This window comes from Equus asinus, chromosome 10 (genome assembly GCF_041296235.1).
Source record: "Equus asinus isolate D_3611 breed Donkey chromosome 10, EquAss-T2T_v2, whole genome shotgun sequence".
In the NCBI taxonomy this organism is placed as follows: Eukaryota; Metazoa; Chordata; class Mammalia; order Perissodactyla; family Equidae; genus Equus; species Equus asinus.
This window is the reverse complement of record NC_091799.1, coordinates 100,290,376-100,578,018: the sequence shown is the minus strand read 5'-3', so window position 1 is coordinate 100,578,018 and position 287,643 is coordinate 100,290,376. Positions and strand designations below refer to the sequence as shown.

Here is a 287,643-nt window from a genome sequence, read left to right as displayed (position 1 = left end):
GATGCATCTTTTCAAATACCATGTCTACTCAGGCAAGGGAAACAAAAGAAAAAATAAATAAATGGGACTACCTCAAACTAAAAATCTTCTTCAGGGCAAAGGAAACCATGAACAAAACGAAAAGACAGCTCACCAACTAAGAGAAAATATTTGCAAATCATACGTCTGACAAGTGGTTAATTTCCAAAATATATAAAGAACTGATACAACTCAACAACAAAAAAACAAACAACTCAATCAAAAAATGGGCAGAGCATATGAACAGACATTTCTCCAAAGAAGATATACAGATGGCCAACAGGCACATGAAAAGATGTTCAACATTACTAATTATTAGGGAAATGCAAATCAAAACTACAATGAGATATCACCTTACACCTGTCAGAATGGCTATAATTAACAAGAGAAAAAATAACAAAAGTTGGAGAGGATGTGAAGAAAAGGGAACCCTCTTACACTGCTGGTGAGAAGGCAAACCGGTGCAACCACTATGGAAAAAAGTATGGAGATTTCTCAAAAAATTAAAAATAGAAATACTATACAATCCAGCTATCTTATCACTGGATATTTATCAAAAAAACTTGAAATCAACAATTCAAAGAGATTCATGCACCTCTATGCTCATTGCAGCATTATTCACAGTAGCCAAGACATGTAAGCAACTCAAGTGCCCTTCAGCTGACGAATGGACAAAGAAGATGTGTATATTTACAGTGGAATACTACGCAGCCATAAAAAAGACAAAATCATCCCATCTGCAACAGTATGGATGGACCTCGAGTGTACAATGTTAAGCAAAATAAGCCAAACAGAGAAAGACAAACACTGCATGGTTTCACTCATATGTCAAAGATAAACAGATGGATAAAGAGAACAGATTAGTGGTCACCATAGGGGAAGGGGGTTGGGGGTGAGTAAGAGGGGTAAAGGGGCACATATGTATGGTGACGGGTAAAAATATGAAGCAGTCTACACAGAAACTGAGAAATAATTATGCGCACCTGAAATTACACAATGTTATAAACCATTATGACCTCAATAAAATAATTGAAAAAAAAAAGTTACATTTCTATAGAGTAATAGCTAATAAAATAACCAAAATTCACTGCCTTCCTTTTTATTTGGATAATTATAATAAAATATTCTGCAATGATTATTTTTTCAGTAGGAGGTAAATCACATCCATTCACTGATTATGCTCCACTCTCTCCCTTTCCTCCATATGTTTTACCATTTTACAAAATATTTGATCAATGAAGTTTAAATAAAGTACTAGATACAGTTAAGACTAGTATTTCCAACTATTGCAGTCTATTCTTCATTTTCTGCACCTTGCATCTACTATTCATTGATTCATCAAAAATTTCACCATCATTCCTTTCAAAACACTGTGCATATGTATGTGTTTAATATTGGAAAAACAATGGCAATCAGGCCAAAGAAATCACTAGTTTTCATTAAAACAAGGATCAATCTTAAAATATAATTATAAAAATATGACTTAATTATCTAATAACCTCAGATAATATAAATTGACCTACAAATCTAAAAATCAATCTGTTAATCTTTATAAAATGGCAATAAAAAAGACTAGAGGCTCCGGGGCTGGCCCCGTGGCCGAGTGGTTAAGTTCGCGCGCTCCGCTGCAGGCAGCCCAGTGTTTCGTCGGTTCGAATCCTGGGCGCAGACATGGCACTGCTTGTCAGACCACGCTGAGGCAGCGTCCCACATGCCACAACTAGAAGAACCCACAACGAAGAATACACAACTATGTACCGGGGGGCTTTGGGGAGAAAAAGGAAAAAATAAAATCTTTTAAAAAAAATAAAAAATAAATAAAAATAAATAAAAAAAAAAAAGACTAGAGGCTCCTGAAGGTTTAAAACACTGGAGGGCAAAATTTCCACTATGTTTGACACCATCCTAGCACTGATACTGTGCATATGTGATAGATTTTAGAGGGCACTGATCATATTGGATTTGAATCATAATTATCAAATCTATCAATTTCTATTGTAATATATTTCTTAATTAAAATACATTACAACTATAATGCTTATAACACCTTTCGTATGAAAAGTCTGCTTTTCAGAATTTTTTCACTAATCTATGAAAAAGGAGGGAGAAATCAGATACTATTATCTTTATTCCATATGTTTAATAAGAGAAAGTGAGAAATGAAATGCCTTGCACAACGTCACCTAACACTACAAACATTTTTAAGAGACCAAATGAGAGAAAATAAGCATAGCAAACAAATTAAGCCATTTGGCCCCTACCATTTAGGAACTAAAAATTCCTACTTTAAATCAAAGATTTTCCAAACAGGTTGAATTTTTAAACATAACAGCATTGAAACTGATACAAGTAGCTCCACATTGGAATCACATTGATACAGGACTAAATCAGAGAGAATTTTTTAAAAATTGGGAAATGCTCTCTCTGAAACTGTACTAGTAAAAAAAAATAGTTGTTCCTCCAAAATTTAAGAAAAAAACTTGTTGATAAAGATTTCAAATTGTCAACAGGAAATTTCTTGAAGATAATGGAGGTAAAGAAAAAATATTTAGAGCTAGCACATGCCTGTCTGCTCACCATCCCACTGTCTACTGCAGAGTAAAAGAACTTTGTCCGCAAATGGAAAGTTTTGCACGAATATAGGCTTAAGATTCAATGATATTACCACTTTTGCACTTTTTAAATTTCTTTTGGTGTTGATAAGGGATGATACTGTATATTTGTTCTAGTGGTTATCTTTATGTATACATACACCTTTCACAGAGTTCTTACTCTCCTTTTTTCTTACTTAACATTCTATCTTGTTTTTCAGTTTTAAACAGCACCCTCTGATTCTCTCCTATTAACTATACAAAAATCAATGATCTTACACCATTTTCCCCCTTTTTCTCTCTTCTTTTCTATTTGTTAGCAACTTTTTCTCAACTACATCAGAACATATGACTTTTATATATTTTTTCTGCCCACATTCCAACTCTTGAAATCTACCAAATTGCCACCATCGGTCCTTTTGCCAAAATTTCCTGATAAAGCTCCTCTCCAGCAGGACTCCAGGAAAGCTTCCTGAGTAGAATATTCCCTGAGTTCTTGCACATTTAGAACTAGTTTTACACAGCCTTGATCCTTACAGAACAGCTTCACTGGATGAAAAATTCTTGGTTTGTACTGTATTCCTTGAGTTTCTTAAACACGCTGCCTCACTGTTAACTTTGCTTCGTATGTTGCTCTCGAGAAGTCCGATGCCAGCCTAATTTTCTTACCCTAATGATTAATATTATCTTTTTGCCTGGAGACCCTGAGGAATTTTTTCTTTGTCTTTAAAACCTAATCGTTTTACTAAAATATTATAACCCACAGTTGATCACTCCAGGCCATTATCCCAGGCATATCCTGGATCATTTCAATATTTAGATCTAGGTTTACTCTTATTTCCAGAATGTTTTCTTAGAATCTGGTTTTAAAGATTAGTTCTGTTCCATTGTTTTGTTTTTCTTCTTCTTGGAATATAGTTTCGTTTATTCTTCTTTCTTGAAATATAGTTTTAATATTAGTTCTGGTGCATTAGTAGTAACGGGTCTTCCCTTCTCCTCTCCTCTCTCCCTGCCCCTTCTCTTCCCCATACTCCTCCTCTGCTTCTCTTTCTCCTTCGTCATCCTCTTCTTCTCCTCCTCCTTCTCTTCCTTCTCCTTCTTCTTCTTCTACAGCTAACAATGCTTGATGGTGAAAGATTGAATGCTTTCTCCCTAATACAGAAAAATGGCAAGGACGTCTTCTTTCACCACTTCTATTCAACATCATAGTAGAGGTCTTAGCCTTTGCAATAAGGCAAAAAAATACACGAAGGCATACAAATTAGAAAAGAAGAAACAAAACTATCCCTATTTGCAAACAAGATTGTGTACATTAACAATCCCCAAGAATCTATAAAGATGCTACTAGAACCACGCAGTAAGTGAGCTTAGCTTGGTCATGGTCAGTACACAAACATCACTTGTGAGCCAGCCCTGATGGCCTAGTGGTTAAAGTTTGGCACTCTCACCACTTCGGTGGCCTAGGTTCCTTTCCCAGTCACAGAACGATACCACCCGTCTGTCAGTTGCCATGCTGTTGCGGCAGCTCACACAGAAGAACTAGAAGGACTTATAACTAGGATATACAACTATGTACTGGGGCTTTGTGGAGGAAAAAAAAAGAGGAAGACTGGCAGCAGATGTTAGTTCAGGGTGAATCTTTGCCTGCAAAAAAAAAAAAGATTCCTCTAGTTGTTTTTTCTTTTTAAAAAATCAGTTGTATTTCCATGTACTAGTAATAAAAAAAATTGGAAATTGAAATTTTTTTAGGTACCATTTATAATATAGTACCCCAAAACATGAAATACTTAGGTATAAATCCAAAAACATATGTGCAAGATTATATGCTAAAAATTACAAAACACTGATTAAAAAAAATTTTTTAAGACTTAAGTAAATGGGAAACATACTGCAGTCAGGGATTGGAAGACTCGATGTTGTTAAGATATCAATTCTCCCCATTCAAACTACAGATTTAATGCAAACCCTTTCAAAATCCCAGCAGATGTTTTTGTAGAAACTGATGAGCTGATTCTAAAGTTTATACAGAAAGACAAAGGAACTGTTATAGCCAAATAACAAATGCTGCTGGAAAAATTTGGTAGCCACATGCAAAGAAATAAACCCTAATCTCTACCTTAACTCACAAACAAAACTTAACCTGAAATGGATCATAGACCTTAATGTAAAACCTGAAACTATAAAATTTCTAAAAGTAAACATACAAGAAAAATCTTTGTGACCTTGGCAAAGATTTCCTGGATATGACATGAAAGTACAACTCATTAAAAAAAGACTAATTTTACACTCTTTGACATTGGTCTTAGCAGCATATTTTCAAGTACCATGTCTGACCAGGCAAGGGAAACAAAAGAAAAAATGAACAAATGGGACTTCATCAAACTAAAAAGCTTCTGCACAGCAAAGGAAACCATCAACAAAATGAAAAGACAACCTAACAATTGGGAGGAGATATTTGCAAACCATATGTCAGATAAGGGGTTAATATCCAAAATATACAAAGAACTCATACAGCTCAACAACAAAAAAACCAACAACCCAATTAAAAAATGAGCAAAAGATCTGAACAGAGATTTCTCCAAAGAAGATAGACAGATGGCCAACAGGCATATGAAAAGATGCTCAACATCATTAGCTATCAGGGAAATGCAAATCAAAACTACAATGAGGTGTCACCTCACTCTGGTCAGAATGGCTATAATTAACAAGACAAGAAACAAAAATGTTGGAGAGGGTGTGGAGAGAAGGGAACACTTGTTCACTGCTGGTGGGAGTGCAAACCGATGCAGCCACTATGGAAAGCAGTATGGAGTATCCTCAGAAAATTAAGAATAGGTCTACCATATGATCCAGCTATTCCACTGCTGGGTATTTATCCAAAGGACTTGAAAACACAAAGGCATAAAGATACATGCACCCCTGTGTTCACTGCAGCATTACACACAATAGCCAAGACTTGGAAGCAACCTAGGTGCCCATCAAGGGATGAATAGATAAAGAAGATGTGGTATATATACATAATGGAATACTACTCAGCCATAAGAAATGATGAAATCTGGCCATTTGTGACAATATGGATGGACCTTGAGGGTATTATGCTAAGTGAAATAAGTCAGAGGGAGAAAGTCAAATACCGTATGATCTCACTCATAAGTAGAAGATAAAAACAACAACAAACAAACACACAGCAATGGAGATTGGATTGGTGGTTACCAGAGGGGAAGGGGTAAGGGGGGAGGGCAAAAGGAGTGATTAGGCTCACATGTGAGGTGATGGATTCTAACTAGTTTTTGGGTGGTGAACATGATATAATCTACACAGAATTCAAAATATATTATGATGTACATCTGAAAGCTATATAATTTATAACCCAATGTTACTGCAATAAAAGAATGAAAGGAAGGAAGGAAGGAAGGAAGGAAAACAAAGACTGATTAAATTGGACTTCATCAAAATTTAAAACTTCTGCTTTGAAAAAGACACTGCTAAGTGAATGAAAAAGAAAAGGCACAGACTGGGAGAAAATATTAGCAAAACACATGTAGGATAAAGGAGTTGTATCCTAAACATACAAAGAACTATCAGAACTCAATAATAAGTAAAGAAACACCCTAATTTTTATAACAGGCAGAATATTTGAACAGAAATTTCACCAAAGGAGATATATGGGCAGCAAATACGATTACGAAAAGATTGTCGACATCATATACATCATTAGGAAAATGAAAATGATACACAAATAAGAAACCAGTACAAACCTATTGGATTAGAGGGGGAGGAACCAAGAGCTGATGAAGATGCAGAGCAATGGAACTCTCACATACTGCTGGTGGGAATGCCAATGGTACAGACAGTCTGGCAGTTTCTTTTTTCTTTTTTTTTTGGTTTGTGTTTTTTTAAAACATTTTTTATTTTTCCTTTTTCTCCCCAAAGCCCCCAGCACATAGTTGTGTATTTTTAGTTATGAGTCCTTCTAGTTGTGGCATGTGGGACGCCACCTCAGCATGGCGTGATGAGCGGTGCCATGTCCACGCCCAGGATCCAAATCGGCGAAACCCCAGGCCACCAAAGTGGAGCGCAGGAACTTAACCACTCAGCCACGGGGCCAGCCCCTGGCAGTTTCTTATAAAGTTAACAAACAAGCCAGCAATCCCACTCCTAGGTATTTATCCACCTTCAAAAACAATTTATGCTCACAAAAACCTGTATGCAAGTGCTTATAGTGACTTTATTCATAATCACAAAAAACTGAAAAAAAATCCAAATGCTTTTCTAGTGATAAAGTCAGGTACACCCATACAATGGACCCTACTCAGCAATGAAAAATGATAAACAGACAACAACACAGATGAATCTCAAATGCATTGCACTAAGTGAAAGAAGCTAGACACAAAGGGTTACACTCTGTATGATTCCATCTATGTAATATTCTGGAAAAGGCAAAACTACAGGGAGACAAAACAGATGAGTGGTTGTCAGGGAGTAGGAGTTGGGAGAGGGGCTGACCACAAAGAGGCATAGGGGAATTTTGCGGGTATTGGCATATTCTAGATCTTGACCGTGTGGTAATTAAGTGGCTGTGTGCATTTCTCAAAACTCACAGCCCTATAAACTAAAAAGAGTGAGTTTTTCTGTACATAAGTGACACTTCAATTTTTTTAAGTGTATAGCTTTCATACTCTACCATTAACCCCTTAAAACATTAGGTTAAAATATTTCTACATAGTACTTATATATGTTATCATTGTCTGCCTATACTTGGAAGATATTTCTGTTTGCTCAGCCCAGAATATTGGTTTTTCTGAACAAAGTACTGAAAACTGAAAGAAAAATCCATCAAATCCACTTTAAAACTTTGAAACTTTCTCCTGCTGTGGCAAAAAATAATTGTAAATAGCAGATCCCTGTCCTTCATCATTTTCCTCCATGTACAAATTGAGCAATAAAACCCTCTTGCTTGTTTTAATTTCAGCAATAGTTTATTTGCTTCTGGGAAAGAATTCATCATAATCAAGCTGAATTATTTTCATATTTTCTAGTAGTTTGCAGGATTTGACCAATAGTCATGTGAATAATTTAAAATGTTTGTTTGCTCATATCAATCTAAACATAATCCATTATGATCTGTGGCAGAGTAACTCTTTATGCCTGAAAAAGAAAATCCGAACCTTCTGTTTTAATGGAAACTCTCTTTATATAGGATCAAAATTCGTCTTAAAAGGCATCAAGTAAAACCTGAAAAAGTAATCTCCAAACTACTGAAGATACAAAATGCCGACAGGCGAACCAACACATGAAGCAGAATAAAATGTAAATCCATCAAGTACTTATCTCATTTCAGAGAATTGCTGAGCACTCAAGCTTTTTTTTCTTCCCTTTGCCTAACTACTAAGTGGGTGGAAATGTTTTCCTTTCATTTACTGGAAACAAAAGTGATGCTGCATCAGCAGATAGGCTACGAAATAAAACATAAAAAAACAAGATGACGCCTAGTTAAATGTGAACAAAACAAAAAGACAAGAGGCTTCATTAGGGCATGAATTTGTAATCAAAAACTGTATTCGGAAAAATTAAAAGTTGGAAGGAAAAGGCCTAGAACCCCATCAAGGACAGAATGAGCACATAGCACATGTCAGGACCCACAGAATAAAAGACAGAGAAACGTGAACTCTTAGAGAGCACCAGTGAGAGAGTATGAACTAACGAACGACAATCTCTTGAAAGTGCTGGCCAACAGGGCAAACTAGATACGGTTTGTAGGGTGGGGAGCTCTCAGGGCTCTGCCTCATTCAAAGTTTGAGGCTGTTTCATTTAAACAACTAGATGAAGACACTGATAGCATGGTTATTAAAGTTGTGTGTGGCATAAAGTGTACAGGGCCAACCAAATGATTGGATGATTGAATTACGATCGCAAAATCCCTTAAAAGCCCATTGCAATGGGGCAGATGTAACACAACAAAATTTAAAAAGGAATACATTTAAGTTCCTCATTTGCTTCAAAAACATAAAAGCCACTTGGGTCAAAAGAAACCTCCACTGATATGACTTATCTAAGACTATAATATGGGATGGATGACTTATCAGAAGCATAAGTAAAAATTCCACGTGAGTCAAGAGTGTCATGTGTCAGTCTCATTTGAGGACAAGTTCAAGAGCGAGGAAGAGGGTCATCTGTTCTCCTCTGCACTGCTCAGGCCACACCTGGGGGATGTGTCTGGCTCCAAGAGACACACTTCAGGAAGAGAATTTAAAACCTAGCTTCTGTGAAGAGGAGAGTTACCAGCTTAGGGAGGGTTGGTTTACACGTAGAACTGTGAGAATGGAAGATTCACTGGGGGCCGAAGAGAGTCCTTCAAATCTTTGAAGTTCTATCCCATGGAAGAAGCATTACATTTGTTCAGGGTGGTCCCCAGGGGGTAAAATGAAGCCAGCGAGTGGGAAGTGCCAGGGAGCCAGGTTTCAGCCAGATATACACAAGGCAGTTCTAACAGGGGTGCCCCAAGTTAAACCAAGCACCTTAACAGCCCCGGAAGGAGGTATCCAGGCAGGGGCTCCATATGCACAAAGGAAATGTTTCAGATGGGAGTTGATGGTGACTGAAAATCAATAATCCAAAGGTTCCCTTCTGGGCTGTTCATGTATGCCTTTCGCTAGTCTACCCAATACGTCCCTTTTCAGACAATACAAAAAGCAAAAGAGAAAGGGTCTTGGCTTTTAACTTGATGTCAAAATTTGGTGTTAGGCATAACCAGTCCTAAAAGTTTGGGGCAAACGCTCAGAGAAGGTGAGATGACAATGAGGGAGTCAGTGGGGGCGGGGGTTGGCCATGACCCTCAGCAGCCAGGGAAGGAGAAGGGCAGAGGGGAAGGTGTGGCTCAGAGCTGCTCTCACCACTCCCTCCACGCATCCATGGCCTCGCTCCATCCGCCTCCTGTCCCTCAGTGCCCTTCTAACTTTGGGGTTCTTTAAGGTGCTGACCTGAATCTCACAAGGCATGTGTTTCTCTCTTTCATTCTATGATAAAGACATACATCAGGGAAAAAAGGGGGAAAGACTAGGAGGTTAAAATTCATCACAACAAACAATATTTAACCCATACTAGTCATTGAAATTCAGTTCTCCATCTTCATAAAAGCTCTGAATGTTGATGAATTTGCCCTGAAATGCCCCAGCTCTCTGATTTTCCAGTCTTTTTTACCAATGTACATGGTCACAAAGGCTCAGCATATTTCAGTCCCACATCATCGCTGAGTAGTTCTCACTGCCATAGGTGCTTTAAAAAGTGGCATCTCGTATGTGAATCGAAGCTAATCTTCTATCTGTGCGTGTGAACTTTAAAAGATTAACTTTTCATTGAAAAGTCCTATGTATGGTAAAAAATGCAAAAAATATTTTTAAATATATAGTGAAAGTGTCTTCCTCTCACCTCAGGTCCCAAACTCCACCCACCCTCCCCAGAGACAAAAACTATTACCAGTTTCTCATATATTCATAGATTATTTCTGGCTGGACATGCGTGTGTGTGTGTGTGTGTGTGTGTGTGTGTGTGTGTGTGTGAGAAAGAGCGAGTCAGCGCACACGTGTAAGCATGTGAATGCCCCTTTTTTACATAATTAGAAGCAAATATCACATTGTTCTGCCTCTTGCTTTTCACACCTGATAAGTTTGGTCTGCTACAACACCTGTTGCTATGACACCAATTGGCTCCCATACCATTGGTGCATAGAGGAACAATGTCAGAATAACCGGGAAGTTTTATTGGTTCATATGTGATTTTTCCTGCAAGGGGAACTTACCTTTGAATTACGAGAGTAGAATTGGAACCTTCACCTGGAAGGGAAGTGGCTCTCAAAGTGGAGCCCTTTCAGTGTAAGAAAATGTAAAAACAGTGGCTGTACCTCCACAGACAGGGGCACCCAGCTCTGCACAGTCCTGGGCTTGAAGCAGGGGGTAAGCCCTCCGGTGCACATCTGTACTGTGTGGTTCCCCCAAACCAGCATTCCCACGCTATTTTTTTAAATTATTATCCCCTCGGGCAGTCTCCAGTGTCAATGAGTGCAGACAGCTGAATTATCTGAGTTATCTCCAGAGGTACTGTTGACTACTTCTGTCAACGCTCTGGTTGCAAGGTTGTGCCCGTTCTGAGTGGTCTCCCATTAACCCTGCTTTCTCCATACAGCCAGTTATGTCTAACGTGCCCTGTTGCAGAATGCGTGTTCTAGCAGAGGAGCCTCTATCTGGAAATCACACGTGTGTTGGTCCGTGTCACTCTGCTGCAGTCTTTCTCACAGCTGCTCCATACAGACATACCGAAATGTACTTAACTAGTCTCAACTGATGCACATTTACACTGGGTCCAGTTATTCACTTATAAATATGATGCTGCAATTAACTTGGTAAGATGTTCTTATGGAATGAATTGTTTCCTCCCCAAATCCCTATGTTGAAGCCCTAACCCCAATAACCTCAGAATGTGAGTGTATTTGGAGATGGGGCCTTTAAAGAGGTGATTAAGTTACAATGAGGCTGTTAGGGTGGGCCTAACCCAGTAGGACTAGTGTCCTTATAAGAAGAGGGGGAGACATTAGGGATGCTCACACGCAGAGGAAAGGCCACATGAGGACAGAGAGGAGGCAGCCCTCTGCAAGCCAAGGAGAGAGGTCTCAGGAGAAACTAGACCTGCCAGCACTTTAATATTGGACTTCCAGCCTCCAGAAATGTGAGAGAATAAATTCCTGTTGTTTAAGCTGCCCAGTCTGTGGTATTTTGTTACAGCAGCTGGAGCTGACTAATACTGATGTGTACCTTCCCAAGTTATTTTCCAACAGAGGAGATATGTTTTCGCTAACCTACTTGGAAGTGGGGCGGTCCTATAAGGCGGTTCCGCTTAGAAGATATTATTTCATCTACCTATTTCTAAGTGGGTAGAACAATTCTGGCAAGTCTGCTGCTTTACCCTTCTCTCAGGCTTGTGCCTGTAACTCAAGGACCACCCTGTGCCTACAGAAACAGTCATTCTGATCAAGAGGCCTGGGACCCAACCTTCCAAGTTATTCAGATGTTGCTAACATCTAAGCTACCAGGTAGGCGGGATCTATTCCGCAGCAGTAGAGCCTCGTCCGTGCCCTGGCCAGGTAGCAAGAGAGGGGAAACCGTCCAGGTTTTAGGATCAGGCAGGTCTGGGTTTGAATCCCAGCTCTACTACTTGCTAACTAGTGCATGGGCCTTAGCAAACAAATCACTCTCCACATGCCTCAGTTTAGTCCACTGAGAAATAGCACATCTACACTGCAGAGTTAATAGGAGAATTAAAAATAACGTATGCAAATGACCTACGACTTGTAGACTGCTAATACATGAGAGCTATCCTTATTATCAGAGTTTCTGCACTATGAATTGCCATTCATAAGGAACATTTTCAGGTCAGAGAAACTTATGGCGACCACAGTTTGCCTTTCTGAGCTGCCACGGATATGTCAGTCAGTTAGTTTGGACGGGGGTAAGGACCAGGTGGAAACAAGGCATCTGACATTTCGTTACCAACTCATCTCTTTCAGTCTCACTAGAATTCAAATTCACATTAAAGCACTCCTTAACAAAATGCAAATGCCCTGGAAAATGGCAACGTGGAAGGTGACACTTAAATCAAAGGTTGGTGGACATGTGGGGAAAAGGCCACGTGATCAAATGATGAAGGATAAGTGCCTGGATGAAGGATAGGCTTGAGGGGAGCAAAAAGGGAAGATCCCGGAAACGGTCAAAGCCTCCCCTGCCTTACAATGATGCTACCTGCAAGCTGTGCATTACGGGCATTTGGCCCAATGCCTGATGACGCAACGACTCGTCTCTAGCTGTTGCATTCCCCACAAACAACTCAGCAAAGCCACATTTACAGCAAACCCTGTAAGGCCCCCGCCACTCAAATGTTTCCACCAAGTTTGGGATATACATGGAGTTTTGTGAAATTATTCTCACATTTGGATTCATTCTTAAAAAAAATAATTTCGTTGCCCAACTTTTCATCCTATGACATCATGGAGAGGAAAACTAACTTGAATCCTCCCTCCCATACTTGAATAAAACCTAGTGATCAGAGGGCTATTGTTTTATCACTCTTCTCGGGTAATGCTCACACCATATTAAATTAGAAAAAATAAGACATCTAACTTCCCTCACCAGTAAAAGGTATATGACGTTTTTTTGGTCATGTTCAATTTGCACCAGTCCATTAGGCCACAAGTGTGCCATTTCCCATAAGACCATAATGTTCCATGACTACAGGAACACTTCCATCAAAAGGAAGGTGTTTTGCCTAAGAGAATCCCAGATGACCAAAGTTTCCTATCTGAGCACAGAAACTTTGTTGTTATTTAGATGGAGATTTCCTTACATTTATATAAATATCCATTTTTCTATTTAAATATACAGCCTACACCATCTTTGGGGATAATAAGTTCCTTGTGTTTACTACCTGACATGACAAGTGCTATTTTCATTCGTCATAAAATGACCTATTCCATAAACAGAGTTCTTCGAGGAATGCTCAACCGAATCCAATGAGGAGGCGGCTGAGATGTTCTCGAGACAGCGACAGCTTTGCTAGACACACTGAGGCTCTGCTACTGCGGCCCAGGTTCTTTGGCCCTGCTGACCTGTGGGAGGGGGTGTGCCCCTGGCAAGGTCTTACCTGTGAGGACTACAGACTGAGCCCTTGACCCAGAAAGAAACCTGTTATTCCCGTCTCTGATGGCCCTCCAAGTTCCTCTGGCCTCACCTTCACGACCTTAACTTGCACCTGGATGTCTCCAATCTTTCTGTTTCCCAATTAAAATTCTCAACATGGAATCTTCATAGCTCATCTCTATTTGCCAGCCACTTTGTTGGCCAGCCTATGGCCTGTCTTTGGCTCAGATGCCTAATACTGGTGCAATCAAGTGGAGACGGGTCAGGGAGCTTTGGGTCCTCATAAGGCTGCTCCCTTGAGGTGTCACTTAGAAGGCGATGAGGCCCCATTAGTGAATATTTCTCCCAGGGGCTTCAAGAACAGACCGTTGGTGCTAATCAGTACTTGGGGCTCCTCTCTAGCTAAGCCTCTGGGGTTTTATAGACTCCCACGTCCTTCTCTGAGCATTCGCACTTCCCCGCTGGAGCTCTGATACAGCTTATCTTCACTCATCAGCTTCCCCGACTACTTTGTTTTACAGATACCAGTTAAAAGTGGCCGCAGCCTCCTCATGTTTGGGGGGTGCTGAATTTTGTGGGGGTCATGTGAACAGCCCGAAGACTGCTTTGACGCCTCACAGACCCAGGGAGCTCTGCCGAACGGATGCAGGCGGCCTGCAGACTGGAACACTCGCTGTCGCTTCAGGTCATGTTGGGGCTCCGGGCCCGCTGCAGACGCATCCCTTCTACAACATCCCCACCAAGTGGCCGCCCGGCCTCCGCCGCAGCGTCTCCAGGGAGAGGAACTCACTCTGTCCAGAGGCAACGCACTCTAACTTCAAATGACTTCATTAAGACTGTACTTCAGACCCAGCTTAAGCTTCCTGTCCCTTTAGCACCCACTCATTGACCCGAGTTTACCCCCCAGAGCAGTCAGGACAGATCTAATCGCAGGGAAGCAACTGAGGGTAGCAAGACCCTGTGCTCCTGTGTCGGGTGGTGATTGAGCAAGTTGACGACACCTCCCCTTGGAGTGAAGACGGCGCCTCCTCCTTGAAGATGAGAACGTGGTATTCCCAGGGCACGGAAACCTCTGGCACACCGATGTGCTCGTTATCACCTTCTTCTGCTGCTTGGTAACCTTTCAAATACTGAAAAATGTCTGTCCTGTTTCCTCTAAACCTTCTCTCCCTCCGGGGAAGCATCCACTACCTCTTTAACTGTGCCTCTTAGGATATGTTTTCAAGACCCTTTACCATCTAGAATTCATTTTTGCTTATCAACACAGGTTCTTCTGTCCCTTTTTCCAGTTCTAGTTTTTTACATCCTCCATGTTAGTTTAGGGAAAAACTGTGCCAAAAGCATCCTCCATGTGAGTCAGGAGTGGAGGGCACAGGGAAGACCCCTCTGGGGGAGGCCTCCCTGTGTGAGGATGATGCCAACCGCCCCCCACAGCGGTCACCCAGAGGGCGGCCCCATGCAACTTCTGGAGGCTGCTCAGCCATCCAGGCATGACCATTATGTCAGAGGGATGGTGTCCTGCCCTTCCCAGCTGGCACGGGGGAGAATCCCCTTGAAGCTTGGCTCCCTTCCACTTCCTTCCCTTGTGAGGGCTAAGGAAATGAAGGCCAGAACCAGGACAAGTCCGCATAGTGCAGGGCGTGGCCCTTCTAAGTCACCAGCTTGTCTCAGCTCAGGCTCCTATAACAGAACGTCACAGACTGGGGGGCTAAATAGCAAGGATTTACTTCTCACAGTTCTGGAGGCTGGGAAGTCTAAGATCAAGGCGCTGGCAGATTCAGTGTCTGGTGAGAACCTGCTTGTTGGTTCATAGATGGCCATCTTCTCACCGTGTCCTCAAATGGCAGACGGGGTGAGGCAGCTCTCTGGGGTCTCTTTATGAGGGCACTAATCCCATTCATGGGGGCTCCCCGCTCATGACCTCATCACCTCCCAAAGGCCCACCTCCTAAAACCATCACACTAAGGGTTAGGATTTCAGCGAGTGAGTTTTGCAGGAGACAAACGCGTCCATAACACACTTCCTCTCCTTGGCAACCCTACTTGTCAAGGGCAGTTGGAAGTGATTTCTTCCTTTCCTTTCCTAATGCCTGTCTAACCCTGAGGACTCATCTCCCCCCATAAAACTCCCTGGGTGCAGGAATATGGCTGAGCTCTGCTGTTACTCGCCCCTGCCAAGGTCCCCAAGAACAGGATGCTTTCCTGGGATGATTTGTGTCGGCTGTGAAGGCTGGGTCGAAGTTAACAGCTCTGTTGACTTGGTACAATGCCCCAAACACCACTCTGGGAGCGGGACACCCTGCCCCTGAGAGCTCTCCATCCCTCCCGCATGCTTCAGACACACCTTCCGACCTTGCCAGCAGGCGCTATCTCCTCTAGCGCTCTCCGGAGGGGGGAGAGTGGGCTCAGGGTGCCTGCCATTCCACACTGCCAGGCTCCTCTCACCCCAATTCAGCCTTACACCCTCCTGTCTCCGTCAGGCTGCTCCAGGGTGCAAATAACACAACACCCATGCAAAAACAGCTTGAAAACAACAAGGGTTTATTCCTTCACCTAACAAGATGTCTTGAAGTCGGAGGCTCTGGGTCAGTTCAGCAACTCAGCGGCATCATCAAAGACCCAAAGTCGTTCCATCTTCCTGCTCTGCCAGCCTCAGCATCTTGGCTTTCATCTTTACTTTTTCCCCTGGTGGTTGCAGGTATGACTGCTTTATACAGCCTGTCCAAAGACAGGAAGGATACTCACTCCTCAGGCATCTCCTGTTAGCAACAAAACCTTTCCCCAAAAGGCCAGCAGACGTCCCCTCAAACCTCATTAGCAGGAACTGGATCACATGCCCACGGCCCACTACCCACCCTGACACCCAGGTGATGGGATCAGACAACAGGCAGCGCCCATTGTCCCTGAACACATCAATGCCTGACACCTGAAGAAGTGGGCTTCTGATACCAAGGAAGAGGCGAGATGGCTGTTGCATAGGACTGAGCTGTGTCTGCACGGGCTGGCCTACTGGCACCCCCTGCTCCAGGACAGGTGGCCTGGGTCAGAGGCCTGCAAACTTTGCTGCCCAGGCCAGGTGAGGAACACTCCACCATGGCCCAGGTGACACCAACATCTTGATAAAGAGCAAGTCACACTATGGCCCCGATAGGTGACAAGACACACCACACAACTAAGGGATGTGCTTCTTGTCTATCTGTGGAGACTAAGGAAGGCTCCTGTAGTGAGCTCTGCAATGGCTTAGAATTCTTTCCCAGAATGCACTCAGCAAGGGCTCATCTAGGAAATACACGTTCCAGCATAAGCTTAGAGGGCTCCTGCACTTGAGAACGTGTATTTCTTCACAGCAGGCCTTTTATACCTCTGGCCATCAGGGAAAGTACTTTGACAGAGGGGTAGCACCCAGCTGCATGATTTAAATGTCAGGAATCTGCATTTTTTTCTATCCCGTTTGGCTATAACTTGTCATGGTGTATGCCGTCCCCCAGCAATGGTGAACACAGTATCTGGAAGAGCCGCATGTCTTAAATCTTTTAGACTTGGTTTCATGTGCACTTGGTGGAGCTAAGCATTTCAAGGAGTCTGAACGCCAGAACTGGCCGAGGGTCTGAGGAGGCCCACCTGGCCAGCCTGGGGATTGCAAGGGCTGTGATCCCAGGGCCACGCCTGCGGAGAAAGATGCATTCAGACGGAACTGTGCTCAAGTCAGTGCCCGAGTGTCGATGGCGCCTCCAGGTCTGTTCACAGTGGCTCCTGTTAGGCTATATCACCCGTAAGCTGCATTTCTACTCTTGTTTGCTTTCCTTTAACTTTAAATTTTATCAGGTTAGCTCTTATCCCTGATTTCAATCTGCACAGACATGTTTGAATCCTACTTTTGACATTAAACATAGTAGCTCTCATTCCCTGCCGCGTCCTGTGTAAATTTGATCAATGTCCTTAACCTAGTAACTCATAAAAAACCAAACCAGCCAGTCAGAGAGGCCATAATAACCTCTACAGGAAAATTCTTATTATACAGTTTACTTAAAAAGCACAATTTTAAAAATCAATGAAAGCTCTTGAAGACTCCATGAATCACAACCCTTCTACAAAACAGCCCATTTTACTCTGAGGTTGGAGGACCAAACATCATCTCATTCTTGGAAGGCTAAAGGAGAAACCCCAAAATACCAAGTCATAAATGATTCTGCGGATAGTCTGATGTCTCTGCAAACCCACCAGGAACACGTCTGGAATAGTAGTGAACACCTCCTAGTTTCCCCAAAGCCCTGCCTCTGACCCCACACCTCCCTGTGAGGAGCTGTGAAGGGACCCACGTCGCAGGGCTGGCGAGAGTGCAACGTGACAGTGAGGGGAAGACACCAGAGCTGCACACCATGGGAGAGAATTCGTTCTTCATGAGGAAATCAGGGGCTATGGAGAATAGAAAGATAGTGGCAGCCAAAACCTGACAAACGTCCACAGCACCCATTCCTCACCTCAGACACACACAGGTGCTGTCTATACTGTCACACTGTTTTTTTCTTTCAGAGAACTTCCCGCACAAACACTCACCCACTTTTTGTTTCTCTCTGTCTTCTAGAACACAAACTGTACAAGATTACAGGCCTTGCACATTTATCCACCGCTGACTCAGAAACACACCCTATGTAGACAGTAGACAGTCAGTAAGTATTTGTTGAATGAATGAACAAATGAGTCCCCAGTTGCTTCTCATTTAAATGAAAATTATCAAATTGATCATATTTTCACCAGTTTAGTTAAAGATGCAAACCATTTCACTTTGTCAAACCTCCATGAAGACAGTTTGGTATTTAAGTCAGAAGGGGAAGACTGGGAGTTCAACTCTTTCCTATGATACACAGGGATTATTCGAGCCACCATTCAATACCAATTTTTCAGATATATGAAGCTTGTCAATTCACATTCAAAGGTTTTCCTTAACTTGCCTTTATCTAAATCACTCAAGTCTCTTCTCATAAATGAGAAATATTAAGTCAATGGCTGCTTTCATAAAATAAAGAAGTGACTAGCAGAAATCATCTGCAAGCTCTGTGAATAGCTTTTCTTTAGTGCTTAAAATAATAAATACTACTTAAAGACCAAAGACTACGTGCCTCAGTCCCCTGTCCAGTGCATCATTATCCCAACAACAGGGATTCAGGAGACCAAGGCTCCGACAGGGGAAGCCACTTGTCCCAGGCCTCCCGCCGAGGAGCAAGTGGAGATCTGAACCCAGGTCCGGCTGACTCCGAAGCTCACGATCGTTTACTCCATTATTAAATCATTACCGACTACTCAGTACTTCACGCATCTTCTCCGAGTATCATGTTCCATCAAATCTGAGATTCTATCAATGGTGGGTGAGGTACAAGTACATCCTGATGACAACGCTGCCAATTACAGTATAAAACACCATCCATTGGAAGGTGCATCACAATGTCAGAAATGCCAAAATGTGTGTGTATATACACACACATTTACACACACACACACACACCCCTTACATTCAATAAAATACAGTAATCCACTAGCCTTGGAACAAATTATTCGTAATATACGTTATAAAATATGAATGACTCTCCAAGTCCTTTAACAAATCAATCTTGCCAGGAAGTACAGAAAAGAAAGAGAAATCTTAAGTATGAATAAAGCTCTAGGAAACTGCAAACATTTACTAACACACACTCTCTTTAAAAAGTGTTTCTTCTCATCTATGGCATTTAATCATACTCTTTACAATGTGAAGAGCTGTTGACATTTTTCCCACCCATCAACATGACCGTCACTTATTCACATTTTCATACATCTAAGTGCATGAAAAGGTAGTCACTCCTTTTTTAGATTATAACAGAAGGGGATTTTAAATCTACCTGCTGTTCTTAACTTTTGTTTGTTTCCTCCAAAAGTCACAGAAAGTAACAGTAATTTCTCATTCCATACCAAAGAAAAATATACTGTCTGCTGAAGACATCGCTGTAGGTCTCTATAAAATCAAAGACCACCAACACTTCAGCAAACACTCTCAATAAAATTTATGTATAAAAAATAATAATACAGTTTAATTTGAATGACCAGCTGGAAACGCATCGACCTTCAGGGCCTCGTCTCCCTCCCTCTGAAAGCGCTCATGTCGTACGCCCACACGGTGTCTATCCCCTCGCCGGTGACCTGGTCCGGGGTCCAGTGCGGGAAAGGGAACCGGCAAGCAATGACCCTAGCGTTATCCTTGAGCTCGAGCTCCAGTTTCTTCTCCAACTGCAGCATCTGTGGAGAACAACGGTCATTATTTCACCAAGTGGTGAGTCCGAGGAAATGATTTCCTAACGTCCTCTGTATTTCAGTGCCTGAAAAAATGTGTGTAAAAATTACTAATTGTAAAAAAGATCACTTCAGGGCATAAATACATTATCAAACAAGCCATTAAAATACAGAAGTCACATTAACAACAGTTATGAGAACGTCTTCTAATATCAATTATAGAGTACGTCATTTTTATTAAATGTGTATGATAGAGCTCCAGTTTTCTGACTAAAACCATGATGTGGCAGTAATTAAAATGACAAGCAGCTTTAAATTATTTACCTACCTAAACATTTCAATCTACCCTGTCACAACTATTTAACACATATTTTCCCACATTTTTAACGTCTCTGAAATCAGGATACCCCTTGCAATTGACACTGTCTTAGAATTACTAATTGGCAATATTTTTTCTTTCTCAATAGCAATGGTACATCTTAAAATCAATAGTATCTAGATTCAATGAAATATTGTATAATTAGACCATGAAAAAATATATTCATTCTACCAACTTGAAATATCTCATACTTCTTAGAAAATTTATCTATAATATACTGATAATTTCTTGACAGTCAACATAAAAAGTAAAATCCTCATATTTCCCACTTCTATATCTTTTTATTACCAATCTACCTGTGAAGAAAGAGTTTTATTGTTTGCTAAACGTATTGACATTGTAATTACATCAGCAAATTAACAACCGATTAAATATTTATCTTCAGGTCCTAAAATGACATTACCACCTTCACCTCCTACTTTCTTCTTTTGATATTTGGAAATAATGTCAAATTTATATAAAAGCTGTAAGACTAGAACAAAATCCCCTGTGTCCCTTTACTTGCTGCACCAGTTTTGAAGTCTGTCATATTTGCTTTATCCAGTTTGCCCTCTTCCTCTCTCTGTGAACATTTTTTCTAAACCATTTGAGAATAGGTTGCATACAACATGCCCCTTTATTCCTTGATACTTCTGTGTCTTCCAAGAAATAGTCCCAGCTCAGTTATCAAATTCATGAAATTTAACATTGTATTCTCATAACAATAATTCCAATACCATTCCAATTTGGTCAGATGTCCCAATAACGTCTTTTATAACCTTTTCCCCGAGTCCAGGATCCCATACTGCCTTTAGCTGCAATGCTTCCTTGGTCTGCTGTAACCTGGAACAGTTCCTCCATCTGTCTTTGCCTCTCCTGACGGTAACATCCTTTAAGAACACAGGCCAGTTATCTCACCACTGGCCCTCACCCTGGGGTCCCCAGATGTCTGCTTGTGATGACTCAGTGTGTGCGTGTGCAGCAATGCCTCATAAGTGGGGCTGTGAACGTCCCGAGGCTCCATAGTCAGATGCCCACGGGGTCCTCCTGCTTCGAGGGTGATGTTCACCACTCGGTTAAGATGGTATCTGGTGTCTCCACAGTGTAGGTACTATTTTCCCTTCAGAGTGAATGAGTACTTTGTGGGCAGACACCTTGAGATGTAAATATCCTGCTACTCACCAAACTGTACTAGAGTGAGCATTCTTAACGATTCTGGGCCAAGTCAATTTTCACTATAATGGTTGCAAAGTGGTGCTTTGCTAATTCCATCACCCCTTCCGGATTAAGAGTCAGCATTCTACTGCCAGGAAGAGCTTCCCCTTCTCTCTCTCTCTCCATCACATACTGTGAACTCCCAGACTCTTATTCCATTCAGTGGGTTAGAATCCACTATTGTCCTCGTTTATTCTAATGCTCAGATTGTCCCAGTGCATCTACTGGGAGCCTCCTCAAACTGGCTTCTCTCTCCTTTGGACACCCCCCCTTCAAATATTCTGAGCACTTCCTGAGATCCAGGCTCAACAAAACGCTCCCTCCAGGCTTTTGTATCTTCCCTTCCTCAGCCCTGAGATCAGCTATTTCTCAAACATTCCTGGTTTCTCTGAGTGGGAAATGATACTACTCCCTTTAAAAGTAACCAATTAAATCAAGATGAACAAATCAACAGTGCTTCTAGGAAGATTTTATTCCTGACCCGTATCTTTAAAAGGTGGCTTGGAAAAACTCCTCTACGGACCGATGGCTTGAGTGAGCCAAAATTCTGATGCTTCATTATAATCAATACTAAGATAACAAAGAATGAATTCCATTAAGGATGAAATATTTCCTTTCTTTTAACGGCCAGTAAAAGATTAGTTTTCAAAAAAGAAAGTTTTGTTCCTTGAGGGAAAAATTGAATAAGCAAAGAATGAGACAATACGTGTTTTTCCAAAATATCAGAGGTTTCTTATGGTAATTTTGTTCATAAAAAGGATAATTGTCAACTTATTCATATTATCATTATTCTTTTCTCCTTCACAGTTTCTTTTATTTCCAAATGACTGTCACATGCTAAGTCAAGATAAACCTACAAATGAAAGGAGCTATTTAAATCATAAGAAATTAACTGACTAAATTATACATAAATATTCAATGAACTTGGGTCTTGATATCATACACAAAGAGAAGCAGTGATGTGTCATGTCTGTTTAATGGAATTCAAAGTTATTCATACAATTATAGGTTTCAAAGTGACACAAACTCATCATATTCTAATTACATCTTCAAAACTTTAAACATAAGTTGAAACCAGCTCAGAGGCGTAAGACAAACGAGCTAAGCCCCAGTAGCTTTGCGCCCCTGGATCACTCTCTTCCCTGAAACACGGGCTTCACCTGGCTTCTGGGGTAACACCTACTGCCCCACCCACCCCCATCTGCACCTGGGGCCCCCGCTCCCCCACCCAGCTTTCCTCCTCCCCAACTCCTCCTCTCCTTTGCAGGGTCCCCTCATCGTTAGACGCCAGGGCTCAGGCCCTGGAAGGCTGCACCTCCTTCCTGGGTGATCTCAGCACTGGTCAGCTTCAATTTCTGCTGCATCAGAGCCCAACCAACCTAATCTCCAGCCTGCCCTTCCCCTGAGCCCCAGACTCCCTCTACCCACGACTGCCAATGTGACACCTCCACACGTGTCTCGGACTTCACATGCCACTCGGAATTCCTGATCTTCCCCAGTTCAGTAATGGCAACTCCAAACTTCCAGTTGCTCAGGCCAAAAACCTGGGAGGGCCCTTGGCCTGTCTCTTTCTCTCATGCCCACAATGGATCTGCGGCTGGTTCTGTCTTCACGATGCATCCAAAATTTGACCACTTCTCACCAGCCTCTCCACCCTGGTGGAAATCTATCACACCTATGGCCTGGATGCCTGCTAGAGCTCATAACCTGCCTCCTGGCTTCTACCCATGTCCGTCCTTGTCCACGCAGCAAGCTCCTCCACTCCTCTGCTCAAACCTGCAATGGCTCCCGCCTTACAAGGGCACAGTGTCCTTCCCATCCCAGTCCCTATTTCTTCTCCGACCTCACCTCTCCCCTTCTCCCCTCACTCACCCCACTCCTGCCAGATCCACCTCCTTGCTGCTCCTGGAACCTAACAGGCACACCCCCTCAGCACCTTCACACTGGCTGCTCAGCCTGGAACATGCTTGCTCTTCCCAACACCACCGCACAGCTCCCTCCCTCGCTGCCACAAGTCCCTTTCTCAGGGACACTGTCTCTGCCCCATCCCTCTCTTGCTTTACTTTGCCCCCTGGCACTTATCCCCTTGTATTGTATGATCTATTTAATATAAGTATCTCCTTTAACATCTGCTCTCCCCATTAGCACATAAGCACCTTGGGGCAGGGATGTTTTTCCTTTTTATTCACCAAAGTACCCCAAGTGGCTAGAATAGAGTCTGGCACCTAGTGGGCCCTCAATAAATACTTGTCAAATGAATGAATGAAGGATAAATGATTCAGTCATGAATCATTTTTCTTTATCAGTACATGATGGCAATATTTTTGTTCATTAATTCATAACAGGATTCGTAACTAAAACTAGTCATTGTCTTAAGTTGTAAAATTTAATAGCCGCTAGGAAAAGTGTACTTAATGGGTACGTTATACCATATTCATTCATCCATTTAACAAACATTCTGTGAGTGATCACTCTGTGCTGGGTGCTGCTGGGCTGGAGGTCTGGCAGCAAAGAAGGCAGGCCAGCCCTGGTTCTTCAGCTTACAGAGCAATGTACACGGCCAGCACTGCCAAAGCCATCACCCACAGAAACATACAATAACTCGTCTAGGGAGAGGGGAGTGGAAAATAGAGGGCACTGAAACTCATCTTATTGGGCGGAAATTGGTCCTCTCTCAGACCTGTGTCACAAAGCTGACCCATGAGTGGTCAGTAGGTGTCCACTTACCAGGCACAGAGCTGGGGGGACCGAAGTTGGAGGGAAGGACATAGCACACACACAGTGACGTCCAGGGCCCAGAGAAGGCCAGAGAGCTGGCACAGAGAGCTGCGGGAAGCAGGGGCCACTCCACTGCAGGCCTCCAGCCATGAGGAGTATTTGGGCCTCATCTTTGCAGCAAGAAGCCACAGAAGGGTTTTAAACAAGAACACATTGATCTGTTCCACATTTTGAAAAGATGTTCTTGGTGCATAGGCTGGTGTTAAAGGTGCTATTTGCAGCCCTGGTGCTGATTTCCCAGGTCCACGTGGGATTCCTCATTCCTGTTAAGTTACATGCAACCGGTGCTGAAAGGCTGGGATACCTCTGATTTCCAGCTACAACTGTGAAGGGCTGTTAGGACTAACCAGTCTGGTATCAGAAGCAGGGGGAGGAGTTCTAACCCTCTGAAGTTCCCCAAGCCCTGCCCCCCACCACGGCGCTCTCATGACCACGTGTCCTTCAGCGGCCACAGGAAACCCTCCTGCCGCACTGGCTTTGCTGAGCCACCTCAGGGAAGGGAAAAGCATTTCACTAGATCACACGACCAGGCGACCAGTAAAAGGGTTTCCAGGGCTCCTCGCAGGCAGACCTGGCCTCCCGACACGCGGGCCGCACTCCCCCTCCACTACCTCCACACAGGCGAAGGTTGATGAGGGCAGAAAGTGGGGCCCTTCACATGTGAAACTGGGCCTTCCGCCCCAACCGAAGCCATGTGGGTCCCCTGCACCCCTCATCAATCCACCTGCGTGGGAAACTGTAGTTGGCTGAATCCCTCTTATTTCAGGGAACTGCTGTGTGTATTCCAGCTGCTCTCCTTTTTCTTGGGAACAGTGAAATGCTACAACTTTCTTACTTTAGATTTCTCTAAAAAAAAAAAGAATTCTCTGTGTACAGAAGAATGGACAATAATTGCAAAAACATTCATCAAAACAATAGGACTCTTATTCCCCCTGAGCGAACAGCTCCAAAAACTGACTGTACTTCACACAGGATGATGAAGCGCGGGAGCTGGATCCCACAGGCCACCTGGTGACAGTGACCACCACAGGCCACTGCTGCCCCCTGCTGGGACACAGCTGCTGTGGCTATGTAAGCCCATCACGGGGCCTCCCAAGACAGCCTGGAAGTCCCAACAAATAGCAACTCTCTATTTTTATTAAGCATGGATTTCAAATTAAAGCTATTTGCCCCAAAATGCTAATTATTCTGAAGGAAAATCCAAACATCATAATAAGTAATAAAAACCATCAAATTCCACAGCAATTCTATGATCCCAAATAGTTTTTTAAATGACCAGGGATTATGTCTTTCTTCCTCTAACCATTTCTACAACAAAAGCCTAGACATCCAGGTTTCATCTTAATTTTAGGTTTCCTGAGAATTACGAACACATATAATCCTGTCACTTTCAAGAATATCTAACAAAAGCATTTCTAAATTGACTTAACAAAAAAAAAGAAGGAAAATGGTATTGCACTAAAGGTCCTAAAAGTAAGAATAAATTTATCAAGCGTTGAAACATCTCATACAAAACTTAAGGCATGAATAAGAAAACAAAACAACAAAAAAGTAAATTTCCTTTTTTTTAATTAAAAACCATACTGCTTATATATAGTGGCATTTCAGCAAACATCCAATTTTGCCAAGATTATTATGGCTACAGTTCCAGACTTTAAAAAGTGAAAAGGGATTTCTTTCTATGGTCTGTAAACCAACAATAACAATAAAAGCATCCCATTCTGATGGTCTTTCCAAAGGCTAAATTCAGGAAGGACCATTATCAGTAGGATGCTGCAGCATTTTCACTTTGAAAGTACATAAACAAAGTTCCACACAAGTCAGTCAACTGAGGTCAACTGCAAGTAGTCAACATTCATCCACCGTGAAAATCAAATCAGTGCACAACTGAAGGGATGACCCACGCAAAGGGAACATCCCATTAACTTTCCCAAGTGGTTTCAGTCGGACGTGCGTGAGCAACCGTGAACACCCCAACCACATGAGACACCGGGAGCTCAGAAGGCAGTTTGCAGACCAGAATTTTTAGGGCTTGGGTAGATAACTGAGATTTTCATCTGAAGCACAAGTTTTAAAATATGACTGAATCTTTTATGATTAAACTTTCAAGGCCCTGAAGTATTTCATTAAACCAATCAACTAAAATCCAGCGGTCCCTCAGATCTCCAGAAGGCCACAGCGAGGGGCCTGCCAGAGCTGAAGGACAACCCACACATCCCAAAACCAACCAACAGGGGAGGGGAGGGTGCGTACTCACCATCTGAGGCACGCCAAAGATAACAACGTTGGAGTACTGCGAAAAAGAAACCTAAAGAAGGGGGGGAACGATTCACAGATTGATTTTAAAAGTCAAACATCAAGCTCAACTCTAGTTTCAAAATGAGTAGCAATTTTCAACTTCGCCAAATAGTAGGTATTCACAAAGAGGGGACCTCTGTAAGTTTCACAAGGAAAAGAATACCATGTTCACGCTTTCAGTGGTGTTACTTCAGTCCATTAGTTTTCCAAATGCTTCCCCAAAAGCCATGTCATCTCATCCTCACAGAGAGTCCACACAGGGCCCACCCCAGGGGTCATCTGTCAGAACGGCCAGTGACTCGTCCAATGACCAGCCAGCTGGTGGTCGAGCCAGTTGGGCCTGGGCCATCTGTGCCCCTGGTCCACACACTTTCTCCTCAACTCCATATACACCAAACCAGCTTAGCAAGAGCTCAGGGGATTTCACAACCACCTGTTTTTTTATGTTGAACAATCCTTAAAATTCTAGTTCCCCTCTTCTCCTTTAAAATACTAAGTAAAAAACGCAATGAAATGGTCCTTAGTTTAAAAACTAGGGGGAAAAGTGCTTTGCCAGTCAAAATTCTTATTGCCCTATAAAACTCTTATTTACTCTATTGAGAGAGCATTTATGCATATATGGAATAAAAAACAATGCAAGCAAAACTCAAGTGAATTTTCATTAGCCACTGATGACAGTATCACAGTGGGAAATTCTTATTTAAGAAAGAACATTTTACGGAGCATTCCTAAAGCAAAATTACAGGGCATTTTTTAGAGGACAAATAAACCTGGAAGGATCTGGTACTTTATGAAGACCAGAGGGAACCATGATAGCATGGTCGGTGGACTCTGTTCTCTTGCAGTTGTCTCTGCCTCTCTCTGAACACACGTCCATGCACACAGATGTACACACACACAGAGAAAAGTCTACTGCTTACCAAGAATGACATTAACAAGTTAATGCCAAATTACAATTTGTTAGATTCCAAATGAGACAATTTCACAAGAAATAAAATAACCATTTCATAACGATAAATATTATGTCATAATAAATAAAAAGTGAGAATTTGAGTAAATAAATTCTTAGAATTCACATGACCTATGATGTCATAAACCTTAGCTTCTACTCTAAAGTAGGGGCACAATCTGTTAAATTCATCAGTTTAAATGGTGTTCACATTTCGTTATGCTGAAATATATACTTGTATTTTAAGTATTTTTCTTTTTAATACATTCTTCAGCTTTCAGTCATACTCCTTATGAATTATAAAGTTTCTGGCTGGACTTTTCCAGGACCATGGGCTGCCTTCATACCTTCCACAAGTCTGAAATATAAAACTTGGCCGAGCCCTGCACCCCCTCTCGCCAAGCGCGGTATCTGGAGTACCAGACTAGCCACGGGTTCAATTCATAACCAGCAGCCGCGAATCCTTCCTTTGCAGCCGCGATCACCTGTGGAAAGGGGCCGTATTTATTCAAAAGAAGAAGAAAAACATCCACTAACATGGTCAAATTATATGAATATTGCCTACTTATGAGCTATAATCCTAACACATCCAAGCAGAAACACTCCTTTGTTCAAGACACCATTAAAGATGGATCTCTAGAGCTATGTAGCTTTGTGGACAGGATAACACCAGCCCATTTAAACTCAGTTTTCTCGTTTCTGTCAAAGATTTCACCCTGAGTATCAGAACTGAGAGCCAGGTTTGCTTTGTACAACTGTATAGTCAATTCTGGATTGGCCAATCCTTGTTGGTTCTGACAAAAACTGGCTGAAAACCTGCCGTCTGTCTCCATCAGTGATAGCACAGCAGCGGGCGAAATGAATGGGCCTGAGAGGATGTTTTGTGAACCAGCTGTAATGCGCAATAAAAAAAACCTGTCACAGACGACCCTGCAATTAATTACATATTTCCTTAATATTTAAAGATGGTTCACTCAAAATTGAAAACAGGTGAAAGTAAAATGGAACCAGCCCCTATAAATCAACTGCAGAATGCCACCAGCCTCCGTCAGGTGAGAGGGACGAGGGCTGGTCCTGGGGTCTCTCTGCTCCTTCTGTCTTGCCATCACTCTCCAAGGGAGCACCCCTGAAGGAGCTGTCACACCTCCAGTAATTTCCCGAGTAACCATAGTGTCGCCCCTTTAAGAAGGAAGCCATTTTCTAAGAAACCATAAAGATACCATTGAGGTCTGTAAAGCATTCAAACCTGGATTTAGAAACTTCCTCCTGATAAATATATACATTTTCTGATTTCTTACAAACAAAGCAAGTGATTGTTTAAGCTCTTCCTGATAGTTCTGGTCACCATTATGAAATTGCAGGGGCTGGTAAGGGTGTCATGGCCCTACTGGCCTCCGGAACACTAGCCTTCACTACCCCTATCCTCACTTTTCAGCTCATCATCGGGGTGGAGGCCTAAGGATGGTGCCACCTCGCCCAGGGAGGAACGTGCTCTGGGACACCCGTTGGCCAGTCAGGGGCCCCAAGTCTTTACTTACAGGCTCCCAGCTGGGGTCGAAGTGAGCTGAGGTCACTAAAAGTCTGAGGTTAATGTACTGGTTCTTCCCTATTTTAACTGTACATTACCCCACAGGAATTATTATCCATAGATAAACATGGATAAACATAGAAGCAAATATTTATGGTGCAAAAATGTAAAATAGTTAAACTCCACAATTTAACATGTTTCTTCTGGATATGCCACCTCTATTGGCCCAAGTCGGGTTTTTGTTTGTTTGTTGTTGTTTGATGAGGAAGATTGTCCCTGAGCTAACATCCGTGCCCATCTGCCTCTGTTTTGTATGTGGGACTCCGCTCTAGTGCGGCTTGATGAGCAGTGTGTAGGTCCACACCCAGGATCCGAGCCTGAGAACCTTGGGGTGCCAGAGCAGAGACCACGAACTTAACCACTATGCCACCAGGCCAGCCCCCTGGGCCAGTTTTTTTAACGGACAATTTCATAATTACCAATTAATTGTTCCTTTTTATCTGGCATATCTGCAGAGCACTTTCTCCTTTTAGAAAAAATTAAATCTGAGAAAAATAAATTCCAAATTCATGCTGGAGGGTTTGACAGTTCACCCAAACACAAAATTAAATGACTACTTTATTAAACAGCCAGACTTAGCAAGTCTTTGCATAAGCCTCATAAGAAATGTGAAACAGAAACTTTAACGTTCCTGGTTCCAAACCTTAAAACTGTCTGAACCTAACTCACAATCCGTCCGTCACCGCTGCCGACGTCTACCACGGATCCTCTTCTGCCTCGCAACATTTTCACAACATTTTCGATCTGCTTTGTAGTTGCGGGAACAAAAGGCAAACAAATTCTTCGGAGGGCTGGTGTTATAAAGGGCGTGGCCACGGCATACACGGCCACCAGCGTCCCACCAACGATCCCGGTAAATAAGAACCCCCAACTGTTCTTCTTCACACGGCTGGCTTCAAGACCTGGAGGCGGCACACATCCCAACTGGCCTTCTTCTCTAAGTGTTTCTGGGGGCGCACCTGGACCAAGAGCAAGCAGAGAAGACACGTGGCACCAAAGCTGAAATGCAAGGTAGTATTGTTTCCTGCAATTCCTACTGACGAATAAACTCATGCCTTTTAAAGAAGGATAATTTAGCTGAATACCATCTAAATTACAAATGTAGGATTCCACAGTGAGTTCTAAATTCCATCAACTAAATTAAAGTGTTTTAGAGAAAATTATTTGATACTAACGAAAGACTAAAATCTTTTCTAACATATTTTTTTCATGTGCATGTGTCTCTAGGAGTTATCCTTAGAAAACAATGTACTCAAACCGATTTGGCATTTAATGAATTCAATATCCACTTATATGAATGCTAACCACACTCCATATTTTTATGGTTCAAAACAAAGCCTCATAAACAAACGAGCAAGAAAATGTCTAATTACTACCCTATTTCAAATAGGATGAAAGTACCCCACATCAAAATTGGTCAGGCACTTATAATCCAGTTGCACAAATACAATTTTGAAATAATAGAGAAGACAAAACTCAGATTTTATTAAAAATCTTAAATGATCATGGTAATAAAGAGATTTTTAAAGCAGACCCAAAAAGAACAAAAAATAAATAATCACTTCAGTGCTATCACGAGTATGGATTAAAGCACACTCCAATCACTCATTACAGAGAAATGAACGTTACCTTAAATATCCTCTTCCTGAGTTTTATCTTTTAAAATGTATTCATTTTTCTTTTTTTTTTTTTTTTTTGCTGAGGAAGATTTGTCCTGAGATAACATCTGTTGCCAATCTTCCTCTTTTTATGCTTGAGAAACATTAGCCGTGAGCTAACATCTGTGCCAAACTTCCCCTATTTTGTATGTGGGTCACCACCACAGCATGGCTTGATGGGATCCAAACCCGCAAACCCAGGCCACCGAAGCAGAGTGCACCAAACTTAACCACTAGGCCATAGGGCTTGCCCCAATAAAATGGATTCCTAACAGGATCTCAAGGTTTTTTTCAGATTGAAATTGATTTGAAATTAATTCTGAAATTGATTAATGATGAGCACTGCACTGCAGGTAAGAACAGGACTCCTCTGGAGCCTGCCGAGGTCAGGACCCCAGCTCTGTTCCTTGAAGTGTGACCCTTCACCTCTCTGAACCTCAGTGTCCTCGTCTGTAAAGTGGGGATCATGGGTTGTCGTGAGAATGAAACCAGTGGATACGGGTAAAGCACTGAGAACAGCGCCCAGCACTTGAACCCCACAGGACCGTGACCATCCTGCCCCGAAGCAGCTCATGGTCTGGCTGACAAGCTAAGAGCAAAAACACAGGAATCCGAGGGAAAAGGAGGGTGAGAGAGAGGACAACAGATTCTTGTCACTCGAAGACATTAATGTTCATAGTTTCAGTACTGTGAGCTGTTCGAAAGGCCCATTGCATGAGTTTCCTGTTGCTGCTGTAGAAATTACCAGAAACTTAGTGGGTTAAAAGCACCCACACTTATCATACAGTTCTAGAGGTCAGAGGTCTGAACTGGGCTGGGAGAGCTGCGCTCCTTCTGGAAGCTCTTGGGTGGGATGGATGCTCACCTTTTCCTGCTTCTAGAGGCTGCCTGCATTCCTTGGCTAGTAGCTCCACATCACTCCCATCTCTGCTTCCACCACGACCCCTCCTCTGACACCCCTGCCTCTCTCTTTCCTTTATAGGAAAGGAATCCTTTCCTAGTGATTACATTGGGCCCACCAGACAAGCCAGGATAATCTCCCCATCTCCCAGTCCTTAACGTCATCCCATCTGCAAGGTCTCTCATGCAACATACTGCCAGGTTCCAGTGGTGGATAGGATGTGGACACATTTGGGGGGGGGGGGGGAGTCATTATTCCCAGCTACTATACCCATGAAATGTGGTCATCCGCTACAACTTTGGTGAGGTACAAATGTGAACACAGGACCCACCAAAGCTGGCCCACCGCAATGAGTCACTGCTCCAGGGCAGCAGACCAACCACCAGTACCTCCCACTCAGTACGGCTTTGTTCTCGATGCCTGAGGTCCCTGAAGTGAGTTTTAAAACTGTGGAAAACCAACCCAGAAACAACAAAAAGTCTACTGCTGATGCTAGGGATGGAGGTCACCTAAAAGTAAAGTTTGGGACGGTGATGGTGTTTGAGAGAAATCCAGAGTTTTAAACACCTTTTCATTCATGCTTTCCAGTATCCTATGGAGAAACTTACACGCTACAGTAGTAATCATGCATTTGACTGTTTTTGTGAAAGTCAAGGCACGCCCGGCACGCCTGGTGTAAACTTATCCTGCAGGCGCTCCAGGTGCACAGTACAGGCGTCAGGGGTTTGAGTAACACAGCCTCAGCACCTAACTAGTTGTGTAACATACGGTAAGTTGTGGCTAAGGCTCGGTTGCCTCACCTGTAAGACTGAGAAATACTACTATCCTCATAGTTACTGGGACAGTTAAGTAAGTAATGCAGATGAAGCCCTTAGCACCGGCCTGAGGGAGTGAGTGATGCCTGTTAGCTGCACGGTTATTCTCGATACTATCATGGGGTGGGGCTCAACAATTCTTAACACCTCTACTGAGAAGTAATTTACATACCATACAATTTGCCCATTTAATGAGTACAATTCAAAGGTTTTTAGTTTATTTATAGATATGTGAAACCATCACCAAAGCCAAATTTAGGACTTTGCCATTACCTCAAGAAGAAAGCCCTAATCCTTTAGCCATCATCCCCCTTCATGTTCCCCCTCACCCCTAGTCCCAGGCAACCACTAACCTATTTTCTGTCTCTACAGAGCTCCCTAGTCTGGACTTTCATGAGCAGAATTACATAGTATGTGGGTTTTTTGTGACTGCCTTCTTTCACTTAGCATAATGTTTTTAAGAGTCATCCACCTTATACCATGTATCAGTAATTGCTCCTTTTTATGGTCAAATATTCCATTGTACAGATATACTATACTCGGTTTATCCATTTGCCTGTTGATGGACAGTTTCTCTAGTCAGCATAAGCCAGCAGGCAGTTGATGAGACAAACACGAGTCAGACAATCCAAATTCTACTTCACCTGTATAGACATCTACTCTCAATTTACCCAGCAAAAGGTATAATAAAGAGCTCCTGGTCTCCAATGACCCCATCCAGCTTACATGAGCGGTGGGGTCCAGTTGAGACAGTGACAAGGCAGGTTGTGAGAAAGGCTCAATGTGTACAAAACACTGGGAAGATGGGAGGAGGAGGAAAGACTCATCCCAAGGATGGACCCGGGAAGGTGCTGACGGACAGAGACAGAACTCAAGCTGGCCACGAGGGCGCTGGGAAAGGGCGTTCTCAAAAGGACGCCCTGGAACCAAGGCCTGGAAGGTGGGGAAAGCACCTGCAGAGCACAGAGTGGGAGGCACAGCAGGAAGGCAGGGGAGGCCCAGATGCCGGGCGAAATGTGTATTTTCTTCTTGCGGCACTGGGGATGAAACTTTTTGAGCAAAGTCACTACAATATTTGTGTTTTTAAGAAAGGTAACACCAGCAGCAGGGTGTCCCTTGATGAATCACTGAATTCTCTGTCTCAAGTTTTTACACCTGCAAGTCTTTCATCTTCACAAAAATTTGTATGAGCTTTTGGAGATGTTACTATGTAAACCGATTACATGACTATATTGTTACCTCTGTTCAATAAAAAATGTATGGATTTTTATCAGTGAAAACCAGTCCCTAAAGATTCAAAACTAAAACCAAACATGCCACAACTAGAAGGATCTGCAATTAAGATATACAACTATGTAAGGGAGGTGGGGTTTGGGGAGACATAGCAAGAAAAAAAAAAAAAGGTTGGCAACAGTTGATGGCTCAGGTGCCAATCTTTAAAAAAAAAAACCAAAAACTAAAGTCAAGACTATTTCTATAAATTTCTAATCCTTTGGATGTAATGTGTTGGATTCCTAAGACTATCTACTATGATATAAATAAATGACATAAGATTTCTGTCAGACATGCTCTTTCGAATATCGCAGCATTCCATTTGAGGAGAGCTGTGGTGGCCATTGGCTATTTTTGTTGGGCTCTTGGAGGGAATCAGTCCTTGAAAATAAAAGATCCAAAGAGGTGAACTTCTGTTGTGTCCAGGCTTGCTCAGTTACTTTTTTTTTTCCTGTGAGGAAGATTGTCGCTGAGCTAACATCTGTGCCAACCTTCCTCTATTTCATGTGGAATGCGGCCACAGCGTGGCTTGACAAGCAGTGCTACGTCAGTGCCGGGGATCTGAACCTGTGAACCCCAGGCCGCCGAAGCGGAGCACGCAAACTTAACCACTATGCCACCGGGCCAGCCCCCTAACTTCTGAGAATGGTTGAAAATGTCAATTTGCAGTGACAGATTTAGATCAGCTAAAGCTAGAGGCAGTGACAGACGTACAAAAATGTACAGGGGGTTCTTATCCAAGTTCAAGACAAAGGAAAAAGGTCAGGAAGAAAGAATAGGCCTGTTTGGAATTGTGACCTGCCACATGTGCTTAAAGTGGGGTTTATATGTGAATGTTACAACATTTAAGGGCTGTTCATTGTCTACTTGCAGATGCACACATATATTTTTTGGTCCCTTAAGAGGCCTTTCTGGTACTGGTCTAATGTCATTTATGTCCTTTTGATATACAGCACCTGTTGATATTATGAAAAACTCCCCCCCCCCCGGTTTTGACAAGAAATAAACTGTGTAGAGGATATCATTAGACATTTCCTATACTCCACAACAATCTAATGAGCCAAAGGGACTGCAGAATTCGCCATTTTGAATAAGGAAACACTGAAATAGCCCGGCTAAAGTGAATTGAGACCTGACTCCAAAACGTAAAATGTCCTTGGAGCATCTCTCGAAGTCTAGAGAGGAAGCGGGCCAAGCATCGGGAGAGGTTACATGATCACCAACCATCCAGTGACAAAGCCAGTTCTTGACTTTCAGGCCGGGGTCAAATGTTACAACCCATGCATTCGTCTCAACATTTGAGCATCTAAAAAAGGCCGGGGAAGGTACCTACAGGGTAAGTCCTTGTTCTATGGTCGCTGGGGTGCAGGAAGGCTGGAAACCTATAATAAATCCAAGCCTGCAAAATACTAGGCCATCATCAGTGCTCTAAAGAAGGGTTTTAGACGACCGGGCACTATTTAATTAAGAGTTGCCGGGAAAAGCTTTCCCAGGGAGCACGATGCCGAGCTTCAGACTGGGGCCCTTAGGCGAGGCTGTGCAATTTTCCTTCTTATTGGCTGGCTGCATATCCTTGGGCAAATTACTGGACCATCTGCGCCAAAGGAAGATTTCTTCAGCAAACACTTCGAGCTTGCTAAGAGCCCGGCACTGTTCTTCCCGAATCCGTACGGCAGATATGTGAGGTCGATACTATTGTTACAACTACCATTTTTGCACACAAGCAAACTGCACCACCAAGAGGTTATGTCACCTCCCGAAGAGCCAGCTAGTAAGTGGCAGCAAGGATTCCAACCCAGACAGTGGGCCTCCAGCACCCGTACCTCTTAAGATCGTGCCCAGAACTGAGTCGTTCACCCCAAGGCCCTCAGAACAGCTCCCAGGTCCGGGACCCCTAAGTCCCAGCGAACGCACCGCGCCACCACCCGCAGACTGGACAACCGGGAGCCCCGCGGGGCGGAGGGCGCGGCGGCCGGAGCCCCGAACAACGGTCTCCGAGCCAGGGCAGCGGCCAGCACCTCCCACTCCCGCCCGCCCCCGACACAGACGGGCCGGACGGCAGGACGCCGGCCGAGCGCGAGCCCCACGCCGCGCCCAGGGCCGCAGAGCCCGCCGTACGCAGCCGGCCTCACCTCCGCCTCGCTCCATCGCGAGAGTTCCGGCGGGGGGGGGGGGGGGGGGTAGGAGGAATCCGGAAGTGGATTCTACCATATTCCCGGAGCCGGAGCGGGAAGGAGGGAGAAAATGATGCTCTCGGTAAATGAGTTCCTCGGTGGGACCCACTATCCAGAAACCCTCAATTATACAGCTTTAAGAAATGACTGAATTCGAGCTACTCCTGGTTTGTGGGTTCTAAAGTTCCCGTCCGTGTCTTCGCACTTCCCCCCGCAGCTTCCTAGATAGAAGTTTCCGAAGGCTGCTGATTCCAGAAGGTACGGTCTGGCGTTAAACTAGTCTCAAGTGAAAAATAAGTCTCACGCAGCCTGTGCTGCGCATGCGCGAGCGGTTGGTCCCTCCCGCGAGAGTAAAGTGTCTTCTTGCTTCCGGAGTGGTCTTCGCCGGTTGCGGATAAGTAGTGTTTGTTGCTGTACCATGGCGTCTGTTGGGACTCTCGCCTTCGATGAATATGGGCGCCCCTTCCTCATCATCAAGGACCAGGACCGCAAGTCTCGTCTTATGGGACTTGAGGCCCTCAAGGTAACGGGACCGGGACACAGTGGCGCTGAGATGAGGGGAGGTGGCCGAACCCAGTGGCTCTGCGCCTGCGCAGGCCTGGGAGCGGTTCTGCCATGTGCTCCCGGGAAGGCCAGAAGGGCCCGCGCGTCCCCGCTCGCGTTCCCCGCTCCTTGGGCTCGGGGAGGCCGACATATATGCTTTTAGTCCCAATTTGGCGGTGGGGTGGAGCCGCTAGCACCCTTCTGAGTCGGATGGGGCGGCTTCAGTTCCTAGGCGGGGAACCCCCGGCCGTCCTCGTTTCTGCAGTCCAGCAGTCAGTGTTGTCATGGGCAAGATGCGGAGAAGGTGGTCCCAGGTCACCTGGCCGGTGGAGACTCTGCTTCTTAATCCTCCGTTAGTCTACCTGCAGCAGCCCTAAAAGTAATGGAGGTTCATTTTCTTTGTCACCTCCTGAAAGCTTAGTCGTTTACCGAGTATCTTATCTTTGAGTACCTTTATGCGTGGCGTATTCCTGGATGCCGTGTCATAAAAATAAAAAGTGTGCATCCTTAAGGAAGAAAATAGTACCGCAAGAGCGAGAAATGCACATCAGTAACCGTAATGCAAGGCACTGCGTGATCAGAATCACAGTTACGGGACAGGATGCAGATAAAAGTTGGAGAGTGTCCTTCAGACCCTCTCTAGTTGGATGGAGACGCGCTTTTGATCGGGGATGGAATAATGTTTTGAGTGGGAGAGACCTGGCGTTCTACAGGGAGGAACAGTAAAAGCAAGGACCTGGGCGCGAAAGGGTTAGGGTTAGGGTTTTGATGGAGCACAGTCTACTTTAAGTCAGGATACTTCCCAAAAGTGGAAGCCTGCGCATGTCCCACGATCGAGATGTTCTCCCATGGGTAGGAGGGGAGCCATTGAGGGGGTTTGCCCAGAATCAGGATTTAAGTGGAGCTAGACCTTAAGTAGTGGCCTGTAGGGTAGACTGAAGGAAATCAGGCAGACCAGGGGTGTTAAATGCAGCATTGCAGGTGTCCAGGTAAGGAGGGGTCTGCTGAGCACATGCTGACAGGAAACAGGAAGGGGCACTTCGAGAGGGCACTGACTTCTTTAGGGTTTGTTATAAAGTGGAAGAATCCACCATATTGGTGTGGATTGTCACCAGGTCTGAGGTGTCCCTGTTGGCTTAGTGTCTTGGGGTTTTACTTAAACAAATGAAGAAACAGTAGAGTTCTCCCTGAGACTGTTTGTTTCACTGAGAACAAGTTACACAACCTCTCTGAACCTCCTTTTTCAGCAGGGGTAATACACCTCTGTCAAGCTGAGGATGAAAATTAAAGGTGGGTAATGTAAGGGGTGGCCACACAGTGCTTGAACCATGGTAGGTGCTCAGTCCACGTGTATTACATATTCAGTTCTGTTTTTCACTTAAAGGGACCAGCAGAGAAAGTAACATGCAACACACACATCCAGCATAATAGTGCAGTGGAAGCTGCTGGTTACTTTGCATGAGCCACTGTTTTAATCGCTCTCGTTGCATTATTTCATGTAATCCTCACACTCAGAGTTAGATGTTATTTCACTGTATTGGAAACTTGGCCCCAGAACTGTTAAGCAATTGCTTAAAGTCCCAGGGCCATGACTGAAGCCCCGTCTGTCTCCCTCCAGAGCCGGCGGTCTACAGCAGGGCTTTTCAGCCTTGGCACTATTGACGTTTGGGCCAGGTCCTTCTTTGTTGTGGGGCCTGTCCTGTGTAGGATGTTTAGCAGCATCCCTGGCCTCTGCCCACTCCCTGCCAGTAGCAGCTCCCTCCCCAGTAGTGACAACCAGAGATGTCTCCTGGGGGACAAAATTGCCCCTGGTTAAGAACCACCTCCCTACAATTATTATTCTTTAAAAATGTCCTTATACAGACATATCAATCCAAGTGTATTTTAAGGATTACCAGTGTTTTCACAGACTAGTGAATTTTGTGTCTTTTGTTACCTGCCAGATGGGCAAGCAGGGAAGGCTTCACAGAACGTGTACATTTGAACTGCTTTGAGGGCCAGCCCTGTGGCATAGTTGTTAAGTTCTGCATGCTCCACTTCAGCGGCCCTAGGTTTGGGATCCAGATCCCGGGTGTGGGCTTACACCACTCGTCAGCCATGCTGCGGTGGCAACCCCCATCCAAAAAAGAGGAAAGTTGGCACAGATGTTTGAGGGCGAATCTTCCTCAGCAAAAAAAAAAAAAAACTTTTGAAAGTTGGTCAAGATTTTGATGGGTACAGGGCCTCTGTGCATCACTACGTTAGGGATCAGAGGACATGTTTGGGGAACAAGAATAGACCATCCTCACTGGAAGGGAGCTGGGTCTCAGATTGTGGAGGGCGTTAAAGACAAAGCTGAAGCTTTTGGACTTGCGTGTTGAGCCAGTGGGGAGTTGTTTAAGGTTTGGGGACTAGTAAGCAACATGTTTGAGAAAAATGGATGGCTTAGCTAGATGTAAGATGAATTGGAAGGACGGTAGGTGAGATAAGAGACGCAGGAATTCTGTAGGGTGCTATGGATCAGGCTTAGATCGGTGATGGCAAGAATAGAAAGAAAGGAAAGGAAATTTGGAGGATTAATGGGCATAATAATGTGTAGAAACAGAAAAGGGTTCTTTGAATCCTCCATTACTTTCGGTATTGATACCCTTGGCAGGTGACAAGCAAGGGTGACTGTGAAGCCTGTGGGTTTCTCAGTGGCTCGACCGTTTGAGAGAAGAGTACGTCTCTGCAGTAGGTGGTAGTGTGGCAGTTCAGGGTGCTATGTGTTTACGCTGGAGTCTTCACGTGAAGGTGGCGTTGTGAAGTGGTCATGTGAGGCCTGTCAGGTCAGACTGTCACTGCGCTTGACTGTGAGATGGGGCGGTAGGCGAACCTGCCTCGTCCATGTGTTGATTCTAGAGGACAGACTATGTTATAAGTGATTTTATAATCATCAACTGTATGCTTTTAACTGTTAAAATTGTATGTACTTGAATATTTGTTTCTTGTATTTGCTTGATTTAGTCTCATATAATGGCGGCCAAGGCTGTAGCCAATACGATGAGAACATCGCTTGGACCAAATGGTAAGAGTCTCTCATTCGGTGTTGTTTTAACAAAAGTTTTAAAATCATAAAATAGTCAATATTATCTCTTTACAAAAATTTGGGAAGTGGAGTGAGGGCTTCCTGCTCCCCTAATACAGCCAAACTTGTTTGGTGTGTTGCAGCCTTTAAACACAGTTATAATCATAACATGTGTCCAGTTTTAGGTCAGATTTGTTTTCCACTTAACATCATTGCATAAGCATTTTGCAAATCATAGCCATCATCTCTTGTGATTAATATTACATGTAGTGATGCTCCATAATATTTTTTTTGCCATTTCTCTGCTTTTAGCCATTTTAGATTATTCCCAGTGTTTTGCTTTATATTGGCCAATATGAAAGTGTCTTCATGCAGATACTCCTTTATGTATGTTGAATTATTTATAATAAATTCCTAGGTGGGAACTGGGTCAAGAAGTCTAACTTTTATTATTGTTTTTGGTATAGATTGCCATTCTTTTTTGTTTCGGTTAAGATGTTCTAAACATTGCTGTCTTTTTAGGGCTTGATAAAATGATGGTGGATAAGGATGGCGATGTGACTGTAACTAATGATGGTGCCACCATTTTAAGCATGATGGATGTTGATCATCAGATTGCCAAGCTGATGGTTGAACTGTCCAAATCACAGGATGACGAAATTGGAGATGGAACCACAGGAGTGGTTGGTAAGAAAAAGGGCACGATATCCTTTCCCGTTTAAGAGAGGTTGTTTGAATCACAGCACTAACGTGGCTGCTGAGAATGTTTACTCTGAATCAGCTGAGGAGACAGTTGGAGAAATCCAGGGTGAAGGACACACTACAAAACAAGTGGCCCAGACTCCTCAAAGCTGCCATGTCGTGAAGAAACAGGAAGGCCACGCCATGGGGTAGAGTTAGGCATCTGTTCTAGATTAATGGAGCTAAAGAAAGGTGACAGGCAGCTGTACTGTGTAGAACTTGGTTGGGTGTCTGGGTTTTTTTAAGCTATGAAGGATGCTTGGGACAAGTGGAGGAGTTTGTGGATCACGTATTACAGAAGAGTGTCATTGTTAAGGTTCCTTAGCATCATGTGACAGTTACCGTGCAGTGATTGGGAGAATGCCTTTGTACTCAGGAGCTGCATGCTGAAATATTTAGGGGTGACATCCCATGATTTCTGCAACTGATGCTCAGTTGAACAGAAAAAGCACATGCATATGTGGAAAAAAACAAATGTGGCAAAATGTTCTTAAGTAAACAAGTTTTCATTTTACTATTGCATTTTTTCCTGAAGGTTTAAAAAGTTGGGGAAGAGCGAAGAGATAAATATCTTTAATGTTACCTTTTCTGCAGATGAAATTTGAATTTGTGTATTCAACAAATATTTATTGAGTACCAAGTACTGTTCTAGATGTGCTTAGAGTGCAGCAGTACTAAAACATCTTTGTGGCACTAAAATGGGGGGGAAGGGAAGGTTATAAGAGGGGAATAAATAATAAACACATTTTTAAATCCTCTTATCACCAGCATGAATTTTACTGAATAGAAGTCTTTGACCCAGGAAGCAAAAGAGGCTTTCCCCTATAGAAATGTGTGAGTTAGATTTAGTACGCCTGCCTCATGCATAATGTACATTATAGTTACACTCTTTACCTCACTGAGAGTTCATCATCCATCTGTACAAAGAGACCTAATGATCTTTGCTAGAGTCAAAACAAAAGACTGCCTTTTTAAAAATAGGTTCGATGGCCTCATCCTCTAAGATACTTTCAGTTTAATTCTGGAACCTTCGTATTTCCAGGGTAGCATCTAATTTGTACTGATTATACAAGTTTTGGCGTTTTCTTGAACCAGTTTTGCGCTGTCTTGTCTGCAGTCCTGGCTGGTGCCCTGTTGGAAGAAGCCGAGCAGCTGCTGGACCGTGGCATTCACCCCATCAGGATCGCCGACGGCTATGAGCAGGCTGCCCGCATTGCCATCGAGCACCTGGACAAGATCAGCGACAGAGTTTTTGTTGACATAAGGGACACCGAGCCCCTGATTCAGACTGCGAAAACCACGCTGGGCTCCAAAGTGTAGGTTTACAACAGGGTAACAGCGTTTATAGAGGAGGCAAAGCTGTTTACTGGTTCCTAAAGGCAACACAAAATGATCACGGATCACTTCATGCTGATTTGATGAGTTTCTCTCTGGATTTGTTTTGGTTTTGCTTTCTTTTCAGAGTAGTTTTAGACACATGCATTTCATGTCTCAGTTGGAAGCTGAACTTCCAGGCTTGGGTGTTAAATCCTCTCAACAATATTTGTAAAATAAATAATCCTTTAATTTAGCAGGATTGGCTGCATTGGAAATCAACCAGAAAAGGACCCTATTTGGGGAACCTGTTAGTTTTCACAACACTTTTTTTTTCCTGAGGAAGATTGTCCATGAGCTACTGTCTGTACCAGTCCTCCTCCACTTTATTTGTGGGTCACCGCCACAGCATGGCTGATGAGCAGTGTAGGTCTCCCCGCCCAGAATCTGAACCTGTGAACCCAGACCACTGAAGTGGAGCACACCTAACTTAACCACTATGCCACAAGGCTGGCCCCCTCATAACACTTTTTAGCCGTTTCTGTGCTAGGAACCCATTTAGGGGGAGCTTCCACTATTCATTCATTCAACAAGCGAATTCCTACTCCTGAATTTTAATTTTATAAAAAGGGGCAGTCTTAAAATTTACTTACATTGGGTATAATGAATGTTAGATTTCAACGTTTACATAATATCTACAGTTTGCCAGGCCTGCTGCCAAGTCGTGGGGGCACAAGACAGTTCTTGCCTCCCAGAAACTCAAAGTAGCCTCAACCAAGGGACCTGCTTATTTTGAACAATAATAGAGACTTACGGACTCTCTTTATTTTTAAGAAGAATTATGGCCATAATGTAGCATAGAAATTCAGTGTAAGGTGCTTTATTACACCTTTTTTTTTTTTTTTTTTTTTTGCTGAGGAAGATTAGTCCTGAGCTAACATCTGTGCCAATCCTTCACTTTATATGTGACTCACCACCACAGCGTGAGCTGACAAGTGGTGTAGGACTGCACCCAAGATGCAAACCCAGGCTGCCAAAGCAGAGTACACCAAACTTAACCACAACACTGCAGGACCAGCCCCTACACTGTTTTTTCAATCTATAGCAGTGCAGGAAATGTTTTAGTTTTTAATTTGTGTGGTAGTTTTAACAAAAGGAAGGCACGGTCTTGTCTGATAGGAAGTGCAACAAAAGTGTCTGTCTCTGGTGCCTTCTTCTCAGGGGAAGGACATCCACCCAGCACTGTGTTGGATCAGGGGCGTTTTCAGTGGTGCCAGCTGTCCTCTCATCCGTGTCTTAGCTGAGCCTGGCTCCTGGGCAAGGGCGCCTGCCCTGGGGTGGCTTCTGTCACAAGCAGAGCACTATTTTCCTCGTAGGTGGAAGGCATTACCCTTTCTTAAAATGCACAAATCTTATTTTATTACTGCTTTGTAAGTTGATTCTACTCTATTTGCGAGTCTTTGTAAAACCCAAGTGGACCGACCTGGTGGGGCAGCAGTTAAGTGCGCACGTTTCACTTTGGCGGCCCGGGGTTCACTGGTTCAGATCCTGGGTGCAGACATGGCACTGCTTGGCAAGCCATGCTGTGGCAGGCATACCACATATAAAGTAGAGGAAGATGGGCACGGATGTTAGCTCAAGGCCAGTCTTCCTCAAAAAAAGAAAAAATCCAAGTATGTCCACGTCTTTACTACAGAAAATACTCAAATTGATAGATGATAGCCAAATATATCCAACATAAAGCAATACATTGTAGATCACCTGTTTAGGATACTAACAACATTTTTTAGTTTCAGGGGTATCTTTTCTGCATGACTTAAAATTTCAGACACTGTATTTCAAGTACTAGATTTCCTCTGGTTTTTCCAGAATAAAAAGTAAATTTATTGAGCAGTCTATTCAGATGTTTCAAAGCTATTCAGATGTTTCAAAGCTTTCAGAAAAGCTAACATCCCCGATCTGTAACTGATGTCATAATGGAAACTCCTGTGTGGGTCAGGTGCCCTGTCTAACAACATTTTTTAGTTTCAGGGGTATCTTTTCTGCATGACTTAAAATTTCAGACACTGTATTTCAAGTACTAGATTTCCTCTGGTTTTTCCAGAATAAAAAGTAAATTTATTGAGCAGTCTATTCAGATGTTTCAAAGCTATTCAGATGTTTCAAAGCTTTCAGAAAAGCTAACATCCCCGATCTGTAACTGATGTCATAATGGAAACTCCTGTGTGGGTCAGGTGCCCTGTCTGGTCCCTCCTTTCTCAGTAGGTGTTTGGCCTCAGTAGATATGATGGACTTTTCGTGGTGGTTTCATAGCTTTCCCATTCTGTTTTGGACTTGTAAAATAGAAAAAATATTCTTAAAGAGTAGCAGAATCTTAAAAATCTTCGTTCTTGCCATACATCATTAGTCTCTTGTATATATTAATAATGGAAGAAAATAGTATATTTCAGTTAAAGTTGGTGAAAGTAAAAGTGTAAATTTTTTCCCATTCCAATTTATGGTTTCCTTTGGGGTCCGTGGGTCCCAGGTTAAGAATCCTTGCCCCAGACTGTTGAAAGCACAAGGTGTGATGCCACTGCCTCCTAGGGACTCTGCACGTCACTCGCTTTCTAGATGTCTTGGAGTTACAGAACGGCATCTTGTATTTGAGTTCCCACGTTACGTCGTGTGTGCTGCTTTTTTTGAGGTGATTGTTAAACGGATGTGAAAGGCTCTTCTGTGTTTTCCTCAGGGTTAACAGCTGTCACCGACAGATGGCCGAGATCGCTGTGAATGCCGTCCTCACCGTAGCAGACATGCAGCGCAGAGACGTTGACTTTGAGCTCATCAAAGTGGAGGGCAAAGTGGGTGGGAGGTTGGAGGACACTAAGCTTATTAAGGGTGTGATCGTAGACAAGGATTTCAGTCACCCACAGATGCCGAAGGTAAGTTGGTGCCTTTCACAGCCTCCCCTCTGGGAACGCTTCAGTCCGCCCATTCACGTTTCTCCCTCTCCCTATAGCAAGTGGAAGATGCCAAGATTGCAATTCTCACGTGTCCATTTGAACCACCGAAACCAAAGACGAAGCATAAGCTGGATGTGACCTCTGTGGAAGATTATAAAGCCCTTCAGAAATACGAAAAGGAGAAGTTTGAAGAGATGATTCAGCAAGTAAGTCTTACCATAGCTGTTGGTGGGATCTGAAAGGGCGCAGGTGGTTGGCTGCAGGGAGTCAGGACGTGTGGTGCTCACCTGCGTGATCTTGGCACTTCGTTATGGGGCTGTAAATAGCATTTCTTCACTTTTAAATTAAAAAGTAATAAACATTCACAGTGGGAAAAAACCAAAGGACACAGAGGTAGGAGGGGGCAAGCAGTCTGATCTTGTCTTAAAACGGGAGCGTGTCTGGGGCCTGAAGGAGCTGGCTCCATTGCCTTGAGAGCTGCGCTTGTTTCACACACGTGCCCTCCTGGGCGCTTCTGCGCTGCTGCGTTCGGGCAATTTTAACAGGCTCTACCCACGTATTTGAGACCTCCGAATATAACTCCTGACAGGAGAGTTACTGAGTAACAGGAATTAAACCAGAATGCAGTCGTGGTGATCTCAGTTCTTTGCTTAAACAAGTTGGAGTGTTATTTTGTAAACACTGACTCTTCCCCTCTGGCTGTTTGTATTTCACATGTGTGTGCTCTCTGACGGAGCGGTTCCTCTGTGGGACTCTGTCCTTGGGAGCTTAAAGCACCAGTGCCCGAGGATACGTGAACGGGGATATTTAGACGTCTAGTCTTAGCGGGGTGGTTGAACTCACAGGTTCCTTCGTGGTGCAGTTCCCTGTGTCTGCTGTCTCCCAGGCCCTGTTGCAGCCCTGGAGATACATGAGTGAGCAAAGCGGAGCGCTTGCTGTTGGGGTGCAGACTGGGGGAAGGGGTCGGGGCTCTGAACAGACACTGGTCGGAGAAGGCACCTCTGAGGAGATGGTGTGTGGCCAGAGACCTACGTGAGGTGAGAGGATGGCATTTCTGGGTGAGCAGCATTCCAGACTGAGACAAGGTAGGGGTGGGTGGCATGTACAAAGGCCCTGAACAGGAATGTGGTTGGCATGTGCAGGGAACATCAGGGCTGGGGCTTGGAGCATACTGGCAGGAGTTTGCAAATAAAAGCCCATTATCTGGGAAGGCTGACAGAGGTGCACTGGAGGAAGGGTAACAAGAACTGAGAGGCCAAGGGTGTGGGTGGACCGACTTGGTAGATGTGCAGGTAGCAGAAATGATAACAGGAATAGTGATGGGCTAAATGCCAGCACTTTAAAAGGAGGAGAGGCAGTGACCCAAGAAGAAACGTTGTAGGTGGCTGTGAGGAGCAAGAAGGACCTGTCTCCTGTGTTGAGCACCTGGGAGAAAAAAGCCCTTGAGGAGGAGTGCCAGGCAGGTTGATTCTTCAGGAGACAGCCAGGGTTTGTTCACAGCAAGAATATAATGGCAACATTGCAAGAAGGAGTCTGCTGTTAATGGACTGAGTTCCAGGGGCTCCCCCTGGAAGGTTCTAGAGGGCCAGGGAGGGAAGAGAGGTAGAGAGGCAGGTGTGGCAGGTGGTTTGGGAGGCTTGCGTGGAGACAGGTGAAATAGCAGTTGTGGGGCATGGCACTGTTACCGCAGGTGACTGTCAGGGAGGAACAGTCAGTCCTGATCATGACCACCTTTGGGGGACAAGTCCCAGCCATTTGCGGAGATGGGGGTGGTACTTCTCACTAGGAGCAGGATCACTTCTTTCAGCTTCTAAATTACTCTGTATTTTGACCCAGAGGATAGAGGATAGTCCACTCAAGTAAGGAAAGCAAGGTGCAGGGACGTGTGTATCTTAAGATTCAGTTTTTGTTACACACACCGATGAAAGTGCCTCGTGGGTGTTTGTGACAGGACAGTGGTTAACCCTGGTTCCCTGGGTCAGAGGGCCCAGCACTGGTGAGACAGCTTTTGTTTTGCTTCACTGTAGCAGTGGGGTCAGTGTGAATTACTAGTTTATAAAGCATGGTTTTTGAAAATAGAGTGATTCCCACTGATGTGTATTCCTTGTTTAGAACTTGGGACTGACCGAAGGTAGACACTTGTATATTTTCTTCTGGTTTCTCTGCTTCGTTTACTTTCATGCACCCACCTTCCACAGCCAACTATGCATCTTACCTTTCACAATCTTTTTTCAAACTTCACAAAGAATACTTGTTATTAACGTGATTTTGGCTTCTCTTTTCTCAGATTAAAGAAACTGGCGCTAACCTAGCTATTTGCCAGTGGGGCTTTGACGACGAAGCAAATCATTTACTTCTTCAGAATAACTTGCCTGCGGTCCGTTGGGTTGGAGGACCTGAGATCGAGGTAAGGAGCTGTGTGGGGAGACTGCTGACCACAGGGCTGAGCTCACAGGCGTTTCTGCTTGGGGCCGCTTTGATAGTACATGCCTTATGGAAACACATCATGCAGAGGCTCCACAGAGCAGAGGAGCATGAGCTGGGAGAGAGGAAGATGCTAGCATCGGTTTTTATTGTTTTAATAACAGTGCTGTGTATTTCTGCTGTTCCATGGCATGTGCTTTCCATGTGTCATCTCGTTTAGCACTCACATTGGCTCTCTGAGGCAAGAAGACCAGTCTTACCCACTTCCGTGTTAGCTGAATACTGCTCGCCGGCCCAGATGTGGTCTGTACCCCAGACACACGCGTCCTCCTTGGTCCTCATGCAGCCCTGTGTACAGAGAGACGGACGGCTGCGCAGAGCTCTGATTCAGAGCCACAGTCAGGGGACATGAGGTCGAGAGCTATGGGGACGTGTGCAGGGTCATCGAGCCAGGTGGCACCGGAGCCAGACCAAGACACCCAGCTCTTTAGAACCTTGTTCATTTAACAAGGTTTTTTAGGTTGAACTTGAGACTTTTTGGCCAGGGTGGGGCAGCAGTTCAGTGAACAGGGTGGTCATAGGTCAAGTTGAGCTCATTCGTAGTCCGCTTGTGAAAGTTCACTGTTTCCCGACTTCGTCTTCCTTCTCCCCTGTCCCTCCCCAATTAGTTGATTGCCATTGCGACGGGAGGGCGGATCGTCCCACGGTTCTCGGAGCTCACACCTGAGAAGCTGGGCTTTGCTGGTCTTGTAAAGGAGATCTCATTTGGGACAACGAAGGACAAAATGCTGGTCATCGAGCAGTGTAAGAACTCCAGAGCTGTAACCATTTTCATCAGAGGAGGAAATAAGATGGTGAGAATTCAGTTGCTTGTCCTACGTGTTTTCTGATTCTGGTACATGGTTTGGCTTTGCCCATGATATATTTAACTGAAACACAGTGTAAGAAAAACAGGGTCATTTTTCTTGAAGAAACAATGACATAATTGGTGTAAAATTACCACAGTTCCATGTCACTTCTGCAGGGCACACTGGCCTCTCTTTAGCCCCTTGGGTGAAAAAGGCGAACCCAAGCAAACAACCGCTGACGCCCTCCTGTTATCCGAGGAGGGGTTTCTAGTGCATCGTCACATATGACGCTCGTTGTGAGCTTTTCTCTCTGTCGGTATTGTTTTGTTTGGCCCTTCGCTTGGTCATGTGTCCTGGGACGAGTCACTGGCTGCCTCTGCCTGCTTCGTTTTTTTAAACACTCTAGGGAGGAAAGGGAAGATGAGGATGGATACCATCTGCTGACAGATGTTCTGGCATGCCCTCCATTTGTGTTTAGCCTGGATGGCTTTAATGGGGGTAAGAATATTGCCAGTGCCCGGCAGCCACTTAGAGTAAACCAGAGGTGGCAGCTATTTGGCTCTAAAATGAACTGCTTGTGATCACGTTGATTTAGGCAAAACTGTTTTCCCTAGATCATCGAGGAAGCGAAACGATCCCTCCATGATGCTCTGTGTGTCATCCGGAACCTCATCCGTGACAATCGTGTGGTGTATGGAGGCGGCGCTGCTGAAATAGCGTGTGCTCTGGCCGTCAGCCAAGAGGCAGATAAGGTAAAACACACGCAGGGCTATGTTGCACTCTGAGACGTTTCTGGACTGCGCAGGGAGGCCGAGGGCCTGCGGGCCGAACCAGATGCCGTCCAGAGTGAGCAAGAGCACCGTTAGCTGTGTGTGACAGGGTTTCTTCTGAGTTGATTCTCATGCGCATGTACTCCAGCATGGGTTACCGTAAGCTGGCATTTCTAAGTCTTTTTCAACCATTCCAGCCTTGACGATAATAATTACCCTCTACAGTCTTTTAATGATATTTGAAGTTCAAAATTAATTAGATATCGTAACTGAAAATAAAGGCGTAAGGGCTGATGCGTTCTCAGACTTCCCACAGGTGTGCCCTTTCCATCCTTTCTCCGTAGAGGCGTGTCACTGTCCTCAGATCATCAGGGCAGCCCCTCCTTAGAATTACTCATGGGGGAGCTTTTCATGCATGTAATTTAATTATGTTTCCAAATTGCTGCTGGGTCGGTTTTTTTGGGCTTTGCCAAGCACGCTTATGGTACCCTGTACCCTTCCAGTGCCCGACCTTGGAGCAGTACGCCATGAGGGCCTTTGCCGACGCGCTGGAGGTCATCCCCATGGCCCTTTCTGAAAACAGCGGCATGAATCCCATCCAGACCATGACCGAAGTGCGAGCCAGACAAGTGAAGGAGTTGAACCCTGCTCTTGGAATTGACTGTTTGCACAAAGGCACAAATGGTGAGGACCTCTGCGCGTCTGTGTGGGGCTGTGGTTTGATTTAAATTGAGTAATTTCATACTTTGTGGCTGTACAATATATAGTGTTTACTCTGAGGTTATCGTATCTTATTAAATATTTAAACTCACTTTAGGTGAATTTTAAAATGTTTCGTTTGGTTGCCTTAGGAGTTGGTTAGACTGCTAGTCCTAGCAATGTAAAATTAATTTTAATAGCAATAAATGGCAGTGTGGTATTTATACCAAAGGTGACTTGCATTTTAATCTCTGGTTTTAGAAAATAATTCCCATCTCACTTTTTTTTTACACAAATGTGTGTCACCGTGGGTCCTAGATGTCATAAAATGGCTCTGAAACTTGTAGTTTACAGCTTATTCTGTAATTGTAGCCCATAAATGATGTACTGTTTTTAAACGTAGTGTACTGTAACTTTTAGCCACTTGTAGTTCCTCTGCCGAGAGGGTGGTGTGGGCAACTTTAGCTTGTTGAAACGGTGGTCCCGGTGATTTCTGTACCGGTCGGGCCATGTCTGGGGTTCTGCCATCAGTCCTAACCCTGGAACCTCGGCTGGTTTGTGTTCTTACATACGGGTATAGGTCTCTTCTGCTTTTCGTGTTCACAGCCCAAGGATTTTAGATCTTTCTTGAAATTATTTTACCTTTCAGGTACAGTCAGCTGTCCCTTATTTCACGTTTACTGAATTACAGTGTTGGATACTTTGTGCAATGAGATGTCCCTGAAAAGTTTCACCTTTTAGCTGGTTGCTTAGCAGTTGAGCTTGTCACTGAAGAGAGGTCCCCTCACCACCCCACTGCTCTCTGGTAGCCAGGTTCAAATTCCAGGATGTCCTTGGAAGTAATGAAAGTCTTGTTCTCTGAAAATGTAACTGGGACTAGTGGCTTCCAAATTTGTGTTTCTTAAGTTCTGTGATTCCATAAATCAAAGCAAGTTATTAATATTAAATGTGTATGCTGTTCCTAGGATAATCAGTTTATTTGTATTTTTCAGATATGAAGCAACAACATGTCATAGAAACCTTGATTGGCAAAAAGCAACAGATCTCTCTTGCAACACAAATGGTTAGAATGATTTTGAAGATTGATGACATCCGAAAGCCTGGAGAATCGGAAGAATAAAGAAGAAATTTAGAATAAAATATAGTAGTAAGATGCACTACTGTGATTAAATAAATGGATGTCTTGTGATGCATCTACAGTATTTATTATATTACGTCCTTTTTCAGACACTGTAGATGCTGTGATGAAGATAGCTGTTCAGTAGCCATAGTTCTCTTGTTCCGAGATGTGTGATTGTAGAGATGCTGTCTCATCAGCTTTTGTATTCGTTGTATTAAAGGGACCTCTTTAAACAACCTTCATCTTCTGCTCTTCAAGTTTAAGAAACATTCCCTGTGGTATTAATCCAGTGCTGCCTTAACTGAAGGGGTTTGAGTAGTTCGTTTGTTCTTTTTTAATAAGCTGTAGGAATTATTTTAACAGCTTGAACATTGAGTTTGTTCTCAGGATTTATTGTAACAGTGTGAGGAATATGGGCTTGATCCTGTTAGACTTATTTAAATGATGCACCTGTCTGAACAGTGGGTCGTTTAATTGTAGGGACCCATCATAGGATTATTTCTGCCGCAGAATTTGGGGATGTCTAAGTGCTGTTAGGTTACACTGACGTAACCTGGGTGTGACTGCAGTGCTGATGAGACCAGCCTTGAAAGTTTCATCTTCACCTTGTCTCCTTTGCTTTCTTCTGGTCCTGCCCTGAACGTAGGCCAGCTTGTGTACAGAGAAGGCTGGCGTAGGCACAGACTTCTGCCCCACCCACAGACGCTTAGGCATTTCAGAACCCAGTTGGGGTTTTCTTTTCAGAGGGACAAAACAAGCAGAGCTTAGAGTGAATTATACAAAGTGTAAGAGAGAATGGATTGAGTGGGAGGAAATACCTTGCGATTGCTAGGTATAGTATATTGGTATCGAGTTGTACATGCTAAAATAATACTGGCTGCAGGTGACACAGCCCTTACCACGGGCCAGGCCGTGTTTGGAGGGTTACCTGGATTGTCTCAGGTCTCTCCACCCAGGGAAGGAGATAGGTTTCTTAGTAGTCACATCTTACGGGCGAGTCTTGGTTATTTGCCAGCATCTGGCCAGTAAGTAGTAGAGCCAGGTCAAACCCAGACAGTCTAACTCCGCAGTGCCTCTCGTCCCAATGCTGTTTGGTCCCGTTTGTCTATATGTCGTTCTCCGAGGGTTTCTGGTAGGACCAGTCAGAGGGTGTAGAAGCAGGAAGTGGTGATTGTTCTGTCTGAATTAACCTCAGTGGTGTGTTTCAGGGTTGCCTTTTCCTGTGAACCTGGAGGCTGACCAGTCTTAACGCTTGAGCCTTGTGGGTCCTTTCGACGTGAATGTGTTGATAGTTTCCCTCAACAAGTATCCTGTGGATGAGGAATAAGTGCTAATATCACTTCCTAATTTTGTATGTTTATGGAGTTACATGGTTGAGTATTGAAAGCTTAAAACCTGTTGAACATACACCCTAGTATTTTTTCATCATAAAGTGGGTTCTGAAATAGCACTATCATAACTCAAACTACAACATTCTGCGTACAGCATCAGAATGCATCTATTCCAAGTTCAGAATCAAGTCAGGCACAGACCCCCTTAAATAAATATCTTGACCTTGGAGCAGTGTGAGTGAGTTGATTTGCAGAGACTGCTTCCAGCCTGCAAAGAGCATGCAGCGGCTGTGGACCAGAGTATTCCCTGAAGGAGTCCCTGGTTGTATGAGAAGAGCCTCTGAACCACTCCTCTCTTCCAAAAGTCAACCTCACCGTGTCCCTGGTGTTTTCTGTGGTTGAGAGAGACTCTGTGGCCTGTGAACAGGAAAGCTTGAGGAGATGTGGTCACAACATCAGCTGTTGGTTTTGCTTTTGTAAAAGCACCTCTGCAAGATAATGTTACCCTTTTTTGTTTGTTTTGGTTTTTTTTTTGGTGATGAATATTGGCCCTAAGCTAACATCTGTGCCAGTCTTCCTCTATTTGTGTGTGGTACACTGCCACAGCATGGCTGATGAATGTTGTAGGTCCACACCCAGGATGTGAACCTGGGCTGCTGAAGTGGAGCACGTGAACTTACCCACTACACCACCAGGCAGGCCTCAATGTGTTAACCTTTTCTTATCTTCAAGTTCCAAATCACTTGTCAAGTTTTCCACCGCTTGTACTTGAGGTACGTGCCCCCTCATCCTCTCTGTCACAAGAGCAGCTCGAGGCACTTGGTCCTGAGGCCCTGTTCTGCTGCAGGACTTCTTGGCTCTCAGTTCCTCCACTTGCTGGATTTAGTTGATGTTTGTTAACAGCCTGGTCTTTAATTATAAGCAACCACTCAAAAGCACAAATGCGTCTGGAAGGGTGGAGAGCCTGGTCTGTGCTATGTGACTGCACTGCCTGACCCTTGTGCCTTTCTCCTCTGCTCCTTGTGAAACGGCTCCGCTAAAGGATCAGGAGGGCGGCATTGGGGCAGGGTGCGGGGTAGCAGTTTGACAATAAATTATCTGTAAGCATGCACAAGTGCTTCTCCATGTTATGTGCTGCTTGCAGGCGGCTTGCAAGGTGGGGGTCATCTGAAGCACTAGAAAAGAAAGGCTACCAAAGATAAAAGGCTACTTAGAAAACGTGTTGAAGGGCAGGCAAAGGGGTGACGGTGACAGCGGCAGGAAAGGTATCATAACATTAGTCGTGTTCTCAGTGCTATCATAAGCGGTTTGTATGGAAACCCACGGTGGTCTCCAAAGTGGTCCCCAGACCCCTTGGGTCCTGGCCTTTCAGGGGCCACGAGGTCAGCAGGAGTTTCACACTAAGAGCTTGTTTGCCTTTTTCACTGTGTTGACAGTTGCACTGACGGTGCAAAAGCAACAGTGGGTAAAATGCCGTGAATCAGGGCAGTGGCACAGAATGGTACCGTGGTTGTATTTTTCACCACCACACACTGAAAAAAGCCGCTTCACTGAAGGATGGCCTTGATGAAGCAGTGTAAATTAGTAGATCATCAGATCTGGGCCCTGGAGTACACAGCTTTGCATTCTGTGGCACGATGTGCGTGACAAGTATGGTGGTTGTCTCAGCTGAACCAGCCCCTCATCAGGGAACACCATGTTTACTCTAAAGAGTGACTGACTGGCTCCTCAGACTTGCAGATGACAGATGTTTTCTCAGAAGTGAATTTAATGAGCCTGTCATTGCAGTAGTGCGACTGTCAGTTCAGGCTTCTATAACGAAACTACCGTCGACAGAGTGGCTTAGACAGCAAACTGACCTCTCACAGTCCTGGAGGCTGGAAGTCCAAGATGAGGGTGCCAGCAGGTGCGGTGTCCGATGAGAGCCAGCTTGCCAGCCTGTGGACAGCCAGCCACCTGCTTGCTCTCCTCTCTCTCACCTTCAGTCTGTAGCAACAACCGATAGTATTTATTGCCAGTGATAAAATTTGCATTTTCCGAGACTTTTCTGATAAGATTGGTGGTGGTTTAAAGGATGAATTTTTGACTTCGGGTAATGAAATGTATCAACTTTGGGAAGATCTGCATAGCTCAGTAAACGTGTTTTCCAAGTGTCAATGCAAGCGTCAATGCGTACGATATCATGCGTAGATTAAGAGATCTTTGCTAAGTGTAAGGTGGACCAGTGTAACAATGAAAAGTTACTGGGACTACCACATGTCGAGTTTTTATAGATTAAAGAGGAATATCCACAGTTTTGTGAGAAGTGATTAATATACTCTCCCTTTTCCAGCTACAGATCGGCATGAGGCCAGATTTTCTTCATAGGCTTCATAAAGCCATACGTGGCATTGAATTGAATGTGTCGTTAGAAGCAGAGACTCCCTGTCTTCTGGGGAGACAGGCATTAAGGAGATTTGCAAAAGTGGAAAACAAGGCCACCCTACTTGATTTGTTTTGGGGAATATAAAAAGTCATTATTTACGTTAGCATTTAATGTGTTTATTATTTTAAAATAAAACAAATATTTACTTTAATTTCTTAGTTTTAATTTCTAATACATTAAATGCTGGTGCGTGTAACCAAAATAAACATAAGCTCTTGGGAATCCTCAATAGTTTTTTAGAGTATAAAGGGATCCAGAGACCAAAACATTTGAGAACTGCTATATTAACATATTTAGTCCTCATAATAATGCTGGTCATTGTCAAATCCAAGAAACGCTGCCTAATTTGAATGTACCAGTCACTTCTTGAAATAAGCTTTTCAAGTTTATACACTAGATATTTTGAATATAAGCACTGAACATCTGCACTTAAGACTTCATATTTGTCAGATAATCTTGACTCCTGTTTCAAAGACAATCGAAGCTGGTGGTGTGAACTTCTGACTTCGTTCCCCCCTGTGGATGTCTTGGCAGCCCATCCATCCTACCCTGCTTGCCGTAGGCAGAACTCTAAAGCTGTGCCCCCGAGATTCAGTCTGGTTATTCAGTCATTCAGTCAGACCTAATCTAGGTACTGCTGTGAGGGACTTTGCAGACGCAGTTAAGTGCTAGTCAGCTGGCCCTAAAATAGGGAGCTGATCCAGGGGGGTCCACTGTAATCGCATGAGCCCTTAAGGGCTCACCAAAAAGAACCAAGAGAGGTGGCAGGAGCGAAGTCAAGGCGTGTGGCTTGAGAAGGCTTGGACGCTCACTGCTGCTTCTGAGCTGCGGGACCCGTTCGAGCACTGAAGAGGCCTCCAGGAGCTGAGGGTGGCCCCCAGCTGACAGAAAGGAAATGGGGCCTCTGTCCTGCAGTCGCCAGAAACAATTCTGCCATGAACTTGAATGCGTTGGCAAGTAGATCTTCCCAGAGCCTCAGGAAAGGAGCCTGGCCGGCCAGTGCGTCGTTGACTGGGCTTGAGAAGCCCGGAGCAGAGAAACCAGCTGAGCCGACCCAGACTTACGATCTACAGAACTGGGAGAGAGTAGATTTGTTTTTAAGCCACTAAGTGTGATAATTTGTCACAGCAGCAACAGGAAATTCATACACTCCCACTTGCCTCAGTGTGGGGAGGGCGTATGGATTGGGGGGGATCCTCCTGCTCAAGACGTCTCTTCCCAATGCTTCTTAGATTCCATCTCTCAAGCTTCTTACTTCCATTCCCACCTCTGGGGTAATCAGTGGTCCTCGCCAACGCATGGCTCTCTTCCTGGGCACGGGATAGGTGCACCTCTGGGATTCTTGTGCAATCCTTGGGTGGGGCCGTGTGACCCGCTCAGGCCACTGAGCGGTGAGAAGCATCCTTTCCAAGCCAAAGCATTTACCTGTCAATGCAAGACCCTCCAGAGCTCTCTTTTCCGTCTCGGCACAGCAACATGCGTTATTTGATGCTGGCTGCTCCTTCAGCCTGGGTCTCCTAGGGATGACAACAATGGGAGTCCCCCCTCAACACGCCGTGGGCACAGAGCATGAGTGAGAGTCACAGATTTCAACTGGTTCACCCTGAGAACTGGGCTCCAGCTGCCTCATCCATTACCCAAGCATAAGCATGCTGACGAGACTCCCCACATGAGACTGTTTATTCCCCCCAACAACCCTGCAAAGGAATGTCACTGTCCTCGGTTTACAGATCCCACAATGACAAAAACCGAGGGCCAGAGAATTTAGTTGAGTTGCCCCGAATCACACAGCCAGCTCAACATGGTGGAGCCTGGACACTGCCAGCTCCTCCCCTCTGTGCCCATTCTGCCTCCCACACTCTCCCTCTGCCCACACCTCCCACGGCCCCCTGGCAGACGGCTCCCACTGGCCTCCAGGCCTCCCTCCTTCACTGTGCCCAGCCCGGGGCGAGTCAGCATCAGTCATCCTGGCATGGACCACCCTTTAATGATGTCCACTCTCAGCCTCTTTCATGACACATGCAGGGAAACCAGCTGGGGGATTTCCGGGAAACAGCTCGCTCCCTAACAAAAAGAGAGGTACAGGAAGAGAGCTCCTCCCTCCCTTCCTGCTGTGGCCAGTGTCTTGGGAGGCTGAAGCCCAGAGCAGTGCCTAGGAGGAGGGGACCCAGAATGGCATGTGGCTACCCATGTCCTGACATCAGTAAGGCCCTGAACACTCTTGGATCCATTTAGGGGTGTTGTTAAGACTTCAATGTTATTCTCTTAGCCACTGTTAGTTGAGATTTTTGTTATTTGCAGCCCAAAAAACCTGAGATTCCAGACTGGCCCCAAACCAAACTCTTTCCCCCCACAACCCTGCTTCTCTTCCGATATTCCCTATCCTGGATCATCTCTAAGCTGACCTCAGGTTGTTCACTGTGCCCTCCCAGTTCTCTTCTAAATGCTCTGGAATCTCCTCTCCTCTTCATTCCCCAGCCTGGGGTCAGACCCGCATCACTGCCTCTTGCCCCCTTCTTCCCTCCCTCTCCAGAGGGACCCGTCTGTCACTCCTGCTGCTCTCACAGAAAGAACTAAAAGTGTCACCCAGTTGGGACTCCTCAGGCCCTGCAGTGGAAGAAAAGAAGGGGTGGGGGTGGCTCCCCAAGGCTGCAGGGATCCTTCTGGCTGCCATCTTCCAGAACAGACATGCCCTGGGTTTCCCTCCCAGAGCCCCAGGACTACAAGAAATGGCCCCAAGTTGGCCGTGGCACACTGGGATGAAAACAGCCCCAGCCTCGCCCCAGGACCCAAGCAAACCCCCCCCACACGGTCCCACCCCATGGAGGGAGCCTCCTGCTGGGCCCAGGTCTGAGTGGGAGGGAAACCAGCAGGCTTCCTGGTGTCTGCAGACACTGGGAAGGGCTGATGGGAGGGACAGCTGTCTGGTCTAGTCACCAAGAAACTCCCTGGACTGGAACTGAGACAGACTCACTGCGGGGCTGTCACATGGGGGACAAGAGGATCTACAGAAGGTCAACGGGAGGCAGGGAGGGGATGGAGGTGCAGTCACTAGTGCAGACGAGCACTGCCCCATACGGTTCCACCGGCCACACGTGGCCACCATGCGCTTGACTCGTGGCTAGGGCTACTGAGAGCTGGGTTTATTTGATTCAATCTTAATTAATTTAAATGTAAAAACTGAAACTCTACCCTTTACACCACCACCCTTCTGACTCAACACAGATTTCTGACACGGCCCCGGCCCCCGGGACCCAAAAATGCCACTGCCTGGGAGATGGCTGGATGGTAACTCTGACTCATTGTTTTTATCAGCTATTAGGAAAAGCCACGAATTCAAAGATTCAAAAAGTAAGTTTATTAGCTTGATATAATTAGGTCAATGCAACCCCATTTTAATCTCAATATTTCTCATAGCGCCATGTATGAATGTGACAAATTCATCTGTATGAAGACAAAGACACATGTCTAATTAATGTGGGCCTTCAATGCCCCTGAGCTTACAGGTCATGTTGTCCCGGCTTTGCAACGTTAGTCATTTTAAAGGATATGCTCAGTTCAAGAAGAGGAAGGCCACGCCTGAGCTGTCAGCTGGTGCTCAAACAGCCGTAAGTTTATATTACTACAATATTACTCTATCACTCAAGTTCTTCAGGTGCTGACCTGTTTTTAAATTTTTTATTTATAGATGTGTTAAAAATTAAATTATTTCATAATTAACCTTTCCTACTGAATTTGTGTTTCAGATGAAATAATGAATTTAAGGATTCTTTGATTTATTGTATATAGGGTGAAAATTAAATCAAATGATCCAAGTATTTCAAAGCAAATTTCTGGATGAAAGCTCTTTTGAGGAAGTTTGCACGTGGCCACCGCTAGACGTACTTGTTCAGCCACTCGATTAAATTCCTTCTCGCCTCGTCAATATAGGGCTTGTCTTCAGGTGAACAATCTTCTCTCTTCCGATGGACGAACCCATGAGTTTGCCCGGAAAACGTCTTAATTTGATACTCCACTTTGCAGTGTTCTTTCAACTTCTGGGTCAGCAACGAGACCTGGCAGGCAAAAGGTTTCATGACGACATGATTGTAACCCTCTAATAATATTTCCCATTCTCCAAATCTTCTGTGCCAGCTCATAAAAGAGATTCAACATCAACACTTTAAATCAAGTTCCATAGCTATAATGAATTTTTAATTTTTATAACAGTTAGTTATAGGAGAGAATTCAGAGCAATATAAAAATGATACATCAATTATTTGAAATTGTATTCATATATTTTATATATTACTCAATATATAATATTCAATATATATATTCAACATGTAATTCAATATATTCAAATATAAGTTATAAGTGTATATTAATATATGTATTGATTATGAATAATATTTTATTTTTTTTTTAAAGATTGGTCCTGAACTAACATCTGTTACAAATCTTTTTTTTTCCTTCTTCTTCTTCTCCCCAAAGCCCCCCAGTACATAGTTGCATATACTAGTTGTGGGTCCTTCTAGTTGTGGCATGTGGGATGCTGCCTCAGCGTGGCCTGATAAGCAGTGCTGGGTCTGTGCCCAGGATCTGAACCAGCAAAACCCTGGGCCGCCAAAGCAGAGCGTACAAACTTAACCACTCGGCCACAGGGCTGGCCCCACAACAATAATTTCTAAACAAGTGCTCCTGAACCACAGTTGTCTTCTGCTTTTTCCTTATCGATGCGCTGGCTTTAACACACCCACGTCTTAAGGACACAGACCTTGTGACAACTCGTGGGTTACACATTGGGGGGACAGGAGGGCCAGGCCTACTTCTAAGCCCAGTGACCAGGCCATGCCACGAGCCCTTTGGGGGCTTACAATCACACTCTAAGTCCCCAATAAAACCCTCCTTTAAAACTTTAATGTTGAAAGATATTTGGAGCAACAAATGAACCCTTTAGGATGTTTTCCCAGAAATGCCAAATCATGTTATTAAATATACAGATGAGCGGAGGAAAGATGCCAACTTACTTGCTCCAGAGGAATCACGGGATCATTTTCAGCAAAAATGAACAATGTGGGGTTCTTTAAACTGTACACATCTTCAGAATCCCTGACGATGCCTGAGAAGGGGGACAGGACACGAGGGTATGACTTCCACACACGAGATGCAGAAAATGTCAAGTTAGGTTTGATTTTTCAAAGTAAAATATGTGCTTTGGGGGTTTTATTTACTTTCTCTTTAGCAATGCCACAGAAGTGGCCTGGCCTATAACATCAGTCTCAAAGAGAAACTTATGTAGTCAGATCTTCCTTCTCTCCGCTTCTTTCACTAGGAATCAGGCCATTAAATCATGGAATTAGACCCTGCCGGCTGCTGGGCAAGTGAAGAAACAGGAGCAGCCTGGAAAAGGCTCCCTGTTGTGCTGTGCCTCCCTTAACCAGGAGGTGATAACTTTCAAATCTGGACCCTCTGACCACCACTGTTCTAGAAGTTTCTCACGGTCTACACAAGCCCCATGGGTTCTGACTTCAGTGTGCTAAGTGGCCTCATTCATTAGGTAGAGCAGCTGTTTGACAGTCTGTGCTCAGACGAGACCACGGGTGTGAAGTCCCGGGCACAACATCTGGTCCTACCAGCCTACCCACAAAAACTAGTTTTCATCCTTCGTTTCAGAATTGTATAGATCATTTAGTCAAAAGCAAGTTCTGTTGCAGATTCAGACGACAACGGTGGGTGTGCCCACTCCCAAGGAAAATAAGCAAAAGTTTTGCAATACGTGATTTTAAGAGTGGCGTTAAAGAAAAGATGATTTTGACAGTTGTTAAGGAAGGTTGTATCGTGGGGTTTGCAGTAAGGGACAGACCAGGCTTAACCCCAAGTACAAGAACAAGTGGGGATCTATGGCCAAGGAGCAGAGTGAGGTCAAGGGATGAAAACTACTAGGAGAAAGCCTCAGGGTAAGGAGGGCTCTGGCCAGAAGACTTGACAGGATTCTTGCTGAAGGCAGGCCAGGGTGACAAGGTATGGAGTACGGGGGGGGGGGGGGCGGGGGGGCCGGGGATGAGGAATTGCATCAGACATGCAGGTGGGGGATTCCCCCTAGGCTGACCCAGTGGGCGGGACAGAGCCCAAGCTCGGGGCCTACCCAGAAGAAGGACTCACAGAGGGGCCTGACTCAGATTGGTCACGGACCAGACTCAGTCAGTAGGTAGGAGACAATAATAGGACGCTTCTTTTTTTCTACCTACCAGTAAGAATGGAATTCTTATTTCCATTGTGTTGGCAGCACAACAAATCGAGGTAACCCAGACACCCTCCCCTCACCTATACCTCCTCTCTGGGAGGCAGGGAGCCACAGGAAAGACGGCCACGCTTCCTGCCCCTCTCTGTTAAGACCGCCTTCTGTGGCAGGACGCCTGTCTGATGCCCCCATGCTTCTGAGTCCCGCCACGCTGCGCAGCCCGTGCACTGCACAACAGCGGCCAGGAGGGGGCGCGGGCGAGGCGTCCACGTAGGAGCGCCTCCGGCTATTTCACACCGAGCACCGGCGTGGGCCAGGGGGCTCAACACCGCGGAGGGCAAGGTCCTGAGTTTATCTCCTTTTGTGGCAGTAAATATTTAACGGGCTTTTTAAAATGTGAAAAGTAGGTGAAAATACCACAGTGAGGAACCATTAAGCCAAACAGTCATTAGTACAACTGTATGATTTACTACTGTGAAAGGCGGCCAAATTTCCTTTTTCTGACATTTTTATGCTCTGAATGTTTCTCTATCGTGAACTTGGTATGCCGTTTCTATACACAAACATAATGTTCTTATTTCATTGCCCGGATCCGTTTGGTTTGTTTGGGCTGAAATGTTTATGTGGCTATTTACATTTTAGAGCGAGCTTTCCTTTGCTTTCTCTCCCTCTTTGTATTCTGCGTACGTGCATGCGGCTGAGAATAATTTGTATCGTGGAAAAATATTTTCATAGATGTTCCTCATAAAAATATTGCTTGGTATTAACCATTATCACAGAGACAAATGTTGTTATTCCGTTCGTCCCAGGTGAAGAAATCGAGGCCTGGGGTGAGGTGACTTTCCCAAAGGCACACTGTTGGGACCCAGGCCTCCTCGCTCCCTGTGACATCCTCTGGCAACTACAGTACACACCCGACCTCTACCTGCAGATTTTTAAAGCCGATTTCCTTGAGAGCCGCCATCTGCACAATGGGGCTTTGTGTTGCACAGGGACCCCGGGCTGAGGAAGAGGCTCCTGGTTATTGTCACTCCACCCCTCCTCCTGTTTTCCTTGTGTGAAAACGCTCAAGGCAGATTTACCGTAGATGGACACGCCCGCCCTGAACTCTGGGTATTTCACCATCAGATGATGGACACCTACTCCACCCCAGCAGAATCCCACGACGCCAATTTTCTTCGCGTGACACTGCTGTTTCAGAAACCTCAGGACAGCATCAACCTCTCTAGAACAGAAAGAAATTCAAGAAAAAATATTCAAGACACAAAGGTAGTTTGTGAGCCCCTGGGAAGGGCGCTGGGCAGCAAGTCCCATGCTGATGGTACGCGGGCTTTCTCAGCTGCGGTTTCCTGAGGCTCTAAGAGTCTTACTCTCAGAGCTTCGTCCTCACCACCTCCTGCCAGAGTGGAGTGAACCACCTCCCACATCTCCTGCCAGGGCTGCCTGCCAAGCCCAGCCTCCTCCAACCACGGGACAGGGCTGCATGGGGGCGTCCTTGCAAAACACGGATCTGACCAGCTCACTTCCCCGCTGAAAGCTGAGAGAAGCCTTCTGCAGCCTCACGATAACGGCCAAAGGCCGCACGCAGCAAGGCTCCTAAGACCAGATCCCAAGATCTGCCCTGGCCCAGCACCCCAGGCTCCCTTCTCTCCTCTCCACAGGCACCAGCCGCAACTGGGCAGCTCCCCAAACTCTGTCTGACTTGGCACATTCATTCCATCTGCCTACACCCCAACTCTGAACGGCTTGTCTTCTCGTGCCCAAAGAGAACAGCAATATTTGGAAAGTCACCAGGACTATTTAAGCCATGAGGGGACCAAGAACACTGCCCCTCGTCTTGCAGATGGTTCATTTGCAAATTGGTTGTTTGGAACTCAGAAGCATTTTCAACTAGAGGCAATAGACCCAAATGGAGGCAGGGCTGCAAAGCCAGCCCAGAAAGTTCTGTTTGATCTGAAACGGGGAAAAATGCTGTCTGTTTGCACTTTAAAAAAAGGAAAAAAAAAAAAAGGAAAAAGCAATTCTATTGGACTTCCTTTTTTCTTTTGATCATAACTTATCTTTGAACACATTTAAACATAGGTACCATACATCCTGTGTGAGCGTAGTTATTTTCCTAATGTTAGAAGAGCAGTAATTGATTCTGCAAAATAAAATGAAATAAGCAATAGTATTTGTCATTTTGTTTTTTAAATTTTTCTCAAGTGCTTTGATCTTAAGAATAACCACCTTAATTAGAGTGGACAAGAAGGAAGAGGGCATTTCTATAAAAATTCTGGAACTGACTCAAGTGAACATATCTGTGCTTTTATTGCCAAGTCTGTTCCCCAACTTTCTGGGAGCCCCAGGATTTAGCTTTAGATGAACCTCCCCTCCCCATGCCTGGCCCATGTACCTTGGGGGTTCTCCCCTCAGTTCCAGGAATGGTGTATGTGGCTTAGGCCTGGCCAATCAGAGCACAGCAATCTCCTGGCCATAGTGATTGGTGCAAGGATGGACTTGTGGCCCAGTCATAACCATCAGGACAAAAAGAATTTTGCTGAGTTGCTAGGAAAGGAGCCAATGGGAGGCTGGAGCTACTGCAGCCATCTTGTCACCCAGAGGCAAAAGCTACCTGAGATCGGAGCCAGCATACAGGAAATGGAGCTGAGAGACGTTGGGAGGACGAGTCCTGGGGATCTCTTCTGAGTTACAGACCAAGCCCTGCTTGAAGCCAGAAACTACCTTTTTTCAGTTCCATAAAGCAATAAATCCCATGACTGCTTAAGCATTGAAGATGGGTTTTCTATCACTTGCAAACAAAAGACACTTGACGAGATACAAGGACTTGGGCTTTTTTCAAAGTTAGTGTTTCTGGTGTATGTCTCATTTTGCCTGAAAACACGCGGCTCTCCTTTCCCCCGTGGAAGAGCACCATGGGCTGCTCTAAGGCCTGCCACAAACCATCACTCTGATTTGTGCTCAAAGATGCAAGGCAAACCCACATAGCTCTCCTTAGAATGCAGGAAAATGTCCTTGAGGTCCTCCCCCACCCCACCCCCACACACAAAGCTGAATTTCGTATTCTTAGCATCACAGTCTCTCTGGTTCTCTTGTGTTTCTACTTCGAATTTCCGCTGAACGTCTTGCTCTGTTTTCTTTTCTTGGGGTCACAGGTTGAGTCCCTGGGAGGGAGCCTTGGAAGCGGGTAAGTGTGCGGGATCCCTAGCAATCTTGGGATCAGCACTGTGGGAGGGAAGGGAGGGGGGCAGGACTGGGCAGAGGAAGAGCTTGGGCTGTGGTGCAGTTCCCCAACCAGCTCCACCGGGTTGCTCTGGAGCTGGGGCGGCCCTTCAGGGTCCCCCGACTCGGAGTGAGGGAGTCATGCCTTCCTACCCTGCAGTGGACTCCCCAGGACGGGGCGGACTTAGGGCAAGGTGGCTGGCGTCCTGGAGGCAAGCCCACAGAGAGCCATGGCCCTGGTCTCCTGCCCGCAAGACCCTAGGTTCATACTCCCAAATACCGTCCCGGGTACTCAACCAAGCTGGGGGCTCCCAGGGCAGGCGGCAGCCCCTCCCTCTCTGACAGCCAGCTCGGAGCCCCCAGGGAGACCTAGCCTTGGCCAAGAAGCACTGCTGCCACGTACAGGCCGCTGGAGAGAGGGTGCCCAGAACACAGGCGGGTCTGGCCCCAGGGAGCTGGGGAGCCAGGCAGAGGCCCTGGCAAGGCCCTCCGGGCTGTAGGTGGAGCTCTGCCTGGGGCCACCAGGCCAGGAGACAGAGGGATCCCAGCCCCGGAGCCAGCTCTGGAGGGCGGGGCAGCTGCGGGACTCTGGCAGGAGAAGAAAGAAATGGGGAGGAGGCCGAGTGGTTAAGTTCATGCACTCCACTTAAGCGGTGTTTCCGGGTTCGGATCCTGGGCGCAGACATACACCCCGCTCATCAAGCCATGCTGTGGTGGCATACCACATAGAAGAACCAGAATGACTCACAGCTACGACATACAACTATGTACTGGGGCTTTGGGGAGAAAAAAAAAAAGAAAGAGGAAGATTGGCAACAGATGTTAGCTCAAGGCCAACCTTAAAAAACAAAAAAGAGGCGCCAGCCTGGTGGCACAGCAGTTGAATTCACACGTTCTGCTTTGGTGGCCTGGGGCTTGTGGGTTCGGATCCCAGGTGCAGACATGGCACGACTTGGCGCACCATGCTGTGGTAGCCATCCCACATATAAAGTAGAGGAAGATGGGCACGGATGTGAGCTCAGGGCCAGCCTTCCTCAGCAAAAAGAGGAGGATTGGCGGCAGATGTTAGCTCAGGGCTAATCTTCCTCAAAAAAAAAAAACAAAACAAAAGAAAGAAGTGGGGAGTTCCACCTGACAATCGGGACAGCTTATCAAACAGGAGGCTCTGGGGGTGGAGGAAGAAAGTCCCGTGATGGGAGAGGAGAGCATTAAGAAGGACAAATGGCCAAGGTGACTCGGAGCTGGTGTCGGGGGAACCCCTTTTGCCCAACATTCCTGGCCTCTTTCCCCACTCCATACTTAGTCCTCCAGACAGAAGGAAAGGGGATCCGAGCGCAGCTGAGAGCTCTGGTCCTTGCTTCTGGACCGCGCGGAGCTAATTTAATAAAAGGCTGCAAGCTTGAAGGATTCCCCCACTTTCCTCAAAGTGGGGGGGAAGGTGGTGGAGGAGGGTCAAGGTTTAGGCTGCGGGGAGGGGTGGCCCTTGGAGCCTCAGCCTAGAGCCACGGTTTCCAACCAGCGGAGCAGTAATGGGGCTTTCTTTTTCTCTGCCCTTTGTCTCAACTGGCTCTGCAGCCAGGAGGGGAAGGAAGGAGTTCGACCCCATGGACCCCAGAAGGCCCACGGTCAAGGGAACGCGCACCACCGGTGCTGCCGCAAAGTTCCCTCCGCATCGGCGCCAAGAGGAGTTTCTAGGAAGGGACGCAAATGAGCTGCTGGGGCAGCGGCGTGCTTGCTGGTTTCCAACCTTCCAGTTCAGAAACTTGCTCAATGAAAACTTATCCTTATGCTTTAGGAAGGACTCGGTTCGCGTGGCCTCCCAGTCCCACACGGAGGGAGGGCGGAGTCTGAACTCTGAGGCCGCGCCCACCCCTCCCTCGGGCCTCCCCAGAGCCCTGCGCGGCGCCGATAACTTACTTATCGATGTTCCTGGCATTTTTTGTTTTCAACCACTCCGGGAAGGTGGCCCAGTCCCAAGAGGGGTCCCACGGCTCTTGCCCTACAAAGAAGTCTGGAACGATGGTTCTGTAAAACAGGGACATTAATGGATCTTAGTTTCGGAGCTGTCACGCCTCCTCAATGAGGATATCTGCTTACCCTCTTTAGGAAACCTGCTACGTTGGCGATTCTGGCTCACAGGGAAAGAAAAGGAGTGGTCGTGAGGGCCAGCTCTGATCGTAGCAGAGGCCAGCTGGCGCCAGGCCAGGCCATCTGGGATTTCACAACCGTAGGTGAACAGCCTTTGGCAGCCTGCCTACAGCCCGGCCCCTCTGAAATGACACGCCCCACGAGATCGCTGCACAGGAGGAGGGGACCCGGTGGCCAGGGCCTGAGGCAGGGCGAGGACTCCTTCTGTCCCCAAGGAGTGGCTCCTGGCAGCCAGCTTCTCACGTTAGCCTCAGGCCAGAAGGGCACACCTGGTTAGCAAGTCCAGTCACTATGACCAAGCAGTTTTCCCAGCCTCTGCCCACGATGCCAACAGGGCACAATGTCCTGCCCAGAGTGTATAGTCTACAGCAGCTTCTAAAAGGGAGAACAAACAAGCCAGAGTCCAGGGCCATCTCGCCTGCAGTCAACCCAGGAGCCTGGGGCCAATGCTGCTCCGGCCAGGGACCCGTTTCCTAAAATACAGGGTCATCACCATGGAGGGAGGAACAGCTCCTCCTGCAGGGGTGGAAGGAAGGCTGAAATCTGGGTCAGAAGAATCTAAGTTCAAGTCCCAATACCCTCCCTGCCCAATTCTGCCCTGTAACCTTAACAGTCATTTCACCACTTTTAGCCTCCTTTTCTTGATCTGACAATTAAAGGCTGCACCCTGCAGGGCGCACCCTCAGAGGATTATTTTAAAGGCAAAATGAGTTGTGTTAAGTCGGAAAGGGCTTTGTAAATCAAAGGCGTCTTTCCTCATTCTTCACGCTCATCTCCAGCTTGAGGACCCACCAGAAGACATCGGAAGCCACTGCCCCATTCAGCCTGCTCATTGCTCCTGGGTGACTGGGGGAACTGCCACCTCAGTCTTCACACACAGATTTCCTAATCTAAAACATGGGAACAATGTCTGCCCCACCCTGGCAGGGTTGTTGGGAGAACGAGGTCAGTTATCGCGAAACGCCCTCCCTCGGCATGGGGTCTGGCCAAGCCAGAAGGCAATTGGGATTGGCTATTGCTTTTATTCCTGGGCTTTCTCCCAGAAAGTGAAGTTGCCTCATCTTCCAGAGGCAATGTGGGGTCGGGAAACAGTGAGAAATCAAGTAGAAGTCCTCTTTTCCCAGTGCACTAACTCTGCATCACGTGGCACCGGGTGGCTTCCTTTAAATCGGTTTTTCTAGGTAGGAAAACCAAGGAGGTGCACCCTTTGGTTCCCAGCTTCTCTTTTTGAGAAAACAAAGGGTGCACACACTCGAGGCTTGCTGGATTTCACACTTTCTGAAGCCAGAGAGGAAGGAACGATGCGGCCTCTCCTCCGGGCTTTGCTGAAGCTGTTTCCAACAGTGAGAAGCAAACAAGTGACAGTGTTTGCCAGATGGGCCGCGGCCACGTGATCTGACAACGGCCTGAGCTTTGGGAGATGAGTGAGGTCTCCCGGTGCCAGTCCTGGAACAGCTAATTCAGACAAGGCCATGAGAGTTCATGTTGAGACCAGGATCACCACGGGCTCCCTGCCCGTGAAATCTGACCTGAGGCTGAGATGCTTCAAGGCTCAAGTAATGGGTCCATTTCAGAGCTGAGGAGGTCCGGCCCAGTGTCCTGTACCAGGTGTCCTGTACCTGTGTCCGGGCAGTGCCCCACATCGGGAAATGACTCCCTCACTGTCCGCCAGGACTACAGGGCCAGGCAGTCCCCGGAGGAGCTGAAACCCAGGGAAGGGTTGGGAGCAGGTGGCTTCCACTAGACACCAGGTGAGTGGTTAAGGTGCAGGTGACATTCCTCATTTACCGGCACCCCAGTGAACTAAGGAAGTGGCTAATGTAACTTAGAATACAGTCAGAGTTTTTGGTTTTGTTTTCTCTGAAAGGAACAAAATAGATCACAGAAATTTACATGAATTTAAGCAAAGGAACAGAATTGTATACGTACGTGTAACCATTTCCTGCTACCATGTCAGCCATATATCTGGTATTGGGCAACTGCCAGCCGAATATATCTTGAATGATAATCACGGCTTTGCCCACGTCGACGGGGGATTTGGTGACATAAGCCTTGATGTGCTCCACTTGAACTTCACGCCCCATCCCTCCATACTCTAGCTTGTGGCCAATGTCGCATGGACAAGGGTGTGCTTCGTTAGCCATTGCAGATATTTAAGTCGGGCTACAGAGAGAGAAGCATGCATTATATTCTGAACGGTGCAAATCCAAAGATTATAAACAGTACGTAAACTAAAATCAGGAGTACAGAAAAAAAATTAATTTTAACTATATTCATAGTGTATTCATGCAAGAAATCAATAATCGTTTCTGGTTCTGGGAACACCGCAGACCAGGGCTAATAGGAATCCACCGTGGACTAGGGCTAATAGGAACCCATTCCCTTTACAAACACCAGAAATACCAGAGTGAACATAACCAATAAATAAAAGATAACAGTAGTGGAGCTCACAGGAAAAAAGGGAACAACCCCCAGCCGGGATGGGAGAGGAAACTGAAAGCCAGGGTCAGGATGGCAGGACCAGACGCTGCGGGAGCCCAGGGATGCTGGAGCAGGCCCTAGCAGAACCAGGCTCAGGCTTCTGTGTCCAGTGAGGACTGGGGACCCCAAGAAACAGGATTTGTAACTGGGACTGCCCCACACAACATCTGAGCCCTCAAAGGTTCCTATTTAGTGGGGAAAATAAAAACAAAAACCAACAACAAAAGAAAAACTCTACCAACCAGGATTAGGAAGATGGTAAGGAAGCCCAGGAAGGGAAAAAAGAAACCAAACGCCCAAGTTTACGTGGCCCTTTCCAAGTAGGAGGACCTAGGCTGAGAAATTCCCATAAAGCTGACCCTGGGCAGGGAGGACCCAGGGCGCCTGGCAGAAGCAAATGCAAATGCACTTTATAGCAAGACTTTCACAATCCAGGCCAGAAAATACTGCTGTCGCAGAGGAGCTCATGCAAGGAAGTGCTCCACATCCACAATAATCAGGAGAAACTGACGGTGAGAGTGGGGAAGAAATGAGAAAGGGACCTAACAAGCTTGACCAAACAAACAGAAAGCAGGAAAGGAGAAGGAAAAGAAAATTAGAAACCTATCAACTATAAAGCAAGAAATAATGTGACTGAAATAAATATAAATAGATTAAATTCACTATTTGAGACCAGATTCTCAGATTGAATTTTTTAAAAGTTGAGGTTCCATCAGAGAGGGGAATCTGGGAATGCTGAACATGAAGACACAGATCTCTTCCTCAGCAATTAGAGAATACGCAGTCTTTTCAAGCAGATGTGAACAGTCACCAAAATTGCCCACATATTAACCCACAACTCAAGTCAACAAAGATTTTATATAAAATATGATATTAGTACAATGAAGAAATTATCATAAAAACTCAAATGGTTTAGAACTGAATTACAGTGATAACACTATGTAGCGAAAGTTGAAACAATACACTGATACTCAGAGAAATATTTACAGCCTAGATTGTGTCAGAGAGGAAAAAACTTTTCCTCTACCCTCTTAGGTTCAGAGATGGGGGCCTGTGAATTTAACTCACAAAAGATAGATTAACAAGAGAAAAGGCATACAGTTTTTACTAATATTTTTAATTTTAAGTACAAAAGGGCTTCACAGAAAAGAAGTTAGAACCCAAGAAATGGTTAGACTCGGGGCTTATAGACCATTTTAACAAAGGGTAATAAACTGTGGAGGAGTGATTGGGAAATAGATGGGGAGAAGTGATGGAAGATGAGGGTTATTTTAATAAGGTTTGTTTATGCAGACTCATCTCAGTGAGGCTCTTCATCTCTGGTGATAAGAATTGCTCCCTTCTCCAAAGAAGATATAAGTATGGCCAATAGACACATGAAAAGATGTTCATCATCGCTAATCATCAGGGAAATGCAAATCAAAACTACACTAAGATATCACCTTACACCCGTTAGATTGGCAAAAATATCCAAAACCAAAAGTGACAAATGTTGGAGAGGTTGTGGAGAAAAAGGAACCCTCATACACTGTTGGTGGGAATGCAAACTAGTGCAGCCACTACGGAAAACAGTATGGAGATTTCTCAAAAAGTTAAAAATAGAAATACCCTATGACCCAGCTATCCCACTACTGGGTATCTATCCTAAGAACCTGAAATCAGAAATCCCAAGAGTCCCTTGCACCCCTATGTTCATCGCAGCATTATTTACAATAGCCAAGACGTGGAACCAACCTAAATGCCCAGAAACTGATGACTAGATAAAGAAGATATGGTATATATACACAATGGAATACTACTCAGCCATAAAAAAGGACCAAATTGTTCCATTTGCATCAACATGGATGGACCTTGAGGGTATTATGTTAAGCGAAATAAACCAGACAGAGAAAGACGAACTCTATATGACCCCACTTATAGGTGGAAGTTAACATATAGACATGGAGAACCGATCGGTGGTTACCAGGGAAAAGGGGGGGTGGGGCGAGGGCACAAAGGGTGAAGTGGTGTACCCACAACATTACTAACAATAATGTACAACTGAAATCTCACAAGGTTGTAATCTATCATAATCTTAAAAAAAAAAAAAAAAAAGAATTGCTCCCTTCATCCTGGGCGTGGGAGGGAGGATTAATGCCCTGCTTTTACACAGAGAGGGCAGGGCAAAGTGTTCTTCTTGCATCTGCTGTTTCCTAAGTGCTGTCAGCTCAAAATAATCAATATGTCAAAGTGCCACATTTGCGGCAACATATTCTGATCCTCTTCAATGCATATATTAGACAAGAGGAAATAATTAAAATACGTTAAGCATCCAATTCGAGAAGCAAGGAGAAGAAAACAGAATAAAACCAAAAGGAGAAAAAAATGAGATAAAAATAAACAATAGAGAAAATAGAAAAACATTAAACTTTTTTTAATTAAAATTAAAAAAGGGAGCCAGCCCGGTGGCCCAGTGGTTAAGTTCACACGCTCTGCTTCGGCAGTCTAGGGTTTCGCCAGTTCAAATCCTGGGCACAGACACGGCACTGCTCATTAAGCCAAGCTGAGGCAGCATCCCACATGCCACAACTAAAAATACACAACTATGTACCAGGGGGCTTTGGGAGAAAAAGGAAAAATAAAATCTTTAAAAAAATAATTAATTAATTAATTAAATTTAAAAAGGTTTTTTTGAAGAGTTATAAGATAGGCATATCTCCAAAAAAACTGATCAATAAAAAGTAAAGGATGATAAACACACACACGACAACAACAAAACAATATGTGGAATGGATAAGGTGACATAAGTAAAGATTTTCTCTTTAAAAATCATAAAAAATTAGTATGAACAACCTTATGCTAATAAATTTGGAAACAGAACAAACGGACAAATAGGCAGAATAAAAGAGAGGAAATGCTTCCCTCTATTTCATAAGCCAAACTTCAAAAATCAATGTCAAAGAAATAAAGGTGGTGAGACAGCTCGAGACTGAAAGAAATTAGAGAAATAAAACCCAATGCCCTGTGTGAATCTTGGCCAGATCCTGGTTCAAAATGAAGAACAGCCATGAGACACATTTGGGGGACAAGGGGGAACATGAATATGGATGATAATTGCTATTATGAGTTATTACTAATTGTCTCAGGTGTGACAGCAGTGGTTATGTAGGAGAATGTGCTCATTTTTAGATGTGTGCTCCCGTCCTGGGGATGAAGTATCAGCATCCGCAGTTTACCCTCAAATGGTTCATAAAACACACATGCACAGACACACATACAGATGCACAAAGCAATTATGGCAAATCGCGAACAGGGCTGAATCTAGATGACCATTGTACAAGTGTTTGCCTTCTTTCCATTTTTCAGGAACAGCCAGGAGACCAGGGTGGTTGGAACAGAAAGATCAAGGGAGAGAGAGAGCGGGGGGGTGATGTTTTGGGTTGGAATTTGCTTTTTCCTCACTATGAGATGGAAGCCATTGGAGGGTTCTGGGAAGAGGAGTGGCCTTATTTGACCTAATTTAAAAGTATCACCCAAGGGGCTGTTTTAAGAAGAGATTGTCAGGTGGACGAAAAGAAAGTCCAGATAGGTGGCTACTGCAATGATCCAGGCAAGAGATGACGTAGCTTCCACAAGGACGGTCATGGTAAGAGTGGGAGTGGTCAGGTCTGGCTGGGCTTTGAGGGTACAGCACACTGGTTTTGCTGACAGATGGCATGTGTGGCGCATTAGACAAAAAGAGGAATCAGCGCTGACGAGGTTTTTTTTGCCTGAGCAACTGGAAAAGGACAGAGTGTCTTTAAATAAGGAGGAACTGCAGGAGAGCAGGTTTAAGGCCAGGACTTCAGTTTGGGGCATGTAAGCTTGAGATGTCTGCTAGACAAGCTGAGTGGATGGCTGGAAACAAGACAGAAGTTCAGGGCAGGGGTCCAAGCTCAAGCTCTGAATTGGAAAGTGATCAGCATATGCAGTCGAAGCTTATTATTTGCAGATTCCACAGTTATGAATTTGCCTACTCGCTAAATTCATTTGTAACTCCAAAATCAATACTACTGGTACTTTCACCATCATCCACGGACCTGTGCAGAGCAGCGAAAAACCTGAGTCACTGACATGCACGTTCCAGCCAAGGTCGACCAAGGCAAGGCCCTGCCCTCCTGTTTCAGCTCTCATACTGTAAACAAGTGTCCTTCTCACAGTCAGAAGAGGAAAGGGTTTCGAGAAGGGGATAGTGTGGACTTTGCAGCATTCTGCAAGGAGGCCTAAGAGATGCAGACTGAGGGGGACCACAGGGTTCAGCAAAGCAGAAGTCAGGGTGCGCTCGGTGAGAGAAGGCATGGAGGAGTGGGGTGGGGGGATGCTGCTGTGGGCTTAAGCGAATGAGGGGAGAGGTTCGGAGACAGTAAATACAGAAACTCTTCTAAGACTTCTGCCAGAAAGAGGAGCAAAGAGAGTGAACAAAAGATGGAAGGAAGATATGGAAACAAGTCTTTTTTCTTTCTTTCTTTCTTCTTCTTCTTCTTCTTTTTGGTGAGGAAGATTGGCCCTGAGCTAACATCTGGTGCCAATCTTCCTCTATTTTATGTGGGACACTGCCACAGCATGGCTTGACGAGCAGTGTTAGGTCCGCACCCAGGATCCAAACCTTCGAACCCTGGGCTGCCGAGGCAGAGTGAACAAACTTAACCAGTACACCACCAGCCACCCCCCAAGTCCTTTTTTTTTTTCCTGCTTTTTCTCCCTAAGTCCCCCAAGTACATAGTTGTGTATTTTTAAAGATTTTATTTTTTTTTCCTTTTTCTCCCCAAAGCCCCCCGGTACATAGTTGTATATTCTTCGTTGTGGGTCCTTCTAGTTGTGGTATGTGGGACGCCGCCTCAGCGTGGTTTGATGAGCAGTGCCATATCCGCGCCCAGGATTCGAACCAACGAAACACTGGGCCGCCTGCAGCGGAGCGTGTGAACTTAACGACTCGGCCACGGGGCCAGCCCCCATAGTTGTGTATTTTTAATTGTGGGTCCTTCTAGTTGTGGCATGTGGGACACCGCCTCGGCATGGCCTGACAAGCGGTGCCACGTCCACACCCAGGATCCGAACCCGCGAAACCCTGGGCCGCCGAAGCAGAGCATCGAACTTAACCACTCGGCCACAGGGCCAGCCCCTCAAGTCTTTTTTTTTAATGGAAGAAATTTCAGCACATTTGTATGTGGATGAGAATGATACCGTAGAGAGGAAAACCACACCAAACCAAACTGATGGTGCCGGGGGCACCGGGGAAGCGGCCTCGGCTAGATGAGGGGATGGGATCAGCACAGTGAGAGGGGCACCTTCTGTGGAAGCACCGACCGGTCCTCCACCGTCCTCCACGGTCCTCCACGGCCCCAGGAGGGAAGGCAGAGGGTGTGGACACAAATATAGGTTGAGGGGGTGACCCCGGGGCAGGAGGTGGCGGATGCTCCCTATTTGCATCTGTTTGCTGGGAGAACTAAGCAGCAGAGTCAACAGCTCGGGGAGAGCAGGAAGGAGGTCTGAGGGCAGAGGAGAGGTGGAGAAATGAAGGAGCGGGGCGATGTGCACGTCAGCGAGGCCCCACCGCAGGGTGCAGGGTCGGAGCAGGCAGAGAGCAGGCAGAGAGAGGCAGTCGGAACAGACTGGGCTCTGGGAGGCCATGGCAGGGGCAGGAGGACGCACCAGCCAATAAAGGGATAAAAGATGTGCCGCCGAGAGATGCAGGTGAGAAAACACACCACAGAGGACCCCTACCGACCACACACAGTGACCCGTCAGGTGGTCAGAAACCAAAACAGGAAGGGCGAAACCAAATGTTAGAAGAAACAGAGGAGAATACTTTTTTCTTGACCTTGGAGTGAGGCAGAATTTCTTCCATGAGACCCAAAACATAAACCATAAAGGAAGTGCTGAACACATTTCATTTCATTAAACATGAGTTAGTCTGCTCAGGCTGCCACAACAAATACCATAAACTGGGTGGCTTAAAAACAGAAATGTACTTCTCACAGTTCTGGGGGCTGGAAGTCCAAGATCAGGGGGCCAGCGTGGTCCAGTTCTGACGAGGGCTCTCCTCAACAGACATTAGGCTGTGGTTCCTGCAGGCAGCGGCCTCCTCACTGGGTCCTCACATGGCCGAGGGAGGGAGGGAGAGAGAAGGGGAGGAGAGAGAAGAGGGAGAGAGGGAGAGAACAAGCTCTCTGGGCTCTTATAAGGGCACTAATCCCAATATGGGGGCACCACCCTCATGACCTCATCTAAACCTAATTACTCCCCAAAGACCCCCCCTACCTAATACCATTAGAGCTTCAACACACGAACGGGGCGGGGGACACAATTCAGTCCACAGCAGTAGCCAACTGTGAAAAACATTTATAAGACAACTAGGGACAAATTATCTGACTAGATATTTGCTGTTATTGAGAATTATTGTTAATGGGCAGGTGGAAATAACAGTATTGCAGTTATGTTTGATTTTTTTTAATGAGTCCTTATCTTTTAGAGCCACGTGCTGATGTCCATACAGATGACCAGTGTCTGGGATCTTCTTCACAAACGCCCAGTGAGGGGAAGGAGTGGGGGAGAGTGTCCGTGAGATTTTCCACAACAAAAGACTTTAAAATTTGTATTAAAACTTTACACCCTACAAGATAAAAATCTCCATAAACAAAGTGAGGAAACAAGATACAGACTAGAAGAAGATACTATTCTCAAAGCAGAGGACTTAGTATCTAAATAAAATATAGGAAGAATTCTTAGAAATAAACAAGAAAAAGACAAGCCCAATAGAAAAATGCTCCAAAGATATGAACGGGCACTTTACAAAAGGGAACACCTGGATGGCCCATCAACACATGAAAAGATCCTCAACTTCACTGGTATTTAAGGAAATTACACCAAGAACAACAACGAGATACCATTTTACATCTTGCAGATTTGCAACAAATCTGTTAAACCCAAGAGACGGTGCCCAGATAAGGAAATGAGAGGGAGTGTAAATTAATACAAACTCTGGAAAGCAGCCCGGTTAGGTCACTGACAGAGACACGCTTAACCCAGGAATGCCAGGACTGGGCATATTCCCTAGAGAAGCTCACATTGTGTGTGTGTGTGTGTGTGTGTGTGTATGCATGCACCCATGCAACGATTATGGAAGATTGCTCTTGGTGGCACAGATATAATAGCAACAATTGAAAGCAATCTAACTGACCATCAGAAGAACGGGATACACTGTGATTTATTTATTGTTGTGGGTTGAATTGTGTCCCCCCAAAAAATACATTCAAGTCCTAGTCCCCAGAACCTGTGAATGTGCCCTCATTTGGAAATAGGGTCTTCACAGAGGTCATCAAGTTAAAATGAGATCATCCTGGATGAGGGGGCTGCTAATCTAATTAATGGCTGATATCCTTATAAGAAGAGGGAAATCTGGATACAGAGGCAGACACACAGGAGAGAAGGCCATGTGTAGACAGAGGCAGGTTGTAGTGAGGCATCCACAAGCCAAGGATTGCCAGCAACCACCAGGAGCTAGGAGGGAGGCAAGGAAGCGAGACCTCACAGGTTTCAGAGCGCAGCCCTGCCAACACCTCATTTCGGACTTCTGGCCTCCAGAACCATGAGAGAATAAATTTCTGTCGCCTTAAGCCACCCAATTTGTGGTAATTTGTTACGGCAGCCCTAGGAGAGAAACGCATTCATAAAAAGAATATTGTACAGCAGTTCAATGTGAATAAACTACATGTGTACTTATTAACATGATAAATCTCAAAAACATAGTACTATATAAAAGGACAATGGCTTTTTTGATGCTAAGTAAATCCTAAAACCCCCAAATAGTACATACTTTATCAATAAATATACTGTAGTAAAACTATATAGTGCGTGAGAATAAAACACCACCATTGAACAGTGGTTACTGGGCGAAGGGTGGCGACTGCTGGCTTTTTTTTTCCTGATTGGCTCTGAGCTAACATCTGTTGCCGATCTTCTTCTTTTTTTCTTCTTCTCCCCAAAGCCCCCCAGTACGTAGTTGCATATTCTAGTTGTAGGTTCTCTGGTTGTGCTCTCTGGGACGCTGCCTCAGCACGGCTTGATGAGCGGTGCCATGTCTGCGCCCAGGATCCGAACAAGCGAAACCCCGGGCGGCTAAAGCAGATCGCACGAACTTAACCGCTCGGCCAGGGGACCGGCCCAAGACTGCTGGCTTTAATTGTATTTGTTAAATTTTATTTCTTTAATAAGTTTTGATGTGAAGTACATAAGACAAAATATTAATATCTTTTAAATCTGGATCCTATGAATATGGGTGGCTATTATAGTATTTCCTGTACTTTCCAGAATGTTCTAAATGTTCGTAACTAGAAATAAAATAACTAAACTTTAAGGAAAGAAAAATTAAGAGCTAGTCACTTGATCAAAGAAATTTTGACTCTATTTTTCATAAGCTACATTATAGAACTATTCTTCATAAAAGAAGTCAGAACAATCCAGTATCAGCAGCAGTAAATTTTACACCCCACTGCACACTACTTCTCGAGAACCCACTCCTTAGGAAGATTCTTACCTGGGCTGTCCGACGAGAATGCGGAGACCACAGGAAATCCTGGCCGTTTCAAAGCAGCCTTGAATATGAACCTTTTACTTTACCTTCAGTTGATACCTACTTTCCAAAAGGAAAGTTTACAGCCAGGAGAGCCGCCCACTGGACTGACCGGGCAAGGGTACTCCCCTGCGGAAAGGGGTGGTGGCCAGGAGTGGCTGCATGTGTCTGATCACCCTTGTTTTCTGCAAGAATGCTGTCGGTTTTAGCTGGAATCCCCTTACCCCTGATGTTTCCTCAGTAATTCTCCATCCACTGTCCCCTACTTTGCTCCATGGGTATAAATTCCCACTTCTTGTTGTATTCAGAGTTGAACCCAGTCTCTCTCCTCCACTGTAAAATCCCACCGCGGTGGTCCCCACACCTATCACAAGGGTGCTGATAAGGTCTGCCTCCCTGTTCTTAAGCAAGTGTCATGAATGAGTAATTTTTTCTTTCACACCCTGCAGCCCTGTTTCTCACAGCAAGTGCCTCCACAAGATTACAAATGAAGAACCCATGAGGATCACTGATGCGTGTTCAACCTCCAAATTCCAAGGAGCTGCCTGTCCCCCCCTTCGCCTAAAGGGTAACCTCCTGGGCCATTTCTTCACTCCATATAAATTTGTGCTTCTTGACTTTTCTGAACCAGTTATAACATCTGCTTGGTTCCCTCTTAAATGAATAAAACAGAATCTTTAACACGTGCTCATTTTTATATCTGTATGGGAGTCGTGATTTTTCCTTTCGCAGAAAATTATCTTTTAACAGTGTAATTGAACAACATTCCTTTTCCCACTGGAAGTCAGAAAGGCGAGAAATGGGTGGTAAAGTATGGCCGAGCGAGCTGGTTTTCCTACCTTCATACCCGAAGGATTTAAATAACTCGGAAGTCAGACTTCCCAATGCAATAAAGCCCTCCAACGGAAATAAAGGAAACAGATTTTGAAGAGTGAAGGGGATTGGCGTAGATGGGATTGTAACAAGCAAAGGAACCTCGGGATAAACTGCTGGAAGCTTTAGAGATTTAGAAATGGAAGGCACCTGCAAGCGGAACAAAGGCTAAAGTGAGATAATACAGAAAGGCGGTGGCTACTGGGGAAGGCTCCGTGTTTTTCCTTTACTAGTAAACACTGAATGAACCTGCATGGCAATCGATTTTCAATCTGGCAGTGGGGAAAGCAGGGCCCCACTTATCCTCAGAAGATTATGTGAATGTCAACAACTCAAAATATTTATTTCTTAGCAATCATGCTGTCTTTTCATAGGGTGCGTGGTCTAGGCAGCACGAATTAGAAAGTAGATGTGACAAGCACACATGGGCTTGTGTACATGCCACGTGGCTGCCTTGGCCTTTTCTCCGGCTGTTCCGAGGGCTGGATGGCATTTCCCCAGAATCCCGCAGGCAGGGCTCACTTCTGACCACCTTATTTTAAATGGGCTTTGAAAACAACAGGTGGCATTTTCCATCAGCGAGAAAACCTAAATGGCAGTACCCAATGTCAGCAGGGCCTGGGAGGGGTGACACCTTCGCCCCCCTTGGACCCAGATGGCTGTGGGTGTGAATTGTATAGTCTTGCTTGAATACACATACCCAGCATCCAGGAGGCCACACTCCTAGACCCAGTGCCTGCTCTCTTAATATCCATCCTTAAAAAATTCTCCTAAATGTGGATAATGACCTTGATGCAAATATGCTCAATTTTCCCCATAGTTTTATATTAGCAGCAAAAACTATACAACCAAAATGTTCAACTGTAGGAAAATAGTTACAAAGAGTTCATAAACAGTATGATTTCAACTTTGTTTCAAAAATGCATAGCTAACCAAGACCAGAAAACACACCAAAGTGGGTGGCGGGGGTTGCTTTTTCTGCAACAACAGTGTCCTGCTTGGATAAGAGTCAGGGTTTGAAAATGGACTTTGAAAGGCTCATTACCTGTGCACACGGCAAAGACCTCCTTTGCCTCGTGCAAACACACGTGCGAGTTAGAGCCGAGCAGAGCTCCCTGCGCGTTTGTGGGCCCCGTGAAGCGCACGTACCTCGTCCCGCCGCCTGAAGCTGCTGTCTGCCCGCGCCGAGAAGGAGGGCGGCCGCAGAGGGCAGCGCCGCGGCCCGGCCGAGCCCTGGGCCACGGTCGGGGGCCTGCCGAGGGGGAGGTGCCTCCTTCCCGGACAGACGGAAGTGGACGCCGTGAGGGAGGGCGGCGGGATCCCCGCGGGCCAGTGGCTGTCCCGGATTCCCAGCCTCCCGGGAAGGCAGGAGCCCAAGGGGTGGGGGTGGGGGGCAGGGAGAGGGAAGAGGAGAAGGGGGGAGAGCGCGGGGGAACTAGGAAGGAGGCGAGAAGGGAGGAGGGAGGGGGAGGAGAGGAGCGGGGAGGGAGGGGGAGGGAGGATTGCAGAAGGACAGCTGGCCTGTGAAATTTACCTAGCTGCCTGGGTGCTTGGACCTTTAACTTCTTTGTTGTAAGTCAAAATTAGGCTGTTTTTAAAAATAAATTATTACCTATTCATACTGCCCTCCTCTTCCCCCCCACTCCATATTTTGTCTGGTCTTCTGACTAAAGTGGTGATCACCAATTCAACTGGCTACAGAAGAAGGTTAAGAAAGACCCCAGGAAGAAATGTGATTAGGAAAGTCAGTGACTATCGGTAAGGAACAGCCGCTTCCTGACGCCACAAGAACTGAACCAAAAAACTTACCACCCGAAAGACAGAACCTTATTAATTTAGGTGCTTCTAATTGGAAAATGTGTGAATTCAGATTGAGGGTGACCTTTTCCTTAAGAGATCTTTTCTGCAGAGAGGTGGCAAATCAATAATATAAAAAGGTGATGTGGGTGCCGGCCAGGTGGCGTAGCCATTGGTTTCGTGGCTCCGCTTGAGCAGCCCAGGATTCACCAGTTCGGATCCAGGGCGGGGACATCCGTGCTGCCCATCAAGCCATGCTGTGGCAGGCATCCCACATATAAAGTGGAGGAAGATGGGCCCGGATGTTAGCTCAGGGCTAATCTTACTAAAAAAAAAAAAAAAAAAGATGGAGTAAAATTTGTGAGACTTTAACAATCCAACTGTTAAAAGGTAATTTTTAGAAAAAGGTAAAATCATGATGCTCACACAGATATGAAAATGACACTTGTTAAAGATTTTATTCTACTCATTAACTAAGGAAACCAGGAAGATGTTAAAACTGGCTCAAAGGAAAGTCAAAAAAAGCACATATTTATATGGAGTTAAGGAAAGTGCAGGTGAGGCAAAACTGGCTTTTTTTCCACAGGATGGGGAAGGTGGTCAATGAATCTTCATCAGGACAGAATTTGCTTGTCTATCATTTATCTACAACTTACTGAATTGTAAAATAGCTCCAAGACATCGAAAGACAAGAATCGGATAGTCTGGAGGACGTCCTCTAGACAAGCAGAGTTTTCCATCAAAATACAAAATTGTTTCTATAAGACTGGTTTTAAGCATCTTCCAGTGTTTTGGAAGTACCATTTACGTGGAAAGACGAGATATGACTAATTACACATCATTTTTCTCTATTCTCTGAATTTAGCTCCTCGAGCACCACTGCTGACTTATTTAATAACACATTAATATGAGGGATTTCATATTCTCAAGACTCTATGACTTGCTACAGTTTGCTGTTCCAGTGTTAAATTTATGCATATACTTAAAAGTATAAAAAAAAAAGTTGCCTCCTGATCAGTCTCAACCGGCAAGGTTGTGCTGTAGATTCAAATTTTATGAGACAGCTCTATATTATGAAATACACCTCTGCCACAGCACTCAAAACAATTTATGTCTACCGTTTTTCCACCTGTTTTCTTAAAACTATCACACAGATCCCTCCTACATTCTACTCATTGTCTTAACTCGCACCTTCCGCTTGAGCCAGGCTGGAATCGTCCTTTCTGCCCCTTCCTTCCGTGGTTTTCCCACTTTGGGGAGAGGGCTGCCCTCTCTCTTTCCATTTATGCAAAACTCTCCAGCTTTTAGAATTCTCCGTGAAGCTTGCCTGAGTGCTTTGATTCTTTTGACATTCCTTCATCTGCATTCCCAAAAAAACGGTTCCTTAGGCATTTTGTACTACGAACTGGGTCGCTGGATCATGCATCATCTTCCGGTTGATGAAAGCCTTGTTTTAACTGCTGTGGTGACCTTTCCCCAGACAGAGGCTGTGGGTATTCTTCCCTTAAAACACCAGAGCTCCATGAGTGGATGCCTCCTATTCCTGTCTCTTTGTGTTAAACCAAAGATGAGTCCCTTCTCTTTGGACTCAGTTTCCTTAACTATAAAATTACAGCTTAGGGGCTGGCTGGATGGCATAGTAGTTAAGTTCACACCTTCCACTTCGGCGGCCCAGGGTTTGCAGGTTCGGATCCTGGGCACAGGCCTATACATCAATCATCAAGCCATGCTGTGGCAGGGTCCCACGTACAAAATAGAGGAAGATTGGCACAGTTGTTAGCTCAGCGATAGTCTTCCTCCAGCAAAAAGAGGAAAATTGGCAACAGATGTTAACTCAGGGCCAATCTTCCTCACACACACAAAAAATGAGGGCTTAGACTAGATTCGGTTCTCAAACTTTATCACATGTCAGAATCCCCTGGAGGGTTTGTTAAGCCAGGGTGCTGGGACAAAACCACAGAGCCTCTGTTTCATGAGGTCCAGGTGGACCTTAAGAATTTGCATGTCCAACAAGATTCTGGGTGATGACACTGGTGCTCCTGGTTCAAGGACCGCACTTTGAGAACCACTAGACCACGATCACGGTGACTAGCAAATCCACTCGGCTGATCACCAAAAACCACCTGGGAACTTGTAAAATTCAGGTGTCCTGAGCTCAGACCTACTGAACCAGAGTCTTTAGGGGTGGCACTAGGGAATTCCTACTTCAAAAAAGCTCCTCAGGGGGCCGGCCCCATGGCGCAGCAGTTAAGTGTGCGCGTTCCCCTTCAGCAGCCCGGGGTTCACCAGTTCGGATCCCGGGTGCGGACATGGCACCACTGGGCAAGTCATGCTGTGGCAGGCGTCCCACCTAGAAAGTAGATGAAGATGGGCACGGATGTTAGCTCAGGGCCAGTCTTCCTCATCAAAAAGAGGAGGATTGGCAACAGATGTTAGCTCAGAGCTAAGCTTCCCCCCCAAAAAAATTTAAAAATCTCCTCAGATGATTCTTATGATGGACCAAGTTTAGGACCCAATTGAACTAGATAATCTGTGCATGCCATGTCAGTGTTAACCTTCCATGATTTTTTTTTATAGGTTTAGCAAGAGAGGCCCAGCTGGAGGAGGGCAGGTGCAACTATCAGGACAGACTATCCCTTAGAGCTCAATCAAACTGGAAAGATACAAGAAAAGGGAATTCTGGGAAATATGACTCAGCCTAGCCAAGTGGGCATGTTACAAAGCCATCATACCTTCCGGTCCTCCCACTGCAAAGGTGTTGTCTGCTAGAGGTACACTGACTGACCATCCACAGTACCCTCTACATCCCAGTTGGAAACACCTGCAATCAAGTTATTTTACTACCTTGGGATTTCTCCAAAATAGTGGGTAGATATTTTTTTTTAAATAGCTGAATACTTAAGTCACCCAAGTGTTATCACCGAGAACAAATTGAGGGCCCACAGGAAACATAATTTCTTGTTTCTATCTAAAAATGCACCAACTGCTGGCAACACCCAACATGGCAGTTTTTCAGCTTCACCAATTTTAGTTCCAAATTCCTCTGGAAAATTCATCACACAAGTTAATATTTAACTCAAGCTCGATAAAAAATATAATAAAAGTTACATTTTTATAGAGAGTCTTAGCATAAATGAACACTGGGATTTCACAGAGTTCCTTAATAAATTAAAGAGCTATGCCTCAGCGGTCACAGCTGGTTATCCCTCCAAAGCTGTTTTATTTTTTGTTATGAAATAAGGAACTACATTCCAGGAACTGAAGGAGCCCAAGCTGAATTAACAAACGGGCCAAAGGCAAAGTTAAGCAAGACTGCTGACTTGCAAAAACCCTGTGCTTAACGCTGACCTTGAAGGCAAGGTCAGGACAAGGATTCCATGGAACTGCTCCTCTAAAGGAATTTTGGAACAAAATCAGAAAAAGTGCTGGTGTGTTTCAGACGATCTCAAAATAATACCTGAGGGGGACCATATTCCAGTTCATCTGTTACCATTTATGGGACCATGTTGCTGATTCAGCGCCCCCACCCATTGAATGCAGTAGGCAGCCAGCTGCGAAAGTACTGTCTTTTTTTTCCCTTTTTTCTCCCAAAGCCCCCCAGGACACAGTTGTATATATTTTTTAGTTGTGGGTCCTTCTAGTTGTGGCATGTGGGACGTCGCCTCAGTGTGGCCTGATGAGCGGTGCCATGTCCATGCCCAGTATTCAAACCAGCGAAACCCTGGACCGCTGAAGCAGAGTGCTCGAACTCAACCACTCGGCCACGGGGCCAGCCCCCAGTACTGAGTCTTGAGTGCAGGGCTGGCTTTGTCGGTGAAGACAGGTCAGAAGCCCAGGTAGAAAAGAAAGTAACCATTTCTAGAAGATTCCTGAGCCAGTAAGCCATCTTGTCACTCCCAGACAGAAAGCCTACATTAGGTTTGTTTTTTTTTTTACCTTTTGTTACAGAAATTTACAAATGTATAGAAAAGTAGAAAGAAGAGTACAGGGGTCGGCCAGTGGTGTGGAGGTGAAGATCACCCACTCCGCTTCGGCAGCCCGGGTTCACGGGCTCAGATCCTGGGTGCAGACCTACGCACTGCTGTCAAGCCATGCTGGTAGCATCCTAAATAGAACTGCTAGAAGGACTTACAACTGGGATATACAACTATGCACTGGGGCTTTGGGGTGAAAAAAAAAAAAGAGGAAGACTGGCAACAGATGTGAGCTCATGGCCAATCTTCAAAAAAAAGAAAAGAAAAGAAAGAAGAGTACTATAAACTCCTCTATATCCCAGACCTAGATATATTGTTAATATTTTGCTAAATTTGCTTCATCAACTTCTTTTCTTTGCTGGAGTATGTAAATTATGGACAACATGACATTTGGCCCCTAAAAAGTTTGTGGTAGTCAGCCTCCAAGATGACCCGTAATGCTCCCTGCCTCTGAGAATTCACACCCTTAGATAGTCTCCCACATTGTACCAGGGTGAGTCTGTGTGACCAACAGAAAACGACATAGTGGATGGTATGTATCTTCCGTATTAAGTTATAAAAGACACTGTGGTTTCCATCTTGCATTCTTTCTCTGTCTCTGATCATTTTCTCCAGGGGAAGTCAGCTGCCACGTTATGAGTGGCGTCATGGAGAGGCCCGTGTGGTTAAGGAAGCCTCTGACCCACAGCCACGTGCCTGGGCCATCATGGACATGGATCTCCAGCCCCAGTCAAGTTTTAGATGATCTCAACCCCCGCCAAGACCTTAATGGTAACGTCCTGAGAGAGCCTGCTTCAGAACCACCTGGCTAAGCCACTTCCAGATTTCTGACCCTCAGAAAGTGTGCAAGATAATAATTTCTGTTGTTTTAAGATGCTAAGTTTTGGGCTAAATTGTTACTCAGCAATAGACAGTTCGTACACATTTTGACACTTGCAGGTGGGGTGCTGTTGTGACAAAACCCTAAAATATGGGAGTGGCTGTGGAACTGGGCAGCAGGCTCTCTTGACAGTGTTAGTGAAGTGCCTGAAGTATCTTAAAGAAGCTGTTAATAAAACAGTCAAGGTCTTTAAAGGTTCGGGTGAGAGCTTGCAGGAAAGTGAGAGAAATGCTATTAGAAACTGAAAGAAGGGGATCCTTGTAATGCTGTTGCCTGCAGTTACACGGACAGAAGAAAACATACCTGATGAACTCGAGGTCTAGTTAGGGAGATTTTGAGCCAAAGTGTTGAACGGGCTGCCTGGTTTCTTCTAGTTGCTTACAGGAAGCCGCCAGAGGAGACAGAGAAATGAAAGGAAGGGCTGTTAAGCAGAAAGGAGCTGGGGTTGGATGGCTTTGAAAATTCTCAGCCTTTCCAGATGGCAAATTATGCTACAATTAAGGAATGCTCCCAAGCAAAGATCAAACTCAGGGCCCTGCCAGAAAAACTGTGGTGCAGCGATAAATCCTAGCGTGTGCCTATTAAATCATTTTTAAAGGATTTCAGAAAGATATAAGGCGGTACCCCAAGACTACGATTCAGTCAGACAAAAGGCCCTCTAAAGAGATTAAAGGTGTGCCCTATGCCATGGTCTGAATGTTTGTGACCCCCCCAAATTCCTATGTTGAAATCCTAATCCCCAAAGCGATGGTGTTAGGAGGTAGGGACTTTGGGAGGTGATCAGGTCAGGAGGGTGCAGCCTCTCTGAATGGGATTAGAGCTCTTATAAGAGACCTCATAGAGCTCCCTGGCCCCTTCACCACGTGAGGATACAACAAGGAGTCTTCAGCCTGGAAGAGAGTCCTCACCTTACCATGCTGGCACCCTGATCCCAGACTTCCAGCCTCCAGAGCTGTGGGAAATGAATTTCAGTTGTTTATAAACTACCCAGCTTGTGGTGTTCTGCTGTAGCAGCCTGCACAGACTAAGACGCTCTCAGACCCTTTAAGTCAAAGGATGGTGCTCCCAGAAAGCCGAGCTATGTTGCCCCTCAGCTGTCTGCAGAAGCCTAAGGTGGAGAGGGGCTTATCTCAGAGATGTGTGCTGCTTTTGTCTGATGGAGCGGATCCCAACGACATTTACAGAAAATTCATGAAGTTTTTAAGAGAATTATATGGACAGAATCATCACCAGCTTGGACTAAAAGGGACAGAGGCAGTACAAAAGAAAAAGAGGCCTTGGAACCCTCAAAATTCTCCTGGCAGGAAGCCGGCGGAGAATATCACTCAGCTGCAAATGCGTATCTTTCACGAAAATGGAAGGATGACTCATGGGGAGGGATCAAGAGCCTCGAAGGGGCAGAGCCCAGAGCCTTGGAGTGTAGTTCCCAAGCCTTGAGACATATTACAATATTTACAACATTTGCCAGGCTAGATTCTAGAATCTACATGGACCAACAACTTCTTCACGGCTCTCATTTCCTCTCTTTTTTGAGCAGGAGTGTCTGGAGTGGTTGTTCTATGTCTGTCCCATTGTATGTTCAGTGGGGGAGGGTGCTGTGGACTGAATGTTTGTGTCTCCTCAAAATTCATATGGTGAAACCCTAACCCCCATGTAATGCTATTTGGAAATGGAGCCTTTAGAGGTAATTAGATGAGGCCATGAGGGGGAAGTCCTCATCGTGGGACTAGTACTCTCATAAGAAGAGACCAGAGAGCTAGCTCTCTCTCTGCCATGTGAGGATAGAGCAAGCAGGCAGCCATCTCCAAGCCAGGAAGAGTCTTCACCAGAACTCAACCATACTGGTACCCTGATCTTGGACTTGCAGCCTCTACAACTGTGAGAAATAGATGTCTGTTGTGTAAACCTCCCAATCTATGGTATTTCGTTATAGCAGCCCAACTGACTCATACAGAGAGAGGGAGGCAGATAACCTGTTAAGAAGGACTGTACTGGAGGAACTGTATTTAAGGAAATATAATCCCACTTGGACCTGATTTCAATTGTGAGATTCTGGATGTTGAGCAGATGCTATAATAGCATGAAACTTCTGGGGACTCTGGAAGGAGTTGACTCCGTTTTGCATGTGGGAAGGATAGGAACTTTGGTGCCCTGCGGCATCCTGCAGGTTGGCCCACATGGATCCCCACCTCCTGGTATTCGTACTCTGGAGTCTTCCCCCAACAACTGCACCGCAGTTAGTCTGTGACCAATAGCTCACAGCAGAAATGACAGCGTGTCACTTCTGATACTAACTTATTTTTATAAGTGTGATTTACCTCTCTCTCTCTCTCTGTCAGATCACTTGCTCTGGGAGAAGCCAGCAGCCCTGTGAAGAGGGCCAGGTGGTGAAAAACTGAGGTTGCTGGCCAAAGACCAAGGCTTCTTTCCAACGGCCATTTGCCTGGGCCCTCTCGGACACAGATCCTTTAATCCCAGTGCAGTTTCAGATGACTGCAGCTCCGGCCAGCATCTTGACAGTAACCTCCTGAGACAGCCTGAGCCAGAACCACCTGGCTAAGCCACTCCCAGATTCCTGACCCTCAGAAACGGTATGAAATACTAATTTTTTTTTTAAGTCACTGTGTGCATTAACCATGCATTTCTGATGCTTTGACATCTGGGTCTTGCTGACCCTGAAGAGACTGTCCCTTCCAGGGCTAGTCAATCCCTAGAGGATGCACACCTTTCATATTCAAACCAACTAATCCAAAACCCATACCCAGCTACCTCCCTTACTGGGTTCTCAGAGGGCTCCCACACTCTATCTGCACTATCTATCTTCACTAACTGCCTCAGGGCCAGGAACCAGAGCCACTGAAGTGATTCAGACTAGCCAGTCCTAAGCCTGCTTCCCCTGCCTTGCCTTCCTTCCCGTGGAAACCACAATAAGGGTCTTGCTCACACTTTCCCCTCCCTCCCTCTGCCTCCTGGCTGACTCTGGTGTTTCCCCAGGTGGCCCATCTGAGGCATGGTGTGCTCCCTTCTCTTGGGATGTATAACAAACTCTCTTTTCAATGGTAGTCACCTCCCAAGCTGTTGACCTTGCCATAACTAAATAATACTATAACCTACATTTAAAATACTGAGATTTGGATAATTTGTCACACAGCATTAGAGAACTAATACACTTAAACAATTCTGCAAGGGAAGTGGGTAACATACACTTTTCCTTCATGCTGTGGAAATTGCCATCCCAAATGGCCATTTCAAATTGTGTTGAATTGGCCATCCCAAAATGTGTCTCTTTGGCTTGATTATTTTTAAGAACAAAGACTCTGAAAGAAACTTTGACCTTCCCCGCAACTGCCTAGAAGAATTTAAAATAGAAGGGCCTGTTCCAGGAAGGAGCTAATACCATAAGATAATTGTAATGTAATATAAAATATGTCTCTCAGGTCACATTGTCTATAGTTGGCCCATTTGCTTTTCCATCTCCATGTAAATTGCCTTCTTCCCCCTTAAAGTCTCAAACCACTACCCCCAACATCCTCCTTTGTCTTTAGCTGAAAATAGTATTTAAGATGGCAGTGTTGGCCATTTGGGCGAGTTACTCAGTTTTCCTGGGTTTCTCCCATGTATACGGGTTATTAAAGCTTTGTTTGATTTTCTCCTGTTATTCTGTCTCATGTCAATTTAATTCTTAGACCACCCAGAAGGACCTAGAGGGTAGAGGAATTGTCTTCCTCCCCTACAATACCACAATACCATCTTTACATCTAACAAAATTAAAATTATTCCTTGATATCGTCGAATACTTAGGTCATCTTATAAATGTCCTTCATCTCCCTAAAAATGCCTTTGCATCTGTTTTTTTATGAACAGGATCCATATAAGGTCCACATATTGCATTCAATGTTAAGTTTTTCAAGTCTCTTTTCAAGGTAGAATTTTCAAAGAGGCAAAAACATGAGTCACTTTTAATATATAAAGTAACCAGCTATCAAATAGTTAAGTAACTCATTACTGAGGGAAGCAGCAGGATGGTTAAACTGGTTAAAAGAAACTTTGAGAGAATGAAGTGTTGGAAAATGATTACTAAGTTAGATGTTTCAAAAACTGGTTAACAACTTCCAAGGCAATAAAACTGATAATCAAAACGTTTTTGGTTATCTTTACAACCAGACAGAAATCATTTGCATCTCTACCAGACAAAATTAATCTCAACTGCTAGCAGATAAGAATCATTTGCATCACTATCAATTTTGTGTGTTACTCTCTTCCCTCGCAGAATTGTAAAATATCTTAATTAATCCTAAATAGTCTGAAATGAAGGTGGACACCCTAGAGTGTTAGACACTGCCCCAGCATGACATTGAAAGGACAGGACATTGTCATCCATTTTCTATTTTCAGGATATGAGATTTTCTTTTTTCTAAACACTGTTTTCATCTAGAATAGTCTCCCCATCGAGTTGTTATCCTGGAGAAGCTCTCACATTCTAATCTTATCCTCTTCCCTCTATTGTACTTCAAGCAAGTGACATTTTTAAATCAATATCTAGTTGCTAAAAATAGCACATTATTAAATGAATGAAATGTTTTTGTGTGTGTCAATAAGACATTAAATCATTATGGGATGTTGAAATAGCGTTTTATTAATTTACTCATTTTATCATTAACCTCAAATTACAATACTTAGGATTCCCTTTTGGTATTCTGAGGTAGGGGATGTGGGCTTGTTTTGAAGGCATAACTCTGAGATCTTCATTCGATCTCAATTGTCCTCTCAAACACAATTCTCCCCTCTTTTTTTTCTAGGATTCCTTCAGTGCCTAACAGACAGAGGTTTCCTGGTGGTTTTCTCTGAAATCCTGGGCTGGAAGTTTGAGGGGGCTCTCTCCTTCCCTACCCTGATGCGTCCACCGCTCTTCTTTCTCAGACTTTCGCTAAAGGTCCTGGAACTTCTGCTTTTGGTAAAGTACGTTGGCTTTTCTCCTTAACACCAATTTCTGATTTCTTCTACCTCTCCTATATGTCTTTAATGTCTTCACTGGGGCTTAGCTGCCTGATTTAGCAGCGGGAGCCCCACAAATACACCAGGTGTTTCTTCCTGTGCTTCCGTCAGGAAGAGAGTTCCTTGAAGTTAATGAGGCACTCACTTGCAAGGAATATCAGATAAAAGAAGAGCATTTACTTTAAAAGTAGAAGTTCTCATTTCTCTTATGGGCAAACCAAGGATGGGAACCTAATTCCTCAGCCTTGAATTTGAGAACCTCACCCTGAATTTGACCCCAAATTATCCTAATATATTTATCTACTTTTTATTTTGAAAGTATGAAAAAGTCAAGAATTAGTACAATGACCACATATATACTCTCCACTGAATTCAAGTGTTAATATTTTGCTCCATCTGGTTTCTCTCTCTTTTTTTCCTAAGTTGTTTGAAAATAAGTTGCAGACATCATGACATTTCACCACTGAATACTTTGCAGGATCTCTAAGGATAAGACCCTTCTTCCACATCACCACCACTCCACTGTCACATGAACATCCTCAACAGTTCTCTAATTCATCTAATATTTATTTCACATTCACGTTTCCCCAGTTGTCCCCCAAATGACTGCCATGGCTTTTTTTAAAAATTCAGGATCCAATCAAGATTCACACATTGCTTTTGGTTCCTGTATCTGTTTTAACCTAAAGTAACCCCAGTGGTGATTTTCAAATAAGTCCACAAACTTTGATTCTCCTGATTCAGAAGATGGAACTTCCCCTTGAGCGTGGGCTGTACTTAGTGACTCACTTCTAATAAACAGAACGTAGCAGAAGTGACAGCTTGTGCCTTCTGAAACTTGGTCATACCAGGCATTAAAGCTTTCTTGGACCACGGTGTGAGATACTCTTCCTTGTTTAAGTAGCTAAGTTTTGGGGCTATTTATAATTGTGTTATCTACAGCAATAGATAACTAATACAATGTCCATTTAACTTACTCCTCTCCCTATACCACCCTCCCCCACCCCCCATTTTTCCTGTGACCTGGAAGCTAAATTTACAGGATTGATGAAGTTCACATTGACCATTTTGGCAAGAGTCTTTATAGGTTAAGAACTTCACGTTCTACTCCATCAGGAAATACATAATGTTAGGCGTCCCACTATGAGTGGTATAAAGTTTGATCACTTGGTTCCATTGCTAAAAGTCTTGTACCACGTGGTAAACCTTATCCTTCAAGAATCCTCTCCCACCTGAGCAAACACCATAAGGGGAGTCACTTCCCCACTCCACCCATGCTGGGCTCTGCCATGTGACTTGCTTGGCCAATAGGATGTTAGCACACATGATGCAAACAGCAACTTGAAGCTAGTTGTGTTTGGGGCCGCCCTCTTGTGCTTCTGCCATCCGCACAAGAAAAGCTTTTTCCAGGTAGATGCTGTCCCCTGAACCTGAGCCCCCGACGGATTCATCCCTTGAAGCAGGACCCTGCGACCAAGTCCAGCTTAGATCAGCTGGCCTGTAGATCTGTGAAAATAAATCATTCTTGTTTTCAGTTACTTCATTTTGGGGTTATTTTAAGTAGCATTTTTGGAGGAGGATACACAACACAACTAACAAGACTGTTGCTACGAGTAGACGTGGTTCAACACCTCTTTTCTCAGACACTCAGCCTCCTAATCCGCAGACATAGGCACCCGGTAGCCATGTTTAGATTGCAAGACCGTGCCCCCAGGGCCATGGTGGGCCAAACCAGAGTGGACACCTGACCCAATCAAGCCTTTGGTTTTGGGGTGAGTGAAAACTAAGTAGTTTCTCTGTGTGGCTGGAATAGCAACACACAAATGCAGGAGCTATGGAGTGGCCATATTCAACATGGAAGCAGGTCTAAAGTGAGAAAAAACAATGAAGCAAACACAAAGATAAATCGAGAGGGTCCTGCCAGCCTTCTGGGTCCTGGTTCCCATCTCTTTCTTTTTTTTTTCTTAAAGGTTGGCACCTGAGCTAACAACTGTTGCCAATCTTTCTCCTTCTCCTTCTCTTTCCCCTTCTCCTCCCCAAAGCCTCCCAGTACAGAGTTATATCTTTTAGTTGTGGGTCCTTCTAGTTGTGCCCATCCCTTTCTGAGGCCCAGATCCTTTCTTGACCTTCAGTTCTAGCAAACCGTATCCTTACAACAATGCCCCCTTTATGCATAAGATAATGTCACTGGGTTTCCGTACTTGCAACTCAAGAGTCTTGATACACACGCCTAAACCTACCTCACTCAGGTGTGCCCCTGAACATACCTGTGCTAGTTTCCTGGGGCTGCCCTAGCAAATACCAGCAATTTGGTGGCTTGAAACAACATTATTGTATTCTCTCACAGTTCTGGAGACTGGCCACACTCCCTCTGAGGGATCTAAAGAAGGATCCTTCCTTATCTTTTCTAGCTTCTGGAGGCTCCAGGCGTTCCTTGACTTGTGGCTGCATAGCTCTAATCTCTAACTCCATTGTCATATGGCCTTCTCTGTCTGGATCTTCTCTTCTTCTGTCTCTTATAAGGGCACTTGTCAGATTTAAGGCCCACCTAGACCATCCAGGATGATCTCATCTCAAGATCCCTAACTTAATTACGTCTACAAAGACTCTTTTTCAAAATAAGGTCACATTCACAGGGTCCGACTATTAGGACATGGACCTCATACCTCATGCAGGCTTCTCACCAGGCCTCAGCCAGTGGAACAGCCTCATAAATTTGTACATGTATGATATACAAAATTCAACTGGATAGCATTTTAAATACCCATAAGAGTTGGGTGTGCTCTGAAAAAATCAGAGAAAGCAAGACTCCAACAGGTTTAAAATTCCTTCATGTCAAAAGGAACAGGCATTTACATATTTTAGGATCCCTATTAAGTCATAAGTGTTTGAATTAAGCGATGTGTGTTACTGGAGCAGAGGAATGTGAGCTACAACAACACACTTTGTTGAGGCTGTTGAGTCATTGACTAAACAATTTTAAAAAGGGTTCCACATGACTGTCAGGCAGTGAAAAATCCATTCTAGATCTTTGCAGCATCAGGACTTATGTTTGCCTGAAGCCACTGGCCTGAGTAGCCTCTGTTAACTGGCATGGTCACTATCCACTCCTGTGGGTAAACATCTTTTAGTAGAAGAAGATTTAGAATTAAGTCTCAAAAACTTCATGAGAATCAAAACTGTAGTATTATCATGAAATTTGTTAAGTAGGATATGTGCATGTTTGGTATTTTATGTTCTTGGAATAGATAAGAGAATTTGACCTATTGGAAGGTCAGCCATGAATCCCCAATTTAAAATGTGTACAGTTAATTTAGACTTGTGATTCAAGGACGAAGTCTTACTAGGTCCATTTACCATATTCAAACGATTAAGAGAACTTAAGTTTTGCTTCCTTGTAAGTTTAATTTATTAGATTCCCTGTAATTATTTAGCATTCGGGAATGTTTTTTGTCGTTAATTCAGACAACAAAAATACTTTAAAAGGAAATCAGTTATGTTACGTTTATAAATGCAGTTAAAAAGATTTGAAGATGGTTAATTAACTAAGTTAGTAAATGAAACCAAGTATGATCCAAAGACCTCTTGAAACGGACGCCTCAGATTTGCTAGATGTATAACAAGAAAAATGAGATCTGTGACTTGACTTTAATAACTAAGAGAGCATAAGGATTTGGGATTTGTAACTTTCATATAGTGAAAATTAAAATGTAAAGCCAAAATAAACATCTGCATGGTTCTTTCTGTACCCAAAAAACTACCCTCAAGGATACCAAGAAACGTAACAAATCCGTGCCGTCTTTTACCTATTTCTGGCTGGCAATATATTGAATACTTTCTAAGGGCCATCCAAAGTGCATCAACTTCTTAAAAACTTTTCGATCTCCTCATCTTCAGATCATGTGTACAACTGCCCTGTTCCAAACCACCATTTTACTTTATTTGTGTCCATTACACGGCCTCGATCCTCGCCTTGAGCTGTCGATTTGTGGGGTTGTAGTAAGTCAGGGTGGTGATTAACAAAAGATATTTATTTAATAAGAGTGATAATGCAAAGGAAATGCTCATTTAACCCCCCAAAACTACTAGAATAAACACTTTATATAAAAGTCAAAGTATCATTAACTATGGTTTAATGTTTCTGCTGCTAAGGTAGTTTTGAAATGAACAGCATTACAGTTTTATGAATTTAAATGGAGAGATATTTATAGCAGCTCTGTTCATAATTGCCCCAAATGGGAAACAACCCAAACATCTTTCAATGAGTGAAGAGATATACAGTGGTGCATTTATATAATGGAATACTACTCAGAGATAAAAAAGAACAATTTATTTATACACCCAACACATGACCAGGTGAGTGAAAGAAGCCAGTCTCAAAAAGTCACATACATGATTCTGTGTATATGACATTTTTGAAAGGCTAAGCAGTAGGAGCGGAGCACACGGCAGAGGTTGCCAGGGGCTGGGGACTTGACAACGAAAGGCAGTTATGGGAGTTTTTTGGGTTGGTGGAAATATTCTTGATCCTGATTGTGGTGGTGGATACACATACCTACACATTGGTTAAAACACACAGAACTTTGCCCAAAATCAAACATGTATTTTACAGTATGTAAATTTAAAATACATAAAGAAACAAATATAAAAAAGTCTAAACAGTAATTCCTTAACTTGCTCTTTTTCTCTAGGTATTTGTTGCTCAGTATTCTGGTGAACAAAGGAATAAATTCTGTTAGCGAATTTCTTAATTTCAAGAGAACCCCATGAACGGAGTATTGTCCAGTCATGTGTTTCTTTTTCAATAAAACAACAAAGAGGTCCTTCCTGAAATCCTGATACTGGGAGATAAGTTTTAACTTGAATTCCAGCAGGAGAGAAAGGTCACGATGTCAGGGTGAGAACACAGTGCCTGCACAGTGAGGCTGAGAGCTGCTGTGAAGGAAGTGCCAGCATCGAAGAGGGCAGAAAGGAGAGCATGATTTTGCTAAGTCAAAGCCAAGTGCAAAAGAGGACAGGTTCAAACTCCTTTGGGTTGGAAGTGAGCAAAGCATTGGTGAGGACAAAATGAGAAGCAATTGATGAACTCTTTTATCAGTTTCTCTTTCTTTCTCCCTAACCAGCCCTTAGTCTGAATAATAAAACTTCTCAGTTCTTTTTTTAAAGATTGGCACCTGAGCTAACATCTGTTGCCAACCTTCTTTTTTTCCTTCTTCTTCCCGCCAAGGCCCCGCAGTAAGTAGTCGTATATGCAAGTTGTAGGTCCTTCTGGCTGTGCTATGTGAGACACCACCCCAGCATGGCCTGATGAATAGTGCCATGTCCACGCCCAGGATCCAAACCAGTGAAACCCTGGGCAGCCGAAGCAGAGCGTGTGAACTTAACCTCTTGGCCACGGGGCCAGCCCCTCAGTTTTTCTTTTAATGGGTCAACATTATGATATTTTCGCATTCAAACCTAAATTCACAGACTTTCTTGAACAACTCTGCTTTCTTCATTTCAAAGGCAAAAACCCTACCTTACTGATCTGGAAAGTGGGGAAATATCTCATTTGTTTTTATTTTTTATTTTATTTTATTTTTTTGAGGAAGATTAGCCAATCCTCCTCTTATTTTTGCTCAGGAAGATTGGCCCTGAGCTAACGTCTGTGCCCATCTTACTCTATTTTATATGGGTGACGCCCGCCACAGCATGGCTTGTTGAGTGGTGCATAGGTCTGTGCCTGGGATCCGAACCAGTGAACCCTGAGCCACCAAAGCAGAGTGCACGAACTTAACTGCTATGCTGCCAGGCCAGCCCCTGTCTCATTTGTTTTTAGACACAAGGTCTATCTATATAGGAAAAGGATTCCATTCTGTCACCATTTAGAGTGCTATTTGTATTAGTTATCTACTGCTGCACAGCAAATGCCCCTGAAATATAGTGGCTTAAAGCAACAATATATTGTTTCCCAAGTTTCTTCTGGCCCCCCTGGGTTCAGACAGCTGGTGGAAATGCTGGGAATGGAAGGTCTAAGATGGCCTCAGTCACATCACTGGGGCCTTGGTCTGGCTGTCAGCTGGGCTTCCTTCTCCATGTGGTCTCTGTGTGTCCCAAGAGATTGAAATGGAATTTACAGTATCTCTTAAGGCCTAGTCTGAGAGGTTGCACAATGTCACTTCTGCTGCATTCTACAGGTGAAAGCAAGCCCAGAGGCAAGGGGTAGAGAAATAGGTCGCATCTCTTAATTTAGGGAGGAGCAGCAAAGGAGTAGGGACACAGGGATACCATTTGTTGGGGGACCATAACTGTCATAGTGCACCACGGTATTGTTAATGATGTTTAAAGCTCATATAAACATTAATTAAATTAGCTCTCAGCTCTGGAACTGTAACCTGGAAGAAATTAGGTTAAAGATATATTGTGGATCAGAAGCTTGCATTCACTCCAGCTTTGATGTAATTAATCTTTATTTTAAAACTCTCAGAAACCACTTATTGATGAGTCAGAGAAATCTGACCCTGTGGTTTTTATGGGGATTTTCACCATCACCTAAGAGAAAAGTAACGTGGAATCCATTAGCTATTTTTAAGTGCACTATTATTATCTGATTGTATGTCAACTCCCCTAGGTTTGTTAATGTCTAAACATTTCACAATGTTGTGGCATTACAAAAGGATCCAGTTCCCAAGAGGATGTGGGCACACCTGAACATGAAGGTGAACCAGAATTGGGATGCTGGTAGGTCCCTGGAGCAGCAGGCACAGAGAAAGGCGTATAACCATTGTGCATGCAGCTCAGACGTGGCCCTCTGCCACCGAAGGCTGCCAAACCTGTCACACTCTGGCAATACACAGGGAAGCTCAGACGGGGACCAGGGCCACGCAGACATCTGACCACCTCTGCAGTCTGTGCTAATTCCAAGAATTCCCTGGGAAGAAAGTGCCTGTAGGTTCAAGACCCAACTCCCTAGCACAGCATTGAAGTTGGGCCTAAATTTACTCTCCTGGGCCTGTCTCCCCTGCTGCCATCCGCCTCCTTTCTCCACAGCCAAGAGCATCAAGTATCACATGGCTAGGCTTTAATCCACGCTGTTCCCCTCTCCTTGCTGCAAAATCTCTTGGAAGTGGAGGTAAATATTATTTCAGCTGTAAAGCTGTGCTCCTCCCCACGCCTCACCAGAACCCCATCCCAACCAGCCAGCACTGGGTGGTCCTGTGGACTTCTGCACTCTCTGTGTTAAAGCCTCTGTAACCGGTTAAAGATGGGCGTTGGGATGTCTGTCTCTCTTCTTCCGGGGTGGAGGATGTCCTCCCTGGGTCCAGCCCTTCCTGAGCTCTGTCTTACTCCTCTCAGTACAGTGAGCAGTTCCTCTTGTAGGTCTCGATATAGTAGGCTTTCTGTAAGCAAGGTTCTCTGTCAACAGCTGGGAGGTGATTTATCCAGCACTTTTGTGATCTATTCAGTTGGCTTTTGAACTGGCTCCACCTCCCTCTTCCTAAAATACCTAAAATTAGGTCTTTGATGGTTTTTTTGAAATGTTAGAGTTGCTATATAACCCAACAATTCCATCCCAGGTATATAGCCAAGAGAATTGAAAACATATGTCCATACAAAAATTTATACATGGATGTTCATAGCAGCATTATTCACAATAGCCAAAAAGTGGAAACAACCCAAATGTCCATCAACTAATGAATGGAGAAATAAAACGTGCTATATTCATACAGTGGAATATTACCTGGCAATAAAAAGGAATGATGTACAGATACATGCTACAACATAGATGAACTTCGAAAACATTATGTTGAGTAAAGAAGGCAGCTGCAAAGGATCACACATTGTATGATTTCATTCACGTGAAATGTCCAAAATAGTCAAGTTTGTAGAGACAGAAAGGAGATTAGAGGTTGTCAGAGACTGTGGGAGAGGAGGTATGGGGAGTGACTGCTAATGGGTATAGGTTTCTTTTTACAGAGAGGAACACGTTCTAAAGTCGACTGTGATGATGGACGCACATGCCTGTGAATATACTCCACCAGTGAATTGTACACTATAAGTGGATGAATGGTATGGTATGTGAGTTATTCTCAATAACGAGGTTAAAAATAATTGTCCTTTGAGCACTGTTAAGGGGTATTCTAGTCTTTAGAGGGCTGTTTATGGTAGATCATTTATGTTCTAGGTGCAAAAAAATCCCACTGGGCCGGTTTCTTCAAGCCTCCATCTTCCCCTCTCTGATGGGTGGGTGGGGTTCCGGCCGGCAGAGGGCACCTCCAGGGAAAGGGTGCCCGCGAGGCCGGCCTGCAGGCGCGCACGGACCGCCAGGGCGCGTCCCCGGGGCCTGCAGTCCGAGGAGAAGGGTGGCACCCGACACTAACGGAGCTGTTTGGTGCCAGGCGCCCCCCAGCCTCTCCGGAAGACCCCGAAACCAACCATAACCGGACCCGCCGCCGAGAAAGGGCTTCTCCGAGGGCGCGGGTGGTGGTGGCAGCCCCTGGATCCCGTCCCTGTGGGGTCGCTGCCCACCTCAGGCTGCGGGGGGAGAAAGGAGAACCGCGGCGCCGCCAGGGACCGGACGGGCGGTGTCCTTGGGTGGGCGCGAGGGAAACCCGGACGTATCAATAGAGGGTGCCGAGTCAGTGGAATCGGTCCTGACTCTCCGAGCGAGGAGACCTGGCTCAGAAACAAAGGGACCGTAGGGGTGGGGAGGTTTGAAAAACGGCAATATTGTACTGCGGAGAAAATCGGAATGTCGGAGCAGAAGGGATTCGAGAGGTCGCGGAGAAAGCAGGAACGAGCCTCTCGGCCGAGAGCTAGTGTGGGAGGCCAGGAGCTCAGGGACCACGTGGGACCCCTGCCCGGCAGGGTGGACACCGTGGACAGGGCAGGCTGGGCACGCGCGAAGAAGCAAAGAGCTTGCAAAGGGTAACAGCGGCGTAGATGCGGCATGCATAAGATGCACGGAAATGGATTAAACACCACCACCGTGTGCTCAAATGGAAACCGCGTCCCAGCGCCCCACAGCGTCCTAGTTTTGCCTCTAAACGGTGTGCCAGCTGGAGGAATCTGAGAGACAGGAAAAGGGAGGACGCCTCCCCCGGGGAGCTGGGGGTTGGAAGGAGAGCCCCTGGCAGTTCGTTGTCATTCACCTGGAGGAGACCCTGGAGCTTTGCCTTTGTGGCCAGCTCGGGCCGCCTAGTCACAAGTTGCTCCCTCTCCTGCCCTCCGGCCAAAGTGGTGGGGGTGCGTCAGGAGCTGGTGGTAGATGCCAGCAAGAGTTGCAGGGGTGAGCAAGAGGGCGGCTGTCCCTCTGAGCCTTCTTTCTTACAACTGTTTTTACTATCACAGTAATTTACGTTCATTATTTAACAATATATAAAATACATTGTGATAGAATAATGGCCCTCTAATGTCCACCTCCTAATCCGCAGACCCTGTAAATATGCTACAAGGCAAAAAAAAAGAAAAAAAAAAAAAAAGGAGACTTTGTAGATCTTGTTAAGGATCTTGAGATGGATGAGTGTCCTGAATTGTCCAGGTGGGCCGAATGTAATCCCAGTGGTCCTTAGAAGAGGGCGGCGGGAGGGTGAGAATCAGAGAAGAACTATGAGGACAGAAGCAGAGGTCGGAGTGATGCCATTGCTGGCGCTGGAGATGGAGGAAGGGGACTCAAGTCACGGAACGCAAACAGCTTCTAGAAGACGGAAAAGGCAAGGAAACAAATTCTCCCCAAGAGCCTCCAGAAGGAGCCCAGTCCAGCGAACACCTTGATTCGGGCCAGTGAGACCCATTTCAGACTTCCGACCTCCACAACTGTAAGATAATAAATTTTTGTTGTTTGAAGCCACTAAGTTTGTGGTGGTTTTTTATATAGCAGAAATAGAAAATGGAAACATGAATACATACATTAAAAAAATAAAGTCAGTCACTTGTAATCCACCTCTCAGAATGAACTCATGGTTTTTAATATCTATAACTTGGCGGTCAAGTGATGACCGGAACTGGTGTGGGGAGGCACACGTACAGGGTGAAGTTCGGTATAGTTGACGCTGGCATGTCCAGATGAAGACACTCCAGTAATTCTGCCACCTAAGTGGGCCTCGAAGCTCACCCAGCGCCCAGATCTGGGTTTCCAAATACCATTCTCCACTAAAAGGAACCAGGGCTTCAGGTAGAAATGGCTAATTCCAGGGTTCAGGTAGGAAAGGTACAAGATGAGCTGGAACGCATTCTGTCACACTGTGAGGAAGTGCTCAGAGAATAATAGGAACTTAAAAGGACAAAAGAAAGTTAGCTTGAAGGGGCTCCCATTGGACAAATCTGGGATAATTTGACCAACAAGAATGATAGTATTGAATCATAACTATTCTTACTTTATTATAATCATAGTCTAAAGAATTCACAAGCATATACTGATATAATTGTAAAAATAAAAAATATAATAATAAAAATAAATAAATAAATAAATGGAGAGAATGGAAAGCTCTTCCTTAAATGGAAAACTAAAAAATGTAGAAGGAATAGTAGAATTAGAAAGTGTCATTTGCAATCACCATAGTGATAATTGTGTCAGGGAGAACCATCAATGGATACTAAAACGGTGGGTGAAAGTTTAATAAGAAACAGGATTTGTAAATGGTCTCAAAGTATCTCCCCAAGGATACCAACTACAAAAGGGGAAAGAGTAACTTTACAGTGGAGGAAGCTGGCAGCCATCTTATCAAGTGATCAGAGTTAACGTCACCAGTCACGGGACAAACTGACAACATGTGCCTGCGATCTGATGCAACAGAAGGCCACAACATCACTTCAGTGCTGCTCGTGCCAAAAATGCATGAATTTCACTGTGAGGAAATATCAAGCAAACCAAATGGAGAGATGTTTTACAAAATAACTGGCCGGTACCCTACAAAAATGTCAATGTCATAAACAACAAAGAAAGACTAAGGAATTGTTCCTTATTAAAGGCAACTAAAGAGATCTAACAGCTAAATGCAATCTGGATTCTGTATTGCATCCTGGACCAGGAAAAAACACTTTTCGCCCCTTTTTGTTATAAAGGATGTTAGTCATGCTGCAACATAGATGAACCTTGAGGACATTATGCTAAATGAAATAATCCAGTCAAAAAAGGATAAATATTGTGTGATTCCACTTTTATGAGGTAACTAGAATAGTCAAATTCATAGAGACAGAGTAGACAGTAGTTACCAGGATCTGCGGGGGAATCAGGGAGTTGTTCAATGAGGACAGAGTTTCCATTTGAGACGATGAGAAAGTACTGGAGATGGATCGTAGGTGGTATAGGCTGAATGTTTGTGCCTCCCGAAATTCATATACAATATTGAAACCTAATACCCAATGTGATGATATTTGGAGGTGGGGCCTTTGAGGGTGGAGCCCTCAAGAATGACGTTACTGTCCTTATAAAAGAGAGCCCAGGGAGCTCCCTTGCCCCTTCTGTCATGTGAGGACACAGCGAGAAGACTGCTGTCTGTGACAAGGAAGCGGACTCTCACCAGTCACCTAATCTGCCAGTGCTGTGAGCTTGGACTTCCAGCCTCTAGAACTGGAACATTTCTGTCGTTTATAAGCCACCCAGTCTATAGTATTTTGTTATAGCAGCCCAAACAGCCCAAGACAGTGCTGATGGTTGTGCAACACTGTGAATGTACTTAGTGCCACGAATTGTATACTTCTAAATGATTCAAATGTTCAATTTTATGTTATGTATATTTTACCACAATGGAAAATAATTTTTAAGAACTGCAACTTAAAAAAAAACAAATTAGTAGATGATTGGCAAAATTTGCATAAGGTCTGTAGATTATATAATGATGGTGTGCTCATGGTGTGTTAATTCCCTCATTTTGATAAATGTATTCGGGTTATCTAAGAAAATGTCCTTTCTTAAAAGAAATATATAGTGAAGTATTTAGGGGCAAAGAAGCATCATGTCTGTAATCTACTCTCAAACAGTTTAGAAAAATTAAAATGAATAATTAATACAAATTATTCATATATGGATAGAGAGAAAGAATGGCAAAGCAAAAGGGGCAATATATTAACATTTGTGAATGTGGGTGAAATGTATACAAGTATCCATACTATTGTTGCAACTTTTTTGTAAGTCTAAAATCATTTCAAAATAAGTGCTTTAAAAAATTAGAAGAGGGTCAGCTAACTGGAAGGGAAGGAGACATTGTCTGGAGAAAACAGAATGTAAGCCTGAGGTCCTGATGCAGTGAGCAGTCTGGGCCCTCGTGGCTCTGGGATGCACTAACTCAGGCAGCCCGAGAACAAGGGATGCATGCAGGGTCTCAGCCACACTGACTGGTGAGAAAGAAACAGGTTGGGAGCCCTTGGAATGGAGGCTAGGGCAGCCCCATCCACTTGCGGAGATAGGCCAGTATCCAAGGAGGCACGGTGAGCTTGGGTTTGGTTCAGATGGCCATTCATCCAGGGAATTTCAATGGCGTGGGTGAGGCAGAGAAGACAGGAGGCTGAAGCTCAAAGTCCTGACAGTCCTATTGCTGGAGGTGGAGGGAACAGTGTTTAAGCAGCAACTCATCCTCCTCCAGCTACACAAACAACATGGGAGAATCTCATAGACTTAGTGGTGAGTGAAATAAGTCATAGCCACAAGGTCCATACTGTCGGATTCCATTCATATGAAGTTCAAAAACAGGCAGAACAAATTGACGGTGATAGAAGTCACATTCATGTCCTCGGAGAGTGAGTATTGACTGAGAAGGGGCAGGAGGGAATTCTATGCGGTCTGGGAAATGTTCTATATCTTGATCTGCGTGCTGGTTACAATTATCATGATGTGCACTTGGGCTTTGTGCACTTTTTACTGTATGTGTTAATCCTCCATTTTAAAAGGTTTAGACCGCCCCCACCCCCGCCTTGGCATTGTGCACTGATATTGCATCCACGTAAACAAGGCATTCTCGCAGGTTCAATGGAGATTTGATTTACGTTGTTTGTTATTTCGTTGCTAAGCAGAACAGTCTAAGCTGCACAACCAAGTGACGCCAACTATTAACAGCCAATGTGCGGGATGTGCGAAGCCAAGGATCCAAGAGTGATCAACGTGTGCAATCCCCACTCCCAGCCTCTTTTTGCTCTGGAGGGGTGGGGGCTGGGAGGAGGTGAGGGTGGAGGTGGAGCAGCTCAGACAGAGCAGCAGGCCTGGCCCCTCCCTGGCGTGGGCTGGCTGCAGGGAGCCCTCGGCTGCATCCATCGCCATGGCAACTGCTTCCCGGTACTGGGGCTAAAATGAGGCTCTGTGGGTGTCACGGTGGTGATTGCTAGTCTCACAAGCCATGGAATCAAGTGGCCTGATGAGGAAATTGATGAGTCGCTGCAAAACAGGATGATGCTTGTTGGGGAGGGCCATTCCTGTTGAAATGGGACAGATTCGAGGCTTGGGGTCAGGCCTCAGAGAGCGTGGCGAAGGTTATCTGAAGGGCAGGGATGGGCAGGGCACCAACAGAAAGACCTAAGGGCCAGCTAAAACTAAAACGATGTGGAAATAAACAAAGACCACTCAAAGGAGAAAAGCACAGGCTATTCAGAGCTTGCTTACAAAAGGAGTCAGCCACTGACAAGTGTTTGGCAGAGACTCAAAGGCAGGAGTGGGAAAGCTTTCTAGTGGAAAAAGAGAAGACTTCAGATATGCTCTGATCAGAGGCCGTTGGCCTGGGGAAGCTGGAATAGGGCTAACTAGAAGCAGGGCATCCCGTGTGATTGGTTAGGGCGCACATTTGGCTTTCTCTGGTTGGTTCTAAATTGGAAGCTGGGCCAAAAATGAGGGAAGCTGTCAGGTATTGATTAAGCGTTGGCCCTTCTGGGCCAAATGCTGCGGTGGTTGTGATTTGGCTTCCTGGACTGGTTGCTGCAGATTGTGGGTCACAGTTCTATTGTCATAGACGGTCTGGCCACTGTCTGTCTATATATTCAGTCTCTCAATGAATACCCAGAAGTTAGACAGTCAAGAAAGTGGTCTTATTAACAAGAAGGTGAGGCACTGTGCAGTGTAGGGACACAGCTGGGAGGGCCACCCCAGGAGACGAGGGACATGGAGCATCACAGGGAGAAAAGTAAGGGAAGGAGGTGAGGTTAAACACCCATCTGAACTCAGAAATATGGGAGCAGGGCCACCTCTAATGGGGACTCACGGAGTCTCCTGTGAACCCGGGATGTGTTCCTGGCACAGCCCTGGAGCCAAATGCTGAGTGCGGCCACATCAGAGGCATGGGACCTGGGTAACTCACTGAACCGGAGTGTCCCCTTCAGCTCCTGCCTCACCAGAGTGTTGAGAATTGAATGAGTTAATAAGCATCCAGTTTATTGGACAGTGCCTGGCACTCAGCAAGTGCTCCATCAATATCAGATATTATTTGAGAACTTCTGAGTAACTGGTCAAAACTTTGAATTAAAAATATTGTTAGGATCAATATCAAAACTATGTTGATATACCCTAGATCTAAAGAGTCAGAAACCTGGACTTGGAGCAGGGTGAAAGGGTGGCGGGTGGATTGAAGGGGCCAGCAGTAGAAACACATCATCTGTGGGCACCAAGACATATACATTTGATCCAGCCTATATGGCAGTTTCTCCCCAGGGCCAGAGGAGGAAGGGGGGATGGGCCAGGGGGGGAGACTGGCAGCTCCCCTGGAACTCTGAGTTTGGAGTGAGGGAAGAACAGTTCTCTAAGGGAAAGGCAGATATTGTTGCCAGGAGAAGGAGGGATAGAGACCTTCACAAACAAGAATAACATGTATATGTATTCATACACTTTAACATTTGTGGTCAAATAGAAGAGTTAAACCTAAGAAGTGTAGAAATTCTAATTAGAATCCAAAGTTACATCTAAGCAGTCAGAATGGTAATCATTACATGGGTCCCCCAACTAAGGTTGTGAAGAAGATTCTTTCCCAGTAAAACTAGGCAGTAGCCCCTAATTCAATGGTAACCTTCTTTGGGGATAGGAATCAGGTCTTTGACCTGCCTGTTGGGTTCTAACACAGCATACTCCACAGAACAAATACTTGGTAAATGTTTGATGCTAATGAAGATACACAAGAAGATAACAAAAGAAATTCAGCTTCAGAGCTTAATGGTTTCCATAAATACAGGAGCGAGAGGTGCCAGACAGTCCCTAAAGTTTCCTTTGGGTTCCATATATCTAAGATAAAATCTCTGAGGAAGAGCTTCACTCTCAGGGAACTACGCAATTTCAGGTTAGAAGCCAACATATCAGAAGGAAATATATATTGCAAGAGACTCATCAGTTAGAGAGATGTTCCCTAGGGGCTCAGGGAGCTGCCCCCGAATGTCACCACGTGTGGCAGAGGGGGTTGAAACTGGAGGCATGGCTACAGCCTTTACAACCAGCAAGTCACTGTTGATGTCTGAACTGGTGGTGAGCATGAATGTTCCCTGACCGCTGTATTCGTTTCCTGTGGCTACCGAAACAAATGACCACAACCTGGGGGGCTTGAAACAACAGAAATTTATTCTCTCACCGTTCTGGAGCCAAGAAGTCTGAAATGAAGGTGTTGGCAGGATCCCATTGCCTACAGGGGTTCTGAGGATGGTCCTTGGCTCTGGCTGCACCATTTCATTCTCGGCCTCTGTCTTCATGTGGCCTTCTCTTCTCTGTGTCTCAAATCTCCCTGGCCCTCACTCTTGTAAGGACGTCTGTCACTTGATTTATGGTCCTCCTGGATAAGGCAGGATGATCTCATCTCAAGATCCTTAACTTAGTTATGTCTGCAAAGACTGTTTTTCCAAATAAGGTAACATTCACAGGTTCTGGGGGTTAGGGCATGGACATATCTTTCAGGGGCCACTATTTAGACCGCTATTTCACATCCCAAAGGCAAGCACGTTAAGAATTTCATGGTTCACTCCTGAAAATGCTTGTCAACTGCCATGGAGCTCCCATGACATTCTGGAGCTGAGCCCATGAGCTCACATGGGGCAACCCAGAATCCACTCTCAGAGACAGGATTTATTGCCAGCCTGGGGTGATCTGATTTAGCCTGGGAAATCCAACATGGCTTCAAGGAATTCCTGGGGTATAGGATCCTCTAGATGTGGAAGGTGCCATGGCCAATTTAGACGCTTTTCTACTCTCAAGGGTGGACCCCTTGGCTCATTTATCCTTGGGGTCTGTGGACTTGTGTGGTTCAGCATTTTACGGAGTGCATGCTTGGGCACTCCAGCTGTGTGAGACAGCCTTGTAGGGAAGGGTTCAGTGGCCGAGGACATGCAGACACCACTGGTGACCACATTCCCCTCTTGTAGCTTCCCAACACATTTTAATAGACTAAAGGCACCCAGAAATCCTATAGTTGAGAAGCCTAGTATTTCCCAAGTTGCCTGCAACCCTTTGCAGTTCATAGATCATACTTTGCTTTGGAAGGGAGACCTACCTTAAAAGAAATGTGTGGACATGCCAACTCCATCTCCTCTGGGTTGGCAGAATGAGAGAATGTCAGATTACTCCCACTTTCTGATCCTATTTGCAATCCCAGGGCAGGCACCAACTTCTGTCTTTAATGGGCTCCAGGCCTTGCTGGGCACCTGCTCACCTGCTGAGGTTTTGCTGCATCCCAGGATTCAACTGTGTTTGCCCAGGACTTACTGACCTTGTTTGACGTTGCAACAGAGAGCTCAGAGTCCTCAGCTGCGCTGAGTCCCCTGCAGCCCTCCCACATTCTGCCCTTTCACAACAGTCACGGAACATGCCTTGTTTGTGGGTGAGCTTTTGTGTACATGGGCACTAAATAAAGTTTCTCCTGTATCTGGCTTCATTGAGCGACGAGGTCAGAAAAGTGGCAACTTGATTTGAATTTATGCGTGGCTCAAGAAGGGGTTCCCAACTGGTCTTTTTCCTCCTTTGGTCTCTTCAGAAGGAACTCTCAAAGCCTAATCTACGTGATGCGGATAAACACTTAGGGCGCTGTCACTCAGGAACACCTGGAGGAGTCAACGGTGATTTGTCTTTCTTTTACTTTTTTTTTTTTTTGCAAGAATTAGGAGATTAACACAAACAGAACAAGGTTTTATTTCACATGCCGAGACTCAGGCATACCTTCTTGGCAAGCTTTGCTTTTCTCATTATGTCAATCTGTCCCATCATTGGTGATGTTAACTTTGATCATCTAGTCATGTTGATGTCTTCACTGTAAAGCTACTGTTATTCTTTTGGAACTGTTGGAAAATATTCCAACAATATAATAAAATCCTGTTCCTTACTGAAACTTCGCCCAGGCTTAGCTTCCATTGACAACTCCAGCCTGAAGCACTCTTGTGGTTGGCAAATGATTTTCTATTTATATCATTCCTTTTGCATTTATTGGTTGATGTTATACTGCAAAGGAAGAGCTTTTCTTTCTCCTTATTTATTTATGTCACTATGAGCTCATAGATTCCTAGTTTATTCAATAGGTTATAATCTGTTACTGTATTTCTTTTAATGCGCAAATTGTCCCCAATTTGGCCAACGGGAACCCCTTTGAGCTGGTTTCTGTGTCCTTTTAACATGCTCCTGTCAGTCTCTGAGCACTTCCTTTGTTTCTGTCACAAGATGTTCCAGGCTCATCTTATAGTTTCCCTACTCCAGCCCTAAAATCTGACATTTCTTCAGAGTCTTGGATCTCTTTTTTCCAAAAATATGAATACTTCAAAAAAAATTCTCACTTTATTGTTTTAGAGCAGTTTAAGTTCACAGCAAAACTGAGAGAAAGTTAGAGTTTCCCATGTACCCCCTACCTCATACATGCATAGCCTCCCCTATTAGCAACATCCCCCAACAGAGGGGTACATTGTTACAACTGATAAACCTACATTGACACATCATAATCACCCAAAGTCCTACTTTACATTAGGGTTCACTCTTGGAGTTGTACCTTCTATGAGTTTGGACAAATGTATAATGACATGTATCCATCATTATGTTATCACACATTCTTGGTTCCTTTTAGTGGAGTGTGGTATTAGAACCCAAAATTTGTATACTCAATGTGCTTACAGCTACTGGGCTATCACTGCATGTAGATTCTCTCAGAGGACAGAACTAGGAAATATATAATATACATATTCCTAGTATATATACTAGGAATATAGTATATTTTTGATAGCATATATTTGATAGTATATATTTGGAGGTTACAATATATTCTCCTAGTGTATATATCTAAAATATAATACATATTACAATGTAGAGTCACACAGACGCATATATATTTCTACGTAGATTTACATCTTGTTAAAGTGAGTTCATTACAATACCTAAATTTCCATTCCAACATCTTAGGGTTCTTTCTAGCCTTTCTCCTTTCCATGTTAGTATTCCATGTTAGCATGACAAGACTACAGTATCCTCATGGCACAGTAAACACACACACAAATGAGACTGGAACACGTGTATGCTATATCTTTACGTGTCTCTTTTGATAAAAAGAACATTTTTTTCAGATAGAAATTCTGTACCAATTCTAACACTGATAAAAGTGTGATAAATGAAAACATTTCTGTATAATAATCAAAAACAATGAGAATTTTAATATAATGGACATCTATTATTTTCTCCTCCCTTTTCTTGTGGGAAATGTTCTTTCTCCACCTCAATAATGTAGTTCAACAACGGTGTCCATGTTCTTACAGATCTTAGTTCTTTGGCACAATCATTTGGTTCAGGGATGGGCACCTAGCTAGACCAATTAAGTGTCTTTCTCTGGGAATTTTTCACTTGGGACCAGTGATCATCCTCCTCAGCCTGTCTGATGGTGAGGCTGAAGATGTGACCTTGAGAGCTATCAGTGGCTTTGTCTCCAGCCATGTGGAGCAAGCTGGTCTGACAGCATGAAGGTAACATGCAGAGAGAAGCAGAGCTTAGGGATGGGGGCAGAGAGAAAGACTCTGGTGCTAGCAGTCCCTGAGGCCCAGTACACAACTACCCTTGTCACAGTTTGTTCATGTCAACAGTATATTCCTCCCGTTTGCCTACCAGTTTAGTTGGGTTCCTGTCAATGGCAACCAAGAGAGTTCTGTATCCCAAAGGGCTGTTGTGTTGCGGCACACAGTAGGGACTCAACGAATTTTGGTTTATTACTCTAATATTTAACCTCCAAAGGCCGAATGAAAAAAGGTTGGGGCAATTCTTAATTCTAGAAGTAACTTTCCTTTGAGCATCACTAAGGAAGACAGCTAAAGACAAAAGGAGAAAGCCCTCCACCCCCACCCCCTACACATACATTCCTCCAATCCTAACTGGCTGTGCTGCCAGAAGCTTCGCATACCTGTCCTGAAATACGGCCAGCACTTCCCTCAGCAATTCTCAAAGCCTCCCTCTTGGAACCCTACCTCCTTATGCTATACCATATCTGAGACTGGATCTGGTGGTCCTGAACCTCACCCCTGGTCTGAGCTAAGTGAAGAGTGCTCTGCCACAGGTCTTAGGGCGTTGTGAGCTCATGTTGGTGTCGGGTGGGAGGGATGGGGTTTTGGCAATGGCCTCCTTCAAATTCAGTTTCTTGGGAGAGAGTATAAACATATTTAACGAAAGGCTTAAATATGCTCGATTCTCAACGTCAGCCCTTGAAATCAGTGGGTCTCCATTACCGCGTCAAGAATTTGCTTGCTCACCTTGGGTAACAAGTGATATTAGTTAAATCAGTGACATTAGTCTTCAAGGGCTGCCCTCTTTCTGGAGGACTCCATTTTATTATTTTTATTCTAAGTCTCCTTCTGATTGATGAGGCTTGGGGGAGGGGTCTTCCCAATTTCTTCCCTCACACAGAAAAGAGATTGCTAGCATTCTTGAATCTGTTTCTGAGAGTCATCTGCATATCGTTTAAAATACTTTTTATTCAGGTTAGCGACATCTTTGCTTTACTCAGGCAATCCTAAGGAGGTGGCTGGTCTAATGTGAATTCTCTAAATAGTTCTTCATTTAGAGAAAAGGCCAAGGATTACGGCGAGGAAAGGTGGTGTGCTCGTGCGGGCACACAGCTCAGCCTTGCATCAGGCCGAAGCAATTCAGCCCTGGCCAGGTAAGCGTCCACGACGCAGAGTATCAAGCCCTGTCCGCATCTGAACCGATTTCCCTTAGAGGCGGGTGTTTCGACTCCCAGACCAAGCGGTTTATTGAAGGAGTCTTTCCACTCAAATGCAGAAGTCTCTCTGGGAGGAATTTTGGTACAGCTAAAGCGTTTGTCTTCCTACACTGCAGTGATGTTTTAGTACTTCCTCAAAACGTGCATGAGAAGTACCCGGGTCCCGAGCAAAAATGCATTTTCCTGGGCCCGCTCCATACCTGCGACACCAGAGTCCCGGGGCGGCGGGAGGGGGCGCAGAACCTGCATTTTCCCGGGTGCCCGGGAAATTCCTAAGCCCCCCGGAACCTTCGTCGTGCACGGCGGCCGGGATGGCACTGGGCTCGTTGCCTGGCGCCCACTGACGCTGCTCTGCGTCTCGGCTCTGCGCCCTTTGTCGCCTCCCTAGGTGCCACCCGATTTCAGCTCCAGCTTAGGTTTCAGCCCCAACCCTGATGGCTAGCTGGGCGCAGCGCAGGACCCGCCGCGGTGAGACGACCCCGCCCCTCCTCGCCCCGCCCTCTCCGGAAGTGACGGCACCTGTCGTCGGGCGCCCAACCCCTTCCGGCCCGCGCCCCGCCCCGCCAGCCCCCGCGCTCCCCGCCCCTCCCCCCACGGCGCCCGCTCCGTCAGCCTCTCCCTCTCCCTCTCCCCTCTCCTTCCTCTCGCTCCCTCTCTCCACCTGAGCACACGCACCTGCCCGCCCGGCTCCGCTCCCTCCTCCCTGCCCCCTCCCTCCCTCCCTCCCCCGCCGGAAGGCTCGGGCCTCGGCCGCGGGCGCTCGCGGCTGCGTCACCGCCGCCCCCCAGACAAGATGGACACCGCCGAGGAAGGTAAGGCGGCGGCGCCCGCGCCCCGGCCTCGGCCCCGGCGCAGGTTCTGCCCGGGCGTGCGGGGGCCTCCCCTCGGGCGGGGGCGCGCGGAGGCCGCGGCGGGGCCGGCGCCCGGGCCGTTTGCCGCCGAGCCGCCGGCACGAGGGGAAGCGGGAGCGGAAGGTGACCCTCGGCGCCCCCGCCGCTTCCCGCGCGCGCCGAGGGCGGGGACCCTGCGGGCCCGGGGCTGGGGGGCTGCGGGGCCGGGCCGGCGGCGTCCCCCGCGCGTCCCGCCAGGCCCGGGGCCGCCGCCGCCGCCGCCCGGGGGCATCTTCCGCACCCTCCCCCACTCGGTTTTGTCTTTTTTGTGGTCGTTGTGCCCGTCGCCGTACAGGCCCTACCCCCTCCCGACCGAACTTCTTTGTTGACTGTGAAACTTCGTGAAAAATAGCCCGCCAGGTGACGGCCGAGTGGGGGGGACTGACCCCTGCTTAAAACCTCGCTCTCCGCGGAAGAAGGTGTTTACTGAACGAGGAGGAGGAGGGTCCAGCGGGTGGTTGGAAGCGGGGAGGCTCTTTCGCATTCTTTTGTTTTGGTGTCATTTTGTTTTTCATCCGTGACACCAGGGCGCAGGGTTTTGTGTGTTCGCTTTGTTTTGTGAGTGCGTGTGTCTCGGAAGAAGCTGACCTGTGTAAATTGAACGCATAAGGTGTAAACACCCATGAGTATTGAAATGCATTTGCTGATGCAAATGCACTGAGGGTAGGTTATTTTTAAGCGGTTTTATGTTTTTAGAGCCTGTCAGATCATTTAGTGAGTCTCTGGAGGACATTACTAGATTATCCTGGGTCCTTGATGTTTTGGATATTTGATGTTTGGACATTTATGCTTTGGATATATTTTTGTGGGGATATGATAAGCGTCTTTCAGTCTTATGGATTGCGATTTTGGTGGTTTTACATGAAAAATCTCGAGCACTGTCATGGTGTGGAGTAATGAGTGATAAAAAGTTTGATACTGTCTATGTATGTTATCAGTTGATAGAACTCGATTTATCGTTTTTTAAAAAAGTCTTTAGATAATCAGTAAGCACGTCAACTATGAGGACATTTGCATATGACACTGGACAGTTTACAGAGCATACTCACATGCGTTCACATTTGATCCTCATAACAGCCCTATGGAGTAGATAGGTGTTATTATCTTTTATAGATGCGGAAATTCAGGCTTAGTTATTTTAGTACCTTGTCCAAGTTTCATACACTAGTAAGAGACAGATTTGAACCTAGACATTCTGATTACAAATAGAGTTTCCTAAAAAAAAAAACCAAAAAAACCAAATAGAGTTTCCTTTTATTATGCCCCAGTCGTGTTTATTATACACAGTGAGTGACGCTAATCGCCACAGGAGACTCCCTTGGAAAAAATAGTAAAGTGAAACTACTGACAAGGGTAGGGATTACATTCTTTTTGACAGGTGGTCCGGTGTGTAAGTTTCCGTCTACATAGATTTCACATCCTTTCCGATTCACATTTTAATGACTCAATCTAGTAAGGCATGTATTTATTTATTTATGACGTGATGTGTACTGACAAATTATAGTAAATTCCATTCTTTCAGCCTGGGCACGTAAGTGCTTGTGTACATTCATGGTGCAATAGTGGTAACTCAGGAATTGTAGGATCTTGAAGTTTATATGGAATCCTGAAAGTATTTTTAGTGTACTTCTAGTGCTTAAACATATTTGTGTCATTGTACAGTTATAATCAGGGTGAGATATAAATGGTATTTATTTACTGACTTGAACACTCTTCCCTATAGGAATAACTCACATTTACTGAGGACTCGATGCATGGCACTTTATAAACATCTCATTTAATTCTCAACATTTTTAGGTGGGCAATATCCCCTTTTCACAGATGAGGATGGTTTGATTAACTTGCCCAAGGTTATACAGGTAGCACATGTCAGTGGCAAGAGTGATTTTCAGGTCTGTAGACTCCATGGTTGAATTAGGTGTTTCTAAGTGTATGCCCAGTGTCCACTGCTGTAATAGCTTATTTTTGTCACTCCCTTTATTGGATGAATTATTTGCATAATTTGACAGAACCTTATTTTGCATTTGTTTTGTAAAACTATTAGTCATGAAATGAAAGTGAGTTTTAATATTTCTCATGGCTATTTTTGCAAAATTCCAAATTGGGAGTCTTCTGAAATTTTCAAAATTAATTTAAATTTAACTTGAAAAAACACTGGAAGGAAAGGGAGGATTACAGAGGATTTTATGGTAAAAATGATACAGTGAAGAAAAAAGCTTGGAAACAGTTGTTCTGTTTGCTAAATTAGTTATTATAGATTATTTCTTAGATTAAAAAAATAACATTTGGGGTTTTATCCGATTACAAAAGCAGCAGTTTTTATGTAGAAGGCTTGGAAAATATGGCTGAACAGAAAGAGAACTAAATTTAAAAAAATCTTTTAATCCTATTGCCCATTGTTAACAACACTGATCATGTTGTTTACTTTTGTTTGTTAATATGTTAACTGAGCAAACAGACTAAGAATGTTACTAAAATACCAACCATGCAAAGAGTGTAACTCTTCCCTCTCTTTTAAAAATAGCACATTACTTTCCTCTAGTGGTACCATATATGATGTTATAATGTTCAGAATGTTTTGTATTTGTAGTAAATGATACTGAATTCTGTTAGAAAATTGGTTGTTGGCCAGATGGATTTTGGCCCTTCATAGTGTTTGCTAGATTTTAAAGATCTCTAAAGTGTTCAATGTATTAAATTTTATTTTTGTAAAATCAACAAGTTTGTAATCCATTCTCATAATACATAGGATGGATGAATCATTCTTATTGTTTGTGTTTAGTTTGTATGAGTGCAGTTTTGTTATGTAAACTGCTATCCATCATCAAATCTTTACACCTCAGAGCTGCAGGAGACCTTAGATATGCAGCTTCTGACCCTGCAATGCACCGAGATATTTCAGTTTCAGGGAAAAAAAAATCTGTCCTTTGCCCAAGGATATACATTTTTTTAAAAGGAAAAGCACTCACTGTTGGAATAGATATTGCAAGGAAGTAATTGATGTATGAAACTCCCATCAAGATATTAAACGTTTTGCTATAGTAGAGTGCTTTCATTTCAGCCCAGTGATACATAGAACTCATTTTTTTTTTCATTTTGCTAGATTACTTCTTACGCTAACAGAATATAATGCAAAATCTTATCAGCAGTTTTTTAATGGAATGCTGCAGCAATTGTTCTTTACGCTTTATGAAACATTCATTGGGAAGGTATGAAGCTGAAGTGTATTGCAGTTGATCATGTTCTTTATTTACTATGGCAAAAACTTGAGGTGACTTAGATTTGGAAAAAATGAGTTAAAAGGTTGGGAAGTTGTCAGAACCAGGCAGCTAGTTACTGTCTTTCTAGAACCACATGGTCTTTTATCTCTGCTTCCAGACATGTTGGCTTCATACTTCTCACCACAGATCAGCTTTCACTGCTTTGGCATGCTCATGACCAAGCAGACAGGCACCTATTTGACAAACGTTTATTGAGCACCTGTTATGAGCCAGATACTATTTTATGCGCTTGGGCTAGGCAGGGAGCAAGATAGACAAAATCCCTTCTTTCTCAGAGCTTTACATTCTTGTTTTTGGCTTCTTGAGGAGGGACGGAAGACAGAAAAGAAGCATGTAATAAATTATCTGGCGTAACTAGAAGGTTGTAAGTGCCGAGGAGAACAGTCAATCAGGAGGGAATAAGGAGTGCCAGGATGTGAGGAAGGGGTTGCAGTTTTCAATGTGGTAGTAAAGGAAAGCCTCACTGAGAAGGAGCAAAGGAGAAGGGGCATTAGACATGTAGATTGCTCTGTGGGCAGAGTATTCTAGGCAGAGGGAATAGCCAATATGGAATCTCTAAGATGGGAGTATGCCAGGAATGTTCAAGGAATAACCAGCAGACCATTGTAGCTGCAGTGGAGTAAATGAGTTGAGGGAAGGGTAAGTAAAATATGAGGTCAGAGAGATCGTGGAGTCAGTGGGAGTGAAGAGGGGGAGTGAGCATGTGGGACTTCCATGAGATAGGGAGCCGTGGGAGGGTTTTGAGCAGAGAGTTGAGACATGAGTTGTCTTGCCACTGTGTCACTGCCTCCTTCCCTGAACATACCTCTTTCCTGATGAACTGTTAAACTCAAATTTGTGGGAGCTAGAATATGGTTCGCCCATCTTGGGTCAGGTGCTTACTCATGATCCAGGTAGGTGGGTGTTGGTGGGGAAGATAACATAAGAATACAAATTGTGTCAAAAGGTACAAACTTCCAGTTATGAAATAAGTCCTGGGGATGTAAAGTACAGCGTGATGACTGTAGTTAATAATACTGTATTATATATTCCAAAGTTGCTAAGAGAGTAGATCTTAAAGGTTCTTATCACAAGAAAAAATATTTATAATTGTGTGGTTATAGGTTTAACTAGATTTATGATGGTGATTGTTTCACAATATGTGCATATTTGAATCTTTATGTTGTATACTTGAAACTAATATAATGTTATATGTCAGTTATATTTTTTAAAAACGTATAAAAATCATGGCTGACTGTGTCCCTTCTTGATCTGGGCAGACATCCCAAAAGGTGTCTGCTGCATGGTTGAACTAGAATACCTTCCAGGCTGGAATGCTATGAGTGATTTAATACTGGGCTACCCATGTATCCTCTTCCAGACCAGGCTTATTTTAGTGGGTTTTACTTGTCTCCTGTAAGGACATGAAGATTGTTTATTTTTGCTATAATACAGGTAGAATAGAAAGAGTTCTTAAAAAGGAAATAGGAAGTAAGACCCCAAGGGAAAACTGTCATTAATTCAGTCTATATTTTAGAATGCTATTATAGTGGGCTGGGCAGGGTATTATAGGAGTTTAAATTATGGCAGAGGGAATGGAAAGAATGAGAAAGAAGAAACAGATCAGGGTAGAATTAATAGAATATAGTGATTGATGAAGTGATGTAGGGAGGAGGATTTAAAACAATTGATTTCTAGTATAGTTTGATCAACTGTGAATGGGAAGAGATAAGTTCAGTTGTGGACATTGTATTAGTTTGCAAGGGCTGCCGTAATGAAGTACCACAGACTGGATGGCTTAAACAGCAGTTATTCTCTCACTGTTCTGGAGGCTAGACTAGACGTGTGAGATCAAGGTGTTGGCAGGGTTGGTTTCTTCTGAGGCCTCTCTTTTTGGCCTGCAGATTTTCGTCTTCTCCCTGTGTCTTCACATGGTTTTCCCTCTGTGCGTGTCTGTGTCCTAATCTCCTTTTTATAAAGGCACCAGTCATATTGGATTAGGGCCCACCCTAATGACCTCTTTTTTAACTTAATTACCTCTTTAAAGACCCTGTCTCCAAATATAGTCATTCTCAGGTACTAGGGGTTAGGACTTGAACATACGAATTTTGTTGGAGCAGGGGAAATGATACAGTTCAGTCCATAACAGACATGAGTTCTGGAAGGCTTGGAAGACTTTGGAGCGTTTTCTGTACATTTACTTCTTATAACTTAACTTTGTTATAATGTCCTTTTAACTGTGCTGTCTCTCTTCCTTACTCCCACTTGACTATGTATTTTTTACTGGCAGAGTAATAAGGTATAATTACACACAATAAAATTTACCCTTTTTAGTGTGTAGTTCAGTTATAGCACTTTTGAGATAGAAGAGTTGGAGAGTCCTTGTCTTTTTTTCCCCCTCCATTTGCCACATATTGAATACCTGCTATGTACTGAAGCCCTGTCCCAACAGTGTTTCCTACATAAATTTAATTTCCCCCATTATCAAACATTGTAAAATTCCTTAGAGGCACTTTTATTGAATAGAACAGTTTGAAGACCAGTAGTCTTAGGATTGATTCCTTTATGTTCTTAAGAATTGAGGACCCAAAGGACTTTTGTTTATGTAGGGGATAAAAACACACACACACACACTGTATTAGAATTGAAAACAGAACTTTAAACTTAATACACATTAACAAAAATAGCTTTATGATAAATGTATTTTCCAAGACAAAAACAGTTTAGTGAGACCAATAGCATTGTTTACATTTTTTGCAAATCTCTTTTATATCCGGATTATTAGAAGACAGTTGGATTCTCATTTCTGCCTCCACACTTACTCTGTTGCCATGTGTTTTGGTTAAAGTGTATGAAGAAGATTTGGCCTCAACACAGATAGTTTGAAAAGGGTGGGATGTTTTCAGGTAATTTTGGATGTTCTTTGTTAATATGCCAAAAGTCAACAGTGGAAGTTTCTTTTTTTTCCCCCCTTTTTCTCCCCAAAGTCCCCCCTGGTACATAGTTGTATATTCTTAGCTGTGGGTCCTTCTAGTTGGGGCATGTGGGATGCCGCCTCAGCGTGGCTTGATGAGTGGTGCCATGTCCGCGCCCGGGATTTGAACCGACGAAACACTGGGCCGCCTGCAGCGGAGTGCGCGAACTTAACCACTTGGCCACGGGGCCAGCCCCAAGTGGAAGGAAGTTTCTTATGCAGTGTTGTATCTGAAAACATATCAATCAACTTTTTTCTTTTTGAGGCACATTAGCCCTGAACTAACATCTGCTGCCAGTCCTCCTCTTTTTGCTGAGTAAGAGTGACCCTGAGCTAACACCCACACCCATTTTCCTCTACTTTGTATGTGGGACGCCTGCCACAGCATAGCTTGACAAGCAGTGCATAGGTCTGCACCCGTGATCCAAATCTGCAAACCCCGGGCCGCCAAAGCAGAGAGTGTGAACTTAACTGCTGTGCCACCCGGCTGGCCCTCAATCAGCTTTTTAAGAGTAAATCAACTTAAGTTAAAATCCATTGGTCTGATGGTTTAAGATAGTGAGTCCAGAAATAGACCCATACATATATGGATAATTGATTTTTGACTAAGGCACAAAAGCAATTCAATGGAAAAGGTATAGTTTTTCACCAGATGGTGCTGGAATAATTGAATATCCATAGGCAAAAAATGAACTTGAGCCATACCTTGCACCATATACCAAACAGAATTAACTCAAAGAGATGTTAGACCTAAATGAAAAACCTAAAACTGTGAAACTTATGGAACAAAATATAGGAGAAAATCTTTGTGATCTTGGCTTAGGCCAAGATTTCTTAAGTACAGTATTAAAAGCATGATAACTTGAAAGACACTGTTAAGAGAATGAAGACAGGTTGCGGAAAATGTTGGCAAAACATATCTGATAATGGATTCTCAAAACTCAATAATAAGAAAATGAATAACCTAATTTAAGAAATGGCCCAAAGATTTGAACAGACAGTTCACTGACGAATATATGCACATGGCTAATAAGCACATGGGAAGATGCTAGGCATCATTTTCATTAGGTATATACAAGTCAAAACCATGATGTAATTCACACCCACTAGGATGGCTATAATCAAAAGGGACAGATAGTCAGTTTTGCCGAGGATGTGGAGAAGTTGGAACCTTCGTTCATTGCTGGTGAGAATGTAAAATAGTGCTGCTAATTAACCTCCAAAAGTTAAACTTATCATACGACTCAGCAATTCCATTCCTACGTATATATCCAAGAGAATTCAAAATGTATGTTCACAAGCAGTAGAAACAACTCGTTGTCCGCCAACTGATGAATGGGTAAACAAAATGTGTATATCAGTAAAATGGAGTATTATTTGGCAATAAATAGGAAAAGAAGTACTCATATATGCTATAACTTGGGTGAACCTAATAAACGTTATGCTAATGGAAGAAATCAGTCAAGAAAGATTACCACATTTTATATGATCCAATTTGTATGAAATGTCCAAAATAAGCAAATATATATGAAAAGAAAGTAGATTAGTGGGGAGGGCTCACAGAATGGGGAGTGACTGTAAATAGTTACAGGATTTCTTTTTGGGATGATGTTAAAAAATTAGATTATGGTGATGGTTGCATGACTTTGTAAATATATTCAAAACCATTGAATTGTACACTTTAAGTTGAACTTTATAATATGTAAATTATATTTCAATAAAGCTGTTAACAAATTAAAACTATGAGATATTACTACATACCTATTAGAATGGCTGCAGTTAGAAAGACTGACCATCACAAATGTTGATGAGAATGTGGAGTGACAGGAGCTTTCATATACTGCTGATGGGAATGTAAAGTGGTACAGCCACTTTGGAAATCAGTGTAGCAGTTTCTTAAAAGGTTAAATTGCACCTACTCTGATCTGGCCATAGTCTCTGTGGTTATTTAGTAAGAGAAATGAGTGCATACAAAGACTTGTGTACGAATGTACATAGTTTTATTTGTGAAATCTGCAGACTTGAACCAACCCAAATGTCCATCAACAGATGAATGAATAAACAAATTGTGATACATCTGTATAATGGAATACTAGTCTGCACTGAAAAGAAATTAACTTATTGATACACACTACAGCGTAGATGAATCTTAAAATTGTTATGCTGAGTGAAAGAAGCCAGACAAAAGAGAGTATGTTCCACTTATATAAAACTTTAGAAAATGCAAGTTAATCCATAGTAATAGAATGCAGATCAGTGGTTGCCTAGGAATAGGGCGGAGGGAAGGGTGGGATGGAAGGATTACAGAGGGATGAGAGTTAATTTTGACGGTGATAGATATGTTTATTATCGTGATTGTGGTGTCAGTTTTACTAGTGTCGAGCTTATCAAGTGATACCCTTTAAATAAGTACATTTTATTGTATGTCACTTATTCTTCAGTAAAACTATTTTTAAAAAATCCATTGGTTTGTCTCTTACTCATGTTGGGTTTTATAACATCAAATATAGATAATTGGTAGATATTGGATCATTGAATTATGCAGATCTTCCAAATGTTGACCCATTTCATGTATAATATAAAAACTTCACGTTCATTAACATCCCCACTTATCCCATCTTGAAAAGTCCTTAGGTATTGGGGAAGCTGTAATGCTCATTGTAGTGGATACAAGTTTTGTAAAATCCTAATTTTTGCTTGAAAGTTTGCTTTTTATGATTGGCAGCAAATATTATCAGTTATTTTCCTTGGCTCCTAGGCTCACTTCATTCTTTTGTGACAAAATGTCTGCCAAGTACCCTGATCTGTCTGAATAACTGTCAATTTTTTTTCCATAGTAAAAATAGTGTTTCATGGGAGAAAAAAAGCAGCTAGTTTAGCTGACAACTCCAAAGAATTGTACCAGTGCTTTTTCTTGAGGCACCATTGCTTTTGAGCTTAAGTTGGGAGTGAGCCCGCTCTCCTTGTATTCTCCAATTCTAAAATTTCCACTGGATTCTTCTTTGTCTTCTATTTTTCTTTGCAGTCTGTGTCTAGTCAGGAAACAGAAATCTCAATAATCTAACCAGAGGAAGTTGAAAGAATTATTAAGCTATGATAAGAGGGTGACTATGTAGATGTAAAAAATACTGTGAAGAGTACCCTGGGTGAGAGGGAGAGTATCCAAGTAGGGACAGACTTGGAAGGGCTGGGGCCCTCCTCTCAGCTGTGGTTCCCTCTTCACTGGAGGAGTCTGGAGTTGTCTAAGCCAGAGCTAGTCCACAGTGTCTGGGCAAGCAGGAAACAACCCTCCAGGGTGCAGGAGAGCCAAGGTTGATGGGTAGGCATGCAGAGGGGCTTGGGGTACCATGGTGGGTACTAGGCCTGGAGTGTGTCAGGTTCTTATCAATAGGGCTGTGGGAAGGTGTTCACTATAACAAACCTACTGACAGTGCAGCAGGAGCAAGAAAATGCTTCCTTCCTCCTGAATTGTCCCTCCAGCACCCTCTACTGACAAATCTGTTGTAAAAAATGCTTACAAGAGCTTACTCTCTTATCACTGTGCAGGTACTGAAGGATGAATTTGGAGCTGAGAGGAAATAGACTGATACTTGGCACACTCCTGCTAAAACTGTTGAACCACTCCCTGTATTGCTGAACTTGCAGTTGCCTACTGCTCTTGGAGCAGTGGATTGATTGGTAATTCGGCCTTGCAAACATAGATTTAGTTATTCTCCGTGTATCACAAAGTTTAGTTATTGTCTTATCTCTCTAGGTTACTGATCATTACAAAATTAACATTCACCCGTACTGTTGCTCCTGGAAACCTGAAAACTACATTTTTTGGCCTCCTTGCTGACTAGGCTTGAGCTGCATTTCGAGAAGCACTTGTGGGATCAGAATTTGGAGGGAAAGGGTGAAGCCGTTCTCTACTTCTGGCTCTAAAAACAGCAGTGCAGCTCATTGCAGGTACTGCAGATGCCTGCAGTAGTTATGGAGGTCATAGTGGTGATCCGCCCTTTCATGAGCAACCTCACCCCCAGACCCTGGCCACCACTGATGTCTTTCCATCTCTATAGTTTTGCCTTTTCCACAGTGTCGTAAATGGAACCATACAGTCTGTAGGTTTTTGAATCTGGCTTGTTTCACTTAACGTAATGCATTTGAGATTTATTCACATTGTCGAGTATATCAGTAGTTTGTTCTTTTTTGTTGCGTAGTATTCTGTTGTAAGGATGTACCGCAGTTGATTCATTCCCCAGTCGGGGAATGCTTGGGTTGGTTGTTTCCAGTTTGGGGGAATTATGAATGAAACCATTTTACATATTCCCATAGGTTTTTGTGCAAACATAAGTTTTCATTTTACTAGGTTAAATACCTAGGAATAGGATTGTTGGATTGTATGGTAACAGTATGTTTTTTTTTTGTCATTTTAATAGGTAGTGGTATCTTACTGTGATTTAAAAATTTTTATGTTGTGGTTAAAATATACATAAAATTTACCATTCTAATCATTTTTAAGTGTGCAGTTCAGTGGCATTAAATACAGTCACATTGTTGTGCAACCATCACCATCTTACTGAGATTTTAATTTGCCTTTCCCTAATGACTTCAGCATTTTTTCATTTGTATACCTTCTTTGATGAAGTATCGCTTCAAATCTTTTGCTGATTTTTTTTTCTGGACTATTTTCTTATTGTTGAGACCCCAATTACTAAGCTGGCCAAAGGACTTAAACAGATAATTGACAAAGAAAGAGAACTTGGTAAAATGTGAAGATGTCCAGCTTCACTAGTAATGAAACTCCTTTTTAATTAGCTGCTGTACTACCTCATTATTTTTAACCTTCTATTTCCATAATGTAATGTGTTTTACTAGAGGAGTGGTCTACTGTACAAATGGGAGAATATAATAAAGTTGGAGGAGTAGACAGTATGGGTATTATGTAGAATATTGACATTAAATTGTGAAAAAAACAAAACATTCTAGAAAACTTGATCACACAACCAAGGTGGTTGGGGAGGAAGTGTGATAAAGTCAAAAGGAGTGCTCTTTTGGAGTTGCAGAGTAGGTTTAACCCTCATTTTCTCTTAGCTTGCTTGATAGTTTAGTGGGGCTTCAGTAACTGAGGTAGAGTGAGATAATCTGACTCTTCCCCACTGGCCCTGGCTGACAGAGATGGTGTTGGGGCTGCAGTTTTTTCCTGCCGTCTTTGGCTGGGGTACAGAGGCAGTTATTGTTTAAAAGTTGTCAATCTTGCTAGGTTACCCCTTTCCTGGTCCTTGGGCTAGAGAAGGCAGGCTTTTGGGGGGAATTTTTTTCTGTCTTCTCACTGGTGTTTCTAGGTTGCCAGCTTCTCTACCTCTGCCTTCAGTCCCAGGATACGTGAAGCAAAAAGCAAACTGAGAGAATTCAGAGAACGTGAGTTCCTTGGGTCCCCAGCTCCCTTGCTGTTCTGCCTTCTCTTGATCTTTTAGAGTCTTGTGTTTGTTTTGTATGTGATATCCTAGGTTTTTAACTGTCCTTGGCGGGAGCAGTAGGGAGAAGTGTGTGTATTTCATCTTGGTCTGGAACCTTAAGTCCTCATCCGTCCTCTTGTAGTCTTTACTGCCTTTGTCCCCTAGAGGTAACCACTCTCCTGACTTCTAACGATACATGTTAGTTTTTCTGGTTTTTGAACTTCTCACATGTGGAATTGTATAGTAGGTAGTCTCTCTGTCTGGTTTCTTAACTCAACATCGTTTCATATGATCAATCCAAACTGTGATTTGCAGTTTTAGTTGGTTTATTCTTATTGCCATATAGTATTCAATTGTATGAATATGCTAAAATTTATTTATTCATTCTACTGTTGAGAGGCAATTTGAGTAGTCTCCATTTTGGAGGTGGTATTATGGATAGTGCTGCTATGAACATTCTGTACATGTCTTTGAACATAAGTGTAAAGGAAACTATTGATTTTAAGATACTAGCAACATACTACACAAATATATACTATAGACATCATGCACATATAAAACAAGGAAAGAACTTCTTTCCCGCAACCCTAATCCACCAAAGGTAGCAACTAGTAATAGTTCCTTATGTATCCTTCCAGAGTCAGTGTTTAGCTCTCGATACCTGTGCCTTTTTTCCCCCCTGCTTTTTCTCCCCAAATGCCCCCAGTACGTAGTTGTATATTCTTAGTTGTGGGTCTTTCTGGTTGTGGCCTTGTTTCAGATTTTTCTGCTGGAACATGGATTGGCAGGGAAGAAGCTTCCATTCCTTCTAGTTCACACACAGACCAGCTAAGGAAATCTGGTTGAGGATATAGAGCAAGAGCAGGTTCAGCCTTTCTCTTCAGCAGCTTTTCCTGGCCTCCAGTTTCCTAATAAGGTGTGGACATGCCCATGACGCGTTCTGCGCAGGATTTGGGGCCTGCTAAACAGCTGAATGTTTGTCTTACAAGTGTTTTATAGCTAGGGTTTATCACCGGTCTAGTTGATTTATACCAACAATCTTTGCTCTTCCATTTAGGGGAGTATTTATGCATGAGGTGCTGTCAACAAAACTCACGTAGTCACATCTTCATCATTTGGGGGAAAAAATCAGTACTGCAAAAGAGGTTTGTGATAGTGTTTTTTGGACCAAGCTCCATATTAGTCATTTAGGTTAAATGATTTTAAGTTAGAATTGGGTTGTCAGTTGCACAGAACTAGGGTTTTCGGAGTGTGTTGAGACAGTATTTAAATCCTCTTCTGCTTTCTTCCTCTGATGAAGATAGAGCCAGTGAAAGTTTTAATCACGTTTTTAAAAAGATGACCAGTGAAATAAGAAAATTGCTGGGGCTGGCCCCGTGGTTGAGTGGTTAAGTTCGCACGCTCCGCTTCTGCAGCCCGGGGTTTTGCTGGTTTGGATCCTGGGGGCGGACATGGCACTGCTCAGCAGGCCATATTGAGGCGGCGTCCCACATACCACAACTAGAGGGGCCTACAACTAACATATACAACCATGTACTGAGGGGATTTTGGGAGAAAAAGCAGGAAAACAAATTGCTAGCATGAGTTTTCAAATTTGTGTGTGTATATTAAATAAATCACATGCTGAGCCCTCTGGCTAAAGATCTTCATTGATAAAATTGAACTTGGAAGTGTAAGTAAAATAAAAGTTCAGCTGTGATGTTTGCAAATTGCATGTTTAACCTTTGCTTATTTTTTTTTTTAAAGTTTTAGTCTTTAACATTCCAAACACTCACAAAATAGGTAATATAATAAACCTCCGTATAACCAGCATCTAGACTCAACAGATGCAAGCATATGGCCAGTAATTCTTTCAACCCTTTCCCTCTCCCTCCTCCACACTTCTGCTGGATTATTTTAACACAAATCACAGATATACCTTTGCATCCATAAATACTTACGTATTCTAAGAGATAATTTCTTTAAAAAGACACATAACCACAATAGCACTATCATTCTACTTACTGACTTTATCCTCCAAGTTTTAAAATGACTGAATATTATTGCTATTAACACGACGTTTACTGGATTCTGTTTAGGATTTCTTTGCAGTTCCTTCTGTTTTAGGATATCGCCTACTAGGGATGTATGATCATATTACTTTTTTAAAGTCTCTAAAATCTTTTCTGTGGTAAACTTGATATACATATGTTTGATTTGTTTTTGATTTAGGAGTTGCTTGTTTTCCATTTTGATGTAGCTTTTTTTATAATTATGTAAAAGATTTCCATAGTTCTAAAACAAGTTGATTCAGAAGTCTCATGTTTCCTTCCCTTTTCTTTTATAGAATCGTTGGAGGCTTGTGAAGCTTGTGATAAAATAATGAAAATTTTGTGTATGTGTGTATTTTGAGAGAAGCTTAGTTATTATCCGAATTTTTTCAAAGGTTCCATGAGCAAGAAAAAAGATTGGAACTACTACTATAGAGCAGTAATTCTCAAACTTTTTTGGTCTCAAGATCCCTTTACACTCTTAAAAACATAAAGACTCAGAAGAGCTTTTATTTGCCATATGAAAAACCCACAAAATTTGGAAATATTTATTAATTTACTTAACAGCACACCCATTCCGTGCTAATATAATTTTTTTCGTGAAAATAAGTGTATACTCCAAATCTAAAATATTGATGAGAAGAGTGGACTTGTTTCATATTGGCAAATCTCTTAAATGTCTAGTTTAATGGGAGGCAGCTGGATTTTTTCATCTGTGGCTGCATTCAATCAGTTTCCTCATGTGGCATCTGGAAAACTTCACTGTACACTGGCAAGACAATGAGAGTACACTGTCTTAGTGTTACGATAAAAATAGTTTTGACCTTGGGGCTGGCCCCGTGGCCGAGTGGTTAAGTTCGCGCGCTCCGCTGCAGGCGGCCCAGTGTTTCATTGGTTCGAATCCTGGGCGCGGACATGACACTGCTCATCAAACCACGCTGAGGCAGCGTCCCACATACCACAACTAGAAGGACCCACAACGAAGAATATACAACTATGTACCGGGGGGCTTTGGGGAGAAAAAGGAAAAAAATAAAAAATCTTTAAAAAAAAAATAGTTTTGACCTTGCAGAGGCTGGGTGAGTCCCGGTTCTCTACTCTAGACTCTGTGTTAAGCAGAACCCTGAGGCCTGATTTAGATTTGTTATTTGCTTTGCTTATTTTTTTTGTTTTAAAGATTTTATTTTTACTTTTTCTCCCCCAAACCCCCCAGTACATAGCTGTATATTTTTAGTTGTGAGTCCTTCTAGTTGTGGCATGTGGGATGCCATGTCGGCATGGCCTGATGAGCAGTGCCATGTCCCTGCCCAGGATTCCAACCAGCAAAACCCTGGGCGGTCGAAGCCCAGGTGCGTGAACTTAACCTCTTGGCCACAGGGCCGGCCCCTGCCCTGCTTATTTTTGTTTGTTGGTTTGTCATTCAGAAGGACGGGAGTCTTCTGAAAATGGGTCCTGCTTTATTCATATGTGTTTCTCCGTCTCTCTAAGTGCAGGTCCTGTGTCTTCAATTCCTGGCCCTGGCTTCCCGGGAATGTTGGGAGGTGTGCCTCCTGGAGTGAGTGCACCCGCGAGCTGGATGTTATGCGGCCCTTACTGCAGCTACCTCGTGCTACCCTGCGTGGGGGCTGGTCAAATTGCAGGACAAACCTACCTAGCAACCGTTCGCACCCCTCGGTGTCTCCCTGCATGCCCTGCGGGTAGCAGCCCAACAAAGGCAATCACTGCTCCACCCCAGTCCATCGCTGCATATGCAGTGGCTGACCAGTCAGCGTATATCTGGAGAGGGCCACGTGGCAACCCTTGTTCCTGTGATCCGGCAGTGTCCTCTGCCCTCGCAGCTTGCCTCTGCACTGTGTTCTTGCCACGTTGTCACTGCTGCAGCCTACTTCCTGCTTCCACAGCCCCCTGCAATGGCTTTGAGTACTTTTTCCCTCCAGCCTGGCTAACTGGTATTTCTAGAACTAATCCATCCCTGTGGGTGCCAGCAGCTCTGGTGATTTTAGAACCTTAGATCTATCGCGCGTCTCATGGCCCTATCAGCTACTTTAGGTGGAAGTTGTAGTGCCTATAGTAGTGACCACAGTGACTTGGAATCCAGGTGATGGGGAATCTGGGTGTGTTCGGTTCCACGGCGGGAGCCTCATAATCAACTACCCCAACCAAGGAAGGCAGCAGTCGCGCAAATTACCTGCTCGCGACCCAGGAGAGCAGTGACGAAAAACAACACTGGACTCTTTCGAGGTCCTGTAATTGGAATAAGTCCGCTTTAAATCCTTTGAGGAGGATCCATTGCAGGGCAAGTCTGGTGCCGGCAGCTGCAGTAATCCCGGCTTCAATGCAGAGTATTGAATTCAGTGCAGTTAAAATGCTTGTGCGGATCTTCGGCGCCGCAGGATTCTCAGCGCCCTGGCGTGTCGACCACGGGGGAGCCCCTGCCCCCGACCCCTGCCTCTGGGCGTCCTCTTGGCTCTTAGCTGAGTTTCTTTAGGCTGAAGTGTGTACTGGGAGAAAATTAGAGTGCTCAAAGCAGGCGCCAGCTGTATGGATACTGTCCCTGGCAATCGTGGAATGAGGGCACGGTTCTATTTTGTTTGTGTCGGAACTTTGATAGCGGAGGCTGATTGGGCGGAGTGGGCTGGGGCATTGGTATTGCACCGCTAGAGCTCAGAGTCTTAGACCGGTCAAGACGGAGCAGACACAGAACTGTTGCCAAGGATGTTTTCATTAATCAAGGATGAAGGTGAAGGTGGGGGGTTTGAAGAGGTTCAGATCCCCGGTAGTTTTGACTATAAACGATGCTGACCGCCAGCGTTGTTCCAGTGACCCGTGGACAGCTTCCGGGAAACCAAAGTCCTTCGGCTGATGGTAGCTGAAGGGTCTAGTTCCAAAGCTGAAATTGAAAGGCACAGCAGTGGAGTCTGCGCCTAATTTGACTCAACTTGGGCACTCACCTGGCTCCGGCGTGGACAGGGCTGATAATTGATAGCTCTTTCTTGGGTGGTGGTACATGGCCTTTCTGCGTTGGTGGAGTGATTTGTCTGGCTTACTGATAACCAAGGGGTCTAGCTTGCTAACCACTTAGGGCACTCTGAGTGCTCAGTATCCCTCAACTTCGACAGGTGGCGTTCCGCCACCCAAGATTGAGCATTCGCAAGTCTGTGATGCTCTTAAATATCGCGGACCACGCGCAGCACCGCTCAGTGTGTGCGTACCCCAGTTCATCGTTTGCCCGGGACCTGTTAAACCCATTAGTGATGGGCTTGACTTGCAATTATTCCCCATTAATGAGGAATTACCTGTAAGAGAGTAGATTAAAAGCCTGCAGGAAGTCCCTGCCCCTTCTACACACTGCCCATCGCTCCTCAGATTGCCCAGTTGGTATCGGCACTTGGCGCTGGCAGGTCGCAAAGAAGACAGTCGAAATAAAAGTTACAACCAGGTTTGGGTAGGTGGTCCTGCGGGAGGAGCATTATGGAGTGAGCGAGCAGGGTGGATCGGTTGCGATTCCTTCTCCGTAGTCACGGGCCACCCCAGGGGAGGAGGTGGACAGATGTGCCGAGGACCACTTGGTGCGGGGGTTGGGGGAGGGGTGAACGGTGAGCTGCTGCCATCTAGCCACTGACTTGGTAGTCGTGGGCTCTGGTAGCTTCTGTTTAAGGCGGCCACTGGCTCGCCTCTCTCTGGCCTGGTGCCTCCCTGATCTTGGGGTGCCCTCGACCCAAATTGTGTGTGGATGGGTGTCTGTCTCTTTCCCTCTCATGGAGTAAGGTGAAGCTAAAAGGGATGTCTTTCATGCTCGCCCACTGCTGTTACTATGTTTAAGTCCTTAGATCTGTTTCTGTGGAGTGTAATCTGTTAGGACCCGACTTACTTAGGACTTTTAAACTGTTAGGACTGGAGTTTAAAACTGTCAGGATGCTAATGGTGACCTGATTTTGCATATTTCTGTTAGCATTTGTTGGTTATGGTGGACTGCAGTTTTAAATAAAAACTTTATTTTTAACTTTTTATTTTTTGTCTTTTATTGTGTCTGTGTGTTTATTGAGGTAACATTGGTTTATAACAGCATATAAATTTCAGGTGTACATCATTATATTTCAACTTCTGTATAGACTATATCATGTTCACCACCAAAAGTCTAGTTTCCATTGTTATTTTCGATTTTGATTTGTTTACAGAGCTCTCATACAAAGGTATGGTTGACCTTTTTATATATTAGGAAATTTCTTAGTTTCAGATATATTCTTGAATATTATCCTAATCAGACTTTTCAGTTTTCCGTGACGTTGATTGTTTTATCTAGTAATAGATTCTTGCTTTAACATGCAGTATTTTAGTTTTTGGTGGTTTTTTTTTAAAGTTATAACCAAAGATAATTTAATTTTTCTTTTTCTTTAACAGACATATGTAGAGTGTGTCGGTCCGAAGGAACCCCTGAGAAACCTCTCTATCACCCTTGTGTGTGTACTGGCAGTATTAAGTTCATCCATCAAGAATGGTGAGTCACCCTTTTAGAAAATTTTATGTCTACGCTACAGTTTTGTCATCTGTATAATAAGGGGGATTGTTTCAATGAGCTTCCTCTATAATTAATTTTTTTAAAATTTTGTTAAAAAAATTTGAAAATTACCCATGCTGCTTATTACCATGCCGTGTCATTTTGGTATCTAGTCTTCCAGATACATGCGGCTGTTTGTTTATTTCTACCATGGAGAGCTTCTTTTGTTCTTTGAAAGTGTTAACGTTTTCTAGTTTTGGTTGGCGTGATAATAGCTTACGTTTATGAAATGCTTTGTGGTAGGTAATGCCCAGTGCTTTTACACAACTTAACTCATTTCTTACAACACAACTGTGGCCTGAGGTAGTAGTAGTAGAATTTTGCAGTTGAGGAAACTGAAGCAGAGAAAGGTTAAGTAACTTGTCCTAGGTAACACAGCTAGCCAGTTATTTACAGAACTAGGATTCAGACCTCACCACCAGGGTAACAGTATTATCAGACAAGTATTAGAGTTCATGTTGAAGCTTGGAGAGTCTTTGATATTCATTTAGTTTTGGGGAGATTACAATTTAGATTAATTGAACCTTTTTAATAGTAGAAAAAATACTGTTTTTATCTGTTATAGTTTTGTACTCTCAGAAGGCATCAGTTATGAAAAGTTGAGTATTATAAATTTGAAATTGTCAAAGTTGTAAAAACTCTTTGATTATAAAGTTTTAATGAAACAGAAGATTAGTTTTCGGTGAAACCTTAAAGTTTCTTTGTTATAAACACTGTACTTATGAATGTATTTGTAATTGCAGCTTAGTTCAGTGGCTGAAACACAGTCGAAAAGAATACTGTGAATTATGCAAGCACAGATTTGCATTCACACCAAGTAAGTTCTTTAGAAGTTGTCACTGCATTTTTGAATTATAACTGGCCGCATAAAGGGATTTCAGCAGCTTTAAAGCAACTATTTTGAACTTAATTTGTTTTTGATAGTAATAGACAGTACTGCTATAACATTTTGGAAAATATTTTTAAAAACTACGTCAGCTTTTAACACACACCTATGAGATGGAGAGTGATTTAACTTGAGATAGTTCTTTTTTCTTTGTTCTTTAATTTTGTGGAAAAGTTCAAATGTATACAAAGGAATAATGAGCCCATATATACCCGTCACTCAATTTGACCCATTTTTAACTCATGTCCTTTGTATGGCATCACCTGTGCTGTTACTCCCCACCTCTCCATCCTTTTTAAAGCAAATCCTATCATTTATAATTTCATCTGTACATATTTTAGTATGTATCTCTAAGAGTAAGGGTTCTTTTTAAAAAACATAACTGTAATACCATTATTCACTCAGAAAAATTAATGGAGCCTTGATTTTATCAAATATCCCATCATTGTTCAAATTTGGGGTATCTTTTGAGTTAAAATTGTGTAAATTGGAATGAAAATAATAAAGGCAAAGTTTTAGTTTACCTTTTTCTTCTTTTTGTTCTTTTTTTGCTGAGGAAGATTTACCCTGAGCTAACTTCTGTTGCCAATCTTCCTCTTTTTGCTTGGGGAAGATTTGCCCTGAGCTAATAACATCTGTGCTAATCTTCCTCTGTTTTGTATGTGGGTCGCTGCCACAGCATGGCCACTAATGAGTGGTGTGGGTCCCCATCTGGGAACCGAATCTGGGCTGCTGAAGTGGAGTGCGCTGAACTTAACCACTAGGCCACGGGGCTGATCCTGAGACTTTTTAAGCTCAATATTTTGTATGCCTATGTTAAATATTTTGCAGGTCTTTAAAATTTCAATTATATAATTCCTGCACCTACTGATTGATACATAATGTTCATCTTAAATAAGTGGAGGACTATACTGGCAATTTATCAAGAATTTGAAGCATAATTTTCATTCTGGAATCCTAGTAAATTGCCCTCCTCCCTCAAAGTTTTTTTTTTTTTTTTTTAAAGTACCTTGAGCTGCTCAGTATAAAGGCTGTAAATAGTATTAGTTTTATATATGAGTATAAAAGATTAAAGTCATTACAATTTCACTTTTGAAGCTTTATATTCATCACCACCAAAAAACGTCAGTTCTGTTAATTTGTGGTCTTTAATTTTCTGTAGGGCATAATAGCAAACTATAAGACTAATTGAGTATCTTCATGAAGTTTGATTGATAGGAAATACTCCTGTGACCTTTTTTACTTTGAGGCCATTAAAGGCTTGTGTTTGTACGTTTTAGTTTTCATCTGACAGTCATATACTGTTTTATCTTTCTCAAAAACTATTTTTGGTTAATGACTTATTCTTGTGTATTGAATATCCTTTTAAAGTAAGTGATCTTGTGGGTGTGTTGTAAAAAGTTGCTACTTCTTGTGTATTTCTTAATGTTTGTAGCTGTAATGGCTACATTTATAATTATAGCATTTATAATAGTGCTCTCATAAATTTTAGATTATTGATTTTAAAACTTTATACGTCATAATTCCTTGTTTTGGCCTCACTGGAATAGGAGGCGTGCGTTTGTTCTTCCTACATGTTCTTTCTGAGATGCCTGTGGTAGAGCAGTGGTTTTCATTGGAACCATTTAAAATAAGGAAATCTTTCTAGAACATCTTGCAGAGAGATGGGAAGACTTGAATTTACCATTTGGAATGTTGATTATTGTGCTCAAATTGAGGTGGGGGGTGGCTAACAAATGCCAGCAGGCTGTGTGCTCCCACATAAGACGGCTCTGCTACAGATTGCTGTGGTTTTTAACTGCTGTGTCTAAGACTTGTGTTTGGGAGGAGGGGTCTCTTCTTGATTACATGCCATCAGTTTCACTTTTTTCCTCTGTTGGTTTATCTAATCTTTTATAATTTGGGAAACCAGGTAGTTAGATTGTTTGAGTGCTAAAATATGTATAAATTAGCTTTGCATGAAGTTCATGGCTGTGAGTGAGGGATGTGAACTTCCCTTGAATCTTTTCTCCTGCTTAGAGGACTTTTTTGTTGGCTTCTACACTTCACATGTGATTTGCTTTCGTAAGTGACTTCTGGGTAAATGTGGTGGTGTTGTAACTATTTGATTCGGTTTTTTTTATATTAAGAAAAAATATTAAGTGCAATACAAATGTTGAAAGTTAAGATAGTTCCTCATGCCTATTTTATATTTATGAATTAAGCTGTTTTTAAATCTTCATGAAATTGTGTGTACTTTTTTCCTTTTATAGTTTATTCCCCAGATATGCCTTCACGGCTTCCAATCCAGGACATATTTGCTGGACTGGTCACGAGTATTGGCACTGCAATACGATATTGGTTTCATTATACACTTGTGGCCTTCGCGTGGTTGGGAGTTGTTCCTCTTACAGCATGTGAGTATTCATTCCTCTGTGGTTGGAGTTAAAAACATTGCATAGCTATTTATTATTATAAAGTAATATTGCATTGTGTTTTTGTTCAAATGATATTTAATTATTTGATATTGTAATGTCAGATATTACGAAAACCTCACTTAGAAAACATTCACTTGAGTTAAGGACTATTTTTTAACAGGTCAGTTTCTTGAATGAATGTGGGAAAAGAAAACACAGCATATAGAAGCTAATAATGAAAGTCATGAAAGAATTGAAAAAGCAGAATCAAACCATAATTGCAAGAAACTTGGATTTTATTCTTCAAGTATATTAGAGCTTTTAAGGACTGCAAAAGATGGGTTCTTTTGAGTTTTTTTCACCCTTTTAAAAGAAACTCACATATTTAATGGTCGCGAATAATTGAGAGGCTTATCTTTCAGATATGGAAGGCTTTCTGGGAGGTTGGTGCACTAACCCTTATTTGACCTCTTTTGGGTTCTTCGTTGTTCTTAGACATGAAGAGGGGTAGATAAGCCTATGGTGCCAGAGTATACAGATAGGATTCTTTGGAGTTAAATGCGAATAGGATTTTTGAATAAGTATAATTAATATCCTCATGTCTCCTTAAAATAAAATGAACTTGATCATTTATGAAAATGAAAGTATTGGGAGATACACCAAGCAGTAGAATAGGTGCAGAATAGTGAATTAGTGAGCTGGAAGATTGAGCAAAGAGTTCTCCAGGAGGTAACTCACATAGACCAGAAGTTGCAAGTATAAGGAAAAAAGTGAAAGGTGGAGGCTACATCCACTCGTTTCAGTATCTGTTAAGTAGTTCCAGAAGGTAAAAGAGATAATGGACATGAAGAAAAGACGGACATATTTTAGATTGGAAAAGAGAGAGCTGACAGTGATAAGGGAAAGAGACTCAGAAACCTAGATACCTTCTCAAGTTTTCCAGTGCTGAGTAGGGTGGTGTATAGATTTTACACTTCCCGATTATCCTCCAAAGTAAGGAAAATCAGACTGGCATCAGACTTAAAATGAGCAACATTGAATCGTGGAAGACAGCAGAAACTTGAAAATTTGACAATTTTTTTTTTTTTTTTAAAGATTTTATTTTTTCCTTTTTCTCCCCAAAGCCCCCCGGTATATAGTTGTGTATTCTTCGTTGTGGGTTCTTCTAGTTGTGGCATGTGGGACGCTGCCTCAGCGTGGTCTGATGAGCAGTGCCATGTCCGCGCCCAGGATTCGAACTAACGAAACACTGGGCCGCCTGCGGTGGAGCGCGCGAACCCAACCACTCGGCCACGGGGCCAGCCCGAAAATTTGACAATTTTTAAACCTAAAATATTCTACCCGTAAGTTGTTCTCAGATGGAAGAACAAAATACAGACATTACAGTAGATGCAAGGGCTTGGCAAGTTTATCACCTCACGCTATTTATCAAAAAAGTGTTTGAGAATATACTAAAATGAGCAAGGAATCGAAGAGAGAGAAAGGTGTGAGCTACAAAGGAAAACAAATGCTTCTTATAGCTAAATTGCAATTATTGTTAATCTACAATAATTAATAATTCTTAGGTAACAGCATGGAACTAAAATTCTGGATGATCTTAACAGGGGAGAAATTGTGAAGGGAAGATAGAAATGAGAGCTTTTTCGCACATAAATATTCTGTGCGAAATATTTATGGGGTGATTCTAGATGCCCTAGAAACAGATAGCAAAGTACGGTGCAACAATGCATTAAAAATATAGAGGTGACCAAATAGAGTCCAGAACTAGACCCACAGTAGCGTCATCACCTGATTAACAATAGAGGTGCCGCCACTGTTCCGTGGAGGAAAGATGGTCTTTTCAATAAATGGTATAGCATCTACTGGATGACCGTAAGGAGAAAAATGAACCATATCATTACCTCACACCTGACACAAAAATTTGTTCGAGATGGATCATAAGCCTGAGTGTGAACATTTAAACCAAAAAACTTCTGAAAGAAAATAGAAGATCATAACCATAAAAGAAAATACTAATAAATTGGACTTAATTAAAATTAAGAATTTTTATTCATGCTCAGATACCTTTAAGAGAGAGAGGCAAGCCGCAGAATGAGAGAAGATATTTGCATTACACATATCCCACAAAGGACTTGAATCGAGTATATAAAGAACTATAAATCAGTAAGAAAAGAGCAGACAACCCAATTACAAAGTGGATGGAAGATTTGGACATGTGTTTCTGGAAAGAAGATTATCTAAATAGCCAGTAAACACATGAAAAGATGCTCATGAGGGAAATGCACAGGAACGTACTGATATGGACTCAGCAGTGTGGCTGAAATTATAAGACAAGAGAATGCCAAATGTCTCTTAGGATGTGGAGCATCTGGAACATGCTTACGTTGATGATGGAAGTATATATGCTATAACCACTTTGGAAAACTATTTGGCATTATCTACCAATGCTAGATATTACAAATACCTTATGATCCAGCATTTTCATTTCTGAGACTGTAGCTGACAGAAACATGAGCTTTGTGTCTGCTAAAAGATGTGTATAAGAATGATCACAGCAGTTTTGCTAATGGTAGTTAAAAAGTGGAACCAACCAGATGCCTGTCCATAACAGTAGAATGGATACATTGTGGTTTATCCACACAATGGGATGCTACTTAGCAGTGAAAAACACAGCTGATTATTGTGACATGGAATAACATGGATGAATTTCACTTCTTTGAGAAAAAGAAACTAGGTGTGAAAGAGTATGGATTATATGATTGCATCTGTGCGAAATTTAAAAATAGGCCAAATTGATCTATGATGATAGAGATCAGAATAGTGGTTACCTTTTGCTGGAGATACTGACTTGGAATGGGCTTGAGGAAGACTTCTGGGGAGCTGGAAATGTTGAATATCTTGATCTGGGTGGCACATGCTGCGTAATGATGTTTTGGTCAGTGATGGACCGCATATATAAGAGTGGTCCCATAAGATTAGTACCATATAGCCTAGGTGTGTAGTAGGCTACAGCATCTAGGTTTGTGTAAATACACTTTATGATGTTTGAACAGTGATGAAATCACCTAACGATGGATTTCTCAGAATGTATCTCTGCTGTTAAATGACGCATGACTGTATAAAATTCACCCCAGAGATACAGTTAAGATTTATGTGAATTTTACCTTAATAAAAAAGCAACGAAAGATTTAAAGATAACTGCTGGAAGAATAGAAATAGGATGATCAGTTTTCATCCTGGGGAATGGGAGTTGGAAACAACAAATGAAATTTGGAAAGTCCAACAAAAGATAGGAAAGATGGGAAGGGAGGGCGGGGTGGGGGGGAGGTGAAAGAGAGGAGAGGATGTGGTTGCAGCATCTGTAGTCGTGAAGGTTTAGATATCTCTACTGCAGGACAGAGCCTCACAGTTGTGTAGGTATAAAAGTGTTCCACTATAGGAGATAAGTACAGAGCAGCCAAGGTTAGTGCTAAAGGGATTTGTTAGCAAATGCTAACAAAATGCAGGAGCAGTATTAATCAGCCAGATATCTTCAAAATGAAAAGCTTTAGACGGGGAAAAGCATTATATTGCATATTAATGAAAGGCGTGGTCCAATAAGAAAATAAAACTTAAAAACTTTTATGCACCAGAAAACCAGACTTAGAAATATATTTGTAAAGCATCCAGTCGCAGTGGAAGACTTAACCCCTCTCTCAGGAGATCACACAGTCAGACGTTAGTAAGAACTTCAAGGATTTAAGGAGCACAGCCAACAAGCTTGGTTGCTGTTCTGACTTGTCTACCTGTACACAGACACGATTAAAATCTAAATTATATCACACAATACATATCCTGTAACTTTTTTCTTAAGTTAGCAGTGGACCCTGACTGTCTTTCCATGCAGCTAGGTGTTGAGCTACCTTGTTTTTTGATAGATGAATAGCACTCTGTAATAAGGAGGCCTATAATTTATGAATCCCTTTTCCTGTCTACAAACATTGGGTTTGTTGTCACTTGTACTTTGTTACAGGCATTCTTTTTTTTTTTCCATTGTTTGTTTATTTTCAGATGTACATCATAATGTATTTCGAATTCTGTGTAGATTACATCATGTTCACCACCCGAAAACATTATAGTCCATCCCTCACATGTGAGCCTAATCACCCCTTTGCCCTCCCTCCTCCCCCTTCCCCTGTTACAGACATTCTTGCTTTGAATATTTTATACACATATATGTTAAGTAATTTCTTTTACAGGAAATCTTTTCCTACCTTGCCATTTTGACTTGGCTTTTCAAAACAGCCATTGAAGTCACCGAGAATTTCTGATACACAGCTATAGGGATGCTTAAGCTAAACACAAGTACTGGTTTGAGAGTAAACAGAAACTGGTTGAGAGGAACCTTTCCTCTTGGGACCCCATTTCCAAATCTTTTCCTGCCTTTTCTGAGAGGATAAGGGGACTGCCGTGCCTTCACCCACACTTCCTCTTTCCCTTCATGGCCAGTTTTAAGATTATCTCCTTTTGAGGACCCTTGAATCTGTTTTTAAAAAATTGGTCGATAGTTTGCTGTTCATGGCATTGGAGCATATACTCTACTGAAAAGCCTTCTTAATTTAAAACATTTGCATGCCTAAAACTGAAACCCTTTATTTTCATGAGCAGACTCAATGAATGTTAGAAGTCTGGGTTAAAAAAAGTAATCCACGGGCCGGCCCTGTGGCTGAGTGGTTAAGTTCACGCGTTCTACTTTGGCGGCCCAGGGTTTTACTGGTTTGGATCCTGGGCGCTGACATGGCACTGCTCGTCAGGCCATGCTGAGGTGGTGTCCCACGTGCCTCAACTAGAAGGACTCACAACTAAAATCTGCAACTGTGTAGTAGGGGGATTGAGGGAGAAAAAGCTGGAAAAAAAAATAGAAGATTGGCAACAGTTGTTAGCTCAGGTGCCAATCTTTAAAAAAAAACCAAAACATTATAATTTTGGAGATCTTTAGATTGTTTTTTTCCTTTTCAAAAATCTATGCTCATTCAGTTAAAACAAGTAAATCTAGAGAGAATCTGAACTTTAAACTTATTTTATAACATTTACTCCTCACTCTCACTATTTTTATGCTTGACCATGTGTGTTTTTTTTTTAATTTAGTATTTTGAGACTCAGACTTGCAAAGACTCAATGCTCATTTCAGTGACATTCACAGCGTTCCACTTTACCTCTGTTTAATTGAGCAACTGTCTGCGTTCATGATGAGAGTTGTGACTGTGTGCCTTCATGCCCTTTTTTTGTAGGCCGCATCTACAAGTGCTTGTTTACTGGCTCTGTGAGCTCACTACTGACACTGCCACTAGACATGCTGTCCACGTGAGTATGGACCTTTGTGACAGAGGAAGGCTGCACAGTGTAGATGGTGCTCGTGTTTTCCTCCACGTTATTTATTTTTGTTGTAATTTGAAAAGTCCTCTGTTCCAAGGACAAATAATTTCTCTCTCTCATTCTAACAGTTATAGCTACAGTAGAAGTAGCTGACCTATATAAGTGATGTCTGTTTTAAAACACACTTGTCGTAAAGGACTGTTTTGTAATGGAGGGACAGCTTGTTAAATAGGCTGTTGTATAGTGCAAGTATGTTCATAGTTGAGTGTTCATTTAAGCGTGTGTTTTTAATAACAGACATTCAAATTCAAATTGATTTTTAAAATGTTTCTCATGATTATTAGGATATGGGCCCTAAAAGCTTGTTCACTGTAGTTGTTTTACTGGATCTTAATTTGACATTAAGCGGTGTAATTGCATTTTTGGGGAAAGACATACTACATGTGTTTTAATTATTACTGATGTCAGAACTACAAATGCTGTAAATGATGAACTATATCAAGATCATTAGAATATTAAGCCTTCAAAAGATTGCACCCATATTTGCTAAATCTTCTTTTGTACCCAACTGGTCTTTGGTTCCTGATCCCTGTGCCAGTAAAGGCAAGAACAGTATAAGACTCTTATGGGACAGAAGCACTGGGAGTATATTACCATAAAAATAAGCCAAATGACAATAGAAGAGAGGCAGAGATGTATGTTACATTTCTGATAGAAAAGGAGTTAGGAAGGAAGTCTTTTAAGTATCTTGTGTCTGCATCATTTATTTTTTATTTATTTTTTATTGAGTTCATAATAGTTTACATCAATGTGAGATTTCAGTGGTACATTATTTCTTGACTATCGCCATGTGAGTGCTCCCTTCACCCCAAGTGCCTCCCCCTTCCCCTGGTAGCCACTGAACTGTTTTCTTTGTCCATGTGCTTGTTTATCTTCTACATATGAGTGAAATCATCTCGTGTTTGTCTTTCTCAGACTGGCTTATTTCACTTAGCATAACTCCTTCTACGTCCTTCCATGTTAGTGCAAATGGGATGAATTTCTCTTTTTTTCTGGCTGAGTAGTAGTCCATTGTATATATATACCACATCTTCTTTATCCAATCATCAGTCGATGGGCACTTGGGTTGCTTCCATGTCTTGGCTATTGTGAAAAGTCCTGCAGTGAACATAGGGGTGGGTATGTTATTTTGGATTGTTGATTTCAAATTGTTTGGGTAGATACCCAGTAGTGGGATAGTTGGGTCATATGGTAGGTCTCTTTTTAGTTTTTTGAGGAATCTCCATGTTGTTTTCCATAGTGGTTGCACCAGTTTGCATTCTCACCAGTAGTGTGTGAGGGTTCCCTTCTCTCCACACCCTCTCCAACCTTTGTTATTTTTAGTCTTAGTGATTATAGCCATTGTAACAGGCATAAGGTGGTATCTTAGTGTAGTTTTGATTTGCATTTCCCTGATGATAAGTGATGTTGGACATGTTTTCATGTGTTTATTGGCCACCTGTATATCTTCTTTGGAAAAATGCTCATCTCCTCTGCCCAATTTTTGATCCGGTGGTTTGCTTTTTTATTGTTCATATGTGTGAGTGAGTTCCTTATATGTTATGGAGATTAACCCCTTGTCAGATAAATGATTTGCAAATATTTTCTCCCAGTTGGTGGGTTGTCTCTTTGTTTTGATCCTAGTTTCTTTTGCGTTGCAGAAGCTCTTTAGTCTGATGAATTCCCACTTGTTTATTTTTTTCTTTTGTTTCCATTGTCTGAGAGGACATGGTATTTGAAAACATCCTTTATAGTTCGATGTCAAGGAGTGTACTACCAATATTATCCTCCAGGAGTTTTATAGTTTCGGGGTGTATCTTCAAGTCTTTCATCCATTTTGGGTTTATTTTTGTGTATGGTGTGACATAGTGGTTTACCTTCATTCTTTTGCATGCGGCTGTCCAGTTTTCCCAGCACCATTTATTGAGGAGACTGTCTTTTCTCCATTGTATGTTCTTGGCACCTTTGTCAAAGATTAGCTGACCGTAGGTGTGTGGTTTTATTTCTGGGCTTTCAGTTCTGTTCCCTGGATCTGTGTACCTGTTTTTGTACCAGTACCACGCTATTTTGGTCACTACGGCTTTGTGGTACATTTTGAAGTCAGGGATTGTGATGCCTCCAGCTTTGTTCTTTTTTCTCAGGATTACCTTAGCAATTCGGGGTCTTTGATTGCCCCATATGAATTTTAGTTTTCTTTGCTCTGTTTTCGTGAAGAATGTCATTGGGATTCTGATAGGGATTACATGGAATCTGTAGATTGCTTTGGGTAGTATGGACATTTTAAACTATGTTTATTCTTCCAATCCATGAACAAGGAATCTCTTTCCATCTCTTTAAGTCGTTATCAGTTTCTCTCAGTAATGTCATAGTTTTCATTGTATAACCTTCACGTCCTTGGTTAAATTTATTCCTAGGTACTTTATTTTTTTAGTTTCAATTGCAAATGGAATTGTATTTTTGAGTTCTCTTTCTGTAAGTTTGTTATTGGAGTATAGAAAAGCAACTGATTTTTATACGTTGACTCTGTACCCTGCAACTTTACTGTAGTTGTTGATTACTTCTAAGAGTTTTCCAGTGGATTTTTTGGGGTTTTCTATATATAAGATCATGTCATCTGCAAACAGCAAGAGTTTCACTTCTTCACTCCCTATTTGGATTCCTTTTATTCCTTTCGCTTGCCTAATTGCTCTGGCCAAAACCTCCAGTATTTTGTCGGATAAGTGGGGTGATAGTTGGCATCCTTGTCTCATTCCTGTTCTCAGGGGCATGACGCTCAGTTTTTGCCCATTGAGTGTGATGTTGGCTGTGGGTTTGTCACATATGGCCTTTATTATGTTGAGGTAATTTCCTTCTATGCCCATTTTGTTCAGAGTTTTTATCATAAATAGCTGTTGAATCTTGACAAATGCTTTGTCTGCATCTATTGAGATGATCATGTGGTTTTTATTCCTCAGTTTGTTGATGTGGTGTATCACGTTGATTGATTTGCGGATGTTGAACCATCCCTCTGTCCCTGGTATGAATCCCACTTGATTGTGATGTATGATCCTTTTGATGTATTGCTGTATTCGGGTTGCGAAAATTTTGTTGAGAATTTTTGCGTCTTTGTTCATCAGTGATATTGGCCTGTAGTTCTCCTTTGTTGTGCTGTCCTTGTCAGGCTTTGGTATCAGCGTGATGTTGGCCTCGTAGAATGTGTTAGGAAGTGTTGCATCCTCCCTAATTTTTTGTAATAGCTTGAAAAGGATAGGTCTTAAATCCTCTTTGAAAGTTTGGTTAGAATTCCCCAGGGAAGCCATCTGGTCCTGGGGTTTTATTCTTTGGGATGATTTTGATTGCTGTTTCAATCTCTTTCCTTGTGGTTGGTCTGTTCAGATTGTCTGTTTCTTGACTCAGCTTTGGGAGGTTGTAAGAATCAAAGAATTTATCTATTTTGTTGGCATAGAGTTTTTTGTAGTATTCTTTTATAATCCGTTGTATTTCTGTGGAGTCTGTTGTTTTTTCTCCTCTTTCATTTCTGATTTTGTTTATTTGAGCTTTCTCTCTTTTTTTCTTTGTAAGTCTGGCTAGGAGTTTGTCAATTTTATTTATCTTCTCAAAGAACCAGCTCTTTGTTACATTGATCCTTTCTGCTGCCGTTTTTGTTTCAATAGCATTTATTTCTGCATTGATTTTTATTATCTCTTTCCTTCTGCTGACTTTGGGCTTTGTTCTTTTTCTAATTCAGTTAGGTGTAATTTGAGATTGCTTATTTGGGATTTTTCTTGTTTGTTAAGGTGTGCCTGTATTGCGATGAATTTCCATCTTAATACAGCTTTTCCTGCATCCCATATGAGTTGGTATGGCATGTTATGATGTTTGTTTGACTCCAGATGTTTTTTGATTTCTTCTTTAATTTCTTCAGTGATCCATTGCTTGTTCAATAGCATATTGTTTAGTCTCCACATCTTTGCACCTTTCTCAGCTTTTTTCTTGTAATTAATTTCTAGCTTTATAGCATTATGATCGGAGAAGATGCTTGTTATTATTTCAATTTTTTAAAATTTATAGAGGCTTGCCTTGTTTCCCAGCATATGGTCTATCCTTGAGGATGTTCTGTGAGCACTTGAGAAGAATGTATATTCTGCTGTTTTTGGATGGAGTGTTCTATATTTGTCTGTTAAGTCCAACTGTTTAGCTTTTTGTTTAATTCCGCTGTTTCTTTGTTGATTTTCTGCCTGGATGATCTGTCCAATGATGTGAGTGGGGTGTTGAGGTCCCCTACTATCATTGTGTTATTTTTAATATGTTCTTTTATGTTTGTTAATAGTTGCTTTATGAACTTTGGTGCTCCTGTGTAGGGTACATAGATATTTATAAGCGTTATTTCTTCTTGATGGACTGTCCCTTTGATCATTATATGTTGCCCCTCTTTGTCTCTCTTTACCTGCCTAATCTGGAAGTCTACTTTGTCTGATATAGGTATTGCGACACCTGTTCTCTCTTGTTTGCCATTTGCTTGGAGTATCGTCTTCCTCCCCTTCACTCTGAGCCTGTATTTGTCATTGGAGCCGAGATGTGTTTCCTGGAGGCAACAAATTGTTTGATCTTGTTCTTTAATCCATCTCACCACTCTGTGTCTTTTTATTAGAGAGTTCAATCTGTTTATACTGAGGGTGATTTTTGATGTATGAGGGCTTAATGCCATCATTATATCACTCATTTTCCAGTTTTCCTGCATTTCCTTGCTTTCTTGTCCTGTGTGTTTTGGTCTACTCATTGAATTATGCAGTTTTTTATGCTGTGTTCTTTGGTTTTTCCTTATTTATTTTTTGTGTGTCTGTTCAGCTTTTTAGTTCAGTGGCTACACTGAAGTTTATTTTCAGAATCTCATGTATAACGTAGTCCATTTTCTGATGGCTCCTTATTTCCTTAGTCTAAACTGATTCAGTCCCTTTCCTCCTCCCCTCCTAAGTTATTATTCTCATTTCTTATTCCAACTTGTGTTGTGAGTTTAGGGTTGAAGTGACAAGTTTGTCTTTGTTTTTGATGTTTTCCTTCCCTTTAGCCTAATGCTATAGTTGAATATTTCCTATCCTATTCGGATTCTGTCTTCTTACTCTGTGTTTTGTGATCCTTTTCTCTCTCTTTCTCTTTTTCTAGATATGAGAGCCTTCTTGAGGATTTCTTATGGGGGGGATCTTGTGGCAATGAAAGTCCCTTAGCTTTTGTTTGGCAAAGATTTAACTTCTCTCTCATATCTGAAGGATATTTTTGCTGGATAGAGTATCCTTGGCTGAAGATTTTTATCTTTTAAAGTTTTGAATATGTCATTTCATTCTCTCCTAGCTTGTGAAGTTTCTGCAGAGAAATCTGCTGAAAGTTTGATAAGGATTCCTTTGTAGGTTATTTTCTTCTGCCTTGCTGCCATGAGTATTCTTTCTTTGTCATTCATTTTTGCCAGTTTTACTACTATATGCCTTGCAGTAGGTCTTTTTACATTGACGAATCTAAGAGATCTGGAAGCTTCCTCCACACACATTTCCCTCTCATTCCCTAGATTTGGGAAGTTCTCTGCTATTATTTCTTCGAGCAAGCTTTCTGCTCCTTTCTCCTGTTCACCTTCTGGAGTATCTCTAATTCTTATGTTGCATTTCCTCATCGAGTCAGATATTTCTTGAGACTTTGTTCATTTCCTTTTAGTCTCACTTCTCTCTCCTCTGTCTGGAGCATTTCAGCATGTCTATCTTAGATTATGATGATTTGCTCCTCTGTGGTGTCCACACAAGCATTCAGGGAATCCATATTTTGTTTTCTCTCCTCCATTGTGTCTTTCATCCTTAATATTTTTCTTTTAAGATTTTATTTTTCCTTTTTTTTCTGAAGCCCCCTGGTACATAGTTGTGTATTTTTAGTTGTGGGTCCTTCTAGTTGTGGCATGTAGCATGCCGCCTCAGCACAACCTGATGAGTGGTGCCATGTCCACACGCAGGATTCAAACTGGCGAAACCCTGGGCCAAGGAAGCAGAGTGCGCAAACTTAACCACTCGGCCATGGGGCCGGCCTCGCCATCTCTAATATTTCTGATTGATTGTTCTTTATAGTTTCAATCTCTTGTGAAGTAGCTCCTGAACTTGTTGAATTGTTTCTCTATATTCTCTTTTACTTCATTGAGTTTTTTGATGATAGCTATTTTGAATTCATTGTTATTTAGTTTACTTATATCTGTGTCCTCAAGACTGAATTCTGGGTGGTTGTTGTTTTCTCTCTGGTCTGGAGATTTGATGAATTGCCTGATGCTGGAAGGATGAGTTTTCCCCATTGTGCTATTATTCAGTTGCAGTTACAGCCTATAGCCACTGGGTGGAGGTCGAGAACCGGGTATTCTGAGCCTTCCACCTTCAGCTGAGATGGCATGGGTGGGTCAGGGGAGGGGCGATTTCTCCTGCGTGCAGTCCCGGGTTTCCCGATGGGCTCTCATTATCTGGTCTCCTGGGGTCTTGGCTTGATGAGGTTACCCCACACGAAAGCTTTCGCCACGTTAGAGGGCTTACCTCTAGGCTGCAAGGGCCCTAGGGAGTCCTGGGTGGTCCTGCGGACACGTGACCCCTCCTCCATTCCTTCCCTCACAGAGCCTCCCGCAGCAGCGACTGCAGTCTTTAGGGAAGGGAGTGACATTCTCTCTTACCCAGTTCCAGCTCCTCCCAGGAGGGCTCCAGCCTCTCTGCCCTCCGTCGTGTGGCTGCCGTGATTCTCCGAGGATTTTTGTGCTTTTGGGGTATTTTCTGTTGGAATATGGTTGCTCCTTTTTGTTGTATGTTGAAGGGGAGAGAGTCCTGGACAAGCTCACTCCACCATGACGTTGACATCACTATTTTTAATAATGGCTGAAAATACTTAGAAACGTTAGCTGTGTCTGTGACTTGGTTTCCTACTTACTAGTTATATCTTTTTTGGATAAAACAGGCAAGTTATTTAATTTATGTCTGTTTCTTTGGCAGTAAAAGAAATAGATAAAAAGGTTTTGAACTTGAACCTTGTTTACATTAGAATTGTTTTTTGTTTTCATTATTGAAGAACAGCTTTGATAAAGTAACGTTTAGGGGTAGACAAGCACCTTAAAAATATAGAGCACTAATGTCTATAGGCTTGACAAAAAGGAGAAGTAGTAATTGGACACACTTGAAAGTTTGGAAAGGGTATAGGAAGGTTACCCTTTGTATGATAATATGGATCTTCTGTGAAGTGATGCAGTAGAAACAAAGAGGACAGCGTTTCTATTTCTGAACATCAGATTTTCCTCTCAGCCATCCAGAGCACCGTCTTAGTATAAAAGCAAGAAAAATCAGTCTTACATGCTCAGCCATCATTGATTTTGTCTCTGTGTGTGACGTAGTTCATCGCTGGCTTTCATTTAGGAATTGTGTATGTAAGAAAGATGCATATTAGAAGTAGTGAGGGAGATCAGAGAAAAGCAAAGAACGTCTGCTATGAGAGGTGGAAATTACATTTTAACAACTATAAACTCATAAAGCACCATTTCACACAGGGCAGCCTTGTTCCACTTAATTCAAGGCGAAAATTCTGTACGTCATTGTAGTTTTTGAGGGTACAGTGTAGCAGCCAGTCAGTATCTCAGTTGTCTGGAAAAGATGACTTGAGCTCCCATCTGTGCTGTTTAAGTGGCAGAGCTATACTACTTCTTTAATGGTTTCTGTTTTAAATGGCTAAGTGGGGTAATGTTTACCAAAACTTAAATTGGAGGCTTTGGCTGTGTGAAAAACCATCGTTTCTGGAAGTACATCAGTGGAAATGCCAGAGAACTGGGGTAGTGCCATACTTGTGCCACCTTTGCTTCTTGTCGGTGGAACCGTGGAAAATCTGGGTGTTTGGCCCTGTGATCACTTAGGTGATGGAGTGCGGTAGCTGGTTGTAACAGAAGGAATAAAAAAAATAGCATTGGAATAAAAACGTTCCTGCTTCTGCCAGTTTTCTGGTGACCTTGGGCAAATCATGGGACTGTTCTGAACCCTAGTTTCCTCATCTGTAAAATGAGGAAGATCATGCCTCAGGGATTTGGGTGGGCTGTTCAGAGATTAAACTCACAAACATCTGTAAAAACTACGTGTAAATTTTGAGCACTATTTTAATGTATAGCATAATTATCACGAAAACTCAGAGCTCTTGCTTGCCTTATATTGGCAGGCTCCCCTTTTCTCTCTGACCTGGTTGGTTAGGGGGCCGCCTGAATTGCCTCCATGAGACTGCTCATTGACGTGAGATGAGTGCTGGAGGCATGGCAGGGACAGTCGAAAGAAATTGTAACCATGGTGTGCTTTTATAATCCTGTGCTGTCTGTTACACTTTGAGGAATTGAGTCAGTTTTTCTGAAAGTACTTGTTAACTAAACTACTTTCTTTTCCTGAGTAATGTTTCGTTTTCTCTGTAAATTTAATTTTTGAAATTTTAGTTTAAATTTCTTAATATATTAGCAGCTGCTGTGTATTCTTTTTTTTTTTTTCCATTTTCTCCCCAAAGCTCCCCAGTACATAGTTGGATATTCTTAGTTGTGGGTACTTCTAGTTGTGGCATGTGGGACGCTGCCTCAGCGTGGCTTGATGAGCGGTGCCATGTCCACTCCCAGGATTTGAACCGACGAAACACTGAGCCGCCTGCAGCGGAGTGTGCGAACTTAACCACTTGGCCACGGGGCTGGCCCCACAGCTGCTGTATATTCTGTAGCTCAGTTCTTCAGGCCGTCTCTAGGCACAGCATATCAATTAACCATTGCTGCAAAACATACTGTCTCCAGAATTTGTAGCTTGGGACAGCCATTTTATTTACTCCTGATTCTAGGGGTTAGCAGTTGGTCTGGTCTAAGCTGATCAGTTCATCTCTTGGGCTTGCCTCTGTCGTTCATCCGTTTCACTGGGGTTGGATGGTCTAAGGTGACCCTGGCTGGGGTGCCTTGGTTGTCTTCCGTATGGCCTTTCATCTTCCAGAAGGCTGGCAGGGCTTTATTACGTGGTAGTCTCAGGGCAGCATTCTCAAAGGGTGATCATGGAAGCCCAAAAGCTCTCTTCTAGGCTCTGGGACTCTGGCAACATCACCTCTCATCTTGGCAGTTCAGAAAACCAGCCCAGATTCAAGGTGTGAGGGAAAAGGACTTGGTAAAGAGCTTGTCACCATTTAAAATCCTCAGCAACCAGTTGTTATTGCTGATGACAAAAAAGGAGTATTTTAGTCCCCACCTATCAAAGTTTTAATGATCTGGAGAGTTCTTAGCAAGGCGGTGGTTAGGATTCCTCTTTTGGTTAGGGCTGGGTGATATCTGAGGGCCAAGTGATATCTGATATCTTTTGCCATTTCTATTGAGTCATGCAGTTGGAAGGCACAGGTCTTTAAAATTGACCCTTACTCAGGTTTTCTATGGAGGAAAAACTTCTTCCATTATGATAGTAGATTTTCCAAAGGCTACCAAGATTCTTGAGTTACCTTTGAATTATTCTGAAATCAGACATAGCCCCTGAAGAGAGGAAAAGAACCAAGAGGTCTTCAGTACTAGAGTACTCCATGTATTTTCATGTATGGTTATAAAAGAATCATATTTGTCTGTCTGAATTTGTTAAGGAACTGATATACTTTTGGTATATTTGCAGTTATCCTCAAAATTTAATCTGCTTTCTAAGTGATAGGTTTCTGAAACACACTGTAGACTTCTTTGTCTTACAGTTCACGTGCTGAAAATCTCCGCCTTCCTCTCTTTACATTGTCAGTGGGCCTTTCTGGAGGTACTTCTCCACTGTTCTGATTTGCTGATTTTGTTGATTAGTGTGGGCTCAGGGATCAGCTAACCAAGTTCGTTAAACTTGTGAGTGAGATAAGGATAAGGAAATTCCTAGTAATGGTTGGATGGAGTCATTCACCTTTAGTAAATTAGATACATTGACTACTTGACCTTAGTTGTTTTTGGCTTTTGCTTGCTGCCCTCCTCTTTCTCAGCCATGTTTAAAGACAGGCTGTGGACAGCTAATTTCTATGTAGTTCTGATGTTATTCTTTGCCTACTATAAAATAAACACATATAATACAAATATATAAGTAAATATATTTGATCAGCTTGTATAAGATAGATAGAATTTCACTATCCTCAGAAATAATTGTTTTTGAAAAACTGATTTTCACCCAGAAAATTATGACTGACTTTTCTGGCTGCTCTTTCTGAGATTTTACCGTAAAAGGAAATGTTATTTTGATTTCTTAATTTGAAGTGTCCTTTGGAGTAATTCTATATAATTTTTTTTTAATAGGGACAATTTGTTGGCAGATTGTTTGCAGGGTTGTTTTGTTGTGACATGTACACTGTGCGCATTCATCAGCCTGGTGTGGTTGCGAGAGCAGATCGTCCATGGGGGAGCACCGATTTGGTTGGAGCACGCTGCTCCACCCTTCAATGCTGCTGGGCACCACCAGAATGAGGTAACTCCCTCCAACCCCAAGTTGGTTTTATTTGGGTAGGAGATGAAAATTACTGTCACCCTCTAAGACCTAAACCCTTGATTCCCATGCAAGGAAGGAGTCCCCTTGCAAAGCAGGTCATGAAAAAGTTTGGGAGAAGGTTAAAGGAGATGTGAAAAATGTAAGAATGCTGCTGTGACTTTTGCCTGTGAATTTTCTGGCGAGATTGGGAACAATATTCGGGGTATCCTACAGTGCTGATTGTTCCTTTAGCCTGGGTTAACTGCTTATTGCAGTCCTGGAAGTTAAGATACAAACTCCAGCATTGCGCATGCTTCTGACATGCTGCATGACATTGAGGACGCTTTCTGCCCTCTTTGTTCACTGCTTTCTTTGTGTGTAAAATGTCTCACCTTTGCTGCTCCCAGTCGAAACATCAACAAAAGTAGAAAAGTTGGAGTACTGTTTATAACAATCTTGTGCAGTTTTATTTTTTCTTAATGAGAGATGACATGCTTAGATGTAAGAGCATTTGCTAGAGGTATTACAAAGAGAAGGAGGATGTAATAAATGATTTTTAGTGTCTTGCTTGCTGAGAAATTATGGGGCTGAAGAGGTCCCAAAACTTAGCTACTTCTATATGAAAACAATTTACACTTCATAAAATTTTTGTTCTTAAAAATTGACCGTGAAATACTCAAAATGATAATTTCTGCTTTTGTCACTGTATAGCTTGATTTCATCAAATTCTGGCATACCTTTTTCTCAGTAGAATTAAGAGTGCAACTACTCCTTTGAAAACTACACATGTAAAACATGGCACTATAAAGAAAGAGCACTGTTCTTGTCTAGTATTACTTTTATCATTGTACCTCGTATTTTGAAGCACTTAATATAGTTCTCCTTTTAGGATCTTCGTTAACTCCATGGTAGTTCAATGTTTTAGTTAACTGCAACTATATCTTTGCATTTGGTAGGTAGCAGGACTCAGGAAGGGCCAAAGGAGATGCATGTGGGAACTGGTAAAGTCCATATGGACAAGCTTTCCTACTAAGCAGAAATTAGCAACCTTTTCCTCAAGTGTTTAACTGATTACTGAGAATTAAGTTATATATCTATACGTGTGTAAACAAACAAACAAATAGATGCATAAATATATTTTCATTCCTGAGGCAGTCAGTAAAGATAAGAAATGCCTTATAAAGAAGGATTGTGGAGTGATATATTCTAGATAGCTAGATTTGTTAACCCATTTTCTATAATGCTTTGTGAAATGTTAATCTCTAAATTATATACACTGTGAGGTGAGTTTATGTGCTTATATACCAGATTGATCCCAAATCAGATGTGTTTAGAAAAGATGACTTTGAGAAGTGTTTTTTGGAAATTTTGTAGGGTTTGTGTTTGTTAGTTTTGTTTTTTTTAGAAGGGGGAGTGCAATTTGGAAATAGAGCAAAACTGAGACACATTAGCTAAATTTCTGGGCTCTTCCATCATTTTAGGCTCCAGCAGGAGGAAATGGTGCTGAAAACGTTGCCCCTGACCAGCCTGCTAACCCACCAGCTGAGAATGCAGTGGTGGGGGAAAACCCTGATGCCCAAGATGACCAGGCAGAAGAGGAGGAAGAGGAGAATGAGGAGGAAGATGATGGCGGTGGGGAGGACGCAGCTGATGCCAACAACGGGGCCCAGGGTAATGGCTGCTGCCTGTTCTCACCCTTCCCTCATGACCTTGAGTCAATGCCCAGCCTACCTTGGGGAGAAGGACTGGAGTTTTCAAAATTTAATGGATTTGATGTTCTATTTCTGTTTTTACTTTATTTTGGCAAACTTGCATTTATCAGTATGTGGATGCATAAATATATTTTTTGTCTATGAAACGGCGCACTTTGTGTTTTAAAGTCTTACTTTACATAGGACTTTTATAGGAGGGATAGGACGAAATTATTTGTGAATTAGAACATATCCTAGTTTTTGGTTTAAAGGAATTTGATACAGATTTACCTTACTCTTCTGCCATTTCTATTGAGTCAGTGCAATTTTTAATATCAAAGAATTCTTGAAGTGTTAAGTACAGGTCACATGCCGCCCAAAGAAACTAATTACTCATTTTCTAGCAGTGTAACTCTAGAATGTAAAAGAAGATCTGAGACCAGGCCTGCCAGTCAGCTGTCAGTAGTTCACAGCCTCCTTTTCTCTCTTCCCACCCCAGAGTTTTCCTGTCAAAAGCTGAACTGTTTCTGAATCCACTTGACATTACTGATATCTGAGTGTCTCCTGTGTGCCAGGCACTCAAATACCAAGTCCGCATGTTAGTGGAGTTTCTGGTCTAGTGAAGAAGTAGGAATACCCAAGTGAACAAATTTATCGTTACACATTGTGACAAATTGGGTGCAGATTGCTCTGAGGATGCTTCTGGGGAGAGACCTATTTTAAATAAGATTCCCTGGGTAGCTCAGAGTAAGTGATACTTGAGCTGAGATCTGAAGGATGAGAAGAAGCAAGTTGTGTAGTGGGAGCAAGGGGCTTTTGCAGGGAGAGGTGAGTGTATGTTTAAAGGCTCTGAGAATGTGACCTGCTGCTGCCTTCGTGCAGGCCATCATTTCTTTCTCTTGTCTAATCCAAGAGCTCCTAACTGGTCTCCTTTCTTTCATTCTTGTTTCGCATAGTATTCATATAGCTCTCCTGCCTTTAAAATCTTTCAGTGGTTTTTCCATCACACTAAAGAACAGAATAAAATCCAGGCCTCACATTCCTCTCATATGATCTCATCCCTGTCTTCCTTTGATACTACATCTTCTACCACCCCCCTCCTCACCCAGAGAATTGTAGTCCCCTGGCTTCCTTTTCTCAAATCCACTAAATTCATTCTTGATTCAGAGCTGTTGCATTCCTCTCTTTTCCATAACTTTATTTCCTTTTTTAGCTCTTATCACAATATAGAATCATCTTATTTTATGTTTTGTATTTATTTATCTGTATTGTTATTTATTGCCTAACAAGCAAATTCTCTGTATGGAAAAATTTTAAATGCGTTTTAGCTTCTCAACAGCAGCTTACAAAACACCAAATTAAAAGAGTGCATTTTATTATTTATGGTTCAAGTTCCATCACTAATCTTTAAACTACAATTATATTTCCAGATGACATGAACTGGAATGCTTTAGAATGGGACCGAGCTGCAGAAGAGCTTACGTGGGAAAGAGTGAGTAAGACTTCTTTCTCTCAAGCATCCTAGTGTTTTAATCCTAAAGTATATTTTAAAGTTGGGCATATTTACATGTATATACAAATTTTGTACTTACATTTGATGAAAACTTTAATAGAACTTTAATTTCTAGAGAAAATTAAGTGATGTTTGTGGTGAAAATATTATGATGAAGATGTATTGATGACTTTTTCTGTCTTCTGGTCTTTGATAACAAACCTTTCTCCACTTAAGGGAATGTTTAACCTGAAATGGTGGACTTTCGAAAAATGAAGTAACAATTTAAGTATTAGTCTGATGCTTTGGTTGACAAAATAATACAGTTGTGTCATGAAATCTTGCCTGGGTCTGTATCTGATATAAGAATTAAACCTAAGATGGATTTCTTTTGACTTTATAATCATATCATTTAGAATAAAAGGAGACCCAAGATAAACAACTCTCATAAACAGAAGTTTTTTACTCTGAAAAATGATAGACCGTATTGGAAAGTAGTGGGTAAGGATTATGTTGAAAGATATTGAAAGGAAAATGAGCTTTTTTCATAAATAGAATAAAAAATGTGTTGTGTCTTGAATTAATGCATATTATTATTTATTTTAGATGCTAGGACTTGATGGATCACTAGTTTTTCTAGTAAGTAAAGCTAATTTTTTTTTTTTTTAAGATTTTATTTTATTTTTTCTCCTTTTTCTCCCCAAAGCCCCCCAGTACACAGTTGTATATTCTTCATTGTGGGTCCTTGTAGTTGTGGCATGTGGGACGCTGCCTCAGCGTGGTTTGATGAGCAGTGCCATGTCCGCGCCCAGGATTCGAACTGACGAAACACTGGGCCGCCTGCCGCGGAGCGCACGAACTTAACCACTCGGCCACGGGGCCAGCCCCTAAAGCTAATATTTTTTAATAATAGAATTGTGACTTAATTGTGTTAGTGATTCAGGGGGTTTCAAATTTATGGTATATGCCAGTTTTTTATACTAACGGTCAAAATACCCTTTGATTTTTGATTATTTGACATGTTGAAGAAGGTCTATTTTGTATATTGGAAATATTGGCAAAGTGTAAAGGTAATACTTTTAAAAAGGAAATTATTAAATATTTGATTTTTAGACAAGAAAATGAAATACCAAGTTAATGGTAGTTAAGAAGCACTTGGTCTTTTAAAGTTCCACCTTGCAATGTTTAATGTCTGAACTGGTGAAAACAGCCACTTTGCGATGTTCCCAGTGAGAGCCTCAGGCCCATTGTAGGCCTCTGCTATTTCCTGAACCCCATTTATTAGCTTCTTAGTAAAGAGGACAACTCAAAGGTGAGGAACAATTCTTTAAAGAACCTGTTCTTTAAAGGGGAAATGATGCTCTTTTTAGGTTCTGTAATATAAAACCACTTGTCATTTGGGATTTTCCTATAGCTTTGGGTATCAAGATGACTTTGGCTGCATGTTGTAGAACCCCTGCTGACCAAAACAGTAGCATCAGAGGAACTCCAGAGGAAGGATGGGCTTGGGGGTGCTTGATCCAGAGGCCCAACAGTGTCATCAGAGACCCAAATAATTTCCATTTGTCTCCTCTGCTGTCCACAGTGTGGGCTTCCTCCTTGGGCTGGTTCCAGTTGGGAGCCAGAATAGGAAGTTGAAGGTAGTAGGGTGAGGCTATTGAGGAATGTATCTGGTGGTAATTCACAGGTTAGTGAGAATGTGATATTAGTGAGTTCCTGTTCAAGATTTGATCAAGGTCAGTATAGAAGGTGTTATTTGGCTCCATATTCATTTATGTCCCTTACTTCGTGAATCCCTCATAGATGAGTGACAGAAGTTGTTGGAAGCAGTGGTCACTCAAACTCATTCTAATTATTGGAAAAAACTGTTTATAGGATGACTTCATTGTTGATTGAAAATTATTTTTTGTATCTTCCATGTCCCAGCTGTTGTATAGTTACTGGGAGATTCAGAGATGAGTGAAATAGGACCCTTCTTCTCAAAGATGGTTTGAGTTTGGTAGAGAGAAACGAACATGTAAAGGAGGAACTTTAGAGATACTGTCTATTAAAGACTCAGTGACAAAAAGTCATAAGGGACCCAGGAGAGGGCTTGGTCAGGTCTTAGTAGAGGCTTGTCAGCAGGGAATTTTTGGAGAAGATAACTTAGAGGTTGCTGCCCAAAAGATATTAGGGATAAGGACAGTTTGAGAGCCCTTAAGCCAAGGTAAGGTGAAAAAATTCGAGTGATGATAAACTGGTGTGGTGAGTAGGAATGTAGCAGTCATCTCTTAGACAAACTAATCATCCTTCTTGCAGATTGAGGACTTGATCAGAATAATCTTTCTAGAAAGAAAATCTTACCATGTTGCCCGCCTTGGAAAGATCATTTAACTTGATGGTGAGGGGAGATGGTAGGCCTGGACAAATGGGCTTGGTGGTTCTAGTGAGTGTCAGCATGGAGCATGACTAAAGTATATGTGACGTGGCTGGAGGAAATAGACGGTAGCAGTCACCTGGAGGTGATGATACGTAACTGTGGAAGTGGATCAATGGCCAAGTGAGAATGAGTATTCTGAGAGGTGAACAAAGAAAACCAGGACACCACAGGAAGAAAAGGGACCAGAGACAATCAGGTGACCTTGCACAAGTCGTGAGAACAAAATGGACAGTGAAAGAAGCACTGTGCAGGTTACATTATATGTAGTTTAGAAGTAACATGGTTTTCAAATATTTCTCCATTTGGAATTTTTCAGTGTCATTTGATTTAAATGAAATCTGGCAATTATTTGTGAGAATCTGTGTAGTTTGTGGTGTGGTAGATTGTTAATTTTTGAAGAGGAAATATTTATGGATTGATTTATTTGTTTTTTTTCTGTATGCAACGTGAACTTTGAGTTTTATTAGGTTTAGTTTTATGGGCTATCTAATGGAAAATGAAAAGTTGTTCATGATTTCTGTGAAGAGATCTCAGAATTAAAGAGTGAAAATTTCAATTTTCTAACTAAATAAGTGGAATAGTCCAGTTAACCACATATCAACTAGGAATTGATGTTTTATTAATGCTCTTTTCCTTTAGGAACATGTCTTCTGGGTGGTCTCTTTAAACACACTGTTCATTCTTGTTTTTGGTAAGTGGTCTTTATGCTTTTATTTATGGTATTATGGCAGGAGTTCAGTTTTTCGGAGCCTTGTTATAAATTTTTCTATCATTTTGTTTTTAAACATAGGCGTGTATGAAACAGATTTGGGTAATAAGCCTGTATAGGAAGGCCTCAGGTATACAGATTCTTTCCTAAGCAAGACTGGCGACAGTTACCTACTGTCTTTGCTTCTGTTGGGCATTTCTGTCTCTTTTTGTAGAAGCTGATTTTAGATTGACTTGAGAATATTCAGTATCTTACCTGTGTAATTAATTTTGTGCTGATTATCTTGTGCTCTTCCCTGTGGCTGAAGATTAGTTTCCATCTGTCAGAATCTGACCAAGGCCTTACCAGTGACACTGGCTTCGGAGCTGTCACCAGAGATGGATGTAGGCTTGAGGAAAGACAGTGAGCCTTCCCCAAGTGTGAATTCCCCTTAGAAGCAGATTCCGGTCCCTGTAAAGTCACTGCCGAACACTTTCACAACTGCAGCTGTGAGGATTCTTCTGACGCCACGCACTAGTCCTCCCACTGGGAATAATTAGAGAAAGGAAGGCAGGATTGAGGAGATGCAGTTGACCGGTTTTTCTGCTTTGGGAAAGATAAGGGAAACTGAGTTAAGTAAACCAAGACTTTAGAATTCAATTCCTGTGTCTCTTGGGAGTGAAGGTAGAGTCTGATGGAATCAGGTTATTGTTGGACTGTGCTATGGTTTGTGTCTCAGAGAGAGACCTCAGGCTTCAGATCTCTCCGTAGGGATGATCTTTGAGAAATTCCTTCCTTAGTGCATGTGAGTCACGCCTCGGTTCTGCTGAGGAGGAGGAGTAACGATTTTCAAATGCTCTGTGTTGGGGACCACATTGTGACTCAGAAAGCAGTTGTCTTCAACAGAAAGCCATGTGGTCAAAAAGACACTGAGTATGTAGGTTGAGGATGAGAAAAAATTAATTTCTGAATATTATCTATGAACAAAAGAAATGTACAGGTATCTTGCTGAAACAAAATATCTTGAAAAAGTTCCATTGATTCTTCATTTTTAGTGTAAATATTTAAGGTGGTGCAAATTAACAGGAAGCTCATTCTTTGTTAATCCTTGCATATGGGGGTGAAAATGTGTCTGCAGATTATTCTGCATTTATTTTTTATTATGGAAAATGATTGATTATAGAGTGTGAAACTGTTTTGATCTTGGCCATGTTTTCTTTGAGAGAAAAAATCATCTATAGAATTTAATCTTTGCTCTTGCAGGAAAAGATTAATGCTAAATTAATGTTTGGAGGAACAAGAAGTGACAGCTCTCATTTATATAAAGCAAATCTCATCTAAGTAAATTTTTTTCTAATCCAACCTCCTAAGCTTATACTATGAAGAAAATTTTGTCTTAGTAAACTTATATACATTATACTATATTTAGGATCTTCTGAAATGAAACAAGAACCTTTTCTCTTTTAGGAATATACTTTTCCTTCTAGGTGAGCAGTCTTTGGGATTAAGCACACATGTTTCTTTCCTACTTGGGTTGCTCTACTGCGGTTTTCCACTGGCATTTTTTGGGATTCTTGTGGTCATATACTTTGCAGAAATATAACCCAAGGGAATGATCCTGAGAAACTGACCATAATTTCAAAATACGTATTTAGTAGTTGCTACATGATCAGATAGAGATTGATTGTTAGAATTGGTGCTTCAGGTTAGTATTTACCTGTGAAAATAGAGTTGGAACTTCAAAGGTTGCCTTTCCCACGGGCCTACTTGAGTCATCCTCAAAGTTGAGTATAAGAACAAAATTGGAAAAATTCTGCATATTTTCTTACCCTATAAAAATTTTTTGTGCTTTATAATAGATGTAATATAGTAGTAAAATAATGCCTGTGTATAATTTATAAATAAGTTTAAATATATTGGGAATACCTATTCAAAAAAATTTCTCCCCATGGAGTACTGGATCAGAAAGGTTTGGCGGCCAGGTCTCTGTAGATTCACTGTGACTTTTATCTTAATGATTGAGTACCCTTCCCCTCCTCCCTAATGAATCTGTGTTCAGTTATTTTTGCCGTAAAGAAAAGATAATTACATCTTATTGAGAACGAATTAATTGTGATGTTAGGCAAGCAAGACTTGAGGAAAAGAGACTATAAAAATTCTTATTATGAAAATGTTAAGGATATTTTCTTATTTAACCATAGTATCATCATCAGACTTAAGAAAATTACAGGAATTTAATATTTCCTAATAATCTATCATATTAAAAATTCCTAGGTTGTCTCCTTAAATGTTATTTTACAGCTGGTTTGTTTGAATGAGGATCCAAATAAGGTCTACACATTACTTTTGATTGTTAAGTTTTAAGTTCCTTTTGATCGAGAATATTCTTCGCTTTGCTCCCCTCATCTACCCCCCCCCCAATCTTGTGATTGTTTTGTTAAAGAGTCTAGTTCAGCAGTCCTAGGATAGCTGCCTGGTGTTCAGTGTCTCATCTTCTATGTTTGTCCGATTGCTTCCTGATGATATCAGCTACTTTGCTCCTTTGTCTCCATATTTCTTTTAACTGGAAATTAGATTCAGATTCAATATGTTTAGGACAAAACCTTCACTGGTCATCCTTTGTCAATTAATACAGTGTTAGCAGGAGGTCAGTGATGTCTGGTTATCCACCTTTATCCGTGGTTCAGGTGATGGTATCTTGCCTCTATTGTTAGGTTTCATTTTTCCCTTAACCATCAAAAGGTAATCTGTGGGGGATGGTGTTTTAGTATCACGCAAATATCTAGTGTTCCATCAGCATTTCACCTAATGATTTTATTATCCCTTGATGATGCTTGCCTGGAATAATTTATTTCATTAGGCATTGCAAAATGGTGGTTTTCAACTTCTGTCATTTTTTACATTTATTGGCTACCTTTTCTATAAAGAAGAGCTTGTTCTTATCAGCTAGAACTGTTCAGTTAACCTGAACTTGTCTGTTCAGAAGCAGCAGGACAGATGTGCAGTTCTTTCCCTTTAATTATCAGTTTTCAGGGTAAGGAGTTGATGCTCTCTTTCCACTGGTGATGAAAGTGTTTTCTCTTATGTTGCTTTTTTTCCTGGTGTGGTCTATGTTTTTGACTTTCTCCTTTTTGAGTATTATGAACTCTCATGGATTTGTGTGTATTCAGTGTTTGCATCAGCTTTGATCATTATTCTTTTTGATGCTCATGTCATCCTTTCAGCCTGTGAGACCCTCTTCACAATGGTTCCTGTGTCTTTCTGTCATGAGCCTATTAGAACTTGATAGCTTTTCTCTGGTTATAGAGAATGTTCTAGGCAGTATATTTTTGGCCCTGGTTCTGGAATCTTTCATTTCTCTAAGAAGCCCTTGTTCCTTTTAGTGGGGATTGGTACTAGGAGTGTTCATTGTTTTGATTTTGAAATTTTCATTGAGTTTTTTCCCCCCTTTTTAGCATTTTGTCCTTACCACATTGGTCATTTCTCCCTTGTTGGTTTGGGATTTGAAGAACACGTGAGTATAATACTTTTACAAATTTACTTTCGTTAATTATCCCCAACTTTGATACTGTTGAGTAAGTGATAATGTTGTAGAGTTACTTCATTTCTCAGTCTGCCTTATACAAAGAAATAATTATCTAACGTGGTCTCGGTCTTTTCTTTTGAACTAACGGTGGCTCAAGACAGAGTAGGTCATGTTGCCAGCTAAGGGAGATGGGATGTGAATCCCGTGATGTATTCTCTTCCTTCCTCTTGGGGGAGACCAGAGGCATACTACAGGAAAGTTTTCTTACAGGCAGGCTGATTTTCAACTTGTTCCATTATGACTCCTGTGCTCCCTTCTCTCCTTTTTCCCCAGGTGCCCCATATTGAATTTAGAAAAGTAACAGTGTATCAGTAAGCTAAAAAAAGGGCTGGTCTGTCTTGGAATATGGGCTGCAGTGTTATCTAAAGAATTTGCTTTAATCTTGACATTTTATCGTTTTTCAGAGGTAGATAAATATTTGGATGGACAACTACTACTATTTTGGGGAGGCCCTAGAAAAATTTAGTCGTTTAAGGTAGAGCTGACATATGTGGAATATTCTGTTCAATTTGTATATATGAATCCTGAGAGATCACATTCTGAAGTGTCTGAAAGGACAAGAGACGTGTTCCAGTATTTAATACAGCTCTCCGAATTCTCAGTAGTTGAATGCAAGAACTTAAAAGGTTCAGATAAATGCTTTGATAAATTTTGACTTTCCAAACTGTTGCCACTTGCTATCTGAAATTCAGGAGCCAAAAAGATGAGCACTGTTTCACTATCCAACTTAGTCTCTGTAAATTTCGAGTGGAACAGATTTGGAGAGCAGGGGAAGCTTAGTCTCCTCAGTGGTAGGAAATGGGGTGGCAGGATGTACCGGCCGGGGGCTGCTTGGCCAGTGTGTTGCTGCTTTCCATGCTCAGCCTTTAGCAGGTCTGCTTCAGAATGGAAGGGAGTGCAGACCGTTGTAGTATTACAGCTTTTCCTTTATTTTTGTCAAATCTAATTCACTCTACCCTTATTTTGTCTGCTTGAGTCAAGTGTTATTCTTTAATTTTTCCTCACTCTTGTGTATACATAGCAGTCAGTGGGAGAGTCTGGTTTGTAGAGATGTATCCAAATAGGCTTTTATCTAGTTATACATCTATTTATAGATTGTCTAGACGGTTCATTTTTAGTCTATCAGGACTGGTTAATACATTGTTAAACTGGGGTGTAGGCCATGAGGTAAAATTAAATTTTATTTGTTTTCTTCTTATTTCCAGGTCCAAGCATCTCATTTTGAAGGCCTAATCACAACCATAGTAGGTTATATACTTTTAGCAATAACACTGATAATTTGTCATGTATCCTTTAATGAACCAACTCGGGTGTTCAAAAAAGAATTGTTCCTATTAATGACAAAACTATGTCTCTCCCCTTGTCCTCTTAGTGCAAGTTGTAGGTATTTGTACTAAGGATGAGGGCAGACAAGATATGAAATAAATTAATTCTGTCTGTCAAATAATATTAAATGTTGCCTAAATAGTTGCCTGTTTCATTGTACCTTTAAATGTTCAGTTTTTCCTTAACTAGATGCTGTAGGGCTTGGCAACTCTTGTTAAATTTCATAGGTCTCGTCGCTTGCTGGGAGTCTGCTATATTGTTGTTAAGGTAATTCCTGTTATAAGTTAAAACTGGAAACCATTTCTCCCCATTTGGGTGATATTGATGACCTTTATTTTTACTTAAGGTCTCTTTGTTAGTGGTGGTAGAAATTGGAGTGTTCCCTCTCATTTGTGGCTGGTGGCTGGACATCTGTTCCCTGGTGAGTTTCCTGTTCATTATTATACAATCTAATCTAAAGGCTTCAAAAAAGGAGGTCTTTAGTATGGGTTCCTTTTAAAGGAAGGTCAATATTTGATAATTTGCTTGTTTTTTTGAGAATGTATCATTGTGGAGTCAATGTTAATTTTTCTCAAGTACCTGGGTTTCTTGAGGCTTTGTAAATTGTTGATGTCAGAGTCTTTTGGCTGGAACCTTTCTAATAACCAGTGGAGAATTTTCTTAATCATTTTACCCTTCTAAATTTTATATAAATTTTAATATAATGCCAAGATATTATGTACAGTCATGCATGCTTAACAGAGGGGATAGATTCTGAGATATGTGTCATAAGGCAATTTCATCATTGTGCAAACATCACAGAGCGTACTTATACAAACCTAGATGGTATAGCCTAGTACACACCTAGGCTAGTAAACCTGTGGGACCCCCGTCATTTATGTGGTCCCTCGTTGATTGAAATGTTATGCAGTGCATGAGTGTGCATAAAAAGAGTAATCTGGTGAGAAGACCGTCTTTGTAGTAATCAATTCAACCCTAGCCATTTGTTTTAACTATGATGCTCAGTTTTGATTATAGTCTTTAATGGCTGTCAGTAATAATCAGTTTCTGACTTTTCAAAAATACTTTATATGTAGAAAAGCTACTTTTGGTTCTGAAATAACATTTTCTTCCATATCTTACTATTAAAACTTTTCATGAATGTAGACCTGTAACCACTAAAAGAAGGTATTGTGTTAACCAAAAATGATTCTTTCACAGTAGCAGTATTAGTAAAGTTCTTACTAATTGGTTTATCAGTCTTGCTTAGTATATTTAAAAACTTTAAAGTGTCGTATACATCTTTGAAATAGTATCCAATGTTGTATCATTTATATTTCTGTAACACTATGAAATGGCATTAAAAGAACTCTAGTCCTAGAACATCATAACCTACATGCATAGTGATTTATTCACTGCTTAGAAGATGGAGATTTTAATTTGGCACATGTAAGTGGTACAAATCTCTCACCTGTTCTGTTTTGATTTAGGAAATGTTTGATGCTACTCTGAAAGATCGAGAACTGAGCTTTCAGTCAGCTCCAGGTACCACCATGTTTCTGCACTGGCTAGTGGGAATGGTGTACGTGTTCTACTTTGCCTCCTTCATTTTATTACTCAGAGAGGTAAGTTCTGTAGGGAAGTGCCGAGACTATATATTTATGAAAAGGACTTTTGCTTTAACCGGAAGTTATGCCTCAAAGGCTGTGATGATTTCCTAACTAAATCATTTTCTTCATTATTTTATTCTAAGGAGGGATAACTGATAGACGAATTTGGCTTAATTGCTTTAAGCTGTTTTCAGTCATTTGTTTCGAAAATTGACAAGTTGTCTTATTTCTGTCTATAATTATTTATACTTTGAAAGATGAATGGACAGCAAACAAACAAAATCATTTATTTTACTTGGTGTATATTGTAGTCATCCTGTAATACAAATTTTTGGAATCTTACGTGATGTGAGTCTGTCTTGGACTTCCTTCAAGGAAATGTAACGCTAGAAATATCCAAAGGGTATGATTTTGTAGGATCTAATATGTAAAATAGTCTTGAAGCAGGCATCTTAAGTATAGAATTAGACTGAGAGTCCTTTATGATTCTAGTTTGGGTGCCGTAATTAATCCTACTTTTGGAGTACAGTCCTTACTGATTTGAAGACAATGAAAATGAGTATTTGGTTATTATACATCTCATACTTAGTCTGGTGCAATAGGAAGTATAAAATTGAGTAATTACGATTAGGTGTTCTTGCCACTGTGCATTCTTTCCCCGAATATTACTGCCTGCTCACTCTGTGCCAGACCGTGTGCTGTCTGCTGGGGTAGTAGTGAGAAACAAGGACACGGTACTCATTCTCCTTGATTTTCCATTTTGGGAAGGAAGACAGCCATTGATCAAGTCAGCTTACTCCATTGAGAATAGTGAGAGAGATGTGCAGGGCCCAAAGAGCAGGCCAACTCATCCGGTGGGAACGGAATACAAAGGCACAAAGGTTTAACGCTCTTGTTTCCTTTGCTCTTTGAGAGATTTGAGGAGTTGGGGAGGGGGCCAGGGGCCAAAATGTTCTCCTGAATCATGTAGTGTAAGTTTAGTAAATTCTCTTTTTGAAAAAAAAGTGACTGAGGCTAACTTAATAATGTTTTTCTTTTAAATTGTAATTATATATGACCTCTAAATTACATTGTTAAGTGTTAAAGTGTTTTATACTGAATTTTTTCATTTCATCAATGTGGTGGTTTTTTGTTGACACCGAATTCTAGTCTTTGGGAGTTAGATGGAACCTTAGAGGTCATATCTCATAACCCCCTCATTTGGAAGGTGAGAAGTAGAGTTTGGGCAGATGAGACCCTTTACACAGGGCAATGCAGTGACTTTGAACCACCCAGGATTATTACCGAGACTCAGCCATTGCCCTATCACCCATAGCCTCTTTGGGTTGGTGATTTCCACTGAGAGAGAGAAAAAGATGTAGATAGTAAAATGAAGATCCTGAGAAACTGTAGAGTTTCTTAATTAAGATGAACTAGTCTCCAGAAGTGTCACACTGAAATCAGATCTTCTGTTTAGAACATTTATAAATTACAACCTAATCCTTTTACCAGATGATAGAATATAGCGACAATTTTAAAAAAAAATATTTTTCTTCTCATAGATCTAGATTTCTTGGCAAATTGTACTTAATAAATTTTTTTCATTGAATGGTTAAAAGCATCACAAGACATCAAACACTGGATAGTTTTCATAGAGATTCTGATTTAGGAACTTCTTTTCCCAGGAAAGCCAAAAGGATTTTCTGGGGCCCATTTTATAAGATGCCAAAGTAATTTTAAGAGCTTATTTTTCTGTTAACGTTTTAACTCGTATATAGAGCCTAAAGACATTGGTGAGTATTTATAGCATTTAAAATATATTTGCAGGTACTTCGACCTGGTGTCTTGTGGTTTCTAAGGAATTTGAATGATCCAGATTTTAATCCAGTACAAGAAATGATCCACCTTCCCATTTATAGGCATCTCCGAAGATTTATTTTGTCAGTGGTAAGCATAACTTTTTTTGTTGTTGTAGTGAAATGTGCTACCCTTTGGAGAGATACATATATTTTTTGGTAACGGGGACTGGTAGAGTAGATTGAATAATTTATGTTTATTTAGGTCTGTGGAACTCGGTTGTCAAATAGCTATTTTATTGACTACCTTGATAAAATAAATAAAAAATTTACTAAAGCAAAAATACCTTGTAGTTCTTTAGTAGTATAATTGATTACCAAATTATGGGTTTCTGAATTACATTTAATTTGTGTTGAAGCAATGGAGATTTGTTGATACCTTCTAAATTCAATTCAGTTCAATTCACTTCTTTTTTTTAGTGAGGAAGATTGGCCCTGAGCTAAGATATATTGCCAGTCTTCCTCCTTTTGTTTGAGGAAGATTGTCACATCTGTGGCAGTCTTCTTCTCTTTTGTATGTGGGATGCCACCACAGCATGGCTCAATCAGCGGTGCGTAGGTCCATGCCTGGGATCCAAACCTGCGAACCCTGGGCCACTGAAGCAGAGCACGCAAACCTAACCACAAAGCTATCGGGCTGCCCTAAATTAAATTCTTAACAGAAGCATCTAAAAGTGTCTTTCCCACCTGAAACAAGAAATTATGTAGCTAAATCTAAGTTTTTCCAAAATAAAATTCTAAAAGCATTATTGTACTCTTTGGAAACTTTTTTAGGAGTTTACATGGGTTATGTTTTATAATGGTTACAGGTGATACATTAAGTTGCAGACAATTCTCCTTCATTATGAGTTTCTAGCACTCTCCTCACATAACATGCAGTGATTATCCTCTGTGGCCCCTGTGTGAGCTCTTGTGTCCTAGAGAGAGAGAGAAAAGCAGCTGTCCCAAGAACGCATTTTTTGTGTGTGTGAGGAAGATTGGCTCTGAGCTACCATCTGTTGCCAATCTTCCTCTTTTTTTGCGTGAGGAAGATTGTCCCAGAGGTAACATCTGTGCCAGTGTTCCTCTATTTGCTATTTGGGCTGCTGACAAGTGGCGTAGGTCCACACCCTGGATCCAAACCCACGAACCTGGGCTGCTGAAGCAGAGCGCGCTGGACTTAACCACTATGCCATGGGGCCGGCCCACAGGAATGCATTCTTTACACAGAGTGCCTCAAGTCTGGTGTGTCCAGTGAGAACACTGGGGGCCCTGGTGGGTGTAGACTTGGACTGCATATTGGTTGAGTATGTTCTGAAGTATGTCTCTCACTGGAGTGATTTATGTTGGTGTCCTGCCCTTTTCCTTCCTGCAGATTGTCTTCGGCTCCATTGTCCTCCTGATGCTTTGGCTTCCTATACGTATAATTAAGAGTCTCCTGCCTAATTTTCTTCCGTACAATGTCATGCTCTATAGGTAAGGTTTTGAAATTTGGAAGCTTTACCAATTTAGCTCTGTTAGGGATTTGATATTCAGAGTACATACATTTAAAACATTCATTTCTTACGGATAGTGGAAATCACCTGATAGTTAAATTTTGCCATGTTCTGGATCATGTAAACATTAGTTTAGCAGTTACAGTATCCAAAGAAAGACTGACTGATTTTTCTGCAGATGAAGTGTGCCTTTGTTCAGCATTGAGATGATTATCATACCTAATGAGAGTGTGTTAGTAGCATAATCTTTATATGAAAAGCACATCATAGAGAATGCAGCCATAATTGTACGTTTAATTGTGGATTAAAAATAGGGTATAAGGCTCATAGATGGAAAACCTTTTTTGATTTAAAAACTTGTCACCTGGAAACCTAGTCTCCCCAACTCCTTCCTGTATTCCCTTTTTCAGTCTTGCATTATCCCTTCAGTCACCTAAACCAGAAATCTGCCAGGCAAATTGGATTTCTTCCTCAAATTTACTTCTAATTAGTCTTTAAATCTTGTTAATTCTGATTCTTTAAGATCTCTTATCTAATCCAATTTGATTTACCACCTACTACCTTAGTTCAGGCCTTCTCTGGTTTTCCATTTATAATCCATCCCTAATAGCCCTGCCTCTTCCTCCATAATCCGCAGTCATTTAGAATGACATACAGGACTTGGCATCATCTCAGCTGTCTTTCCAGCATTTTGTCCCAGCTCTGTCTGACTTGAATTCCACTCTCCGCCAGGCTCAACCTCCGTTGAGTCTCCCCATAAATGCCTAGCTGTTCCTCGTCTCTCTCTCTCTTTGGAATGATCTTCTTTCCCACATTTGCCTGGCAAACTTTTTCTCTCTCTCCTGAAAATCTAAATCAAGGTCTTATTCTCTGAGTTTTTCCCTAACTGGAGTAAATCATCACTCTCTATGTAGTTGGGTCTGGTCATAGTGAGAACCCAGAAGTGCAGATTCTGGCTTTATATTGTTGGGATAGACCCATTTTGGTAGTCAGTTATACTTAGAAGTTTAGCTAAGTTTTTGGGCTGTATAGCAATATGTAGTCCGTTCTTCATTCAACAAAATTGAGGGCCCATTATATGCCAGGTACTTTCTATGCAGGAGGGACGTAACAGTATGCAAACAGAATCAAGAAAAATCTCTGCCCTTGTGGAGCTTACATTTCATTGGGGCAGACAGCCATTAAAATAGGTAAAATATATAGTATGTCATAAGTGCTGTGGGGAAAAATGAAGCAGAGAAAGGGCATAGGGAGAATGGCTAGGATGGGGTTGTAGTTTAGAAGTGACTGGAGGACCTGAGAAGGTGGTAGATGAGGGAAGCCCTGAAGGAGGTGAGGAGCCACGTGGATCTCTGAAGCAGAGTGTCCTTGCAGGGGTCAGGCAAGTGCAGTGGCATTGGGGTCTGTTTGAGGAGCAGCAGGGAGGCCAGTTTGGCTGCAGTAGAAGAAGGGAAGCAAAGTGGTTGGCCATGAGGTCAGAGAGGTCATGGAAAGCCACACCCTAGAGAGCCTTGTAAGCCATTATAAGCACTTTGGCTTTAGCTTGAGTGATTCGGGGAATTCTTGGAAAGGTTTGAGCAGAGGAGTGATCAGACGCTGGCTGCTATGATGAGAAGAGACTGGGTAGGGTGGCCAGGGCAGAAGCAGGAAGCCAGCTGGAGGATAATGCAGTGCTCCTGGTGAGAGGTGAGCATGGTTGAGATGAAGGAAGTAGCAGTGGAGGTAACAAAAGTGGTTAGATTTAGGATATTGTTAGGGTATAGTCAACAGGATTCTCTGGCTGTTTGAATGTGGGGTGAAAAAAAGGCGGTCAGGGATCCAAGTTTCTGTCCTGAGCACCTGAAAGGACGTAGTTGCCATTTACTGAGATGAGGAAGACTGTGGAAGAGCAAGATTAAAAAGGAAGAGTGGGAATTTGATATTGAACATGACGAATTTAAGGTGTCTAATGTTTACGTGAAACATTGAGCTGGCGCTTTGAATATATAGGTTAGCAGTTAGGGAAGATGTCAGAGCAGTACAAGGAAATTTCCAGAAAGGTGCTATTTTAAGCCACATGAGGTTGCATGCTTCCAGAGAGCACGTGTGGACAACAGGAGAGAGGACAGCACATGGGGCCCTTCATTGTCTCCAGGTCCGGGAGATGAAAGGGGGAACCAGTGGGTCTTGGAAAAGCATTCAAGGACAAAGTGTTTTGAGCAAGGAGTGACTAATTGTGTAACGTGCTACTCATATAGCAAGTGAGGTGAGGACCAAGACCTGAGCATTGGATTGCACACCACGAAGGGCATTGGCGACGCTTGTCAGGAATAGTTTTGGTGGAGTTTGAGGGGGAAGCCTTGCTGGCTTCGGTGGAAGAGAGGTGATAAAGACAATGAGTTCATTTTATTCTTCAAGGAGTTTTGTTATCATCTCATTGAATGTTTAATATGATATAGTTATAATGGAAATAGAATTCACATTGTAAATTATGGCTCTTTGTGATTGTCTTAGTGATGCTCCAGTGAGCGAACTGTCCCTTGAGCTGCTTCTGCTGCAGGTTGTCTTGCCAGCATTACTTGAGCAGGGACACACACGGCAGTGGCTGAAGGGGCTTGTGCGAGCATGGACTGTTACTGCTGGATACTTGCTGTAAGTACAGGCAGGTGACTCGTGGGCGTGTCATTTGTGTTGGTCTAATAACCTTTCTGAAAAAGTATGTTCCATGCTCCACTCGGGAAAAATTAGTTTTTTAAAAAGACTTTGTTTCTCCTTTTTCTCCCCAAAGCCCCCTGGTACATAGTTGTATATTTGCTTTTTTAGTTGTGGGACCTTCTAGTTGTGGCATGTGGGACACCGCCTCAGCATGGCCTGGTGAGCGGTGCCACGTCTGCGTGCAAGGTCCAAACCAGGGAAATCCTGGGCCGTGGAAGCAGAGTGCGTCAACTTAACCACTCGGCCACGGGGCCGGCCCCTGGAAAAATTAGTTTTAATAAGAGAGAGTTCAGTGATATCTGCAGGTGTACATAATAATTATTTCTAAAATTTTTAATTTTTCTTAATTTTGTAATCATTGTTCATCCTTTTATGGAGAATGTATGCATGTTTTTACCCTTTTACTGAGGTTTACGACTGCCCCAAGATCTTTCATTTCATTACACAGAGTAAAAATAAAAATTTTCTTAGTGCCTTAAAAACAAACCAACTTACTCTTATTTTAGAAGTCCTAACCTGGGAAATAGGCTCTTTTCAGATTTGGTTTCTCAGTCATTTAGTCAGCATGTTGCCTTTATCTTTTTCAAGGTTTATATATTATATGCTATTTAAAAGTTGAATCTTGGGGCTGGCCCAGTGGCCCAGCGGTTAAGTGCGCACGTTCCACTTCAGCGGGCCAGGGTTCACTGGTTCGGATCCCGGGTGTGGACATGGCACTGCTTGGCAAGCCATGCTCTGGTAGGCGTCCCGCATATAAAGTAGAGGAAGGTGGGCACTGATGTTGGCTCAGGGCCAGTCGTCCTCAGCAAAAAGAAAAGGATTGGCAGCAGATGTTAGCTCAGAGCTAATCTTCCTCAAAAAAAAGAGAGAGAAAAAAAGTTAAATCTTTGTGATTTAAATGTTTCTTCAGAAAGTGTGTGGCATCCTGTGAATAACTTAATCTGAAGTATGCATTTGGTTGTATTTGACTGAAGATTTTTCCTTCTCTGTCTGCCCCATGTCCCTGTCGGACCCGCCTCCTTGCCCCATCTCATTTTTGTCTTGGCTGATTGGGAGGTTTTAGTTGAGCTACATGTTGGAGCAGACACAGTAGCCATCCTTAGAGAAGGAAAAAAGCTGAATTTTCCCCTTGAGATCTTCACATAGAGTATCTTGTACGTTGTACTTTTTTTTTTCAGTTACTGATTTCTTCTCAGATACTGGCTAAAGAAAACATAAAAGAGATTGAATTTATGGGGTATTCTGTAAGTTAATTAACGTTAAATTTGGAAGTTTTAATTTAAAGCATGCGCCAACCTTTAGACCAGATTGAGGTAATGGTGCTACATATAGATTCTACTTGTACATTTTCTACCCTAAGTAGTAATTGCTACAAAAGTCAGTCTCATGTCTGCCATTTTATTCTGAAGTGAGAATTTTCACTGTTGTAAACTTTTTATGCAGGGATCTTCATTCCTATTTGCTGGGAGACCAGGAAGAAAATGAGAACAGTGCAAACCAACAAGTTAACAATAACCAGCACGCTCGAAATAACAACGCTATCCCTGTGGTGGGGGAAGGCCTGCATGCAGCTCACCAAGCCATACTCCAGCAGGGAGGGCCCGTCGGCTTTCAGCCTTACCGCCGGCCTTTAAATTTTCCACTCAGGGTGGGTACTGCACAGACTTAACCAGAAGTCGAGTGTTTTCAGATTTCTCTTGAGAAATTTTGGTGCTGTTATTGGTGCTATTAGCATGTAGTCCTCTGTGTAGACATGTCTTAGAGTCTTCTAACGAGAACCTGTGTCTTTTGGTCCTCTAATATATGTAAATATCAGTAAGTTTATCAAATTTTAGAAATCGGTCCTAGTGTTGGGATTCCTGTGCTATTGCTGTGCTGTTGCTCCTTGCTGTTTGAAAGGAACAGTATGAAAGACCCTACAGCAAATGAAAAATTAACATTATTGATACATTTCAACTGTCTGTCGGGAAGTGGAATGGGCATTTTAATATTTTTTCTCCCATTTAATCCTTATCCCAATAATGTAAGGTATGAGTAATAATCTCATGTTTGCAGCTGATGAAACTGAAGACCAAATTGATTAAGGAAGGGCCTGTCCCACTGAGAGACTTTTGCCCCCAAAACTCCACCAAAACCGTTCTTGACAAGGGTTGCCACTGACCTTCATGATGTTAAATCCAGTGGTCAGGTCTTGGTCCTCATTTTCCTTCCTATATTAGCAGCATGTTACATGATTGCTCACTTCTTGCTCTGCAGAACACTTTTTTGGAAAGCCTTCAAGAATCTTCATGGAGGGGGTGATGCCTCTAGGTCTTTAAAGCTTGGAGGCCAGGCAGAGAGAAAAATAGAAGGTGGGAAGGGCATTCTAGGCTTGTGTCAGTTAGACGTGGTAGCTTTGTGACCGCAGGGAGTTGAGTGTATCTCGAGGGTGGGGGATGCAGGAGAGCTGCGGGAGATGGGGGGCTGTTGGATGAGCAAAAGGTACTTTCTGACCCAGATTAGAGAATCATGAAAGAGTTTCTCAAGCAGTGAGAGCTGACAAAGCCGCAGAGGCTCCTCTCGGAGTGTCTGTCTGTCCTTTTCAGTCTTCCCAGTGAGCTCTGCCCCTGAACTTGGGAAGACCTGTGCCTGGTAAGGTAGACAGCCAGCAGCAGTTGCACCTTTCTGTCTGGGATAGCCGCTTCCCTCCTCTCTCAGTGTGTTCCCTTTTATCTGCTCTTCTCAGTACAGGTGACCCAGCTACACATGGCTGTTTACATTTAAACTTAATTAAAAGTAAATACAATTTGTAAATATGTGAGGTGATGGATGTGTTAATTACCTTGATGGTGGGAATCCCTTCACAATGTGTATATATATCAAATCACATCGTAGACTTTAAATATATTGCAATTTTATTTGTCAGTTATACCTCAGTAAAGCTGAAAAAAGAAAAAAGTAAATTTCTTGTAGGCAACACACACACAAAGAAAATATTTCTTTTTTTTTCTTTTTTTTTTGGCTGGGAAAGATTCGCCCTGAGGTAACATCTGTTGCCCATCTTTCTCTCATTTTTTTTTTCCTCCCCAGAGCTCCAGTACATAGTTGCACACTAGTTGTAAGTTCTTCTAGTTCTTTTGTGTGAGCCACCACCACAGCGTGGTTACTGACAGACGAGTGGTGTGGTTCTGCACCCAGGAACCAAACCCGGGCTGCTGAAATGAAGTGTGCCAAAGTTTAACTGCTAGGCCATCAGGGCTGGCTCAGTAAATATAATTTAAAATTCTGTTACTCATTCATACTGACCCCATGTTAAGTGCTTGATGGCTCCTTTGTTGGGCAGTGCAGATGGAGACATTTCCATCACCACAGAAAGTTCTAATTGGACTGTGCTGTTAGAGAGTATGCTTTGCTTTCATAAAAAGATGTTTTTCATAATTTGATTAAAAAGTGAATATTTATTTTTAATAGGGAAAATTTAAGCTGATTGTTTTATTTTTAGGCTCTCAGAGTAAAAAATATATTTACTTGTTACTTGCTGACATTTTTGTTTATATGAAACAAAATGAAAATGAACACTTATTTTCTTTTTGGCTGAAATTATAGGTGATTTTACCTAAAATAAGATTTTCCTTTTTATGTGGAATGGAAGGAAACCTGGAAATGCAAATATGGGCAGTTTCTTCTTACGGGGAAAATTGTGTTGATTCCTTCAGGGGTGTGACAAACTGTGTTGAGCACATATATATGATTTATGCAGTCTTATTTTTGCCTTGCAGATATTTTTGTTGATTGTCTTCATGTGTATAACCTTACTGATCGCCAGCCTCATCTGCCTTACTCTACCAGGTGGGAGCTCATCCTTGCTATCTGCTGATGACATTGTGAAAAGTCGCTTTGTTTATAAGTGTATATCTTGCTGTGATGTGATCTTTCATCAAATATAAACTTGAAGTAGTTTTCCCCTAATTTTTGATTGAATATGGAACATTGATCTATTTAGAGCTGTCTGTCTCATTGGACTCATTTTTATCAGAGCAGAGGGGGACAAAGTCAGGATATAATTTATGGTTCATTTTTGCAAGTAAAGTACTTTAGTTTTATTTGGCAAGTACTTTACTTGAAAAAATGTGGTCATTGAGTTTTCATGGACATTGTCCTGTTAGATTATGGGTCTTCAAAAAGTCATCTGTGCGGCTTAAGTCTTTTTTTTTTTTTTAAAGATTTTATTTTTTTCCTTTTTCTCCCCAAAGCCCCCCGGTACATAGTTGTGTATTCTTCGTTGTGGGTTCCTCTAGTTGTGGCATGTGGGACGCTGCCTCAGCGTGGTCTGACGAGCAGTGCCATGTCCGCGCCCAGGATTCGAACTGACGAAACACTGGGCCGCCTGCAGCGGAGCGCGCGAACTTAACCACTCGGCCACGGGGCCAGCCCCTTAAGTCATTTTTTTAGAGCCAGTCTTTTGATGTTAATTAACGTTTGCCCTCATTATATATGTAATTACCTTTCCAACCTGCTAATTCCTGTCGCTGGAGGCCTTTATGAAGCCAGACTGTTTTCCTTTATTGTCTGGTATTCACAAATACTAATCTTTAAATTTCAGCTAAGCAACATTTCTTCATCTGACAAGTAAGGAGCTGTGGATGAATATAGTAGTTTGTCATCTTCTGCAGAGGTCAGGGGTAAATGGAGTGGAGTCCAAAGCCAATGACAAAGTGTCAGGAACAGCTTACTGGCCCCACCCTGCCAGTTAGTGTTTATATTGAGCCAGAAAATTCTAAATCATACTGATAGGTGTTAGCCACTTAAATAATCATTAAGTGAAAGATAATTTTCAGCTCTTATCAGGCCTATAAGTGTACATTGAGTTAGTGTCTTGAGTATAACACTAACTCAGTATAATTTGGTATGTCAGATTTGTATTAAGTACTTGAGTTTTCCCATGAGGGCTAAGGCCAGGAAGGAACAACTGGGAAATTTAGTTTCAAGTGAGGTTTCTAAAAAAAAGAATGTTTTCTAATCTGTAGGAATTGTCATTTACCTTAACCTGGTAAAAACGAAGATTTTTTTTTTTTTACCATATGATGATTTTTGACGTTTAAAACTTTGCTCTTAAGCTCACTGCTCCTTATATCACACCTGTTAAAATGACAAAGTCTCATTTACCATTGGGTGCAACGTAGTAAATGTATTGCTGAGAAAACTTAGTTTCTGAGCTTTGGACAGTTTTACATTTGTGGTTTTTGTGTTCCATATTCATGTTTTTATCAGAAATACTAATACAAAGTTAACAAAAGAAGGAAACTTAGTTTTATACTTGAATGTGGCAGTAAAAGTACTTTAATTTCATTGAAGACTTACTAAATGTTTCCCAGTTAATCCAGTCCCGCCATCTAATGGAAAGAATGCAGTTATGTTTAACCACAGAAACGCTTGGTGTCATAGTACATGCTTAAGGCGGGAGGAGGCTGTTCCCCCCATAGGTTACTTGTCTGTAGCTGTAATTTAACTGATAGTGAGTTACTGCAAACTGCAAACTGACCCTGTCCTCTCAAAAACACTTGATTAGAAGTATGTGCAGTTTAGAATAAAAAGTTGGCAATTAAATTTTTTAAAACCGGCCAACCAAACAACAAGTAAAAAAGCGTTGGAGTAGAAATATATTGAGAGAACACTAGACATTTCTACAGAATTATCAGTGATCATTTTTATATCTTCAAATTAAGATGCACATGCTTTTATATTTCATGTAACATCTACATGTTTTTGCCTTTAAAAATGAGGTATTTTCACACCCATGCTGTTTCGTGAGGTTGCAAGGAAGTCTGTGGTTATCAGCATTATGGCTTGTAAGACTTGACTGTTGAGCTTGTCTAGTTTGATTGGAGGTAGTGTAGTTCAGTGGTCAAGAGCATGAGCTTTGTCCTGTAGACCTGAGTTCAAATTCAGCCTCTACCTTTGTGTCACCTTGGTTGGGCAAGGCTCTATTGCTGACCCTGTTTCTTACTCTTCAAATGGAGGTGGTAGCTTGTTGGGAGGATTATTGAGATAATATATGGAAAATGCTCAGAACAGCCACTGGCTCGTGTTAGATATTCAAAAGTAACAGTCTTCTATTCAGGAGAAATCAATCCATAGAAAAATACGCTGGAAATCTGGGTTTTGCTGTTCTAGCTAGCCTTGTTAAGAAGTAACCATGGAAAGAAAGTTGCTATGTAAATGATCTTGCCTGAGAGTTAGGTTTTTGTGAATACAAAGAGAATTTTTTTTGTAATTGTTTCAGTGTGAGGCAATCCCTTAGACAACTCTCAGATCTCTTTCCCAAGCTTCAGTATATTTAGATCTTATTTTTTTCCTGAGAAAATTAATATGATATTCTTTGGTTATTGTGTTTTAAAATGTTATTGTGCCCATTTTCTTACTAAAATAAGCTTAGTTTCCTATTTTGATGAACAAGCCAATTGAAAGGAAGTTACTCTAAATTATTTGTAATATTCCTAAAAATTGAAAGTATTGACAGCACAAATAATAGAAAGTAAATTCTCCACTTTTGTCCTATTATGTGTATATTGGTTTTATTTGGTGGTAAAAACAATGAAAACAACAACTCTCTCAAGCTTTTTCAAACCTGGAAGAACAAGTAATTGGCATGGCAAGCCAGAGTGCACGTCACAGGAGAGCTCGTCCCCAGTGACTGACTGTGGTTTAGTTGTGTCTTAATCAAATAATTGCATTCTTTAGAGTTTGTGGAGTGTTTTTTCTTGGTTTTTGTTGTTAATGAAGACACTGATATATCAAAATATGATGTGTTTTTACTAATCACTTAGAATGATGAAAAATACTAGTAGTACAAAATTAGCATCAGGATTACAGTTCTCTTTACATAGTCATGTATCTCATTTATCAGACTTTCTCTTTTCAGTTTTTGCTGGCCGTTGGTTAATGTCATTTTGGACGGGGACTGCCAAAATCCATGAGCTCTACACAGCTGCCTGTGGTCTCTATGTTTGTTGGCTAACCATAAGGGCGGTGACGGTGCTGGTGGCGTGGATGCCGCAGGGGCGCAGAGTGATCTTCCAGAAGGTTAAAGAGTGGTCCCTCATGGTAGGTTTTTCTCATAACGACTGATCTTGTCTGATAGGACTAGTAGATATTTTTCCAGTCATTTCTCTAAATCTTTTCTCTTTTGCTTCTTCATTATTCTGATAGTGTCAAGAGAGTTGATTTTTTTGAGTTGGAAGGAATATTCCTTTAAGACAATAGCTTTCTAGTTCATTCTGAGAACCACAGTCAGATGTATTTCGGGGTTAAAAGAAAATCATGCTATTAAGTGATCCAGTAAGACCCTTGAGTTAGAAATGTAATTAGAAAACTTATTTTGGAGCTGGATTACATTTTTTAAGAAATAAGATGTTCTGGGGGCTGGCCCCATGGCGCAGTGGTTAAGTTCGTGTGCTCTGCTTCAGCGGCCCAGGGTTTGCTGGTTCAGATCCTGGGTGTGGACCTAGGACTGCTCATCAAGCCATGCTGTCATCAAGTCATACTGTGGCAGGCGTCCCACATATAAAGTAGAGGAAAATGGGCACAGATACTAGCTGAGGGCCAGTCTTCCTCAGCAAAAGAAGAGGAGGATTGGTGGCAGATGTTAGCTCAGGGCTAATCTTCCTTGAAAAAATTTAAAAAAAAAATTAAAAAAAGATATTCTGTAGAATTTAAAATCAATTTGTTAAAGTAGAAATTTCTTTTAATGATATTTTTTCTAAAACTTGATTTTTTGATCTATATGAATATGTAAAATCTTGACTTCATGATCAAGTCAATGTTTTTCGTGTAATTGGGATTCCTTTAATTACACAGTCTTGCTAATTCAAGAGTGTCTTGGCTAATGTGGAAGTGTAGTGAGTGATGGATATTATTCTCAATAAAGAACTTAGTTGCCACAAAGGTGGGGGAAAAGTGTCTCTGTAAGGTGTGTGGCTAAGTGTGGTGATTTATTGATTGTGTTGTTGGCTGTAGCTGGCAAATATTTTTAGGTCGCTGCTTATGCCTTTTCATTTGTGTAATCAGCTCTAATTTTGTATCTGAATTTATATTTCAATTTCACCGAAAGTTTAATATCCACTTAATAATAGTGTTGAAAGAAAAACATGAGATTCATTGCATATTATGATTGGAGGAATGTAATTGCTATTTAAGCCATAAGATAATGAGGTACTTAACTATATTTAAGTACAGAACCAACTAATAGCAGTTTGCATTTAATACTCTTCCATATCATCCAGTTGCCATGTGTAGAAGCAAGTACTGTGTCTTCACGCGTACCATGTTAGTATCTTGTTGAAACAAGTGTATTCACTGAAGCTACCTTAGGAAAAAGGGGGGTCGTCAGACATCAAGGCCACTTTAAAGATGGATTTTTCTGTCAGGATTTTGTAGTGGCTCTTTTTTTTTTTAAATTTTTTTTTAATTAAGGTTATGAAAGTTAACATCCTTGTGAAATTACAGTTGTACATCATTATTAGTCATGTTGTAGGTACACCACTTCACCCCTAGTGCCCTCCCCCCACCCCCTTTTCCCCTGGCAACCACCAATCAGTTCTCTTTGTCCATATGTTAACTACCACCTATGAGTGGAGTCATACAGAGTTCGTCTTTCTCTGTCTGGCTTATTTCACTCAACATAATACCCTCAAGGTCTATCCATGTTGTTGTGAATGGGACGACTTTGTCCTTTTTTATGGCTGAGTTGTATTCCATTGTATATATATACCATATCTTCTTTATCCAGTCATCAGTTGCTGGGCACTTAGGTTGGTTCCATGCTTGGCTATTGTGAATAATGCTGCGATGAACATAGGGGTGCATGGAACTTCTGGAATTGCTGATTTCAGGTTCTTAGGATAGATACCCAGTAGTGGGATAGCTGGGTCTATAGGGTATTTCTATTCTTAACTTTTTGAGGAATCTCCATACTGTTTTCCATAGTGGCTGCACCAGTTTGCATTCCCACCAACAGTGTATGAGGGTTCCCTTTTCTCCACAGCCTCTCCAACATTTGTCACTCTTGGTTTTGGATATTTTTGCCATTCTAACAGTTGTAAGGTGGTATCTTAGTGTAGTTTTGATTTGCATTTCCCTGATGATTAGTGATGATGAGCATCTTTTCATGTGCCTATTGGCCATCCGTATATCTTCTTTGGAGAAATGTCTTTTCATGTCCCCTGCCCATTTTGTAATTGGGTGGTTTGATTTTTTATTGTTGAGTTGTGTGAGTTCTTTGTGTATTATGGAGATTAACCCTTTGTCGGATAAATAACTTGTGAATATTTTTTCCCAATTAGTGGGCTGTTTTTTTGTTTCAATCCTGTTTTCCCTTGCCTTGAAGAAGCTCTTTAGTCTGATGAAGTCCCATTTGTTTATTCTTTCTATTGTTTCCCTCATGTGAGGGGTTATGGTGTCTGAAAAGATTCTTTTGAAGCTGATGTCAAATGTAGTGGCTGTTTTTTAGTATCTCTTCTTTTCGTTTTGTGTCTACTTTGTTTTCACTTGCCACTTGGTCCAAATTCTAGAGCTGTGCTAATACATTAGCCATGTGGCTAATGGCTACCATGTTGGACAATGTGGATGTAGGACATTTCTGTCATCATAGTAAGTTCCGTTGGACTGCACTGTTCTAGAGGGAGTCAGTTTGATCAGCTTGATTAATTACCTTAACTAGGGTTATGCAGAGCCCTTCTTCTATACCAGCCCCCCTCAGGGGCCACCAGTCAGCTGGTGGGTGGGCCACCATTGGGTTGGAGGTTTGGGACAACCAGTAGCTTTTCTTGGACAAACAAAAGCCAACTCCTGAGACTGAGATTGAAAAAAATGGCAAAACCACCTGGTTTAGTATATGTAATAAAATTAATTTTGTAGCAAAAAATTAATTTTGTAGCAACAATGGATAGTAATTTCGTGTTTTCATTATAGCTTGAGCTTTTATAGTTCCTCATTCAAATCTTAATTAAACATGTAACACGAAATGTGTGTAAGTTGTTTAAGGTAATATATTGGTTCTGTTAGGCATCAGGTCAAAGAAGAAAAATAACTTCCAAATGGAATAAAGAGTTTGGCTAATAATCAGAAAGACTGTCTTGAGTGACGTTTCTCTCATTTCCTGATAGATAATGAAGACTTTGATAGTTGCAGTGCTCCTGGCTGGAGTCGTCCCGCTCCTCCTGGGGCTCCTGTTTGAGCTGGTTATTGTTGCTCCCTTGAGGGTTCCCTTGGATCAGACTCCTCTTTTTTACCCATGGCAGGTAAGTGTGCATCTTTTACTCGTATTTTTATTGTTTTGGAATCAGAAAAATCCTTAATTTTTTTGTTATTTTAAACAGTTTGTTTAGAAGGACTCCTTAATTTTTCCTATTCTAGGAAGCCTTGTAAAATTGATTAAACAATGCATTTTAATCTGTTGTTTCAAAATATGCAGGTCATGTAATTCCTTTAAAAGACATTACTTTATGCTGTTAAAATGTCACTAACCATTCGTTAGGCTTCACCAGTATTTAAAGACACAAACTAATACATGTTGATCTTTCCACTTTTAGTTAGGGTGAGAGATCGCTTGCTCCTTTTGGCTTTGAGACTTTAACTTAAGCAGTAAGTTGTACTTTTTGAATAATTACAGCATGTTTTCCCATAAAGTCATAGGCTTATTAAAAAGAGCATTCTGAGGAAACCTATGTAGGTCACAGCAAAGGTCTTAAAGCTCACAGAAAAAGAAATTTAACTTTTCTGTAGTACTTAAAGCCAGAAGGTAACGTCATAGACCTCAAATTCTTAAGAGATATTAGGGGAAAGAGCTAGGCATCAACTTCAGTCCTTCAAAGGTTTTCCAGCCTTGTTTTTACCTTCTTTAAATATATTACAATGAATTTTCTGGAAATGAAAATTATTTGGGATATATTTCACTTCCTCTACTTTCCAGATGAAGAATTTCCACAACTTTCATTTAACAGCAAGTATTTGCTTGAGTGCTTTAATGTGCGCCAAAACCCTGTACTGTATCCCTAGGATGGAAATGGGGCTCTTGAGGACCTCTCACAGGCTGGTGGGAGGGATAGGCAGGCACACAGGTAGACTGTGCTGTGAGTGGAGCAAGCACAGGGAGCTGCGGTGTTGTGTAGCAGAGCTATCTAACCTAGCTTTGGGAGTTTCAGGTAGAGTTTTCTGTAGAAGATACTGTCTAGGACAGCCTGGTAGAGTACAGAGGAGTGGGGAAGGAAGGAAGCAGTGTATTCCAGGAAGTGAGACAGAGCACGCACATGTAGGAAACTGCCTCTGATCCACTGTGCTCATAGAATGAGAGACAGAAATGAGTCATAAAGGGAAATAGTTAAGTATATATGATGCTTTTCTTGTAAGAGCTGTATTACAGCTATACAAATAGCATCCGTGATTGAGGGAAAGACATTTTTTATAGAATGAGTAGATGAAATTACAGAATTAGAAAATCACCATGTTGCAATAGTTAAAATAGTTGATTCCGGCAGGAATGGTCAGTGGCTGCTGAACTCATCAGGTGAAAATTGATTGGTCTTCACTTACTATTGCTCTGCAGTGTTATCTCACAACTTAGTGGCTTAAAATAACCATTTATTTTACCCACAGAGTCTGAGTGTCTGTGGGTCAGAAATTAAGACAGAGCATATCAGTCTGTCTCTGCTGCACGTTTTCTGGGGCCTCAGCAGGGAAGACCCCGTGGCTGAGTGTGATTTCACACTCGAGGCTGGAATCATTTGTAGATGTCACCACTGACATGTGAGGGTTGATGCTGGTTGTTGGTTACACCCCATCTAGGCTATTGATTCGGGCCCTTGGATGTACCTGGGCTTCCTTACAGCTTGTTAGCCTCAAGTGTTTCTTACACTGCACTTCAGGGAAATGAGTGTCCCAACAAATGCAGAAGTGGCATGACCTTTTATGAACTCTTCTCAGAAGTCCTACAGCATTGCTTTGTACTACATTCTACTGGGTACAAGCAAGTTGCAAAGAATGGCCCAGATTCAAGGGAGGGGGACATAGACTCCACCACCACTCAATAGGAGAGGAATTTGCGGGCATGTTTTGACACCACTACAATGTGGAAGTGGTTATTTGCGTGGTGGCAAAGTGTCACCTTACAGATTACTTGATATCTCAAAGGGGGAACACACAGCTTTACAGTGGAGGGGTCAGGCAGATGCTGCCTTAACCCAGTGATCACTGCAAATGCAGCAGACAGATAGCATGTGATGTTATGCAATCTGCCACACTGAAAAAGAGCAGAGCAGCCCCAGACACCCAGGAGTTGGCCTGGCACTATCAGCTAGGCCTTGGTGTTCTCCTGCTGGACGGAAACAATTTCAGAGAACATCAGCATCACACAGGGCCACTCTGACCATGATGGATCAAGACAAAAACAAGACCCCGCCATAATGATGTCTGAACACAGGCAAGACGTAAGCATTGTCCAAACCACAAAAATGACCAAAGATTCCCCTTATCCTGGCTAACATCATTGGTTGCTGCTTTGTTATCAATTATATATTTTTGAGTAGAGGAGAAATGCAAGTTGTAGATGGATATGTGCAGCATGGTATCCTTAATATTCTGGATAAAGCCCTGAAGTCTGCAGGAAGAGCTTGCCTTTCCACCATTCCTGACTCCAGGCCACTTGCCCTTCCTGCGTCAGGCAGCTACAGATCCTTGGGAGACTGGGCTCTTTTGGAATTCTAGCAGAGGAGCTAGTGTGGTATGTCCTGTTCTGTGGAAAAGGACTGGAATACAGTGGATCTTGAAAGAGCTTGAACCTCAGCACTCTGGCCCTCCTCAGGTGAACGTTAACCTCACTTGGGTGCCTTCTGGACTCCCAAAGGCCAAGAGAAAGCTGAATTGGGGGGTTGGCTCTTTCCTCCCTCCCCTGGGAGGGTACAGAAAAAGCAGGGAGGCTTTCTCATTGGGGGCTGTTGGCTTGCTGTCCCAAAGGTCTAAAGCGCAAGGGATCCTTTTTTAGCCCTTTAGAATATTCTCAGTCTGACTTGAGCCTCAAGGAGCCTGCAGAGAAAAAGAACAAATCTTTATCTAAGAGAGGCCTAGTAGCCACAGAAAGAAAGGTGAGGCAGAGCAATCAGAGCAGATGCTTAGTGATAGAGAACTGCTTGTGGAGCCTGAGCATCCAAGTAGGAGGATAAAAACCCAGGAGGCAGAGGGAAGTCTGTGCATATGCACACAAAACAGCAGTAAAAGTGAAAGTGTTCTGGTGAATGACCCAGTCGAGAAGCTTTGTGTGTTTCTTTAGGCCAAACATGGCTCCAACATGTTATTTTGACATAATTAGCTTAGCCAGAACCAATAAAACAGCCTAACGATGGTTTGATGGAATAAAATCATGGCACTGGTTTTTTTTGTTTGCTTGTTGAGATCTCCATTAATGTTCACACTTTGCCGAATTCTTTTGGGAAAATAATGTAGATTTGTGAAAGATACTGAGTTTTGATAGAAACATCGAACTTGAGCTGTTGAGCTGTTGGGGGAAAAATTCCCTGGATTTTCCAGTATATATTTTTCAGTCTTCTAGAAAATTGTTACTAATCCTTCAGAACTTCTGTTTTGAAACAAAATAATGCAAGAAAATTGTATAGCCTCTATGCTGAGTTATTGCTAAAAACAAACAAAAATCAGTTAAATGGTTTTTATTACCCTAGGACTGGGCACTTGGAGTCCTGCACGCCAAAATCATTGCAGCAATAACATTGATGGGGCCTCAGTGGTGGTTGAAAACTGTAATTGAGCAGGTAAGCAAAACTGGTTTTCAGAAAAAGACTGGGCATGATAGTGATTATGTTTGGCTGATGGGATTCTTATTTTTTATTTTTCTGCTTTTCTGAGTTTTTCTGCATTTTCTTTAATGAGCGTATATAACTATTTTTTTTAAAAAGAAGAAGGCAGTTTGCTGTTTTATCACCATGAATTTTCAATCAACCACTCTTAAGACTTCCCTTATCTGAAGGTTAACCAGTGGCTTAAAGTACCTAGAATCCTGTCCAAAGTAAAGGCAAAATTAGCATGTGTGCTTTTTTTTCAGGGCAGGAGTTCTGATGAAGGCTTGGTATTTAGGTTTCTGAACCTGTAGTAGAGAAAAGAGGTTGTTGTTCAAGGCAATAAATAAAGGAAAGGCAGAAAAAATAAGAGATTTAAAAAGCAGAGTTTTTGGGGAATATTCTAGCTATGTAGCACCTAAGACTATTAGTGTATTATGGAACCATCAGATAATTTGGTCGTTGTGGTGATAACCTTGAAAAAGGTAGATTGTGCTTCTATACTTTGATAATAAGACTGGGAAGTATGATAATTCATTTTAGGAAGATTTCTAATACAAAATAACCGACATAACAGATTTAGGTACTTATTTCTTTAAGTTTGTGGACAACCCCTCTTATCCTTAGGTCAGTACCAAATAAATAGGGGTAGTATAGTTCTGTAGCAGTAAAGGTCCACCTTTTGATGTATAGGAAATAAAGACCGTGGCTTTTCGCCCAGTATGTGCAAGAAAATCAGTCAAAAAAATTTCTATACCTGGAGATTTGTGGGGGTGGGGAGAGCCAGGGACTTGCTTTATGTTTTCATGTGCCTCTCGAGTGCAGGCTGATCTGAAGCCCAATGGAAGTGAGCACCATTCATGATAAGAGTGCAGGCCAGTCCACCCCAGAGTCTCCAGGTGACACTGGCCCTTGCAAAGGAACGTGGAGGATAAGGGTTTAGTCACGGCCGGAGGCTGTGAAACACTGCTGGTCATTATATTTTGTTCTCCGATGCTGCCTTTTCTCATACCAGTGTCTAAGTTTAAAATGGTTGAGAACACTGCGGTACCTTGCGGCATTAATTTCAGTGCAGTTGGTTTAATAGGTTTCTTTGGGACAGGAAGTGTGCCATTGGAGGGTTCTGCCTGTTTGTCATTCACATCCGAATGCTCCGGCCTGTTTGTGAGGGATTCCACTTCTGAGGGAGTGGGTGGAGGTGCCCCACGCTGTGTTGACTGTGGGCCAGGGGGAGGCTCGAGTGCTGGGGGAAAAACAAGAGCAACACTCTTCTGTTTTGTCCCCCTCTGCATGCCATCTTTATTCCCATTATTCCCAAGGTTCTCCAACTTCCATTCTTTCCTCTGCAGTCCTATCCAGTAGAACTTCCTGGAAATATTTTAGAAATTCTAGAACTTTAAATACTCACTGTAGAATTCTTTCACTCTAAGTTTTTACATAAAATACCTTTTCATTTGTGAAAATTAGCTTTATACAAGCTTTTCAGAAACATGTTTCCCGTTTATGTTTCCCTATATTCACATAAAATGAATGCAGTCTTGAGTAGTAAGGCAGATCACTCTTACACGAGACATTATGAAGTTATTTCAAGTTATGTGATCTTCAGCTGATATTATTGGATGCTGTCTGGTATTGTACAGTGCAAGGCTAGTGGAGTTATGATTCTAGATTAGTGTCTTATTTCATTCTTTACCAGAGTCAAATGCAAAGTGTAAGGAAGCAAATGCATTTCTTTAAAAACTTATGGGTACCATACTTAGTTTGTGTTCAGAATTTGCCTTGACTTTGGAAAAAATAACTAGTTTGAATCCTTTTGGGCTGGTAGATTCAGCTCCTTGTGGCTTGGATTCAGTAGATGTTGCTCTGTTAACCTGGAGGAATTTGTCTTAGATCCTTGTTCTAATCTTTTCCCCCATGTTTCAGGTTTACGCAAATGGCATCCGGAACATTGACCTTCACTATATCATTCGTAAACTGGCAGCACCAGTGATCTCTGTGCTGTTGCTTTCCCTGTGTGTACCTTACGTCATAGCATCCGGCGTCGTTCCTTTACTAGGTGGGTAATGCTGCTTGGGGAGCTTGAGAGAGAGCACCTTTATTAACATCGTTGTGTTCTCCTTTTTTTTGGTGAGGAAGATCAGCCCTGAGTTAACATCTGTTGGTAGTCTTCCTCTTTTTGCTTGAGGAAGATTGTCCCTGAGCTAACAGCTGTGCCAATCTTCCTGTTTTTTTTGTATATGGGACACCACCACAGCATGGCTTAATGAGCAGTGTGTGGGTCTGCACCTGGGATCTGAGCCCTCAAAGCCTGGGCCGCCTCAGCAGAGCAGGCGGACTTAACCACTACGCCACCAGGCTGGCCCAATGTGGTTACATTCTAGTCACTCCTAGTATCATAGTCTTCCTGGCTCCTCATGCTTTATTTGTGAATATTAAATTCACCTAAAACAATAATTTCAAAAGACTGTTTTTCTTAGATTTGACTACTCAGGGCAACATGAGGAGGATCGTAAAGCTCTTTGGTTTAGTTTTTTTCTCTAGGCAGGTGAGAAAGTATTGACATTTACACTCTCTCCGAAATAGGCAGGAATAGATTTCCCTTCCAGCTGTCTTCTCCTGAATAGAAGTGCTGTGAGCCCATACTTCTAAAATTAACGTTGTTATGTTTAATTTAAAAAATGTTCTTTCACGTAAAAAGAAAACCGAAGAGGAGATGCTAGTTTGTGACACTTCTACAACTAGGCATTGTCTTATCAGTTGTGTACTGAAGAATCCTTGCAGGACCTTAAACACAGCATATGTTCAAAATTATCATCCCAGGTATTTCCCCTCCAGATCTTTTTCTCCTCCTGAATTTCCTCTTGGTGACTAGCATTGTCATTCAGCAAGTTGTGTAACTCAGAAAGCTTGAAGGGTCATGCTTGTTACCTGAGCCTCTCTGCTCTCATACTCAAAATGGTCTCCAAGCCCCATGAATCTGGCCTCCAGAACCTGTTCTCTGGGCTCTGGCGCCTTTTTCTCTGGCTGTTGTAGAGGCAGATGTCAGCTCTCACCTTGACGTCAACAGCCTCCTCTCTGCTATCCCTTCTTTGAAGCTGCCATTCGTTCTCCACGCTGTGGCCATGATGACCTTTCAAAAGAATGAATCTCATTGTTCCTCTTTGGTGAACATCCTTTCGTTGGTTCTTCTGTGGCCTTTAAAACACCATCCCTCACCATCCAGCTCCTTGGCATAGTTCACAAGGCTTCTCCTCTAGCTGTGGCTGCCTCCAGTTTGACCTCACTCTATTTGGTACACAGTGAGTTTCAGTTAAGCACCACCAGTCCCCTCTTAGGAAAAGGACGTCTTTTCATTCACTATCATTGTGAGACACTTAGAGTTTTCCTTTTTTTTGTTTTCACAGGTGTAACTGCAGAAATGCAAAACTTGGTCCACCGGCGGATTTATCCGTTTTTACTGATGGTTGTGGTATTGATGGGAATCTTGTCCTTCCAGGTCCGCCAGTTTAAGCGCCTTTATGAACATATTAAAAACGACAAGTAAGTTTAGACTGCCATTCATCTAGCCACTCTTGTTAAAGTGTCTCATTTCTTAATTTTGAAAAGTTCTCAGAGTCTGGACGTATTTTGAGATAGAATTAACAAGATTTGCTAACAGACTGGATGTAGGATGTGAAAGGGAACATTATCAAGGACTCAGTTGGGCGAGCAACTGGGAATGTGGAGTTGTCATTTATGGAAACCAAAAAGACTGGGAGAAACTGGTTTGGGGAAGAAGATTTTTAAATTTCAAATATATTTGTTTTAATGTTTTTAATTTCAAAAAACATTTCACATAGTTTTCAGTTTTTAGATAAAAAGCCTACATTAAGAATCAGCAGTGCCTGCCCAAGCCCTTCTTGCAAGCAAAGCCCGTTGGGTTACTCTGACCATTGTTGAGCAAGGCTGTAAGGTTACTGCAAAAGTATTGTGGGGCCCTCTCTTTTGAGGAAACTGTACGACTTAGCTCAGTGAGAGACTGAGGAAAACACCTTCCAGGGAGAACAGCCACTTGACTTTCTGTGTCCTAACGGAAGGCTGAATCTGCTGCTGCTTTAATGGCATCTAGCAGAGAAAGTGAGTTTATAACTAACTGCCTGTCCTGGTTTGCCTGGCAGTTTACACATGCTGCCTTCTCGTCATTGTTTTAACAGCACCCCCTTTTACTCGTGAGTGCCTCGGTTTGGACAACAAATTACGTGGTCACTATATTTACCCCAAGGACTCTTAAGAGTACAGCATGCCTTGTTTTATTGTGTGTCACAGATACTGCGCTTGTTTTACACATTGAACCTTTGTGGCAAGCCTGTGTCAAGCTCGTCTACCAGCACCATTTTTCCAACAGCATTTGCTCACTTTGTGTCACATTTTGGTAACTCATAATATTTCAAACTTTTTCATCATCATTACATTTGTTCTGGTGATCTGTGATCAGTGATCTTTGATGTTACTATTGTAGTTGCTTTGGGGCACCACAAACCACGCCCAGATAAGACAGCGAACTTAATCGATAAATGTGTGTGTTCTGACTGCTCCACTGAGCAGCCATTCCCTCATCCCTCCCTCTCTCCTCGGGCCTCCTTGTTTCCTGAGACACGGCAGTATTAAGATTAGGCCAGTTAACAACCCTACAATGGCCTCTAAGTGTTCAGGTGAAAGGAACAGTTGCACATCTCTCCCTTTAAGTCAGAAGCTGGAAGTGATTAAGCTTGATGAGGAAGACATGTCGAAAGCTGAGATAGGCCAAAAGCTAGGCCTCTTGTGCCAGTCAGTGAAGTTGTGAATGCAAAGGAAAAGTTCTTGAAGGAAATTAAAAGTGCTACTCCAGTGAACACATGAATGATAAGAAAGTGAAGCAGCCTTACTGCTGATATGGAGAAAGTTTCAGTGGTCTGGATGGTTGATCAAACCAGCCAGTACATTCCCTTAAGCCAAAGCCTAATCCAGAGGAAGACGCTAACTCTCTTCAGGCAGAAGTTGGTTCATGAGGTTTAAGGAAGGAAGCCGTCTCTGTAACATAAGAGTGCGAGGTGAAGCAGCAAGTGCTGATGTCTATAATCTGCTGCAAGTTAATCCAGAAAATCTAGCTAAGATCATTAATGAAGGTGCCTACACTAAACAACAGATTTTCAATGTCTATGAAACAGCCTTCTGTTAGAAGAAGATGCCATCTAGGACTTTCATAGCTAGAGAGGAGAAGTCAGTAGTACCTGGCTTTAAAGCTGCAGAGGACAGGCTGACTCTCCTGTTAGGGGCTAATACAGCTAATAACTTTACAGTTCGGAAAATCTGGGGGCCCTTAAGAATTACACTAGGGCTGGCCCCGTGGCTGAGTAGTTTGCATGCTCTGCTTCGGTGGCCCAGGGCTTTACTGGTCCGGATCCTGGGCATGAACATGGTACTGCTCATCAGTCCATGCTGAGGTGGGCATCCCCCATAGCACAACCAGAGGTACTCACAGCTAGAATATACAACTATGTACTGGGGGGCTTTGGGGAGAAGGAAAAAAAAGAAGAAGATTGGCAATAGTTGTTAGCTCAGGTGCCAATCTTTAAAAAGAAAAAAAGAATTATGCTAAATCTGCTCTGCCTGTGCTCTGTAATTGGAATGGCAAAGCCTGGATGACATCAGATCTGTTTACAGCATGGTTTACTGAATATTTTAAGCACACTGCTCAGGGAAAAAAGATTCCTTTCAAAATAGTACTGCTCATTGACGATGCATCTGGTCACCCAAGAGCTCTGATGGAGATATACAATGAGATTAATGTTGTTTTCATGCTTGCTAACACAGCATCCATTCTGCAGCCCATAGATAAAGGAGTAATTTTGACTTCCAGGTCTTATTTAAGAAATACGTTGCATAAGGCTGAAGCTACTCTAGATAGTGATTCCTCTGACAAATCTGGGCAAAGTAAATTGAAAAGCTTCTGGGAAGGATTCACCATTCTAGATGCTATTAAGAACATTTGTGATTCATAGGAAGAAGTCACAATATCAACATTAAGGGGCTGGCCCAGTGACACAGCGGTTAAGTTTGCACATTCCGCTTCAGCTGTCCGGGGTTTGCTGGTTTGGATCCCAGGTGCAGACCTACCCATGGCTTACTGAGCAATGCTGTGGTAGGCATCCCACATATAAAGTAGAGGAAGATGGGCATGGATGTTAGCTCAGGGCCTGTCTTCTTCAGCAAAAAGAGGAGGATTGGTGGCAGATGTTAGCTCAGGGCTAATCTTCCTCAAAAAAAAAAATCAACTTTAAGAAGAATTTGGAGGAAGTTGATTCCAGCCCTCATGGATGACTTTGAGGGCTTCAGGACTTCAGTGGAAGAAGTAATTGCAGATGTGGTAGAAATAGCAAGAGAACTAGAATTAGAAGTGAAGCCTGAAAGATGTGACTGAACTGTTGCAATCTCATGATAAAACTTTAACAGATGAGGAGTTGCTTCTCATGGGTGAGCAAAGAAGATGGCTTCTTCAGATGGAATCTGCTCCTGCTGAAGATATCATGAAAATTGTTAAAATGACAACAAAGGATTTAGAATACATACAGTTAGTTGATAAAGCAGTGGCAGGATTTCAGAGGATTGACCCCAGTTTTGAAAGAAGTTCTTCTGTGGGTAAAATACTACCAAACATCCCATGCTACAGAGAAATCGTTTTGAAAGAAGAGTCAGTCAATGCAGCAAACTTCATTATTGTCTTAAGAAATTGCCACAGCCACCTGAACCTTGAGCAACCACCATGCTGATTGGTCAGCTGCATCAACATTGAGGCAAGACCCTCCACCAGCAGAAAGATTAGAACTTGCTGAAGGCACACATGATGGTTAGCATTTTTTAGCAATAACGTGTTTTTTAACTAAGGTATGTACTCTTTTGAGACATAGTGCTATTGCACACATAACAATGTAGTGTGAATATAGCTTTATATGCACTGAGAAACCAAAAAAGTTGTGTGACTTACTTTATTTTGGTATTTGCTTTGTTGCGGTGGTCTGGAACCAAACCCGCAGTATCTCTGAGGCATGCCTGTAATATTTTTAGGAACATAATTTAGATTGTTCAAGGCTTCTTCAGAGTGTTTACTGCTGGTAAAAAGCACGACTACACTTAGGCAGTCAGAGGACAAAGTTCTGGCAACCCTGGAAGGATGAGGAGGGGTTCAGTGATGAGAGTCAGTGAATACTGTGGACAGAATGCAAACAAGACAGGCCCTGGGAGCCTTCTGCTGCTCTCTTCTTCACCCCTGTCGCCCGCCCTTCTTGTCTTCCCCAGTGCTCCTTTCCCACCCAGGTCTCATCATTTCTTACCTGTTATTTGCTGCTCTTTTCTTGCAGCCCAGTATGCTCTATTAATCTTTCCCTTCTATTGCTTCATGGAGAGAACCATTGAACTGCAGGCTGCAGGAAGGGCGTGTCTTGTCTGCTGTTGTATATCCACGCTCTAGCAGTGTTTGGTCTGTAGGGGCTGCTGAGTGTTCGCGTGTGTGCACGTGGTGAACTGGAGGTGTGAGGGTGCTAGGGTAATAGAGTTGGGAATGGGTTCAGTCTCCTTTTTCTGCCACTGAGTTACTTTTCAGTCCCGGGCAAGTTAACATTGCTTTTCTCTGTGTTTTTTAGTGCTTTTTCATTGCCACAATGCTAACCCCATTCTTGGCATATCTTGACAGGGTTTGTGATTACATGTGTGTCAGGTTGTGCTTTGTGTATTGTGTCAGATATTACTCAGTTGTCATTGTTTAAAACATTTACAAAATACAGTTTTAAACATTGGTTGGTTGGGAAACAGTAGGGTAAGGAATGGTTAACTTCAGGAAAAGAATTATTATGATAAAAAGAAAAAGGATTAATCAGTGATATTATGGATGAAGAAACAGTAGGATTAGCGAAATGTTTTAAGAAGTAAAATGTTAAACTACTTGACGTAAACTGCCAGAATAGCTCATTAGGCTTACATGTGTTGATAGAAAAGTGACAGATGAAAGTCAGGGTGGAGAAAGTTCCCACACTGAGCATTCAGCCCATGCCAGGCCTTTGTTACCAATACCAAGGCTTTTGCATACTTTCTATTTCTTAAAACAATTGTAGGACATTGGACTGTTGTTCTCATTTTATTGATAAGTAAACTGAGTCTCACAGACCTCAGCTGCCTGGCAGCCGTGTCACATGCTGGCTTCACTCTCCTACTCTTACTCAGATGAGTAAGGCTTTACTGGGCACTCCTGCATCTGCATTGCTGCCTCCAAATGAGTACCCAGCACGTTTGTACCCCAGCCACCTCCTCGTCGCTGTCAGCTTTGTCACCCACTGTCCTTCAGGGGTCAACCTCCAGGCCATTCCCCCATGTTCAGTGAGGCATGTCATTGCTTCTCCCTTACAGCTCCCACCCGTGTTGTAGGGATGCAGTGTCGTGGTGGAGGACCTCCAGCTTTGTCATTCCAATCATAGGAACTTCTGTCTCTGTTTCTACAGTCCTGCCCTCTTTGCCATCACGTCACATAAGTTAGGAGCACTTAATACTCTGTTCTTGGACCATAATCTCCTACCTTCTGTTGTTCACATACACTCACTTCTCTGCCATCTCCCCTTTGCCCTCATTGAAATCTCTTGTCTTTTTTTTTTTTTTTCTGCTTTATCTCCCCAACCACCCCCCCCCCCCCCCCGCCCCGTACATAGTTGTATATCTTAGTTGCAGGTCCTTCGAGTTGTGGGATGTGGGACGCTGCCTCAGTGTGGCCTGATGAGCGGTGCCATGTCCGCACCCAGGAGCGCGCGAACTTAACCACTCGGCCATGGAGCCGACCCCTCTGTTGTCTTTTGATTTCTCCTTTTCATGGAGCTTTTCAGGTCTTAATTTCCTCCCTGCCCAGATTCCTGATTATTGTATTTCCATTCTTTTTCTTTAGATCTGTCACTAAATTGTTTTATTAAATATGATCCATAACAGATAAATCCCCTGAATAAGTTTACTCTCCCTTCCCCACCTTTGGCCTCCAAGTATCTGAGTTTATGAGAACCCCTAACCCACAGACTGGAGCATGTGCTCATTGCACAGCTTCTGAGACCTTCTGACCTTTGCTGCCCTCCTGTCTTCCCACAAACCCATACCTTGCCATGCGCTGCCTGCTTCTGTGCCTTTCACAAGTGTTCATTCTGGACTCCCCTCTACCTACCTAACTGTTGAAGGGTTTGAAATGGGAGTGAATGATTTGATTTGTATTTTAAAAACTGTATCACTGGCTGCTCTTAGGAAGAATGTTTTGATACGTAAGACCGTATAAGAGAGTAACCACCCTGCTTTTACAACCTAGATACCTTGTGGGCCAACGCCTCGTGAACTATGAACGGAAGTCTGGGAAACAAGGCACATCTCCACCACCTCCGCAGTCGTCCCAAGAATAAAGAGGTTGTCTCAACTACCTTGACCTTCCCCTTGCCTTTACGTGTCCTTTTTTGTGGACTTCTCTCTTTGGAGATTTTTCCCAGTGATCTCTCAGCATTGTTTTTAAGTTAAATGTATTTGACTTGTGTTCTCAGCATTCAGAGAGCAGCATGGCAAGGCTTTGCTGCCTCCCTGCATCTTCTGACATCATTGCTGTCTGAGATCTGTACATGTGTAAATAGAAGTTCCCGGATCCCCTAAACCTTGGATTAAACAGAATGTGCATTGTACATCTTTAAACAAAATGTATATTAATTTATTAAATCTAGTTGTCACTTTATTTTGGACCTGCTGTGATCTTGACGGGAAACGTGCCACAGAGCCAAAGTGCAGAGGCAAGACTTTTTAATGACATCTTTTGGAGCGCACTGTCATGGTGTTCCTAGCAGTTCTTACTAAGTAAACTACATTCTGCCTTTCTTGGCTCTTCAGACCTTACCAAGAAAGTAAAAGGAAACAAGTAGAAACCAGCAGCGGATTGCCTGTGGTAAGAAAACATGGACTTTGTGCTTCACTGTCAATCGTTTTTGGAAGTTATTTTGTATAACACCAAAGCTGTTGTACATTTTCTACTGCCTGATTTTTTTTCTTGTGTCTGTGTTTGTAATATTGTATAGTATCTTGTACTAGGTGAGGAGATTATTTTTAATTTTGATAATTTAATATCCCTAGTGATCAGCATTGGGAGTTAGGTTTTTGTGCTTGTTAGGGGCATGTCTATATTTAGAGGAAAAAAGTCCAAAAGAAGATTTTCATTAGTTCCCCCCTCACACCCCCTTCCCACACACAGATATCTTTTTTCTTTTTGGCAGCAGTGGCCAAAAGTCCTGCCAGATCATAAATCTTATGGAATAACATCACCAACGGTACTGCATCTTACTGGCATTAGGACATACTGAGATGTTTGTTAAGTGTAGATATGGTTTGTGGTCTTAGAGCGACAGCATTAGAGAAGACTAGTTAGAATACCTGGTCCTGCTGGTAGTGCATCATTGGGTGAGGACTAGGGACTACATTTCTCCTAGTTTTCCATGAGTAAATCCCCAAATTTCTAAAGCTTTTTATTTACAGAATAAAACTACAAATAAAACCAACTTGATTTTGTTTGTCCAGAAGGAAGCTGGCTGAGCTGGCCTTTTAACATAGGAGTGTAGAATGTATTTCATTGGAAACGTGCTGTAAAATCTCAGAAAACTGAATACTTACAAACTTCGTTTTCCTTTGTAACCAAAGCTTCAAGTTAGAAGTTTAGAGAAATAGTGAAAATGGTTGGGCACATGATCCAAGTTTTAATAATAATGGTATATTGTAAGGGTAGTGTTTGTTGTTGAACAGTAACTTAGAAGTTCTCAAAGAAAATGAACAGCATACATCTTCAGACCATAAAAGAATTTCCATATAGTATTAAAATCCATAGACTCAAATCTGAGGATTTTTTAAAATACGAAAGTCAGCCAAACATAAGCTACCAAAATCAAAGCAATATGTTCTGGTGGTTTTATATTTCAACAAGTTTTCCCAAAGTAGTAAGTGATTACTTTACTTTAAAATATATTTTAAAACATCAGTATCAAAAAGAGCTTGACATAGGATTCAGTGTTACACTTTTTGGCACTTTTTAGCAGCCCTTTCTCTTGTATTTGAAATAAGGTCTTTGCTAGCCCTACCTTTACTTAGAAACTTAGTCCTACTGTTAAAAATTAGGTGCATTTTAAAACGTAATGCCACCTGTCATGGTGTATGTCTATATGAATTATTCTCTTTGGGAGAAAATAGTATCAAATTGGGCATATAACTTGATTATGTTAATTTAGGTTTCTTTTTTAATTTTTCAGAGAATTTGTAGATCTTGATATAAAGTCATTGAAACACATTTATCTGTTTTACCAGAAAGAGATCTAGACAGATAGCATAAAAGATGAAAAATTGTTCTTCTACAAAATTTTAAATGAATCTTATATTTTGTAAAAAAAAAAAAAAAAAAATATGAATGGTCAAAAATTTGCCCTCCATTTCACTGACAGATAACTTTATTTTGTCTTTCTGAAGCAGTTCCCCTGGTTTCTCAGTTGTGCTTTGTCCTGTTGTTTTCAATAAGCTGGATACTTTCATAAAGAAAGCATTTGCTGGCATAATATTTACTTGGGTAGCATCAAGATTTTATTATTAACCAATAGTCATGAATATTTCAAACCTCTAGGTCAGAAGGTCCTTGGATTGCTGCCCCTCTTCATGTAGAATTTTTTAAATAATAGTGTAGTTTTGCTTCATTTTACATTGGGCTAAAACAGTCTTCAAGGAAGTTAATTAGGAAAGAAGACCTTTTTGCTTTATTTTTGCTATTTATAAATTGAAGACAAATCAACATTTAGGGTTAGTTTTACATGACCAGTTATCAAGTGGTCATAGTATGGAGTGTGCAGTTGTTCATTATTAGCAAATTATGTTTGATTTTTAAACTATTAAGTACTAATAGTTGAGATGAAAACTGAAGAAAAATGCCAATGTGAAGTTTGTGTATAGCTAGCCTTAAAAAAGCTCCATGTTTTTAGGTGATTTTTCCTGTTAGTTCTCTGGAGAAACAATGGATATTGGACATCTCAATTCCAGATGTAAACAAAAAGTAATTTTTATTTCGACATTTAATATAATTGTTATTACTGTGGATTCTTGTCTTGTGTTTTTTCTTTCCCTTATTCAAGTAAGAGAGAATAACTCTTCCTTTAAATGATTTGATCTGAGATATGTCATTTCTGTATTGGCAAAATGCTATTATTAAAGTGTAATTCTTGAATTTAGGTTGAATTGATGACTTTTTAAAACAAAACAAAGAAGCACTGGATGTTTCTCCATTGTATTGTATTTGTAAACACACACACTGGACATTTCTTCATCGTATTGCATTCACAGACACGCACACACACTGGAGAACGTAGGGCCAATATAAGAACACTGGCGCTTTTTTAAACTTCGCAAGTTAGCTACTTATCCTCATTTTCAGGATTGAGTATTTTCAGCTCTCTACTTACTGTGACAAGTTTTTTACATTGTAAAATTAAATGATTATGTTTAAAATACTCCTTTAGGATCTTACCTTTTCAGTTGCCATCAAGAAAAGACAACAGTAAAATGTCTTGCCACTAAAGTATTCTTTTTAGTCTCGTTTGTGGAGATTCTCTAACTACCTCGGCTCAGCTGTCTTGTATGTCCTTATTTAATTTGCCCTCAACCACGTGGTTTCCTTGCAGCCTGTTTACTGCCCTGTGTCATTTTTAAAACAGCCATCGTTAGTAAGGGCTCTTTTCGGATAATCCCCAGCAGTATCTTGGCATTAATACAACATAAAGACAAGACAGTATTTATCTGTTTTCATTCCCATCTGTTTTGTAGGACTGCCTCATTTTGTAGTCGTGAAAATAACATAGTACCTTAAATGAAAATGTAATGAGTGTAAGGCCTAGAAGTGACTTGTAGAAGCTAAATAGAATACTAGTTATTTGAGCTATCAATTTTTCTATTAAAGCAAGCAGACACCTTAGATACCCAGGCTAATTTTATGTATATATTCTAAAGTGCTCCCTTTTTTATGTGGTCGTTTGTTGCCTCCTGAGTTGAGAGAACAAAATTGAATAAAGTGAATGTTAGTTGTAGCCTGGTGTTTTTGGTTTGTTTGGTTTTGCTTTATTGCAAGGTTACTTCAGAATTACAGAAATGTGCATTATTAGCATAGATAAAATAATCCAGATTTTGTTTTTCGTGTTTTTTTTTTTTTTTTGGTGAAGAAGATTGTCGCTGAGCTACCGTCTGTGCCCATCTTCCTCTATTTTGTACGTGGGATGCTGCCACAGCATGGCTTGGTGAATAGTGTGTAGGTCTGTGCCCAGAATCCAAACCCGCAAGCAGTGGGCTGCCGAAGCAGAGTGCACGGATCCAACCACCATGCCACTGGGCTGGCTCCGGATATTTTTAAATATGGTAGTTACGTAAGGAGAAGAACTAACTGAAGTTACGTTATTGTGGCCCCTTTGTTTGGTTTTAAGTATAACAGTCTGGTTGCGGAGGACACGGCCTTCCCCTCCCCTCTGCCCACTGTAACTCTAGACTGTCTTCACTGGGAACAGTAAAGCCCTCATCGTGTGCCACCCACCTCTGCGCCTCTGCTCAGGATCCACATGTCGAATCTTCTCCAGCTTGTCTCTTAGATGGATATTTGGGTAGAGTAAAACCAATCATATCTGTTTTTCGGAGTTGACTGTGTGTCTCAGAGGAAAAGGAAAGGGTTGCATGAGGGTTTTTGCCCTCCTAAGTGCCCTGTATGAAGAGATCCTTTTTGCTTATGGTTTTTCTTTGTTTGTAGGTTCAAATTTTTTTCTATGATTTTTTTTCATCAAGTGCATTTTTGTCTTAGTGCAAAGGTGTTAGACGAAATGCTGTTTAAATCATAGAGCATCTTTAATCTGTGAAGTTGAAATTTCACAGCAAAGGCAGTTGCATGGTGAATCTCAGACAGTGGCCATTAATTTCCCCTCCCACCCCGCGATGTGCAGCCACTGTTGTTGCAGACATAGAGCCCACGTCACAAGTGGATTGAGGGTCTGAGGAGGTAACGTTCTCCCCGCCTCCCCTTCCCCATGTTTTGTTGGTGTCTGTTTTGTTTGCAGCCCTGTACTTAGTACTGTAGTTGAATGAAGTATGGGATCTGCTTTCAAGGAGCCCAGTTAGAGTGGGAAAAACAAAAAAACGAGCAAAAGCTTGTATTATAGAGATGAATAAAATGCCACAAGGAACACAGAGAAAGGATCCACCTGGGGGAGTCTGCGATGAGCTCGCTGTGCCCTTCATTACTGTGTTGTGTATTTAGGGCTCTCTCCCCAACACACACTCGCTTCCTCTTTCAGCCTCCTACAGTCCACTTCCATTCAGTCCCACACTTCACAAAAACCGTCCATCTGTCAACAGCCGGGAACCTGGCTGGAGCTCCCTTTTTGACCCACTTGTAGGTCGTTTACTTTTCTTCTGAAATGTCTTCGTTTGTATATGTAGCAGTGCCCGGGTCCTTCTGCTTCTCCATGTTTGTTCGTTAACTCCCTTTAGGACAAGAAGCTTCGTGCCAGGAACCTCATTTATTCACTCCTTGTTCTTTGCTCAGTCGCCTCAGTTCCTTCTGCTGACTGCACAAGTCCATTGGTCTGATGCAGCAGAATAGAGAGTCCAGAAAACACCCACACGTATAGGGATAGCTGATGTTTTTTTCAATTATTTAAATTTTATTTATTTTTAAAATTATTGTGGTCATAATGGTTTATAACATTGCATAATTTCAAGTGTACATTATTTTTATCATTTTCTCTGTAGATTGCATTGTATTCACACACAATAGTCTGATTTTTATCCATCACCATACATATGTGCCTCTTTACCCCTTTTGCCCACCCCTCACACCCCTTGTCTGGTGACCACTGATCTGTTCTCTTTATCCCTGTGTTCATCTTCCACACATGAGTGAAATCATACAGTGTTTGTCTTTCTCTGTCTGGCTTATTTCACTTAACATAATACCCTCAAGGTCCATCCATGTTGTTGCAAATGGGACAATTTTGTCTTTTTTTATGGCGGAGTAGTAAGTATTCCATTGTATGTATGTACCATATCTTCTTTATCCGATCATCAGTTGATGGGCACTTGGGTTGCTTCCATCTCTTGGCTATTGTGAATAATGCTGCGATGAACATAGGGGTTCTTTGTATTGTTATTTGTATTGTCTCTTTGTATTGTTGATTTCAAGTTCTTTGGATAAATACCCAGTAGTGGGATGGCTGGATTATATGGCATTTCATTTTTAATTTTTTGAGAAATCTGCAGAGAGGCTGCACCAGTTTGCATTCCCATCAGCAGTGTATGAGGGTTCCCTTTTCTCCACATCCCCTCCAATGTTTATTTTTTGTCATGTTAATTATAGCAATTCTGACAGGTGTAAGGTGATATCTCACTGTATTTTGATTTGCATTTCCCTAATAATTGGTGATGTTGAACATCTTTTCATGTGCCTGTTGGCCATTTGTATATCTTCTTTGGAAAAACATCTGTTCGTAAGGGATAGCTGAGTTTTCACAAAGGTGCAAAAGTCTAACAAATGGTGCTGGAATAATTGGACATCCAGATGGAAAATTAAAAATTGATCCATATTTTTATGCAAAAATGAACTCAAAATAGATTATAGTCCTAAACATAAAACCCCAAACTGTATAACTTCTAGAAGAAAACAAAGGGGAAAATGTTCAGCCTTGAGTTAGGCAAAGATTTAGATTAGATACAACCCCAAAAGCACAATCTATAGAAGAAAAACTTGATGAATTGGACTTCATCAAAATTTAAAACATCTGCTCTTTGAAATATACTGTTTAGAGAAAAAAAAGACTAGTCGTAGAGTGACAGAAAATATTTGCAAAACATTTCTAATAAAGGACAGGCATTCAGAATCTATAAAGAAGTCTCAAAACGCAATAGTAAGAAAATTCATCTGCTCATTTAAAAAATGAGAAGCTGTTCAACATCAATCTTTAGGAAAATGGAAATTAAAACCATAATGAGGTACCACCACATATCTGTTAGAATGGCTAAAATTAAAAATCCCGCACCATGTGCTGCTGAGGATGTGGAGGAACTGGAACTCTCATACTCTGCTGGAGGGAATGTAAAACGGTACAGCTACTTTGGAAAATAGTTGGGCAGTTCTTAAACAGTCAAAAGTATGTACTTACCACTCCTAGTTATTTACCAACAGAGAAGAAAGCATAAATCCACATGAAGCCTTCTACATGAATGTTCATGGTAGCTTTATCTGTAATAGCCCAAAGCTGGAAATAATTCACGTGCCCATCAACAGGTGAATGGATAAATGATTATCTATACAATGAAATATTGCTCAGCAATACAGAGGAATTAGCTGTTGATAGACACAACATGGACAAATCTCAATTATGCTGAGTGAAAGTAGACCAAAAGTGTATTGCCTGCTTTCGTTTATATAAAATTCTAGAAAATGCAAAGTAAGCTACAGAAATCTATAGACAGCGCATCAGTGGGGGTGGGGGTTGGTGAGGAGGGGCTTGGAGGGATCTCAGGGGCGTGAAGAAACAGGTGCCGGATGTGCTCGCTGTCGTGATGTGGTTCTGGTTTGACATGTGTACAGTCTGCCGAAACTTACCAAATTGTACGCTTCAAATTTGTGCAATTGATGGCATGTTCATTACATCTCAGTTTTAAAAAGTAATACTACGTTCATACATGCTCTCTAACAGACCATGCACACCTTCTCTTTCCTCAAAGCTCTGTCTTCTCGTTTCTCACTTTTGGCTTATGACTTTTATTCCAATTTCACTGAGAAAATAAAAGCAATCAGAACAGAACTTTTCACAGGTTCACAACCTCTCTGACCTGTCACCTCCCTGTGTTCAGTGTGCTCCAAGCAGCCTCCCTTTTCCCACAACAGGTCAAACCTCAGGGCCTTTGGACTTGCCATTTGCCATGTGCTAGTGTTCTTCATCCAAGCTCTCTCCCACTCCTCATTCCGTGCTGAAGTGTCATTCGTAGTGAAGCTTACCTAAAATTGCAGCTACTGGGGCATTCCCAGTAGCTTCTTCTCTGCCTTATTTTGCTCATTCACATTTATTAACATACTACACGGTTTACCTATCTTGTTTATATTTGTTCTGTTTGCATGTTTTCCCTCACTTGAATGTAAGCTCCAGAGATTTTTTTTTTTAACTATTTGGAGATTACTTCTGTGTTCCAGAACAGTCCTTGGGACATATTCAACATTCAATAAATATTGTTGAGTAAGTAAATGAATGAGATGGACTGAATATAATGTGTATATGGTTAAAATGAAACCTGAAAGCCCTGTCGTTCCCCAGAGGTAGCCCTGTCCATAGTTTAGTGCGTTCCTCCCAACTGCTCTGCAGAAACGCACATTCACAGCTCCTTCTGTCTCAGGACGGGTGCTGCTCCCCAGACCGATCTACAGGGTGCTTGCTTTCATTTTGTAGTTCATGAACACTTTTTTATGTTAGTACATAAGTAACTACCCCATTTTAATGTTCTCGCTGTATTGTATTCCATTGTGTGGATAAGACTATGATTTTTTAAGTTTTCTGAAAGACGGCTAACCCATTTTATTATACGCTATAGTAAACCTTTCTGTCCGTATTACTTTCCATACTCAGGCTAGTATTTCTGTAGGATAAACCCCTAGAAGTAAGATTGCAAAGTCAACAAAAATATTTAAAGTGCCACTTAGCCCCCAAATGTACTAGTTATCACTCCTCTCTCATCAGTGTATGAGATTCCTTCTTTTCCCGTATGGTTATCTACATTAAATAGTGACTGTTTCCAGTTGCTGTTAATTTGATAACGTGTGTGTCTCCATGTGGCTGGTAAGTTGTTGGGGTAGAGGAGGCGTGGCTGGGGCTGGATGCCTCCAGGAGGGACGCAGGGCTTGTCATCACTGGCCTCATTGGAAATACTTCCTTCGGGTTCTCCATCTTCCTGTCTAGAGGTGAGCAAGAGGAGGTGGGTGTCACAGCCGCTTTCGTTCTGTGTGGGTGTTAAGGGCCGCTGCAGCAGCCAGCCAGGATACCCCCTACACCAAGGTTCACACCTTGTGTGCTGCCTGGTCAGCACCCACCAGTCTCTCCTACCTTGGACCCAAAGCCCTTGTATCAGAAGAGGAGGCTTATTTCCTGAGAGACCAAATCAGATTGTCTCAATTACCCTGTCTTACTTAGGAAAACAAGTGAAATAGACTCATCTATTAGTTGGAAACCACTCAGTGTCTAAACTCCCTAAGTTTTTTAAAGATCTTTTTAGGGCATTTAAAGATCTGCAGAGTGAGTTCACTCAGGGGATCGGTTGGGCAATGGGAACTGCGTGTGCGAAGGCGCCCAGGCCGGAATGTCTTGGACAAGCTGCCAGGGGCACGTGCAGGATGAACGAGGCGTCCAGGAAGGCAGGGGCTTTCGGGGAGGCTCGGGCTGCCTGTACTGACCAGCCCGCATGACTCTAACGGCTTCCTACCTAGGAGGGCTCGTGTCACCTCGTCCCTAAGCTTCATGTAACCAGAGCAAGGGAAATGGGAGTCCTTTGTGATTTCGCCGCTCACATTCGGCAGTGGGAAATTGATCAAAAGGTCCTTTCCTAAGAGAGACTCTCCCGCGTGCAGCTCTAAACTACCAGTTAGTAGGAAAAATGGGTGCGGAGACAGACTGCGCAGGCGCATTGCCTCCCGGACCTGCGCCGGCAACAGTTGTCTCAGCCCGGGGCGTGTGCGTGTGCGCTTGCGCGGAGCCAGGGGGCGGGGCCCTTGCGCGTCCCGGTTGCCTGGATACCACTGTGGAACAATAGCAGCGGCGTGAGCTCCTGGGCAGTTGGGTCTGGGCTAGAACGGGCGGTTGGTCCTCATTCTCCGCGGAGCCCCGAGGAGGAACAGGTGGGAGCCCCCGCCGGCCGCCTGGGCCTCGCGAAGCCGGCGTCTCGGCCGGCCCCGAAACCTAGAACTCCGGCCTGGCCCCGGTCCCCGGGATCCTACAAACCCGGGACCCCGGCCCGGCCCCAGACCACGGCCCCCAGTCCGGCCCCAAACTCCGGCCCACAGCCCGCCTTCAAATCCGGGATCCTGAAACCCGGATCCCGGCCTGGCTCCAAACCTGGGGGAGGGCGTGAGTCCCGGCGCCTGAGCCCCGCGGCCGTCGCGGCTCCCCCCCCCGCCCCCGCCCCGGACTCTAGAGGCTGACCGATCCGCCCCACTCTGGCACACCTTGATTCTTCCCAGCCTGGTCGCGGTCTGCGAAGAGCGATGCCGCTTCCCGATTCCATGTTCTGCGCGCAGCAGATCCACATTCCCCCAGAACTGCCGGACATCCTGAAGCAGTTCACCAAGGCTGCGATCCGCACCCAGCCCGCCGACGTGCTGCAGTGGTCCGCGGGGTAAGCGCCCGGCCGTGCCTCGTGAATCCTCTCTCCTGGAGCAGTGGTCCAACGCTCAGGACACTTAGAGTCCTGCAAAACTTTCTCTTTAGCTTTTGTGGTCTATATCTAAGTATCTATCCAGGAAGCATCATGGTTTATTGACAGTGAGACCAGAAATTAACCGCAAAATGCTCAAGTCTACAAAGTAATGACAACTCTGTTGTTGGAAAGAGGTGTTTATGCCGGATAGCCTAAAACTTATAGGCGGTTGCATTGGGTAAAAAGTTTCTGCATTTTGTTATAAAATCAAACTATTAGTCCCTTTATTTTATTTGTGAAATGATTTTTACAAGGAGGAATCTTATGGCTATGTTTCTCATTCTCAGAAAACCCTCCCATGGTTGAGTTTATTGGAAGCAGAAGACTGAGGTCGTACTGGGGTGATCATCTCAAGGCTGCTATAAGATTAAACTCTGCCCAGCTTAGTTAAGAGCAAATGTGAGCCTTCACAGTGTCTTGCAGCAAACATTCTAACCATTTCCAGGAACAGACGTTCTTAATTTTAAAGTTATAAGTCAACAGAACCTAGGAGCATTAAAATAAACCCTTTTGATTTGATTTGATTTTACAGGAAAACTCTTTGCGCTTTTTCAGTAAACAGACTTAGAAGCTCAGTTTTGTGATCACAAGAATCAGTATAAGCATAAATTTAACGTACCTTTTTTAGTAACCTTCATGTCGCATTCCTCTGACGCCCTCTAAACTGTATATCCAAGGTGCATTCGTTTCCTCTGACTGCTGTAACAAATAACCACAAACCCATGGCTGAAAACAACAGCCGTTTATTCTCTTACAGTTCTAGAGGCCAAACAGTCCAAAACCAGTTTCACCAGGCTAGTCAAGATGTTGACAGGGCCTTGCTCTCTCCAGAGGCTCCACGGAGAATCCTTGCTGTTTCCAGCTTCGGGAGCTGCATTCTGTGACTTTGGCTCATGGCCCCTTCCTCCATCTTTAAAGCCAGTAGTGTGGCATCTCCCTCTGCCTCTCTCTTCTGGGGACACTTGTGATGGTATTTAGGATGCGTCCAGATAACCCGGGATAGATTTCCCATCTCGAAATCCTCATATCTGCAGAGTCCCTGTTACCATGTAAAGTAAGATGCACAGGTTCCAGGATGAGGACCTGAGTATCTCTGGGGCGGTTATTGAACCTACCACACAAGGTTACTTGTTAATCCAGCACTTTGCCTTCTGACAAACACTTCTGTCAGTTGCTTCTGCAAGATTCTCTCAAAGTTCCTGCCAAAAAAATCATGGCCTCTGGTTTTAACCATTCTTCAAGCCTAAATAAAAGATAGTAGGACTCGTAAGAGTTTATTTGCACTTTACAAAATATTCCAAGATTTAGTCATATTTTTTGTTGGAACATTCAATTATATTTGGTAACACTTTAGAGACAACTATTTTAAGCTTCACTTTAATTTGAAAGGGTTAACTGAGAAACTTCTGAATGTTCTATGCAACAAATTTCTCTCAAGAACAGTTTTGGAGTTCAGGAGCAAAATCAAGCATTAGTCATTAAGCGATGTGTGTGTAATGGGCTTGGGTGTGCCCCAGCTCTCAGAACAGAGTCTGTTAGGAAGAGATGTTGTTCAGAAGTGGGTGAATTGGCTTTTGAAAGATTTCATAGGCAGAGATTGGGGTTAAGACAAGGCGAGAGTATTCCAGGAAGAGGGGACAGCATACAACAAAGGGGCAGAGACAAGAAGAAGAGTCCTGAGAACAGAGCAGAAAACCAGGCTGCATATGGGAGGAACTCTGCTGTGGGAGACTCGAGGAGGCACTCAGGGTAGGATTCTTTTCAAATGAGGTTTTTAGGTGGCGAAGGTGAGTCAGCCTTGCTCCACAGCCTGTGTACTCTGCTGTGATGCAACAGCTCATCAGCCGTGCTTTATGATGTCATCAAGCACTTGTGCATCTCACAGCGTGATGGAGGCGAGGATTGGCCGGGTACTAAGGCTGCTTTGCTCCCATGTGCCTTCCAGGGAACTCACAGAGTATAACACAAGGTGGTCTTGCCCTGAACGCAGGCTTTCTCACCCTCGGCACTAGTGACACTGGACGGAACAGTTCTTTGGGGGATGTGTCAGAGCGGAGGGTGAGGAGAAGCTGGGGGTGTCCTGGCATTGTAGGATCCTGAGCAGCATCCTGGCCTGTACCCGCTAGATGTCAGTAGCACCATCCACACCCTGTTGTGACAACCAAAAATGTCTCCAGAAATTGCCGGTGCCTTCTTGGGGAGGGGGCAGGACCAAAACTGCCCGCTGTTCAGAACCACTACTCTAGAGGCTGTGTCAGCCTTGGTGATGGGCTTCATCAGTTGTGAGGAATACATAAAGCCCACGAAATAGATGAAAACCCAATCAGGAACAGTATGGCAAACCTCGGCACCATCCTTCAGCCTGACACTGTGGATCTTCAGGGCCGCCTGTTCCAACTCCCGCTGCCTTCACGAAGACTTTCCCTCACACTGTTAAGTTAACAAAACATGACTGGAGTTGTCTTAAAAACCTGAAAACAAAGTTGAATTTGAGGAGTAGGGAGAGAAAAAAGGGATAAGATATAAAATTTAGTGTATCAAATATCTATTTATCTACGTTTTGTTACATATTCAGAGATGTTTCTAAGCACTCGTATCTTTTGAATTATCACCCATGCCCTGATGGGTGGGTTAGTGTACATGTTCCTGGATATGTCATTTCTGTTCATGGTGTTAGTTGTTAGAGCAACAAATGATGTGGCTTCAGCAGCCAGTCACCTATGACACGCGGTGCCCCAGGGGAGTGAGTTTCACAGAAAACCCTGCCTCACACCCCCTCCCACTCCCCACCCACTCCTGACTGTTGCCCTGAACTGTTTCCATGCCCCCGCTCATCCCCAATGTAAGCAGCAATATCTGTGTCCCAGAAAGGAACAATCAAGGGAAAAAAAATACTAAAAAGATACCAGACAGGAAAAGTGAGGGGTCGGGGGTCGGTGGCATCTGACTTAGCCCAGCGAGCAGAGCTGTCTCTTCCCAGTGGAGCACACGAGGGCTCCCCTGGTCCGGGCGCCTTAGAGTTGAAAGGCAGAGATGGTTAAGTCAAGCCCTTGAAAAGGCAGCAAGGCCAAGCAAAGGTGAGTCCAGGCCCCAGCTGTCAAGATGGGGTGACTGGACCATGACACTGCGCTTGGATCACTGCAGGGCCCAGAATCTGCCCTCTGGCCATGTTTCAGGACTGCTCAGGTGTCAGCGTGATGAGAATAGCAGTGTTTTGAGAGCCCCTGCTGAGCTCCATGCTAAGCCCTCTGCAGGTATCACGCTTAGTGCTCCCAGGAGTCCCAAGACTGTCATTATCCTTGCTTCACAGTCAGAGAAACTGAGGCACACAGGGAAACTCAGGTCAGGGAGCTACGTGGAGGAGCCAGGACTGAAGCCCACCCATGGACTCCAGAGCTCTCTTCCTTAAACACGTTGCGCTGGGTCATTTAAGAAACCTCGTTACTTAAGGTGCTTTTTGTGTATGATGAGCCTTAGAGATGTCTGTTGTTGCTGTTGTTAGGTATTTTTCAGCTTTGGCAAGAGGAGATCCACTTCCTGTAAAGGACCGAATCGAAATGCCCGTGGCCACTCAGAAAACAGACACAGGCCTGACTCAAGGACTCCTGAAAGTTTTGCACAAGCAGGTAGAGGAGAGTCTCCGTGATCAGTCAGCTTAGCTTGAGATGAAGCGCGGCCTGCCAGTTACCCCGTGACGGGAACCACACCACCCCCCTTGCAAATCCGCTTTCCCCGTGATAAGCCTTCCAGGGTCACTCAAAGAAGGAATCTGTTGTGTTCCCTGGCCTTTTTCTAGTTTAAAGAACCCAAAAGAGCTATTCATGATTAGATTGTAGGAAATGAACTCTAATTTCTTTTAAATACAGTACCAAATTAAGATGCTAGATGCTGCTGGACTAAAAATTCTGAAAACAGGAAATTCTAGAGATGGGGGTTGCAAGTCTCTTCTTGAAATACGTGTTTATAAAAATTATGTACACACTAAAGTGGTGATCTGCTGCCTTGTTAATCTGAAAGGTGATTGCCCTTGGCGTCTGGTTTCCAGCCCTCCAGAGCACGTGAGCATCCGCATTCATAATGACTGGGTGGTCTTGCTAAAAACGACATCAACGGTATAACCTTGATTTTTAAAGTGACTCGTCCCCACTATACCTTTCAAAGTACTGTGCTTTGGTGCAAGATACATTCACTTCTGAGAATAATACTTTTCCATGACTTTCTGTCTTCAGGGAAAATGAATAACCACCAAAAGGAATAGTTTGGAAAAAGACATGCTAAAATGCTCAAAGCTTTTTCACACAGAGTCCTACTAGCAGATTGCAGAAGTTAGCAATTTTCATTTGTTTACCATAGTAGAAAGAATACATTTATTTTCAGTTTTAAGATTTCTCCTATTTAACTATTAACATGTTCTGGGGTTGGATTTTAAATGTTTTTATTTTGTTCATTGAAGTTTATTGTGAAGTATTTCAGACAGACAAGAGAGAATCATACACCCAATATCTGAAGGCCCTTTTTATTAAGTCATAACATAATGCCATAATTGCTTCACACTCCTTTTGTCTTTTAAGAAGCAAATTGTTGCCAGTATCTGGCTCACTGCCCGCTCCCCGCCCGAGTGTCTCTCCCACCCCGCTCATTCCCACCCTCCCTCCCCAGAGCTAACCGAATTGCGAATTCCAAGCTTGTCCTTCTCTGAGTGGGGTGGAGTGTGTTTGAGTATTCACAAGCCTTATATTATTTCTCGAGTTTTTTAAACTTACATAAATTGTGTCCTACCGTGTTTTCTAAACAGTGTGGCCACAAGCAATATGTGGACTTGGCAGATCTTGAGCAGAAATGGAAGAATTTGTGCCTGCCGGTAGAAAAATTCAGAGCTCTCTTACAGTTGGATCCTTGTGGAAAGAACATGGAGTGGATGAAGTTTTTAGCGCTTGGATGTAGCATGCTTGGTGGGGTAGGTACCTTTAAACAGTGTATTCATAATTCTGTGTAATCATAGGCCTGGCTCAAAAACGACTTAGGTGTTTCAGTAACTGAAGGAAACACTTTCATTACTTTAGTAACTTTGTCTTAGAAAAGGAATTCTTTTTAGATGCCTGTTGTATTTTTAGGCTTATGGTTATTTTACTTTACAGAAGTTAAAGACCTATGGATACCTCAATTTAGAAGATATTAACAGTAGATGAAATATATAGATACTATTAAAATGTATTTCGATTTTAGAAGAGAAGGCATCCGTGACTTTTTATTCAACTACACATGATTTGTGGTACTGACAATATCTGTTTTCCTCATCTGTGGAAAGAGGCATGGAATTAGTTTATGCTTTAGTTAAAATCTATTATTGGGCACTGAGAGATACAGGGCAACTTTGCCGGTGTTAAAGTACAACCCAGACGGCTCAGGAATGGAGACGCAGATGACGCTCCAGTGCGTGAGGTGAGGGCGTTTGTGAACCAGAGGTCGGAGGTTGAGAGGTCAGAGGTTGAGAGGTGGGGTGTGGTGGGGAGGCCCTGGGAGGACGTGGTCAGGACTTCCTTCTCCAGTGCCATGGCTCTGTGAGGCCCTGGGGTGAGGGAAGGGAGGGCTGCGTTGAAGCTCGTGAAGAGGGGTTGAGCAGAGAAGAACCGGCGCCCTTGACTGCAGAGATGAGATTTTTTTTTACCCCCTCCCTTCAGTCTTTGGAGCCCAGAGCACATAACTGGATAACTCGTGACCCTCACTGCATGGCGCACCCTCATCTCGGGCCGGTGCATGAGCTCCTCTAATTGCTTTCTAATTTTTAAAAATTACTTTATGTGATAAACACCCATGAACTACCACCCTGCACGATCAGTAACTGACAGCAAACTGCGGCTCCCTGTCTTCTCCTCTCCCGCCGCCCCCGCCTCCCCCGCCGTGAGCATCAGCCGCCCTGAATCTCCTGCTTCTCTTCGATCGCATATATACCCCAGGAAATACAGTATTTAACTTTAGTTGGTTTTAACTTTATGAAAAGATAATTATGTTGTTAGTAATCATCTGAAACTTTTTTTATTCCCAATTAGAGTTCTATATTCGTTCATTTGCATCATTACATACCGCTACAGCTCGTTCATCTTCCCTGCTGTGTGATAGCAGCTGTGTGAAAGTACCGCAATTTTCTGGTTCTATCAGGAGCCCCAGTGAGAAGCTCTGAAATCCCATAAAGTCCGGCGTTAGGCTGGTCGTTGCGTAATGAGCGACATGTTTGTTATGTAACTGCCCAAAGCCAGTATTTCTGGTCAGCCCTGGGCTAATTGTGTGGAGGGCTGGACGCCCACAGGCCCAGAAGCACACCCATAGCAGACACAGGCTCCGATGTCACCAGGGGAGGGTCTCTGGGGGTGTGCAAGCGGGAAGGACAGAGACAAATTGAACTATTGGAGAAAATTTTATGTTGCTTTGTCTGTCTGGAACTCTGTGAAAGCAAGGTTTTAATCATATAAAATTATTGTCTACTATTTGAATTAATGGGTCTGCTTTGTGCCTCTCAACTTAGTTGTGAAATTTAGATTTTAATAATAGTGAGAAAGTAGGATATTTCATATTTTGGGCATCCATCTTTGTAATTTCTGCCTCCCTAATCATGAAAATGAGGGCCTAGATGTGTATCCGGATGGAATCTGTTTGGGAAGGTGGAATCTCTCGTGCATGTGTGGCCTGTGACGCTAGATGGAGACATTTTGTTAAAGATGGTGCATCAGCCTCTTAAACTGAGTGCCGGGGAAGGGACGTGAGAAACAGCGCACATGCTTCTCTTTTCTTCCTGTGATATGTTACTTATCCCCATTGGCCAGTGTGGGACCTTCTCTGTCCCCTACTTAGGCCACCTGGGCAGCAGCGTTGCGTTGGTCCTGACTCTCTCCCGGTGCCAGTGGCCCCCTTCCTGCTGTGGGAAGCCGTGGCCGTCCTCTGCTCTGGGCCAGCTGGACTCGGGGTTGTGGTTTTCCTGCTCTGCCCCGTCCAGTTCACTGCAGCCCGGGCCGGTTCACTGCCCGGCTCCAGGCTCCGCCTGGCCTCCCTGCCCCACAAATGCAGAGCAGGAATTCAAAGGGCACCCTCCATCTGCCCTGGTCTGCAGGTCAGGGCGGCCCTGGGGGAGCCATGCCTTGTTGACACCACTGTGTGCCTGGGTAGCTTGAAGGTGCACTGGGAACATGATGCTGTGACCTCCAGGAGACGATCCTTGGGGTAGTCTGGCATCTTAGCGTTTATCTTTATGCTAAAAAAATCCCCCAAAACCTTCAAAAAGGAGGAAACAAGTGAAGCGAGATGATGAGTAGTAGTTGTGATGGGTTACTGCCTGTTCATTCTTGTCCACAGAGGATTCTGTAGGATTGGAATCTAGTTGCTCTGCATCAGCACCACATGCTCTTCGTGCCAGTTCATCCCCGGCCCCTGCACGCCTTGTGGCAGATACTTTCTCCATGCTCTTAAATTTCTCCTCAAATTCACCCTAGTCAGATGGATTAAGTTTAAGGTCTCTACAAAGACTAGAACCGCCACGTGAATTTCTGAGTCATATGCGTCATTCATTCATTCATTCATCCCACCACACACCTTTGTCTGCACTGCTTTGTGCTGGGCCCTGTTCTGAGTTCTGAAGGTTCTGGAACAAACAAGCGAGGCACGTGCCCCTCTGTCCTTGGAGCTGACCTTCTATTATGTCCGTGAAGCACTGAATGCTGCTCTAGCCGTGCCTTGGAAGCTGCAGATGGGGTTAAGGGGCATGGTAGGCTGCCCCAGGCGGGGCGTGTGTGGGCGTGTTAGTGCTTCCTGTCCTCTTCCCCAAGGCCGTGGTGTGCTCGCCGGGAGAAATGATCACATTTCATGTTGTGACCTTTATCGGTACGTTTCTGCAGCACCGTCAGTGGTCCTGAGCCTTAAAGCGGTGGATCAGAATTTTTTCATCTTGTTTTTTAAGCATGGGATTTTTTTTTTTTTTTTGAGGAAGATTAGCCCTGAGCGAACATCCACCACCAATCCTTCTCTTTTTGCTGAGGAAGACTGGCCCTGAGCTAACATCCGTGCCCATCTTCCTCTACTTTACACGTGGGACGCCTGCCACAGCATGGCTTGATGAGCTGTGCATAGGGCCATGCCTGGATCTGAGCCAGTGAACCCGGGACTGCCACAGTGGAGCACGAGAACGTAACCACTACACCACCGGGCTGCCCTGGAATCTTTTTTTTAACATAAATATTGTGAACCAAGTCCCCACCCCCCCACACACCCTGACTGAGAAAGTCTATCACCACGACACACAAACCTGCCTCTAGTTGGGCTTCAAAAAGCATTAGAACTTTATTAATCACGAGAGCATCTCTCTCTGTTTACAACTGCAAATATACATGCGTGTGACGTAATTTTCCACCTGAATGTATTGCTCAGGACAGTGGGCATCACTTCTAGGGTTCTCGTCATGGGCAGGAATGTCTGGAGCCCTTTCTATGCTCCTTTATCCTCCCAGCGGCCCTCTGAGGAAGGTCCTGGTTCCAGTCGTAGGATGGGGAACTGTGAGGCGGAAGTGGCTCAGACTGGAAGTGGTGGAGCAGGATTCAAACTCAGACCACAGGCTCCAGAGCTGCTGCTACCAGTGCATGGACACTGAGGATGGAGGGACCCCTGCTAGTGACTCTGTAGCCAAGGAGTGTGCTGCCCACCGGTTGGGACCACCTTGCAAGAGCCTGAAATTTCCTGTCTCAGAGAATAGCACCTCCTAAGGATTATCATTAACATCATTTTATAACCTAAAATGATTTACGCCCTAAGACGCTTTTGATGTTGGCCTCCTAACAGCAGTCACTTTGGAGTTCTTAGAACATCATCCATGCGTGGCTGTGCTTCCACACGTTGGGTTTGATGTTGCTGACCCACTGAGGCACCTGTTGGCCCAAAGTGGCAGCAGCTGTCCCGTGGTGGAGGCGGCGTCCCACACTCTCCATTCACGTTTCCCCAGCGAGGCCTCTCCAGCCTGCTCTGAGACGCCCAGGAAGATTCCTTTCATCCCCCAGTGTGACTGTGAGCCTCAGGCGCTCACAGCTTCAGTGACTGCCTCCCACGAGGAAGGGGCTGCTCTCGGGCCCGTGGGCTCACTGCCCCCCACACTGGTCACCCCACTGCTGGGGGAGAGGCAAGATGGGGTGCGCTCACCCCCCACGCCTTTCCACTGGTCTTGGCGCTGCACTCATATCCGATCCACACGTGGTGGCGGATGCTGGACGTGGTGGCCCCTGCATCCCTTTCCTGGACAATGATGGGGCAGGGTGGGGCTGAACAGATGGGCTTCACCCTAGGACTGTGTCCCAGCCACCTGGAGAACATGGGTCTCCCACCCTCACCTGCCACAAGCATTTTAAATTAGGAAACCTGTGAGGATAAGAAGACAGAATGAAAAGAATCACAGGCTTTTAAAAACTGAGATTCTGGGGTTAATACCACTGCTTGCCATTGTCAGGTCCCCCTCCTGAGCAGGGTCAGGCCACACCCCGGGGACTGAGAGCCCCTCTGTTCTTGTTCTGTTTAAAGGGGTCAGTCAAGATACTGTTCTCACTTTTATTTCCCTGTTAGCAAAAAGGGACACTTTGGGAGCTGTGAGGTGGCTCTGTGTCGTCACGAGAGCAGCCAAAATTCTGAAACTGAAAAATTCCACAGAGCTGGCACGCCGAGGATGCTCAGGAAGCAGCAGTGGCCTCCGCACCCGTTTTCTGTGTCTCCACGTTAATTTCAGATGACAGCTCGGGCAGAAACTTGTGGCTAAAACAAAGTGCAGCTTGTCGTCGCCACTCCCAGCATGTCTTTGGTACCTGAGAATAAATCAGCAACAGGCAGCTTAGAAGGGGGGGCGCCTGCCTTGGAGGGGGATCTTTTGACTGGCGAGCAAGCAGCCTTACTACCTATCACCATTTGGAATTGAGAAACCTGTTTATAAGAAACATAACTCTCCGTGCAAAACTAGGCAAGTTGCTTTATGGATCCTTTTGGATATAAAAATTGCTGCAAATCTTATTGTCAGAAATGTTAACACCGATAATGTCATCGTGCCTTTGCAGAAGGCAGTGATGCTAGAATGTTTTGATGTATTTTTTTCCTTAAATACCTCCTCCTCGGAAGCGTTTGAACATCATGTTACGTGATCTCGTCTGCCTGCTCCTCGCCAGCTGCTTCCTTCCCCCTCATCCCTCTGGAGGCTCTGCACTTGCACACTCTGAGGCCCCTTCTTCCACTTGTGTCGGATATAAAAGCAAAACTTAACGTAATGTGTCTTTGAAAAGTTTCAAGCAAGGTGCATGTATTGTAAAACACACAACTGTATTTTTCCCGAGTCTTCTCCCAAGGACAGTCTTTAGAGGGGTGACTTGCGCTATATCCTTAGAGACATGCTGCTGCTCCACAGAATGAATACAATAGATTTTTCTCATTCGAGCATCGTTTTGCCTCCAGAGGTAGACTGATGTCAGAACTGTGCTATATGTGCCCAGCTGTCGACAGCCAGGGCCGTCAGTCCCAGTGAGTGTGGGAAGTGGTTTTCCAGACGCCCCAGAGTCCCAGCTGAGGATGATGGGGGAGATGTGTTCAGGCCCTCACCTCCTCCAGCCGAATGCCTGGAATCCCGGAATGTGGCAGCGTGTCTGTCCCTGTCACTTACTCCCTGAGCCAGCCCAGCGGCTGTTAGTGGTGATGGAACACGGTGGTCTAGGGATGTGCTCAGGAGGCCAACTGCCTGTGTTCCCGCCCAGCTGGCTTACCTTGGGCAAGTGACTTAGCCTCTCTGGGCCCCACTGTCCTTGTGTCATGTGGTTGCTGTGAGGAGTAAAGGAGATGCCGAGGCAACCTCTCAGAGGGTGCCTGGCACATGGCAAGTGCTGGCCGTTAGTGATGTTCTGTGCATGAACCTCATTTCAGTCCTGCTGCGTTTTCCCTCCCCCCTGCCAGAAGCACAAGGCAATTGTTCTCTGATATCTACTGTGAGAACCTGGTTGAGCTCCTGGAGCTTTGAAGAAGCAAGGTGTCCCATTGTGAGAGGACCTACAGAGAGGGCCCTGTGTCAGGGAAATGCGGGCCGCCTTTAGGGTCTTAGGGTGGCCTCCAGCCAAGAACCAGCAAGGAGCTTGGCCCCTCCAACTTACAGCCAACAGCCTAAGTGAGATCGGAATTGGATCTGTCACCAGTCAAGCCTCCAGATGAGAAGCAAACCCTGGCCAACACCTCAACTGGGGCCTTACAGAGGACCCAGCTCAGCTGTGTCCAGACTCCTGACCCACAGAAACTGGGAGATATTGGTTTAAAAAAAAAAACCTGGATCCAGCCCTTCACACGTCCCTAAGGACGTGGATTTGTTTCCCCACAGTCGCAGCCCAGTCGAGCAGATCCCTGTGTGACTCCCTGCACCTGTGGCTTTCCTCTGGGGACGATCCTCTGTACCCATCCCACTGGTTTTTCTCTTGTTCTTTCCTCTTCCTAAGTGCAGCCCAGATTGCTCCCGCAGGTGCTTCCCGGAGCATTCAAGTCTGTCTTTGGAGGCTGGCTGCAGCTGTCACCTCCACCTTGTCTGCAGGGTGTGTCAGGGGGCCCTTATTTGCAGTGCTTGCCCGTAAACGTGGTGTGAAGACTCCCACCATGGCTGATTCCAAGCTACCGACGTGAGACCAGCCATCTCACAGAAATCCTGGAGATGTAGCAGTGGGCTGGCAGGAGCCGCTCCCACACTCCACCATGGCACACGCTCCTGTGGATGTAGGCTGTGGACCCTTCCACTCCTCCAAGATGCTCCTGGGAAGCCACCAGGGATCAGACAAAACCTGGTACTACCACCAGCCCTCGTCCTTGTGGGCCTTCCCAGTGTGTTTGACATAGGCGATGGCTCCCCCAGCCCGGAACACATTTCCTCAGGCCCGGGGCTTGAAAGGGAGGGTCAGCATGCTCTGGAAGCTTATGCTGTGTTGGGAAGAAGGGACCAGAGTTCAGGCTGAAAGTCAATGATGTTGCCAGGGTGGGGTGGGGTGACTGACCTATTCAGAGAGGAGGAGCATAAGAGAGATGTGGGGAGGGGTGGTGGGGGGGCATGGTGTTCCCGGAGCTGAGGCAAGGCCCAGAGCAAGGGCGAGTCCTGCACGGAGCCCCACGGGCGGGTGGGCGTCAGCATGGCGCACGGGGCAACCGCCCTGCCAGCCCCCCCCTCCCCAAGTGGTCCCTCTGGTTGGTGACAGTGTGCTGTCCGTAGGTATGTCCGTAGGTATGTCATGGCCCTGGAGGGTTCTGCGTTGGCTCAGAAAGTCCGTCTTTAATGAGACTGATGCTTCCTCTTGTCCTTGAGAGTCATTCCCATTTTAACGTAAAATAAAACCTAGGAATTAAAATTTTTTTCAGGTCAGTTGCATCCCGATCAAACCTTCCCTTTTTCTTTCTTTCCTCATGGCAATTATAAACTCACCTCCTTCTTAGTTTAGATCGAGAACATACTTGTTGAAGAATTTCTGAAAAATACACTTGAGTGTTTATTCCGCTGGTGTCTTTGCTTTCGATTTTAGTGAATCCAAGTAGTGATTGTCGTGTCGTCCCCCCCCCCCGCCCCGCCCCGCCCCCGCCTCCCGTCTGTGGTGTTTCTAGTCCTTAAACTCTGCGATGAAGAACCTGTGCGAGATCCTGACCACGGACCCCGAGGGCGGGCCCGCCCGCATCCCGTTCGAGACGTTCTCCTACGTCTACCGGTACTTGTCCGGCCTGGACTCAGAAATCCCCGCGGCCGACACCGAATCCTATCTTGCCTCTTTGAAGGAAAACATGTAAGTCTCAGCGCTCCCCGAATTCAGGTGTACTGACCATTAGAGAACTCCTTTCCCTCCCCTCCTCTTTTCTCAGACGGCTTTGTCGCAGCTGACTCTGCCTGTGGGAGTGGCACTCGGGGATGTCTCCAGGTGGCGCTGAGGGGCGAGCCCGCGGGAGGCGGCTCCTCCTCCGTGTGGTCCAGGGCAGTTCCGGGTGCAAGGCTGGCTCTCTCCACACTTCCGAGGGAGAAGATTTATCCTGTCTTTAAGAAAATTTTATCCAGAATTTATCTTGATTCTTAAGTACAGTATCTCAAATGGTTTAAAATTATGGCATGCTAAAAAAGATAGAATTTACTTCTTAACAAGGAGACACAGAAATGGGTTCCTGCAGGAGGACGGGGTGGGGGGGGGGAGGGGGGACGTCAGTCGTTCCTGAACATTTCTCCGTATGGCTTTGGGCCCTGCTGTGCCTCCTTGGGGGGTGCAGAGGAAGAGCAGCCCTGGGGGGCAGGTGGGGCGGTGGTGGCAGGGGAGGGAGCTGCAGCCCAGACCCCTAGATGAGGCTCTTCCCAGGGTAGTGACGGTGCTGCCCAGGTGGTCAAGCCCAGGAAGCCGGTGATGACAGGGAAGGGGGCTGTCAGTGAGGCTCCAGCCCGGAGAGAAGCTGGGCTCCCCAGGCCTTCCAGCACCTTCCAGGCCACCACCTCCCAAGTGCCCGCGTGAGCAATTGTCCCCAAGCCCCACAGCTTTCATCCTGAGCTGTTTACCCACAACACGCGTTTATAGAGCACCTGCTGTGTGCCAGGCACTGTCCCAGGGCCAGGATGCAGTCGGTGGGTCTGGTGACACCCTGACCCTGTGGAGCTGTGAGGACAGACAGCAAACAGACACTGCAGATATGCAGATACTGAGGCAGCAGGCAGGGTTGAGGGCCCTGAGGACAAGAGGCCAGGGACACGAGAGAGTCGGAGAGTCAGGAATGAAGGGTGGTCCCGGAGGACGTGCCCCCCTCACCTGACCCAAGAAGGCCCCTATACTATTGTCAATGAGCGTTCATAGACAAGACGGTTCTTTGAGTTTTATTGGACCAGCTTTTTAAATAGAAGGATGCTTTTGTTACCCTAGTGACTAGAACTTGAGTTGTCAGTAAAGAAAAATCCATAAAGACAGTACTGATTTTTTCAGCTAGCAATAAATACCCATTTTTGTACAAGGAAAAAGAATGCTTTATGTTTAGAAGTAAGATTTACTGATTAGAGACGGTAAATAATCAATTTTTTTTTAAGTAAAACTTTTTAATTATTTTGTGTTTCATAAAAATTTTATTGTGTGCTGTGAGAAATTACTAATAAGCGTCTTTATCTGTTTCCAATTTAGAAGCACTAGAAAGTCCGGCCTGATAGCCCTTTCAGATTTCTTCGTCCTGAAGAGGAAATTCTAGAAAACTCTGAAAAGAACTCAGAAGGCATAGGGCGTTAATTCAGAGAAGAACCCATTTTAATGTCAAAACAGTGCTTTTAAAAACCTTGGCACCAAATACAACTTGTCCTTAACCACATCCATACATAGTGTGAGTTTTTCTTGTAATGGAAATTTAGTGTGACCAATGTGCCATGGGGCCTATTTCATTTGTCTGCACTGTGTTCTTGTAAGAACCTTAAATGTAAGGCATTCATAGCAGTAAAATGATCTATTTGAGTAAAACAATCTATTTTGATGCTACAGAGCAGGGAGGGGGGATGGGCAGTTTAAAGTGGCTGTTCTTTCCTTCCTTCAAAGCTCTTGGCCGGCCCGAATGAGGATGCTCTTGCTCACCCCCCAAGACTCCTGAGGAAGAGAGTCTTCTGCTGAAGCTGGACCTTTTCTGTGGACAGTGGGCCCAGGGGCCTTATGCTCGCTGGAAGAGCATCTGTGGCCGGGAAGCAGACCAGACAATCTGTGGACCAGCACTGCGTCCGCTGCCCAGAAATAAGCCACCCAAGATCCTTCGTTTGCTTTCTTTATATGAAGTCTTCAGAATGCCGATGCCAAAGTGAAACGTCTTACATTGTTTTTCTGAGCCCCTGGGATGCTTTGGCTCGTTGGTTCTCTGCAGATTGGCCACCGTGCTAACAAGTGTTATCAGGTTCAAAGACTTGTGAAAACCCCAATGTATGAGAAATACTTTGCTTTTATCTTAACAAGTCTCCCATTTTTTGCCCTGAGACGTACAAAGTATATTTTTCATCTAGACACCTTATTTGAGATGACCATTTGCCTGGACTTTTGGTCACCCTCCCCTGAATAGACGATGTATAGAGATTATTCATAAAATTACAAGCAACTTTTCAGAGTTGGGATTTCAAAAGCTTTTACAGTTTTTAAATTACTTGAAACCTTCTCAAAACTTGACTCCCCAAAGAATTTAAATACTTTTTCCCCTAACTATGATGCCTCAATACCTGAGAAAGGAGGAAAGAAACCTTAGATTTCGCACAAGTGCACTTGGGAGTCATGTCGCGTGGGTAGCTATGCCAGGGGCAATGTGCTGCAGCAAAAAGGGTGCAGAGAAGACCCCACACAGACATGCTCTCCACTCGCCAAAGCCCCTATGGAGGGCACTTAAAGGGCTTTGTGTTTTTAACCAAGAACGTCAGCCACCTCAGGAGAGCACACACGTGCTAGAGCGCCCAAGACGTTGGCAATTTGACAAGAGAGACTGGCCTGCTGTCGGTCAGGAGACAGAAAAGGGAAAATTTCATATGAGGAATTAACAGCCACTCCCCTCAGAGGGGACAGTGAAGGACTGAGGACGCAGCAGAGCCTCCCTCCACACCTTCCCAGGAGGCTGGCCCCGGCACCACAGGACGTGGCGCAGTCGGCAGACCTTACTCGGGGCTGCTGGCAGTTTGCATGGGCTGAGCTGCCCGGAGGGCCCCTGGGTGCAGTGACACCTAGCAGCCGTCAGAGGTCCACCCGTTCCGGGGTGAGTGGAAAGTGAGGACCGAGTGCCGTCTGCCTCTCTGGCCTTGCCTGTCCCTCCAGTGTTAGACTGTTGTCTAAGTCGAGCATGAACCAGCTGGCAAGGAGCTTTGAGGTGTAAAGGCCACAAAGAAACTTGTTTGCACATGCACGTCCTTGGGGAATATTGTTCCCATGAACTCTTCCTGGGGAACCTGATAGAGAAAGAGTTTCAGACAATCAAAGAGATTGGAGAGGCCAACGTAAGAACCAGTCGGGAGCACTGAATATATATTTCTCTGTAGAACTGGGTGTAATGATGGCTAGACGGGATGGCTCTAGTGTATAACGTCTGTATGCCCTGACAATGTAGGTACATAGCATCTGTCAAAATTCAGAGACTGGAAAGTCCATATGAAAAGAATATTTGCTGATTGTCATATAATTATTAACTGGAAGTAAAATGACGTTCATATCAGATGTAGGGGGGATGGAGAGGGAAGAAGAATTTATTAACAGATTTGGATATCCATCATAGTAGAGAACTGACACACAGGAGCTGAAAAAGAAGACCAAGGGTATTATATACAGATATATATGGTAGTCATTATAGCAAAGATGCAAACCTTCCTAAATATCAGTATAAATAGATGGAGAGAACAAGGCTAAACCATAAAATTAAAAATGTTTACATATACGAAGAGGGAGGGAACAGGATGGAGGAGCCAGAGCTTGAAGCTAAACTTTGAATGAACCTTTTTGTTGATTTAATTTTGGAATCCTGTAAATATTTTACATAATTATAAAACAAAATTACATTAAAAAAAAATCCCTGAAAATCGAACGTAAAATGAAACCAACGACCTTAATTTTGTATCCAGTTAGTGGCACAACCACAGGAACTATTCCAAATGGCTTTAGAACACAATAATGTGAATATTCGTGGTGGAACATACAGAGACAAAAGTTCCAAAAAAGTTAAAAATCCCAAACTGTTTTCAGTAATCAGTGTTGGTAATAATGGGATAAATGAGTAACTCCTTTGGTGTCAGCAAGAACCTGGATTTTTGGCATGGAAGAATGAAGATATAAAGTAAAGTTAAGTCAAAATCCTGTAGTCCTGATTTCTGACTGGAAGCATCTTATGAAGTCATAATCTCTGTCCACTGAAAAGGCCTAGAAACCATGACCCCTCTAGCCATTAGGGAGCACAGCTAATAGCCGGATTGTGGTTCCTAAATACCTCTGTCCACAGAAAGGACTAGGACTCCTTGAAACAGGACTGATTCTGGGGCTTGGGTAGGGAATGTTTGAGGTAAGGCCCAGAACATACTGTCTTACTAGAAACGGGCTATAGAAGACTTCTAGGTTCACATACCACAGCCTCGGGCATCAAGCTGAATCAACTTCCACTGACCCTGCTCTTCGGGGATCCATCCCTTTGATGGTCCTCCAACGAGTTGGAAGATTCCTTGCCATTCTGGCTGGCTCCACTGGGTTACTCCATTTTCCTCTAAAAATGTGCTCTCTATAGTAGACTCCTCTTCAGGAAGGAGAGGGTCCCTCCTGTGTAATCACTCTCCAGGGCCAGGAGCCCCTTCTTGTCCTGGTTCCTGCCTGGGCCAGCCACTTCTTGGAGGACCCTGCTGCCTGGCCCGGCTGGAAGGCTGGTGCTCAGCCATCAGTGTCACCGAGTCAGCCTCAGAGAGAGCTTCTCCTGCAAGGTGCCCCTCCAGGGGCTGAAGGACCCAAAGTGAGCCCTGCCTGAGTTGACCAGGACAAGGACAAGGCTTTAGGGCCTGCTTGCTAACAAGTGTCTGTCCATTTCATAGAATTTGGAATGAGACTTGCTTTCATTGTAACAATCTTGTGGGGAGGTTACAGGAGAGGGACATAGAACCCCTGCCTCCTCCTGTCACTGGAGGCCACCCTCTTAACCAAAAGAACCTCATCAAATTGCTGACCAGCCAAACTGTCTTAGGTCAAGAAGATAAATTTGGATGGAGTTTTATAAGGCTAAGAATAAATGAAAATTGTCATAAATAAACTTGCTCATATGGACATCTGAACTCAAAAAAGATAAATTGGGAGGTACTTTTTCAGTCTATCAAAAAAGCATATGGCGGCCTGCCCTGTGGTATTCTGTGTACTCTGCTTTGGTGGCCCAGGTTCGTGGGTTTGGATTCTGGGCACAGACCTATACCACTTGTCAGCCATGCTGTGGTGGCGACCCACATACAAAATAGGGGAAGACTGGTAGAGATGTTAGCTCAGGGCAAATCTTCCTCAGTAAAAAAAAAAATTAAAAAAATTAAAAATCATATGGTATTTCAGTAATGAAAGGGAATGAAGTAGGTGAACAGATAAACTGTGGTCCAGCCAGACAGTGGAATATTGTTCAGCGCTAAAAAGAAATGAGCTCTCAAGCCATGAAAAGACATGGAGGAAACGTAAGTGCATATTACTTGGTGAAAGAAGCCAATGTGAAAAGGCTGCATAATAACATGATTCCAACTATATCACATTCTAGAAAAGGCAGAACTATGGAGACCGTACAGATCAGTGGTTGTTAGTTGGTTGGGGCAGGGGAGATGAATAGGAGGAGCCCAGAGGATTTTTAGAGCCGTAAAAATACTCTGTCTGATGCCATAATGATGGATCCATGTCATTATACATTTGTCCATATCCATCAAATGTACAATATCGAGAGTGAACTCTAAGGTCAGCTATGGACTCTGGGTGATAATGATGTGTCTGTGTAGGGTCATCATTGTAATAAAAGTACCACCTGATGGGGGATGCTGCCGGTGGGGGAGTCTGTGCTGCATCTGCGCACAGGGATGTGGAATGAGCGACTAATACATGTGACAACATGCGTGTGGTTGAAACAGTGCCTCTTGGTGCACAGGCTCTGGCCATTTGTCCTTTATCTCAAAAGGTGGGTCTTTCTTAAGAATGACTTTGTCGTGGAACTAGTAATGGCATTCCCGTAAAAAAATTCTAGTCTCCAAAATTGTTTTGGTCTGATTTAAGGCCCCGTGAGGGCCCTAAAGTTCAAACAAAAAGAACTTGACACAGAAACATGCACTTCCTTTGTCTAGTTGATGCCCCTTGAACACATATGTCATCTCGGTGGGGGGAGGGGGAGGCGACGCAAACACAAGTTCTTTTTCTGAGGGAAAACGCACATCTCAACAGCCAAATCCAAACTCGGCTTCCAGAATATTCTTTAGAGTGGACTCTGGATCAGCAGGGGTGGAAATGGATGTCCACCCAATGCTGTCCCCTTAATGCTGGCCCACTGGCTGTCCCAGCAAGGGATATGAAACAGCCCCTTAGATCCGACCCCACACTGAGATCCTGATGCTCTGCCCCGTCCTTCCCGAAACGCAATGTGGGGTCTTCCTCTGGGTCACTCTCAGCTCAGCTCCAGCCCCAGAGGCTGTGCCTCTCTGTTGATGGCTACCTCTGGGGTCCCAAGTGCCCAGAGAGGCCGAGTTCTGTCAAGGGTGGAAAATGAACGAACTTTGTAATTAACAAAGCGTAAAGGGGGAAGCACTTTCCTGTCCCATTTTTGTCGGGGAGCCCCCAGTATCTTGTTCTGGCACCTAGTTAAGGTACCACGCTGCTGGGTGCCAACACTGGATGGTTCGCTCTTGGTCAACTAGCTCCCCCACGTTCCCACAGAGGGCCTCACCTCATTAAAGAGGACGCTCCTATTCTTGTGCTGGTTTGGACTCTTCCTGTGGCAGAGTTGAGTCATCTTTATTCTCCTTCATACAGCTATTCTTTTGATAATAGCCGTAGGAAGTTTGGCTTTCCAACAGACTGTTAACTGTCTTTGGGGGAGCTCACTCAAATGGTTTAATTAATAACTACAAGCTTTGTTGCAAGTTCCATTAACTAATCAACGTGTTGGATCAAATAAACCGTTCTAGGGACTGGAATGTTTGAACACACGAGCTCCAGAGAGGACCAGCACAAACACTCCTCTGCTGCAGGGAGACTGGAGAGGGGACCATGAGGACCCGAGCGGGAGGGTATGAGGAGACACACTGTGCACTCACGCAGGGAGGAGACAGATGGCTCTGTGTGGATTCAGCCCCTCAAGAGACAGAAGATTTTTCCAATTAAAGTCACTTAAAAAATAGACTTTGACAATGATGGAGACTGAACATTAAAAAGAAAATCTCTGGCATTTGTGAGGCGTGGGTTTGGGATATACCTGCTTTCCTCTGGCTGCAGGGGAGCGGGTTTGGGGAAAAGCAGGATTGGAAAAGCCACAAGATACAAATCAGCCGATGGTGCCTTTAACTTTATGACTTCACAGTTGTCTGTCCCACTGAAATGACCATCTGAAGTCCTTGTCCCTGTAGCAGCACCCAGCAAATTATTTGGTTTTCAGCCTCACTCTGTTTGTCAGCTTCTGTGACTTTCACCTTTAAAGAAAGTGTTTGTTTGTTGTTGTTTTTGGTTGGCGTTTGTGATGTCTAAGAGAAAAGGCGCAAGTAGAGAGGACTCTGGAAATATGCCATCACCTGGCAGGATGGAGTTCCGAGGCAGTTGGGCTACAAACTACTCATTTAATTTACAATTACTTATTATTTCCTGGTGATCCCTGGCATACTTGTGAATTCTTGTAAAGTGAGAAAATCTAGCTTTACAAGTGTAGTGAGATTTTTCTGTATACTCAGCTTAACAATTAATGAAGAATGAATATATCCATTAATCATTTATTGAGTTTGATTTTTGTATTTCCATAATATGAAGCTATAATTTTTTTCAAACCTTAAACACTTCCAAAGGTCCTTGAAACAGTTGTGGGCCTGAGGCTCTGTGCCTTCGCTTTGAAAGAGTGAAAGGCATTCAGACGCTCCCTAAGGAAAATCCCAACTCCCTTACCTCGTTTTGCAGAATTAATTCTGCTTGGTTATCACAGTGCATTCTCAGCAGAACCCTGTGAGGTGGGCTGCAGAAGCAGAATTAACCCCGTTTTCTAGGGGGTTAAACCAGAACTAAGAGCTGGGGGCATCCTAGGTGCCCCTCCTGCCCCAGAATTCAGCCCCACCCACCTACCCTTGTAACCGCCCTCCAGGACCAGTTCAACTGACCCCATCTTATCAACAGAGTAATTGAGAGTGGTTTTTCAGGAACTGAGACCCCTTGTCCAGTTGAGACCGCCAACCCATCAACTGGACCTGTGCAAATGCTTGATAAGTGACCTTTTTGAGGTCAAGGAGCTAAAAACTCCATCCTCAAATCACAGTAATGCCGCCATTTTGTAAACATGCATCCTGTGAAGAGGCATGAAGCTTGACCATGCTTGTACAGAGCATCAGTTCCTCCCTTCTCACCTCCAATCATCTAGCTCCACACTTCAGACCGCCCTCCCCTTTGTCCCATGAATTGTGCTCCAAGCCCTGGATCAGGGAGACAGATCTGAGAGCATAGCCTCCTGTCCCCTTGTAAATTGATCTCACAAAATAAAGCTGATTTCTTTTCCCAAAAGCTGACGCCATAATAATTAGCTCTTTTTATGTGCATCAGACAAGAGTACCGTAATTTTGTGAGGTAACATCCTCACCCTCTGTCCCTCTCAACTCCCTCCACATCAACCACCATCTCTTGTATCTGCCCCACATGCCTGGGGCTGGCTTTCCGTGAGGTCAGAAGACCCAGCAGGTAAAATAAACTGAAGGGTGTTATGTGTTAGTGTGCAGTCCTCCCTGAAGCCTCACGGACAGCTGGCATGTAACCCACTAAGCCAGAGCAGGGGTCCCATACCCTCCAGGCTGAGCTGGAGCCGGTTGACCTGGGATAAAGCATAGCTCCCTCTGGGCACCTGTTCCAGTTAGTCACCGCCCCAAACCCCAACTCCATGCTCGAATCTAATGTAAAGTGGAGTTAATAGGGACATGCTACCAGGATGACCAGACAGTGGACACAAGTGCCCTGGCAAACGCCGCCCAGTGGGACCTCAGGAACTTTTGGGGTGGAATAACATTCTGGCTTAGATGACAATGCATTTATCTAGCACCTATTAAGCCCAGACCCTCTGCTAAGGGCTTTACGGCTCACCGAATTCTCACACCAGCCGTGGGAGGTGGGTACTATCCCCACCCTCGTTTTACGGATGAGGACAGTACCTTGCCCAAGGTCATTCAGGTGTGGAGCGGCGGGGCTGTGGCTAAACCCTCGCAGTCTGCCTTCAGAGCCTGGGGAGCCCCTTCTCCAAGTAAAAGGCAAGGAGGAATGTGGCTCATGGGGAGGGGACAGTAATGAGCAGGAGAATTCCTTTCTTGATTTTCAGTTGGAAAATTGCGTTCAGTGGGCCACTTGTTAGGGGCACTTGAACAGGGTTTGAGAGGAAGGCTTCACAGAATACTGTTTACCAAAGTGTGGGGAGGCCCACGAGGGAGGGTGCAGGGCCCTGGGCCAGCTGTGGTGGGGGCTTTAGGACCCTAGGCCTGGAAGGGTAGTGGGGAGCTGTCACGGGGGTTCAGAGAGATGGCTGGAGCTGGGGAGAGGGCCCCTGGCAGGAGCTGTGGGTTTGGTAGAGGGGTAGCCAACCCCCGGGACCCCACAGGGAGGCAGCTGGGGGAAGAAATACCCCCCTCATTTGCCTTCCACTCGCTGATCTTCTGCCAGGGCCTTGTGCTGGCCAAGCACAGCTAAAGCCAGAGAGAAGGAAACCTCAAGATACAACCATTAGCCGTCGCCTTGAGCTCAGAGCAGGGCGGAGCAAGGAGAGGAATGCTCAGGACGCACAGGTGGAAAATATCCAGCACACAATCATTTGTGTGAAAATGGGTGGAGGATTCATATGTATATCTCTGCATATTCATATGCACCCTTATAGATGCATAAATTATTTCCGGAATGAAACCCACACAAAGGAAACTGGTGGAAAGTTCTTAGAAGGAGAAGTGGCCTACTTTCCATTGTATAACTTGGAATCTGCCATTTGATTTTTTCCCCTGTGTATTTATTATATATTCAATCCATCCATCCACGAGTCTTCAATAAGAATTGGTGTTTTCCAGCACTTTGGGCTTAGAATGCAGCCAATAGGGGCAGGTGTGTGATCTAGGTTAGACCAATCATGGTGCTCCCCTCCTGGCCGCAGTGATTTGTTGAAGGGATTGGCACATGACCCACGCTCAGCCAATCAGAGCCTTCCCTGAGCTTCTCATCCTGGAGCTGGGAGGGAGAGGTCCTTGTCCTTTCCTGTGGTTGAGGAGCCATCAGGACGTGGGTCTAGGGCTGTATGTGGTACAGCTAACAAGCAGCTAACGCCTGTGTGATACTTTCCTTCCACTGAAGCATAGAAGTTACTGAGAGACTCCAGTTTTCATCCCCAAATGGCAGTTTCACCTAGTTCAACCTAATACATGCCAGGTCCTTAAGGAGAGGGGATTATGCAGGGTACGTTCACCAGCGGGGTGGGAATTTGGGGGCATCTTAGAATTCTGCTTACTTTACATACATTAACTCCTTTAGTATTCATAACAACACCCCATAAAGTGGGTATTATTGTTATTAACCTCCTACTATGGATGTGACAACTGCGGAAGAGAGAGGTTAAGTAACTTGTCCACCATCGCACAGTGGGGCTCCAGCATCCACGGTGCTCGCCTGACGCCCCCCTCTGCTGTGTGCCCCAGGGTGGAGGCGCCTCTCTACGCTAAGGGGGGTGGTGTGCAGAGCGGCAGGGCCCTGAGGGGTTAGGATCCTGGCCCCATGCCTCTCTAAGGGTGGCTCCACCTGGGCTTGGCTCTCAACTTAGTTATACTCACGGGTCAAGGCCCCCACCATGCTGAAGCAAGATTCAGGGGAATATCTGGTCTTTGCAGTTGATGTAACTGGACTTCCACAGCAAGTTTCTCCGTGGAGTTGCTTGAATAGTGGCCCTCCAAAACCTACGTCCAAGTCTTAACCCTGGAACCTATGAATGTGGCCTTGTTTGGAAAAAGGGCCTTTGCACATGTCATTGAGTTATGAATCTTGAGATGAGATCATCCTGGATTTAGGGTGGGCCCTAAAGCCAAAGTCTGGTGTCCTTAGAAAGACAGAGGGAGATTTGAGACACAGGCAGAGACACAGGGGAGAAAGCCACATGAAGATGGAGGTAGAGATTGGAGTGATGCTGCCACACGCTGAGGAACACCTGGAGCCACTAGGGGCTGGAAGAGGCAAAGAAAGCTCCTCCACTAGAGCCTTTAGAGGGAGCACGGCCCAGCCGACACCTTGAATTTGGACTCCAGCCTCCAGAACTGAGAGGGAATAAATTGCCATCGTTCTAAGCCGCCCAGTTTGTGGTCATTCGTTACGGCAGCCCCCGGAGACTGATACACCCCATTACCTCTGTCCTTGCAAGCTGTGTATAAACAGGCATCGGAAGTGGAGCAGAGCCCTGGCGGATCCAGAGCAAGATCTGGATTTGGTTTTCTGTTGATCCCAAAGAAGAAAGCCCTTTAAGGATTCCACAGGTGGGGAGGGGTTGAGGAGCATGCAAGCTGAAGGTCAGGGAGGGAATCTTGGCTCATTTAGAAGTTCAGAGAGATTTCTAGAATGGGGAGAAGATAGACCTGCTCTAGATAAATTTTCTAACTTTTGCAGGCTTTCTGTGAGTCCCTGTGGCAGGCGGAATTCTGAGATGGCGTCTAGGATTCTGCCCCTGGTGTACATGCCACGTTCAGTCTCCTGTCCTTGAGTGTGGGTGGACCTGTGACTATACTCCTTTGATTATGTTGCTTCGTATAACACTCAGAGGTAGCAGACTAGAGAGAGATCCTCCTGCTGGCCTTGAAGGAGTTAGCTGTCACCGTGAGAGGGCCAGGTGTCGAGGGCCTGAGGGTGGCCTCTGGGAGTTGAGAGCCACCTGCCGCTGACAGCCAGCAAAGAAATGAGGACCTCAGCTGGATGACTGCACGGAGCTGAATGCCAACAACCTGGATGGTTTGGAAGTGACCCCTGAGTGTCAGCTGAGCTTGCAGCCTCTGCCCACACCTTGACGAGGTGTCTCTGCCAGGTGAGCAGAAGAGTCAGCTACCCACGCTTGGACCCCTGGCCCATGGAAACTCCCAGATCACGCGTGTGAACTGTTTCAAGCCTCTAAGTTTGTGATAACGTGTTATGCAGCAATAGAAAAGGAATGCAGTTTCTGACCGAAGTTTGTCCTAAATTGTAATTTTGGCTGAGCTTGAGCCTTGATTTTTTTTTTTTTATGACCCAATATAAAAAATGGATGTATATTTTTAAGTTGTATTTCTAGATGAATCATACATTAGTTTAAAAAAAGTTTGAAAGTCTCTAAAGAAAACAGAGAAAGGAGGAGCAAAAGTTGATCACTATGTGTACACATGTGTGTTCTAAATGTCCGTGGCAATTGTCACAGAACCCAGGTCCTGTCACCTTCTTGCTTCGCCATCACTTAGGGTGTCACCCTCATGTGTGTGGTTGCAGTTCATGGGAAAGTGGGGAGAATGGAGGAGCCCACTTGAGTGCCCTAAGGCCCAGACTGAGAAGTGGTGCCTGTCACCTCCATTTGCATTCAAGTTGGGGGGTGCTTAGTCACATGACCCTACGGAACCTCCACACGCAGGAGGTTGGGAAATGGAGTCTCCAGCAGAGAAGTCAATTACATGGAAGAAGTGAGAGGGTGGCGGGGGGTAACTATTGATGCCCGCCAACCCTGTTCCAACTCTACCACACTCCTCCACACGTCACCCCAGCCACCCGCAGCTAAAGAAGGAAACATCCCTGTCCATGTGGGAGATCCGGGCCTCATTCTGCTTTTGCTTTTAGAGTCGAGATTCGTAGAGCTTGCAAAAAACGTCTTTTAATGCTGAAAAGTAAGAAGGTGGCAGATGTGACTAACAAAACAGTCCTTGTGCATCTGCTAACGAAAACAGATTTTTTTCCTCCAACGTAACAAATTAGAGCCCATCTGGGATTTGAGAAGTCTGAGCTAAGTTTTCCCGGATCCGTTTGCACATGGAGCAATGACAAAAAGTGAAGGAAATGAAGAAAAGTGAAGAACAGGATACGTTTAAAGACTCTTGCGTGTCAAACGGAATGAAGGCTGGGAAGTTTCATGCCTTTCACTCCGATGTAGGACAGTGATGTTTAAGGATTTAGGGAGACTGAGGATTAAAATAAAGACCGAAAAATAATTTAACCCATCTACAATATGTCTATGTGCTGGATACTGTTGTAAGACCTAAAATGATAACTCATCTAACCCTCACAAAAACATTCCAAATATGGACTATTATGTCCACTTTAGAGACGTGGAAATGGAGGCCGAGAGAGGAGAAAGAACTCCCCCCAAATCACACAACTGGCAAGTAGCGTATCTAGGATTTGAAGTCAGATAGGTTGACTCCAGTCTACGCTGGGGCAGCAACCTTTTTCTGTAAAGCAGCAGCTACAAATATTTTAGGCTCTGTGGGTCATGTGGTCGCTGTCACAGCTACTCAACTCTGCTGTCAAAGAGCGAAAGCACCACAGACGATGTGGAAACGAATGTGTGGCCGCGTTCCAATAAGACTTTACCTATGGACACTGATTTTGAATTTCATATAATTTTCACATATCACAACATACTCTTATTTTCTTTCAACTATTTAAAAATGTAAAAACGCTTCTTAGCTCTCGGGCTGTTTGCTGACCCCTGGTCTATGCAACTAACCTGACCCCTCTGCGGATTCTTAAAGATGTGAAGTGTTTCCTGGGCGTTGGCTGTACCAGGCGCTGTGCGAAGGGCTTTCTGTGCCCTGTGCCCTGTTCCACGGACTTGCTGCCTTCCTCTAGGAGGAAGGTCCTCTGACTGTCATTTGCACTTGACAGATGAAGAAAGCGAAGTGTCCCTATGATAAGGAGGGACAAGGACATGCAGCCGGTAAGGACCCGTGCTGACACCTGTTGATGGACTAGCAGGAAGGATTTGGGTTGGCAATCAAGGCATTCACAGGATCTGAGGGAAATTGTAGAAAATTCCCTTGGTTACCCTTGTAGGAATGAGAGGAAAGGGAAGGCATGTGGTACAGAAGGGTGGGAGGAAAGGACACTCGTGCATAATCATCTCCGTGATTTTCTGTGGAAAGAACTCACAGCTGAAGGAAGCTTTGGTCCACAGGGCCACGTGGAGAGCATGCCCGGCTGCATTTCCTCATTCGGGCCTTTCATCCATTTGGTCAGATGAAGCTTCTCCTTCCAGAGGGATAAGCAGAGATGTCGGGGGGCTGGCTTCTTGGCACTGGGCGGGCAGAGAGGACTGGAGGCACGCTGGCTTCCTGACTGCCTTGCTGGTCTCTATAGCCGTGGTCTCCTGGGGTGGATCAAAGGGGACCAGGGGGCTGAGCCTTCTCAGGATTCCCAAGTGGCAGCCCCTGAGTGTTCTCGCAGTGTCTGTAAGCTCCCTCCGAGCCCTCTGGTCCCCAGGTCTGGGCTCCTCTTCTGCATGAGTTTCCTAGGGCTGCCATGACAAAGTCTCCCACAATGGAGGGCTTAAACAGCAGTTCTGGAGGCAGGAACTTCTCATCCAGGTGTCTGCAGGGCTGCGCTCCCCCCGAGGCCCTAGGGGAGAATCTTCCTTCGTCTCTCCCAGTGTCTGGGGGTCCAGCCATCCTTGGCCTTCCGCGGCTGTGGCTGCATCCCTCCACTCTCGGCCTGCATCTTCCCATGGACTTCTCCTCTGTGGGTGTGTCTGGGGGTCCTCTCCTCTTCTTACAAGGACACTGGTCTTTGGATTTAGGGCCCATCCTGCTCCAGGATGACCTCATCTTAACTTAATGCCATCTGCAAAGACCCTATTTCCAAATTAGGTCACTTTCACGGGTTCTGGCTGCATGTGAATTTTGCGGGGGACAATATTCAATTCACTCCACCACCCTACCCAAATATTGCTAGGTTCTCATGTTTTAAATAAGTATTAATTGGTGAGAATAAGAATAGTTTTTCTACCTATTTCAGGATGAGAGATGGTAAAATGACACTGTCAATTTTGGAAAGAATATGCAGGGTAGACCAGCCTGGTGGCACAGAGGTTAAGTTGACATGTTCCGCTTTGGCAGCCCATGGTTCGCTGGTTCAGCTCCCAGGCACAGACATATGTACTGCTTCTCAAGCCATGCTGTCATCAAGCCACGCTGTATCAGGCGTCCCACATATAAAGTAGAGGAAGATGGGCACGAACGTTAGCTCAGGGCCAGTCTTCTTCAGCAAAAAGAGGAGGATTGGCAGCAGATGTTAGTTCAGGACTAATCTTCCTCAAAAAAAAAAAAAGAATATGCAGGGTATTGTAAAGATACATGATGATGATGATGATGTTTTCACTAATATTAGCCCCCTACTGTCCTCACAGAGATGTTAAGAAGATTAATGCCTTGGAAATCTTCTATATTCCAGTACAGCATTCTTCTTTTTATTGTTATGGCTATCCTGGTGTTCCCATTTTTGAGGTGGCTGCTATAATTATGGTAACTTGTATGTATATATTAGAAAGATATTATGAATGATTAAGCTATAAATGCGTCGCTTGGAGCATGCAATAGCTCTTTGAAGTTTCAGAAGCATAATGGAGGGATTTACAATTACTGTTCCCGTGTCATCTATGGAGAAATTGAAACAGGGGATTCAGACTTGCCCAAGCTCTTCGAGTGAGTCAGTGCTAGAAAAGTCTTGGGCCCAGCACTCCAGCTGCAATGCCCGTCCTCTTCCAAATATTCTTACAGAATTACAATGGGGTTCATGCTTGGCTCACATACCCTGCATCTTTCAGTGAGTGGCTTAGAAACTACTATGCAGTCAAGTTCGCTTGGCAGAGCTGCAAACGCAGGGAGGTGAGCCAGAGTGACCACCTGCACGTCCTCTCTGGAGGCGGGAAGAGAACAGGGTGGGTGCAGGTGGGGCCGTTCAGACTTGGCTTCCTGGAAACCCACAGAGAGCAGGGAGAGCCGACAAAGGCTGGAAGAGCAGTGACTCTTGCTGGAAGGCTGCTAAGAGGACAGCCCTGCTGACTCCTCTGGGCAACTCTTATCTGCCTTTCCTGCCTTGTGAGCATTTCCTTCGGGCTGTGGGAGGGGAGGCCTCTTTCCTGAGCTGCTGGCCCCACTGTCTTCTCGTGTTGAATGCACGACATGACTTTACAGTTTACAGGCTGGGAAATGTCAACTTTTTAAGAGAGCTTGAAGGGGGAAAAAAAATCCATGCTTGAGCATGAAAAGTGCTAAAAAAATAGGAACTCCTTAGCTTCTAGAAGAGCAGATAAATGAATAAACAAATATAGTATTTTGAATGGGAGTTTTCTTTTCTTTCAGTTGTCCCCTGGAGCTACAAAATATACAAATAGAGATTGACAGATTATTTTCATTAATTCAAAAAATAGTTCTTCGACCCCATCTATGTGTAAGACGACAGACGCAGCAGCCAGGTTTCTGAGATCCTGGAGGCCGCTGGAGGCAATGCCTTCTGAGGATATTAGGAGGGGAATAGAGATCAGGGCCATTTTGAGAACCCCAGCTTATGTTCCAGAAGATCCCTAAGATCTCCTGGGAGTCATAGCCTCTGATGTGGCATTTTGCTGACTCAGTCTACACTTTGGAATCGAGGCTGTATGTACTTGGGGTGGGTAAGGAGGCAGAGGGGTTCAATATGGGCCAGGGTAGTGCAGGTGGCAGGCCTAAGGCTGTCCTCCCATCCCCATCCCCCAAGCACACCAGTAAATGTGGGTCTTGTGTTGAGTGTGTCCCCAGACCCCTGATCCTAGTGTGGCCCGAGGACCAGCAGCATCTGCATCCCCTGGGAGCTTGTTAGAGATGCAGACCCTCGGGCCCCAGCCCAGACCTGCTGAGTCAGATCTGCCTGTTCCCATGCTTCCACCGGGTTCGTTAAAGTCCGAGAGGATCTGCTCTGGAACCCACGTAGTGAATGACAAATCCCCTGTGACTTCAAACTTCCCTCCACCTTTTGGGAAAGCCGGAGAACCTGGCTTCCTGACCACCACTCTTTTAAGAAGATCCCCTTTCTCTCACACGCGATGTAACTGGGAACTGGGGTGGGTGTCTTCCTTGCTTCCAGCTCTTCTGTTTCTTCCTTCCAACAGCACAGCTCCTATGAAACCCACTGCAGTACCAGGCCTGGGTCCTGTCGGAACTGAGAAGGGCCTGAGGTCTTGCCTCCCTTCGGGCTCACAAGGTAGCTGTCAGGCTCATGGATGCTGCCAAATGACAGCAGACCCCTGGGCCAGGGACACAGAACTTTATGACTCAGAGCACAGCAAGCAGCACAAACTCTGCCTCACAATACAGTGAATTAATGGATAATTTGAGGTAGAGTAAGGCCAACAGACCGGGAGACCATTGCCACTGAAAAGACAGTTTGTGACTCACAGTTCCCAAAGGGGGAAGACTAGAGTCACTCAGGGACAGAGGGAGTGACAGGCTTTTACTGTGGTTTCCGAGGGAAGGAATAGGAGAGGCAGGGTGAGCAGGCTTAGGACTGGCTAGTGTGAATAATTCCTGTGGGCTCCGGGACATAGCTGTCTGGTAGCTGTCCAGGGGCCAGGGGACATGCCCTGGAGTGTGACAGCCCCTTGAGAGAGGTGGCTAGGGGGCGCGCTCTGGAGTGGTTGGTTTGCACTCAAAAAGCACGCTCATAGGAGAGTCGTTTACTGTGTCTAGAAACCTGGGAGAGGCAGTCCTTCCGGAGTTAGCAGGGCCCTGGATGTCAACGCATCAGAATCCTGAAACACAAGACATGGTTAATACAAACAGTGTTTGCGTTGGTTCCGCTTGTCCCCAAGTCCCACGGGGGCAACACGGAGGGCTCAGGAGGATGCTGCCACCCAGTGGGTTTGCACCACTACTGGGCAGCCCTGAGCTCAGGGGACACGCACGTTTTTAATGGGCAGTAGGCAAACACACCCAGCCTCTGCCCCGAGGGCAACGTCAGCTTTATTTTACTGGTCAGGAGCCAAACCCTGCCTCCTCTGCAGAGAAGCGCCACCTCCACCCTCCTGCAAGGCTTTTGCTGTACAAACACCCTTGAAAGATGGTCTGGAACAAACAGGCAGGTAGTACCTCTGCTGGTGAGATGTGCAGAAACTCGAGACCGCGAGAACGGTCTCCCCACAGCCTCCCGGCTGCGGCCCTGAGCTCCGCTGTCCTCCGCCAGCTCAGTCTCCCGCCTCACTCGGCTCGTTCCCTCCCGGGGATTGCCCACTGAGCACCTGCTGTGTGCTGTGCACCGTCTCAGGGTCGGAAACACAGTCAGAAACAAGACAGACAGGTCTCCGCTCTCCGGGGGTTTACGTCCCACTGAAGAAAGACAAGAGGGGAAACAGGTGAACACGAGACGGGAGAGCAGTCTAGAGAGTGGCGCGTCTGTGAAGGAAGTGTGACGGGCGTGTGACAGAGGGAGGGGGTGCAGTCTGGGTCGGGTGGTTGGGGAAGGCCTTGCTGGTGACGTTCGAGCTTTCCTGAAATCTGGTGATTCTCAGAGTGTGTTCCCTGACCAGCGGCATCAGCATCACCTGGGAATACACTCAAAAGGCAAATTCCTGGGCCCACCCCAGACCTACGGAGGCAGAGGCTCTGGGGGTGGGGCCAGCGATCTGTGGTTAACAGGCCCCTGCTTCACGTTGAGTGTGAGAACCAGTGGTATAGGCCATGGTCCACACAGTGGCCTAGTGATGACAAAAGTCCTCATTAAGCCCTTGCCCAGGCCCAGCCCCCTGGCTCTTGCCCACCCCTCCAGCCTCCTATCTTGCTGGCTGGCCCTTGCGGCTCCCTGTGCTCCAGTAAGCACGTCTCAGCCTCCTGCTGTTGCTCTCCTCCTTGGGACGCTCCCTCAAAGTTCTCTGCGGCCAGACCTCTCACACCTTTTGGGTGTCAGCTCAAATGTCTCTCCTGGAGAGGCCTTCCTGACTCCTGTCTAACACGGCCTCCCTGAGCCACTGTCTGCATCATCGTCCTGCCTGTTTCCTGCATGTCACCCGCCATGCTTCATACCTACCTCGTTGACTTCTCGCATCCTGCTTTATTGGCCATCTCCCACAGGGTGCACCAGGACAAAGGGCCTGTCTACCTGGTTCATGGCTCTCTCTCGTGTCCAGTATGGTAGTCAGCCCCCAAGATTTGCCAAAGGAACAAACGAATGATGTTTCATCCTTCCCATAATACCTGCAGCCATGTTTTCACTGTGAGCAGCTCAGACGCTCTGAGTCTCCAGATAAGCAAAATGCATGTTGGCAAGTTTAGGGCCAAGAGCAAACCCCTATTCTCTATGGTCCTTGGGCCAAATCCGGCCCACCAATCTGCTTTTGTAAATAAAGTTTTATGGACACATAGTCACGCTCACTCATGCTCATTGTCTATAGCGGCTTTCATGCAGGAGCTGTGACAGAAATGGTATTGTTCTAGAAGCCAAAAATATTTACTTCTTTACAGAAGGTTTGTGGCCCCCTGCCCTAGGGCCTCGGAGTCCTCCGGGGAAAGCAAGAAGGAATGCTCAGTTCTTCCCTGCATTAGCATGGAGGGCCAGGTTCTAGAAGTCCCTGCCCTTGGAGGTCAGCCTGGTCTTGTAGTCAAGAGCATAGATTTTAGAAAGTCAGAGAGCTGGATATGAATCCAGGCTCTCGCATGAATTCACAGTTTCATTCTCTGCATGCCGGTCCCTACCTCCACAAAAGGAAGAACAAGCCTACCTGCCCACAGGGCCGTGAGAGGGCTGACGAGATAGGGTGGGCGCAGCAGGACCTGCCACAGAGTGGTGCCCAGTTCTGTTGGTCACAGTGGGCAGGGAGGCGGGGCCTTCCGAGTGGCCAGGGTGGGTCCCACTCACATCCTTGGACTGACACAGGGACGGGGGCCTCCCCAAAGAAAATTAGGTGCTGTTACGGAGAGAAGCAGACAGCGATACAGACAGGCAAAAATAACAGAATCATGCAGCCAGGAGGTAATTTACATCTCTGCCTCTGTGTCCCTCCTGATGGCAGCTCTTTCACCCGCAAGGGACAACACTGTGTCATTTTTGAATCTCAACATGGTGGGATTCAGCAGAATGACCCAGCTGTGAAGAAGCAATGTTCCAGATGTGCTGTCTGCTGCTGACCTCGGGTGCTCACCAGGAGAGCCCCTCTCTGCCCAGTGCCCTGACTCAGGGGTCCAGGGCTGCCCACCCGGAGGACAATTTAATGATCCACCTGGCCTTTCAGGGAGTGAATCCAGATGGTCAGTGTTGACTGTTAAAATTGTTAAAATTTTATAACATATGTTAAAATGTACTAAGTGTCTCTGACTGGAGGAATACAGCAATCAGAGTGAAAAGATACTGTGCAGAAGAAGATGCAGCTTTTCACCTTCCAAGGGACGATCTTAGGGGCCAGGAGAGCATCCTGGAGCCTGTGCTGATTCCCTCGGACCACAAAGCTGCTGAGCCTCTGCGCTGGGGTCTTAGGCCTGCTGATCCCAGCAAGATAAACCCAGGATTACGTCTAGAGGATAAGGGCCTCGGCGCCCTGGGTCACCTGGCTGGAAATAGGCTCTAAATTGGGGGCAGTGGGGTGGGGATGGAATGAAGTAGACAGAATGGACAAATGGGGTTGCAGGGGGCTCTTCTGTTTAGGGGGTTTCCCAGCAGATCTCAGCTGCGAAACAGCCCCAAGCATTTACCTGGGGCAGGAGGGTTGCCAGGGTATCCAGTAACCCCTTTGCTGAGACGGGGAAGGGATGTGCAGAAATGACAGGGGAAGGGGAGAAGGAGAAGATGAGAGAAAGGAAGAGGAAGAGGGAAGAAGAGAGAAAAGGTAAATAGGACAAGCAAATCTTTTGAGATGCTCCCTGGAGGTCAGACACTGTCCTAAACACTTCCTGGGCACCGAGACTCCTCCTGACGATCGCCCCCTTTCTACAGATGTGGAGACTGAGGCACAGAGGGGCTTCTCATCATGGTATTCTGATGGTATTCGTGAACATTCACTGAAACACAATGAGTTCACAGACACAGAGTTCACAAGCCCACGGGGAGTTCTGATGTTCCATCCACAAAGTTTGCTAAGTATGTTCTATGATTCCAAAATCCACTGGACCCCAGGGCTGCAGCCTGGCCAGGGGAAACGCAGATGCAGTTTACTGCAAGGCAGTGGGAGGATGCTTTCATCCAGGTGCAGACACTGAAGTGTCGGGAAGAAACAAAGGGCCTGGAATTTTCCAGCAGGTGCCTGCACCTGCAAAGAGATCCAAGTGCAGGAGCTTAATTTCTATGGCAGGTAGTGATGGACAAGGAGTTAGAGGGGGAGAGTCTCTGGGTGCCAGCAGGAGGGGGGTGACCCTGTCCTCCCACATGGCAGCCAATGAAAGGTTTCAAGATGGGAGGGCATTGTCAGGGCTTTTTCAGTTGCGTAGGACAGAAACCAAATTCACACTGGTTTAGGCAGAAAAAGAAATGTGGTGAAGGGCTCTGGGGAAGTGACTCTGATGACCTCAGGCCTAGCAGGTGCTTTTGTGGGGAGCCAGGACTCCCTCTTCTGTTCTGACTCAGATCTAGGCTTCTCTGCGCCTGGCGCACTCACTTCCTCCCACTGCAGATGGGCATTCTCCACGGGGCAGGGAACCTCTGCGAGGCAGGCTGCCACGAGGCAGGTATGTCCACGTGGCTGGGTGCCATGGCACAGGCACCACCGTGTGGCAGGCTGCCATGAGGCAGCACCTTGGTGTGCCAATACCGACTGACATCCTCTCAGTTTAGAGACCCCTGAAGAACATAAAGACTCTGTTTCCCAGCGTCATTATAAAAAGCCCCAGGGAAAGAATCTGATTGGTCTGGTTTCAGTGGCATGACCAACGCTGGACCAACACTGTACTTTACATAGGAGGCCTGAGCCACGTGACTACTATGGACCCGGGTCCTGTAACGGGTGGAGGGAGGAAGGCGAGCATGCTGTGACCTTTTCTGGAGGAAAGAGAAGAGATGCTGGTAGACAAATAACGGATGTTTGCAGCAGGGAGGGCCCGAATGGGGTTGGCTTTAGAGATGACTGGGCAGGCGGCCAGGGGAGGAAGGCCGCCTGCCCCACCCCTCAATAAGAATAACAATCCAATCCAAGTTTTAGAACATTGTTGGAAATTCAAAATAGATTAAGTATCAGGAAGATAAATAAAGCAAGGGAGCATGGCTTTGCTTCAAACCACACACCCCTGCCCTAGGGAGCAGGCCGCCCACACTCTCCTGCTAGGAGAGAAAAGACAGAAACTTGCAAGGAGCAAGCAGTGGTATCGGGTGAGTAAGGGAGCGATCCTACAGCTGTGTAGACCAGAGCTCCTCTCACTGTGACGTGCCCTGGGGACTGTATTAAAATGCAGATCTGATTCAGGAGATGAGGGGCAAGGCCTTGATTCTGCTTTTCCAAAAAGCTCCCAGGTGATAGCGATGCTGTGGTCCCCACAACCCACTTTGAACCGTGAGGATTTAGAGCATAGAGTCGTTGGGACTGGATGTGAGTGGGATGAAGCTGTGAGCTGGCTGTCAGGGAAGCCACCAGGATGGCTGGCTTGTGGTTCATCTCAGACAGGCGGAGTTGGAAGAGCTGGAGCCAGGCAGATGGACCCACCTTCTTTGAGCCTGAGCCAGTCCGAGGTCTTCGGGCCACTCAGACCAGCTCCTGGACATATGGAGAACTTGCGGAGAGCCTGCGGGGAAGAGAGGGGATCTGCTCTCACTCTTGGATTAAAGTCTCAGTGGGGTCCCCCTGCGGGTGCCTGTGGGGATGAGAGAGGGAGGGGCCAATCAGCCCGAGCTGTAACCTGTTAGCTCTTCCTGGCAACAAGGATGGGTGCCCCAGTCCCCATACTCGTGGTTCTAGGGTGAATAACGACCTGCAGAGATAGCAGGTTTTAATCCCCGGGACCTGTAAATGACCATATACAGCAAAGTCTTTGCAGATGCAGTTAAATTAAGGATCTTGACATGGGGAGATTACCCTGAACTATCTGGGTGGGCCCTGAATGCAATCACATGGGTCCTTGTATGACGGAAGCAGAGGGAGATTTGACACAGAGAAGGAGAAGGTGATGTGACCACAGAGGCACAGATCAGAGCAATGTGTCCACAAGCCAAGGAACGCAGGCAGCTACCCGAAGCTGGAGGAGGCGAGGAGCAGGCTCTCCCCTGGACTCTCTGGAGGGAGTGGCCCTCTAACACTTCATTTCAGATTTCTAGCCTCCAGAATGGTGAGAGAATATATTTCTGTTGTTTTCAGCCACTCAGTTGGTGGCACTTTGTTGCAGCAGCCACAGGAAATGAGTACACCCTCCCCAGTGCTGGTAAAACTCCCCTCCTCTGGAGCACCGCCCCGTCAGAGTCAAGTCTCACCTTCATGCTGCTAGGAAGGGGTTTTTGAGTGTCCTGACCTGATGACAACGCTGTCTACATGGGACAGTAAAGCTTCAAGATGTGGAGATTGTTCAGGGGGATGAGCTGCATGTGGCCTGGGAAGCTAAAGATGAAAGCACAGTGCAGGAAGCTGACCCCTGTTCCCCAAGGAATGACGTTTGTGCAGAGGAGGTCTGTGCCCCCTGGCAAGGCTTCCCTGGCTCCCCCCAGCCTCCATGCTCACTCCTTCTCTCTCTAACCCCTCCCCCACCTGCTAGCCTAGGCCCCAACTCCTCCTCCCGCCATACCCCCGTGATTTCCACACTGTCTGTGACAGACAGGGCCACCCCAGGACTCAAACCTGCTCCACAGCCCTTAGACCTTCCCTTCTGACTCTCAAGAGCCTGGTGTGTGAATTAAAAGCCCTATCTGTTCACTGTTGCCTTTTGCATTCCTATAGCAAGGGGCCTGGTCCACGTGGGTAGCTGTGAGAGTGGAGGGGATGAAAAAAACACAAAAATTCTCTCTCAAGGTCTGGGGAACAACAGATTGGCTCTCCAAGAAAGAGTTTGTCTGAATGGAGGGCTACATATGTACAAATAGTAACAATAGTACCTGAGGAGCACAGTTTAAGTGAACGAGCCTAATTAACAGCATCCCAGAAACAACTGCGACAAAGGTGGCGGTAGGGCTTGAATTGTGTCTCCTCAAACAAGAACTGTTGAAGAACTAACCCCGACTACCTCAGAACGTGACCTTGTTTGGAAATTGGGTCATTGCAGATGTAGTCAGTGAAGATGAGGTCCTACTGGAGTCGGGAGGGCCCTAAGCCAATATGCCTGGTGTCCTTTGAGGAGATGGCCATGCGGAGACAGAGACACACGGGGAGAAGGCCACGCGATGACGGAGCAGAGACTGGAGCGAGGCGGCTATAAGCCAAGGACGCCAATGACAGCTGGCAAACCACCAGAAGCCAGCAAGGGTTCCAACCAGAGCTCAGAGGGAGCACGGCCCTGCCGACACCTTGATCTTGGACTTCTAGCCTCCAGAACTGTGACAATCAATTTCCATCATTTAAGCCCCCTGAGTCTGTGGTACTTGTTACGGCGGCCACAGGAAATGAACACAGGTAACGTCTGTCCCATCCTTTGTGGGCGTTCTGCCACCTGCCATAGCCAGCCCCTGGGAGTGACTCTCTTTTCCTCCTTGGTCCCCACAACAACCTCCCTGTGCTGTGTCTGAAAATGAGTGATCACCATTAGCAAACCAAGGGGAGGGTGGGAGTTAGATAAAGGGACTGTGATGATTAGGGGACCCGCTTCTTGACAGAACCACTTTTGCCCTTCAGAAGAGGCCCCTGGAGAAGCTCTGAGCTTCTCCCAAAGCTGCTGTCCTTACTCAAACCCGTGTTGGGATATTTTGTAAGGAACCAACTCTGGAACCAGGTGACGACTCACAGGAAGAAACCACGAATATCACATTATGGCCACATTTTGGATTTATCTCCTAAAATAGAACTGAGTTTGGTCGCTCACCTCAATCGTCTGACTGGATTCTGAGTAACTTTTGGTCATTTCCAAAAATCAACTCCAGACTGGAAAGGTGAAGGGCTGCCCTTTAAGAGACATTTAAAAAGGTGTCATTTTCCCCTGGTGGCTCACGTCAGGGTCACCACTTCTCACTAACCAGCTTCGTTCTTGTGGTCTCAGAACTAGGGGAAACAGCATTTCCTTTGGTTAAGGCCTTCCTCTCCTTTTTTTCTCACCCGAGGCTGACGCTAGCCCATCCTGAGGTGTGGAGGAAGCTCACGTGTGTTTCCCTGGGCTGGGCTAAACCCCTGAATAGCCTTCTGACAGGAGCGATCCAACGTTCCCACGGAGCTCCCTCCTGCATGTTTCTCGAGTGGCCGTACTTGCAGGTTCCATTCAATGGAGTTTTTAAATCAAAGAGCAGCTGAGAGCCGGCCCAGGGGCTGAGTGGTTCAGTTCATGCTCTCGGCTTCTGCAGCCCAGGGTTCGTCGGTTTGGATCCTGGGCATGGACCTACACACCGCTCATCAAGCCATGCTGTGGCAGCATCCCACACAGAAGAACTAGAATAACTCACAACTAGAATATACAACTATGTACTGGGCTTTGGGGAGAAAAAAAAGAAGATTGGCAAGAGATATTAGCTCAGGGCCAATCTTTCTCACCAAAAAGCTTAACTTAAAAAAAAAAAAAAAGAGCAGTTGAAAAATGCCCCTTGCTTCTGTCCTATTTTCGTATCTTCTGTGTTCTTGTTTCTACTCTTTCCTTCCTACATTTTTGGGTTTTGGTTGGTTTTGTGCCTGAATTAAACACAACAGGAGAGGGAAATTTTATAAATTGCCTGAAATCGTACTTGTCAGAGAAATAAATGCTCCTGAGATCATCAAATGGTGGAGAGAAAACATTTGGATGGCAGGCGAGCGCGAGTTCCTAGAAATTTCCTGTGGGGCCCTGGGCCCTGCACTTGTCCTCTCATCCCCATCGGCAGATAAAGGCTTTGGCTTGGAGTAAGGTGTCTCAAACCTGAATGTGCACTCGGCTCGCTTGGATCTGGTTAAAACGCAGATTCTGATTGGTAGGTCCTGGGCGGGGCCTGAGATTCAGCAGGTCTAAACAGCTCCCAGGTGACCAGCATCCAAGGACGGCACTTTGCCCTCAGCTCTGGCCCTCTTTGCCCAGCATGCGGGTTCCCAGGCCCACCCCAACCTCCTGACTCAGGTCTTGAACCTCACCAGGCCCCGGGGCTATCTGAATGTACATTAGGATGTGGGCGTTGCGCTGGACCACAGAGGCAGGAGCTGGTGGCTTGCTGGCATTACTGGGAAGCTTTAGAACAGCTGATGCCTAGGTCCCAGCTCCGGGTCCTGATTTTATTGATGGGAAGCGGCCTGGGCATCAGGAACCGTCCCAGCTCCCAGGGGATTTGATGGACAGCAACGCTTGGGGACCACTGGATGGGAAAGTCCTTAGGCACCAATCTGTGACGCCACTGATTTCATTGGGGTGATTCTGCCGAGCCAAATTAGGCCAGGAAAGGCACCTGAGAGTACAGCGTGTCTATGGGATGCTGCTTCTGAGTTGTCCCTCCCCCCTCAAAATAGGACCTGGTTTATAATAAGTAAAGGCAAGCCCTTGGCAACATCATGAAATACGCACTGTCCCCCATTCCCTCTGTCATCCTTCAGGGGTCCAGTGGCTCCTGCTCTGTGCTCTAGCCTGAACTCAGGAAACCCAGTAGCAGGAGAGGGTCTTATGTCATCCACTTGTATGATGGTGAAAATTTAGGTCAATGGGTTGTCCTCCGCCAGGGGCCCCCAGGTTTTATTGTCTCTAATTGTAGAATTTTAAAGAGGGCAGAGCAGGAAGCCAGTGGAATCTGGAATCCCATCAGGCTGGATCCACAGCTTGGATGGTGAGGAGTTATGTGGCCCTGAGGATGTCACATCAACCTGACGAGAGAGTCAGCGTCCTTATAAGTAATGCCAACCTCACAGCCTTGGGGAGGACTGGCCTGGCGGACAGAAGGCCCTCAGTAACATCAGCTTCCTTCATTCCCCATCGCTGCTTCAGACCTGTGCTGGCTGCACAGCCCCTTGGAGCTGGGGTCCCTGCAGGAAACAAGGATTGCTGAAGCCACTTTTCTGAGAGAGACACGAGGCTTGATGGATTCCCAGCAGCGAACACGTTAATTAGCGGAATGGACATCGAGGGTGGGAGTGTCCTAATTCGGGAGACTGCTTCAGCCCATGGTGCACTTTTTCTCTGAAGAGTTTTCTTTCTGGTGCTATAACCTCTGTTTCCAAGCAAAACCTTTGCTGGGCCACAGTGAATCATTGCTTCCTCCGTGACAGACCTACGGCGAGAGATGAATTGGAAGCTTTGAGAGTAGTGGTTTTCAACCCGGTGATTTTGGCAGTGTCTGGAGATGTTATTGGTTGTCACAACTGGAGCAGGGAGCTGTTACTGGCATCTAGTGGGTAGAGGCCGGGGATGCTGCTAAATCTCCTACGATGCACAGGACGGCCCCCCCACAAAGAATTATATAGCCTAAAGGTGCTGAGCACCGCTCTTCAGGGCAAAGACGATTAGATTTGTTTGCTTAGATCCGCTCTCTTAGCCATTCAATCAAGACATTGGCCCCTTGAATGATTATTCAGTCAGGACAGATCTCCAGACTCCACAGGTCTGTAGAAAACTAACAGAGGCACAGGGCTATTGGCAGCCCATGTGGGAAGGCCCCCAAATGTCCCAGTTGACCAACTGCTCAGGCTCCAAGGCTGTGGTCTTCAGAGCAGGCTGTGCACACCCTCGAGGCTGGGCAACACTCAGTTACGGTACAGAAGGAAAATATTAGAACTTCCTCTAAACAAGGTTCACACAAGTTCTAGCCTTCCCACTCCCCCTGCCCAACACCTCCCCGCTGCAGTGTTCAAAAGAAGCAGGCTGCTCCACAGGGACCAGCTCGGAGGAACTCCAAGGCATGTCGTTGATGGGAAAAGCAAAGTCCAGAACAGTGCATGGGGGGGTTGCCATTGAGTAAGAAGAGGGGTAGGAGTGGCAGAGTACATCCTTTCAAGGATGTCTGTGAAACTGGGGATCGCAGATGACTCTGGAGGCAGGAGAGGGGCTTGGAAACAAGGCCTGGGGTGGGCAAGAAGCTGAGGTGAGAATCTGCACTCAGAGTATGTGTGTGATTGAGAGAGAGAGGGAGAGAAGGAGGAAGCTGCCTCCATGTTGGGCGCGTCTGCTTCCTGGTCCAGCCCTTCAAGTCTGGAGATGGTCCCACAGCCGTCTCCATGTCAGTACTCCCCCTTGTTTGTCTAGGCAGAGTGTATAGGTAATTATTCTTCAATGACCTCCCCCAGTCTCGGAGACACACCCAGTGGAGGGTTGCCAGATAAAATGCAGGACGTCCAGTTAAATTTGAATTCCAGATAATCAATGAATTATGTTCTAGATGAACCATGAATTTTTAGCATAAATATATCCCAAATATAATATGAGACATATTTACACAAAAAAATTGTTCATTGTCATCCGAAATTCACATTTAAGGGGATGCCCTGTATTTCCCACTGCTAAATCTGACACCTCCACCCAAGGGCATCTCCTCGCTGGGCTGCCAGGCCCAGGACACCGCACACGTGGGAGGAGGGCAGAATCCACGCCTGGAGGAGCAGCTGCATCTGGGCATGTCTCAGCGCCTCGGCGTTGCAGCTGCGTCAGGTCTGCCCGCACGAGTCACTGGGGCGGGGGTGGCCCGGGGTTTGGTGGGAAGCGCAGCATCTGTTTAGTTGAAACCTGGGAGGTACTTCTTGTTCCCCTTCCAGTTTTCAAGTCTCTGTAGAGTGGTAAACATTGCAAAATACTAAAAAGGATATGTGTGGAGCACGCACAAAAGATCCGATTTCCAACTGCCGAACACGTCATCCACATCAGGATGACGACAGTATGGGTGTCCGATCTGTTACCCACAATACCGAAATCCAGAACACTCTAAAAAGACATTTTTTGGTAAATTTAGAGACAAACCCCATATTTGGAGGTAAAACTGATCTGAACCAGCGTGGGGCTATTTTTACACTTTTTGTATCCCCCGTCGTGTGAATAGCAACATCATGCTTACCATAGGGCACTCTCTGGCCCTGCTGGGGTGGTAAATGATATTCAGGAGACGCCTACCTAGGGCCCCCCAACCTTGAATGCCAAGCATCAAAGCATGTCCATTGATTGTGCAACTGGAACAGCAGATGGCTGCTGAGCTCTCAAATTACCAGAAGCACTGTCATAAATGCTCAGCTCCACATCGCCTGCACCCCAGAGCCCCCTCACGTCCCACCCCAGGCATTACCCCCAAAAGGTGACCACTATCATTCCATCACCAAAGATTCATTTTGCCAAGTTAAAAAAAATGCCTTTATTAATCGAGCAGTTTTTATGTGCAAGGAACTATACTTAAACTATTTCTCACATCGACTCTGAGTGGGTACTCTTAGAATTGCACTTTACCAGTGAAAAGGAACCAGACCTTAAAGATGTTATGTAACTGGCCCTAAATCATTGTGCTGGTAACTAATAGAGATGGGGTACACATCTTAATTAAACTTTCCACTGAGTGTCATATACAGACAAAAAGGTGCGTGTATGGTAAATTCCACTCAATGAATGCTCACAAACTGACCACACCCTGCAACCAGCACCCAGGTGGAGAAACAGGACGTCATCAGCAAGAGAGACACTGCTCTCCCCATCCCACGTGCCCCCTAGTCCCCCCACCAAGGGCAACGACTCTCCTGACTCCTGACACCTTTGCCTGGTTTCTAACTGTAGGAAGGGGAATGAAACAGTGTCTGACTTCTGCTCACCATTATGCTCATCAGATGCGTCTGCATCGTTGAACGAGGCTGGAGTTTACTCCTTGTTATTGCTGAGCAGAATTCACGTTTGAGCACCCACAGTTTACTTACCCATTCTCCTGGGGGTGGGCATTGCGCATGTTCTCAGATATTGGCAGTCACAAACAGTGCTGCTGTCTGAATGCTGGTCCCTGTCTGTTGGTGAGCATGCACATGTTTCTGTTCGGCATGTGTCTTTGAGTGGATTGGGGATCACAGAGTGAGTCTCTGTCGAGCTTTTTAAAAACTTTCACACAGTTTCACAAGGGGACATCTGGGGGCCGGCCCCGTGGTCAAGTGGTTAAGTTTGCACACTCCACTTCAGCGGCCCAGGGTTTTGCCGGTTCGGATCCTGGGTGTGGACCTAGCACCACTCATCAAGCCATGTTGAGGCGGCGTCCCACATAGCAGAGCTGGAAGGACCTACAACCAGAATATATACGACCATGTACTGGGGGGCTTTGAGGAGAAGAAGAAGAAAAACGGGGGACATCTGGACACAGACATGCGCACAGGGACAACACCATGTGAAGATATTGGGGAGACACATCTGCAAGCCAAGGAACGGCAAAGAGTGCCAGCCAACCTCCAGAAGCCAGAGGAGAGGCCTGAACCAGGTTCTCCCTCCTGGCCCTCAGGAGGAACCAACCCTGCCGATACCTTGATCTTGGACTTCTAGCCTCGAGAACAATGAGACAGTAAATTTCTGTTGTTTAAGTCACTCAGTTTATAGTACTTTATTCCAGCAGTCCTAGCAAATTAGCACATGGAGTGATTACTCACTTTCTGTAAGACGTCCGTGTGATCAGGAATTCTCATCGCAGCCTTCCTCGAGGTGGCCTGATTAGCTATTGTGCTTACAAAATGTTTTGCCTTTAATTTGATTCAGGAAGTCCTCTAAATGCGTAACTGGTTATATTTCTGAATGCTTGAAGGGAAGGTATAACATGACTAGGATGATCATGAAAAGCTAGCGGATTCTGGTCAGCAAGCCTCAGTACACATGGGGTCGGGCTGATAAATGGGCGTCCACTCCCTGGGTTGAATTCGAGGGGCGCCCACAGGGAGGAACAGCAGATGAGTGTGTCGGGGTTTTTGTGATGTTCATCTACCAATCCACCTTCTCCCTCTCGCCCCGCGGCACCGCCCACTGCAGAGGGTAGGCCAAACCGTCTTCAAGGGCAATTCGGCTTCAGCTGAAGAACCCATATTCTTCCTTGCCTGCCCAGGAAGTCTCCCAGCAACCCAGCCCCAGGGGACCTCTCTGGAAGGCTGGGAGGAAGAGGAGGCTCTCCCCTGGGGTCTGAGTTCACATCCTCTGGCCGGAAGCACAGACTTAGCACGCTCTCTTCCTAGGAACACATGGCCCAGAACTGAGCTAAAAACAGTGCAATTTCTTAAAATTACGTGAAGCTTTGATTATGGAGTACATTAGTTTCCTGTGGCTGCCGTAAGAAAACACCACAAGCCGGGGGGTTTAAAACAATGGAAATTTCTTCTGGCCCAGTCCTGGAGGGGAGAAGTCCCAAATCGAGGTATTGGCAGCCACGTTCTCTCTACAAGCTCCGGGTGAGCATCTTCCCTCCCCGCTTCTACTTCGCGGGACCGCGGGCAACCCCTGGTGCCCTTTGATTTCAGCAGCATCACTCCGATCTCCGCCTCTGTCTTCACACGGCCTTTTCCCCTGTGTGTCTGTGTGTCTGTGTCCAAATTTCTCTCTTTTCATAAGGATACCAGTCATATTAGATGTAGGGCCCACCCTCACCCAGGATGACCTAACTTGATGACATCTGCAAAGACCCTGTTTCCAAATAAGGTCCCATCCTGGGGTTCCAGGTGGGCATGAACTTTGGGGAGACACTATTCAACCCAGGACACAGAATATCCCCTGTTTCGAAGTAAATGTTTTGCTCAATTAAATTTGCCACATTTAAGAATCTCTTGCTCCACTGCCTTGAACTTTGATAGTTTAGAAATTCAGACATTTGTGTATTAGTGAGGGAAATCTCTATATCTCAGCAGCTTTACACAGTGTAAGTTTATTTCTCACTTGTGAAGTTCAGAATGAGTGATCCGACGTGCAGGTGGTTTGGGGTCCCACCGTCCTTGCATCCTCCACGTGGGGTACCAAGGTCCCTGTGCCCATCTGCATCAAGCTGCAGAGAGGAAGAGCATGGAGTGGGCAGTTTTATTGGGCAAGACCTGGAAGTGTTTCCCATCACGTGCACACACATTCTGTGGGCAGAACTCTGGCACAGCCCCACACTGAGCAGCAGAGGAAGCTGGGAAGTATAGCGGGGCTGTGCACCCTGAAGCAGAGGAGAGGGCTGGGCAAAGAACCACAGCTGGGCCTGGCAATTCAAGATGGCGCCCGAGGGCAGGCTCATCCCAGGAGGAATTTTCCTTTACCTTCTTCTTCCCCTCATTCTTCTCTCCATCTTGCTCAGCACCAGCTGGTCTCCAGTCAGAGGATGCATTCTCCCTACCCCGTAGCACTAGTCCCTTTGACACCAAGATGCAAATAGCAAAGGAGCATCTCTCTTGTAAAGGGAGACTGGATAGAATCCTAAAGGAACATGCTCTTGGACGTGGCTCAGAGTGGCAGGCACACGTGAGGGGCCCTGGAGATGGGCTTCACGAGTTTCATGCTAAACCTGCCTTGGTGCCCACCCGGAGCCCCGTGATCCTGCATCTTGGGACTGGGATCCTGGCGGGAGAAGCTGATGCTGAGGTATGGGCACCCAGGTGACCCAGAAGGAGTGCTCAGGACCACTCCTGGGCAGGGCTGCTCAGATTTACCTCACCATCTCAGCCGGCTGGTGGTTTCAAACTGCTACACAAGGTTGGGTTGAAGCCAGCTCTTGAAAATGAAATAGAATAGAACCAAACAGAAAAACACAAGAGCACACAGAATGCAGTAAGAGAAAGTATAGTTTCAGGGAGCGTAGCTTTCATCTTTTTGTTTCAAATGCTTTAAAAGACCCTTAAATATACACAGATGGACAAGCTGGTGGAAGATGGTGTGAGATGCTGGCTAACAGACTGTAGGAAAGAGCTTTAGGAGGCCTTGGAGGTGTAAGGTAGGTCCTCTCTGGGGGGCCCTGGAGGTATGTGGGTGGGTCCTCCCTGGGGGGCCCTGGAGGCATGAGGGTAGGTCCTCCCTGGGGGGCCCTGGAGGCGTGAGGGTAGGTCCTCCCTGGGGGGCCCTGGAGGCGTGAAGGTAGGTCCTCCCTGGGGGGCCCTGGGGGTGTAGGGTAGGTCCTCCCTGGGAACCTCCGGAAGCACAGCTGCTCTCGGCAGGACAGCAGAGGCCCTGCCGCCCTGCTGGAGAAGCCTGGTCTTTCAGCATTGGAGAGGAGGACTGTATGTAGAATTGGGAGGAGGGGCCCCTCTCCTGTGGCCCTCAGGGGGAAGACTCTGCAGTGGCTACTGGAAGGAAAGAAAGTGATGGGCATGGCTGTCTGTCAATAAACCGGTTTATCACAGCTTCCTAAAGATTAGAGCCCCAGGAAGCCCCAGGCTACTCTACACCCCAAGCCACCCAAAATCAACACTGCCTCTAAGCAAAAGCTTGCAATACCACACAGCTTCAGAGGGTCCCCACCTCCTCACCCACGATGGCCACCCCCAGCCCCTCCAAGAGAGAGACTGTAGCCCCTCCAGAGGACAACAGAGTTTAGCTCCCTGCGTGGGCATCAGACAAATAATTAGACCAGGCAATTACGTCTTTGTTTCTCAGAAGGTGTAAACAGAGAGCCAAGAGAGGATTGCATCACACGGTCCCAGGGGCATCGGGACAATTGCTGCGAAAGCGAAAGCTAGGGCGTGTTTAAGTCCAAGTGGGACTGTGGAAATGTTTCACGCACAATTACCGGTGGCGTTCAGCAAGAAACCTCTCCAGGGAGAGGCTCCCACTCACAGAGGTCCCTCCTTGCCCTGTTACAACGTTGGCTTCTTCAAATAGCCTTTCTATATCATCTCAATTACGTAGGGTTCTTTATGGCATATTTTAACACAGTTGTTACTTTATAGAACCCGTGACTTGGTTTCGCTTCATCAACAAAACTTAGTAACTTATCCTTGCACAGCATCAGGCACACCCGGGGCATGAAATGAATGTGGAATAAAAGATGATGATAAATATGACAATGTACATAATTATATAATACTAAAAGTGATAAGATCAAAGCTAACTCGTTGGGACATGTTCTTCTGCCTCCAGTATTGCCGGGGAGACATCTCAGTGGGTGGCCTGTCGTGAGGGGCTGCCACCCCAGTTAACTGGGAAATAGTATCATTGCAAAGATGCCACTCTGGAAATCAGTGCAGGTGGAGGTGGAGCTGGGTCCGGGGACGAGAAATCAGGGGCCTCCTGCGTGCGCCCTGAGCCCACGTCCTGAGAAAGGGAGGTGCAGAGGTGCTGGACCCTAGGCCCCACGTCTCTCTCCCTGCCCCAATAGGGGCAGAGATTTGTTCCCCAGCCCCTGAGCGCCCAGGTGGACTCCAACTGCAGCAGGAGCACAGGTTCCAGAGCTAGTAGGTGGGTTTGGGGGCTCAGGGTCCCCAGAATGTGGGGTAACAGTAGACACGCTCGTCTCTGAGGGGAGTGTGCAGATTCCTTGGGGCAGGTCAGAGGGGCACAGGCCAGGCTGAGGTCACAGGAAAACAAGCTGTCCCTGTCTGCTCGCTGGAGGTGACACCCCCATCCTTCAGCCTCAGCCTCATCCTCCCTTGGGTGGGAGAGGCTCCCTCTCCTGAGTGGGAAGAGCTCTTCCAGAACCCTGGTCCAAGAGAATCCCCTCCCTGGGCGACAAGAGGCCCTGCACCAGGACATCAATGGTTTCTCACTTACTGTTGCTGCAAAGCCCGTTCCTCAGATCCTCAGAGAGCAGAATAAGGACCAAGAATGAGGCTTTGGGGGCAAGGGAATACCCGAGAACAGTCTTCGATCCATTTCAGCAGTTTGCTGTGTCGCCATAGCAGAATACCACAGAATGGGCAGCTTGGACAACAGAAATGTATTTCCTCACAGTTCTGGAGGCTGGAAGTCCAAGATCGAGGTGTTGGCAGGGTGGGATTCTCTGAGGCCTCTCTCCTTGGCTTGTGGATGGCACCTTCTCTCAATGTCCTCATGTGGCCTTTCCTCTGTGCATGCATCCCCAGTGTCTCGTCCTCTTCTTATAAGAACACCAGTCCTATTGGATTAGGGTCCCATTCTTATGATGTCATTTAACCATAACTTCCTCCTTAAAGGCTCCATCTCCAAATGCAGTCACATTGAGGGTTAGGGCTGCAACATAGGAATTTTGAGGGGACACAATTCAGTCCATGACAAGACGAAGATAACATCCAAGTGGCTCCCAAAGTCTTCTGGGCTGCATTGTCTTAGGTAAGATGCTCGGACTCTGTCACATGCTACCTGGTTCATGCATGAAGCATTGTCACAATCCGTTTAAGTTAAGATGCATGGGAGGAGCACATCTTCACCAGTTCAAACCTCTAGTAAACAAAAAGCCTTCACTCCTGGCGCTGCTGCTTCACCATATCACCCACCCTGGATTGGGGCCAGAGCTCACAGCTGCGGGTGCTGGTCCTGACGCCCAGGGACTCGCTGCTGTGCACCAGGCTTGGTCCCCCCATCCCTGTCTTCCACCCAGCTGGAGACCAGACAGGCGTACACTGGAGGGCTGTGACCCCTGGGTACCGCTGACACCCCCCTCAGCCCGTGCCCCTCCCTTCTTTCCTATGGATAACTCAAGTTCTATCTGTGCTAGGTAAAGTGCTGTGCAAACTCACTTTCCAGTTTCTTCCCAAGAGGGAAACTGTGTTGGGGGTCCCCAAGCCCACCCTCAGGTTTGGTAATTCACTAGGGCTCACAGGACTAGGACAAGCTGTTATATTTATGCTTGTGGTTTTTCACAGTGAAAATATACATTAAAATCAGCAAAAGGACAAGGTACATGGGGCAGAATGCTGGAGAGGGCAGGGGCAAGCTTCCTGTGGTCCTTTCCCCTGGAGGTGCACACACAGGGCTTAATTCTCCCAACAATGATGTGTGACAACACTTACCACGTGTTGCCAACCAGAGAAGCTCACCTGAGCCTCGGTGTCCAGGGTTTTCATTGGGGTCAGTCACCTAGGCATGCTGTACCTACATGACTGACCGCAACTCCTCAAACCCCAGCCCACCAGAGGCCAAGCTGATGCAGCGTGGCCCACAGCCTCAGGCATACAACAACAGGTGCTCACTATAAATCACATTGTTGCCATGAATTATTTGGCATGGCCCATGGCCTCAGCCATACAAAGGCACTGTTATCAGGAAGGATGGTCCACGGACAGGGAGGTCATCTCCCAGGAGCCAATCACAGGCCAGGTGCAGGGTTTGGGCACCCAGATCAGCTGAGTTAACCCTTCACTGCACAAGCAGCATCCGTGAATCCCTCTGGCTAGGAAATGTGGGAGCTGCTACTGTCAGTGCCAGGTGTCATCAATCTGATTCATCTTCGCCAGTGTGATTTAGGAGAGATGATATTTTTATCCTAATTTTCATTTATTTGATTATCAATGAAACAAAACAACTCTCTACACATTTCATTGCCATTTGGATTTCTTGTGTACTTTGCCTACTCATTTAATTTGTTTATGTATATGTTGGGTCATTTATATTTATTATAATATAGGAACCCTTACACATTGTGTATATTAGCTCTTTGTCACATGGTGAAAAGAAATATTTTTCTTTTAACTTTTTTCTTTTTTGTGAACTATACAGAAACATACAATTTTTATGCAGTTGGTTGGTCAATCTTTTCTTCATAATTTCAGGTCTTAGATGTAGGATGAGAAAGTCTTCTCTCAAAACGATACCCTTGCCATTATTTCTTCTTAAGCTTTATTTTTTATTTTTATTTTTTTAAAGATTTTATTTTTTCCTTTTTCTCCCCAAAGACCCCCGGTACATAGTTGTGTATTCTTCGTTGTGGGTTCTTCCAGTTGTGGCATGTGGGACGCTGCCTCAGCGTGGTCTGATGAGCAGTGTCATGTCCGCGCCCAGGATTCGAACTAACGAAACACTGGGCCGCCTGCAGTGGAGCGCGCGAACTTAACCACTCGGCCACGGGGCCAGCCCCTTCTTAAGCTTTATTTTTAAATATTTATTTTAGATATTTAAGTACATTTAAATATTTGACCTTTTGGAATATTTTGTTGTATGTTGTATTAATCTCCTCGGGCTGCTGTAACAAACTACCATAGGACGGGTGGCTTCAAGCTCTTTCAGGGTTCCGGATGGCGGGAGTGTGACTCAGGCGTGGGCAGGGCTGTGCTTCTCCTGAAGGCTCTAGGGCAGAAGCTGTTCCTGCCTCTCTCTCAGCTTCTGGCGTTGCTGGCAATCCTCGGCCTCCCTTGGCTGGTAGCTGCCTCACTCCCATGTCTGCCTGCATCCTCACGTGGCCTTCTTCCTGCGTGTTTCTGTCTGTGTCTCTTCTCTTCTTACAGGGACATCAGTCATACTCAAGTAGAGCTCACTCTAATCATCTCATCTTAACTTGATTATGTCTACAAAGACCCTATTTCCAAATAAAGTCACATCCGTAGGTACCAGGGGTTAGGACTTCAGCATATCTTTTGGGGAAACACAATTCAACCCACTATATATATGGTCTAATATAGAGATCTGGCTTCATTTCTTTTCCCAAATGCTCACCTAATTGTCCCAAAGGCATTTATTGAACAATACCTCCTTTCTCCATGGATCTATTTCAAGACTCTTTAGTCTAGCAACGTATCAGTCAATTTCTACAGTGGTCTTATACTGTTTAAAGAGGCATTGGTGTATAACTATCCACGATAAATGATTATAGAAGTAAATTGTTTTAAAAAATCAGTTAGCCCTCCATTGTTAGTGTTATCAGTCTATCTTGGTCGTTCCATCTGTAATGGGAGATCTTCTGAAGACGCTTTCACTTCTTCCAATTTTCACACCCACGTTTGGGCTTGAACAGCTATTGCTCCTGCTCTATAGCTAGTTATGTTTGTCCAAAAATAAATAAATAACTTTTGCTTTCTTTCTTAGCCACTACACTACTAATAGGGTTTGAGTATAAAAAATACATTAATTTTCTAAAATCCCCACAGAGCATTCCTTCAGTGCAGGAGCATATAAGTTCTGGCACAACCCTTCAGAGCTATGAGAAGCCATACTAATGCAAGGGCTTAATGGCCAGGAGAAACTCAGCCAGTCAGTCAACATGTATTTATTGGGTGTGATAAACAAATGGCAAGCAACAGGACATTTTGGCATATATGAGGAAGCCATTTGGTATAAAACTAATTTGGCCTGACTTTGTTTTTTCCAAAAGGACCCGACGCGGCCATTGAGCATGCATTGTTTATCTACTTAAACATTTGCTATGGCCCAAAGACAAGAACAAACATCCTTAAGATAAAGATTCAACTTTCCCCACCTTGGCATTTCCTTAAGGATAAGCATCTCTCCCTAGGCTAGGGACTTATTGCTGTGCCCACCCTGTGGCCACCCAGCTCAAGGCAGCAGACCGGCTACCTGCTGTGTCCATCGAGACAGCTGACCTGCTACCTGCTGTGTGAATTGCTGTGCTGTGCTGGCTAGGCAATCTTGTGACTGTTGTAAAAGCGACATTCCTATCATATGTGATGTATGCTCTTTGTTCCAAGACGGTATATAACTACTCTGTACACCCCACTTCTTTGGTGCTCTTCCTTCCTTAGGGAAGGAAGGCCTCAGTCTAGCCCTGAGATCTGGCTCATAATAAACTCACCTAATTTTGATTTATAGATTGTTTATGGATTATTTGCATTGACACGTGTCAGGCACTGTTCTAGGCAGAGGGGCTACAGCAACAAACAAGACAGACTCCCTGTTCCCATTAAGCTTGTATTTCAGTGGGAGGAAGACAACAACCAGACAGATAGACCTAAAGAGACCTGGTACAGAATGCCTTTCGGAGAACAAAGGAAAAGGGTGCCCACTTGAATTCCAGGGCAGAATCCAACCCTCTGCTCAGCTTTATCTTTCTCACTGAAATATAGATTATTGGTGAGATCTCCATTCTTCAGATGAGAAAACAGAGTCCCACAAGTGAAACACATGGGCAGAATGACACGGATAGGTAGTAGTGGGGATGACACTTGAGTCAATAGACCTTCTTAACAGCAATCTCCCATTGGTAGCACGCTTTGCTAGTTTACAAAATTTCATTTTCATTTGTAAGAAGGGGAAACTGAGGTGCAGAAAGATTACCTGATTATTTGATTGTCTGCAAGAATAATGCTTATTTAGCAATTCCTCAAGAAAGCCATCAGAGTCCTTAGTCTACAGTAGATGTGCAGTAAATGCTGAATTACACCGTAAACGCGCTATCAGTCGTTGGTTGGGTCCCTCTACGTGGGACGTGAGATGAAGGGGCCGGATGCACACAGGCAATGGATTTTCTAATCTCTTCCATTATTTGTGCAAAGACATCCATGTCCCCATGAATTTTTTAACATTTTATTTTGAAATAATTTAGACAATGCAATTTGCAAAAATGGTATACACAGTTTATAAATATCCACTACTTCCTGCAATGTTATTCATTTACATACTATGGTACAATGCTCAAACGCAGGAAATCAACCTTGGTACAAGCCTATTAACTAAGCTACAGACGTATTTGAATTTCACCCTTTTTTTCCCTGTGCAGTAGAAGGTTAACTCAGGGGCTTGCAGGTGTTCATAACCTGCATATTCTAGAGAAAGGACTGGCCCTTGGCCAGGATAAGAATCTTTAGCACCCCCATTCCATCCCTCTTGCACACACCAAATCTCCCTATAAGCTAGAAACCCCCACTTCCCTTGGCCCCTCTTGAAACACTCGCTCCACATCTCTGTCTTCCCGCCTCAGGGCTGTCAAATCCTGGTTGACACCTTCTTGGTAGCCACGTGGTAAAGAGCAGCACTCATGCTTCCTGTTGACAGAGGGCCTTATGCACGTGGCTGTCACAGCATCCCTGGTATTGCTCACCAACTCTCCCCTCAGGTAGGCTGGGAGATTGCTGGAACCATGCTGCATGGTGGTTCGACTCTTTGTCTGCTGAGGATCGTATCCACCTTCTTCTTGGAAATGTGCCTTTTTTCTACCGTGATCAGGAGGTGCCAATGGGAGCTGCTGGGATCTTACAGACCCCACCCACGTGACCACCAATGGCTGGCCAGAGCTGGGCATCTGACCCCAGATGGACCAATCAGAGGCCTTCCCTGGGATCTCTGAGCTTGAGAGGGATCTGCAGATCACGGTGTCCCTCTGGTGGTGAGCACCCAGGGTTCTTGCTGGTGGAAGAGCCCGGCCCCCGGGTAGGAGACTGTGAACTCTGACAGAGGCCAAGATAAATCCTTGAGAGAGTCTTTCTTAGTCCCAGACCCCTCGGAGGCCCAGCTATGCCTATGCCCTTCCTGGGTGATATGAGCCTTCCCTCAGGTTTCTTTTATGTTCAGCCAAAAGCCCTCAGTAATGTAAAGACCATATTTCATTCTCTCTGCATCTCCAACCAGTGGAAAAGGCCAGGCACACACCACGTCTCTCACATGATTATCAAGTGAATGAAACAGAAAAGTTCCAAAGGATATGTCGACAACATCACACTTTTTCTCCAGGCCATTCCTGCCTTTATGTTCCCATATATGGAGCTTGGTAGACCAGAACCAAATCACGATTTCTTTCCTGTGCATCATTTCAAACATACAGAACAGCATTCACTGGAACAGCCACTTTCAAGAGACTGTCTAGGTGATTTGCAAAATCAGTCTGCCCACCTAATGAAATCAGAACAGTGTTTTCCATCCTAAACTCGAGGATTAAAGAGGAAAAGCCATTGTAAGCAGGGGCTGGGGTTAGCACAGCTGTGGAGACGGGCAGCGAGCAGATTGCACAGCTCAGCACAGCTCGAGTCCGGGAGTCAGCTGGGACGCAACCCCAAACGACAACAAAGGGAAGAAAGAGAAGTCCAGATTGTATTTCCCAGACTCATCTTAATTTACTTCCCAGCTCGTCTTGAAAGTGATAAATCATTCAGGACAGAATGAGTTGTTTGGACAACAACATTATTTCTACTCTATGGCTACGGCCACACTAGAGGTAGAAGGAGGAAACTGGCATATACTTCGGCAAAATGGGAATCTCTTTTTTGCTCATTTAAAATAAAACTTTTGGGGGCCGGCCCCATGGCTGAGCGGTTAAGTTTTTGTGCTCCGCTTTGGCGGCCCAGGGTTCTTGGGTTCAGATTCTGGGCCTGGACATACACGCTGCTCATCAAGCCACGCTGTGGCAGCGTCCCACATAGCACAGCCAGAAGGACCTACAACTAAAATATACGACTACGTACTGGGAGGCTTTGGGGAGAAAAAAAAAAAGGGAAAGATTGGCAACAGATGTTAGCTCAGGGCCAATCTTCCTCACCAAAAAATAAAACTTTTTTCATCTGATTACTAAACATACAAGTCCATTTATGGAAAATTTGTAAAATACAGTAGTCCCCTCCTTATCCGTGGTAAAGATGGTCTGAAAATATTAAATGGAAAATTCCAGAAATAAACAACTCGTAAGTTTTAAGTTGTGCACCATTGTGAGTAGCATTATGAAATCTCGCACTGGCCTTCTCCATCCTGCCCAGGATGTGAGTCACCCCTTTGTCCAGCGATCTACACTGTGTACCCCATCTGCCTGTAGTCACTTAGTAGCGGTCTCAATTTTCAGATCAACTGTCTTGGGACCACAGTGCTTGTGTTCACGTCACCCTTATTTTACTTAATAATGACCCTAAGGCACAAGAGGAGTGATGTTGGCAATTCAGATACACCAAAGAGAAGCCATAAAGTGCTTCCTCTAAACAAAAAGGTGAACGTGTTTGACCCTATAAGGAAATAAGAAAAAATCATACACTGAGGTTGCTAAGATCTGCAGTCACTTTTATTACAGTATATTGTTATAATTTTTCTATTTTATTATTAGTTATTGTTAATCTCTTACTGTGCCTAATTGCTAAATTAAATTTTATCATAGATAATGTCCGTATAGGAAAAAAGATACTATACATAGAGTTCAGTAGGTAGTATCCATGGTGTCAGGCCTCCATTGGGGGTCTTGCAATGTACACCCCGTGGAGAAGGGAGGCTACTGTGCAGAAAAATAAAAAGTGCCCAGGGCTGGGGCTGTCAGGAGGGTTAGGGTGGGCTGCGGGTGGGTGGTCAGGCAGGGCTCACACCCCGCCCCGTGAGGGCTGTGTCCAGGGGGCCTGGCAGGGTGGGTGGGGGGCTCCCGGGGAAGGAGCACACCCCGGGGAAGAGAGCCTCACGCAACGCCTGGTCTTCACCTCCTCTGCGTTGGAGCGTGGAGTGTCCCTCCCTCAGTCCGCAAAGCAGAGAGAAGCAAGACACCCATCATGAGGGGAGACTGCCACTTCCGGGCAGTGGAGGGTGGTCCCGTGGGAGCCTCTGGGCTTTGGTGGGGGTCAGGGCAGCACCTCGGTGGCAGTGGCCTCAGTGGATAGATTTGGGGGTTGTTGTTCTAGATTATCACCCAACTTTGGCACATTGAGGCCCTGTCCTCTGCTCCAGAGCAACAGGTCCCAGGCTCTGGTGGCCGGGAAAGCGGTGTCGGTCGCAGGGGTGGCTCTAAGGGGGCAGGGGCGGTGGCTTTGGTGGGGCTGTGTTGTTGAGTATACAGGCCTCTGTTAGAAGCCCTCACTCACCTGTCTTTCTCCCTCACAGCACCCACAACAATTCCAATGAGTAATTGACTGGGAAGCTCCCTGTTTAGAGTCTGTCTCAGCAATAGGGTGACCAACTGTCTGCTAAATAGGGTGACCCACTTGTCTAGTTTGTCCGGGATTTCCCCAACTTTAGCACTGACAATACTGCATCCTGGGAAGCCCTGTCCTGGGCACACCAGGAGAGTTGGTCACCCGGCTTAACAGACAGATGGTCCTTTCCAAGGACAGGGCCCCAGTGTCTCTGATCTGCCGGATCACCTGTCCCCCTGCCCAGACATGGTGCCTTGCAGAGAGTGGGCATCTGATAAATATTTGCTGAACAAGAATTATCATTATTACTGGAAATGTGCACTAAATATTTGCTGAATGAATGCCCCCCCAGGGGTAAATGAAGAATTGTTTTCAATATTGCAACATATTTTCAATAAATGGGACAAACTGGATTTACAGACTTGTCTGAAAAGGAGTAGAGGCTTTTGTGCAGACACAGAGTGCTGAGTAGTGTGAGTTGAGCAGAGCTAAATCCTCTAAAAAGCTCAGCAAATGGCCTGGAGGGGTTTGGTGCTGATTTCTTGAATCAGTCTTAAGTGAAGATTTTGGGTTTCCAGACCCTCTCAGACACAAGGGGCCAAAACAGGAAAGACAGATGTTGGACAAATGCGACAGTTAGTAGAAGTAAGAACTTAGATTTTGTGTCACCTAGCATAGCAATCTCAGAAACTTTCCTTCGAATGGGGTGCGTAAGACGTAGGATTGGAGTGGTGGCCTGTTTTTTTTAAGGAAACCCACGCAGTGGAGATTTGAAACCAGGCCCTCTGTGTGCTTTTATGGCACTATTCTTCCATTTCACAGTGACCAGGGCTGTAGCAATGAAGCCTGACGGCCAGCAAATGGTTTCCTGAGGCTGTCCAAGCTCCCAGCCGTCCAGACGCATCTGTGGCTGTAGGCTGATGACCACTTAGACAGTGTTAAAATTTGTGGAAAGAGCCAGCACAGCAGGTCTGGTTGCTTGCTCCTTGCATATCTCCAAGGAAACCTGGGCCATGACTGGTCCTTGGCCAACCCTTGGGCATGTGGCTCTCGGAGGGTTTGCTACATCAGTGACTGAGGATTTGTTGTGTACACCAGAAGCAGTGGACCACACCCTACCAGCTTGTGAGGATGGCCTTGCACAAATATCACGACTGATGATGTGTGCCTGGTTTCACTGTTAGAGTCCTGAGTTTCGGTTGATGCGCGTCTATATGCCCAGCTCTCCTTGGACCCTGACACTTGCATGCGTTTCCCTGGGCAGAGGCCTTCCACACACGACCACGTAGTTCTCTGCCAGAGCAAAAGCGTGTTCTGAGTGGGCTCCGATGGGGAGGCAGACAGGGTAGTGCTGCACTTCTCTGGATCCCGCGAATACCTTACACGTATCTTTCCTGCTGCCTTTGTTCTGCATCCTTTGCCGTAATAAATCTTAGCCCTGAGTACAACCCACCGTGGAGTCTTGTCAGTCTTTCTAGCAAATCACCAGATTTAGTCTTTCTAGCAAATCCAACACACAAATGGAAACAGCAAAGCCCAGTTCCTCTTTATCCTGCTGGATGCTGCCCAAGCCGAGATCCAGGCCATCCACATCCTCATCCAGCCCCACCCCTTCCAGGTTTGAATGAGGGCTGTGAGAACATGGGTTAAAATAGTTACAGGTAAACCAGGAGCTCTGGTTACAATCCCCTGAAATGGGAGGTTCCTCTTCAGCTTACAGCCCCAGGGTCTACGCCCCTGGAAAACTCTGCAGGAAGCAGGATGCCTGGCAGAGGGGGTAGGGAGGGTGAAGGTCCCTGGAGGGCAAATTTCAGGGTTGATTGCCTTTTGGAATCTCTGGGATTTGTGGACCTAGGTTAATATACCTAACCAGAGTCAAAGCCACAGGGCTTCCTTGGACCTCTGTTACTTATTACTGGCTCAGCCAGGGAAGCACTTTGGGTCAAAGTATCCTCCAGCCCTGTAAAGTCAGCTCCATGTGTGCATTTCTCTGCATCACAGCCCAGAAGCACATTGCAAATCCTCTCTCTCTCTTTATCCATCCACCTATCTATCTATCCAGCTACCTATTTCTCTCTCTCTCTCTATCCATCCATCTACCTATTTCTCTCTCTCTCTCTATCCATCTATCTACCTATCTGTCCATCTATCCATCTATTTATCTATTCTCTATCTGTCTTTAATATTTTACTTGTATACACTGAAGAGGTACATTGCAAATCCATTCTCTCACTTTTTCTCTATCATCTATCTATCAATGTATCTATCTTTAAGATTTTATATGTATAACGTGTTTAGACACAAATACCAGTTAAACAATTAACAAGTAAGATAATTGAACAATTACACATACACTTACTATTCAAAGAAAGTCCCAGCATTTATTTTGCATCAAAAATGAATGACTAATCTGGGGCTGGCCCGGTGGCACAGCAGTTAAGTTTGCATGCTCTGCTTCAGCGGCCTGGGGTTTGCCAGTTCACATCCCAGGCGTGGACCTGGGCACTGCTGCTCAAGCCATGCTGTGGCAGGTGTCCCATATATAAAGCAGAGGAAGATGGGCATGGATGTTAGTGTGGGGCCAATCTTCCTCAGCAAAAAGAGGAGGATGGGCGGCAGATGTCAGCTCAGGGCTAATCTTCCTCAAAAAAAAAAAAAAAACTACTCCAAAATAGCCAAAACAATCTTGATAAAGAAGATCAAAGTAGGAGGACTACATTTCTCTATGTCAAAACACACTACAAAGTCATGGTAATCAAGCCAGTGTAGTATTTGCAGAGGATAAACAAACAGACCAATAGAATAGAACTGAGATTCCAGAAATAAACCTATGTGACAACTGATTTTCAAAATAGTGCCAAGAACATTCAATGGGAGAAAGAATGTCTTTTCAACAATTGGTGCTGGGAAACTGAACAGCTACATACAAAAGAATGAATGTTGACCCTTCTCTCACACCTCTGCAAAAATAAAATGGATCAAAGATCTAAATGTAAGAACTAAAACCATAAAACTCTTAGGAGAAAATATACAGTAAAATCTCCATGATATTGGATTTGGCAATGGTTTCTCAGACGTGACACCAAAAGCACAAGCAACACAGGAAAAAATTAGATAAATTTCACTTCATCACAATGAAAAAGGACATCACCAAGAAAGTGAAAAGGCAACCCACAGAATGGGAGAAATATTTGCAAACCACATATGTGAGAAGAGTCCAGTATCCAGAATATATAAAGAACCCTGACATCTCAACAACAAGACAGACAACCCAATTTAAAAATGGGCAAAGGACTTGCCTAGACATTTTTCTCAAAGATGATATACAAATGGCCAAGAAGCACATGAAAAGCTGTGACTTAAATTTAAGTCAACACTGTCAATGAATGGATAAAACTGACAGCATGTGCCTCTGGATGGGAAGCACTGAGAAGGCAACTTCAGTATATACTCTCACCAAAGCTCATGACCCAAATCCTAGTGATGAGGAAACCTTAGATAAACCCAAATTTCAGGGAATCTGGGTGAAGGGTATATAAGAGTTTTTATACTACCTCTTAGAATGCTTCAATAGAAACTTATGAGTCCCCTTTGTCAATGCAAATAACGTCCAATCTATAGATAAGACAGATAAGCTGAGTTTTACTTGAGCCAAGCTGAGCTCTAGCCCGGGAAGGCAGTCTCCACAAAGAAAGGAAGTGTTCCGGAGAAGCATGGCTTTCAGTAAAGCTTTATACCCTTTTAAAACAAATAACATACATCAAACCTGCCCAGGAGACATATTCATTAAAGTTTCAAAGAGATATTTAGTTACAGATTAGCAGGTCAACAAGACCCTGACATTTGGAAAAGGAAACTTATTTTCAGGAGAACTAAAGCTGTCTTCATCAGAGGGGAAGTTTGCATTCTTACTTTCAAAGATTGCATTCTTTTACTTGGAGATAATGTTTAATGCAATCTTATCTTTAATGGTTAAAGCAGATGTACAATGTGCATTTGATGGACTGTAAAGTCAGGCTTCTTTAGTTCAGGTCAAATCAGTTATAAATCAGAATAGCTAGTTACCCCATATACCTCAACATGTGAACATTTCTTATCACCGTCCAAAAAAAAAAAGGCTAACAAAAGGTGTCAGATTAAAGAAGACCAAAGGGAATAGGCAACTAAATATAATGTGTGATCCTGGTTTGGATCCTGGACTGGGGGAAAAATGCTATCTAGACATCCCTGGGCACTTGATAATGAGCAAGAGTTTTCTATCAATGATGAATTTCCTGGCTCAGATAATGGCACTGTGTTTACATGAGAGAATGTCCTTGTTCTTAGGAGAATTACGTGGGAATGTTTAGGGATGAAGGAGCATAATGTCTACTACTTACTCTTAAACGGACCAGGGAAAAAGGAATATGCGTACTTATCTAGAGAAAGAGGGAGGATGTGGCAAATTAAGGGCAAAATGTTCACAGTGAATGTATCTGGGTGGAGGGTATATGGAGGGTATATGGTGGGAATTTTTTATACTATTCTTGCAACTCTTCTGTAAGTTTGCCAGTATTCAAAAATAAAAAGTTAAAATAACTAGGTATACAATAAAAAAAGTAAAAATCTTGTAATAAAAGTATTTATAATACGAAGTTGGAAAAACAAAAGAATCTCTGCTCTAAAAACTTTAGGGACAAGGTCCCTCCCAGCCCCTAGCCCTGAGCCCTGCGAATGGAGCAAAGGCCCGCCTGGCACCCACACCGACTGAGAGGCCCTGCGGCTGCAGTCAGCCTGGAGAGAGGAGCCTCATTTCCTGGAGGAAACGGAGGAGGAGGAGAAAATCACTTCTGGGATTAAGTGAGCTTCTAGAAGAATCCAAGAGCCCAGAGGCTCTGCATGTGTCCTTACTGTTAGAGGCCAGCTGGGACCCTTCCGAGGCTGCTCCTTCCTGCCTCAGGCCATCAGAGCCACATCATCGCAGGTCAAGGTGTGTGGATGGAGCACCTGCTGTGTGCAGGAGGCTGTGGGGGTGAGGAGGCCAGCAGGGGAGACGTGCACATGTGCGTGTGCGTGTGTACGTGTGTGCGGGTGTGAGGTGCGGTGGGGGAAGCCGTCAGAGCTTTGCAGCAACGCTGTGAGTTATTACTAAATTGGGGGCGGCGTGCAAGCTTGCTCCCCGAGGAACCCATGTGATGGTAATTTCCATTTCCAAACGGTGGGATGATGGCTAAAACTTCATAAGCGCTTACTCTGTGTCAAGGAACATTTGAAATATTCACCCACACTCACTCTTAACCCTCACAACAACCCAGGGACTAAGTATCACTATTGTCTCCTCTTCTGCAGAAGAGAAGGTGAGTAACTTGTCCAATGTCACGCAGCCAGTGACAGCTGCAGCCGAGACCTGAGGCCCTTGGTCAAAACTGAGGTGGCATAGAGGAAGATGGCCATGGATGTTAGCTCAGGGCCAGTCTTCCTCAGCAAAAAGAGAACGATTGGCAGTAGTTAGCTCAGGGCTAATCTTCCTCAAAAAAAACCAAAAAAACCCTGAGGTGGCCTGCCTAGCCCTTGAACACACATCTGGCTCTTTGTGATCCTGTCCTCTTGGAACGCAAGTCGAGTTGCCTACAGGAAGCAGCCCTAAGGAAACACTAAGAGCGTTCTCACCATTCTGGGAGAAAAGCCCACAGTTCTGCAACTCTAAGGCGTGTTCTGACACAGGAGTCGTGGCCTCATCCCTACCTGGGCAGCGGCGGCTCCTGTCATGGTTCGTTGCTCAGTTATGAATAAATCGCTTAAACTCGGCATTTGTGTTTCACATCAAATTGGAAAAAAAGGTTGGGTCAGCCAGCTAGCATTTTAGGAGTATCTAAAATATTTAAATGTACTAGCTGGAGCTTTCGTGAATTCCCATTAAAAAAAGACCAGGGAAAGGAAAGTCTCCTTCTGTCTCCTTCTGGAGGGTCACTTACAGGTAAGCAGTCCTTTTGGGGAAATGTTCTTGACCCCTTTTCTTGAGTTATTATAAAGAAATTATAGCCACACAATGAGCCCGTCTCCCAGTTCGTCATCTAGCAGCCACCACAAAGGAACACAATAGCTAAACAAGTTAAATCTGCACCATGTTTTTTTTCGCATAAATAGCTACCTGTCCTTGGTCAATGGGCAAGTGACAACCTGGATGCCAAAATTCTTTAGAAAGAGTGTGTTGCGTCTAGGAACCAGTGAAAGCATCATCCGCCTAGTGGCTTCTGGAGATGGAAGGTGGTCTGTTCCACTGGTCACAAAGGTCTCCATCTAACTCAGGTGTTCTCTCACTCAGGGGCACAACAGCAGTATCTGGGAATCCTGTAAAAAATACCAGTGGTGCCCAACCCAGACCAATTCAACCAGACCCTGTGGGTGGCCCTGGAATCTATGTTCTCAACAAGCTCCCCAAGCAACAGGTCCTGAAGAATGGATTCGGGTCAGAAATGCCCAGAGGTGATGAAAGGCTGCGGTATTCTTGTCTTCCATCATCCAACTACCAAGAAGGACTCCAGGACAATACAAGAGAGAGAGAGCCGTCAGAAGCAGTTGGCCTTCTCTGATTGGTCCCCTTTTGTCCACAGTATTACCACTAGGCCACTGGTCCATAACACGCTCATATATTACCCATCAGTGGTGGTAATTCACAGGGACAGCGAGACAATCATAGTGAGAATACCTTGAGACCTGAGGGTGAACTAAATTGGGACAAAGAAGTTTCTGAAGGAGGTAGGCCTGCGCCAGGCAGGGGTGTGGCAGGCTGTGTTTTCAAAGACGGCCACAATGCTGCCTCCCAACCCTCATGCTCTTCTGCCATGTGACCTTGTTGTTCCCTTGTCAAGAGGTGGAGTCTCTTTCTCAACCCCCTGGAATCTGGGCTGCCTGTGGCTCACTTGTAATTAGCAGGATGTGGTGGAAGTGATGCTGCGTGACTTCTGAGGTTACGTCAGAACAGCTCTGAAGCTTTGGCCCTGTTCTCCTGGAATGTTCCTTCTCAGGGTGCTTCTGCTCAGATCCCACCCTCCGTGCTGCGAGAAGCCCAAGCCACGTGCAGGTGTCCCACACCCAGTCTCAGCTGAGCTGGCTTTCCAGTCATCCCAGCCCAGGTGCTGAGAGTAAAGAAACCTCGGGAGAATCCCAGCCCCAAGCCATTCACGTCTTCCCAAACGAGGCGTCAGACCGTCCTCACTCTGCCCATCCAACTTCCTGACCCGCAGAACCCCAGAGCGGGTGAAATGTTTCTTGTTCCACATCGTTAAATGTGGGATGCTTGTTACACAGCATGGATAGCCAGAACAGCAGGGTCTATCAGTGTCCGGGATGGTTGGGGGAATGGAGGCCTGGGGACGGGGACCTTGGGGAGGCAAGGCCCTCCAAGCTTTCATTAAGAGAGCAGGCTCCTGAGCTGCCTGGGTTCAAATCCATCTCTGCCACTTACCAGCTCTGTGACCTCAGGAAAGCTTCTTAACTTCTCTGTGCCTCTCAGTTCTTCATCTGTGTACTGGAGATAATAACAGCACCCAGGCGAGGAAGCTGTTACAAGGATGAACTGTGTTAGCGTATGAACAGCACCCGGCTCCCTGGGAGTGCTCTATAAGTGTTTGCACAAACCTCCGTCCCATGTGATGCCTAGAGGATTCAGTTCCGGTCTAGGGGGCGCTACACTTGGGAAACAGGCCTATGTCTGTGTCTCGGAGCCTGATGGGGGAAGAAAGGTTGTCTGTTACTTGTTGTCTGTGTGTTGGGAAGATGGGGCAGCAAGAAAGATGCTGAATTCCGACTGAAAGGAGTTGGAGGGCTCCTAGGAAAACCCGCTGGTGGGACTGAGAAAGAAGTCAAGCAGGCGGGAAGCTGGGGAAGATGCTGGAGAGGAAAAGCACCTGGCCTGGAACGGGGCTGGTGTTTTAGTGGCGGGGGAGGAGGGTGTGTGTGGAGGGAGGAGAGGCGGCCGGGGAAGCGAGCCAGGCTCAGACACGGAAGAGCCTTGAAGGGTGCCCTGGATGCTAGGGCTGCACCCAAAACTTAGGAGGAGGGGATTTTAAGCCAGGCTGCTCAGGGGTCATGATCAAAAGTCCATCTTACAAAGGGTCTCTGGGAGCAGGGTGGAGGCACGGGACGGGCACAGGACGCAGCAGAGGCTGGACAACCGAGATGACTGCCAAGAGCTTGGTGCCTTCCAGGTCTTCTGCCCACACCGACAGAACCGTCTCCCACAGCTTCCAAGATGGAGGAGTAGAACCCAGCTCCTGGTACCTGAACATACACGGATCCGGGACTCGGTTAGTCCCTGGGTTAATTTTTCTCTTGGCCTCTCTCTCCTCGGTCGAGTAAGCCGGCTTCACTCTCTCTGGTTACCAAATAATAACAGTGTCCTGTAACCAGCTTCCTGCTAACATCTGCTGATGGCCGGCGGCACTGGACACCGGGCAAACCTTACTCAGGCACGTGAGATGCCGGCCCCGGGAGGACAAGTTTTAAAAACCTTGCAATTGCTTTGATGAAAGTGCCACTTAGGGTAAACTCTGTCATGCCCGCAAATCTGTGCGTACCATCTGCCTTTGTTAAACACACTGAGTGATGGTTTTCCTGTAAAGGATACAGCCGTGCTGCTCAGCTGGGCCAAAAAGGAGATTTGTGTTGTAAACACATTGGCTCCCGAATGGTTAAGCATCGTTGTACCAGTGGTTGGCACATAGTGGTCCCTTAATAAATTTGCGGGATGAGGGTGAATGCGTAACTGGATCAAAGGCACCGGCACTTGTGAGGACCTAATTAAAATCTTCCTAATTGGAATCTCCCAGCCTGGACCAGTTGCGATTTCCAAGCCACTCATGCACGGTGCAGGCTTGCTCAGTACCCGGATTTTACAAACGGAGGAAAAAGATCAGGACAGGGACAGAGTAATGCTGTCTGCCTCCTCAGCAACGCGACCTGCCTGTCCTGGCCAGCATCCGCCCGGGTCCTCCTCAGCATCGTCACTGGCAGGACCCCCGCGCTGGGGCCGTGGGCTCCCATGGTCTCAGAATGTGATTGTGCAATAACAGAGGAAACTCGTGCCCTGGGAGCAGCACGTGAGTGGCAGATGTGGCCTCTTGGGGACCGTCTCACCCCGTCACTGGCCCACGTGCTCCCGACCCGAGGTGGGCTGGGTGCCTGGCCGGATCCCTTGGACACTTAAGAGGTTTAGCTCACCACTTTCCGCCTCAGCGGGTCCCAGGACCCAGCCTCCGCTCACTTCCTTCAGTTGTCATTTGGGAATTCCACTGCGCCTCGGGCCCCCATTCATCCTCCCATTGCTGCTCCCTGGGAGCGTGGGCCTCCCCTGCCTGGCGGCCCTGGGATGGACGCACGCGCGGGGCCTCCTCCGCAGCCTGGGGAGGGCGCGTCCTCACGGGCGTGCAACCGATTCTTCACAACCTGCAGAGGCAGAGGACCCCGAAACGGGTCACCTTGAGAACTGAGATGCGCAGTTCAGTGTCCCTAATGCTTAAACTGCTTTCAAACCTTGTGGCAAACTGTTTTGCTTATATTCCCATTAAAAACAACAACAACAACTTCAAGCTCTGGGGGTCAATTTGAATTCTAGAAAATCTGGGTCCTTCAGAACTGAGTCTGGGGAAGAAAGTGAGTGAACGAATTTGGATAAATGAGGCATTTTTAGGGGAAAAATAAGGACTGCCCTTAAAGCAATCAAACTGATTTTCACGTGTGACTGTTGGCCTGAATTTTGTAAGTACCGCATAGATGTCCCAGGGAAGGCAGGTCGTTCTGAGTTTCTACGGCAGACCCGTTGGCGATCCACCCAACATTCCTCCCTCCCCTCTGCCTGGTTAGCAGAGAACCACTGTTCTACCTCACTAAATACATTCTCCTTGTAGCTGGAGGCCCATTGAATGAAAGCAGAAATCACCTGGCCTCTGCAAAATCTTTGGCTTTCCTGAGAAAAGGCACAGGCATGGCTACGGCCTCATCTTCCCCCTCTTCTTGCTGTCTTGAAGATAGGCATGATGTCTGGAGCAGCAGCAGCCCTTTTGAAACCAAGAGGAAACAAGACTGAGGATGAAAAGCCAACCTGGCAAGGCTGAGGATGAGCCTGGGTCCCTGATGGCATCATCCAGCAGTGGAAGCAGGGCCAGCAATCTCAGACTTCTGGGCTTCTCAGCATACAGGAACCACAGGACCATCTGCTGTGGCAGTTGGCTCTCTGCTCCTAGCAGCAGACACAGCCTGGCCTAACACACAGGCCCTTCCTTCATCCAGTAAACACATGGCAAGCACAGCTGTGCGGTAGGCAGGCATGGGGATCAAAAGCACTTCCAAACCTCAGCCGCGTCTGTTCATTTAGAGGAAGAGTGGGAAGAACCATGGAACTTCGAGGCTGATAATTCTTTTCTTGACAGAATTCTGGAATCAACGGTTCTAACACAATTTTTAATTTCCTATTTAAATTGTACTAAAGCAGTTGTATATTAATGTTTTAAATTTGCAAATGACTCGTGCTTGGGAGGCCGTCTTCTCCTGGGTAGCAAGGGAGGGGATCGGAGGCTTGTTAAGACCATATGCAGGGGAGGGCTGAGCTGACTCTGGGTTTAGCCTGTGGCTGCTTCGTGCTAGTGCTGTACTCTAGCAACATCACTTTATTTCATTCCCACACGCGTCTTGACAAGGAGGTCTTATCCTCTCCCTTTTGTACATTTTGAACATGAGTCTCAGAGACGTTGATAATTTGCCCAGAGTCACACAGCTGGTAGAGCAGATCTCAAACCTGTGCCTTGTGGACGACTGGACTTGAGTCACAACTTCCTGACAGAAAATCTCTAGAGAAGAGCCCAGTCCCAACTCAGAAGCATATGATTTCTTTTTGGGGGAGCAGGGGGCAAAATCCGTGACTTTAGAGGCTCTTGAATTTCTCCTCTGATGCAGTAGCTTAAGGAAATTGCTAGGTTGCTCTCTGGAATATTTAGAGAGAATGTGATTAGGAACTGTGGAGAGAGACATGAATAGATGTGAAATTTGTATCATGATTAAACCAACACTGTGTTCGTAAGAGGCAGACCGAGGGCCCATCTGTTTCCTTCTCCTCTTCCCTTGAGAGGATATAGCAGGATTATGATTAAGGAAGCCCCAGGACAGCGCCACTGTAGTCTTTCTCATGTCAAACGTGTGGAAAGGGAGCTCAAGGTCGGAGTCTCAGGCAATGTATATAAAGATCCCACGACCCACAATTCTTCTTAATTAGCTTCATTTCTACCAAAAAAAAATCCTGGCTGCTGGACTGTGGCCAAGTGAGTGGATGTAGCACATCTGTAGGACAGTTAGCGAGCAGCTAAGAGCTGAGCCAGTCTAAACCAGTGTCTGCTCGTCGTTGTGTCAGACGGCACGCCCCAGAGGAAGCGGCAGGAGAAAGACCAGATGGCTCCATGTGATGGGTTGAATTGTGTCTCTCCAAATTCCTGTGTGGAAGTCTCACCCAGGTGCCTCAGAATGTGTCCGTATTTGGAAATAGGGTTGCCGCAGATGTGGTCAGTTAGGATGAGCTCCTACTGCAGTCGGGTGGGCCCCGAAGCCAACAAGACTGGCTTCCTTAGAAAAAGGGGAAATGTGGACACAGACATGCATACATGGAGAACGTCATGTGATGATGAAGGTAGGGACTGGGGTGAGGGGTCCATAAGCCAAGGAACCTCAAAGATGGCCAGCAAACCCCCAGAAGCCAGGAGAGAGACGTGGAACCCATCCTCTCTCGCAGCCCCAGAAGGAACCAACCCTGGGGACACCTCGATCCTGGACTCCTGCCTCTGGGCTGTGAGATGAGAAATGTCTGTTGTTGGAGCCGCCAGTCTGCGCTCTGTTACGGCAGCCGAGCAGACTGACGCCCCCACAGGGAAACAGATCATGGTAACTGGAAAGTCACAGAGACTTTCTAGGCTGGAGACGTGTTTGCTCGGTTCTTTATGGGTCCTGCCTTCGTGTATGGAGCAGTTACCGAGCCCCTGGTACAAGTTGGACCCTTGCCGAGCCCTTTAGGAAACAGGTCACACCTCCCTGCCCCTGGTGTGTCGTTAAGGTCGTCCCCATGCTGCGTACTAGGTGACTGTAGATGCATCTGTGTGTGTGAGTGTATGTGGGAGCATTCGAGTATATGTAGGTATATAACATGTGTGTAAGTTTGCGTGTGTGTGAAAGTGTGGGTGAACATGTGAGCAGAAGAGAATGGTGTGTGAGTGTGCCTGTGTTTGTGTGTGCACATATATGTGAGTGTGGGGGTGAGAGTGTGCATGCAGTGTGAGTGTGACTATGCGCACGTGTGTGAGTGTGTGCGTGGGCAGGAGTGAGCCATGCAGGAGGCCTCACAGCGACTCTGTCCCCGTCCCTCTAGAAGTAGAGGCTGAGGTCACTGTGGGGGAGGGGAGCCACTGAGGGGTCACTTGGCCATGTTCGGACGGGGCGGGGGGCTTGCCGTCCCTGGAGGAGCTCGGCCTGCAGAGGGGCCACGCGTTTTCCGAGCGCTCCGCAGCTGGATCCCTGATGAGGGTGGTCCTTGGGAACTGATCCCCAGGGCACGGATGTGAGGAAGGGAAGAGGCCGGTCCAGGCACTTTTACAAGAAGCAAACACTGAAAACAATCTCTTTGTTCTACAACTGGGGAGAATTTAATGAATCACCATTTGTCCACACAGTGGAATATTATGCAGCCGTTAAAAGTTAGATTTGGAGGAATTTTTAACCGCTGAGGAAGCTGCTTGTGATGGGTGGAAAACACCAGGGTTCAAACAGTGGCTATGGGGTCATGAGACTCAGGAGCGGGGCGGACTTCCTGGGTTCAAATTCAGGCTCGCCACCTGCTGGCTGTGTGACCTGGAGCAGGTGCTCACTCACCCTCCCTCCCTGAGTTTCTTCACCTGTAAAATGGGAAGGACAAGAGGGTGGACCCCACAGGCAGTGGTGTGATGTTAAAGGGGTTGGTCGTACAAAGAGCTCTGATTTGTGGCGTTTGCTGGTTCCCGTGAAGGTAAATACTCCCATAATGGTCCATTCCAAGCTCCTGATGGTTTGACAACTCACTCACGAAATTCCTGAGAACCTGACTGTCCTCCTCACGAGCCAGCGGGGTGAAGGGGCTGGCTCCAGCACACGGCTGCCAGGGTTCCTGTGGAGGTTAAGGGGATGTATGTGCTAAACACTTTGGGCAATGCCTAGCACGGAAGACCAATAGTAGCTGTCACTGCCGTGCTATTACATTTTGAAACACACGACAAAATAAATAAGTAAAGTAGAAAGAGCAATGCATGGGCAGACGACAGTGTGTGATGGACCAAGAGGGATGATTAACCTATTGCTGCACATTCGAGGTCCAAAAAGTAATTTTAATACCTGTGTACAGCTAAAGTGAAGTTCACCAAAATGCTGAGTGGTGGGATTGTGGGCAAGATGTCTAGGTCGGAGAATTCCTCTAAGGTTTGCACCATAAGCATGTGTAACGATGTAATAACTTCATTCTGAAGGTGGGGATGCTATCTCTCAGGAGGAAGGCAGTGGGAGTGGAACCCCTCAGTGGGTTGGGGGAAAACCTAGACAGGGTAGGGGACCTCGGCTGCTGGAGAGGCTGGCCCCTGTCGCCTCCCAGTAGGTGACTCAGTTTTCATGACACCTTCATTCCCTCGGCTCCAAAGGGGACACGTTCTCTGGGCACATCCTGCCTCTGGGACACGGTGAGAGGAAACCAGCCACCTTTCTGTCTGGGGCTGTGGGCGTTGATGTTGGATGTATTGGGTTGAACAGCGTCCCCCGCAATTTCCAGTCCACCTGGAACCTCAGAATGTAACCTTATTTGCCAATAGTCTTTGCAGATATAACTGAGTTACGAAGAGATCATACGAGATCCTGCTGGAGTAGGGGACCCCTGGCCCAATATGACCAGTGTCTTCCTAAGCAGATGGCCATGTGAAGACAGCCTCACATAAGGGAGAAGCCATGTGGTGATGGACGCAGAGATTGGGGCGATGCAGCCATGAGCCGAGGAACCTCAAGGATGGCCGGCAGCCCCCAGAGGCTGGGAGAGAGGCCCGGAACCGATCCTCCCTCAGAGGCCCTGGAAGGAATCAAGCCTGCTGACACCTTGATTTTGGAATTCTCGCCTCCAGAACTGTGAGTGGCTACATTTCTGTTCTTTTAAGCCCGCTGGTTTGTGGTACTTTGTTACAGCAGCCCCGGGAAATTAATACACTGGGCCAGGGCCAGGAAAGCTTCCACCGTGGGCGCTCAGCCCTGCCCTGCCTCCAGGGCGGCGCTGGGGAGCAGCTGCCCCAGCTCAAGGCTGTCCTATCAGGGACGAAGCAGCGCCACGCGTGAGCCCTGAGCCACGGGCAGGGACCGAGCACAAGCTTTCTGAGAATGTTTTCCGTTTCCTCCCAGACCTTCCAATTTGCACAGAAAATGAATCCTTCTTGACCGACAAGCCAGGGCATCATGATCCGAGATGATCCCCTCGTCTCACTGCTCAATAGAGACGAAAAGAAGTCTGCACGCAAGAACAGGATGCTAACTCAGCGGGTCTTTCCCTGGGGTGGTGGGAGGAATGGGTCCAGGCTGGCAGCGCCCGCGGCCCCACGGCCATCCTTCTTGGCCTTTCTCGCTCCCACCTGCCTCTCTGGGGCTCTGTCTCTGCCCCCCTAAGCTCTCGCCAACACCCCCATCCTCCTCCCTTCCGCCCCCAGCCTGTCGGGGATGATCCCAGCATTGCCATGAAGTCCTAACCTGGGAGCTTAATAGTCACTTGAGAACTAGACCGGTGGAAGATTAAGGGTTGCTAATTTGGAACCAGGACTGATGTTCTATAAAAAGCAGAGGCTTTGGGATCTGCTTAGTTTTTTAAAAGTAAGCCATTTTAGAAACTCTTCCTACACAAAAATGATGAAATCAGAGGAATTTGTCTGCTCTCCCCATCCGCTTCTTGTTTTGTGTGTCCTTTTTGCCAGCTTCCTCTCCAAACCCTTCACATCCCCCACCACATGCCCCTGCCCCGAGCGTGGGGTGCAGAGGGGGCAGCCTTGACACATCCAGGCCCCGCCAAATGGGCTCAGCGCCTGCAGAGAGAGGCGCCCTGTCCTTCTAGGAGTCTAGGGGCTGAGACAAGGAGATGGGAGGAGGGGATCCACCGACCGTCCTGGGGGAGTGGGCTCAGGTCTCCTGCAGTGAGGGGCAGACAGTGACAGAGCGGGGGGTGGGAGTGGGTGACTGGCCCAAGGGCCATGTGACGCAGGACATGCCTACTGGGCGTGTCTGCATTTCAGAAAAGCACTGTAGGGAGAAGAACCCTCAGGAATGCCTTGCTCATGTTGGAATCATTGAGCCCAGGTGGAAACTGTGCCGCTCAGGGTGGCCTTCCTGGGATCCCTCAGATGATGCCGTAGGGGCCCTGTGGAAATCACCCCCACTGCTTGCTCAGGATGACACACCTGGAATTCCTGCCTTTCTTGATGCCAGAGCGAGCGAGGCCCAGGGGCATCACAGCCTTCTCTTCCTTTGACTTTGCACGCAACCAAAATCTAAAGAGGAGGCAGCTCCTTGTTGCAAAAACTCAGACTGTTGAAGTAGCCTAGGAAAGGGAACGGTACTTCCGGGCTTATCGTCATCCATGAGAGAGCAAGTTAGCCAGCAAAGTAACTTTGAAAAGCAGCTGCGTGAACACACACACTCACTCACTCACACCCTGAAGAGAAAAGGTCTGGTTTTCTCAGCTCCAGAGGGAGCTAGTCATGTAGAATCTGGGAGCCTTGAGTGAACCAATTTCAGCTCCTCTCTGGTGTCAGAAAATAAATGAAGTCATTTTCCTCTTTTTTTTTTTTTTTGCTTTTTGTTTTTGCGATTCTCCCTAAACTTGTTCTCTGCTTCATCAGGAGACATTTAATACATAAGCCAAACAATCGCTCCCTGGAAAGCTCACTCGCTGTGAAGAGGCCTCCATTTTCTCAGTGACAAATTCCAGGACGTTCTGTGGGGGTATAACATCTGCTGTGTAGCTATTGAGAGCAATTATGAAACGATAAAGGCCCTGAGGACAGGAAGCAACAAAGACCGAGCGAGGAGGGAAGCAGAGGCACAAATTTGCCCACAGAGCCTGCGATTACTGTCCCCATCGTAACCAGGAGCAGGGACTCCTGGGCTGGCACAGCCTCTTTGCTCGCAGACCTCTGTGTGGTGGGAGCACCGGGGCGGTCCTACCCCTGGCCACCCGAGACTCGAGGCTGCTCCATCCTCATCCACAGGCCTGGGAAGGTCCTTGTCACAGGGTGAGGACAGGAGGTGACAGAACCAGGACACCTGAGCCTGGGTGTCCTTCTCCTCTGACAGCCCTTCTCGGGTGGTGCCCAGACACAACGTTTGGCCCTTAGAACAGGCGCCACCCTGTGACAACCCACCCTCCACCTCTGATGTCTTGTTTTTCTAGTCAGTTCATTGAAGTATAATTTACATTTCTTCTTTTTTTTTTTTGAAGATTGGCAACTGAGCTTACGTCTGTTGCCAATCTTCTCTTTCTTTTGTCTTCTTCTCCCCAAAGCCCCCAGTGCATAGTTGTATATTCTAGTTGTCCTTCTAGATCTGCTGGGTGGGACGCCGCCTCAGCGTGGCCTGATGAGCAGTGCTAGGTCTGCGCCCAGGATCTGAACTGGTGAAGCCCTGGGCCACCCAAGTGGAGCACACGAACTTAACCACTCGGCCATGGGACTGGCCCCTGCATTTATTCTTTATGTAATATAATAGAATCTACAGAATTATATAATGATATAATATAGTATTGCATATAGTCTAATAATTGTATACCATAATTTATAAATATATAATACATATGCATGTCATATTATGTCTAGTATAGTAATTATATACTATAATATACTTTATAGTCTCATATAATTTCTATCATATGCTGGTCTATGGTTTTTGACCAATGTGCACAACTACACAGTCAGCATCATAATCATGACCTAGAGCAGATCCATCACTTCCCAAACTCCCTGCCTTTTGACGGGGGGGTCTGCCCCCCACAAGTCCCCCAACCCGTGTTTTGTCTTCTGCCCCACCTGAAGGCCTCCGTGCCCAGCTGCTTCCACAGCGATGCTGCTGCAGGCTCCGCGTCACTCTGGCTCAGCGATCCTGGCCTTCCCCTGGTGTTTTGTTTAAGCTGAAGTATAATATTTATACCCAAACCAGACTTTATTTTAATTTCACTTTCCAGGCTTTAATGGAAGGAAACTCAGCCATAATATCTGAAAATGTACTTCTTAGCTTATCTCGTTCTCAACTGGGAGAGTTGCCGTGTTCAACAATTTGTCGCGACCTGCTGACAATCTCAAATAATTTTTCGTTCATTTCAGCCTACTGAAATGTGTTTTGCAGGACATCCCTGTGACTGGTATTATTAAACCAAACCAAACCAAGCCAAAAAAATCCACATCCAAATTTGGATCCGGTCGCCCTAAGTATAATTCCTGAATCATCTCATATCTTCTCATCCTGGACCCAACAACCATCACGTGACCACGTCCTGCAACCATCACTCTCACTGAACAGGTCCCCTTCGTGGGAGAAGGGACCCTGAGCCACGTGGCAGATGCCTGGTGTCTGAAAGGGATGAGGTCTCTCATGACTGCTAATTAAAGATTTCACATGTCATACCAAACTGCAACAGGAAAACGTGGCACATCCACCCCGCTGATGCTCGTCTCCTTGTTTAAGCAAATGCTTATGTAATGCAGCGCTTGCTCAGTGCCCGGCCTGCTCAGTCACGAGTCCCCATCCCAGCCCTGGAGCAGGGTGGCGGCTCTCCTCCTTGGCACCCCAGGTCCCCATTCCTGCTGCCCCCAGCCTGGGTGAAGGAGCCGATTGTAGGGTGGATCCAAGACCGTCCCCTTATTGGGGGCCCAGCCTCAGCCATCCTGGGAGTCCTGAAGCCGGTGGGGCACAGATTGTGTGGCAGGGGTCCTGGGGGACTCAGTCTCTGGCTTTCCACTGCTGCTTTTGGTGAGGAAACTCATGTCCCAGGGATTCTCGTCCGGAGCCCCTTGCATGGCTCCCCCGCCTCACCTCCCTCTGCCGGCTGGGCATCTTTCCCAGAGGTCCTCCTGTCATTTGCAACAAAACATGTGCAGAGCTGAGTTCAGCCTCTTCTGCCCCCTCCATGCCTGTCCTGGGGCAAGTGAGCTGGACTGAGAGGACAGCCAGGTTTTGGGTGGCAAAGCCTAGAATGAGAAGATTCCAGGTGGAGGGAATGACAAGCGTAGAGGCTGGAGGAGGAAAGACAGGATGTGTTCGGAGGCTGTGATTCAGGATATTTGGCTGGAGCAGGATTGTCGGGGAGGGTGGAGGGCAGTGCTGTGAGTTGGGCCAGGGTAGGGGGAGCTCAGGGCCCCAGCTGAAGAGTTGGGATGTTGACCACGACCATCCCCTACTCCCAGCCCTTCCTTTTATTTGTCACTGTCTAATACACTAAATGATGATTTCAGGAGGTGGAAGAGTTGCATGGAAAAGAGCCCAGACCCTAGGAGTCCAGTACAGAAGGGCTCAGGCCACAAGAATGTTCCAGAAGGGGTGGTAAAGGAGAAGGAAGTGTTGACCAGACCTGGTGACTGCCTCTGGTCCTGCACAGGACGTGTGTGTGTATATGTGTGTGTGTGTACACAGTGGATGGACTATGAGTTGTCCGGGGCTCTTAGCCCCTGGCCAGAGTCAGGAGCTCCGCTGTCCCCACCTCCACTTGGGAGGGCTGGCTCCCGTCCCCACACTTTCCAGGCCTCTCTGCTGCAGGGAGAGAGCAGGTGGTGGGCGCACTGACTCCACCACCGCCCCGCAGTGCAGCGCTGGTTCTAAGACGGGAATAAACGACTTGATGGAAGAACATGCTGTGCAAGGTGGAAAAGGAACAAATGGAAGCTCCCCACGCCTCCCACATGCGCGGGGCTTCTGCAGGGAGAGGGGTGGCTGAGCGCCGAGGCAGAGGCACGGTCGTGGGGTGAAGCCAAACCCACAAGTGCCTCTTGTGCTATTTGATTAATGTTATCACTTATTGCTTCTTATGTTGTGCTACTTTCAAGCAGTCACTGTAAACACGAGCTTTAGGTGACTTAGTGTCCCCCTCCCCTCAACACACACAAACAGTAAAACAACTCATTTAAAAATAGACGGATCACATCCAGTCTGCAGAAGGATGCAGACGACAATTAGCTAAGGTTGATTTTATAAAAGCATATTCGGGTGACATGGGTGGAACCGAGTTTAACTTTTGCGCAGGGAGAATTGAGGGGGGACGTGACTGCAGGAAGGCATTTGCGGGCAGGAGCTCGTCACTTCCACCATACTGGTTGGAGTCCACCCTTCCGACTGCTCTAGACGATTCTGAAACCTTCCTGGCCGTGTTTCAGCTGCAAATTAGGCAAGGCTGTTTCCATGTCTTTGGGTTGACATGCAAACCCTGCTGCTGGGCACGCCACAGCCCCATCTCGGGGAACTTGCCCCACTTCCAGGCCCTGCTGGCTCCTTTTGGGCCTCAGCTGAGCTGGCCAAGGGTGGGTGGACTGCCAAACCAAGAGAAATCCATACGGTGGCCTGCAAAGGGGACTGGCATGGAGAGTCTTGATAATAAGGAGAGGACCAGGCTGATCAGCTTCCTGGTTTCTAGAATTCATTGGGTAGGAGCAAAAGGTAAAGCTGGAGGCATCATCAGCAGGTAGGGCAGGAATCATGGGTGACCGCAGGCCCATCAGAGGTCCGTGAGTGGAAGATGCGATGAGTCAGAGAAAGGACCTGGGTTGGAGGGTGAGGAAGCCAGCGTGATGGACAGCCATGGAGAGACGAGGCAGAGATGGTCTGACCTGCAGATGCCCCCTGGAGACCAGGTCATGATACTCAGTTCCAGCGTTGCCAAGGCCTGGCCCAACCACAGGTCACGGTCTAGGACTTTCAGGAGATCCTATTGCCCCTGTGACAATAAACTTCAACCCCTTGAGGGTGAATTGAGGAGCCTATGAGTCTCAGCCCTTTGAAAAAAAAAAGGAAAAACCTACATAACTAAATCAGCCTCTGCCAAGTAGGTTTTTAAAATGTGGAATGGGACAGGGTCAAGATCAGAGCTCCAGGGCCTGGCCACTCCAGTGGGTGGGCGTTCTCCAGCCAAGCCACTCTCCTCACTCTCACGTGCCTACCATGGGTGGTTTTATTATCTATCAGATGAAAGCCAACCCTATTCAAAGTCTTTATAGATTTATCAAGTGTCTACTGTGTGCAGGACACCATGCGGGGGCCTGTGGAGGATGCACAGATGCCAACCTTCCATCAGGAAGAAGCACAGGAAGGAGGTAGCAGGGGACCAAGGAGGCCAGCAGGTCCCAGATGGCGTGTTAGTGATCATGGCGCATTATCTCCTACAGCTCTCTGATCTGTTACTCTGGAAACAGACTAAATAAGAACCCGATGTGCACAGTGGAAAACCTGATGAAGGCTACCTCAGCCACACGAACAAGGTCAACATCAGCAGTGATAAGCCACATTGATAACACGGTCCCTTGATAGGATGTGATGAAAATGGGATTTACCTCTGCGGTCTTCCTCCCCAAACCCATCATCCCCATCTAATCATGAGAAAAACATCAGGCAAGTTCTCGTAGAGGAGCATCCTACAATATCCCTGACCAGCACTTCCCAAAACTGTCAAGGTCATCAAAAATAGGGAAAGTCTGAGCAACTGTCACAGCCACAGGAAGCTTAAGGAGACATGACAGCTAAATGCAGTGTGGAATCCTGGGTGGGGTCCTGCAACAGAAAGTGGATATGAGGTAAAAACTAAAGAAATCTGAATAATCTATGGACTTTAATTAATAAGAATGTATCAATATTGGTTCTTTATTGTGACAAATGTACCACATTAACATTAGATATTCATAATCGAGGAGCCTGGGTGCAGGGTACATAGGGACTCTGTCCTAGCTGCTCAATATGCTATCAATCTAAAACTCTTCTATCTAAAAATAATATCTATTAAAAAAAAACAAACACCTGCAGCAATGAGGTTTGGCACGGCCAGCCTGTGAGCCAGCATCTCTGGCTCTCCAGGCGTTTTGGTGAGCTCTTGAGCATCTTTTAATCAGTCTCTTTCCTGCTTGAATCAGCTGCAGAGGGAGTTCTGTTGTTTGCAACCAAGAACCTAGACTAACGCACGCACACACATATTTACGTAGAGCATTTTTAAAAAGAACTGCAGGAGATGCGGTGTCATTTTCCATTTTCAGTTCCAATCATTTACAAAGGCAGGATAATGTGTGTAAAGCGTCTGGGGTAGAATCGGGACTAATGAGATCATCTTTGCAAAATGCTCGGAGCTCCCTGGAGCCCCTGAGAGGCTGGGCACAGGGATTAGTGTCATTAGAGAAAACAGGCTTTGAAAACTTTGGCAGGAGGGTGGATGTAAGTGGAAACCCATTCAATTACTCTTGCCTTTCAAAATAGACAAGTTCTATAAAAGTCAAAGTGATTTTTTTTTCTGTAAATCAAATTCCTCATTACTTCCTCTGTCAAACATTACTGTTCTATGATCTTTCGATTACTTTTGGTTGAGCTCCTTTGACAATATGTCTAAGCAGCTTTCGTTTCTCTGCTTCCAGATTTTCTGGCAGAATATGCTCAAACTTCAAAACCTATCCACCATCTGAGAAAAAAAAATCCTATGATCTTCCAATGTTATGGGAAATTTCTAAACAAATACGATCAAAAAGAAACCAATAGCGGTGGTAATATTAGAAGAAAATGATCTTTTTATCTTTAAAGATACGTTTTTAAAAACTGCCAGCTCGTATAAACATTGAGTGAGCCTGTCCCTCCTAAAGAGAGGGAGCCTAGAGCTCATCGTGGCCCTTTCAACATCTGGCCTGTGGTGCTGTTTTGTTTTCAAAGTCCATAGTAAGGAAAAATCAAATATATGTGGGTAAAAATATGATAACGATAGGAATGCTTCCTCTCTTGTTTTGATACCTAGAAATTCTCCCAAGAGATTCTCTCAATTAAGACTCTCTGTCATAGGGCTGGCCCGGTGGTGCAGCGGTTAAATGCGCACCTTCTGCTTCGATGGCCTGGCTTTCTCTGGTTCCGATCCCGGGTGCGGACATGGCACTGCTTGGCAAGCCATGCTGTGGCAGGCATCCCATATATAAAAGTAGAGGAAGATGGGCACAGATGTGAGCTCAGGGCCAGTCTTCCTCAGCAAAAAGAGGAGGATTGGCAGCAGATGTTAGCTCAGGGCTAATCTTTCTCAAAAGAAAAAAAAAAGAGACAAGACTCTCTGTCATAATGAACAGGAATTATTGGCTCTGATTCCATTTGGGCCACCTTCAATGCAAGCTTTTTTTTTTTTACTTTCCACCTTACAAAAGATCACAAGAATTAGCCAACACATTCCAGAGCATTTCCTATAAAATCCCCCAACACTCTCTTGGTAGATACATGGCCTATTTCCTGAGCTGTAATTGAAGACAGTGTAATCAACCATTTTGCAAACATGTAGCAAGAATTGCCAGTTTCAAAACTGGGCTGCAGTGTCCTCACTGTTCTCCAGGCAGTTCAGCATTTTAGGGTTTGGGATTTGCCACATGCACCTCCTGATGCCAAATTCAGATTCAGCAAAGATTCCTTATGTGGCAAGTACGAGAAACCCAACTTAAACGACAAAGGGGATTCGATGGCTCCCGTCACGGAAGTCCGGAGCTGGGCACATTTCCCAGAAGGTTGATGCAATGACTCAGTTATGTGATGCAGGAACGCCAGCTGTCTTCCTTTCGTGTAGACGGTTTTATCCTGAGGGCTGTTCCCTTAGTGGACCTGAGGAAGTCAAAGCCATCCACTTTCTCCCTCACATCCTGTCGGAGACAGAGAGTGGGTCCGTCTGCAGATCCCCAAGAAGGCTGAGGGTCACCTGATTAGACAGCTTCCGTGGACCAGCGATGTGGCCAGGGCGCTGTGTCGTGCTCATGGGCAAGAATCCCCCGCAGCCCGACCCCAGGAACTGGAGGTGGTGTCGCCTTCCCCCCACGCACTGGGCTTCCCCACGCCACAGGGTACGCACCCAGATGAAAATCTAGTTTCCCTTGGGAAGGGGGAAATGCCAACAGATGCTCTAAGCAGGACCTTACAAGGACCTCTGCAGTGATTTTCCGGAAGTTATCTTTGGCAAAAGCCCAAACTTGAAAATTTCTTCTTGGAGATGTTTTCCAGCACAGATGGATTATTAGGGGAAAAGGAGTTTCTTGATAAGCTCTGAAATGAGATTTTTCAGCCATGACATCTAGAAAATAGTTCCTAAATTCAGCCTATACACATACAAGATACAAATTTATTTTTTCCATGAAATTCTTTTCAAGAATCTTGTCTTTGAAAGTTTTAAGTTGAAAAGATGTATAAAAAGACAATTTTAGCAATGATTCCCAGCATCCATGGCTTGATTTGGGCTCTAAATGTTTTAACAAGGGGAAGTTTATATCTCAATTTTGGAATATAGTTGTCAAATATAAGATTTGCTGAAAGATATCATTTTAAGACGTTTACAGCTGTGTTTTTTCTCTAGTATTCCAAAAATAGGACACCTGCTTCTTCCAGCAGGTAAAAATGCTTATGTGCCTTTGTCAATCAACAAACCTCAGTGGAGGTTTTGTTGGCCTTCAGGTCTTCATACAGAGCAAGGCGAATCATCTGAGAGTTGACGCATAACTTTTCAAATACTTGATTACCATGAGTTGAGCTTTGCTTATCAATTCCTGGGCAGAGTTCTGAAAGGTATTGTTGATGATGTATGACACAGAGCGTTCCAGAAATGAGTGTTTTCCTTTGATTTTCACTCACTATCTGCAAAGCCCAGCATTTCTGGGGCTCCATCAGAGCGAAACCCCATTAATACTTTTTTCCTATTTGGCCAATTTACTATGAGGGATTTTCACACAGCTTCAAAAATAGCATCAGCTTTCCAGAAGATCCCTGAGACCTGAGAACACCACGTTTAATTTCCAACAGTGTCTCGAGCTGTCACGGCTACGCAAATTATAAAGCTCCATTTCCTCGATTGGTTTATTCATTACAAGAAACAGGGCAAAGAGGGGTGTTAAATCAATTTTTTGCAAAACTTGAAGTTTGATGTCCTAAGCTAATTCAGTTAACCATTATTTGATTGAAAAATTGAACTGGCTTAAACAACAATGAAGTTTTTGTCTTAGATTCTTCTCAAAAGAAAACTGTGGCAGCTGTCAGAAGGCCATTTTCACGTAAGTTTCTCCACCACGAAAGCTGGCTTTTGTTGTTACTGTTTGAATCTTGGTGATGGAAAAAGCTGAGTCATATGAAACCTTCAGGGCTTTGTCGATTCCTGATGTGATGTTCTAGTTCTGTCCAATCTTACGTGCAGCAGAAAATTCTCCTTTGCAGGAAAAACAAATGTATAAACACACAGAAAGTCTTCCTAAAATATTTTGACTAAAATATCATTTAAAGCAAGAATTTCTGGCATAATTACACAACACTTTTGGAACTCCAACAGACTGGAAAAGAAAATACTCCATCCTTTTGCACAAATCCATACATGACATTGGCAAAGATTTTTGATGCCATCTTCAACTACCTAAAAGAAAAAAAAAGTAAGTAAAATGACAGGTTTTGACGTAAACACCTGGTCCCACACTTGTAGAGTGATGGAGCGTGTGATGGCTGGTCCAGACGCCCAGGCGGGACTGAAGCTCGCAATGCTGAGACCACCTTTGGTTTCTGAGCACTCTGTCACTGGCCTAAGCTCCCACATTTAATGACACTGTGGCAAGACTTTAAACTCACCTTTCTCAACTAGAGTCTAATGTTGCCCTTGTAGGGTAAGGATAAGCACTAACCTGTACAGACAGAAGACGATCTCAGCTTCTGTTTTTAGACTTTATTACATATGTATAAAAAGTATACTTTATTACAGTATATTGTAATCCAATGTTATTTTTTAAAAACAGTCACTTGTCAACCAATGATGTTTTGGTCAACAGTAGACCATGTACTGTGGTCCCATGAGATCAGTACCATACAGCCTAGGTGTGTAGTAGGCAATACCATCTAGGTTTGTATAAGTACATTTTATGATGTTTGCACAACTACAAAATCACCTAACAATGCATTTCTCAGAACATATCCCAGGCATTAAGTGACATGTGACTGTATATGTTTATTAGTATTTAAGCAGAAAGTTCACATACTGCGCGGTAGGAAATAGCAGAACAAATGAGATTTCATAGTCTAGGTAAACACAGCACATTGTATTCACACATCAGTTTCCCCTAAAGGTTTTCTTGCTTTATTTTCTGCCTGTTTCCACCATTAACGAGACTTGTTATTTATTCTCTGTAGTTTGTATTATAAAATAAATGTATGTTTTAGAATTTCCAAATATAACATTAAATTAGGATACTTAATATGTTTTACACCTGCTGTCTGTATTCTGACTTCCTCTCCCACCACACACTTCTATAAGAAGAAGTGCTTAACATGAAATGACTGGGCACTGAATCCCAGAGAAGCAAGAATTATTTTGTGAATCTCAACTATGCTGATTTTCTTAAGTGGATGTGATACTAAAATACTAACCTAGGCAGTCCTCAGGTTACGGGTGAAGATGTGTATTCAAATGCTATTTTTCAGTCATTTGTTTGGAATGTAGAATCGCGTCTCCATTAAACAAAATGTTATACATGGTGGCTCACCACCATCCTACATACTATATACATGTAAATTGAATTATAGTAATCAAGTGACTTATGACATATATGGACTCATGTAGATCAAACCCAGTCCACCCACAAGTTTGGATTCAACCCAATGCAGTGACTGGTAACAACGCAATCCAATTCTTGTTTATAGACATGCAAATTCTGTCCTGTTCCCAAGAGGTTCAATTGATTTCCCTCCGGCCACCTGGAAAAACCAGTGTTGCCTTCATTTGCACATTTATTTCAATATTCTTGATCTATAAATGGATCGGCTCTTCAGGTTCTCTTTTAAATGGGTTGGAACATCTGCCTAGTTCCTCCATTTGTTGAGTAAGATCTTTAACAAGCGTTCATCTTTGTATCTATATGAGAGTCTTGATTTTACTTTTTTTTAAAAAAATTATCTTTTGATAGGGAAAAGGAGGGGAAAAAGAATGCACAGGGGAATTCCCTTCCTCTTCCACAGGCCCTGGGCCAGCCCTGAGCAGTCCTCTGCTTTCCACTCCACATTTGCTTCCACCTCCCAGGAGATGTCCTCTCAGTGCTCTGTCCTGCACCCCAGGTGGGTGGAGCGAGCCCTCATTGGGAGCCTGAGCACCTGATGCAAACACTTTCTCCTGTATCCACCCTACTTTTCCCCATCCAAAGGCCCGCTGTCCTTGATACTGACCCTGGTATCAGTTTCCCCACATTAAACCCAGCATATGTGGGGTTAAAACCAAAACACTCATTCCCTGCTTACTCTCTGGCTTCCTGGCTCCAGAATCCACTATCCTCCATGGAGACAGACACCGTCAAGGACAAGCACCTGGACCATCTCCTCCCCACAAAGAGATACAGGCTGGTGGGAAAGCTGCTGACCAGCAAGGTCACAGGCTTCCTCCTCTCTGCAAGTGTCTCAAGGCCAAAGACAGGCTGGTGGGAAAGCTCCGACCAGCAAGGCCACATGCTCCCCCTCCCCTATCTAAAACCCCAAATAAAAACCCTTCCTTTTAGCTTTTTGGGGAGTTTGGGATTTCAGCATTAGCTGCCCTCTCTCCTTGCTCAGCGCTGTGCGAAAATAAAATTCCTACTTTCTTCCACCACACCCGGTGTCAGAGATTGGCTTGCTGTGCAACGGGTGAGCGAACTCACTTCAGGTTCGGTATCATCCTCAGTGGCTCTGTGTGAGCTACTCCTGGGAGTAACTTGCGCCCTTTCCCCTCCAAATGCCCCACCCTCTGTTGCCTTTAAAAAAGACAACTCTTGCTGACCCAATTTAACCACTATTCAGTATGATTCCAAGTAATATAATGGAGATTCTGTTCCTACTTTTTCCAGTTTCTTCCACTTTTGCCTCTGAATTCACTTAGTGTCTAAACTTTCTTCTCTTTTTTTAAATAAATGCCTCCAATGGCATATCAACATGTAGATAGCTAAAAAGTCAGCTCTCATAAATTGAGAAAGTTTTCCGATAAAATGTATATTTTTATTCTTAAATTTCATACTTTTTGGAAATGGGCAATGTGTGTAAAATTTTTCTTATTTATAAATTTTTCTATTTCCCTCCTTGGTAGGTGGTTTGTTCTAAATTTTAAAAAGCCTTGAAAGGTGTATAAATAATTCCACCTATAATAATAATAAAGACATAAAGAGACAATTGGGCCAAGATATACATACAAGATGTGCACTGGCTTTTGTTTAAAGAGGTGACCCCTGGAAATGATTAAGCACTGACCCACATTGCATTGCTTAAATAAATTATGGTGTGACTATACAATTCAGTGCTATCTGACCATAAAGAAAGATGTAGATTTGGATTTGTTAGCATGTGCAGTTTGCTGGGGCTGCTGTAACAAACCAAGTAGCTTACAACAGCAGAAATTTATTGTCTTACAGTTCTGGAGCCTGGAAGTCGAAATCAAGGTGTCAGCAGGGCCCTGCCCTCTTCGAAACCTGTAGGGGAGCGTCCTTCCTTGCCTCTTCCAGCTTCCAGTGGTTGCCAGCAATCCTTGGCGTTCCCTGGCTAGCAGCTGCACCACTTTGATGCAAAATAACCAATAACCATTCTATAGATAAGAGAGACAGGAGAGTTTTATTTGAGCCAGCATGAGTATTATAACCTGGGAAGGCAGTCTCCACAAAGGAAGAAAGTGTTCCAGAGGAGCATGGTTCTCAGGACAGTCTTATACCTTTTTAGAACAAAGAACATACATTAAGCACACAGGGTATATATTCATCAAAGTTTCAAAGAGGTATTCTGTTGCAAATTAGCGGGTCAACATGACCCTGATGTTGGGAAAGGGACTAATATGGGCATTAGCAATATGGTTGTAGGAGGGGAGGTAGGCATTCTTATCTTAAGAGAGCAAGTTCTTTACTTTAACGGTTAAAGCAGATGTACGATGTATGTTTGACAGGCCATAAATCAGGCTTCTTTAGTTCAAGCCGAATGAGTTTTGAACCAGAAGTTACTCCATATACCTCAATATGTGAAAATCTCTTGTCACCTTCGGTCTCTGCCTCTGTCTTCATATGCCCTTCTTCCTCTCTTTTTTTTTTTTTTAAAGATTGGCACCTGAGCTAACAACTGTTGCCAATCTTCAATTTTTTTTCCCTGCTTTTTTTTTTCTCCCCAAATCCCCCCAGTACATAGTTGTATATTTTAGTTGTGGGTCCTTCTAGTTGTGGCATGTGGGATGCTGCCTCAGCGTGGCCTAATGAGTGGTGCCATGTCTGCGCCCAGGATCTGAACCCTGGGCCACCGAAGTGGAGCGCACAAACTTAACCACTCGGCCACAGGGCCAGCCCCCTCTTCTCTTCTTAAAAGGACACCAGTCATATTGGATTAAGGTCCAACCTACTCCAGCATGACCTCATTTTAACTATTTACACCTGCAACATCCCTGCTTCCAAATAAGGTCATGTTCTGAGGCACTGGGGGTTAGGGCTGCAACATAGCTTTTGTGGGGACAGAGTTCAACTCACAGCATATAAATGTATCTACAACATATTCATAGGTAGAAAGAGATAGTAAGAAGAGAGTATACACAGTACTATCTCACTTAACTATGGGAGAAGTTCTGGTGGAATCCCACAGGTGGGTGGGGAATTATGTGTCCACTCCCAAGGACAACCAGAAGCCAAGCTTTACTTATTAAGAACTGGTTCTGGGGGCCAGCCCCATGGCCTAGGAGTTAAGTTTGGCACATTCTGCTTTGGTGGCCTGGATTCGCGGGTTCAGATCCCAGGCATGGACCTATATCACTCGTCAGCAGCCATGCTGTGGTAGTGACCCACATATGAAATAGAGGAAGACAGGCACAGATGTTAGCTCAGGGCAAATCTTCCTCAGAAAAAAAAAAAGAACTGGTTCTGATTGAGGAGCCTTTTTAAGTTAGATTTTCAATATTTCATGGCCTCCATTCAAAAAGGTTGTAGTCAGGCAAATGAACATTGGGTCTGGAAGATTTCAAAGATATAAATACTCACTTGAGAGGGAATATCCATGGCTGTGCCTTGGGTGGCTCTTCCATCTTCAGGGTTGGGAAGCAGCACCTCTGTCAAGAAAGATTAGGCCTATCCCGGGAAGGGATTGGAGAGGGTAGAGGAAGGTTCTAGGAGTCTACTGGTCCCACTAAGAACTGAGGGTAGGAATTCAATGGGGCTTTCATGTATCATGGTGGAAGGGAGCTGGCAACTCCAGATCAGGCCTGTGTTTGCAGAAGTCTGTAAGGTTCTGGAAGCCTTTCCATGTTTGTTATTCCTGGGCTCTTGTCTCAGGCCACAAGGAGAGAAGGCAGGCAGATTGGAGGTGACTGAGTCCCACTGCACAGTTGGAGAAGGGCCCCAGGGGTGGAAGGGCTACAGTGGTTGTGTTAAAGAGGAACCTGCTCGAGGAAGGGGTCATTGCTGCTGCAGCTGCTGGGAGGCTGGTCAGTGGCCCTGGGCATCCTGGAGACGGCCTGAAATGGGTCCACCAATGCCTCAGCTTTGTGTCACCTAGCGGCACTGGAGGCTTGGAAAGTATGATGATGACATCCTTGCCTAATCTTGTTACCATCTTCCATCACTCCAGTTTTTAATCTTCCAGAATTATACCTGGGTCTCAGGTGGCTGGTACTCTCACCAGGCTCCACTCTGCTTCTCCAATTCTTCCTTCTGGAATCTGGTATAATTGGAGGCTATTTAGAGGAGAGGAGGACCACAGCTCATCCTTCAGGACCGTTAAACTGGAGAAACAATGTGCTTGTGATCTAGGGAACAACAGTAATGCTGATTCTAACACTTCAGTGATGTTTATTATGTGCCAGGGGCTGTTTTAAGCATTTTATATAAATTAGCTCATTTAATTATCATTAATAAAACTATGAAGAAGGCATTATTACTATTCCCATCTTTATAGACAGAGAAACTGAAGCATAAAGCAGTTAAACAGTAGCTGCAAGACTATTCGACTTGTCAAGGGAAGCTCCTGGGTTTCCTTAGCCTGGGAGGGTTAATAATGTCCCCAAAGAAGGCCGATCCTGACCAACAGTGGTCATTTCCAGGGGACTTATTGGGGATTGGGAGCTACTGGGCACATTCATCATCATCAGTATCATTCTTTGGGTTAAAATGTGCAGCAATAGGTCCAAGAGACACGTGGAGTGGGCATTTCCCAGTGGGCGATCTGGCTGTGGGGAATTTGGAGTAAACAATGATATGAGTAATGGTTAAGCTCCAGAGCCAATGAGAAATGTCTGCACCATGAGTTGTACTATAAACAGTCTTGAATTCCAGATCCAGAGGAGACATGGAGCCAGGAGATGCCCCTCCTCGCGCCACTGGGTGGGGAGGTGGCAGGAATTCCATTCTCCGAAGGGGTTGAGAGGGGGGTGGCTCTAGCACAGAGGGGATCCTGGGATGCCTTTTGTAAGGGCAGGGCCTCCAGATACAGGGATTAAAGGAATTTCTGGAGTAGGGAGAGAGCTGGGGCTCTGGGTTAATCCTTCTTTCCACAAACGTTTACTGACTGCTAATTATTAATAATAGCTAGCATTAACCAAGTGCGTACTCAATTACAGTTTCCGTGTTAAACCTTTTCCATGAATTGTTTTTCTCAGTCTTCTCTTACAACCTTGTAGGGCGGGTGTTGCTATCCCTGAGAAAGGTACATAGCCCCAGCAAGGTCAAATAACTTACTCAAGCTAAAAAGAGCTGAGCTTTTAAAAAATGTGTTAAAGTGTACCAGACATTCAGAAAAATTGTAAGGGTATAGATTAGTGAGTTATCTCACAGGGAATGCATCTGTGTAACCATCTCAGTATGACAAATAGGACATGGCACTCCAATCGCCCCAAACACCTCCCTTGTCCCCTCCCAAATCACTGCCCCTCCTCCCCCCCAAAGGTACACACTATCTGGACTTCCAGCAATACAGATGGGTTCTGCCTGATTTTAAACTTTCTATAAATGGTATCTTACAGCATGTGTTCTTTTGTGTTTGCCTTCTTTTGGTCAACATTATGTTGGTCACATTCACCCATGTCAATGAGGGAAGCATAGGTCATCCATTTTCACTGCAGTATAGCGTTCCATTGTATGAAGATACCACAACTAAGTTATCCAATCTCTTGTTGATGAGCACTTGTTTTCTCTTCTTATTCTTGTTTTGTTCTCCTCTTCCTCCTTCTTCCTCCTCTTTCCCATGATGAACAAAGCTTCTGTGAATAGCTCAGTCCATGTCTCTTGTTGGACATATGTACACATTTGGGTTGGCTACGTGCCCAGGAGTGGAATTACTGAGTCATAGTGTTCATGTTAAGTGGGATTTTGAACTCAGATGTGCTGACTCTAAACTTAACAACTGTGCCATATGCACCACGTGCCATGGACAGCCTCAGGCTGGGGATAAGGAGGCAAAACCACAGACAGCCCCCTGAGGAGACACCTCATGTGGCAGAGGGAGCAGAGAAGCAGGGGTGGGAACACGAGCTATGCTGGGGAGTTCTGGGAGGGGTGTAAAGAAGAGGATGGAATCTCTGGCTTGGGTGTCTGGGCAGGTGCTAGGTCATTAAACATGATAAGGAGGGCAGAAGGGGAGCCAATTTGTGGGAGAAGAGTGTGTGAGTTCAGTCTGGCCCAGAAAGAGTCCCAAGATGCTTGAGGTACCTCCAGGTGGCACTGTCCAGGGCCCCATCTGGCTGTGTTCCTATAGGAGCCCTAGGTGTGGGGAAAGCCAGGGATAGGATGAGATTCCCTGGGGAGGATGGACACAGAGAGAATAGCTTTGCAGACCACTGACATTGGAGGGTCAGGTTGCCTGCTAAGACCAAGTGGAGCGGAGAAAGAGAAAGTGGAAGAAGGAAAGGAGAATTCTAGAATGGCAAGAACCAAGAACAGGTACCAGAATTTCTGAGTGGGTCTAAGAACCCCCCCACTGTGGAGACCACAGCCACATTTTTAGGACGGTTCTTTTTTAGCAGGCAGACTTCCCCTGGGGGTGGTACTCAACAGCCTGAGAGATGCTGCAACAAGGGGGTGGTAGGCATGACCCCAGGGGAGGGGTTAGCTGGCTGTGGGTGATAGGAGGTTAAGGGTAAGCCTGGAGGCAAAGAATCTGATGAGAGAGGAATTTAAGTGAGACCTCTTAGAATTAACCCAAGACAGAGAAAGAAAGAAAAAAAAAAACAGGGATGAGGGTGTGGTGTTGGGAGAGCAAAGAAGGGGTTGGAGGATTGTGGGTTTGGTAAGGCCTAGGGGCAAGGTCAGATGAGGCAAAAGCCACTAAGAGTCAGGATAGAGGCTGGGTGGGAAATGTGTGTTCCTTGAAGGTTCTGCAGCTAGAACAAAGCAAAGGCAATCTTTCCCAAATTTGCAGAGAAGCATCCATGTGTAGAATTCTACTGTCTCCGTTTCAAGAGTCTTCTAGACCAAACTTTTTACTTCACCCTTCAGTGCCTGCTACTGCTCAGTGGCAAAGGTTCACAGATGACCACATGGGTGAATGAGAGGAAGGGAATATCACTGGAAGTCCTTACAA

At 44.5% G+C, this 287,643-nt stretch overlaps 5 protein-coding genes and 1 long non-coding RNA gene across 12 annotated transcripts; 4 read left to right on the top strand and 2 right to left on the bottom strand.

The window, feature by feature from the left end:
* Positions 1–19,307: 19,307 nt before the first annotated feature.
* ATPSCKMT (ATP synthase c subunit lysine N-methyltransferase) lies at positions 19,308–35,655 on the bottom strand. 2 transcript variants are annotated; one of them, XM_014866741.3, is made up of 5 exons: positions 35,522–35,655; positions 29,413–29,702; positions 27,503–27,640; positions 26,166–26,216; positions 19,308–19,563 (listed from the first exon to the last, which is right to left on the bottom strand). In XM_014866741.3, the coding sequence occupies exons 1-5, from the start codon at positions 35,598–35,600 to the stop codon at positions 19,393–19,395; spliced, it is 729 nt and encodes a 242-aa protein (XP_014722227.2). In that variant the 5' UTR covers positions 35,601–35,655; the 3' UTR covers positions 19,308–19,392. The 2 variants fall into 2 exon arrangements, with proteins under 2 accessions (XP_014722227.2, XP_070375975.1); XM_070519874.1 differs by having other exon boundaries at positions 35,213–35,540.
* A 74-nt stretch (positions 35,656–35,729) lies between these two features.
* On the top strand, positions 35,730–53,501 carry CCT5 (chaperonin containing TCP1 subunit 5). The gene is made up of 11 exons (XM_014866742.3): positions 35,730–36,086; positions 39,092–39,152; positions 39,675–39,839; positions 41,011–41,209; positions 43,939–44,131; positions 44,209–44,358; positions 46,440–46,559; positions 47,245–47,430; positions 48,039–48,176; positions 48,698–48,878; positions 49,886–53,501. Exons 1-11 carry the CDS (start codon positions 35,982–35,984, stop codon positions 50,011–50,013), a joined length of 1,626 nt encoding a protein of 541 aa, XP_014722228.1. The 5' UTR covers positions 35,730–35,981; the 3' UTR covers positions 50,014–53,501.
* A 3,603-nt stretch (positions 53,502–57,104) lies between these two features.
* On the bottom strand, positions 57,105–78,880 carry CMBL (carboxymethylenebutenolidase homolog). Of its 4 annotated transcripts, none has more exons than XM_014866743.3 (6): positions 78,456–78,880; positions 67,292–67,525; positions 65,132–65,239; positions 61,075–61,217; positions 58,779–58,870; positions 57,105–57,824 (listed from the first exon to the last, which is right to left on the bottom strand). In XM_014866743.3, exons 2-6 carry the CDS (start codon positions 67,504–67,506, stop codon positions 57,645–57,647), a joined length of 738 nt encoding a protein of 245 aa, XP_014722229.1. In that variant the 5' UTR covers positions 67,507–67,525; positions 78,456–78,880; the 3' UTR covers positions 57,105–57,644. The 4 variants fall into 4 exon arrangements, with proteins under 4 accessions (XP_014722229.1, XP_014722230.1, XP_014722232.1 ...); XM_014866744.3 differs by having other exon boundaries at positions 78,352–78,657; XM_014866746.3 differs by lacking the exon at positions 78,456–78,880 and adding an exon at positions 76,398–76,954.
* A 7,416-nt stretch (positions 78,881–86,296) lies between these two features.
* LOC139046446 (uncharacterized) lies at positions 86,297–98,387 on the top strand. Its single transcript, XR_011506536.1, has 3 exons — positions 86,297–86,548; positions 88,757–88,916; positions 96,909–98,387. It is a non-coding gene; the product is annotated as an uncharacterized lncRNA (long non-coding RNA).
* An 11,247-nt stretch (positions 98,388–109,634) lies between these two features.
* Positions 109,635–192,109, top strand: MARCHF6 (membrane associated ring-CH-type finger 6). Of its 2 annotated transcripts, none has more exons than XM_070519871.1 (26): positions 109,635–109,878; positions 128,060–128,156; positions 128,960–129,033; positions 131,355–131,498; positions 136,769–136,841; positions 147,181–147,349; positions 148,831–149,020; positions 150,471–150,532; positions 151,139–151,171; positions 153,591–153,642; positions 157,095–157,153; positions 158,431–158,511; positions 158,750–158,818; positions 158,898–158,972; positions 160,021–160,155; positions 161,947–162,066; positions 163,330–163,430; positions 165,944–166,081; positions 167,588–167,792; positions 169,903–169,972; positions 173,046–173,227; positions 176,287–176,421; positions 179,851–179,940; positions 181,888–182,020; positions 183,369–183,504; positions 189,314–192,109. In XM_070519871.1, exons 1-26 carry the CDS (start codon positions 109,860–109,862, stop codon positions 189,402–189,404), a joined length of 2,733 nt encoding a protein of 910 aa, XP_070375972.1. In that variant the 5' UTR covers positions 109,635–109,859; the 3' UTR covers positions 189,405–192,109. The 2 variants fall into 2 exon arrangements, with proteins under 2 accessions (XP_070375972.1, XP_070375973.1); XM_070519872.1 differs by lacking the exon at positions 109,635–109,878 and adding an exon at positions 119,742–119,868.
* Positions 192,110–198,789: 6,680 nt separating this feature from the next.
* ROPN1L (rhophilin associated tail protein 1 like) lies at positions 198,790–214,481 on the top strand. 2 transcript variants are annotated; one of them, XM_070519870.1, is made up of 6 exons: positions 198,790–198,931; positions 199,274–199,428; positions 203,012–203,135; positions 204,305–204,466; positions 212,143–212,318; positions 214,083–214,481. In XM_070519870.1, exons 2-6 carry the CDS (start codon positions 199,298–199,300, stop codon positions 214,132–214,134), a joined length of 645 nt encoding a protein of 214 aa, XP_070375971.1. In that variant the 5' UTR covers positions 198,790–198,931; positions 199,274–199,297; the 3' UTR covers positions 214,135–214,481. The 2 variants fall into 2 exon arrangements, with proteins under 2 accessions (XP_070375971.1, XP_044635423.1); XM_044779488.2 differs by lacking the exon at positions 214,083–214,481 and adding an exon at positions 213,681–214,003.
* Positions 214,482–287,643: the final 73,162 nt, after the last annotated feature.

Bases quoted from the DNA above. Each gene is read 5' to 3' on its own strand.
- MARCHF6 (XM_070519871.1), top strand. The intron at 131,499-136,768 runs GTGAGTATTCAT...CTTTTTTTGTAG, and splicing joins AGTTGTTCCTCTTACAGCAT to GCCGCATCTACAAGTGCTTG. The intron at 179,941-181,887 runs GTAAGCAAAACT...CCCATGTTTCAG, and splicing joins TGAAAACTGTAATTGAGCAG to GTTTACGCAAATGGCATCCG.
- CCT5 (XM_014866742.3), top strand. From the start codon at position 35,982: ATGGCGTCTGTTGGGACTCTCGCCTTCGATGAATATGGGCGCCCCTTC. The intron at 44,132-44,208 runs GTAAGTTGGTGC...CTCTCCCTATAG, and splicing joins GTCACCCACAGATGCCGAAG to CAAGTGGAAGATGCCAAGAT. The intron at 46,560-47,244 runs GTAAGGAGCTGT...CTCCCCAATTAG, and splicing joins TTGGAGGACCTGAGATCGAG to TTGATTGCCATTGCGACGGG.
- ROPN1L (XM_044779488.2), top strand. From the start codon at position 199,298: ATGCCGCTTCCCGATTCCATGTTCTGCGCGCAGCAGATCCACATTCCC. The intron at 204,467-212,142 runs GTAGGTACCTTT...TGGTGTTTCTAG, and splicing joins GATGTAGCATGCTTGGTGGG to TCCTTAAACTCTGCGATGAA. The intron at 212,319-213,680 runs GTAAGTCTCAGC...TTTCCAATTTAG, and splicing joins GCCTCTTTGAAGGAAAACAT to AAGCACTAGAAAGTCCGGCC.
- ATPSCKMT (XM_070519874.1), bottom strand. From the start codon at position 35,537: ATGGAGCGAGGCGGAGGTGAGGCCGGCTGCGTACGGCGGGCTCTGCGG. The intron at 29,703-35,212 runs GTACGGGTGCTG...CTCTTGGTCCAG, and splicing joins TCTGGGCACGATCTTAAGAG to GTGCGCCCCCAGAAACACTT. The intron at 26,217-27,502 runs GTATGAAGGCAG...CCCCTTCTTTAG, and splicing joins ATATTTCAGACTTGTGGAAG to GTTTCTTTTTCGCAGTACTC.
- CMBL (XM_014866743.3), bottom strand. From the start codon at position 67,506: ATGGCTAACGAAGCACACCCTTGTCCATGCGACATTGGCCACAAGCTA. The intron at 58,871-61,074 runs GTAAATCTGCCT...CCCCCTTCTCAG, and splicing joins GGCGGGCGTGTCCATCTACG to GCATCGTCAGGGATTCTGAA. The intron at 57,825-58,778 runs GTAAGTTGGCAT...TTTGCCTGCCAG, and splicing joins CCGTGATTCCTCTGGAGCAA to GTCTCGTTGCTGACCCAGAA.